Genomic DNA, 241,015 nt, shown 5'->3' on the forward strand with positions numbered 1-241,015 from the left:
GCATGACAGGCACACACTCGCAGGGTGTTGGGCCCCGCGTCGGATCTGCAGGCCACAAGGCGCATTAACTCAGCACTGACGGCCTCACAACCGTCATGCATTGACCCCGGCGCATGCAAAAATATTTAAAAAGTCATCGCTTTGATTTTCAGTAAATGCAAAGCAAGGTCCGGTTTGGGTCGAAGGTGAGGGCACTGGGCCATCGAGGAGATCGAGACCGAGATGCAGCCTCCGGAACCCCCAGCGGTGCATGTGCTGTCAAAGTGTCTGTAATCAAGACTTAAATTTAAGGGCGGATTTGAATGAACTGCAGGGTGTGTCTACCACTGTCTCAGATAAAGGTTACAATGTGAGTCTCAATTCCTCTTGCCCCTGACCGTAGTGATCCAGTGTTCCCTTCTTTTATAAAGTATTTGTGTTTTTCACAATCCCACGCTCCATCCCACAATGCTTTGCAAATGTAATTAGCCTTAACTACCGTCAAGCTCAGTCGCCCGGATTATGACTCGCTGTGAGACGTCGGATTGATTTCCTGTTAGCTCTCCCTCACCTGAAATCGTCCATGATGTCTGGTGTTAACCAGGTCCACTGCTGGGGAAGCAAGGCGCTATCGACACCTTCCGTCTCAGACTTCTGAGAGACTGAAGTACTTACAGACATTGCTGGAAAATAAAGGAACAGGTGGATAAGTTCTGTGGAGTCCTGAAAGAGCTACTCACGCAGCGTTCGCTTTGGTTAATTCAAAGAGCAGGCAATGCTTTTGATCTCCAGCATAGGAGGCACCCATTGAAAAGCTTAGAAAGCCTCAATTATCTGACCAGTGGCACGGTCTCCATGGCCACCGTACTCTGTTTCCCCAGTGGGGAATCCTTCCTGATCACTCACTGATGCATTCATGTTTGGTGTGATGCTCTACAACAGTCTTGCCAATCAAAACGTCAAAAAAAAAAGACTATTTAAGGGTCCTGAGGAGTTTAAGGTCGTCCATGCTTTGCCTGTGAATATCTAAAAGACGGTGGCAGGAATGAGCTGGATCTCACGTCCGTCTGTACGTGTCGCTTGAGCGCGTCCGTCTCGAAGCCATGCCGGGTGACGTAGCCTCTTGCCGGGTGATGATTGCGGGCTGCCAGGCTGCTAGGCGTCAGGAACGTCAGTCGTCAGCTCGTTTTCACGACGGGTGAGTCATGAGAAAGCGGCCGGTGTGTCACGAGAAGCGCGATTGATGCCTGAGCTGGCCCGGCAGAACCACGATGCATCCTGGATCCTCAAACCCGATCTGCAAACACAGTGAAACTTATGTATTCCCATCGCTCAGCCCACAGGATTCTGTCCCTGCTCCAAAGACGATCAGCACCCACATTTTTTTCAACCCCTAGCTGCTGGGAAAGGAACCCCCAGCACATCTTGCCTTCCTCCAAATCTCCACCAAATCTCCTCCATCAGGGAGCTGATTGCCCACTCATAATGGCAGTGCACCCCCTCTCATCAGCAACACATCAGCTGGCATTTAACACAGATCTTTCCCAACCCAGTTTAAATTTTTTATAGAACAGGTCAACAACAGGACCTCCTGTGACGTACCCTGACCATCCATGAATGTCACTCAACCAAAGCTTTGAAGTTTTGCCTCCTCCTCATATATAGTCTCCATGCAGTTGTTTTAGCACCATCTCTGCTTTCAGATAATCCTTCAGTCCAACTGCAACAGACATGCGTAAGAACATCCGCACTGCCATCAAAAGCCCAATGGGGATGAGGGTCGGAATGGACTTCATTTCCCAGAAGGCACAGCACATGGCCGCCTCCTGAACTGGTCGGGGTGTATTCATAGATCTCCTTAACACAACGCCGGGCAGTCGGATCATTACAGGTGGCCCCTCAAGGTTGTATTTCCCTGGAGGTCCAGTATCGGATCATTCGGTGTGTCTGCGCATCATGACTTCCAGTACAGCCCATGTCCCGCTAAGTCTCATGTGTCTGAACAGCAAAGCATGGCTTTTATGCTGTAACACAATCCATTTATTTTCCAGCATTGTTTATCTATTGCAGGGTCATGGTGGAGCCTGTCTGGGGACATGGCGGGGGGTACAAGGCGGGGGGTACAAGGCGGGGGGTACAAGGCGGGGGGTACAAGGCGGGGGGTACAAGGCGGGGGACTCTGATTGGGGTGGCTGTATGAAAATGGATGTTGTCATGTACTGCCTGGGAATGTATTTTATTTATTATTTCAAAGCGTAAGACTGATATTTGTCTTAGAACTTTCCATGCATCATAATTAGCAAACTCATTAGTGCAAAATCAATAGAATTTCATTAGTGATGTTTGAGGCGACGGGGAAAATGAGGCTCCCCAAATGGCAAATCTTTCTCAGCACAGACAGCCTTCAGAAGTACATGGTAATGCTTAGGGGCTCCCCTCTCTTTGATGGTAATGTTTCCTTAGGTAAGTCACCAAAGGGGGAAGACGGGAGCATCTGCTGAAAGCCACTTTCCCTTTTGTCCAGCTGTTGTTTGTGCTGATTTTAAACAAAGGGAATCTCATTGTTATATATGGAAATGGCTGGTACTGTGAAGTGCGAAGATCAAAACGGCGAGATCGGCAAGCGAACCGTCCACAAGCAAGCCGACTCCAGCTACCGGCTGGAGAGGAAACCGGCAAATGTCGGAGTGTGATTTTTATGCATCCTAAGTCTCCTTGTCTGCCTGGCTGAATGACCACACAAATGCAGAAGCCTCCCCGCCCCCCCCCCCCCCCTTTGCAAAAATCTACATTTTCGGCGACGTTCCTAAGCAGGCCTCTGGCCAGGGGCCAGAGTAAAAAGTGGGGCCCATTATGTGTGGAATAATGCCACCTTTGGATTTCCTTTGAAGCGGGCAGGATGGCGCGGAGCCCGGGGCCTGAGATCTGCTTTGCATAACACACACCTGCAGCTGCGGAAAGTGCTTTACCTCCCCAAAGCCGTGCGTCTCCGCGGCACACAGGGCAACTTCCTAACCTGCCTCACGGCTCTCCATTTTGTTGCTCTGTGGTGGCCCAATTATAATAGAAAATAAACTATTTTATTATAAGCCGATTAATCATTCACATGCTTTCCCTCTCACTTTTAATGGTGATTCAAATTTGTCCATTTCAGGCAAAATGACCGACTGTATTTAAGTGAGTGATTATTGCATTTTCAGTAAATAAAGGGTCACTTGGTGCTGGTGGTGTGTGTGTGGGGGGGGGGCTCTGCTATGCACTGATAGCGTGTCAGTTGTTCTGATCATGATTAGATGGAAAATGTTCTTGTTTCTTTTCAGCATCACACATGTAAGCATACACAAACATCATGTGACCTGCAGTCCAATGTCAGGGACACATGTTCTGGAAGCAGGCTGAAAAGGCAGACTTTTTAACACAGCTTGGGCTCAGATGGTCTGCAGCCATGTTCTCTGGAGATCTGTGCAGTGATTGTCTTTGTTTCAGCTCCAGAGATCTGCAGCCATGTTCTCTGGAGATCTGTGCAGTGATTCTTTTAGTTTGAGCTCCAGAGGTCTGCAGCCACATTCTCTTGAGATCTGTGCAGTGATTGTCTTTGTTTCAGCTCCAGAGATCTGCAGCCATGTTCTCTGGAGATCTGTGCAGTGATTTTTTTAGTTTGAGCTCCAGAGGTCTGCAGCCACATTCTCTTGAGATCTATGCAGTGGTTGTCTGTTTCAGCTCCGGAGATCTGCAGCCATGTTCTCTGGAGATCTGTGCAGTGATTTTTTTTGTTTGAGCTCCAGAGGTCTGCAGCCACATTCTCTTGAGATCTGTGCAGTGATTGCCTTTGTTTCAGCTCCGGAGATCTGCAGCCATGTTTTTTGGAGGTCTGTGCAGTGATCCTTTTTGTTTGAGCTCTGGAGGTCTGCAACCATGTTCTATGGAGGTCTGCCCAGTGATCTCTTTTCTGCTCTGTGTGTCGGGGAAACACCAATGGCCTTACCCACCAGGAGCTCTGGATTTGGAGACTACCTGTTCGTCGTCCCTTTGCCACCACCGCTTGGCTCCTGCTGTCTCACTCCCCCTTCTCATTCCAGGAGCACAACGCCATGGCTGTGAGGACTTCTAGGTTATCACAGCCAGCAATCCCACAGAGCACTGCTGTCACGACTGATAACAGAACTTACAAAGAAAGTAAACTCAACCTGGCAAAGTATATATATTCCACTTTCTCACTTGCTCGTGTTTTTATGCCAGAGAAATAAATCAAGATTGCAGCAGACTTATTTAATCTGAATGGACTGCGTGTGATTCTGCAACAAGGGAAGCAATCTGCACAAACATAACGAGGCAATACACAGTCTTGCGGAGTCCAGACACACAGTTTTAACTTAAAAATTGTCAACAAAAAAAATACATCAACTTAAACTGTAACTGTAAATTCAAAGGTAACAGGGTATTGTTTTGTACTTAAATTTGTACAGAGATGGCACCTCCTCCGCCAACTTGACGGAGCAAGCAACGCTCTTCGTCTCTGGTTACAGCCCCCTTGCCCTTGTGGGATATTGTAGCATCCATCAGTTGCATACTTCAGAAATTTGCAGAATGTAGTATGCCACCAGGGTACCATTCACCTACTGCCCCATCCATACTGAGGATTCTGACATACTGCTCAGGTTGCATACTACGTAGCAAACAAGTATGCGATTTCAAACGCCCACAGTCATAATGAGTCGTGATAAGTAGATGCACACAGTTATGACAAGTCATAACAAGTTGACACACACAGTCATTATGAGCCATAATGAGTTGACACATAATCATAATGAATCATAACGAGCTGACACACGCACAGTCATAACGAGTTATAACAAAGCAATGACGTATAGTTATAATGAGTCATAACAAGCCGACACGGACGGCCATAACAGACCCTCTCAGTTCAGTTCACCTAATCCCAGCTGTAGCGTTCAATGGCCCCTGGTCACTACTGTAAGTATCTCAGGTTAACAGAAATAACTGGATGTGTCTGTTGCAGAACAAACAAGCCCTCAGCGCTGACCGGAGCCGAGCCTAAAGCCCCAGGATTCTGCCATCTGGTGCTGTCACGCCTCCGGGTGTGGTATCTGAAATTAAATCACTTACTGCCATCACAGATAGCCCTTTGTCACTGCCCTTTGTCAGGACACGCACCGCTGTCAGTGATCAAACACAGTGTGTGTGTGTCTGGTGGGGGGGTTAGCTGCCGTAAGCAAAGACTGAATATTTGCTGTGACAGTCCCATTGCAGGACAGACTTCAGTTCTCTTGGCCACTGAACCCCTTCAGAAACAGGGGCAGTTAAGAAGCGGATGGTTCATTTAGCCCCCCCCCCCCCCCCTCCCCAAGGTGATAACAGACCTGGGATTGGGGGGTTAGGGTCAAAACGATTAGGACAGAAAGTGTACCGGCCCTGGAGCAGTCGGGGTTATGAGCCTTATTCAAGGGCTCAATGGCAGCATCAACCTGCCACAACCAGAATTATAACCGCCGCCCTTACAGTCAGGGGCCCAGGGCCTTATGGGGCCCCACAGTCTGCTGTTTGATGGGCTCTTTGGTGGCTCAGTAAAGGCCCTTGAATCGCTGTCCTTAAAGGGGCTGTGTAGCGTTTTATTTAATGAGATCAATCTGCTAGCTCAAACTGGCTGCATTTTATAAACACATTTCATATACATACTATATATGCATCTCTGTTGAGCTGAAGGTAAGAAATGAACATATACTGTATGTTCCTGCTCGATCCCCCAAGCCCCACCCCGATGGACCATGGGTGGGATATCTCTGCATCCTCTGCTAATCCTGATGTGAGCGGCTGCCTGAATCAGTCTAATGAATAAAACATTCGTGTCCCAATCAGGAAAAGGACATAGTGCACTGGAACGGGCGTTTAATAAACTGGTCTCCAAATAATTTACTCTGCTATCCAATTAAATCAAAACATGATTTCTCTCTGTCCTCTCTGCCGTTTGCTAATCCACGTTGGAGCCTCTTATGCAAATGTGAGCTGAACCTGATTGTGATAATGCTAATTATAGTCTTCATCTGCATGAAGGCAAGTTCCTAATGAAAAGCTAAATAGAACCAGAAAGCTTTAAATCCAGTTTTTTTTTTGCCAGTTCATTTTGTTCTCTTAACCAGATGGACGCGTCCTGCCGCTTTGGCACAGATCACAGACCGTGAAGTGTGTTGTTAAAGAGGCTTGTCAATCGAAACCCGGCGGCCCGCAGTGGAGATTTCATGTCACCTCGTTCACACCGGTGACAGCAGCCGGCGTCTCCAAACGACGGCCTCCTACACAATGACCAGTTAGAGACCACAATCAGTGTCCGAATCAACCTTAAATTCCCATTTAATTGGTCGCTGCTACGACTTACCTCATGAACTCGACCACACTGGAAACCGCATTTAATTATCAGCAAACCACAACTATGCTTAACTTGTACCTTCTAATTGGATTCCTTAAAAGCAAAACGCATACTTTATCACATTAATTATATATTATTATAGAAATCATATTTCAAACAATCCTCCAGGGCATGGAGGCATTGTAAGGTATGCAGCAGGACAGACTGTGGCAGTAGGAGGCCCAGGAGAAGCAGTGAAATATGTAGGACCAGATTAGCCTTGTCTGAATAAAACTTACGAGTCAGAGTGCCCATGAATCAAAGGGGTGTTAAAGTGAGATATATACATAAATAAATGAAAGTGTCCCAGTGTATCGTGCTTCTATGGGGTCTGGGAGAGAGCGATGTTTTATTTATGGCCGCTCGGCCTAACCGAAAGCGGCGAGCCCTTTCTTTAGTCCGACTTGATTAATTATTGACAGTCCTCCCGCTTCAGCCTCATTCGCTGTGACACGTGCGGCCGGCGTCAGGGACTGACAGGTGACATGGCGAGTCGCTCTAAGAGCACGTTCATGCAGATGCGAACCCAAAGGTGCTTTAAAATAAACATGGATGCCGCGGGCTTCCCCGAGCCGTGCATGCAGGTCAGCTTTAACGAAGCTGTGAGGAAACGAGGAGGGATTTGGAGCTGGCCGGCATGTCCACTGCAGCGCAGCGCCCTCCCCCAGTGTCAGGCCGGGAGCCACCCCCAGGGAACGGCGGATCCGTGGTCTCTGGCCCACAACAGCCCCATGGAACTCTGGGAACACGAGACGACCTTTTGCTGCGCAGCTCAATAAGACATAAGGTCGTTATTTTGAATTAGATCCACTGACTTGTCATGCAGGGCAGTGGCTTTTGTCGGATAAACTGTGATTATAAATCCATGGTTGAAAATAATGAACTCTGGACTCTAGACCAGTGTCACCATTAGCAAAAGGTTAGGGTTAGCCAGTATGGAGAGCGAGCTCTGTCAGAGACCTGCATTGATGCTTGAAGACAGTGACTATTTACAAAGGGTAACAGTCGGGGACAATTCTAGGATTTTTTTTCGGTGGCGAGCATAAAAGAGGCAATAAGTAATACAAAGGCTTTGACCTTAACTTTGCCCAATGATATATTTTGAATCGGTGACTGACAGCTAGGGCACTTCGAGGGCCAATCAGATTTCAGCTGGGGCTAGTACTCCTGTGGCTCCGCCCCCTTTATATGCCTCTGGAAAAAGTGTAAATAAGTCAAGGTTCCTTTATAGTCTCCCTGCACCATTTTGTCAGTAAATACAGCAGTTAAGGTTTGCAGGCCCCTCAGCGTCCTGGTGTGGGCATGGACAGGCACCAGTGGCTATAAGCAGCCAGATTCCAGCTGCGATGCTTCCATCAGTCTGTGGATACACCGTCCTCCAGAGGACCAGTGCTGGACCACAACGAACCACCCCTGAACCTCTGCTCCAGCTTCAGGCATCACCTGGGTCCTGAGCAAGGCTACTTTCAACCAGACTCACTTAGTTGTCACTAAAGTGCTCCGGAAAATTCTTCAATATATGATACTTTAAAGCTCCTTAAAATTCCTACCTTGTGCCATTTAAACAGATACGGTTTCACAATGAAAAGCATGTGTTTATACGCTAAACCATTTTATTAAAAACAAGGACAAACGACTTGCAGGGTTTTTGTAACGGAGCAGAGCAGTAAGACTGGCCTGCCAGTTTGCACGTTTATGTCCGGAAGGTTCCAGCTGTCGATTGCTCACGAGAGCATTGCCTGGTGAACAGGGAGCACCAAAGCGTGCCGTGGGAATCCTTCGCCAGACAGAGGTGACGATGGGAGCTTCTGACCGTAACTCAGGAGCGTTTGTTTTCAATTTTAATATTGTTGCTGAGTAACACTGAGAATGCCATTGTTCTGTCAGAAAACAAACTGAAAATAAAGTACTACACAAGGTATCCATTGCAAATGGATTCCACACTTGTGGTTCAGTTTGCCCAGCCGCAGCAATAGAGGTCCCTGAGTGTGTAACAAATTTAAAGCGAATAACTCCGTCCTCTAGGTTTCCATATCACTGCATCAAAACAGAATTCACTCACGGCTGCTTGATTCAGGATTCAGACAGGAGCTGAATAAAATCTCTTGGCCTTTTAATTACGGCGCTTTCGGGCTGGTAAGTTCAGAAACTGAGCTGCTCACGATTCAAGGCCGATCACAAGAATCTTATTCTGGTTTTGTTGTGAAATGCATGCAGCAAGACTGGAACGACACATGGGACGCCATTAAAGAGGACTTTTGGAGAAACACAGCCCACACTGCGGGGAGATCCCTGTTTACCATGCGTGCTCTGATTCACGGTGCTCCTGCAGGGGACGGGTCGCACTGTAGCGTGTGAAGCACGTGTGCGGCACCCATGAACCCCATCCCACCCTACAGGCTGAGCTCATGCAGTCGCTAATCACCTGTTATTAGTTATCGCTGCACAGCTGGGAGGCTGTCTGCCTGTTGCTCTTCTCTGCCTGGTGAGGGCCTCTCCACATGGGCTTTAGCGCAGAGCAGTGTTTCCCAACCCGATCCTTGGGTATCCCCAGATAGTCCACGTTTTCGCTCCCTCCCAGCTCGTTGCTGGGAGCTGGGAGGGTGCAAAAATGTGGACTGTCTGGGAGGGAGCAGAAATGTGGAACATTTGACAGAGAGCTAGGAGGGAGCAAAAATGTGGACTGTCTGGGAGGGAGCAGAAATGTGGAACATTTGACAGAGAGGGAGGAGGGAGCAAAAATGTGGACTGTCTGGGAGGTAGCAGAAATGTGGACTGTCTGGGTGGGAGCAAAAATGTGGACTGTCTGGGAGGGAGCAGAAATGTGGACTGTCTGGAAGTCCCCAAGGACAGGGTTGGGAAACACTGGCGTAAAGCCCTCCCCCACTTGGGGAGGGGAGACGTGACTAGGCCTCTCTGCTGCGGTTTGGTATTCAGGCTTCCCTGAGGATGATGTATGTAACCCTCAGCGTCAGGTCAAACACACACAGCAGCGTGTAGTCAAGGACGGACCCTTCAGACAGCAGGGATTGTGGATTTGCTGCCTCGTCACTAAAGAGGAGCTGGCACTCCTAGCATGACTGTGAGCAGGGGGAAGGAGGAGGTGGAGGGCTGCCCGCCCCCCCCCCCCCCCGGTCCATGCGCAGTGTCAGAAAAGCCATTCGCCCTGGTAAAACTATTAGTCCACGGTCATTCACCACAGATGGGTCACGTCCTGTTTCACCTTACCTATGTTTCAGCACTGCCTTTCCCCACACATTACCAGGGAGAGAGAGAGAGAGGGAGAGAGAGAGAGAGAGAGAGAGAGAGAGCAGGTGGATCATATAGGAGAGGAAACTGTGCAGTTCCTTCATGCACTTTTTAGGATTCCTGAAAAAAAGGAAATAATAAAATAATCGACTGAAAACAAACAGTTCTGAAGTGTGAAGCAAAGAGATTAAATAATGATTCAGTTTGTAACAGGAGGCTAGTTATAACCATTCAGATGGGAAAACTCATTTTTCTGGCTCACCCTCTTCCCGATCCCCAGAGCCGGATCCGAAGGAAGTCGGAAGGCGTATCTGACGCGTCTGCTGGGCCGCGTTCGCGGTGCAGTGGGTCTGGGACACCCCCGCCTGCGTCTTCCACCCTGTAACAGGCAGTGTGCTTAAGCTCAGCCGGGGAGACGCTGTAACTGGCTGCCATTTTATTTTCAGTTCCTTCCGCATTTCACTGATGTGGATGACGGATGGTTAGCGTATGGGGGGGGGGCATGTTCATGCATTGGAGCAGGTGCTGTAGCCTGGGCTTGCTGTCCCGCATCCTATCATCAGATAAGTAAACAGAAAAGGTGAACAGCTTAGATCTCACACCCCCCCCCCCCCCTTATCAGTTCCAGGGCAGCACAGGGGTCCTTCCCAATGCCATCAAACTCTGCCCTCAGCCTCTCTAATGCTAAGAATAAATACAGCTTTTAGAGTGGCACTTCCTAAAGGTTCTCCAGTACATTTTCTGTGCACTATTTAAATTCAAACAACACAGTCGACCAGGCAGCGGGGGGGGCAGATTGCCAAGCTGCCGCTGGGGGGGGGGGGGGCAGTGAGGGGAGGGCTGCGATAGCAGGAGCTTTAAACAGGGTTTACTCTCTAACCAGGAGCCCTGCAGTATTTATATTCCATCTGCTTGACGTCAATTGCCAAGAGAAGGCAGGTCAGAGGCAGCTTGCAGACTCAGGTGTGTCAACGAGGGTCATGAGACAGAAGTGGAGAGGAAAAACCCACACAAACATCATGCGGGGTAGAAATAGTCCAGCAGGTATCGAAAAGAAAACTTTTTATGGAATCTGACTCCCAAGTGGTTTCGCCGGCAGTCAGGAAGCCGGAGATAGCGGCTGCAGTGTAGCTCTCTCTACAAGCCATTCGGAAGTCCGTCCATGTGGCTTTCAGAGCAAACGGCTGCCCACGCCTTATCTCTCGCTCAGCAACCCCGCACTGGGCCCTCCCAGCCAAGCTGCTGGATTCAGCCTTTCACTTGATACTCCTGCAGCGCGCAGCGGACCACTGGGACCAGGGGACGTCGAGAAGAGCTTGCGTCGACAAAGCCGGCCACGTGGGGTTTCCAAGCCTCCCTGCTGCGAAATGGATGCAGGAGAAGCAGCCAGTGTGGAGAAGGCCCGGCACCATGGGGGGGGGGGGGGGGGGGGGGGGGGGGGGGCATTTAAGGGGCCGTCGCTCCCTCAGATGGGTCACCCCGCCTCCTCAATGCAAATGAATGCCTACTTTTAAAAAAACTTTCATTTTAAAATACAAATACATAATTTAGCCCAGCATAATTTGCTAAAACCAAAGTCACGATCTAGCCTACATTCTCGAATCCTCACAAATCCACTTGATTGTTTGTGAAGTGAAAGTCATTAATTGTCATTGTTGACACGCCACAACAAAATGCGTCCTCTGCATTTAACCAGCATGTGACATTGAGGCACAGCAGGGGGCAGCTAATTCAGCACCCAGAGAGCAGTGCTTGGGGGTGGTACCTTGTTCAGGGTACCTCAGTGGCCAGGGATGTGAACCAACAACCTGTCAATCATAAGTGCACTTCCCAAACCATTAGGCCACCACTGGCTGAGTGGATGTGAGCAGGGTTACGTTGTGTGTGATGGACTCAGAGTTGGCAATTTTCCCTCAGTATTTCAGAAAGTAGCTGTCTGCTTTATGTTAGTAAACGCTGTTGGCTCTGCTGAAATCGAGCTCAGAGAGTCGCTATCATGCAACGATGTGGATGGTATGTGTTTCCTGGGATTTGTTGATCTCTTAGTGTGTGTGTGGTGTAATGATGCACTTGTTAAACAACCGTAAGGCTGTGTGTGCATCGTTTTTGGGTGAAGTCACAGCCCCCTCTCTGCATTTCAGATGCCCCCCCCCCTTTCATTTTCCAGGTCTGGTGTGTAGGATCTGTGTCTATACCCATACCCACCCACGCAGGCAACCTTCCTTGCCACGCCTACAAACCCGGGTGAAACCCTCTTAGCGCTATGGCTCCGCCCTGCCGCTTCGGCGCCCTCCTCTGGCAGCATCTTGCCGTGCATTAAGATTCACATTCTCGCTTCTTACCAGCGCTCTCCAGAAGCATTAAAAAAAAAAGGTGTTGGACTCTTCTAGAAAGCTCCGCTGCAGTGTCAGAGCCAGATGGAGGACACTCACATGAGCCGGTGAGGCCAGCATGTGCTGATGTGGTTTACGGTAGCAATGGCGACGGAGAACTGAGAACTGCATTCTGGGTACTGCAGAGAAGCTCGACTGCACTTATCTAAACTATCAGACAATTATCAACGCACCCATGCTTCTGGTTAATTCTGCTTTGCATATTTATACAGAAATATGCAAAACAAAATCCACTGGATGATGTCATTTTCTGCAGTTATCTGCGCTGTGACACCCCCTCCCCCACCAAAGCCCCCATGTGAGGAGGAAAGAGGCAGCCTCGAGGAGGCACAGGCCCACCCATACTCAACCCCCAGGCCTGATAACAACTGGGTGAGGCTGAAGCAAAGGGTCAGATGTTCACCCAGGGCAGACGTCTGGAATGGAGGGAGCAGGAGCTTCTGCCGGCTGAGAGACTTGGATGCCATCGACAAACCCCCAGCTAAGGAATGACGCTCATACGCGAGAGTCATGCAGAAAGGGCCGTCGTCAGCAGCCCAGGCAGACAGATCCACAGTATCTGTGACTGCATACACTCTCTGTCTTAGCACCAACGTGGGGACGACCCCCCCCCCCCCCCAGCCTTCTGTCCCAGCATGCATCACTCACAGTCCCGTAATTCGCTCCTTCTTAGCGAAACGCTCGGCTCATATCATTTGTGACACCGCACTGGAGTAAATCACTATAATTAGAGACTCTGCCAACCGGTACATTAATTACATTGCCGGACAGCAGGGCAAACACACCATGTCTGATGGATCCCCAGCAACCGGGGGCGGGGATGGGTGCCGGTCCGCGTGCCGGGCTCCGGTGTGGCTGTCGCCGCGGTCCGGGTCTTTTACACTGCACAGAAAAATATTGTTCCGTTCATCAGCTGACGGGGGAACCTTCTAGAATAGGGGCCGCCAGCTATTTTTACAAATTCCACTGGCAACGCAGAAGACAAGGTCCAATACTTCCAACAAATGCCAACTGAGAGTGGGGGGTTAGGGGCCCCCCAATAATAAAATTTGATATGATAGCCAGGGGAGCGGAGGAATCAATCATGTGGCCGGGATTCAATTGTATTTGAGGCTGGGAGTGGACCAGAGTTCGACACTTGGTGACCACTGTCCTGGTCCATATGTTGGTCTTGCCCCTGTGGGTCTGGTCCGTAAAGCTGGATTGATGCTGGTGTCACACATGGTCAAAGGGACTCTGCTTCGACGCCTGAGCCACTAATAACCCCCACCTGATTCCTGGGGGGGGACTGCCACACTTTAACATGCAGCCTTTCAGAGCTTATAAACCCTTGTTTGTTTGTGGGTGGCATTGCTCTGGATTCCGCGTGGAAGGCTCATCATTTTATTAAAAACTGTGAAATAAGCTTTTATCTGTCAGCTCACTTACCGCCTTGCATATTGGGAAAAAGCCATCAGTGGGTCACACCCCGTGATTGTTAATATCAGGACAACTGGCATCACACCTTCACTGAATACAACAAGGTCAGATACAGCGCTCTAAGGGATTGTGGGTCCTCTCTTATACAGAGACAAAGTCCCATTGGAAACAGCAGCCAGCGGGCTGGAAAAATGGGCGGTGTGGATCGCAGAGAGCCGGCGCCTTGACGGGGCAAACAGCCAGCGGGAAACTGCGACACGCACGCGTTAGTTAGGCAGCTGTTTCCATGTCGGTGAGTCAAGCTGCGCTCTCAAATGACTCATCGCAGCCGGAAATTAAACTCCCGCGTCTGGGGCTGAGGTGAACCTGGTTAAAGCTGGTGTTTGTGGCGCATTTAATTACTCTGGCCCGGCGGCTCGTCCTCGGAGGCGGAGACAAGCACGCTCCTGCGTTTCGGACTCTTCCAGTCGCAAAATGGCCACGACGAACGGCACTTATCCCACTTCCATGCGCTCGCTGAAAGCCCTTCCAGCCCAGCTGTTTTTTTCTTGTCTCCTTCTTGGCACCTTAATTATTCACTCAAAAACTATGTTTAGGTAGGAAGTCAAATCACCTGTTTCGACGGCTTTAATGGTTCGGAAAATAGAAGTGCTCTCCTTCGAGTGGGGAGAGATGAATCCCGCGCCGCCCAGCACAGCCGCGCGTTCGTCAACACCGAATTTAACACTAATTAACACGCAGCTACTGCAGCTGGGCCCAATACTCGCAGGCTGTTGACAGGGACGAGCAGAAACGACATCATTTCCAGTTCCTGTTCCAGTACAGCACTGACTTCCAGCTCAGTATCCAACCTAGAAGAGTGGAAGCAGCTCTTTTGTTCACAAGAGGAATGCATGGATTCCTTTGCAAACATCATGTCGGGGCATTAAACAGTGTAAACAATCCATTGATAGGAGTGATTTATTAAGTAATTAATACTTAATATGTAATCTTGTGTCATAAATGTGTTAACTGTTTATTTTGGCATGAGTGCTGTCTTAAAGGAGAGGCCAGCTGCTACCTCCCTCAGTCTGATGTAAGATGTGCAAACAAACACGGCTTTGCTAAATGCTCTCTCCATCCGGCCGTTTAAGAACATAGGTTCACATAGCTATGGCCCACATTCAGAAAAACCTGTCAGCCAACCAAACCTGTCATGCAAAGGAACTTTCAAGGCAACCAATAATAACTTGCCTAACTAATCAGTCATAAAGGTAAAACAAGGAAGTGGATCAGGGATTGGGTGTCTTTTGCCAGGCCACCAGTGTAAACAAGATATTGTTCTTAATGACTTGAAGTTTTTTTTTTTTTTTTTTAAAGTAACAGACACGTGATAGAAAACTGCCAATCACATCAACCGGTTCCATCCTGAAGCTCTCTCGACAGGAGGCGTATGAATCTTCCCTGTATTTCACGTTTTGCATGCGTCGCCGCAAGTTTAAATGCGCTTAATTAAGCAATAAACAAGTCACCTGGTTCTGTTTCAAAGTGGATGAACAGCATCATTTTTCCTGCTCTAGGCATTTTTCCAGCTTTCACAGTTTTCATTTAACGTCAGGTTTTTTTGCCGGTAAGATTAATAGCTACACCTGTCTACAGTGGGGGGAGTCCATCTCTGTCATACAGAAACATGGTAATATTGCCTGGAGAGGGGGTTCAGCCTAATCTCCCCGTGATCCTCTAACCGGGACCCATGTGCTTCAGTCCACATGTAAATATGCAGCCATTAGTGATCCCCCCCCCCCCCACCAAATAAATTAAAAAACATTAGCCTAAAAGCCCAGTCCAATGGTTTGCCCCTCCCCCGCAACGTTTACCGTCACCACTAGGTCGACGAGTTTGACTGTTACCAGCCCTAAATTTAATAGTTCCAAACCCTCCAGGAATAGTTCATATTGAAGTGGCCAAGAGTAAATCCTAAATTTCCTTCGGGATCAGTGAAATATCTGTCAATCAATCTACCCCACTGGACTCAACTGTCTGGTGTTGACAGTGACAGCCATCAATAGACATGTAATAACACAAACATCCTCCCACCTCAAGAGGGCAGTCTCTTACTCAGCCTCGGGGCACCACATGCATGTAGGACATCTGGAGGGGTGGCAAGAGGGACGACAACATGTCTGACCCCCGTGGGTCAGCCTGGGATCGCCTTTGGCTCGTCTCTTCCCAATGTTGGGTGCTGGTCGGATCACGACCCACTTGCTAGCAGTCCAGTAACCTGAGGGTTCGGATGCTGCTCTCCGGATGAGCGGTGAAATGCGCACGTTCATACTGCGACCAGAAGCACTGTGTGAAAACATCCACTCACCTGCCAACTTACCCCCACAGCCGGGTGACACGCTGTTAGTCTGCGGCTGCCCACTCATCAGCCTTTTCTGATAACGAGGTAAGGAATTATGTTAGCCAATTAGCATACAAGGGGGTGATAAGGGCCTGGCTGGGAATGCAGCCAGGGTAGTAAGGTATTAATCCAAGCCCACGTGATCACTTGACGGCCGCCTTGAGATGAATTATGATGAGTCAGCATCCTTGCAGGAGTACCACTGCCCCCCCCTCCCTCCTAATCTCTGGGGTTTTTCCTGGTTAAGTGGAGAGTGCCCCCTCCTGGTCAGGCTGGAATAGTTCATGTTGAAGAGGCCCAGAGTAAGCATGACAGGTCGGTAGTGCCCCGGCAGGCTAAGTAAATAAAGGGCGCGATGTGGTCATGCGGGAACGCGACCTTATTGGGTGGATTTGTCTCCACAGACCCAGCAGCCTGACATGACGTATCGCCTGCAGACTCTTCCTTCAACAGCTTGGGCTTTATTTTCAGATAAATATCAGAGCACTGTTGTCATACTCTTCTGAAGATATTATAAATGGGGCCATTCTTCATTTTAATCTTGTATATGCTGGAGGGGATTAATCTACAGGCCTCTTATATAAGTGTATAACAGGATTTATACCGTTATTAAGGAGAGGTCTGACGGGGAGAAAGACTGATAAACGCTGGCGATGGACGTGTCGCTGAGCCCATGGCCCTCACGCTCTCCGCGACGGAGTCGTCAGACACAGATCCACGGGGTCAGACAGTGACATCATCTGCAACTGGACCAGTTGCTGTCTCTGTTTCAGGTGCTGCCTGTTCTTATGAAGGTATGTGATTGGTTCAGGGTGCTTCTCATTCTCTGATTGACAGGCACTCAGCCCCAGTCCCAGCAGCGACTAGGGGAGGACAAACAGGACTCTGACCCTGTTTCGGAAAATTCCAGCAGTTCATGTGCCGCTTGTCCAGAATAGCTGTGAAATAGGCATGCCAATGGGTCTGCTCCACCATAACAGACCCATCATCTGGGGAAAAATCCACCCTAAAAGAATATCCAAAAATAGACACCTCCTGGCCTGATCCGTGACCCACACCCAGTTCTAACCCTCCAGACTCCCTATAATATTCCTAATGTGTCTTTAGTATGCATTTTCACACAGATAACTGCTCAGCTGAATTTCCTGATGGGCAGATTCCTTGGTTAATGTGGACCCAGCATGTAGAACCTGAAGGTGCCTAATCTAACACAGGACTGCATTGTTCCAGCTGAACCTGCCGTTTCCTTGCCTTCCTTGCTGATATCCCCTAAATCCAGGTCCGGTTCTGCATTTTGCCTTCCCCAGCCAACTAATTATTATTTTTTGCTTTAATACTATTTTTTTGTAAGGTCATAATTCCATACAAGTTATTTTATAGTTTTGATGTCTTTACGACTATTCTAAAATGTAGAGAATAGTACAAATAAACCTTTCTATAGGTACGTGACTGTTACCGCACATCAGGCTCGAGTGGTCTTAAGATTAGTCTACACCAGCATGCGAACAGCATTACAACTGCGGGAGAAATAAAACAAATTTATGGCTCAGTATTTACAGCCATACTGGGCCCTCAGCTTGTTATCGTCCCATTTCCATTCACCGAATGCCATATACACTCAACATATGAACACACAGACACATTCCCGCGTCTTTATTCAGCCTTAAATGGCCCTTCTGGCAGTTAGCCATGTGTTTCTATGGCTGTTTACTGGAACCTTCTGGAAAATCATGCACTTACACTTGCTCATGCATCAGTACGGCCAGCCTGCACATGTCTGGTAGCCACTTGTGCTTTTGAAAAGATAAATTAGCAGGACGTATCTGACACTTCAGCGCTGAAAAGTGGTTCCAAGGGTTATGGCTGCATGTGACAGAAGGATCAAAGAGGAGAGGCGACGACAGAATTCTTCTACATGACGAAATGTGACATGCAAGTTACATGTTTGTGGAGATTTGATGCCCACCAAGGTTACTAAAGGACATCACCAAAGATATTTCAATAACACTTTACTTAAGGCCATGTTTTTATTAATTTATAAACACATTCATAACACATTATAATGCATTCATAAAGCATTATAAACATGGCTATAACTTTTTAAAAAGGCATACAACATAATAGCCATGTTTATTATGCATTATGAATGCTCTATGAAGCTTTCGTCTATAATGCACTATAGATACCCTCATTATGCAGTACAAAGCATCCTTAATTCTTATACTGACCATTATAAAGCATTATAGATGAGAGCTTCATAGGGCATTCATAATGCATAATAAACATGGATATAGTATAATGTGTTATGCCTCTTTATAGATATAGCTATTTTCATTATGCTTTATGGATGTATTAAAATGTGTTATGAATATGTTTATAAATTACTAAAAACACGGTCCTAAGTAAAATGTTACCGATATTTCCGTTAAGTTACTTCTCAGAAAGAGAACCCAATATGGCCGACTGGCCTGATATGCTGAACGACACCGTGTCACCTGGCGGTTTTTATTATAATGAGATATTAGAATTATTTTTACTCACTGAACACATCAAGCTAAGGACATAATTACATAACCACAACAAGCGGTTAGTCACACTTTAATTAGAGTTATGACCACTATAATAAAAGGACTGATGTCATTAATGTTCTGTATATAACTCAGTGAATAATAAGTCCATTTTGTTACTCTTATAAAATGCATTTACATTTATTCTTATGTGCTTAATTTCCAGCCTGTTTTCTTACAGCTCTCAACTCAAATACACATTTTAAGACTTTACTATCCAGCAGGGATCTAATGTTTCACTGAAATAACCGAAAAAGCAGGACAAAGTCAGCACATCCAGTCTCCAGTGTCCTCCAGGAAGCACTAACACTTCTGTCTGCTTGGCAGCGATTAGAGAGCAGTGGTGTCCATGGTAACCTTGCAACGGGCAGAACTGGAAGCCACTCTGTCCGTCCTTTCAAGTCCTTCCTGTCAGCTCTTCCCGAAAGTGAACTTCCTCCGAATTAAAGTGGCCTACAAACGATCTGCTTACCTGCCGGCCCCTCACTTCATTCTAACTGAACCTAGATCAGATTACGGACTCAGTTGGCCGACGGAGGACATGCCGGTTTGTCAGGAGAGAGACAATGTCTGGCTTCAGATTTAGGAGTGGAGGGAATGAGATCACCGAAATGTCAGACTGCTGCCTCCCCCGTCAGAAACACACCTGACATTTGCATGAGCTTTAGGGACTGACGTCAGCTGGATAAACAGCCCAGGATTTGATCAGATGAGATAAACTTTATTGATCCCAGGCGGAAATTCCTGTGCATACAGCAGTGAGGTATGTAGAGCACAGACAAACTTACATTCAGTGCAGAACACACAAGGTGCAAGGATGGTGCACATAGTGCAAACAAGTAAACATAATGTGAACAAATTAAAGAGCACAGGGTATACAAATAGAATCAGAATCAGAAAAAAATGGTATTGATCCCAGAGGGAAAACAAATATAATGGAATATTAATAAACCATATGAATGAATGAATGAAAGAATGAATGAATGAACAAATCGATTTATTGATTGATTAAACAACAATAACAAAACAACAACAATAATATTAACAACAGCAACAATTATTATTATTACAGGGAGTCTTCATTCAGCTTTATTTTTGTACTTGCATGCACCCTTATTTTACAAGTTTCACAAAGCGAATGACTCTCTGCACTGTACCCTGTTCGGAGATGGAGGTAGAATGACAGCAGAGGGTTATAGGTTTGCGTCCCTGGGGTAGCCCTTGGCCTCAGCAGCCCAGGGACAAGCAAGCAGCTGTCTTCTCTCGGCTGTTTTTGGGGGACAACCACGGCCAGTCTAGGCAAGCGTGACACACGGCTGGGTTTTCTGTGACAGTTATTAACGTTAAGGAATGCGCCGTATCTGAAGGGTCGGTTCCCATCTGGAACCTGAGCTCCCCACCGTAAGGTCACATGACCCGTGGCATCCTCACAATGCTGCCTGAATCCTCAATTGGTCACAGCCTTCTCGGGGGGGCAGAAAATAAGGCCCCTCGAGCCACATTATTCATTCCACCACCGCGTCTCACAGTGACTCCCCCGCGACATCAGTAAAAACTGCTTAACGAGGCCAGAGAACGAGCAGCTTCACAGGGGACAGCCAGGAGCAAGCAAGCAAGAGGGAGCCTCGGGCGGGAGGAAGGCTTAGCACACAGAGAGCGCCGGCTTTGTGATCCCGACGCTTTTTACCAGGATTTACTGCAAGGCAGTGGCTTTGTGGGGACTCCCCTAAATCTGTCCCCTTGCTCCTTGACACGACTCCTTAGTCATGACATGACCCTCGATGAGCCCGTCTGTCATCTGCCCGGAGAAAGGAAGTCTGCTATCACACATGAATCCCAAATTCATTCGGAAAGATTCACATTTGGATAACTTCTCAGTAAAAGGATAAGCCATGAAAGTAATGGAGTAAAGGAGAACGTCCATCCATTTTCTATACACGCTCATCCTATGCAGGGGTCTAGAGCCTATCCTGGGAGCTATCGGAGAAAGGCAGGGGATAACCCAGGACGGTGGGCAGAGGTTGACATTTCAGGACCAGGAAGTAAAGATCCAAACAGGATTTTGTTTCAACCAACCAGTTGAGTACTCTGTGACTGTGACTCTTTATGCTCAACTGGTTGGTTGAAACAAAATATTCGTTTGGATTTTTACTTTCTGGTCCTGAAATGTCCACCTCTAACTGTGGGAGGAAAAACAAGAGAACCCAGAGGAAACCCTTGACAACATAACACCACACACATAGAGCTGGGGCAGAGACTAGAACCAGGGCCCCAGAGGTATGAGGCAACAGCGCCACCATGCCATCCACAAAGAAAAGACTCTGATTAATTGACGTCAAGAGACACATGCCACTGAAGTCCAGAACATGGTCTGCTTTCATGTTTTTAATGCTCTATCTTGGACCGTATGCTGAAATGACAGTGATGGGTTCTTCAGATGAAGAATCATTATCAATCCTTACTGTCTCAATTTGAAAAGCAAAGAAACAGCAGGTGTTGGGCTCCCCAAACTTTAAATTTGATATTTCCTGTGGTATAATGCTCAAAGGACCTTGGCTTGGGGGTGAATGAGTCAAATGAGTAATTAATATAATACTGAGCAAGGTAAAGGCAGGACAAAAAAAAGGTCGATGATTAATCGTAGATTTAAGTTGGCCCTGTGCTGTAGGTTCAAAGCCCCCCACCAGCATCTGATTGAACGCGAGAGAAGGGGATCAAGCAGGTGACATTCACGGCCTTTTCTAAATAATTCTCACCTCAGCTCCCAACCAGCCAGTCTCCCGAGTGTCACTGTACGTGATCGACCCCAAACGCGCGGGATGTGGACACCCAGCCCCGCTTCATGGGCACGCCGTTCTAAAAACAGCAGCGAATGTACAGCACATACGATCTGGAAGCTACACTGTACAGGCTGTTTGGGAAAGAGATTTATTCTTGCTTAAAGGTAATTGTACTAAATGGATTTCCTGTATCATGATGCTACAGCAGAGCAAAAGTAATTTTCCCATCAACGGGCTCTCGACAGTTGAAGAATTAAGCTGCCATTCAAAATTAAAGCTGCCCCCGTCTGCAGGGCGGGAGGGGGGGCATCTGTATATGAAGCTTATTTCGCTGTGAGGCCCTGGTGTCTGGATGAGGCACACGTTTCCCTTCACCCCCCCCCCCCCCCCACCACACAGTACGCCGCCATCTGCAGACCGCATGACCCGTGGCGGCTTTCTGCTGCAAACGTGCAGCCGGATGATTGCGGGGTTTCTAATCCCCCGGCACTCATTATAGAGTCAGTGCACTGCCCCCCCCGGGCAAGCAGGATGGATTTAAGGTCCAATAACTCACTGACAAACACCTGTAGTTGGCAGGAATTAAGGTCACATCTGAGCAAAGACACTGTATCCTATGAGGAGTAGGAATCTGAAAGCATGTGGCAGGGCCGAGATGACAGATAAAGAGCTCTAAGCTCCTTAACGATGTGGCGTGCTAGGCTAACCTGAAAAGCTAGCGGCGTGCTAGGCTAACCTGAAAAGCTAGCGGCGTGCAAGGCTAACCTGAAAAGCTAGCGGCGTGCTAGGCTAACCTGAAAAGCTAGCGGCGTGCAAGGCTAACCTGAAAAGCTAGCGGCGTGCTAGGCTAACCTGAAAAGCTAGCGGCGTGCTCGGCTAACCTGAAAAGCCATCCAGAGAGTTCCCTACAGTGCTGCATGCTGGGCTCACACCCATGTTTTACTTAATTTAATTTTTTTTTCAGCACGCATTTTCAGAGGCATTGAGCTCCAGCCATCATCTGATCGGACGCTACATCACCATGGCTCAGGCACTAGAGAAAGCTCTTTAAATTATGTGGCATGGTCGAACCATGTGACAGGAAACTGATGGAGAGATCAGCCCTCTTTGACTGATGTGCTTCCCCAGAGAGAGACGAGAGAAAATGTATCCGGCAGCCTCAATACAAACATTTGTGTTCTTACAGAAGCATGATGTAGCTTCAATAAGAGCATTTATACTATTACAAAAGCATCACACACCCTAAATATGAGTACTAATACTGTTACACAGCCTCAATACAAGCACTGATACTCTCACACAAGTGTTACACAGCTTAAATGAAAGCTTTTACTGTAAAATAAGTGTTACTCAGTGTAAATATGAGCATTTAAACTGCTACATGAGCGTTACACTGCCTTAATCTTAATGTTCATATTATTATGCGAGCATTACACAGCCTAAATATGAGCATTTATACAGTTATTTAAGCATTGCATAGCAAACACAAGAGTCCCTGGAGAGATTAAAGTGATTATAAGATTCGTTCTGTTTTACAGGAGTATTTTGGTAATGGTTGCCAGTCCACGTCGTCTGTATTTCCCCTCTGATGTTCTCTGTGCATGACTGAGGCCTACAGCTCCAGGAGGTGCTTAGATACACAGCCAGCCATGTGACTAATGAACCTATTTACTGATTCATCACTGACTCAGTCTCGTCCACCCTGCCGCAGAGGACCTGCGCCATTTCCAGCACACTAACCAAGACCAATCCTTGTCGAAGCGACAACTTCCAATAAATAAGTCAGATATTACTCTTAATTGACATAAAAGTCATGCTTAGAAAGACTTAGTCATCCGTCTTCATGGTTGAATGTGGGAAGTCTGAAAATGTGACAATGTGTGCGAGAACTTAATAACCGGAGTCAGCCATGTTATTTTTGGTTGTGATATTTTGCTTTGCTTCCAAAACAAACAGCAATTAAATGTCATGCGGAGAAGGGATCAGCATTAATTTTTGGGCCACTACACAGAGGTTAATTGACTCGTGACATTTAAACTACTGAGTCACATTTTTTCTCATTTAGAGTCCACCGACGGTTATAAATCACCAACCTGTCGCATGTGTCTGCGTGGATGCAGAGAGATTACCCCGCGTTAGTTATGCCTCTGAGTGACAGTGTTAACACTTCTCTTGTTAGAATTACACATCCAAACTCACAGGACACATGTGAGACCGAAAGGCTTAAGGTTAGGGTTAGGGTTAGGGTTACCCAAACCCTAACCCTAACCCTAACCCAGCCAATATGATGCCTTGGTCCCACTTCTTATAGCTGCTTGGACCCACCTCCTCTACAATCTGATTGGTTATCACCACTCTATGACCAGATAGCATCACTTCCACTTCCGTTTGCGGTAATGATGGACAGTTCTGGAAACATGGCAAGCGTATTTCGTCGTGTGGCATGAGCCACCTTAAAGCTGAGGGCATACCTCCCCTTTACCCTTTCTCCTGAAGGGCAATCGCCATTCTGTCTCCAGAACTTACCAGTCATCTACATCACTGCTGAGGAAAATAAACCCCTGCAGGAAGATTCTGGTACGAGTAAATTCTACTCAGAAAAAAAAACGCCTGCTACGTATCTGTCCACCGAGCTCTCTGTACGTGTCTCGCCCCATAAACCTCACCAGCTAATGGCCCCTGGCTCTCTGACCACAAGGCTCTGACTCCTGCCTCTAATGTCTTCCTTTACCATAACATTGCTTTAAAATAACACATCCAGTTGTGCTGTGGAAAAGAGTAAAACTCACCTCAGCGCTCAAAAAAGCCACGCAAAGGGATGTGGGGCCAAACCCAAAGAATATTAGATGAACCAGTCTCTAAACGCACTTGCATTACGTTAAAACCGGCATCTTGAATACATCTATTAAATATTTCATCGTCCCCGAATGAACATTCAGTCCTTGGATAAAATTACAACAAAACGAATTTTGGTAAGATATTCGGTGGGAAACAGAGGCCTGTGGTCCCCGCGGGTTCCTCATCCTTGCCCATCAGTAACAGTCGAGTGGCTCAGAGTCACACAGAATCTGTGAATTATTTACACCGAACAGTGAGACTATTTTTCTAATATCACGTGCTAAATAATGTATGGGGTTCCTCTCAGCCGATCCCCAGACCCCCGCTCTCTGCACAACCTGCGAAGTTGCGTGCAGATTTTCCATGTTCCGCCTTTTCCGGCCTGTTCCCTGTGATACACCAGCATGGGCCACCGTGTCACCATGTGGCCTCCCCCTTTTCCACAGACAGCACTCGCTTCAGTTCCCGCTGGTGGCTCAAAGCAGCGGATCTATTTCCTGCACTCTCAAAGAAGACGTCTTCTCCGTAGTTCATGTTTTACTCCTCGTCCCCGACTTTTCGCAGCTCAGAAAAGACTGAGTTATTTTAGTTTAGTGCTAAGTCTGAAATGAACAGCCTCAGAAGGCTGATAACCTAGTTAGCTCCCATTCGCCTCACAGCTAGTTACTGATAACCGAGATTTATATGAAATCCCCGTCGGCCGACTCGGAGGGTAGAGTCTGGTGAGCCTTCCATTGATTCGATTTAAAGCAAATCTCAGCCTTGCGTAACTGTAAATATGGATGTCTCCATGTGGATATGAAATGCAATGAGATTTGAAATTCATATTTCAACAACAAATTCTACATAAACAAAGTGAGAGGACCCAAAGGGCAGTCAACTGTATCAGTCTGTTGCTGTGTCAACAACCAACTGACAAGTATTTCACGTTCCCCCTCGTTTGTGCTTTATCCTGACACTCTTCAAATTTGCCTCTATCTACTTGCTGTCAAACATGAAAGACAGCCCCAGTTACTACTGAATAAGGGGCGGGGCCTTAGCACTGTGGTCCAGTTGGAGTCCAAGCATGAGCCAGAACTGGGTGCTAGAGTGAGTGGGAGTGGGGTAGGGGGGCTTAGTTGTGTGTGTCTGTACTGTGTCTCCAGTGTCAATATGTTTGCCTCTCCTGTCCTACTGACATCTGTGGGTTTACTGAGGTATTCATCAAACGCCCGACCCACCCCCTCAACAAATGCTGCAGGTTCATGGGCCAACTATAAAGCCTCTGGCTGTTTATGGGCTGCATACTGATTACAGGGTCACTTACGCTGACCAGCATGGGTCTAAGCAGATTTACATGTTCAATGGGGGCAGGTAATATCTGAGGCGTCTCTAAAGGCGTCTGAGTCTGTGGCCATAAAAACTTCCCGTGGATGTGAAACCCAGAGGTGCACGTATTTCTACAGTCTCCAAGAGACAGGAGGGACTGGGGATGCAGAGCTAAAGTGCAGGTATGTGTAGGGGATGAAAGGACAGACTGCGCTCGATATTACCTTCACGTCACTGACCTTTTCCTGTTCCGCACCTCCGCTGGAGGCTGGGAGTCACACACAACTCCACCGAAAGACCAGAGAAGATGGGCAGCGCTTCCCAGGCAAACCGCGGTATTAAATATGTCACTTTAGGGGATCAAAGCAAATGAACAAAGTGGAGAAACCAGACAGCAACACGGTCGTCACTCACTAGGCATCTGGACAGACAGACATTTCATTTAATGCTTCAAAACATTGTTAATCAGAGCCAATCATCTATGACACCATTCCACCGCGGTGCTAACCTTATTAGCTGCTATACACCTTACTCAGCATCCCCTGCTGCCACCTCATTGGCCGAAAGGGAAGTTCTGCACCAGAGTGTATCCCAGGCCAAGAGAGGTAAGGCGATGAGGCTGGCATGAGAACAACCAGGAGGCTGTCAGGGAAGGACACGAGCAAGTGGAGCAGTAGGAAAACACCAGAGGAGGTGACGATGTGCTCCTCCTTTCGGGGAGTCGAGCGAGTCTCCATTATGATGCCAGAATCCAGCTTCTCATTTCCACACTGTTTAGGGCGTTTAGCGCGTAATATCAGCCACTTTGTCAGAGTCAAATGACGCATATCGAATTCGCAGAAGAATATCATGGTGGATAAAAGCTTAATCCGCAAGAACGCGTGTTCGGCCGACGGTTAGCTCCAGCTCACGCCGGTAATTAATGTCAGGACCAGAAGTGCCAATTAAAATGGAAATTTTCATCTGAAGCATGTCGGCAGGCAGGTTCTGCAAACCCTGGGGGGGGGGGGTATTGTGTTTGGGGAAGGAAGGGCGCTACGGGTTCGAAACAAAGTGAGCGTATCTGACAGCCTGAGACTCAGGTGGGCTGGGGGTCCAGTCTGCCTGGGGTGACATCCTGCTCGGCCGATTAAAAACCTCACTCATGTGCTGGGGGGGGGGGGGTGGACAAAACGAGGCATGAAAAACTGTCCACACCGGCTCCCCCTGCTGACTGGCTGCTATCATTACATGAGTGTGAGGAGTAGGAACATGCCAGCATCACTGGGACCCTAAGGAGTGTCCCCAAGGCCTGGCCCTCCATAACCTGCTCTTTAACCTCTGACCTTCTGCCGGACCACAGCTGAGAGAAGAACCCATTTCACAGCAGAGGGATCCAGAACTAATGACCCGTTAAACCTCTGGCTGTAAATTACTTATAGATTATAAATGCAATCCTAATTAAATAAGAGCAGTTGGCGGTGATCTCTGGCATGGGCTCCAACAGCCGCCAGTGGCGTCATGGTAACCGCTTCCAGTTTGTATTAGAAACTGGGATACCTTCCCCCTCCCTCCTCATGCTACTCGCAGTGAAGTACGCGCTTTGCCTGCGGCCCCTGCGTGGGCGGGAGGCGATGGTGCGGCCCGGCTCCGCAGCTCTGAGCGCACTTACAAGCAGCTGCACATCAGTGACACACCCCACAGCAGTGTGGGAGCGAAAGCAAAGGCAAGACGGCATGGAAACGACTGCACCCGGGGAATGAAAGGAGAGTTCATTACAGCACGGCCTTTGTGAGGCGGGATACAATGCCTCGTCAAAGCCATGCAGAGCCAGGTGGGTTGTAGCCAGTGAAAGAACCCTGCAGGGCAGAAGTGAGGGCACAGTGACCAGGGGGTGCCCCAGAGCTTGGCCATGCTGTATTCTGTGCTCCCGGCATTCCTTCGAGGCACCGGCCTGGACGCCTCCAAGTGCTAGTAGGACCCCACTGCATGACTGCTAAAGTGGGCTGTTTGCTGTGGCGCAGAGCAGGCTGACTAAGCAACTGTCTCTTTATCACCGCTGCTCTCCTAGGGGCGCCGATCCATTCCTGTTTAAAACAATGAACACGCACCACATATAATTAATGATCAAGAATAGTACATCTTAAAATCATTCTGAAAACGCAAAAAAATGTAAAATGTGAGAAAGCCGTTCAGTGGGTCACGGTTAGCCGGGCTGAGTGCTCTCTGGCTGTGGGTGAGCAACGGCAGGCTTCGTTTGGGTCAGCTAAAGGGCGTCCTACATGCTTCCGGGCACTTGTGGCACCAGAACACGCCCAAGCGACAGGGGAGATGGATGAAAATCCAGTGAGCAGGTCTGATGTACGGATGGTGGAACTGTAACGGGGGAGACGGGGAATGGGTTTAAAAAGCATGGCTGCTTCTGTGTGATATGGACTTATTATCGACCAGCTGGGTCAGGTCTCCTTTTGGAACGGGAGTGGGGGGTCGATATAGTCAATATAGTAGCCCCCCCCCCCCACACACACACACACACACACAGACCTGCACACACACACAGACACACACACATTTATATTCACATCTTTGTGGGGACTCTGTTAATTTCTATGGGAGAAACCCTAATCCAAACAATGACGACCTTAACCCCTACCCAGCCCTACCCTTAACCCTAAGTAACCCCAAAAAAATTACAAGACCTTTGGCATGTTCAGTTTTTTAGTCGTAGACACAGACTTTTATAAAACTGAGTTTCCCCACAACGTCAAAATAACAGTTTTTTTCACATTGTGGGGACATTTGGTCCACACAGTGTAATATATACATACCCCCCCCCCCCCATACACACACAAACTCACTCACCATGTAACATGCAGGGATCGACTTTCCCCCAGTGCATCTCGAGGGGCCTGGTAAATGTTTGCACAGCTAAATGTTCTCTGTTCTACTACAGGAAATCATTTAATGCATCCTCCTCAAAAACAATGCTGGCTATTCTAGAATTGGAGCCTGAAACCCCCCGGTCCAGCCTGACTATGCTCCCTGGTCCGTGAACCTTCTGGCTCTCTCTGAAAGCGCGGTCCCTTCAGGACCATCTGAAGTGTTCCTCTGAACTCTGAAAAGGGAACCGCAGGGTAGGAAATGGAGGCTGCGTGCCAGGCGGCGCAGTCAGGACAGCGCGACACCTAGCTCCGGACACCAAGCCCATCTTAAAATACTGTGTCCCCTTAATGGGGTTATTAACACAGAATGAGGGCTTTCTGTGAAGAACAGAGGAACCGGGTCTCAATGGGCGCTCTCAGCCCTCCAAAGAGCAGCAGCAATCCTGGCTGGGAGTTTTTGAGAGACATACAAGCCCGATTCAAATGTTCCCTAAAGGTCACATGCTTAAACTACGTGCTCATGTCCTCTCTCTCTCTCTCTCTCTCTCTCTCTCTCACACACACAGACACACGAGCATCCAGCTTCCCGAGATTACGGATCAGCAGCAGAAGCGTCATTCCTGCAGCCTGGGTCTGGGTAAGCCAGAGGTGACCCATGTCCTGGCACGTCCATAAGCCACATCAGAGGTTCTCCGCGTGCTGCCTGCTTTGGGTCGGTCAGAAAGTGAGCATGTCCATCAGTTAATACCTCAGAAATCTGTTCTCCTCCTGAAACCGACTCAGTGTGCATGAGTCGGGGGATTTCAAGGACCTCAAAACAATTGAGCACAATGGAAACAAGTGGTGAATATCAATACTGAGACCACAAAGACCGTACTTGTGGTCTTGGCTAGACCAGTCTTGCTAACTTGCCTTCCAAGAACACACTTTGGGCGTGATGAATCATGGGATTGGTCTCCTTCAGCGAGGATGCAACCGATGTGTCCTTGATATTTCGGGGGGGGGGGCAAGACCAACATCTGGGGATTTTTACTGTCCTCTGTACTTGTGTTCTTAGTATTGGAACTGGTCTTCGGCAGTGGAAGACGACATAAAACGGGAACACGAGAACACAAGTACGGTCAAGTATGCATATTGAGATTCACCCTCCCAAGTAGCCCATGTTCTTCATAGCCTTAATGGTGAGCTCATTCCACGGAGTCGTGGCCGTTTGGTGGAAGGCTGTCCTACCAGAGACAGGGGAAGCTCACCAGCTAACCCATCCTGACCTTGACAAAGGTGTTGCGTGTCAGGATATTAATTCTAGCTACACTGCCCCCCCGCCCACATCGAGGTTCCTATTTAACCGACGTGTGGCCACTGTGCATATTACCTGGTTTTAGCAGGTGTTCATGATTTCATTACGTGCTCTCGCAAACCACATAAAGCGTACGTAACAAGGTGAGGGAACGCTATGTTTCCTGTAATGAGGTGTTAATTGATGGGGTTTGTTGTGAATACGCAGCATTTGCCGCTGCCGGGTCAGGTCCACCCCCCAGCAGATACCACCCAGAATGCCGAACTGCTCCAACATCATGGTTCATCTTTGGCCCTTAACAACGTTTCTGGTCGGCAGAGGCTGTGGCTGATTGGAATGGGGGGGGGGCAAATGGAAATTAACTGTCCATCAAAGGGCGGCATCGGCAGCGTATAAGAATGTAGGAGGAGATGGAAAAGATAACAGGAAATGAGGTTCGCCGGAGAAGGGAGCAGAGAGACAGGAAAAGCAAGTGAAGAGAAGGAGGGAGTGCTTACGGGGAGGCCAGCGTGCTGGGGAACCACCTCCCTGTACCAGGAGGGCAGCTTGTACCAGCTGGGGGCAGGTCTGGGGAAGGCCCCATGCCCCGCCCCTCCCCCACTTCGCCTCAACAGCGGGCGTCAGCAAGCCATGTGATTGACCAAGGCACTGCGTGAGAGGCAAGGTGGCACAATTACCAATGGGGGAGTAAGGGTGCGCGAATACCCATATGTGCAAGGAGCATGACACGCCCGTGGATCGATCATGCAGCATCGCCGGTCACACAGCACCTGCAGCGGCCCTCTCTGCATCTGCTGCGATGGGGACATGTAACCATGCCAACCAGTACATGCTAACAGTGGGGGGAGGGGGGGTATTTCGACCTGAGAAAGAGCCTAAGGCTGCTTCATGCCACACCTGTTTCACAGCTCGCCCGCCCCCCACCTCTGCCTCCCTGCCACAATGAGGGAACAGAGGCTACGGCTGGGTGTAAAATGAGCAGCACTGACACTGTGCTCAGGGTCAGAGGCTAACAGGCTAGCGCTCATTTTGTGCCTCAGCATGCAGACGAATGGACAGTTTTGCTGTGGGAATAACACATTAATAAGGGCTATTAATAAAAGGTAATTAACAAAGTGGAGGGGGGATGCTTTAACTTCCCAAGAGGGTAAGAATAAAGCTTGAATTTATCAGACCACATCGAAAAGCAGAGACTTTAAAAACAGCAAATCTCCACATCAGTAGCTGCTGCCTTTGTCCTCGTAATGCCTTCATGTTATTAAATGTCCTTGGTCATTGAAATGACTGTAAGATGCAGAGTGTGACATTTTAAATGCACCTGGATATGCTGATTATAAAGGAAATGAAGCAGAGATCTTCAGAGTGGGGGGGGGGGGGGAGCGCTTTGGTGTCTTCCAGGACGCAGCTGTGTGACGGTGACAGGGTCAGACGGGTGACAGTCGCTCCAAGTTCACATGGAGCCCTTTTTGCCTCTGCGATCCCCGCCTTCAGTACCGTGCAGGGCCTGGAAGGCACCACCCCGAACCACAACAGCCACACCCCCATCACTCTCTGCCCAGCAGCTAATCAAAGCAGGGAGTATCGATCATCACGCCTCATTGGAGTTAATGACTTTGTAAATGACCAATGAGGAGCCTATAATGTGAGCAGACCAAATAGAGATGTGCAGGAATGTGTAGCATGGCCTTTGCATCCTGATCACATGATCCCTTGAGGACACACGCCCATATGGACATGCTCACCTGAGATCGACTGATCCAGCAGCATTTTAGAGAGCTGTTCTCTCCATTGGACAGAAAGCATTTTGTTATTATTGGTTTAAAAAGATGCATATGGAATAGCAGTTTAAGAAGTCGACATCAAGCTAACAGCTAGCAGGCCTCACTGAGGACTGCGAAGCTCTTTCTACAAAGACGATCCACTCAGGGAACCATCGGAGACTAATGAGTTGTAAAGTATCTCCCCATTTTTGATCCGCCCCTCGAACAAGCGCTTAGGTAACACCAACCCAACGTCCCTGGCTTATGCCCGCCCCCATGATATCCACTGGCCCCTATCCGGGGGGGGGGGGGAATCCTCAGACATGTTCAGGCCGACAGTGAGGCTTAATTAGATTAAGTCTACTCAATTATGTCAGTGTAATTAATCTCAGAGTGATTATAAATCGCGGAACACAGACATGCTCTTCTTAATCAGCTTCATTGTCACCAGCTTAAATCAGACGGCACAGGGTAGGGAGGTTCTCCTTTCATCCAGAACCATGAATGTCACAAATTCCATCAATTCCATCAACGAGGCCTTCTGGAGACCGCAGCACACGGTCCCTACAGCTATCATACTGGACCTACTGGTCGTACTGGGAACATACAGGCCAGCAATGGATCTGGACAGGTTTCTTCTTGTTCGCACGATTTACAAAACAGGAATAATTGTTCCCAACACACATCCAGGACCTAAGAGCCATTCAGCCAATCTCGTTATGACATCTGTCCCTAACCCTCCTAAATGATTCTGGGATGATGCTGATATTTCACATCTTAACAACTGAGTATAAACAGGAGCTTCTGTAAAACTGCTATTTTGCTGTTTTCAGAATTAACAGCCAAACACTCAATTAGGATGTTTAGTAAGCAGACAAAAGTAATCACGTTCAGCAACGGGAGCAATCAACTGCCATTCTACAGCCTGCGTCTGATTTCTCAAAAGAAAACCGAGAGCTTTAGACCGGTTGGAGCCAAGCGTCTCGGACCGACCTCCACAGAGCAGGCACCCGTTTGAATTTGTCATAATTGCTCATTTGGTTGATGATTCAACATTGACAATATTTTGAAGAAAACTGCATAAGCCGGTCAGGTTACGAGAGCGAAACAAGCACTTAAAATAACAAGCATTAAAGCATGAAAAAACCCCTAACGGCATTAGCGTCACACACACATCTCTATAATGCAGGATTGCAAGTGGGAGAGGAAAACATCAGCCGCCCTTGTCTGGTGTTGAGTGACATGCCGCTCGTCCAATAGCAGCCTCAGTGATCCATATAAGGACACATACTGATGCACAATGGCTGTATTTGCAGACGACTGCCCTCCAGGGACACATGACCAATTAAATGGCAGAATTACCTCTGAATACAAGACCACAAAGGATCAGTTCAGGTCAACTCGTTCCAGTCCATGTCAGGTTATTAAAGATGCTTCAAGTCAACGCTGACCCTCTCTAGTCATTCTCAGTTGGTGATGTTCTTCTCTGGGTTCTTCTGCAGGATGTGGGGGAAAACATATACAGGCAGTATATTCTTCGTGGGAGAAAAGTAATGCCGAATGGGTTACACGGTTGATTCCCGGGAAGCACAGACCACAGCCATGAACCTGCACCTCTGTGGGACAGCCTCAGCCCCAAAAGGTGAGTCCACTCCTAGCCTGGGTTTACTGCTTCTAGAATAAGCACCATCACAGGGCTGTTCTGTCATGCTAACTAGGTTTGCTAATGCTTTTGGATGTCGACAGAGCAGTGACCATGTGACTGGCCAACCGGGTTGATCTGACGTTGACATCAGAGCGGCCTGCGGATGGCGTTTTATCCTACTGTGGCAAACGGCAATGGGAGGGGCAGCTGGCAATGACATGATCTCCAAGCCGTTAATGTCACGTGACTAACCAATATGGGATTGCGGGGGTCAGACACCTGTGGATGCCCCCCCACCCTCAGGAACAGCTGGATCTCCTGATTAATGGCTCCCGTTACCCGTGTCCATGCTGACTCGCACCTACACAAATCACACTGAAAGCCGCACCGCCTTCCCTCCGGATAAACACGTTACATAGAGCTTCGACAAGGACGCACTTTCAATTACTCCACGGGAGGCCATAGCTCACGGAGGTGTTAATCACCCGCTGTCGCCGGGACTTCAAATCGCCTGCTCAAGCGGATCGTTACACCTGACATGCGAGTGACTTTCCGGGACACATGGGCTCTTAGTCAGGGAGGTCGCTACCTTCACCTCAGCATGGGAGGAAGCAGGAGCCACTGATGGTAAATCAGTGTCTGCTTTTCCTTTAGGTAACTGCGGTGGCTGAGTCACGGCTGGGATCACGGGGTCAGAAAAACCCATCGTGACCCAAGCTCCGCCCCGCTGCATGCTGGACCAATCCACATTAGAATCTAAGCTACTGCAGGACAGACCAATCAGCTGGCCACATTTTTCAGAGCGCCCTGTGCACCCTGAGGGACCTGCACAAAACAAAAGGAGACGAAAGAAACCCAGTGAATTTTGTGTAGCTCGCACAAACATGCAGACTCAGTCACTTTTAATGGCAGATTGGGTTAAGAATGTTTCCTAAGGGTATGAGAGAAACTCATACCCTGCTAAAGCAGAACAGGCCCCTATTGACGAGCCGTTCTGTGTCTGCAAGCCTGGTGCTCAGACGCCTACAGGAATGCTCAACCACTCAAGCCATGTTGTGCCAGCAGAGAACTAGGCCACTAGGGGAGCCCTAGAGCCACAGCTAGGCCTGCGAGCTCACACAGAGGGAGGAGTGAGCGAGCCATGGAGGGGGACCTGGGTAACAGGGGCCTGCTCAAGGTGGAGGCTATATCTGGCTTCACAAAAGAACACACCCACACCTCCCAGGGAAGAAAGCAAGAAAATCTAAATCAAGTTAATGGAGCTGCAGTGTGTACAGGATGCCATCATGGCGGAGGCTTTGTGAATGTGCCAGCGCCCAACTCTCAGCAGTCCTGACTCTGGTATTTCTTTAAATAAACTTCGAGACGGCCAAATTACCCAGCATCCAGCAGGGCCCGTCCCTGACAGCAAGCAGTCACGACTCAGACGGCAAAGAAGCGAAAGAAAACAGTGCCATCTATCGATCCTGCGGGAGAGGCGACGTGTGACTGTGTCGGGAGCTTACACACACACACACACACACACACACACACACACACACACACACACCTAGGCGGATGGGGAGGCGGGCTCTGCTGTGCCAATCGCATGTCAAACTGAAGCAATCTGTTCCAAGGAACAGCAGACCTAGAGGGGAGTAACACCCCTGGCACACACATGTCAGATGGACGGGCCTTCAGGAGCTATCAGTGCAGACACTTTTGGTGCCGCCTGCGTTTGCGACTGCAGCTTTTAAAGAGGGCGGCAGCTCCTGCAGCCTCACACAGCGATCGCAGCCACCTCAGATTACGGAGCTATCAAATTACGCTCCTGTTAGTAGAACGGCAGACACTGAATCATCCTTCCTACCTCAATTAGCAATTAATACCTAATGTAATTAAGAGCGCAGGGGCCACAGAATAGCAATGAAACTGCGCTTTAGTGCTGCCTCCCAGTGCACCGAGGGCCTGTGGCGGGACGGACTGAAGGGAGGAGCACGGATGGTCCACAGGCAGATGGTGCGTCTCTGTCCGTGAGACCGCAGGGTTTCAGACTGCGAGTAACCTGTGCTGCGGCATGCATCGCACAAATTAGCTGTGAAGTACAATCAGGCGTTATGAGCATCCAATTTCACCACGATTCAGGCCTGATGCAGCTCCTTAGCGGTTCAGCTCCCTCTGAAATGGCACGAGTCATGGTCATATATTGTTATCCAGTCCAATGTGGCGGAAACGGAGAACAATCCCTCACACAGAGCTTACTGCTGTTGTCCGGAGTGGTCCAGGACTATTCCAAATACGGCAGCGCCTAGAACACTTTAAACAAGGAGAAGATGAATTTAAAATAATAATGATTTTTTTAAAAATGTATGTATCTCCACAACTGTCTCAAGAGGACCTCTGAGCGATTCCTGCAAGGAAAACACTATGCTCTGCCCTTTTAGGGTGATGCTGAAGTCGCCATAGAAACGGACGGAGGCTGATAACCACATCCGGATGTGGCATATAGTGTCACTAGGAACTAGCTGGATAAATATCTGGTGGCTGATTGGGTTCACGATGTATTTAAAGACAGTTCACAGAAAGGCCCAGGCCTGTGTTCCGGAACCCTGCTGCTCTGGGAAATCATCGGAAACGGCAGTGATTTCGGGGAAGTCAAGGCCCCCGCAGTGATCCCTGCTGTGTAGCATGCAGATGTCACTACTGGGCTGAAAAACAGGTGCCATTTTTTTTTTTTTACAGCGCTTTGACATCTTCGGATATTCATGCTCACAAAAAAAACACGTTAATGCACATTAGTATTAGACATGGGGCAATTGGGTAGCGATTAGACAGGAAATGACAGTTGGCAGTGGGAGTCCCGGTCTCAAGGTGGGATCGGCACTGGGCAGGAGTCACACTGCTCTGCAGAACCAATGTGGGATAAAGGCATGAGTGACCAGGAGATGGAGAAGATGGAGAGAAAGAAGTGACACTTTCCCCTGCCTTCCGAGGAGGTGATTTGGGAGTCCGAGGGTCCTGGTCAGAGGAGTCACACTGAGAAGAGGAGATGAACGTGGTATCACACTTGCAGTTTATACCCAGAGGCTGAAAAGGCCCGATATGCCTTCATGAGGAGGAGAGACACCCTAACCTCACACCCACTGCATGGTCTTCCAGATCTGTCATCTGCAGCAAGCGTCCAATTAGGAGATCCCACATCTCCTCTGTAGATGCAATCCATCGGATTAACACCTGCCAATATGCTCAAGTCAGCAATGCGCAGGAAATAAGAGAATGCTGAAGAATTGATTCATTTGCAGCTTATCGAGTAATAACCCAAAGCGTTTTTAAATATTAAGATGCTTAACTACAGAGGATCTTGGGGACAGAGGGTCTCACCAGTCCACACCTTTCCTTTAAAAAAGATCAGTGAGTGCGAGATCAAAATCCTGTCTCCAAGTAAACCCCATCTGGTCTTCGGCTCGCCCTTTTAAGGGGTGGGGGGGTGGGGGGGTCCAGCTTCAATCAGTTATGTCCAGACCCAACTCAGCCATGGATACATACGGAGATGAGTCAGCAGAGTGAGTCTCTGTATCCCATGTGCAGATTATTTATCTGTGAAGTGTTAGGAGATAAAGGAGTGTCAGTGATCAGCGAGATCCGAGATGTGGGATCTGACCACTACACTGCAGGTATGTACTCTAACTCCGCTAACCTGCATGACAATTGGGAGCTCTGGTACATCGCATGACATGCGTGATGGCTTCCTGACATCGGAAATGACTGGGGAAATGAGAAGTCTTAAATGATGGGATATTTGACCAGAAGAGGCAAAGCTAATCTGTTAGCTTATTCTCTGAAACGAACTAAAGGATTGATCTAAACTAATTAAAATGGAGATTAATTGCAGCCATAAAAATACCACATGAAAAAGTTAATTACGGCAAGCAGTAATTGACAATAATAATTTGAATGAAATAATGGGAAAAAAAAACACAAAGCGTTTTTAACAGATCAAAATGTTTGTCGTAAACAAAACACCCACCAGCTTTGACACGCTGGGCTCATGTAAAAATGTGTGGAAAAGCAAGTAAATCTACAGCGACCCCAGAACAATGAGCAGTAAACACCACCATGCTTTCTCATTGGCCGACAGATAGCCGATTAATTAAGCACTAATAGGCAATGCCTGCTGCAGCTATTACTTCATTAGCACTTAATAACTTGATGAACTTAACATGCTGAGAATATTAATACTTGCAGAAATCATTTAATTTTCAATGCGTAACAATAATTTGTCCTTCTATATTTAACGTGTGAGATGAGTGCACATCCCAATGAGTTGATCCTGTAGGACCTGGAGAAGGGCCTCAACAGCCCTGTGATTTGCTCTCCCGCCAGCCACAAATCCTGCCCATCTCCGGGGTCACAAGAAGCCGGCACGGAGCCGGAATGAGGTACATGCGGCATGGACACCTTGGGGAGACGCCATAGTGGCCATATTTTCCCAGACGGAGTTGTGAGGCCTGGCGTGAAGCTCGCCCTGACGTTTTGACGGGCTAAGCAATCCCATCCACCAGGCTCCGAAGGTCGCTTCACGAAGCCAATGTGCGGCCATACTTCATGAGCTTTGGAGTGACGGGGCCTCTGTTATTACAGCTGAGTGGCCAAGCCCTATAGACGGTATGACGGTGACACAGTGAGGGGCTCACAGACACGCTATGAGGGTGAGATGGTGACGGGCTCACAGACACTATGTATGAGGGTGAGACGGTGACGGGCTCACAGACACTCTGTATGAGGGTGAGACGGTGACAGGCTCACAGACACTCTCTATGATGGTGACACAGTGAGGGGCTCACAGACACTCTATGAGGGTGAGATGGTGACGGGCTCACAGACACTCTGTATGAGGGTGAGACGGTGACGGGCTCACAGACACTCTGTATGAGGGTGAGACGGTGACGGGCTCACAGACACTCTGTATGAGGGTGAGACGGTGACAGGTTCACAGACACTCTGTATGAGGGTGAGACGGTGACAGGCTCACAGACACTCTCCATGAAGCACATACATTCACACAAGACAGTCATTCATGGAGACAAGGACGTGTTTCGTTTTCTCATCCTAAGGTCACTGGCTTTGCAGGATTAACTCTTTATTAGGGATTAATTAACCTCTATGCAGCGTGTTTTTGAGTCTGTGTGGTGTGCATGTGTGCGCGTTTTTAATAGCTTATCAGTCACAGTCACGTACCAATGCCCTAATCGACAGAAACACGAAGTCTGAGCAAAGGCATCCCACACAGCCTCACACTGTGCAAATCTCACAGATTAATTACGAGCCAATTAAAGCCTGAAAGACTAAAGCTATACAACCTCTAATCTGCCTTGTATCTCTACAATACACAACATAACCCTAACCCTAACCCTAATCCTAACCCTAACCCAATACTCCCCATAATCTTAACATCTGCATCCCATTCAAGATCCTGTGTTTCCTGGGAAAAGCAAAAAGCTTCTCGACTAACCATGATGGAAAGGAGGTTCGGTAAAATGCATGGATGGGGAGTTCATCAAAATGGACATAAATCACAAATAAAAAGGTGTATGTGGCATGAGGAGGTTTGGCCCTTAACCCAGTAAGTTTAACTGATTGGCAGGTTAACTGAAGGATATTGGTGATGGATACCAGATTGACATATGGGTATAAAGGCGGAGTATCCAAGTATCAATAAATAACGTTTCAGTAATGAACAGCTGCATGTCCCTCACACGCCTGCCTCTCGTCGGTGGACTCACCCGTCATCTTGAGACCAAAACGATGACTCAGACCCCCCCCCCCCCCCCCCAAAGCTGCAGCCAGAGATGGCGCTTTTGGGCCCCTGACATGCAATCAGTCCGGACTTTGTCACCGGTGTCAGTCAGGTGACTGGTGTGAGTCAGCCATGCACTGTTAGTGAAAATCGCACTCTGTGAGGAGACTTTCTGGAAGCTGTCAAAGAAGGAAGAAAGCAACTGAAATGAAAAATTACACTATTAGGTCAAATAAACAATGAGACAACTTTTAAGAGAAGTGTTCAGCTGAGCAGCCTGTCCTCAAGTCTCTCCAGGAGTTTAATATTTGTGAATTAGTCAAGCCACCAAACTATTTCCGTAAGAGGAAGGAAGTTTTTTTAATTAAACTCTTACCATCGGAACAGAATACATCTCATTTCCTGTCTGAAATGTAGCTTAGAGAAATATTAAGCATGGGGTCCCACCCAGAGGAAGAACAGCCAGACTGACTGTGGGGAACACGGCTCTCTGGAAGAACAGAACATCGAGAAGAGGACAGATGGAACCCACTCAGAGTAGAGCTGGAGTGGTATCTCTGAGGGAGACGGCACAGCAAAACACAAAATGTTCACGCCGGGTCTTTAAATAAAATAAATGTGTCAATGCTTTTATCCAAAGGGATGTCTAAGAGAGGATTAGAGGTCAAAAGTCAGCCAATCTGGAGTAAGTGAAGGTTAAGGTCCTTGCTCAAGGGATTTGAACCAAAAACCTTCCGATCACTGGCACCTAACCTGTTGAGACACACTCCTTGCTGTATGTTGGAGCGGAGAGCAGCTGGAATAACCATATATGACATCTATAGTGGAGCGCGGAGACAGTGGAAGGACGTCCAGAGGCTGGAAAAACCCAAAACGAACATGGCAACCAGCGCTAATCCATGAAGGAAGTCTCAGCGCTGTTCAAAGCGGGCACATTAATTCTGTGGTGACAAACAACAGTGAACAGGCACACACAGACGTGTAAACACACACACGCACACACATACACCCTCAATTGGGGAGGATGAATTGATTTAATTCCGCAGACAGCCGGGGAAAGGCTAATACAAATTAGAGAAGATAAATCATGAAATGAAAATCTATTAGATGCTGCTTCGGGGGGGTGTAGGGGGGCTGCCAGCTATGCAGAGCTATATCAGAAGTGCAATTAAATCAGTGTTCGGCCATATATCAGCAGGTGCTGACTGCAGCCACCTAACGAACAGGGACCTCAGCATGCATCCGGGCCGCAGTATGGCAAACAGCATGGCGTGATTAGGGGGCAAGGAGTTGGGGTGGGGGGGGAGCAGCTGGGGCTAGGGCCCCTCCTGAAAAACCACTCTGGCTGTCACCTCTGCCGATTTTCGGCCCGCTCCCTTAGAAGCGCCTGAGATGTTCCTCACAGATGGCCTTCGCTCTTCTCGCACGTGGTCATTAAACCCATACGAGCACCTGGCCCGCTTAATTAGGCAGGCTTGGGGTCCATCTATCCCCAACCTTCACTGGAGCGGGAGGAAGTCCGCCGCCCGCTGCTTCCACGGTTCCTGCTTTGGAGAAAAATCCACTAACATGCTTTCTCAAATTTTCAAGTTTACTTCAGAAAAATTGAGGGCCTCATCCTGCACCATACCTTCCTGTAACAAGCTGGGGCAACTCTCCTCTGTGACAGATAAGAAGCTTGTTGTTATGCAGCCTAAATGGATCTCAGATGAGAATATCAGCAAACAGATACTGAAAGGGAGAACTCAGGTCACATGTTCTCTGTGTGACTCTGACAATTACGGCAGATGGTTCTGGAGCAGCTGTGACCACTCATTCGGTCCGGACCTCCTCCACAGCACCACCCTGCTTTTATGGGGAGAGATCAAGCCCCCTGCCTCCAGCTTGTGCCACCTTCCCTCCCCCCTCTGCCATATCAGAAGGTCCCCTGAGCCCCCGTTAGCCTGTGGATGCTAATTCCTGTCCACTTGACCTTTCTTCCAGTTTCCCAGGCAGGTGTGGGGCGGCCACGGCGGCAAATTAAAGGGATTAGCAGAGTCGTCTGGCGGCGCAGCCGTTATCTCCCCGGTGCACGTGCGATTACGCTTCCGTGGGGCTGTTTACCAGGGTGCAAACCTCGAACACACCTCCTAATGCTCATTGTTACCTGCTAATCCTGTGCCCCGTCCTCATTCCCCTGGGGGGTAAGTCTGGCATCCCTGGGACTTAGCGCACGCTCCAGCGTTAATCCAATCATGTTGACAGGGGCTTAGCGCAGAACTCCAGCAGAAGCAGCTGTGTGTACCCCCCTGCCCCGTGTTTGCCTGACGTTCAGGGTGTGTCAGAGTAGCTGGAAAGCATGTTGGTCAATCCGAGATCATCATGCATGGGTACCAAGACTCAGTATGTTTCGCCCAGGGGTGGTAAAAGCCCACTACCCGCCATCTCTGTGACCTTTACCTATCACCAGGTGACTTGACAAGGGGGGGCACGACTGCCAGGGGGGCCTGTGAATCCCACGTCGCCTGCCTCCATGTCAGACACACGGGCCAGGGGGCTTGCACTCGGCGTCAAGGCACCGTGCGTAAATCCCACTGCGTTCCAGCCTAATTTGCATATAACAAACCCTGCTGACATCGGCTAAGGGCCAGGCAGAGCCCACAGGCTGCCCGATGACGGGGCCATTACCCAGGCGGGGTGGGTGGGGGGCGGAGGACAGGCCTCAGAGGAGCCCCACCTATGCTGAGCGGAAGCATGTCCCCCAATCAGGATCCGGCCAAAGGTGGGATCCCATAACGACTCGATGTCCCCCAATCAGGATCCGGCCAAAGGGTGCGATTCGGTGTCTCCAGAGTACGGATACAGGATCACTGCTCGTTACCTGATTTCTACGCTGAGAGACAACAAGCGCAGTGCTGGTACAGAATACCCGTTAAAACGGAATTAAAAGGAGTAGCCAGGCACAGATAAGGCATGAGTCTCTGTCTCAGGTGTGTGTGAATAGCAGGTTCTGGGTCTTCTGGGGGGGTGACGTTAAAGGTATTGTTTGCTTATTGATCAGGAAAATCAAACTGATCATCTCTCCTATGCAAACAATAAACCCTGAGAGTCAGTGAAAATCTGCTTATCTTTGTGCCCCAGAAAGGAACAACTGGCACCAGTGTGAGTCTGGAAGGAGGTAAATCTTAAAGCACCAGCCTCCACTCAGCAGTCCTGGTAAGAAGACATCGGAAATATGGCCTTATTAAGCGGAGTGTATAACATAGAGGGCTATAATGCACAGATTTATTACTGTTTATGTATTTCATAGCCATAAACTGGCATTCTGGCCCTGTGTTTGAATGCTGCGTGTTCAAACACCCAGCAGTCCTCAAAAGCAGCACAATCAATGTGCGAAATGCAGGGGGGGGGGGGTCCGGGGGGGTCTGAGATCCCCGATTAACCCATGAGTCCCCCTGAAAGCCTCAAAAGCTAATTTTTAAGGGGATCTCAGTATTGTGCAACAATTGGGAGATGGGGACCCCCCCCTCCCCCCGGGTATTGACGGGTATTTCGCACACGGAGCACAATCATGTATGTAATTCATATCACAAGTGCTTGTGCATTGCATTTTCTATGCGTCACTACCATAATTAAAAATAATAAAGTCTACGTGCTGGATGATTGGAGCATAAATTGGGTTTTATGTGTAATCACGTTTATATCGTAATTGTTTACTGCCATGACGCAGTGGCATGTAAATCTTCCCCAAACCCAGGTTCCAGGTTCATGTTGAGTCAAAGGCGCCATTGTGGGGGGGGGGCAGCCTGACACTTTCAGCAGGAGCAGAGAGACTCACTGTAGGCTATAGGTCCTCGTCACATGGGGCCCCGGCACTAATCAACATAACAGCCCCAGAATGTAATCAGACCCTTTTCTGCAGAATGTACCTTCACCCCGCCCCCCCCCCCCAGTCACACAGGACCAGCAGGTGAATGCTGCGTAATCACAGAAACACATTGTCCAATGCAGAAAGCCAGATTCACCCCCCCAAACCAAGCCCTGCCTACAAACCCCTTCCACATTCACTCATCTTCTGACTGAGGCATACCTAGGGCATCATCTTCTGAGTGAAGCTTGCCTAGGGTGCCATCTTCTGAGTGCGGTTTGCTAAGGGTGCCATCTTCTGAGTGAAGCTTGCCTAGGACACCATCTTCTGAGTGAAGCTTGCCTAGGGTGCCATCTTCTGAGTGCGGTTTGCTAAGGGTGCCATCTTCTGAGTGAAGCTTGCCTAGGACGCCATCTTCTGAGTGAAGCTTGCCTAGGACGCCATCTTCTGAGTGAAGCTTGCCTAGGGTGCCATCTTCTAAGTGTGGTTTGCTATGGTTGCCATCTTCTGAGTGCAGTTAGCTTAAGGCGACATCTTCTGAGTGTGGCTTGGCTAGGGTGCCATCTTCTGAGTGTGGCTTGGCTAGGGTGCCATCTTCTGAGTGTGGCTTGGCTAGGGTGCCATCTTCTGAGTGTGGCTTGGCTAGTGTGCCATCTTCTGAGTGCAATTGGCTAGGGTGGCATCTTTTGCGTGTGGCTTGGCTAGGGCGCCATATTCTGAGTGCGGCTTGGCTAGGGTGCCATCTTCTGCGTGTGGCTTGGCTAGGGCGCCATCTTCTGAGTGCGGCTTGGCTAGGGTGCCATCTTTTGAGTGCGGCTTGGCTAGGGTGCCATCTTCTGAGTGCGGCTTGGCTAGGGTGCCATCTTTTGAGTGTGGCTTGCTCAAGGCAGCCCTGACCTACCCCAAATGGACCAGTCTTCTGTGGGGACCAGTAAATCTGGATCAGTAACTACCACACAGAGGCTGGTTTGGAGGCTGCATGGGAGGGGGCACAGGCTGTCATGGGGCCCCCAAAGTACAAGAGATCATCGGCATGTTCAAGCCGCCAGGCAGAAGGTGGACAACCCAGGGTGGTGTTCATAAGGCTCATAGAGACACTCCAGCCAGCAATGGTGCAGACAGGCATGATCGTCTGTGCACAGGGTGGAGCCACACAGATGCCCACAGGAGCTGAGAGACTTGTGGCTTGGCATCTGTGTCACCATGGCAACAGCACCACTGTATGCCAGCAGCACCAAAGGGATCTCAGTCTCCCTCATGCATCGGAAGATGTCTGTACTGGTTCTGGGAGAGGAGGGCTGATTGGGCCCCAGCAGGATGGCCCTGCGGCACTGCCGGCCGATCTGCATTTCTGGAGGTGAGAAAGCTGGATGGCTCCATAGCTCCTTACTTAGAGGGCACATTAAAATGATGAAAAGGCTCCAATCGAGAGCAATCCCCTGAGAAATCGACCTGGATGAGTCCTCCAGAGAATGCTGCACCGTAAACACAATTGCTCGCTACACAAGGAATAAATCATGCTGCTCAGGAGGAAGCTAGCTGAGGACGGAGGGAACAGTAAACCCTGCCCCCCACCCAGGAAGCGGAGTCTGTGAAAGCTTAGTGCCATATGTGAACGACTCGACGCATGTGGGGACCATCACCGGCCTCACAGTGGCCTCACTCTCAGCTTTCCAGACACATGGAGGGTGCAGAAAGCACAACATACATCTCTGTTTATAGTCAGCTGGAAGGAGACGAAGATGCAGCTGGAAGGAGACGAAGATGCAGCTGGAAGGAGACGAAGATGCAGCTGCATGGAGATGGAGGTGCAGCTGGAAGGAGATGGATATGCGGCTGCATGGAGATGGAGGTGCAGCTGGAAGGAGGTGGATATGCGGCTGCATGGAGATGGAGGTGCAGCTGGAAGGAGATGGATATGCGGCTGCATGGAGATGGAGGTGCAGCTGGAAGGAGGTGGATATGCGGCTGCATGGAGATGGAGGTGCAGCTGGAAGGAGGTGGATATGCGGCTGCATGGAGATGGAGGTGCAGCTGGAAGGAGATGGATATGCGGCTGCATGGAGATGGAGGTGCAGCTGGAAGGAGGTGGATATGCGGCTGCATGGAGATGGAGGTGCAGCTGGAAGGAGGTGGATATGCGGCTGCATGGAGATGGATATGTGGCCGTGGGGAGATGGAGGTGCAGCAGGGAGGAGATGCGGCCATGGGGAGAAAAAGATGCAGCTGTGGCTAGTTGGAGATTCAGGAACGGGTTTCACCAGCCCTTCTCATCACACCTCCTCTAGTGTGGCCAAGATTTTCGTAGAGGCTCTCTATGGTAGGGCGCCCCTCTCCAGGACTCCCCTGCCCTTCACCAGCTCACACGCCATCCTCCTGCTAAGGCAGGGCTGGGGGGGGGGGGGGGGGGGGGCGGTGTCGCTATCCCTGAGTCATCACATCATGCCTCATTTGATGCTCAGCAACGCAGAAGTAAAAATCACTGGGTGTCAGAGTCTGTGGCTCCCCAGGGTGGCACCGGTTCAACTCAGGTCATGGCTCAGACGTGACCGGCTTACTGCAGAGGTTTTCCCAGGGATTCCAAAGCTTCCAGAATTCAAGATGGGAACATCTCCCCATGCTTCCTAGTTACCAGGTCCGTGTGCTTGCACGCGCGTATTGGTGAGCCAGCAGGGGAAGACAGAAGGAATTTTCTGCCAAACAAAAATCGTTTTCTATCCAAACAAATCCCAAAAAAGGCGGGACAGAGGACGTGGTACCTTCACAAAGAGCCTGGTGTGTTCACAAGCAAACTGGCAAGCGTCACATGCGACCACACCATCCTACTTAAACATGACAGATCACCGCATCTAAATGGCAAACAGGTCTGGGCATGAGTGAAAAGGCAGAATAAGGGAAAAAGATGGAGTCTGTTCACCATGGAGACATGAAGCATGTAGCTGAGGTTGTCAGGGTTTCAGGAATCCGTTTGAATTCGGTACATATCGCAGGGTCCAGATTGCGAGTGTAAGCGACAGACTTAGAGATAGGTCTGAACACAGCACAGCCTTCTCCAAACTAAAATAGCCAGTGAAGTTTGGCTCTTCACCTCTGATGGATCATAGCGAAAGCTGGACGAAATATTTCATATTGCTGCTGCTTGACGCCACAGGCTGATTTGCAACACAACCTCAGGAATTCCTGGATTTATGACGGCAAAGACAAAGAAAACATGTCCGGATGAAGGTGGAGACAGCTGGGCTCACAGTCACCATGCAGACTGATGTTATCCCTGATCTGAGCTTGTAATCCCACACCACTACTTCCTGTATCCTCTCTCATTTTGTCCATGGCTTCTGGAGGTTTCCGTTCGGTCGCTAACACGCTCCATCCCAGAATCCTACCTGGGCTACTCCAGGATTTGACTGTCTCCCCAAAAAACAACACAAAAGACACACCTAACTACAAAGTAAAGTCATTTTTCGAATAATACTCAATTAACCTCACCCTCAGCACACACATAGAGAGAAATGTGTGAGTATGGACCTATTTATTTATTTATTTCCATACGAAATGAGATATTTCTCGTTATTGCAGAAGGATGGCGTACAACATTAAAAAGCAGCTTGAATAAATTAAATTGAGACTGAAATTAAATTAAACTGAAGAGACAGCTCAAGTGCAGCTGCATACAATAATGTGTAATAGCCTATGCCTTGGGCAGTTATGCCGAATGGTGATTTCTTTATTTTTAACAGCGTGATCCTAAAAATACTTCCTGGCTTATAGGCCACTCCATTAATTTATTTCCGTACAAAATGAGACGTCACTCATTGCTGCAAAAGAATGACAGCATTAAAAGTAAAGCCTTAAATCTACGGCTGAATGATATTGGAGAAAAAAAAAATCACAATATCTGAAATTTTTAAATTAATATTATAATATTTTTAAAACATAAAAGGAGCTGAAAATTTACCCAGAAATAAACTACTCAAATTGAACTTGCTTTTATGTCTTTACTGGGAAAGGTACAGTAAGCCAGTAGTTGCATTCTGGTTTACTCGGTGAAAATGCTCTACTGGTGCACTGATAATTCACTCTTATTGAAAGTTTTATGAAGAACAAATTTCACAGAACATGAATTTCAAGATAATTTGTAACGACGGCCAGGAGAGCGGAGAAGCACATATAAAATTAGCAGCAGCAGCATAATCAGACTCTCTCACACTTGCTGTGGGTTGTGTTGACAGCAGTTCCAGACACAGACTTTCCGAGGGGCAGGTGCTCGAATGGGGGGGCGGGGGGCATGCCCAACCGGTTTAGAGGGGTAAATTTTGTGTTATCACTGGCTTTTGAAACACTAAAGGGGACTTTTAATCATTCAGGCAAACGGGCCAGGTGTTCGTGCACCCCCCCCCCCCCCTCATGCTTGGCCAACAGACACAAAGCAGTGCAGAAAAATCACTTGCTTTTGTGCAATATCATCTGTGTGGACTCCAAAGTATTTCCATGCAGAGAAAGAAAAATGTCTCCTGGTGATCAACTTCTGTCTGCCTGTTCAGCTCACTGGTGAGAATGACAGTGACTGGCTATATGCGGGTGCAGAGCTCAGCTCACTGGTGAGAATGATAGTGACTGGCTATATGCGGGTGCAGAGCTCAGCTCACTGGTGAGAATGACAGTGACTGGCTATATGCGGGTGCAGAGCTCAGCTCACTGGTGAGAATGATAGTGACTGGCTATATGCGGGTGCAGAGCTCAGCTCACTGGTGAGAATGATAGTGACTGGCTATATGCGGGTGCAGAGCTCAGCTCACTGGTGAGAATGATAGTGACTGGCTATATGCGGGTGCAGAGCTCAGCTCACTGGTGAGAATGACAGTGACTGGCTATATGCGGATGCAGAGCTCAGCTCACTGGTGAGAATGATAGTGACTGGCTATATGCGGGTGCAGAGCTCAGCTCACTGGTGAGAATGACAGTGACTGGCTATATGCGGATGCAGAGCTCAGCTCACTGGTGAGAATGATAGTGACTGGCTATATGCGGGTGCAGAGCTCAGCTCACTGGTGAGAATGACAGTGACTGGCTATATGCGGATGCAGAGCTCAGCTCACTGGTGAGAATGATAGTGACTGGCTATATGCGGGTGCAGAGCTCAGCTCACTGGTGAGAATGATAGTGACTGGCTATATGCGGGTGCAGAGCTCAGCTCACTGGTGAGAATGACAGTGACTGGCTATATGTGGATGCAGAGCTCAGCTCACTGGTGAGAATGATAGTGACTGGCTATATGCGGGTGCAGAGCTCAGCTCACTGGTGAGAATGACAGTGACTGGCTATATGCGGGTGCAGAGCTCAGCTCACTGGTGAGAATGATAGTGACTGGCTATATGCGGGTGCAGAGCTCAGCTCACTGGTGAGAATGACAGTGACTGGCTATATGCGGGTGCAGAGCTCAGCTCACTGGTGAGAATGATAGTGACTGGCTATATGCGGGTGCAGAGCTCAGCTCACTGGTGAGAATGATAGTGACTGGCTATATGCGGGTGCAGAGCTCAGCTCACTGGTGAGAATGATAGTGACTGGCTATATGCGGGTGCAGAGCTCAGCTCACTGGTGAGAATGACAGTGACTGGCTATATGCGGGTGCAGAGCTCAGCTCACTGGTGAGAATGACAGTGACTGGCTATATGCGGATGCAGAGCTCAGCTCACTGGTGAGAATGACAGTGACTGGCTATATGCGGGTGCAGAGCTCAGCTCACTGGTGAGAATGATAGTGACTGGCTATATGCGGGTGCAGAGCTCAGCTCACTGGTGAGAATGACAGTGACTGGCTATATGCGGGTGCAGAGCTCAAGCAAATACGGCAGTGGACAGATGCAAACTTCAGAACAAATAAACTGCAAACTTATTAGAGCACAGATAGATCGGATATAATTATATTGCTACTAAATTAAATTTAAAATAGATTATTATTATTTGATTTGATTTTTTTTATTTTTTATTTTATACACATTCTCACATATTCAATAATAAGATTCATCCCAGCTATACGGTGCCTCCTGTCCCTGTCATTCTGAACTGGACTCTACATCACTGTCAGAGTGGGATCGGGACAGGGTACCTTTAAGCGGCTCCGTCTCTCCAAACGGAATTCCCAGGCAGAGTGCACAGGATGTATTCACACGGTGCTCGGGGCGTGAAATCCATCATCCTCTCGCCTCTGAGCCACACACAGCCGGGGCAGCAACTTGTGATGTATAAAGTCGCGCATTTCCGTAGGTTAAACGGCGGGCGACAGTGACGAAACTCAGTAGCGCCGCCACTCGGCTGCAGGAGCCGTTTTCAAACAGCGTCCCCACTGGTCACGCGGTGAAACACCCCAGAGGGCGATTATAATCCAGACATACCAGCATAGGCTAAACCAGTCTGGTGAACTTTGCAACGTAAAAGTCAAACAATATACAGCAGAACGACATTGAATTTGCCGATATCTTTGATGTAAATCAATTTTGCTATTGATTTGATATTTAAATGTTTTTTTGGATAGAAAATAATGTTTATTTGTGGCCTTTCCACAGTCAATACTACCCAGCCAGGCTGCCACTGTCTGTTAATAAACGTCACATCTAATTAATCTCACGCTCGATTAAGACAGAAGGCACTGTTCTCCCAGCAAACTCAGCTATCGATCCCTGAAGAAGGATGATCTGGCCCCAGTAACACTCGCTTCCTTTTGACCTTGCCCTCCGACGCAAAGACACGGTGGAGATGGGGAACGCGGAGCCGGGGAGAAAAAAAGAGGCCGGTGTGAAATTAGATTCCGTCTGAAGAGGTCGCCTTGCCGGGTGCCGCCTCATTGCTGGGGGATCATGTGACCCCGCCCACCAATCGGCCGGCGGCGAGAATGCTGGCCGTTATAATTCCACTGCCCAATAACTAGGACAAGTGACAGGCTCAATTTTTCAGCCATGCTTACCTGGGAGTGCAGAGAGCTGGGCCTGACAAACGGAGACACTCTGGCATCGCGGAGTCACAGGCCAGCCTCAGAACACCGGGGCTCTCCAATCTCTCCCTTTAATTACGATTCGCAGCGAGCTCACACAGAAGAAAATAGGCCCTTTAGAAAAATAGGCAATCCAGTGCTGCCTATAATGTCAGCTGCACACATCTGCCACTAGTTTCAGTAGAGAAAATTCAGGTATAAAAGCCAAGTCAAATTGATTTATGAGGAATAATTGGTTTCTGGGCCATGAGACGTGTGATTGGTGGGAAATACGAGGCATTCCCGAAACAGATCAAAGCTTCATCGAGAGTTTGCTCACGATCGGTGACTCGGTTGTTCTCGCCAGAACGGCGCTGGATTTCAGTAGACCCTGAGCCAAAACCCTCAAAGGATTACATCACAGGATGTGCAAAGGATCCGCACAATGCTCCAAACGGTCACATGGAAGTCCCAGCCAATGAGGAGGCCCGAGACGTACAGGCACACCGGAGGGCTCAGATGCTCGAGGACCTGGAGGAAATTAAGCTGTTAATCCTGAAGCCCTGATGGAGTTCATTCCCCTCTCCTGCACCTCCACCCATTCAGAACATGGAAGGAGGCAAAAGGTGCCGTGCTTGATGACCGGACTCACACCGTGACCTCGCCGGGAGCTTATCGGTCCGGCGCTGCGCTTATCTTTCCGTGTTTTGATACGGGTCTTCCTCACAGTAATACAGCTCGCTCTTTCCAGTGCCACGCCACTCCTGGGCCACGGCCCTGGCCGCTGAACACAGATGCTTGTCGGGTCGGCAGCTGCTTCCTCGGCAGCCTTTAGTCCATAGAAATGATACAGCAGACACACATGTAATGGACCCATGACCACAGAGGGACGGAAAAAGTCAAAGTAACATGCCACTATTTTTCCCTGAGCAAACACAGTCATTGCTCTTAGGTTTTTTACTTACTTAATGAGTGCTGAAATCCAGACCCCTTCAGCAACCCTAAATCCAAGACAGGACACACCTCAGGCAGGTTGGCTGTCCGTCATCAGGCAGAGGGACAGCATGACAATCCAGAAATTCATCAGGCAGGTCACTGCCAATGTCTCCAACAGTCATGAACTCCACTCTCCTTTTATCGCCCCCTGGAGGCAGAGGTGGAGTCCCGCCCCTCACGGCCCCGCCGGTGTTAAGACGGAGTGAGTCCTAGTTGTGTGACGGAGGGGTATGGAGAACATGGACCCTTTCAGACTGTTTCTGAGCACTGCTGGGGATGAGCGATAAGGCCAGGGGAAGAACTGGCGTCCCCAAGGCCCAACGAGCCCCACATCGCTCAAACCGTCCGCTGAAGCGACGGCAATCCAACGACCAGGGCTGCGGCGCCCCCTACCGACCACTCTACAGCAGCAACTTTAACCTGGATACTCGCATGCTGTAATCACAGGAAACACAAGGTTCATTCTGCCGTGTTCTGGATAATATGCATAAATAAAACATTAAGAGAGCAGCATTCTAAAGTTGGAACACTTTAAGAGTACTCCCAGGACAGACGTGGAAAATGTGTGTGTCTGTGTCTGTGTGTGCGTGTGTGTGTGTGTGTGTGCGAGAGAGAGAGAGAGAGAGAGAGAGGCTGTGACCGTGATGAGTTTTCTCAAATGATCCTACAGAGCTCCATTCCTGCTTTAATGATGTTCTCATTTGTACCAACTTCCACAAACAACTGACACAGTTTTGTTAGACTGTCGTATCATCAGGATAAAGTGTCTGCACATTTAACCATCTGACGCTAACCTACCCAGGCACCATCTAACTTTAATTAGACCTCTAAGAGCACCTTCCCCAGCAGACAGCCCCAGATTGTAGATAATAATGTTTATAATAATCACATTACGTCTGTGACCAGAACGACGCAACATTTACACAGGGCAAACTCACAGCCGGCCTGTTGGATCTGAGAGGATGCAGCTCACAGGTGTTCATGAGGACAGCATATCCACCCACCACGTTAGACCCAACTCCGCAAATCCTTTTGGGATTATCCTGTAATATTGACCACGATGTGCGTCCTTAGAAGGCCCAGCAGTGAATGGAACAATTTTCTCCCGCATGGGGTCGTATGTGGCTAAGTAGATTTTGACTTTGTGCCTGTGATCGGAAGGTCACTCAGTCTAATTCCATGGGCCGCAGAGTGATGTCACCTTTCGGCCCTTGAATAAGACCAATCAAAGAGCAAAACTCAAAAAACACTTTCAGGAACATTTTCATGGACTTTGTGAGTTTTGTTATTTCAACAAAAGCTCTTCATAAGCAAGTTATGGTCCCCAGTACTGTAACATATGATGAGGAAGCCTAACTTTAGGTCATTGGCAGTCTCATCTCAAAACCAACAAAAAAAAATGGACTGAGTGAATTTGCTCTTCAGCTACTCATGAGTGTACACCCTCATTGGATAAAAGCGTCTGTGAAATAAATAAAAGTAAACTGGACGTTCCTCAGTTCATGGATTCCAGAATGACTGTATTGGTTTGATTTTGGCTGACGGTTTGCTGGGCTTCCTGCACAGTGTTTGACAATCAGACAGTAAAAATACACAACGCAGCATGATCACTGGAGACAGAGGAGAGATGGAAAATATTCACAGGAAGCGAATTGGCTAGGTGACGGCAATAAATTGATGTCCCCTGCAATTTAATCATTCGGCGGAAAAATGAAATTCTGCATAAGGAGCCTGCATTGTGTGCCCTAATCAAATTAGCGTCTTGCATTTGAAAGGATCTCATTATAGGAAAGCTGGAAATTTGATCGGCGATTGATTTATGTGTGAAGAGACTAAAGGACGCTGCTGACTAACCTGATTACCTCTGGCTTGAATAGTCATGGAGCAACGGGATCGTATCCGTGTCCCTCCGGCGTGGCCCACTTTGCCGGCCCACCCCTCACATCCCACCCCCCACACTGACACACTCGCTACAGTAACAAGCAAACCAATCACCTCTCGGAAAACCGGGCCCAGGACAAATGGAGCAGGAAACATGAATAAGGCTGCACTGGAAATGCGTGTACTTCGTGTGTGACTGTATTGGGTGGGGGGGGCAGTCAGCCCTTAAATTTTTACTACAGGGAGAATCTGGCCCTCGTTTTGCAAATGTGCCCAATAGAAACACAAGGCCACCTGAACGTCCTGGGATGATCTGGGAAGCACAGATCTGATAAAGCCTATCAAAAGAGCGCGTCTGGGATTCACGCTAAACAGAAGCTGTCATATTTCAGCTGCCGTGTAAACATGGATAATTAAGTCAAAATTTAAACCTTGATTTAGCTCAAAGCAGCTGCATTCTGGGCTTATTTGTTGCTATGACTCACACACGATAGCTTCTGCAGGTGAGGGCTGTAATGCAGGTTCTGCAGGTCAGGGCTGCAGTGCAGGTTCTGCAGATTAGGGCTGCAATGCCGGTTCTGCAGGTGAGGGCTGTAATGCAGGTTCTGCAGGTGAGGACTGTAAAGCAGGTTCTCGGAACCCATGAAGAAATTCTGCACCCGCCGCAGATGGACTGAGTCGCAAGCTTGTGTTTCACGTTATGCGCCATGCAGGTTTGACAGCTACTTTATCTTACTTTCGGCGATGAATAGAAGCCAGCGGACAGGGAGACACCGAAGCGAGCGTGACCCCCCTGTACTCGGCGGACATCGCTCTCCTTACTGGCCCGGTGGCTCGTCCCTAACAAGCCGGCCTGTAAGGAGTGATCTGGCAGAGCCGCCCACCCGAACGATGACTCTGGGCGGCGAGGCGTGATGATTTATGAAGAGTGCTATTCATCCCGCCGCGGCTCGTCCGCACGGCACTTCATCTTCATTTTGCCAGTGGCCGACCGCTCAGGACAAGACAGCCGGCCACGCAGCCAGCCAATGGGAGAGCGGGACCTGCCAACGTGACGTTTACAAGCCGGGTCACTGCCCCACTTAAAGGGAGTGTACTACCCACCTTCAGCTCCCACCTTGACCTCCATTATATCCCACACCAGCTGAGATGTTTCATCTGAATCAGGACAGGAGTTGCCAGATGTTCTAGCAGGTGGGACCTGGAGAAGGTATTCAGGTCTCCTGCTGACTGGCAAGCCACAGCATACCAGGAGATTAAAGCCCAGTTTGGAACAGACCATCCGAAGCTCACAGTTCCACATCAACCAGGGCTGAAGCGATTAGAACTTACCTAACTGCTGAGAAGTGTTAGCTCTGCTCCTGTATGGCACAGTGGAAGCCTTTTTATCTGGTAGAAAGGATGAAGATCCTAGAGATGTTTCAGGTTCTAGGAGTCAGGAGCTGCTTCTGCCATGACACCGGGTCCAGGAAAGACTAGGATCTCTGAGACCTTCCCAATAGCCTTGACCACATGGACTCCATCACATTTTGGGCATATCATTCCAGAGCACTACGCCGTCCCTCATAGCTATTTCCTGCTTACGATTGGTTCTTAGTGAAAAATCAAACAATCAGCAAAGACAAGCCCCCCCTCCACCCCCCAACATCTCCATCTGACCTGTCACCGTCAGCGCAGATCAATAAGCCCTGCAACATTATCGACACGTTTCCAGAACGTTTCATTGACTAATCAGGATTAGTGCCACTCTGTCCATCTTCCTAAATTAGAGGCGATTATACTGACATCCTGACACGGATTTCGGTGCCCCCTGCCTCACGGATGCAGATTGTCGTCTGACCCCCTGCTATATTGGGTTGCGAGCAAACTTCAGACTGGGTCCACAGACAGCTGGGTCATTCCATATTGATTCTACACTGGGATTCACGCAAAACAGCAGCTGTGATACTTCAGCTGCCGTGTAAACAGAAATAATAAAGACAAAAATTAAACCTTAATTTAGCTCAAAGCAGCTCCATTCTGCGCCCGCCTGCTGTGACTCACAAATTTTAGCTTCTGCAGGTTAGGGCTGTAATGCAGGTTCTGCAGGTTAGGGCTGTAATACATCCACAATCTGTGTGGTCAGCACAGCAATAAAGTGATGGTTGCACACTAATGGTCATGACAGGGTGGTCTGCAATGAGACCCAATCAGTCATGGAGATGCTCTGATCCTCAGCTGTCTGTGACCACGAACATGCAGGGTGGAATGAACTGTCCAGCCTCCCATTTGGATCCCAAACCTCTCCGACCCCCAGAGATACAGTATGTGCTTATATCTATATATGAAAGCCATTATACACAGAGCACCTTTTTACACATTATCAAGACATATGATCCTGAAGGCGGAGGGAGGCACGGTTCTGCACCACTGCCGTCATAATAAAAGTCAATGCCAGAGAAATTCTGCATTATTAATTCTTCACGTTCGATTTCACGGAAGGTTCCGGGCCACGTCGGTACGCTCCACAGGGATTGGCACTGTCTGCTGTGAACTCCCGCTGCTCATGCCGTGGTCTTGGGTTAACACCTGTGCTTGTTTGTCAGAGAGCTGATACCGTGCGCCCCCACCCCCCCGGAAGGTTACCGGGGAGACCAGCGACAGCTGCGGGACACGGCGGGACGAGAGCCGCCTGACAACAAGGACGTCAAACCGTATAGCAGAGGGGTACGCTGTTCCGCAGCCTAGTTCGCCTCAAGGTGCCGCCACCTGCCCCCAGTCTCCCATCACACCGTACAAGGGTCAGCTACACTATGGTAAGACAGAACCCAGTCAGAACCAGAGCGAACGCCCTCTCTCACATAGGAGGCCGCTGTCATCCAGCAGGCCGCCTGGTACCGACACAGTGAAATGTGATAAAAGCAGGATTTACAATCTGAACCGGAGGACTGAAGTAAGCCGGCTCAGAACAATCGAGCACTTTGTTATAAACCCTAACCTGCAGGAATGTCTCCTGGGAGCCCCTGCACAGTGCGTTGCACCTCCACATGAGTGCTCCGTCTATGGAGTCTGACCGGGCTAAATGAAGGACAGGAAATAAGTATCAAACCAGAGGAGCTTACACAGAAATCCCCCACTTTCTCATGAGCGCATTTCATGCATACCTACTCCTAACTTCCCCTTTCCTGCCATAAACACTAAATCTTTTTCTCCAAATTAGAACGGCAGCAGTCTGAGCCAGTCTGGGGGTCCCTGGCTGGCTCCACGACGGCGGTTACCGGAACGTGTCAGGTGGAACCAGGAGGCGAGCCGTGACGATCTGGGACTGTGATCGGGGTATGTGACAGCTGCCTGGTCACCGGACAGGCAGCCTCGGGTACCGAGGTACGCTGCCCCGACCGGCAGCACCGGAAGCCTTCTGGTTAGCGCTCTCCACTTGTAGACTTACGCGCCGTGATGTTGCACGTTTAGTGACTGAGCACGAGTCAGGAAAATAAAAGCAGGCAGCTATGTGAGAGGATGCTGATCGATGCATTTTCTAATTCCCTCAGCCTGCTGACGCGCTGCTTTGGCATTTGTCGGTGCCTGACGCGGAGTTTCGTCAAGTGCCGTTCGTTTGCCGTGCCTGATGGGCTTGGCCTCCCGCAAGGACATTTCTGATCGGTGCAGCGGGGGCCCCTAACATATCCAGGCTGTGCACACCCTGACATCACTCTCATCTGAGTACCTCGTGGCCATAAACATGTCCAGCGCCAGGACCTGGTTTGAAGAAGAGCTGGGCAGTACCAAGGACCCCAGCTGTCACTAATTCACTTCTGGCACAACATAGACGCCTCTAGAGGAGGTCTATTGCTGTGGCCAGCCTGTCAGGCTGCTTTCTGGGTGCCAGTTGATTGGGTGAGCTGCCCCACATGGAAACGAGAGTCTTAATTGGTGTTTTTAGTAAAAGCCACCCTGCCACGGACAGAAGGCCTTGCATAAGGCAGCAAATAAACAGGAGGTGAAGGCCTTAAGCCAGGGTCACTCAGAGCACCTATGCCAGGGCAGGGCAGCTAGATGTCCGAGTGTAAAAGTGACCTGATCTGAGTGTCATGTCTCTCTTGTGACTGGTCCCCATCTGTTTGAGCATTCCTGCTTCCCGTATGGTGCACAGGAGACCCAGTCCTCTTTATCTACCAGTTTTTGTCGCCGCCCAGCTGCCTAGAAGCCTATTTTCCAAAAAAAAAACGTGACGGGGCGGATCGACGGATTTCTAACGGCGGATGAAAATGACAGGAATCAGAATCCGCACCGATCGATCTCTCGGTCGGTCTGAGGCTGTCGCTGCATTCGTCGCCCAGGGCGGGACGGTTACAGATTAATTTCACACGCTCACCTGTGTGACAGACCCTTCCCGCCTGGGCCTCTCCACAAAGCACTTAATTGATGGCTAATTTCATGGGAACGGGCTGCTCCCAAGGTGCACTGCTGCCACACATGACGACTTCATTAAAATCGAATCAGCGGGTCAGGGACTGACAGGCTTCATGGAGTTTTAATTAAAAGTGGCTGGCATTGTCAGGAGTCTTGGTCCATCCCGGCACTGTCGCCGTCTGCCGTCAGCGTACCAATCATCACCTGGAGAAGCTCATAACAGGCAGCACAAACCTATAACAAAAGGACAGGTTTTATTTCCCCCCCCACACCCCACACCTCCTGCAGCAAACATACAGCTTTGCAAAGACAGCAACTTCTCCCAGCCTGTAAGGCCATCACCAGACCCTCGGCATGCTGGGAACGCAATGGCCCTTTGGGGGCGTCCCATCCGAAAGGCAGGGCCCTGGATGTTAGGGATGAGGTCATGCAGCATGTACCCACCCCCCCCCACCCCCCCAGCTTGGTCTGAAAACAGCTGAACAAGCTCCTTTAATGTTTATAATTGCCATCAGGAACCACTGACCTGACTGTGTCTGGGTGGTGTTCAACTCTGCTGCTCTCTGTTCAGCCGTCTCCGGTCCTGAACACCTCATTTCTAAACCAAAATACTGTCATTCCATTGATACATTGTTCCCTCAAACCTTCTTTAAAAGCATCCCATGACCTGCAGGACTATACCTTCTGGGGTTTGACAGCCCCTTTAAGCTGCTGGGTAGCAGTCAGATACTCCAGAGAACCATCAAGTATCCTGAGATCAATCCCACATTCTACTCATCAACCATCAGAAACCATAGAGGATCAGCAGATGTACATTGGAGGCTCTATGCACCACTTCCTGTCTGCTCTCCAGCTGAGGTCATGGTAACTGCTGATTAGCAAATTACTGCTACGTACAAACATGTAATTAGTGCCTACAGCTACTCTCACTTACGTCTTTCATTTCCAGCGCTTCTGGTTAGCCACCTCCTCTGAAAACAAAGGAGCTGCATTTTCTGCTATTGATTCCCCCTGATGTAGTTTGTACAGCAGTGTGCAAAATGTCCCGATACAAAAGAGTGATGGAGAAATCGCAGCACCCCCTGCTGGCGAGGCGAGTAAACACCCCCAAGCTTGAAACGGGCCTTCCGTTTAACGGAACTCTTAAGTGTCACTGCTGGGTTTGTGAGCTGTTGTGGATTCTAAACACCCGATCCAGTAACTGCTGCCACTCGAACGGAGACAAACACCTTTTTTTTTATCGCCTGCAGGTGAGTGCGATGGCCGTACATCCGTCACGCAGGAGTAAACAACAGTCTGCGGAATGGCGGGACAGTTCCCCGGAAAGACCTGAGTGACTGGAGCTGCTGTGATGTTCTCCGCGACTCCAGCTCCAAAGCGCCTCTGCATGTAAAACAAAGCTTCTGTATTCAAGGACCACTGGGTTTTATTGATTCCTGTTTGTTGTTCTGCATGGAAAAACACGTCTCCAGCCTCACCCCCCCCCCCCCCCCCCCCACTCATATCAGAGTATACCGGGGTTTTATATTTAACAGGAAATGTCTGCCGGGGCCTGGAATCGATACGAACTCCAGGCCCAATGAGCCAATCCGAGCCGATACAACGAGCCCTTTGCCGACTCACTGGCACAGTACCGGGAAGGTCCGTTAACGATTCCTTCGACAACCTTCTGTTCTGACCGTCAACAAAAACGATCACGGGCTTCTCAAAGTCGAGGCACGGGGGGCTGTGGGAGTCAGATCTGATTTCCTGCGGAAAGAGGACGAGATGCTCGTCTGGTACCCAGAGGAAAAGAGAGCTGGATAGATACTGATCCAACAAGATTCCATCTGATAAGCGCCCCCCCCCCCCCCGCTTTCGGCTGAATCACCCCAGCGCTGCTGGTCACATTCCCCTTTATGGAAATGCAGACAGGCAGGAGACCGGCTTAACTTCTACAAAGCTCTGCAACTTACCATTTACACAATGTGACAGTGTATAAAAGAACGTGAATAAGCCACAGCACTGAATCCCTCTTGTTGATAAAAACGTTTTTTCATCCAACAGCCCCCCAGTCGAGATTCGTGGAGACGCGTCAGGCCCATAGCGACAGCGGAGGTTTGCACAAGCAACGTCACCACCTGCTGTTTCAAATTAAAACAAAAAAAAAGGCGTCCATCCAACAGCGGCGTTGGAAGTGAGAAGCTAATTTCACATTTAGAAATAAAAGAATAGCAGAGAATGGGAACGACGGGAGCCGTGTAATTATACGTGTTGAAGTCGTGGAATGGCCGTCAGCACACTGCCGGGGCAGACAAAAGAAATCAGAGCCGAACAGCAGGGGGCGCCGCCCATCGCCACGGCCATGGTAAATTCCTCCAGACTGTCCGGGTGATGGGGGCGCTTAAGGAGGCCGGCGTCGCTGAATCCGCTTCGTTTTGCACCTCCAACCAGACCATCTCAGGTCGCATTCAGGGAGCTGCAGTCTCACCTGTAATGGGCCGTAGTGCTGCCAGAAGACTGGTGTGAAAGTCCAGCGTTCCATCCATCCATCCATCCATCCATGCATCCATCCATCCATGCATTTTCCAACCCGCTTATCCTACTGGGTCGCGAGAGTCCAGCGTTCACCATCCCCAATTTAGAGATCTTGTTCGAAGACTCCGCCCCCCCCCTTTTTGTTTAGTCGAACAAAGTCTTTGTGTATAAAAGCAACAATTCATCGCCATTGATCAAAGACTCATTATCAAAGACTCACAAAAGCAGGCCGCAATTGTGAAACTCATTACGGTGCGTGTAATCTGCTGCTCCTGGTTTCAAAGGAGGGGGTCTGTGCTCGGGAAATCAATTGCTCTCTGTGCTGTTCTCTCTGGGGCCCTGCGGGGACGTTAAAGGCAGAGCGCTGGAGGATAGGCCTGGCCGCGGTCGGGAAGGGGGGGCGTTTCAGATCACACCGCGGGGACGTTAAAGGCAAAGGGCCGGAGGATAGGCCTGGCCGCGGTCGGGAAGGGGGGGCGTTTCAGATCACACCGCGGGGACGTTAAAAGCAAAGCGCCGGAGGAGAGGCCTGACCGTGGTCGGGAAGGGAGCGTTTCAGATCACACCGCGGGGACGTTAAAGGCAGAGCGCCGGAGGATAGGCATGGCCACGGTCGGGAAGGGAGGGCGTTTCAGATCACACCGCGGGGACGTTAAAAGCAAAGCGCCGGAGGAGAGGCCTGACCGCGGTCGGGAAGGGGGGGCGTTTCAGATCACACCGCGGGGACGTTAAAGGCAGAGCGCTGGAGGATAGGCCTGGCCGCGGTCGGGAAGGGGGGGCGTTTCAGATCACACCACGGGGACGTTAAAGGCAGAGTGCCGGAGGATAGGCCTGGCCGCGTTCGGGAAGGGGGCGTTTCAGATCACACCGCGGGGACGTTAAAGGCAGAGCGCCGGAGGATAGGCCTGGCCGCGGTCGGGAAGGGGGCGTTTCAGATCACACCGCGGGGACGTTAAAGGCAGAGCGCCGGAGGATAGGCCTGGCCGCGGTCGGGAAGGGGGCGTTTCAGATCACACCGCGGGGACGTTAAAGGCAGAGCGCCGGAGGATAGGCCTGGCCGCGGTCGGGAAGGGGGCGTTTCAGATCACACCGCGGGGACGTTAAAGGCAGAGCGCCGGAAGAGAGGCCTGTCACACACACACACACATACCCACACACATAGACAGACACATTTTGGCGTACCTATCTAAATGGGCACCTTTCATTCATTTCTATGTGGAAAACTCCTATCACAACGCCTACCCTGGTCTACCCAGTAATCAAACAAAATAGAAGATTTTTGGCTATTTTTGGTTTTTTGATTGCAGTCACAGATTTTTATAAAATTGAGGTTATCCAAATGGAAACCTGAAAAATGTCCCCAAAAGTAATGAAGTTTCATGTTTTACTCTGGGGACATTTTGGTCCCCAAATGTGATCTATGCAACCCTCCCCCCCTGCCCACACACAGCTCACCCCAAACACTCCATTCACCTCCGAACACATTTATGCCTTGACGGCAAATGCACTCTGCGCCAGAGTGTCAAACCTGCAATCTCAGAAATAATAATAAAAAATTCCTGCACATTGAGTAAAGGCTCCTCTCAGCACTGAGTGAAAGGTGTGTACATGCAGGGCTCAGCGGGATCCCGGAGTCAATGACAGGCAAGCAGGTCAGCAGTCAGCAAACGCAGCCGGCAAGTCATTAAAACTCTCCAGTCGATCGCCAAACAGCTGCGGCCATTCAGCCTGGGCCCGATTCACAGGAAAAGCACGCAAATTTCACCGAACGGATCATTCCTAACACGCTCTACATATTATCCTGAGGAGAACGGCATTTTCTCCTTTAGTTTGCTTAGCCAAGCTACATTCAGTAACCTCAGGCATTGTCATCTAAACCATCACGGATTGGTGGCTTGTTATTTCATCAGTGCCCGGGAGGTTTTCGGAAAAGCTGGCAAGCTCCTGTAAAACAGGGACAGTATACTGCCCCACGAAGGCAGAACACAGTAACTACACTGACACAGACACTGGGAAAAAGAGCTTGACGGTTTTTTCCACTGTCCACTGATAAGCAGTATGTACGTATGTATGAGTGCACTTATTCAAAACCAGTTCAGCTGATATTTTGTTGCAAGATAAATACGAGCTCAAGAGACCCAGTTTTGGTCATAGTTCAATTTTGATAAAATATACAGTAACGGTGCTTCAGCTTTGTGCAACATAGGATACTTTTCGCATACAGACACTCAGGAGGTCGGCGATATCTGCTGACTTACTTTAACACCCCTTTGGAGTTAATCCAAGGCCACATGACCTTCACTCACTCCCGTCCCTAAGGGCCTGCATGATTCCCAGCACTGTTTTAAGTCCGATAGAATCCTCCGACCAGCGCTCTGTATCTGAAAGGAAAACTCGCCCTTCACCTCAAACGAAGATTCGTATGCAAACAGCAACTCAGAAGCACTCCTTCAGCTCCAGCCTTCACTAAGGGACGCCGCAAGTGCCCAGGCTCGGTGCTCCAGAAAGCACCGTCCGACCGGCAGAAAGCAGTGCTTCACCTCGCCACTTAAAGCAGGAATCCCGGGGGGTTGGGGGGGTATCTGTGAGAAGCCTGGTGAGGCGCTCAAGGCGGGCGAGAGCTCAGCTTCAGGTCAGGAAGGAAACGTGCGTGTGGCTCGATGGGTTAGGCGGCTGTGCATGTAATCAGAAAGTCACAGGATCAATGGGTCACTGAAGTGATTTTTACCAATGGGCCCTTAGTAACGAGGCCGGTCCACTGGTGAATCTCCCCTGATATCAGACAGCTGTGCTCCTTTACCAATTTATATCTGTCACTTGGAAACAAAGGAAATAGGGGCTTTCTGTCGACCTTGTGATCAGTGCCGCACCTTCCGCAGCGAGAGCCATCGGCCACTCTCTCACCCCGTGACCCGTCCCCGGGGCTCGGGGCAGGCAGCACATGCAGTCCGAGAGCCACTCTGAGCACGCTCCGCTCAGCCTGGGGCCGGGACGGGGGCGGCAACGCGAGATCCAGCACCCACACGGCGCCTCGGCACAGTGTTCGGGGCACTCGAGCAGAGAGGAACAACGAGGCTGAACATCGTAGGAACGTAGAGTGTGAATTATTCATGTCCCAGACGCCCTGGGGGCTCCAGCGCGAGGGAGGCGTTCCAGATGCAGCGTGAAGCGCTCCCCCCCCCCCCCCCCAACACACACACACACACACACACACACACACAGCGGCTGTCAGAGATGCCGTGTACAAAATTCACAAATGGTGATAAAGAAAGCAGGGAGCTATGAACAGCCCTTCACAGCCTTGTCACCACGGTCAACCACAAACGTGGTCGGCTCCCAAGCCGCGGTCAGCCCCAAACGTGGTCGACTCCCAGGCCGCGGTCAGCCCCAAACGTGGTCTGAGGGCAGAGGTGGAAAGTTCAGGTCCAGAAAGTACAAATCCATGGCAAAGTTTGTTTCAACAAACCAGTTGAGTTCTGTGTGGAATGTGATTCTTTCTACTCAGAACCCACCACACGATGAACCACCTCAGGAATCAGAACCCGAGTACAGTCCTGTGGCGGGCGATACCTCAGCACCACACTAGTCTGGATGGAATGAAATGGTGTGAAGTTTTTTTCTGGTGGCTGGAGTGCCAATCTGTGAAACAAAACCTTCTGGATTTTTACCTTTCTGGACCTGAATTTTCCACCTCTGTCAAAGGGAGTAATGAACACGGGAAAACCCAATTAGCCCACATCACCAGATATTAATCCCCAGTGTCTCCTTTCCCTGCCAGCTGTTTGGGGGGGAGGGGGGGGGTGGAACAGGCAGGAGCACACCAGGATATACATTACAGGTGGTCTGGGATTGTTTCAAGGTCACGGCATATAGATAGACAAGTACTGTAATCGGAGGGAGATAATCTGACTAATCTAACAGACAAATGACAGCAGGAACACAGTGACGTTTGGCACAAGCTTTGACTGGCTAAGCACGGCACAATCAGCGCCCCCTGCTGTCTCCGGCATCCTGGTGTGCAGGAGCATAATTATGGATCATTCTGGTGTCCCGGTTCATGTCGCTCTCTCTCCTGTGTGGGTCCAAACCACCTGTGAGCTGTGCAGAACCTGCTGGAAAGCCCAGAAGGCACCGACGGTGTGATTAATGAAGGGTGCGGCCTGGCGGGGGCCGGGCCCCATGCACACACTGCACGTGACAAATCTCCCTGCGTTACTACTCACGAGCAGGGGATCATGGGAAGACAGATGACGCCCGCCACGTCACCGCGGCAACAGGTCACATAGCATGCAGCATCCAACTCTACAGGCAGCAAAGAGCAGGACGTCATGCTGACCCAAAACACAGTGCATCGCCCCCAACAGGTCACATAGCATACAGCATCCAACTCTACAGACAGCAAAGAGCAGGACGTCATGCTGACCCAAAACACAGTGCATCGCCCCCAACAGGTCACATAGCATACAGCATCCAACTCTACAGAAAGCAAAGAGCAGGACGTCATGCTGACCCAAAAGACAGTGCATCGCCCCCAACAGGTCACATAGCATACAGCATCCAACTCTACAGACAGCAAAGAGCAGGACGTCATGCTGACCCAAAACACAGTGCATCGCCCCCAACAGGTCACATAGCATACAGCATCCAACTCTACAGACCACTGGATGGCTGCAAAGACTTACCAGAAGCGGAGCCACTGTGACTGCATCTCCTTCACAAACCCATGACTACAAAAATGTTCTTTTCTTGTGACTGAGTCGTCGTCCCCGTCCCCCCCCACCGTTAACTGTTTTTCATGATAACATTGGGAAAGGACAGCTTACATTGGCCGCGGATTAACTTGCGGATTTCCTTGACTCAGAGTCGTGCCTTAATCCTCTCCTGTACAGCAATTTCATAGAGGATTTGAACAATGGCTCCCTTTAAAAAGTCTTGTCCTGACCTTGTCGCTAAACTGTTGCACGGCTAATAAAAGCTTTAATATACAAGATGCACCTTCGTGCCAAACAGATTTATTCTGCGCCCAAGGGGAAGGTTTTCAGAGAGGGGGGAGGGGAACTTGGGAAGGTCTCATGCCGGGGGCTGGAAGGCTGCAGGTTTTCTAGAAATCTGACCGTAAATGAACCTGGTTAGGCTGATGGGGGGGGGGGGGGGGGGTGTCCTACCCAGAGTGCCACCCCTCACCCTGAAAAACGGGAAACCCCAGGTTTGACATGGACAACATCAATGGTCCATACAGACTCGACCGATGGAGAACACTGACACAAACCAAAGGTGACTGTCACACTGACCGTGCTTCACGCCTGTCCGACGGACAGTCCTCCTCCGCCAGTCAGCACGAGCAGCACATCGGAGGGGGGGGGCATTGGAACCAGCTGGACCCCCCCCCCCCTTACTGGCCGTCAGGGCCGACGACACACAGTCTGCAGATCCGGGGGCATTTTAATTCTCTGTAGTCTAATTAAGGCGTCGCGAATTTACCGCAGATGTTAAAGAGTCTCCCACATCCCACAGGTCCTGAACACCATTTCCAAACATCGTTTTTCTCCCCCCCCCCCCCATCAGAAACGTCCTTTATACACAAGCTTATCGGTTCAGCAGGCTGCCGATTATGACACAGTGCGTCACAAAAAGACGGGGGGAAACAACGACGGGGACATAAAGCATATTGACTGGGAAATAAATTGACATATCGGCTTCTGTTCGCTGCTTGCTGGAGATAAACAGGAAAGGGCACAGCTGCCTTCAAAGGCGACTTGGGACTTGGGCTCTGAATCGCCACAGAAAACAAAAGCAGGAATGATTACAGACCAGATTTAATTAGCTAGCGGAGGGTTTGCAAACAGAGGGAGCTGGAGCAGACAAAAGGATGCGTTCAAAAGCACCACTCAAGGTTTGTGGACCAGTCAAAATCACAGGCAAAATCCAACCACAATACCAAATGTACTGAGGGACATACCAGCTTATCAGTACTGGTTCGTTTAACCAGCCCCACCTTCGCCATTATGTGTCACAGGCATATCACTGCTGAATGGCAGCTGTGGGTGGCCAGGGGGCCTGATTGGTTGGTCACCGGTTAAAATCCCAGGATCAGCACAGTGATTTCGCCACTGGGCCCATTAGCAAGGACTTTAACTACCAAGGACTCCAGGGACTGACTGACCCCACTTTCAATTATACGTTACTTTGGATAAAAGTGTCTTATAAATAAAGTGTAATTGACTAGTTTGACCTTCCAATTACTTTTCCCAAGTACTATTTGAGAACAGTGATTGCTAGCAGTTGGCTATACATGCATTGAGGGAGAGGTTGTGGTATCACCACAGGTACATATGTTACACGTGAAACCAGCACCCCCCTATCAAAGAGGGTGGGCACGGGGAACCCAGAGCCAATCAAGCAAGGGAGACATTCTCCAGTCAGCAGGCAGGTGGGGATGGTTTGCCCTAGGAAGCCTGCCTCCTTGGACACTGGCCCTAGCTCAAAACCAATTGGTCGGCTCCCCTGTCACTCAAAACATATTGGCTAATGACATGGGTGGTCCCTCTGTATGAATTATGCCCCCCTTATCCCACTCCCCACTTTAAAAAAATCTATCGCAGAAGGGCTAGAGGAGGTGCCCAGTGATCGGGGTAACATGCAGCTTTGTTAAACATAGACTGGTGGTTTGCATTAACCCACAAAGATTTGCTTGGTTCATTTATTTACTGTAAGGACGGCTGCCTTTCGCTGAGACATCTGAGCAGATGGACTCACGTCAGCTCTCTCCATCGCGGCTTAGAGCTCCCTGGGCCGGCAGTGAGTCAGCATTCGCTTCCCTACCCAGACGTCACTGCACTGCACAGCCGTTATCAGCGTCACAGAGGGTCCACAGCTGTAGGAGGAATGGCGGGTGAGGGGAACGCGTTGGAATATGGAAGCGTTATCCAGCGCAGACGCTCTAGGGCCAATGAAAGCGGGAAGCCGACAGGGATCAGCTGCTTGGGAACTCATGGGCTGATGCTGGCAGTTTTATTAACCGGGATTAAGGTTCCGTGTGCTTAACTGCCATTAAAACAAACACATCTCTTGTTCCCAGCTGTTTCTAATCTGATGTCATCCCCCAGATCTGGTAGCTAAGACACAGCGCGGTGTTTCCAGACACCGAGGCATTCCCATAATGCACCTGCAGGTACCAACCTACGTGTGACCGCTTCCCATCTTTCCTGCGTCCCTGCAGTGCAGAGGAACCCGTGAGGCACTGCTAACCCGTACCCTGTGTTCCCCGTCGCCCCATCTGGGGTTCACGCTTCAGTGCAATCTCAGTACAGCAGGGGAATTTTTTTTTTCGTTTAGAGATGTGTATTATTAAAACTACAAACACAATTAGGAACAGTTGCAATCCGAAGGCAATGTGTCTGTCAACGCGTCTGAATAACAGAACCTAAGAGACTCTCATTTGCACATTGTAAAAACAATTATGTAAAATAAATAAATAACAAAACTACAAAATCATAACAATCATAATGAATGAAATTCTGTGTTCTCTCCTACTGCAATAAACACCCTTATAGCCATAGTTTTTTGTTGTTTTTTTTTTAGCCCAGTCTGAATTTCCTGGCAAAATCCCCTTAAATGCCCCAGGGAGAGTAACTCGCAGAGGCTGCTTCTGCCTCGCAACACTCGTATACATATTCGGATGATGTCGTCTGAAATGAGCACGTTGGATGTGCTTCCAGTAACCTGTCCCACTTCGGTATAACAGACTTCACAGACGGTTTCGGTCGTATTACCAGTTCTCACTCCAACGCTGGCGCAATTTATTGGTGATTATGACTGACCAGCATTAGCCATAACCACCTCACAGCCACAATTAGCATAACGTGTTCCGTGTTGAAGATCTAGTTGTGAATTGTGACCATGAGGTCGTGGGTTCAAGATCCAGGGACAGCACAGCTGCTGAACCCCTGCGAGTCCAGCGTGCATCCCGTAGATGGATAAAAAGTCAGTTTTCGAAACTTTGCACAATAGCAAGTTTGAAAAAGGACACTCAGCAGAGGAATCGATAATTATAATAGGCGCTGGAGAGGAAGCCACTGTATCACTCTGTCATTCCTGCAGGCATTATTAAGCTGAAAGGGCTCCATTTTAGCTCGCCTTCTTTCCTAGGCCGTGGAAGGTGCCCCACTGAAGTAGGTCACGCAGCCCCCAACAGCAGGCCTTGCCTCGCCTCCCCGAGACGATTAATCCAACAGCCATCATGAGGCCCATGAACACACTGGACCGTGACTGTGGTCCGACTGCGGTAAAAGAGGTGGCCGATTATGCTATCTGACCATTAAACTGAAAATACTTAATACTGTGCTGGGCTGCAGACTGGTATCATACTCATAACCCCCTCCCACCCCCTGTGGTGACATCCCTGGGGGGCACGGTCACCCTGGAGCACAGGGGGGCTGGTTGCAGGGTTAAGGTGCGGTCACAGCATCCTCGTCCCGTGTGTGTACCCCTGCCCTTCTGCCCCCAGCCTTCAGAGCTGCCTTTGAAGGTATAAGCGTGACTAGATTTAACTTCACCAGCGGCACGGGCGATAAGCAGCCCCGATTTACACGGCGGTGAGGCCACTCGGCAGAAAACACATTAGGCATCACGATCCAGCTTAACTGCTCACCATAAAATGCATCAAAATGTCAGGAAACGTCACGGGAGCGGGATCGGAACGGACGGTAATGTTCACGTCGCGGGTAATAATTTCACGTTTCAGCAAGAATGATAACAAATGACGTCTTATTCCTCCGAAACACCTGTCGGCAGGGAGCGCACGCAGGTCCGGCCCGCAGAGCGAGTCACGGCGGCCCACGTCAGGGTCTCTCCACAGCCCGCTTAGGCCTTCGCTAAATGAAGACTAATGGCGATATTGAACCGCTCCCCAGCGGTGAAGCGGGGAGGCAAGAGAGGAACAAATAAACATTTACTGTTCAATTTCCCAAACAGGGCGGCGTGTACATGGTGACTGGGACCCGGGTCACTTCCTGTTTATTTAGCTGCTCCTTGGCTCGGCTTCGCTTGGCCTTGTCAGAGGGGCGGAGGGGCGGAGCATTTGGGAAGCCTGCATCCTGCACTGGGACAGAACAGCATCAAGCTAAGTGTTGTGGTTCTAGACAGTTCTATAAGCATGGATACCATACATAGCCAGTCACTAATTACAGAGGCGTATACATTAAATAAGGTGCTGATTAAAGAGGGACACCAATGCGGCAAATTGTACTGGCCAGGTCTTGTAATAAACACCAAACTGGCACCGAGATAATTCGCTGCGGTTGAAAATAATTGGAATTTTTACTAGGTCCACACGGACTTCACAGAAAAATCGAGCAATTTCACAGGGCTTCCTTTCTCCTCACACGGCGCTGATGACCAGCGTTCGTTGCCTTATTACAGAAACTACTGATGGCTCTTGTTCGAATCAAACGGCCCATTTCCCGCACGCTGCCGGTGTGTGACACAGACACGATGCAGGGTGTGATTCATCGCCGCCTGACGATACAGCTGCTGGGGGGGGGTGGGGGGGGACACTCGCTGTGCTGTGGAGCGAGTGGGGAGCGGCCTGGGCCTGAGCCGACCCGCTTTAATTAGGCACCCTGGGAAGGCTGAAGTTTATCAGATGAGCAATTATAGACGTGCGGCACGCCGGCTTTGTCTTCCTGTTTCGCCCGGAGATGCGAGCGAGACGCACTTCCTTCCGCAGTGATTCGCAGGTTCGTGTGAGACCAGGACACGCCGTCCCGCGTGATGCACACTGCGTGGGATTGCTTACAGTAACGTTGGAAAATGGGGCAGATGACGCGTCATGTTTTAACAAGGCTGTTTAAGTTACCGTACTCAGAGACACTGGTCCACACTGGTACGCCACTCCATGCCAGCCACCACCTGACCCCTGCCTGACCCCTCACTCGCCACATGCTCTGAGACTGGTAGATGATGGACTTGCCTCCACTGGACAGTAAACAGCAGGGGAGATTCTTGGATTGGACCCTCGGGGAAGCTCCAATCCCAGCGAGATGCACGAAGTCATAGTAATCAAGTACTGCTCGTTTACGACATGTCTCCTGGGTCCTAGCACCCTTACTTCCCATCAGCACTTTGAAGACCTGATTCAATGGATTATAATGAAAATCAATGAGAACACACTATAAGCTAATTAGGGTATATTTATTTGGGTGGGGGGGGGCAGGCATAGTGACACCCCTGACAACCAGCATCCTGGTTAATTGCTTGAATAGAATATTTTGTTTTCCTGGTGATTAACTAAAACATTTGCCACGTTTCCATCGGGCCTCGTGACTGAAAAGCCCCTCACGGACTGGTGTGCTCGTCATTATCTGATCCCCATGAGGGGCAGAAAGACTGAGAACAGTATAAAAGAACAATCGTGCGATGTTCACAAGCCCCTCAAGTGTGCAGAATAATGTAACAGGCCACATTGCAAAGTACCATGAAGATTCAGATTAATTACATCCTGAACCCACTGATCCCTGTTAGAGCGGGGAAGGGGCTGGGAACGAGCACTCGGAAATGCTGAGTCAAAGCCCCCATCGGACTCAGAGTCAGACACTTGGAAATAGCCCGGTAGGGGCACCGTGATTTTACTTGCAGAGCTGGCAAAACAGGCTTGTGTAAACCAGCACCTGTGCCGATTAAACCGCGCAAACACAAATCGCAGCATTACTGATCTGCAAGCTGCTTCGAGTTGTTACGACATGTGCGTTTACTTACTAATCAGTGGAAAACTAAATCCTTCCTTTTTTTGGTTCTTGTATAAATTTGGATGCTATCGAAACAGTGTCTCTGCAGAAATGAGATCTCTAGGGAGCTGCTGTAGATTTAGATATAGTTTGATATCGACCACGTTGGTGCGTATATCCAGCTTTGTACAAAATGAAACCTTGACGAACCCAGGGGGATCCCCCACCCCACCCCGCCTGGTTATTTTAAGTAAACAGTCCAGGTAGGAAGCCTCTTCCACTAAATTAAAGATATCGAAGTGAAGAAAACATTTAAGTGGCTAGGAATTGGTAAATTGCTAACAGCACAGCAGTAACAACAGAATTGGGGGCTACGGTATCCGTTGAATAGTTAGTCCCACCTAACTCTGCAATTGCTTCCCTGTGCCTTTTTGGCGGCAAACACATTCAGGGGGGATATAAAGCAGCAAATTGCCGCGACTAACAAGTACAATCCTGCAACGAGAAAAACAAGCCTGGCCTTCGTGATGCCTGAGGCCGGGTATTAATAATGTCCGATTCAACAATAATACCTGCTTGTAATGGACCCAAACAGCATCAGCAAGTCCATGTATCACACATCTCCAAGGAGCAGGTGCTGATTGCACTTCATACGCTACATCTAACAGTGTTATTAGAAAGCAGCGGGGATGGCTTCCTCAGCGAGTCCACCTCTCTGAGTCCACCTCTCTGAGTCCACCTTGCTCAGTCTCAGTCTCTCTCAGTCTCAGTCTCTCTCAGTCCACCTCGCTCAGTCTCAGTCTCTCAGTCCACCTCTCTCAGTCTCAGTCTCTCTCAGTCCACCATTCTCAGTCTGCTTTACTCAGTCCTCCTCACCATCAGCATTCTCATTCTCTCCAGCTCCTGTCTGACAAAGGTCGGTGACCAACAGCTTTGCCGCACAGTACAGATATGGGTGAAGGTGCCTCCTGAGTCTGTCCAAGACCATCCACACTCATGGCGTCGATGGTGTGATTCGATGTGCCTCATGGCATTTTATCAAAGGAATGAAAAAACATCCTCTCACTTTTAGAGAGCTCTGCTTGCACAGCAGAACTCCAGAGGCTATCCTCATTAATTATCAAGCAGGTGATACAAACCCACCTGTCCTTTTTTCAGGAGCCTATCCCAGAGGCCATGAGGCATAAGGTGGGGGACAATCAGGGAGGGGCACTAGGAAGAGGCCAACACAAACGCAGGTCTGGGAGGCGCCCAGGAGCAGCCCCAACGGGTGTTATTACATCTGCCCCAAATCGATGCCAGCGAGCCCCCATACAGGCCCCTAATTAAGTTAAAGCTGCATAACTCAGTAATCAGCCACAACTGGGATGAGGAAAGGTGTCGCATTTAATTCCTCCATCGATCGGATCAGTTCCCTAGAGAAACGCTGCAAACAAAGAGCCGCCCCCTCATTTGCTGGACATTAATTGCTCTGTTTATCGCTTCCCTGCATGAAGACTGTGGCCGCGTCATCGTTAGCGTGGGGGGGAGGGAGTCCGCTGCCTGTGGAGCTCCCCCGGGGATCTCCAAGTCCCCCATCAGCGCTTCAATTTGCACGGGGGTCACAGGGGGGCGACAAGGGGCCCCGCCACCGAGGAAATGGCACAAAGCGAAAGACAACAGCTGATAGAGCAAACCACTCCCCCCAACCCCCCCGGGGCTCTCCTGTCATCCGCGGAAGGAGACATTTTAATTTGCTCAGAGTGCAGCCTCCCCCTGTGCTGCAGAAGCCAGTCCTCCAGCATGGACTTCTTTGTACTCACTGATCCCAGATCAGCTGCCCAGCGCTGTGGGAGCCAGTCCTCCGACTCAGCTGTCTTTATATTCACTGATCCCAGATCAGCTGCTCTGCCCAAGCGGCAGGAGTGGTACCCTATCGGCAGGAATCTCACCAAGGCCCCACTTATTATGGGGGTCTTGTTCGGGGGTGGGGGAGTACTTCAGCACCGTCCCTCCTCCCCAACACAAGCTGAACTACAGCTGCAATTTCGGGTGTTGGAGTTTCCATGGAAACACCCCTCTAAAGGGAACGATTTGGCCAGACACGCACAGTCTTATGTAAAAACGTTTCACCGACTTTGCTCCGTGCATTTTTGTGTGTTTGTTCCTTTCACTAAAATCTCAGAGAACAATAAAAGGTGTGTTTTCTTGTTCATGCCATTCAGGTGTATCCCTCAGTACTCAACAGGGGGCGCTGGCCATGTCTCAGGAGATTCTGAAAGGTTTTACCACTGTGTGGTACTGGTCTCACCCCCACCCCCCCGCCACCAAGCAGCCCCCAGTCATCCCAGGTGGAGACAGAGGGGGCAGCCAATCCAAACCCTCCCATCATTCCTGTACATACATATGAGGATAAAGGCCCACAGGTAACCAGTTGTTTGGCACTCACTGCGGTAACAAAGTCACCTTTCTAACCCTAACCCTAACCTTAATTCCAAATCACAAACCCTAAACCCTAATCCCAAACCCTAAACCCTAATCCCAAACCTTAATCCCTAACATTTAGCCCCAAACCCTAATCCCAAACCTTAAACTCTAACCCCGAAACCTAATCCTAAACCCTAAACCCTGAACCCTATCCCTGATTAGGGTTGCAAAATTCTAGGAATATTCTTGTTAATTCCCATACTTTCCCGTTAATTCCCATGGAAAGTTTCTAATGTGGAATATTTCCAAAATTCCCCAGCTTAACTTCCCATGGAACGGAAAGTTTCAGGAAAATTTCCAGAAATTTTCCAGCCCTTTGCAACCCTATCCCTGATCAGTGACAAGGGTAAAGGGCATATCCGCTTCTGGCTGTAAAAAGTACCAGCTACCAACACCAAGGAGAATCACAGCTCCAACTGTCAGCAAATCCACAGAAAACCCAGAGCGGAGCGATGAACAGCCACCGGCTGTGGCAGGTACTGCGTGAGGTTAAAATTAACAAATCACACTAAATCGCTTATAGCTGCAAACTTCTCTACCGGTTAAAGGTGAAGGGAGCAGCACACCGATCCTGGAAACAGCAGCCTCGCTGCTCACATCTCCAACAGTCTCGGAGAAGAGGCACACAGCGCCACCAGCTGGCAGAAAAGGGAATTGTGCAATCTGACAGTGCCTCACGCAGGAAGCATTTTAATAGTGCTGTCCAAACATGCCTTTATATTGCTAATACACACCACCACTACAAATGTTTTCTTGTTACCCCCAAGGAGTATTTCTGTATTATAGAAATATTCTGATCAAAGTATTTGCCTCAGTACAGTCCCACGCTTGCAAGAGTATAGGAAAATACAGGCAGGAAAGACTCCACTTAAATATGTCATGTCTGCCTTGACACATTTAATGTGTAATCAGCACCCCTCTCCTAAGGAACAAAGGCTCTGATTATGCAGAGGAAACGCCACCCCCCCCTCCTCAGCCCCCTAATATGCTAAATTAATTTTAAATACATTCTCCTGACATTCGCCGTTATCAGTCACCGTAAACCGGACACTTTCCGGAAGTTTCCGCACCTCCATAAATATTATCCGGCAGATTCTCCGCTTCTACAGAACCGTGATGCTCGTAAATCACTGTAAAAATAACACATTTGCCCACTAACCGCTCGGTACCAAACGTGATGGGCTTTGCTTGTTGCATGGGTCGTACTTAAGGCTGACGCACTGCAGTCAGTTAACACATTAACCCTGCTCATAAGGAGGATTACCGCCATACAGGAGGTCTTACAATTAAATCACTTACTGAACGTAATTAAGGCGTTTGATAAGAGGTCTTGACTCCTCATAGAAGCTGGTTATCTATTTCGGTACAGAAGCAGACGATATTCGTTCCTTAATGAATGTTCCTCCCGTCCTTTTGAAGCCTCGATATGGAGGACAAGCAGAGAGTGCCAGGAGGAGCCTTGGCTGCCTAGAAACCTCACAGAGGTTCTGACAGCTTCCAGGAACGCCTCCATGGGCTGCTCATCTCCACCTGACTGGGCCAGTTCCTGCCAGATGCACCAGTTCTGCTCAGACCCAGTGACTGTCTCCACTCCGCCCCACCAGAGAACTTCTCCTCAGAGGAGGACCTTGAAATGAAGTTGTCTGCCCCCCGTGGCCTCATTCCACTTACTGAAGATAACCTTCTCTGGAGCGATGTCCTTGGCCACTTAAATCCATCTATTTTCAAAAAAAAAAGCATACACACATGCTGGCAGAGGTGAGGGGCAGGGCTGGATAAATATTTGAGATGTTTTAATGTGTTTGACTTCTTAAAGGCCTGATATTGCTTGTGTGTTTCGCGCCAGCTGTTGATTTCCATTGACAGCGGCCACCTCTCTCTCTCTACATGAACGTGGTCAATCAGCCTGTCATGATATTAAATTTCGATATTGATTGACACACCTGTCACACCTCGCTCTGGAATGTCTCTGGCTTTTAATCTCCCTTTCCATCTTAATTGACCGATTTCTTTATACACGGCACTTTAGACAAAAACTGGATGTAAGGCTGTAGTTTGGAGTTCAGCTACCAATGGCCGCTTCTGACAGTAATCATCCCTGTCTGCTACATTGACTAAGTTAAGTGCTCTCTACATCACACAGATTTCCTTTGTTTACCGAACTGTTCCTGCAGATCCATGAGGTACAGCCAGGTGAGAACTGAAGAACACTGCAAACCCCTTTCTGGTACTTTTCACATCTAATTTATTTATTTAACAGAAACATTTATCCAGTGCAAAGCACCTTTTTTTGAGAAAGCAAGGTCAGACAGTCCCTGGAGCAATTGAGGTTTAAGAGTCTTGCTGAGAAGCCCTACAGTGACATCACTCCTCTGACCCTGGGATTTGAACCAATCACCGGCCAAATACTCTAACCCACTGAGCCACACACTGCCCTTATGTAATTTACAGTACGCACAGATTCTACCTGGATCCGTGTCTTTTCCCAGCTTACCGGAGGTCAGGGGAATGCAGGGCCGGCACTAAAAAGGCAGGTCATGCGTCGTAAAAGGTAAAATGCGACCGCATTATTAAGCACAGAAAAACCTCAGCGAGCTGTTTCTCCAAGGCGCATTCCTCTTATCTGACAACAGAATTAGCGCGGCGATGAGCACATTAGAAGGAGAGCAGGTGCGCTCCCCAGATAATGTATGGTGCCGTTTAATGAGTCGTTATCGAAAGGATATTATCCTCAACGTTTAACATGTCCCTGGCCTTCCGTTCATCTTCCGGGGATCACGTCCCGATGGATGAATTAGCGACACGTTCACTTTCCAATCCATCCCTCCACCCCCCCACCCCCCCCGCCACCACCTTTGTTTCTCCGCAAAGTTTGTGCACGGAACAGACTTTCAGGCACGATCTTTAATTAGCGCCTCCGCAAATGATGACAGACCAGATGCCGCGCTTTCAGGGAAGACGCATGGCGCGGGGACGGCCGGTCCATCTCGCGTCCCCCCTGCACCCTGCACGCACACGCCGTCACACGGGGGACGTGGATCGGTCACGCCAACGTGTGACCTTCCGCCTCACTCCTCCTGCTTTTAACTCGCTCGCCTCAGGGAGTCTGAAGAAAAGCTAAAAATAAAGTTATACCAACAACGGTAACACATTGCCGCGCAGGAGATGCGGTGAGAAAAATAAGCCGGGGAGCAGCACGTTATCCACGGAGCTGCGGGCGTGTGATGAGACCCCCCCCCCCCCCACACACGTCCCGCCAAGGTCGCCGCCACATTGGCACGCAGCCCTCGGCTTCTCGCTCGTATCGATGCACAATGGAGGACGATCCCCCATCCGTTTGCATGATGTATCCCTAAGACACGGCGGGATCTGAGCTGCTGGGACAAAACCGAGGCGTTACGGTGTTAAAATCCTATTTTGATGGCCTTTAGCACAGGTGCAGTGCGAGCTGTGATCGAGGGCACCGCCCTTCAGCCGTAAACGGCTTAGCTCGGTACAGGAGCGCGTCTTTGAACCACGTCAAATCCTCCATGACGGGAGACGCTCTCCTGGTCCTCGGCCAGACACCTTCTGTGAAGACGTGAGAAGCATCGTATCTGCAGAGAGGCACCAGGTCCCCAGAGTTCAGCACTAAGAGCTGACTGACACGGCTTCTCTCTACTTGCATCCTTGTGAAGCCCCTTTGCACTTCTAATGTGTCCCCAGACACAGGTCACCATCACCCAGGGCTTGAATACGCATCGGAGGGGTGGCTGTTCAAGTTTGACCATCAGACCCAGAGTTCTCAATCCATCCGAAGCTATGGTCCGGTAGATCGTTACCGGGCTTTGAAAACATACAACACCATTTCATGTGACCCTGTTTGTAACATTAATGAATGAAGTACACATATGGCCTCTGAATTTTCAAACAGGCCCAGTGTAGATCAGAGTTAGCGCTTTGGGTCACTGCCCTGCTGGTAGGTGACTTTTCATGGGACATTGACACTGCAGATTGACATTGGTTTGCCTCCACTATTTCTGCACTGAATCATCTACACTTTAAGGACTTATTGTCGTTTTCATCCCGACCGGTATGGAGCATTTGCTGGAGAGCAGACCTGTGCTGTTAACCCCAAGTGGGTCTTTGGGGATTGATTACACAGAGCAGAAACTGGACACCCTGCCATACAAACAGGCAGGATTTGCATTTTGTGTATACTAGATTCTGATTTCATTCTCATCTCAGCCATTTAATTCCAGCTCTGCTTAGATCGTCCCTTGCCTCATAGTGACATCACTCGCCATTTCCCTCCAACCTAAAATAGCCCGTGTCTGATCAATTCCAGTAAACACAGCTCTCTCCATATTCTGGAAAATGAAGCTTGGCTACACTCAGGGGATATTCCAAAGTCCTCCTCATGCATCTGCTTTTCAAATTATTTATCATGGAGTAGCTTTGTAGCTTACATGGTCATCAGACGCATGGGCTCACAGACAGCTTCGCCTTTGTTCTGAAATCATAAAACCGCATTGTAAATCACCAGCTCACATGTCGACCGGCCGGCTGACCAGCCGTGAGGCTTCCTAAGGTCATTTGCAGCACCTTAAGCTCTGCTCCAGCAAACAAGTTTAAATACTACTGTAGTTAGAGGTTCATGGTTCTCTGCACACATTTGCAGGAACAGACACACTCACCACAATAAAAGGGAGAGTCGGAGGTGTAACAATAACCTGTTTCTCTTTTGATGTTCACCATGTCACCCCTCAGTTAGCAATCAGTCTACACCTGTGATGTGAGAATCATGTGATTCACTGTCTCACCTCCAGCTTGAAGTTAATCACGGAGAACTGAGGCCAACCAAGACCTCGCCTCCTGGTGGCCAGGGATGTCATTGCATGATCGTGTGAATTCATCGTTTCTGAGACGCATTCTACAGCTCAGAACCGGCACACAAGCTCTGCTTTTTATCAGATATCTAAGTGGTGGCCAGAACATACAGGTGTCAATATTTACAAAGCACAAACTGCGTTGCTTTGGATTTAAAAACCTCCTGCAGGGGTACTAGGCTGTTCTGCTCTCACGCTTCTTCTGTAAGATTGAGGGACAGCTATAAACGAATGGAGTACAATTGACCCATGTGACAGATCAGACATGACACAACCCAAGCATAACCAAACGCTCAAGAGCTCAAGCATGTCCGTAAAAAGCAGCGCTGGTGATTTACAGCAACGACGAAGGTCAGATTGAAATTATGGGCACCATCACGGCAAAAAGATATTACAGGCTAAAGCGGATGAGCGATATTAGGAAGTAATGGCTTCACACCTCGGGACCAGGCTGTGCCAACAGTGGGGTTGAATTTAGGGTAGAGGCAGTAAGCAGAAGGGAGGAGGTCTCTCAGAGTCAGAGTTAGGACACTCTTACGGCCTTCCCTGGAGGAAGCTCACGCACACCTGGGGCCAGGCAGGGCAAGAGGGACATTGTGACACAAGGGGACATCAGGAAAAATCAGGGACGATGGCTGCAAGTGGAATGCACACAACAGTAGGTCAGCTCAGCATTTTAAAGCTGCCCCCCCCCCCCCCCAGGGTGCCCCCCTCAGTGTAACCAGAAGCATGTCGCTCGTGTCCCTCAGCCAAACAGCGGGTGATCAGCCGGGACCCGACAGGCTAAAACTTCAACAAAACGGCAACACAAAGCGTCTGACCATCGCGGAGAGCCCATTAGCATTGTCCAGCTCTGGGCTGCCTCAGGGTCAGTACATTTCCCATGATCCTTTAATGCTATAATTAGCACGAGTAGCCCGAGAAGAGAAAGCTTCTGAATGCCAGGAGCCGGGGGGGGGGGGGGGGGGGGGGGTGTTAGGGGGGGGGACACAGAGGCTGCTCTAAGGCTCGAAAATTCTCTTACCTGCAAACCCTGACAATTTGAAATCTATTTGATCAAAAGAGCATGAAGACAATAAACCAGCCCTTTATCTTTTATGGTTTTAACCCCGGGCATTCTCTGGAACTTGGAACTGATCTCATTGGTCCACACGGTGCATCCAATGCGACGTCAGCTTGTCTGTTTCAGACTTGCATCTGCAGACAGCATCAAGGACCCACAGAGGGCTGTGGAAACAAAACGGAAGCATCACCTCAACACACACGCAGCATTGCTTTCAGTAAAGAGCGACAGTGCCTCCTGCTGGTCCGGAGAGTCACTGCCACAACAGAGTGAGCGTGAGTCAATTTGCGATTTTTAATGGGTTTATCCGCATCTCTGCTATGCTGGAGCCAGTGTTCATCTTATAATTATAACCTCAATGAAAGAAGTCTCCAGCAGATCTCCATGCCTCTGCTGGCTTTGTGGTTTGACGGGAGTCCAGAGTAGAAGACGAGGAGGAGCTTTCGGACGTCGAGGTCGGACAGAGAAACCGCAGGTAGAACAACTGAAAAATGGTGGATGGCATGCAGCTAGTGACAATACAATGTCCTTCCCAAAGTCACAGGACGGTGGAGCAAACTCTGCAAACCGAAACATAAGCAGGGTACAGGCCGTGGAGGACTGTGCTTAGAGAGAGTTACTCGCACAGTGGCAAACCCGCCTGCTGATGTGAAGCCAGTGCGGATGCATTATGAATTAAACGCGAGCGTCTCAAAGGCTCAGGCTGCAAGGCTCAGTTTGGAGAGGAAGCGAGAAAAAAGGGACCATGTGACCTTTCAGGGCCAGATTTAATCCTTGTATTTACGCTCCTTGTTTTCACAAGATGCTTAAACTGCACCATCAAACAAATACCCAAACAGGGAAAGAGCACACGGCTTTTCAATTTCAAACAATTTTCAATTATTTTCTCTGAAATTAAATCAGCTGTTTTCACAGAGCAGCCAAAACGGGGGCGCTTATGAAGCTCGTAATTTAATCATGTATTTTTAATCAGCCCAAACCACAACGCCGCACTCCACCGCATGACTGATCAGCCGGCGCTCGGCAATCCACTCAGACCGCGAACCCGCTCCACCTACGGGTCAGGTTGGCGTCGCTAATTAAATGGTGGGAGTCTTAACGAATGGCATCACAGCCAAGCGCCGCTCAGCCGACCAGGACTTGTACTTCGTGCTGCACATCTAGAATTTTGCACGCCTGGCCAACTCAATGGGTTAGCCCTGGTCTAACGGTGTTCTTGAGGCCTTAAAGCCTGCTGCCACTAGTGTGATCGGCTGCCCTTTGCGTGCCTGAACATAATTTCCAAACTGGACAAAGAGGTGAGAGACTTCTACCTGAGGCAAGGACATGTAAGGGTTGGGATTCATGTCAGGTCCCAGGAGCAAGCCTGCAGAGCAGCTTGGGGCCGGGGGGGGGGGACACCGGGCCGTAACTCTACATGGGCACAGCAAGAGGGCGCCTCCTAGTGGAGGCCCCAGGGTATGAGACACAGGCACATCTATCTGGGGGGGGGGGTCTGCTGAGCTGAGGGGGTGGATAGAGGTCAGTGATGCGGGGGTCTCCCTGACCATTCTGGGGGCTTTTCTTCCTAGGAAAATAGGCCACTTTTGGCAGCAGCAGACCAAACAGCAGGGAGGGGGGACAGATATTTGAAAGTGGGATCGCAGGAGTGTTACAGAGCCACTGCAGAGGGTTCTGCTGGAATGACCACTCTGAAGCCAGGCGTCGAACAGCAAACCATGCGATTCTCCTGTTCGGTGACACGTCGCCCCTTTGGTCTGGGCGGGGCGGCCCACTTCAGCCTGTCACCGCTTTATCCCAAACAGCGGGACGAAAAATCAGCCTTGTTCACTCGAAACCAGCGATAACAACAGATTCCTACAGGAAGTCAAGAGCCTGTGTTTTGCATGGTAGGAGCTGAAGTACAGTCCCCCTGTAAATTCAGGAGCGCACGACACCGCGAGACGGATTTAGTGTCTTTAGAATGAAGAAATACGGGGATGTTTCCATGCTCCCTCATCTTCTTCCAGAAGGCTGTAATTTCAGTTTTGTTTTGGTTTTTTTTTTTGCTTTATGCAGCGTATCGGCATGCAGATTACACCTGTCCGTTTCCAACTGGGACCGAACGCCCAGCGCCGTGCTGATAATTACACGATATCAGGAAGGACTCTTACAGACAGAAGGTGCGGCTGCACTTATCAAGCTAAACACGTTACGATGGCAGATCCGCGGAGCTCTCCGCTCGTTTCCCAGGCAGAGGGAGCCGAACATGTAGGAGACAGAACTCTCTGCATACCGATGAGGCAGGGCCACTGTCAGCCCTCTAAGCGGCCGGCAATGGCAAAGGGAAGACTGCAGGGGTCAAAGGGCTGACTCACTCACGTCTATGGGCAGGGAGTGTGATTCATTGCAGCGTGTTAATTAGCTGCTCCCTGTCTTGGTGACGCCCCCGGTTCACAGGTGCTGCCCCGCCCATCGACTTCCAGCACGGAGGACGACTCGGGGCCCAGCGTGCACGGTGCCATCTGTATGGAGCAATCACAGCCCTCAGCCGGGTTTTGGGTACCACCTCCAGCCCTGGCGACAGATCTAGCAGCAGATGGGGGCTTGCGGAGCGCGGCAGCACGTGGGGGGAGGCAGCGGACTACCAGGCAGCAGTGTATATGCCCCGTGTAATTGGCTGCGGCTGATTAAGCTCATCCATGAGGCGCCCCCTGCCTGCAGCAGAGCGCGGCCACAAGGCCGGGCACCGCTTCTGGGCTAACATCCACCTGCTGGTACCCAAGTGAGATTCAAAACACCGTCCCGCCCCCCCCCCCCCCCCCTCCACACCACAGAGAGGGCCTGTACAGATACAGAAAGCCCCACCAGGAGAGATACCCACGGCTTTTAATACAGTGATGCGTTCGGTCATGGTTTGCACCTCGACCACACGCTCAAACCGCTCTTGGTCGTCATGAGCTCACAGGCCGTGACCGTGAGCCCGTGAGTCGACGTCCCCCAGAGGCCTCCCATTTAAGGGACCAGATTCCTTTTCCCGAAGATCTGCAGATAGAAGATGACATGTGAGGGCGGGGGGGGGGGGGGGGCGGGTTCACCTCTAAAGAGGTTTGTGGTTCATTAGACGGGATGGAAAACGCCGGGTTGCAGCCCTGCCTCCCCCCCCGCCCCCACCCCACTGTTGTAATTCTACAAAGCAATCGTGTTCCACTTTCCCCGCTGCTCAGGTTCATGCAGCTCCTCGCCTAAGATGTCGGGGAATCTTTCGACACTTTCCATTTTCACGCACAGAGAAACAGAGAGCACCCCCCCTCCCCCCCCCAGCTTGCTCGCTCGCCGGATTGAGGTGCGGATAATGCTCCCCTCGCCTCCCAGATTAACATTTTACTCTTATCCGTAACGTAGGTGGACACCCGCTGCAGACGCAGTTTTCATCTCCTATCCTGCCAAAAAAAAAAATAGCATCAGTATGCAGAAAGGAGCAGGAAACAGCAAAGGTGAATTGAAACTTCATTTTTTATTCATGTGAAGAGAGTCTGGGTGGAACGCGCCTCTGTTTTGGGATGTTGTTCTCCAAATAAACCCCGACGGGGGACGGTATGGCGAGCCCCCACCAGGGAACCATTCCGATCACCTCTGAGATTGTGTGGGTCTCATCTGCCAGTTCTGGGGATGGGGGGGGGCAGCGACAAGTAGGGGAGGACTTTTCTGTGATTGTTTCACATATGCCCTGCCAGCCGGTGAAACAGGGATACCCCCTGACACACATTGCCCAAAATGTTCAGCGCAGGACCAGGAGTGTGTTAAGGTAGAGGACCCTGCCCTCCCTCCAAGCCCAAACAGAAGGTGAATGAACACTAAGTGGCCTTTGTCTTTGTGTTTTGAACCCCGGGGACTTGATCCGGGTCAGTACCAGCATCAGGCACATCAGCGGCGCCGCCCTTCTGGCCAGTGCAGGTACTGTATTGTGACAAGCTTATGAATAAGCCAACAACAGTTCATGCAAGAGCAATTGCGTGGAAAATAAGGGCCCAATGAGCTGCTGTAAACCATTTATTATTATTTATTATGAATCTTCCTGTAAGAGGACAACAGAAGTGTGACGCCCCTTGAAGATTAAGCCTGAAGCAGCATTCTGACTGTAAGACACAAATCCAGAGCCATACAGACTAACAGATCAATTGTTTTTCTATAGAAAAATGAATGTTTTTTTTCTCTGAACATCCATGTTCAAACAGATAAGATCCTATTTAGCAGAACATAAACAGGCAGAAATATAGGTTAGCTGATGATATTATAATATTCACTCAAAAACTTAATAATACTGATTAAGCAGCAATTAACCAAGTTTTGTATCAACCAGTGATTACATCCTAGTACTGTGTTAAGCCAACAGTCAAAAGAACCTGCTTGCAATGTTTTCAAGCCTCACCCATGTGAGTACGGACACCTCGGCAGTAACGTTCGGGAAATGGGACCTCGTTCACACGCAGAAGCAAGTGAATCAGGGAAATTCTGTTTCTCGGCACAGCCGTCAAACGGGCGGAGCGTGAAATCAAGTGATGGTCACGCATGGCGGAGGAGGCCGAACGAGTGGCTTCGCTAGCCTGGGCACGGCCTGCGAATGCTGCCAGGAGAGAGAGACGCACGGAGTCTGATGCAGCTGAGGAGGAAAAGCACCGCAGAAAGACATTAAAGAGGACGTCAGCAGGCAGGCACGCGTACACTCATTCTCATCACTGATCTAATTTTCAGGTTTATTTTCCCATGATTCCGAGCAGCGACTCTGTCCTGTATCCTATTTGAACAGCTGCCCTTGTCATATCCAGTTTGCGAGACCGACCCAGGAGGGCAGGAAACCTCATTTTCGACCTCCTGTTTCCGGCCTAATGGGAGGCTGGCTTCCTGGACCCACTGCAGAGCCTCGTCTTAGCTAAAGGTTAGCAGAGAATATTACACTTTAACCCCCTACAAGCAGGCACTTGGCACCAGGGCTGAATCTACCTTTCCAGGGGCCCTAGGCAAAGCTTTACGTGGGAGGCCCCCTTACCAAGAAAACAGACGACTATTTGACCTCCGCAACACAGGTAATTTGGGGGCCCTAAGCAACTGCCTATTCTGCTGTAGCTAGAGCTGGCCATGTTTCTGCCTGCACATAAACGCTTTCATTTCATGTATATCATGTATATAATTTTTATGACTTTGTCTGGCCCCTCTGTGCTGATCGGGCCCTAGGCAGCTACCGAGTTTGTCTATGCCTGCATCCTGCTTGGCACTAGAGCTCCACCATACTGAGGAGACAGGACCCTCTGCATCTCATCCAATGACAGGTACTGTAAATAACAGAAGAGCTCCGTCATCATCTGCAACTGCAACGACATGCCAGGACCACCATACACACCGAACTTCCAGAATCTTCCATCCAATACGGAGCAGAATCATTTTCTGGAACGAGAAATTTCCACCTGCGAAGGGGCAGGCCAGGCGTGACGGTCCAGCTGTCAGGAGCGGCGTTTGCGTACGTGAGGAGCCTCGCGATGCAGAGAGCCACAGGAGAGTGTCTCGGAGACGGCCTTCCATGTTTCACGGTTTCTGCGAAAGTCAGGCCCACTTTTTGTTTACATTGTTGCAAATTATCCATTTATCCCACTGGGTGTTCCCCCATGCACTGCGGGCGAGGACACAAGCAGCTCAACATGTTTGGACAAGTTAATTACCATACTTACGGGTCTGCTGGAAGTTCAGCATCCTGCGTGCTGGCCTATGTGCGCGTGTATTTCCACTATGCTATAGCCCTGCCCCCGCACTCCACCTATAACACCCCACCTGCCCCCCCCCCATAAAATGTCTCTCAGGTAGGCAGGTTGTAAAGCAGCACAGTAATCAGACTGATAATGAAGCATCATGTTTACTATGTGCTGCCATGTGTTGGCGTGATCAAAGCGGCGTGTGCAGGGGGGGGGGGGGGCACCCAGCATCCCTGTCCCACTGGCGGTGATGCGCTTCTGAGCACGTTGGACCAGCTGGCTTAAGGCAGGCTGGGTCACGGAATGCAACAGTTCCCACACACCAAAGGCCCAGTTTCCCCAGTTCCAGGCACCAACACACTAACCTCCAACAAGGTAGCCCGGTGTGAACAAACCTCACACACAGGCGGCAGAGATTAGGGCGGGGGGCAAAAGCGGCCAAACACCCCCTGCAACTAGATCGACTGCTTTTTGGACCATGCTTGCCCCCACCACCCCCACCCCACCCCCGTCACCACATCCAATCTAAATTCAGGGCCACACACAGCCGGCGGAAGCAGATCAATAAATCTCCGTTGGGTTTTAGAGGGAGGAAATCGGAGGCAGTCGCAGGCCGTCAGCAGGGAGACCTCCATTATTCATGTCGTCCCCCCCCCCCCCGTCACGCCTGATGGAGCCCCAGCCGCAGCGGCCCCGTGGCCTTTATGAGAGCAGACGGGCGCACAGTCCTGCGGGGCCCTTCAATTATTCAAGTGGCCCATCCCAACCCTAATATTACACTTCCAAAAAAAGCTCCGGCACACCTGGAAATAGCTATGCAAGAGTCTATATCTAGAGTCCGCTCACCTGCGGGAGGGCAGTTGGGGGCTCAGCCGGTTTCCAAGGGGGGAGGGGGGGGGGCAAGGGGGGATGCCCCCCTACAGGAATGCAGGACTCACTGCACACACTGGACCATGTGAACTTGGCCCCTGTGGTTGTTCAGGGTCGGAGAGGCCCAAGGACGGCGAGGGGAGGGGGCAAGGGGAGGGGCCGAGGGTGCGGATTTTGTGCATTTCAGCCTCAGCTTGGAGCGACGCGCCTGATGCAGTCGAGCCCCAGCTGAGATTCCTCACGAGAAGCTTTTCTGAGACACGGAATATTGTTTATATATATTATATTTCACTAGCGAAAGAGTCCCGGTTACTGCTGGGTCCCGCTTCAAACGCGTGTGTGTTTCCGTCTGCCTGCCACAGTGTGTGGATGCTCTCTCTGAGCACGGGACCCTCCCCACAGCGACACACAAACAGCCCCCGGGGGCCACCCAGATGTCACGGCCTGTCAATCACCGGACGCTCATTACCAGCCACAGACAGAAATAGCGCTAATCGCTTTGACCTTTCCGGGGCAGATCGGGACGCCGGCAGATCCCCTGGTCATCCTCAGGTGGAACCGGCCATGTGGACAGTACCGGCTGCGTCCATCAGGGGGAGCATGTGGGACCTGTCAGGACTGACCTCGCGTGACCCAGAACCTCGCAGTCGCTTTCTGGAGCCACTTTTATTCCCAAATCTGTTTATTCAGTTCCATAGACGACAAGCCCGCTGACAGGTCACACAGGATATCTGCTTTCGGGACCAAGTTAAGGACTTCTACCCCCTGCCACACTGTCAGAGGGGGGTGCAGCTCCGCTGACCTTCCCTAGTATCCCCAGAGCAGATATCCTCCAGTAGATCCACCACCCTCAGGGCCCCCTGCCACGATCAAATGGTCAGGCTGCACAGGGGGGGCGGCGGGGGGGGGCAAACGCACCTCCTACTCCTCTTATCACTGCCAGACAGGCCTGGGCAGAGGGAGGGGGTGGCTACGAAAGGCACAGACCGGGGCTCCAAAACCACCTTTCTTCTGCGGGGATCTGCGGCCTATCAGAGCCGATCCGCATCAAGAGGACGGACTAACGGAACCGCATTTAAGGCGGGATCCGCATTTAAGGCGGGATCCGCATTTAAGGCGGGATCCGCGGCTCCTCCAGCTGGATCTATCCCACATTATCCACCTTCTTTGTACCAGGATGGAAACAGGGGAAGCTAATTAGGGCCTGACGATACGTCTCCTGCACTCAGCTTCACAGATTTGCGGGGGCTGTCAGCAGGAATATTTCAGAGCGCCGCTAAAGCACCTTCCCGCAACGTACTCCATGCGGCCCGCGCTCATCACGCGTCCTTCTCCGCATTAACTCTTCAAAGCCGTTTCCCAGCATGCATCAGCGTGTCTGATAAAGCCCCAGGTTGAAATGAAACAATTTCAAATGAGATTAAAACTACAGTGAAGACACCAAAATAACATTAACAGATGACCTCCCCTGGGTGTTTAATCCCAATTTTTTTCAACACGTTTTCCCTAATTCCATTACTCTATAATGGGCCAATTATCTTTTTAATTTACTGTGTTTATCTCCAGATGTGCAAAAAGGATTAGACTGAGAGAAAAAGCTGAATCAGGCGTCCCTCTACGCAACGTTGACAGGGGACAGCGTCGGGGTCGGAGGTAGGCAACTCCGCATGGAGACCTCTGTGACCCCCCTGCAGCAACTTGGGACCAATCCTTTTCCCACAAAAGGTTCAAACAGGAACCATAAACCCAAATGTGGCAGTGGGGCGTTTACACAGGGTCAATAAATGGCAGGCGAGAGCCAAGGGCATGCTGGGAAAAAAAGCTGGAGCCTGTGGTGCTGTAGAGCATGAGCGGAGACCACAAACTGCCGGTCGATGGGGGTCTTTGCAGCGTCAGCCAGCGTGGACGTCGACCCATTCTAATGACACCTGCAATCCAAGCATCTTTAAACACTGGCTTATGAAAACGGGCTGGTTACTGTTTACAAAACATTCAGGAAGGAGAACATCCTGGACGTACAATCTGAGGCTAAAGGAGAATCAGTGCTGGGGAGCCACTTGGGGGCGACGCAGGGTGATTGAGTCCCGAATGAGGGCATCTAACCCGCCTCCGTCCCCACCCGAAAAATACTGACTAAAGATGGGTTGGAAATTCCAGATGCACAAGAGCATTAAAGGCCTTTAGAGCAGTCAAGCCAGACCACCACCCCACTGCTCACCCAAGGATGATGTCACGATCCACACTCTTTTGACCTAGCAATTCCTCTACAAAGATGGGGCGTGGCCTACACATACAAGCCACGCCCCCCACAAGAAGACGATGATGAGTGGTACTGGTCCAGCCGAATCAAAGCCCACCACCCTATTTACGAGCTTCCACTCAGGTGGAGTGTAACAGTCAGCCAGAGCTCCTACATGGACAAAACTCTGGCCAATGCATCTGAAGGTTCATGAAAAAAAAGGTCCAGAGACAGACTGAGATTAAACGCTTCATAAACTCTTCTAATCGCACATCGAGAGGCAGAATGCAGATCTGTCCATTGGCCAACAACAATAATAACCATCCCCACTAACAACTCGGGAGGAGAGGGTTTTTAAATAGGGAAGATGTATAGAGGAACAAGGCCACAGTTACAAGATGAAGCAGGTGGTTGACATTCTGGTGCTGTAATCTAAGACTGAGGCCAAGTGCCAGCATAAGGGGAAATGGCATGAGCCTTCCTCTAAGGCGGTGTTTCCCAATCCGGTCCTAGGAGACCCAAAAGTCGGTCCATGTTTTTGCTTCCTCCAAGATCCCCGCCAGACATTCCAAGTTTGTGCTCCCCATAGGGAGCTGGGAGGAAGCAAAAACATGGACTGTCTGTGGGTCCCCAAGGACCGGATTGGGAAACACTGGACAGGAGGTGGGTGAACAAGCAAGGGTGTCTCCAGCTTCTAAAGGGCTACAGACTTTGAACAAGAGCAAGGATGTTTCCCAAAACAGCTTGAGAAAAATGGATATGACAAGCTGTAAAATGTTAGTACATCTTTTTTTGGGGGCAATGAGAGAGCAGATGGCCCACAGCAATGGTTATGTTTGTTTGGTGTTGATGGACAGTCAAACAGAAGCTCCTGCGTGATGTGTGGGTTAATCCACCTCGATTAAAAAGAGCCAATCTGGCACCTGACATGGAGAACCTGTCAGGTCCACAGAGAGGGAATTAATCATCCAGCTTGACCAGCCCAGAAGCTGAGGGTCACTCCGGTGGACCCCTTAAAAGAGGGGGATAGGCCCAGAGGAGCAGGTTTCCCCGATCAGCTATGTAAGAATGTGCAGTTCCTGGGCGGCCACTTCAGTACCAGAACGAACCAATAGCTGAACATGTAGAGATGCACGAGAGCCTGAAACATGGGCTATACTTACATAACATCTGCTCTGTAGTGCTAATGACATCAGAGGGCGGCAAGTCCGTTACGGTCCCACCCTACCATAGCAAAATGTACGCTAAAAGCTCCTCGTTGGTTGCAGAATCCAACACATCAACCTCAAACAGCGCGTCAACTACTCCTGTCCGGCACAAACCGCCACAGGGGGGTGCAGTGAGGTTACATCAGCTGCATGTTAACACAGCTGGTCAAATGAGTCCCATTAGCCAAAGGCAACACAATGGCGGGGAGCCTCCAGTGGCGGTTTCCCCACCTGGCCACTGGATGTACGATACCCATGGTGGTTTCTGGCATTGTGTATTGCGGGGTAGGGGGGTTAGCAGAAAAATCGCGACCGGGCAAACCCGTCACCAGCCAGCTCTCCAAGACAAGCCATGGGGAACGGAGATGATGCTCCATCCAGCCACGATACCAGAATACAGCCGCTGTCAGCCGGCTCCTGCTGGTAGGTCCATGGCTTACGCGGGACCCAGGAGAAGCCTGGTCGCTCTGTGAAAATGGCGAGTATGCAGTTGCCGTCCTTCTGAAGGCTATCTGGCAAGCAGCTGTCTTCGGATCACCCAGACGGTCACTTCATCTTCTGATGCCCCGACCTCCTGTCACATGCTGAGATCATAGCTTTACCTGACCCATGGTTTGGGAGCAGGAATCATGCTATCAACAGGCGCAATCAGAAAAGGTTTCTCTAAATTTTATTCATGCTGGAGAAGGAGCTAAGGAACAGAGGAGAACCTAGGAGGTACAAAGCTGAGCCCTGGTCTGACAGTAGTGGTCGCTGTACTGTAATCAGCCCTTGAGCACTCTGGGTGGAGGTGTCTGCACTGTTTGTCCTGTCTGTCTTGCCATACTCCTTCCTTTGTGACTGTGGTCCATAATGATCCCGCGGGCTCATTTTAACACATCCCCAGGGCCTATGATTGTTTATTGATCACTTGGAGTCACGTGGCTGGCATGACCACAGGCTGGGTCTGGCGAGTTCTGCAAAGACCAATGGAAAGGGATCGATATCAGTATGGGGCTGCTCGCGGGAGCTGACACAAGAGCCAGACAGCTGAGATCTTGGAGCACAGCCTAGGTCCCTCCCTCCATGTCCCTCACACAACTCCAGGACCAACACGGCCGAGAGGCAGTATTCAGTTACTATAGCAACCATGCACTCTAGAAGTGCTATCAGGAGCTGAGGCTGATGGGAAAATGCTGTTATGGTGTGGGTAGACCAATCACACGATTAGAGAGCCAGCTCTCTTACCTGGGGGCCACAGCAGTAAGCTGACAAAATCCCCCACCCCCACCCTCCTCCCCAGCTGTGTTAAGAGTGACAAAATGACCACAAACATCTCTGAGAAAGATGAAGATGAGGAGGCAGAGTTGCTCTTTGTCAGTGTCACCTGAACATGGCTGACTTTGTTTGACATCAAAGTGACAAACCCCGTGGATGAACACAAACGCCATGGAATGACAAGCCCCCACCCGCACTTCCCTCTGGCTCCTCATTGGCCAACGGCCGCGGTGTTCGGGTCCTCGGGTGCCGGGTACCATGCCGGCTGTGTTACCATGGTAACAGCCGGCAGTACCTTCGCGGCATTTGCGTTTCTGACTGAGTTCGCAAAACGGAGGCAGAGAGTACCCTCAGTGTAGAAATGCTCCCAGGGAGCGGTACACTCCTCTTTTTAGTCATGTGACACTGTCTTTAGATTCCTATTGGCAGCAGACTATTGGTACAAAGTCATATCTGACCTAGAACCTTGTGTGATTTAACTTAATTAATTTAATTAGAACCACTTGAGACAGATTTATACTTTCTACTCACTTCTGCACCATTTCTAATTCCACACATGGTGCGTAACCATTTATCAGATTAATTTCGCTACCAGTCATTATTCATGGGTATGGTCTCCTACCATTCGCCCCTTGATATATGTCATCAAGCCAGTCTGTTGCGATTCAGCCACTCTGAAATCTTTCCCACGTATCCAGGGCCTGTACTGGTCTTGTTAGTATTCCTTCATTCATTCAACCCTGTGCACAGCACACTGTTTCCTGGACTGAAATGTTATTAAACCCCCTGAATGCTGAATTTATACATTTATAGGACTATAAAAGGAGGATGAAAGCTGAATCTCAGCTAGCCAAAGTCTCGACTGCGTTCCTGTTCGGAATCTATAAAAAGCTCTACAATCGCTCGAAGCCCAATGAAATACAAAATCTCCCCTCTGGTCGTCAAATGGAGCCAGAGCAAAAACTGCACCAAACTGGCAAGCAGAGTGATTTCTCTGTGGGCGGGGCATTCGCCCCGAGGCCTGCCCCACAAACTGCTGACTTTATACCTCTGCCACACGACTACTGAGGCTACTGAGGGTTTCTCACAATTAATCAGCAGAAGTTGTGACCAGATTTGATAAGTATCAACTGTATCGTCAAAAACAGCTGAACTTCCTAAACTGACCACATATTTGCATATGGTCAGGTATTTCAGGTATTTGTAAAGTTAGAATAAACTTTATTTTGGGGGGAAATGTTTTTAAATTTTAACTTCAGTAAGACAGTATTATTGCCCCAATGAGGGCAGACCAGCTGCAGAAAAGTATCCCACAGCATCAGCTGTGGGTGTTTAAACAGTTACCATGACAACCAGGTGGCATAATTTCCTGCACGCCCTGTAAGTACCGCTGAGTAAACGTTGCCCAGCTGCCATAATTAACTTCCCATAGTGTACACAATGCTGGCTTTGTTCACAGTATCCATGGCTGTAGCCCCAAGAGAAGATTCTGGAAATGTAATGATCCACTCAGCAGGCTTGTGGGGAAAACTCCATCATCCCAAAACAAAGAGGAACATTCAAATAGGTCTAATTACTGAGTCTGACCAAAACAACTGATGATACCATCAAATCCACCACATTAGCCAGGCCATTCTAAATAGTCGTTAAGTCTGGTTGGTAGCGTTGGCTGTGAGGATCATAACCCTCATCGTGCGAGGTAAGGTATTACAGGCGAAACAGGAAGGATGTTACAGGTATAAAAGAGTAAGGATGTTACAGGCGAAACAGGAAGGATGTTACAGGTATAAAAGAGTAAGGATGTTACAGGCGAAACAGGAAGGATGTTACAGGTATAAAAGAGTAAGGATGTTACAGGCGAAACATGAAGGATGTTACAGGTATAAAAGAGTAAGGATGTTACAGGCGAAACGAAGGATGTTACAGGTATAAAAGAGTAGGGATGTTACAGGCGAAACAGGAAGGATGTTACAGGTATTAAAGAGTAAGGATGTTACAGGCGAAACAGGAAGGATGTTACAGGTATAAAAGAGTAAGGATGTTACAGGCGAAACATGAAGGATGTTACAGGTATAAAAGGCTTAGGGTGTTACAGGCAAAATAGACAGGATGTTACAGGAGTAAAAAAGAAAGTCTCAGGGTCGGTGCCTGTCCATCCCTGTCATATGTGCTCGGTCCCCATTTGGCCAGCAGGTGTTGCTGGCCATCCTGTTCCCTCTGTCATTGTACTAGTCCCTAGTGTGTTTTCCTTGTTCCCTGGGCTGCTGCATAGCTCTGTGGCTTGAGCATATGGCACCAGGGCTGTCCCTCCTCCAGTCATAGATTTGAGGCTGGCTTTTGGCCTGCCTCACTGCTTGTTTATTTTTGGTTTTTATTTCACCCCTAGCTTTTGGTTTGTCCTTATCTTTTATGGTTTATCCTTGTGCTTCTGTTTTGCTTTATCCTGCCTGTGTTTTGTTTTATGTTTGTACGTTATTTGTTTCTTAGATATTGCTAGTGATAGCTTTCAGTGTTTCATAGCGTTCTATAATCAGTTAATTGTAATCCACAGCACCTGTTTCTAGTTAATCATGTTCCCCTTGATTAAGTTAATTACAAGTTACACCTGTCCTTGGTTTGCCCTGATGCCTTGTGTGTATCCTGCTCTTCAGTCTGCCATTGTGAATGTCACTGAGTGTTCTATTCCCTATGTTTGTTACTTAGTTCCTTAGTTGTGCTTTGTTTTACGGTTTTGGTTAATTCGGTATTACTCCCTGTTTGTTTCCTGACCCCTCATAGTCCTTTTATTTTGTAGTGTAACCCTGTGTGTCCAGTTTATTTAATAAACCTGTTTGACTCGGAACCGCAAGTGGATCGTCACCTTCCTGTCCCTGCCTGCAGCATGTCCCGCGTCCATAACAGAAAGGGCACTACGCCTGCAAGAGGAAAAGTGTTACAAGTGAAAGAGGAAGGATGGTACAGGCGAAAGAGGAAGGATGTCACAGGCAAAAGTGGATGGACAGTACAGGTGAGAGGGGAAGGATGGTACAGACAAAAGAGGAAGGATGTCACAGGCAAAAGTGGAAGGATGGTACAGGCGAAAGAGGAAGGATGTCACAGGCAAAAGAGGAAGGATGTCACAGGCAAAAGTGGAAGGATAGTACAGGTGAGAGGGGAAGGATGGTACAGACAAAAGTGGAAGGATGGTACAGGCGAAAGAGGAAGGATGTCACAGGCAAAAGAGGAAGGATGGTACAGGCGAAAGAGGAAGGATGTCACAGGCAAAAGAGGAAGGATGTCACAGGCAAAAGTGGAAGGATGGTACAGGTGAGAGGGGAAGGATGGTACAGACCAAAGAGGAAGGATGTCACAGGAACGATGTTATGGCTGAATTAGGATGTCAGAGATGCAAGTATGTGACTCTGTGCTGCTTCCTGAGGAAACTAAGTGTGGTGCAATTAGAATATAATGAGAAAACAGACATACCTAAAGACAATTACCACACACAGCATTTGACCTCAGGCTAAAAGCACGATACGCCCTCGACCCCTCCCTACGCTGGGGGGGACCCACAGAAACAGCCCTCATCAGCACTTCTTTAACAACGGCTCCTGCCTCCGGGATGAAACATTCCCATTAACGAGCAAGGGGCGGTCACAGGAGAACGAATGCGAGAGAGGGTCTCCGGCAGAGCCTGCGTGTGGGGAGGGGGGAGCAGGAAGTAATATCAGAGCCAGTAGAGGCAAATTCCTTACTGCCTGCCCTTTTGTCAGAGCTATTTAAAAGGGGGCAGATGGAGTTGGGGGTTCTGAAGGAGGATCCCAGCAGCACCCCATCACATTCGTTCTACCATGGTTTCACCGCAAAAAGAGTTTTTTTCTGACTCTAAATTAGTGGTTCTCATCTGGTTTACCCTCAGAACCCATATTATTCATTGGACAGTAAGTCATGACCTAAATTCACAATAAAAGTTGTGGACTGGGGGGCAGTAGCATTGCCAACCAAGGGGGGGTGGCAATGGTGAAAATTGTTGATGGGATGGGGATGGGGGGCAGGGGTAGCGGTGATCTTGGTACTGAAGGGTGTGAAAGAGAAACAAAGGAGCCCAAGAAATATAGAAGATAGATGTCACTAACATCAGGACCACCGCCTCCAGCACATGTCAGACATGTAGACCAGCACTCAGTGTGCTCAGGACCACAGACAGAACACGTATCCAACATGCAGACCAGCGCTCAGTGTGTTCAGGACCATAGGCAGAACACATATCCAACATGCAGGGTCAGCACTCAGAGTGTTCAGGACCACAGTCAGCACTCAGAGTGTTCAGGACCACAGTCAGCACTCAGAGTGTTCAGGACCACAATCAGCACTCAGAGTGTTCAGGACCACAGTCAGCACTCAGAGTGTTCAGGACCACAATCAGCACTCAGAGTGTTCAGGACCACAATCAGCACTCAGAGTGTTCAGGACCACAGTCAGCACTCAGAGTGTTCAGGACCACAGTCAGCACTCAGAGTGTTCAGGACCACAATCAGCACTCAGAGTGTTCAGGACCACGGTCAGCACTCAAGGTGTTCAGGACCACGGTCAGCACTCAGTATGTTCAGAACCACAGACAGCACTCAGAGTGTTCAGGACCACAATCAGCACTCAGAGTGTTCAGGACCACAGTCAGCACTCAGAGTGTTCAGGACCACAGACCAGCACTCAGAGTGTTCAGGACCACAGTCAACACTCAGAGTGTTCAGGACCACCTCCACCAGCAGCCTCAGTCATGCTTCCCTGTGACTCATCAGCTTAACAGATTACTGGTAACTAGGCCCATGAAGGTGGTTGTCCTATAAGCACCACTGAGTCCCTGGGCTACCAGAGACGAGCTCTGATCCCAAAAGTACCAGTGAATGAAGCGAGGAGAACAATAGAATAACAAGTCATTAACCCTCCTTCCTCTGCACACCTCTGCTTCTCTGAGGAAGAGCGAATTAACAGTCTTATATTCCTTACAGAATACACTTATAGATTAAACAGAGTATTTGCTGTACAAAGAGAGCGGATCTTACAAATGGCCCAATGACCATTTTCTCCAAGTGGTCAAATATAAGGGCGATAAAAATATCTCCCTGCAAACTATTCTACCTGGAAGAAATATAGCAGCATTCAAAGCACAGCCACAAACGATCTTGCTTGAATATGGCGCGATCGTTCTCTAAGCGATTAATGCTTCAGAAGGTGTGACCTGACCTGGTCATTTTACAGTCTCTCTGACTCTGCCCATCTGGCTAAAGGCTGAATGTGATTATGATAATAAATAAAATGGCTCTTTGCAACCTTTCCTCATTCAAAAAAAGTCCCTTTATGGGTTTCCAATAATCAACGCCATGTTAAAAATACTAACGATACGTTTGGGGGAGGTTTTAATAACGTCAGAGGTTTACTGTTAGGCTGTGAGACAGCAAGTCAATATAGAAGGTCAGGGGTCACCATAAAAATGCTTGTTTTAAATTACAGGATGCTAACTCTGTCAGTGGAAAATGAGGACAGAGGCAATCCCGACAAGGGAGCCCAGGTTCTATTGTGAGGGACCGTTTTAGCTCACCTTCCGGATCTATCTGGAACATTTGCCTGCTGACTGAGAGATAATCTCTTCTTGCCCTTGTCACCAGCCACATCTGTATATTTGTGTTCATCAGGATGTTTCTCTGCATGTTCATGTAAACACTTCTGTTATCTGTTAGTTCTCATACCCTCTCCTTTTGCACTGCTTGCATGGTGTTTACGTTGCACTTTGTGTTACCAACCACCAAGTCAACGCATCCATTGACTTACTATAAGCACTTTAATTTGCATCTGTGTTTTGTGTTTAATATGTGTTTACCAGTAGCTGGAAGGATGTGCGGAGTAAGATTTTCACTTCATAGTGAAACTGACTGCTTATTGTGCATAAGACAATTACCTCTTGAATCTCGAATTAGGTTATTACAGCACAGATTGTTTCCGGAGTTTGTTCTCCATACGTGAAGTTAATCGTTCCCTCTTATCTGCCTGTTATTAAGCTGATTAGTTTGAGCGGCCTCCCTACACATCTGTGTATAAACAAAGACTTCGTTCGCACCGTGACACTAACGGCACACTCTTCCAGCACCTTCCTTCATTTCCTCCTCCCGCACATCAATGGCATCTCTCTTCATGTCCTGACCCCCGCTGGCATTTCGGAAGCACATTATCCGCTAATTCCGGGACTTCATCAGTAAGACGTACGCCGCCTCACACACCCAATACTGCAGGGCCGTAATCTCACCTGTTCATTCTTTGCCAATCGTAGGATCGGCGGCACTTGGGGCAGAAGCCATGCACTGACCTGGGCTGACTCTGCCGATAATGGGATGGAGTTTAAATGCAACAGCGGGGTTAAATTCATCTTTGGGTTTAATTTGCTCCTATTAAAGCAGGTCCTTCAGCTGCAATCTTTCAGGGAAAATTAAGGCATTAATGAAGTATTATGTTCGCTCCGTGCTGCCTTCCTGTTTCATGCCGGCTAATTGTTCTCTGTATTAAATGGTAATGGGGGCAGCGGCTGAGCCCAAGAAGCTAATCAGCCCCGGTTACGACAGTTCCCGTGGCGACCATCTCTCGCGGCAACTACCTCTCAATGTGGATACCGCACCCAGGATCCTGTGTCATCTGCATTAACGCCATCGAGTGGCTCTGTGTAAGTGCCATCCAGTCAGGCCCGAGAGGTGACTCCTTACAAAAGAGACTCTGTCCTCAACGCTTATTTTTAAACACGCACAATTTAAAACGCCACACCTGTCGAAGCAGGCGCATGTGTTAAGGGGGCAAAGAAAACACGTACAAAGGCCTCGAGGAACATGAAGAGCGTCACTGGCGTGTGGGCGCCGGAGAAAGCACAGGACGCGGACCGGAGCTGATCTGAGGCGTGGGCATTCAGACACTGCTTCTGTGGAGAGCTTCAGAGGTCAAGAGGATGAGAGTAAACAGAAGCTGTAAGAAAACCGAGTCAAACTATTCAAACTAGTCATTCTCCACCTTTAGTTGTGAGTTAGAGAACAGCTCTTTGACTGGTACCCATGATAACTCACAAGCTGTGTTATTTAGGATCTGACGTTATTACTGTACCTCACACACACTCACATCGACCTGTAAGATGACTAACAGCTGCCCAAGCTAATGAGCCACAATGCCCCCATAAGACTCTCAGCCTCAAGTGCCACTGGGCCAGCCCCACTTCCCAGTGATGGAGGTGTTGGAATCTGTCCCAGTCAGACGCCTCATCAGCTGACTGGCACAGATGTGCCCTTCCTGGAGTTGCCAGATAAACGACGGTGACGACGTCATCCCGAGATCAAAACACAGATCAGGCATGCTCACACCTCTGAGGTTTCAGTCTAGTACTTTTCCAGCTTCCGTGCGACACACGATGACTCACCCTCCCCATGCACGGAAAGGCGTCAAACCCCCCCCCCCCCCCCAAAACAGCACGCGACTCGCTCCTGACTTGAGGGCTTTGAAAGGGGTGGAACATTATAGTCACCTACACATTCTCCTCACCACTTTCCCACCAGATGTTCCACTGTCAAGGGTGTTTGTCAAGCGACGACATGGCAGAAGGTGCCAGAATGTAACATCTAACAAGCATTCATTCTTAGTCTCCATACCAAACCCAGAGGAAACATCTGGACAGGTATCAGGAACTTTCAGTCGGTGGGGCCTCTCTGTGGCCTGTCAGGGTAAGAATGTCAGAAGCTTACCCTCATCGAAACACAGCCAAGGCCAATCAGCAGCCTCATCCGCTTATAAAGGTGGCCAATCAGCAGTATCGCCTGCTTCTGAAGAGGACCAATCAGCATACCTCGAAAATTTGTTACGAGGGCCAATTAGCAGCCTTGCCCACTTGTGAAGTTCCGCACTGGGTGGAATTGCTTCATAACAGCCTCGAATTATGTTTTCTCAAACAGAATCAGCGATTTCATTAGTTTTACTACTGTTTCAAATTCCACTTTCTCCCTTTAAAGATAACTGGTACTGGCTAATTGATATGTTTTTCTCATTTTAAACTCCCCATGTGAGTCAGAACATCCCTCCTGACAAACAAGCAGGTCAGACACTACAGCTCAATCACACAGCACCCGCATGCCCTCCAGGCAGACTCTCTGAAGGAGCCATCTGCAAAGCAATCACATCGACAGTCCGGAGACCACGTTCACATACCGCGTGAGATTACTGCCACCCCCCCCCCTATCGACTCAGCCGGAGGCCATTCGGAACGAGGGGAGCCAGGTCCCTAAAGTGCGTCTGGTGTCTTTCCATCTCAATGATTTGATATTGTTATTAATGCAGAATCATTTGAATATGCTAACAGTGTCCACACAGGGTGACAGAAGCTGCAGGCGTCCAGGAGTGTCGGCTGTGTGCATCAAAGAGAGATTAAGCGAGGGCTGATAAATCGCCCCCCCCCCCTTTCACTGCTCTGTTTGAGCTACAAAAAAACTCTAACAGTTATTAGCAGCATTTTATACATATACACATATACTCTTTTTCAAGCCACATTGTTAAATTATTACTTATATAAATAGTTCAATGCTCCATTTATGCTGTATTATATTAATGCCATATTATTGAGTATTGCAGGTGTGGGTGCTGTCATTAGGTTGGGAGAAAAATTATTCTTCTCTTCCAGTTCACCCGGCCTGAAGACATGCAGACCCACATCTTCACAAGACCCCCCCCCCCCAGCCCGGTACCAATGCTCACATCCGACCCCAGATCCAACCACCAGGGGGAGCAGATACAGGTGCATCAGAATTTGTTGATTTTAGGATATCGCTTTTCGCTGTCCATGAGATACACGATCATACATATACGCCGAAGAACCAGACTATTAATATGTTGGTCCTCTGTGTGCCATCAAAATAGCTGTGACCCCCTGAGGCGTGGATTCAACAAGACCTCTGAAGGTGTCCTGTAGTACTTAGCACCAAGACGTGAACAGGGGATCCTTCAAGTCCCTTAAGTTGCGAGGTGGAGCCGTGCATTAGACTTGCTGTTGCTGTGCTCCCAGAGATGCACAACAGGATTCAGATCCGGGGAATATGGGGGCCGGGCCAACACTTTGAACTCTTGAACTCTTCGTCAGGTTCTGCGAACCGTTCCTGAATAGTTCATGAAGTGTGACAGGGCCAATTATCCCACTGACAGATGACACTGCCTTTGAGGAATACTGTTGCCATAAACAGATGTATGTGGCCTGCAACGACGTTGCAATAGGTGTCACACACCAAAGTACCCTCCACAGGAATGACTGGAGAACCGCAGAACATTGCCTAGAGCATTGCTCGGCAGAACATTGCCCATAGCATTGCCCTGCAGAACATTGCCCAGAGCTCCACCAGCTTGTCTTCTACCTACTGCACATCCTGGTACCATCTGTTCTCCCGAGAAACGCCCACCCATCCAAATGATAGGAAGCAGGACTCGTCAGACTAGGTGTCCTTCTTCCACTGGTCCAAGGTCCTGGTGATCACATGCCCACTGCAGGCGCTTTTGGCGGTGGAGAATCGGCATGAGCACTCTAACCGATCTGCGGTAACGCAGCCCATAGCCAGCGGGGGGCATTGCACTGTTTGTGCATCATTTCGTGCTCAAAACTAAAATGTTCCATCAGTTGTGCGACAGTCGCCCTTCTGTCACTTCGTACCACACAGGACAAACTCTGTCACCCCCATTATTCATCATTATTCGCATTATCTCTGGGTGGTCAGTCTGTTTTGACTCTGGTGAATATATAAGAGCTAAGCTTCAGGTCAGAGTGCAGGCTTTGCTTTCTAACCGGTATCTGATAGCGCAGCGGTTCTCAACCGGCTCAGCCTCAGGATAAAGATTTCTCAATGGTCATTAATTAAACCACATCCCAGAAAGAGTTGTTCACTGGCTGGGGAGTAGTGACAGTAAAACCAGGAATGGGGTGTGGCAGAGGTAAAGCCAAACACTCCACGACCCTTTAGTTGAGGAGCCGCGATAGCAGTTTCAGCCTTGCTCAAGTACGATTCATAACTCTGCCGGTTATCAACCAGCAACCTTCCAGACGATGATTCCTAACCCACAGAGCCACTGTTATCACACACACAGGGTAAACCTGCAGGGCCAGTCAGAGCTCACATACACTCCCCTTGCAGCCCCACCCCAAGAAGGAGCCACGGTCCCAGGTGCCGGTAGCAGAGGCGAGCAAACGGGAGACATGCCAGCCGCAGGATTAGACAGCAAATAGTGGCCAAAGTTAACGAAAGAAGCTACAGCTGCTTCTTGTTACCCAGACGTGCTGCCGAGACAGATGGAGTGTAATTGGCACATTAAGGGGCGCCATAAAGGATCGCCGTTAATTATCTGACACGGTCCCCTCGCTAAGTCGCTCCGGGCAGCCGGCTGGCCAGCTCCTCCCCTTAATTATACGCCCCGGCGCTCGCAGGTACGAGCCCCTGTTTGCACCCAGAAGGCACTTTAAAGCTCAGCTGCCTCGCCTTGATCCCGCAGAACCGAACCCTTTCATTTGGGAGGAGGGTTAAATACTCCAAATTCACACATCACTGGTCTGTTTACCATAAACGGCTAGACTGAGGCGGCTTTGCTGACCGAAAGCGAGGCTCACCCCTCTCAGCGGCAGGATCGGTCATCACTACATTACACCTCCTTCCGGGGCTCTGTGACGGCGTGGGGTTGGCCAGGGTGACCGGTAACGACACTAGGGGGCGGCATCACATTATAGGTGACCTCAAGGACAGCGGACGGGCTTCCAAGTTTGAGGGGTGGGGGTGTCCTCTGCAAAACACCCCCCTCAGCACAGGAGGTCCGGAGTTCCGACACAACACGTGGGTAGAGTTTAAAAAGCACAGAAGTGAGGAGTGAGTGTGGGAGGGGGGTGGCATTGAGGGTCAGGAAGATGGGCTCTCTGAAAAACGGGAACTGGAAGAGTACCAGGGTCCACCCCCGCCCCGCCCCGCCTCGCAGTCAAGTTAGCACTGCTGGTAATGAGTCTTACAAGGACCTGATGAATAATGTAGCTTCCTGTTCAGATGGAGGAAGCCCCACCACCCCCCAGCCGTGACCTTTACAGAAGCAGTTCACAGGCAGCCGGGCTGCTCCCTAATGACGGCCCTCAACCCCCCCCGGCCTGACACGCAGCTCACCCACGTCGAAGGGGGAGTGGCAGCGTGTGGGTTAGGTGGGGGGCAGATGGGGGGTGTCGGTCGCTCAGCAGGGAGCACGGCATGGCCGCTGGAGGTCACATGAAGGCTCCCATTAAGAGCCCCCCCAGCCCACCCCACTAAGCAAATACCACTGGGTCTGTTGGTGCGACAGATGCCTAACACCCTCTCTGGCTCATTGAACACACTAAACAGACACGTGTCCCTGGAGGGGTTCAAGGGGGGGCGGGGGGTGGTGGGGGAAAGCAGAGGTATGGGGCCAAGTGCTCCCTCCCCCACAAATATTCACTGAAACCATATGGATAAACTGGCCAGAGAAAGATCCAGGGTAATTAAATATTGCCTGAAACCCCTCAGAAATCATTCTGCCACCATATCTGTGCCAAGACCAATGTCAACCCTCTACCCACCTCCAGCAGAAGGTCTGAGGTTCATGGGAATGGCCTGGTTACGACAGCCGGACCGAGACACAAAGAGACGAGAGCCCAGGGGGCTGAAGGTCAGATCAGAACCAGGACAGTAAGCTGGCCCACGTGGTGCCGGCCAGAGGAGGCTAGGCTAACAGGCGGGAAACGGCGGCGTTCCCGTGGGTGAGAGCGCACATGGACAGCTAAGGGCGATCGCAGAACCACAGGCCGAGGGCTTGGTGGAAAAGGTAATCATACGACTGACAGGATCCCAGCAGGAAGCAGACACTCATGGGGGGGAAGGGGGCATACCAGTGCTGTTCCCGCCCTTTAAAATTGCACAAAATTCACCAGCGAACTGTCTACCAGGTCTGTCACTAATTACAGTAATTCAGAGCATTTTGCAATATTCTTATTGTCAAAATGCTCTGCACAGAAATATCAAAGACGAGAGTCATGAGGATTGAGATAAACACGTCCACCCAATACACTTCAGCTACAAACTCACCCAACAGCAGGTTTTGCTCAGTGAAGGCTGATGTAATTACAGGTAGGTCATTAACCTACCGAAGCCCTCGACCGCTCTAGTCCTCTCCCTCCTGCAGGCACACAGCTTGCCAGACCCACAGGGACTGACCCTCACTCCACTGGGCTGGCTTTCGTGTTGCCGACGCATCCATTCTAGTCGCCCAGTTCGGTTTGGAGCAAGCCATGAACACCCCACTCTGTAAATTCATTTGTGAGGGGGAAAGCAGCTTCAAAATGAACAGCTGCGAATCATGAGTCCAGTGCCAGTAGTCACATGACTCCCAGCATCGTCACATGACCTCTGACATAGCTTTCTGTCTGTCAAGTCCTGAAAGATCTCGTTGGGAAAAGGCCACCTTTACCAAAATGTCATGTTTAGCAAAGGTCAAAGGCCAGAACAGGCAAAGTCAGGGCTCAAGGATGAACATTATGGGTAAACATTAATTTATTTATGTTTTTTGTTATTGCAGGACATTTCAGCCACGGGCCTGTATAATGGAAATAAACAGCCTTAATTCAAAGCCTGTTTGGTTGTTATCAGCCTTCAGATTTGCTAGAACGTCGTGCAAGTCCCGGGGGATAGCGGAAACAGCACCGCAAAAACCTTCTGATACGTATTAATCAAGAATGAACCAAGCAAGAACAATTAATTACCCCATCTGGGTGATGGATGACTATTCCCAGCAAGGTGAGCTGAGTAACAGGTGCTGTACCGTTCATTAAAATCACTTCCGCCTGGTGTGACCAGCAGCAGGCTTTACATGCGCAGGCGCCAGCCTTGCCCCCCCACCACTGCGTCTGCACCAATCCCCCCGCCCCCCCCCCCCAGGTCCGAAATGCTGTCCCACAATCCTCTGCTTTGTCCCGTCATTCAAGAATAACACATCTATCCATCACTACAAAGTCGCAATCGAACCCCAACCCATCAACACATCCATACAGGCAAACTACAGCCCCATCCATATTCATTCTGCTCTGCATTTCCAATACCAGCCCTTTATGAATGACACATTCACCAAATAACTTTAAAGCCTTACGGTGCACAGAACTCAGGCTTCCTAAATTCTGCTTGCAATCAGACCTACAAGGCAGCTCTGGCTGCGGCTCGCCGATAATCTTTATGAATTATACGGCTCACGCTGGAGACTGACGCGTGGTCCCGCTCCTTCTCAGACATAAACAATTAACGCAGACTTCAGGAGCGATTTTTCAGGCAGCCATCCAGGCTCTGTGCTCCGTTTCCATGGCGCCGGGCCATCAGCCAACCGAAACAGAGCGCTCGGTTGGAAGGCAATATAAAAACTCCCAGAAGCCCCTCTGCCCATCCTTTGATGACACGGCACCTGCACAGCCGGCCGCACTGTCTGTGACTCACCCTGAAGACTGGCCCCTTTCCCTCGCCTGACCATTCCCAATTCCTGGGACCAGAAATCTCGTTCCCCAGGACCGACTCCTCTTGATGAAGGTGCTTCTCCTGCATGGCTTTCTGTAACGTCATCAACCAGAACCGATTCCAGGATATTGGCACAAGAGGGGCCAGTATTCATGCAGTGGGGCCAACCATATCATTAGCTTTCAGCTGGGGCCAGTGCCCCCTGCAGCCGGGCCCCTGTATACGCCCCTGTCATCAACACCCCACGCTACACATATGGAGTTGAGCGATATGGCAAAATATTTTATCACGATAGAGGATATTGCTAATTATCATAACGTAGTTCAAGTCATTTATTCACTTCAAGGCTCTTTTTTTGCTTAAAAATCCCTTTAAACAGATTCAGAACATGAAAAATGGTAGCAAAATGAATGTATTGTAAGCTGAAATCTAATATTATCCATTGTTTATCCACATAATCTCCTTTTTTAAAAGATGTTGTGACTGCTGAGCTGTCGCTTCCTTCACCGACACTCGAAGTTTCCTCTCAGGGCGTCTCTATTTCTTCCAAGCTATTACCAAAACAGTAGCATGCGGCATGCTCCACTAACTCAACCGACCTTACTGTGCATTTTCTTGGGCAAAAAGTTTCCAGTCTTAAACTAAGATATGATTGCTTGGCAGGGCTGAATGCAGACTTTTAGAAATACTGAGGTCCAACCCTATCACCACCCCCACCCCCCCACACACACACACACAACTGCCACTACCACCATGGAATATAAAAAAAGGCTAAAATGATCACGAAATATCACAGTTTATAAAAAAAAACAATTGCTGAAGCGGATGTGTTACAGAATCAGAAGATGATTTATACTTGATAGCATCTAATAAAAAAAATCAGCATAGTGTATTATTATTCTACAGTTAGACATAGTGTTTGTGTTGTCATTAAACTGAAAACACTGTTCCCACTGTAATCACCTCAAAAATGAAATCTTTGTGGTAATGATGATAATTGAGTTGGACCGGGTTGGTTTTTGATTGCGATAAACGGCAGTGGGACGTCATGCCAACTCCATCCTGCAGTTCTGGACATCTCCTCCATCACCTTCTCTGCTTGTTCTACACCCAAAGGTGAGCTGGGTCTGCCTCAGTCTTTTCTTTTTCTCAAGAAAAATCATAATGCTAAATCAAAAATCACGTACGCGGATATTTATGCTTAATCAATACACACAAATTGTATACTTGGAAGTGAGGGAATTGGGTTTGTTTAGCAGAGGAAACATTATCCCATTGTTTTTAGAAGTATAATAGCCATCCCAATTGTATTTGTCATAAAATTTAGAATTTAAAATTTTATATCTATTGTACCTTTCAGCCTTTTGTTAACACAACTTCTGTTATATTAGTGCTCGTGAATGCATCACTGAAAAAAAATGTTCCCAAATCTACTCTTAATATTCTTAGCTACAACTAGATTGAATGAAATAAACCATACAGGTATCTTTTTTAACGTTTTAAAAAGTAGCCCGGGTGTGGTTTCAGAAAGACCTACTGATCTTGAGTGTTTTCCACAAGAAATCCACTAGACCAAAGTGTGCGATGAACTTGGGCTGCTTGACTGTGCTGCTCCATTCCTTTAAGTATCGGCGCTAAACAAACTGAGACACATGGCTCCAGGACCGATTGTTTATTGTTGTAGTCTTGGTAACAAACCAAAGAAGTAGAGATTTTGTAGTGACAACACGATAATCCGGGTCACTGTGATCAGATGTGGAAGACAAAGACGGTATTTTTGCGTTCATTGTAAAATCTTTGCTGAACTAAAGTAAAGCCAGTTATAAGCCATTTTACGACTTTGACCAAAATACAGGGGTTCCAACCTTGGGACCTCAATGGTGCAAACTGCTATTTTGTTTGGAATTGTGTTTTTCTGTGATGTCAGTCATAAGCTGATGTGTGTTATCAAGCAACAGTTTATTGAAGTTTCTCGTTTCCTTATTGTTTAAAATTTGTATATAACGATAAGTTGATATCCTTTATGTTGCCCAACCCTACCTGTATGTCTGCCCATGTCAACACCGTGTGCAATGAAACACGTCCTGCAAGGTGCTGAGCTACTACTGTCCAGGGCCCTCGAACCTGCAACCTCCTCCCAGCCACAAGAGCAATCCACTCTCAGACACGCTGCCTGAGGTTCGGAGAGAGCTCATTTTGCATCCTGCCCTCCTGAAATGTCGAACAGGCACACACATGGGGGAATGGACATCAGCTGATTACCGCTGCACCATCCTGGTGACCTGAGAAGAAATGTATATGGAGAAATAGGGCAGACATAGGAGGTGAGCGAGTGATGTGGGAGGCAAGAGAGATATGAGAAGCCCAAACAAGCAAGCCTGCATTACAACACAACAGTAAAGAGCCCAGCAAACCAAAATAAACACAGTATTACGGTGTGATTAACCCCCCGCCCCCTCCAGCACTTCACACACAGAATACAGCCAGAGGCGTCTATGATAGCTTCAGGACAGGAAATGAATAAAGAAGGCAAATCACATGACTCATCACATGACTCCTAAGCAGGAAGTTAGGTACCCTGTGGAGAAGCTGCATTGCTGTCCAGTGTAGCATGGCTGGAAGATGATAGAGTGTTAAGGTGCTTTAGTTCGATTTGCTTCATTTAGAGGACAGTTAAGGCTGCTTTTTCATAGTTGTGCTAAAGACCGACGGTCTTTCCGTGCGACAGCATCTCACACCCTCTGCCTCTCTGCAATCCGTTCCAAGCGGTTTTGATGGCCAACGCCACACCCAAGATTCGGGCTGGCAGCCAGATGCTCATCATCACACGGCGACGTGTGGCCGGCTTTGGACGGCGCCTGCCGAAAGCTGTCGGGGAGACGGTGAAAGTTTGCGAAAAGAAGATCGGAGACTCACGTCCTTAACTATGAATACTGTAAATATTTACTGAGAAATCAACCAGGAAGCAGAGTATCACGCCCTTAACGATGAATACTGCAAATAGTTACGATTTCCCTGTATTGGTGAGACGTACCAGTGTGGAGAGGATCCATGTCTTTTTTAAAAGGCATATCATGGTCCGTGGGGACAGCAGCTGACATGTCCTTGGAGGAGGGACCCACAAACTACCACACAGGTTCTGATCATGTGTGTCACATGACCCCTGCATCACCTGACATTACATTGCCCTATCTCCCATTCTCATGACGCAGGAGGTGGGGCAGATAAGTACAGTTCGACTCCCAGATCTTGGGATCATTCAGAAATCCATGCAAACATTCTATACCGTGTCACGCATGACTGTCACAGGCCTACAGGGGGCGCATTTAACCGATTCTGCCGAGCTGTAAGGTGGTGGGTAGTATGTGGTCCTCATGCAGGCAGAGAATCTCCCTAAAAACACAGTCTGTGTGCATTAATAAACTGCAGATGCCGTGTTTAATATTCCTAATGCATCTGCCGTTTGTGTGGGTCTCTTACGGGGGTATAAAAATAGCCCCACAGCTGCTGTCTCAGTGAGCTTCCTGGCAAGCCCCCACCATACATTAATAACCACAAAATAGAGATGTCACCACCGGCCCAGCCCAGGGGGGGGGGGGGCTCTCTGCAGGGCGTAATTCTGGCCTCCTCCTTGCGCATTGTTATTAATTAATGAAGGCATCCCCTGCACCAATCAGAGGAGTGTGGTGAGCGGGTCTCGTGGGAAGTGCTCGTAACTTGACCCCTGGAAATATGAACGACCGGAGGGGCAGTCCAAGGGGAGGGGTAACACGTATACAAATAATAAAGAAATAAATAACAATGATAATTACATGCAAAATGGGTCACAATAACATAGGATATGTGCCAGAAAATTTGAAAATGGACATAATAACGGGATTTTAGCTTGATATCAGAGGGAGGCAAGGAGCGGCCAGGAGGGGGCAGCATGGAGCAGCCAGCTGTGAGGAGGGGATCTGGTGGATGTGAGTGACTCATGCGAAGGAAGTTCTGACACACTTTATCAGCAGCCAGTGGCTGTCACTCCCCCACCCTGACTGATCAGCACCCCCCCCCCCTCCCAAAACAGGCAGAAACTGACAGGATAATCGTAGGGACCCAGTAACACCAGGAGACGGCCTCCATTAAGGCCCTCCTCACGGATCTCACCAACTCCAGCATTAGAGGAGAAGATGGTTGAGTCCTCATATTAAATCTGTTTGCTTTCAAACCCCCCCCCTATCCCCCCCCCACCCGCTGCTCGGGTGGTCAGAAAACCCCCACAAAGCCACTTCAGAAGGACACCACAGATCACAGCTTTAAAAACACAAACACGAGAGCCACAGACACTCCCTGTACCAAACCCTGGCCCAGCGTGTCAGCACATGGAGTCTGACAGCAGAATCACGGCATGCAGCCAGTACCGCGGGTCGGCTGGGCTCGACCGGGGGCAGGTCCTGGATGTGGGATTCGTGGGCCGTAGCAGAATCACATTCCACTCGCTAACGTCCTCTGACACTGCAAACACGGCCACAGTGATCCATGCAGCCAGTGACCCAGAGCCTCTAAGTGGCCAGTGCAGATGAAGAAGCAGTGCAGATGTAAAGTTGTTGCGTGCTGTGCCTGTAAACTGAAAACTGCAGCGCAGATGAACTGACACAGCACAAGCAGAACGATGATTCTAGAAGATACCGCTATTGTGCCTGGGGTTAAGTCCTCAGACACCTAATGAGCGGCTCCGGCAGCCTGGGATTCCCGGTCCGTGTCGACCGGTTCCCGTCTGCTTTGGGGAAGGTGAAGGACACCTCGTGGGATACCTCTAGATCTCCTCTCCTCCATCGTTTCTGCTTTTTCTGGTTTCTCCTACACCCCATTCCTGCCCCAACAGTGGCTGCAGGATACTGAGCACCCCCCCCCCCCTCAGCAGCTCCACCTGCTCTACCCGCATCACAACCCTTCGTCGATCTGAAGAGAGGATGCCAAAAAGCCTATGGGGTATTCCAGAATATTCCCTCCTTTCCATTTCAAAAGTAAAATGATATTTTTCTCTTTCCCCACCGTAGGTCTCTGCTCTGCCTGTGTGTTTAACCCTTTTCCACCCTGCATAGCCAATTACCTCACCTCAGTGCCCATTAACCCCCCCCCCACCCCACTCCCCTGTACCGGAACCTTCCATGAAAAATGAGCATGCAGGTCACACCTGCTGTAAACACCCAGCTGTCACTTTGAATTCCATCTCCAAACATTCTTGCTACAAGGACTCTCAATCCCACCCCCCCGCACCCCCCCCTATTGCACCGCCACATCCTGACGAGACAAACCTCAGAGTGGAGAACTTCCTGCTGGTCCACACATCCCCCGAATGCTAATGAGTAATACTCATCCCGTGGGGTTCCCTGTAACACTCAGGGAACCTGAGTTTAACGCAAATTTTGGTCAGACATAGAGTTTAAAATGCCCTTCAACACAAGTGATTATTTCAAATTTATGCCATTTAATTAGGGTTCCAGCCATCACACAGCGCAGTGTGGGAAAAACAAGGTAAATTAATTGCTGACAAATGTGAAGCATCTTTTCAAATGAGTATCTTATGAATATACACACAGAAGTGATGTTTAGAAGCCGCCAACGTAAAGGTCTGGCATTTCCAGCTACAAATCCGACTGCTCCATAAAACCAGAGTCAGAAGGCTGTTTGTAGGAGCCCACAATCTCATCCTCAAGACTCCAACATTTACTCACTTCCCTCTCATCACCAGGAGGAAATAGGGCCGAGTCTATCAACTGTGGTCACGGAGCAGAGGCGACCTCAGTAGTGAAGGAGACCTTACACGGCACCCCCACCTCACAAATCGTGACCGAAGGGAGGCAAGCTGGCAGCTTGACGGCACCGGAATCACACCTGCAGACATCTGGGCAGCGTGGACCGACCCAAACGCAGGAGCTCATCCGGAGCTGGGGAAGGGCAAGATCTGAGACGGCTTCACAACAGATAATAGAGCTCTGCTCCGAGTAGCCACCTTGCTCAGAGGAGTAAACATCTCCTGTCAACCCGGCCCCAGTGCAAGACCCACACGGGGGCCGACTATCAGCCCATCAGCTCTTACTGGTACAGACCTACTAGACCCTGTTTGACCCCAAACACTACAGGCACTTGAGACGGCCCCCCTTTGTACCCCCGCTGTACTCTTCGTTCAAAAGCTATTGGCAAATCCACTCTCCGAGTGTCTACTTCTAACAGAGGCACAGAATTACTCCAGCGACCACATGTTCAGTCCCGACTGATCCCGGGTCGATGCGAGCACCACTATTAACATGCGAACCACAGCGGCACCGATGGCACAAGAGACCCTGTTCAGTATTGAGAAAGGCCTGCGCCTATGAACAGAATGAATGTTCTGTTGGAGTCTCACGAGCTTCCTGATTGGCTCGTTCCAGCTCCACCACAGTGACCTATCATGAAATGCAAAGTCAAAGTATCTTTTACTGAGCTGAAATGTCATTGATCATAGTGCAAATGAGAATGGAATAAATATAATACTGAGACATATACACTGACATTTAAAAACATGGGCATTAAGACATAGACAAGAAATACAGTTTAGAACCTAATTGGTGGGGAAAGATTGTGCAAATGTAAACAGAACGTGCAATAAATTAATTGGTTTAGTCATGTGACCCTGTTTGCAGCACAAGTCGGTCATTTTACTCTGCCTCAGGCAGTAATTTGTTCAAGAAATTTGGTACTATTGTTTCTTAATGCATCATTAATACTTACTGCTTAAAGAGGACATGAGAAGCTTTACCCCCCCCCCCCCCCAAGACACTCAGACATAAGCTGATGAATGATACCACATCTATTTACCTTAAGCCTGCAGATACTCATAACCTTAAGGAAAAAGTGCTTATTAATGGAAAAGAACTGGAGCTTCTCCAAGCCGCAGCCAGCACACTTTCGCGCGCCGCCACTGGTGGGGGGGCAGGCCTCCTGCAGCTCGTCGTCAGGTCTTTCTCATGCATTTTCTCACTTTTCCCCACTACGGTGTCTCTGAAAGCAGCTTGCCACGCAGTGGGCATCGGGAGATAAAAATCACAGAGCGCAGAAACTTGGTAGAGGGAGAAGTCTGTAAAATATACACCACCTTTAAATGATAATTCATGCATTTCCTTTTTTTTGTGGTAGAGATTCTTACTAGGCAGGTTTATCTAAAACGGAAGACAAAAACTATCCATCAGCCTCAGTCTTACTGACATGGGACATCGGCTCCAAGACTTTACAGCTCAAATATGTGACCAGTCTGGGGTGAAACGGAAGGGCCCATGATGGGTAGACAGACTACAGTCATATGTCTGGACACACCAACTGAATGACCCTAAGCTCACCTCCAGGTTATGCAGTAAATATTATCCTGTGAACAAGGAAAAGATGGAGTGCTGTGACAGATGACCTGGTCCCCAAAATCCCCGACCTAAACCCTGTAGAGCTGGTTTGGGATCAGTTGGATTGAAGAGTAAGAGAAGAGCAGTCAACTTGTGCCCAGAACTTGTGGAAACTCCTTCAGGACTGTTGGAGAAGCATTCCAGGTGGCTACATCTGGCAGCTGGCTGAAAGGATGCCAAGAGTCTGCAATGCTGTCATCGAAGCAAAAGGGGGCTATTTTGAAGAGTCTAAAATTATAAAAAAAAAAATTGAGATGCAGTCAACTCACACTTGTCTTGGTTGCTGCAAGGTATGATATGTATCACTTCATAATCTGCAAGCCTTTTACTACGAGGTGAATAACGTCATGTGGGGAGGGCAATCACGGTCCGTTCACTGCCGCAGCCGAGAACTAGCAACCACATGAACCGCCGCAGCCGGACATATGCAGGGGCAAGACAAGCTGGCCGTGATTCCCTCCCCTTGTGATTCGCCTCCAAGGATATTTAAACCACAAGGGGGAAGAGGGGAAGCAGGTGGATCAGAGCTAACCTTGTCGATCATTCTTGCCATGATCAGAAAGCCCGTGAGGCGGCAGCAGTGAGGATCGCGGACGACCCCCCCGCCCCCTCCCAACATGGCCGACAGCAGACGGAGACGCACAAAGGCTTCAACAGCAGCACCCCCTGCCGTTATGTACCCACTTGCTTGGGTTTTTTGCTTTGGCAGACATCCTGCCTTCATTTCTCTCTGCCTGGTGACTGTACAGCTAATAAAGAACTTTGTGTTTTGCACCCTGTAATTGCCGTCTCCAATCCCTGGATTCTGCTTGCTCCCCAACAATAGATAAAATACAGACAAATGCATTAAAAGCAGGTGTGTCCAGACTTTTGACTGATACTGTATATCTACAGATTAATTATGATACTGGGGCCCCAGAACAGGGTTCATTCTTGTGTCCTGGACTCTTGCTATTGCAGTTCCATTATCAAATATTTCCAAGCATGATATACAATCTGCCTTCTAGAATTGACATTCAGCCCTATAACAGAATGATACTATCCAGTACCCAGTATGCACAGAGCCAGCTTCAGTGGTGCCTCAGTGAGTACAGTCTGTCAGTCTGCGTGACTCAGGCTCCACCTTCCAGCTACTGGCAGCCAATCAGAAGCTTCCCTTTTTTACCACCATGCTGCTCAGCTCCTGAGCAGGAAGGTTTCTGTTTGAGATGTACAGCATCTCAGAAAGCCATTAACCTCAGGACCCCTACAAATACAGAGATGCTGTTCCGTCCAGACCGGCAGGGACTGGGATGGCCCAGGGCTGGACGAGCACTGAGCCGTGCGTTGCGGGTACAGATTGCTGGTGAGGGGGTCACAGACTCCGGCGAGTCACTCAAGCTCTACATTGAGCACCCCCCGCAATAAAACAGACACAACTTCCACCCTATACCATATTTAATTTTTAATATCTGTCTGGGGTCAGGACCCAACGTGCTGGCCAGTCACATGCCTGCACCAAGGATGTGTGCTCTCGCTAATACTGTATACACACCCCAAATGTTTACAACAGCCTTATGCATTAAATGTTTACACACACTGCATGAAACCCAACTTGCTTGTAAAATAAGCAACTCCCAATATGATATAAATACCATCTGTTCATCCATACTATCCATCCATCCATCATACAAGCCCTTATACAGTATCACAAGGATTGAAATATTAGTGAATTATAACGATGATGTTTTAATCATACATATAGTCCGAATGCAGGAAGCCCCCCAGAGTACAAAGCAGGGGACCCCAGGGGTGTCTCTGGCACAGAAAGCCAGGGGGGCCACAATAAACTCTGCATGAGCATCATCGGACTCAGTCCTGATAGCAAAGTACTACATTTAAGTTTTATTAAGTTGTCGACTCAATTCATAATTACCTTGTTATTAGTAGTGGCTGACATAACTGTGATGACTAACAATCAGCAACGCCGATGACGTTTAGTAAACACATCTCATTCTATTATTTTTTATTGGCTGCTCTCAACATGGGGCCAAAACGATCTTTCCCTGCAATTCATAACTGAAATTGTATTGAACATGCACACAATGTTTGCAAATACTCATTCTGTTAAAGTTCCGGTGTTTCCCAGCACGGTCTTCAAGGACCCACAGATGATCTGTGTTTTTGCTCCACATTTTCTTTCCTCCCAGCTTCCGGAACAAAAACAGGGACTGTCTGCAGGTCCTCGAGAACCAGATTTGGAAACGGTGATGGGCTGGCCGCATGCTCACCCAATGAAGTGCTAAACTTTATGCAACATGTTCAGGTTCAGTATCGACAGCACTACCATTGTCAAACTCACAACAATGTTACTTACAAAGAAAAAAAAATGCATATTACTTGTTACACTTAATTACTGATCATGTTGTGCACTGGTACACGTGACTTGGGGGGGGGTACTGGGGGACACTCTGGACGAGATCACATTCCACCAGAGGACAAACATCATACACAAAGATCCAAAACCACATGCCTTTGGACAGTGGAAGGGAGCCCAGAAAAATGTGTGCATTCCTGAGGCAGCAATCGAAACCCCAACCTTAGATGCATGAGTCTGCAATGCTGTTACTCAAAGCTTTTAAGTAATACTCATCGGATTTGAACAGCCCTCAAATGCATAAGCACTACGGAGAATGGATGAACAAGTATTCTCCATTTCATTTCCAGCGATTCATAAATATTATTACATTACTCATACTTCCTGTCTGGAACTCCTATCAACACGGTCTGATAGAAAAACAAATATTTGTGGAATGTTTCAGAGCCTTGCTGAGTGTCGACTCTGTGTTCGGAAGTGGATTGTTTTATTTAAAAAAACACACATTTAAACTGCGTTTCTATAAAACCATATGCCTCGGCATGAGTCTTCTCCAGTACAATGGCCTCTGACGTGAACACTTACGATGTCAAATCACTAGCTGAAATTCCACAGAAAAAGTCCACGGAAACACCATCGCTTGGTCCTTTGTCAGGTGACATGAAAATAACATGTGTGTCCCCAGCACAAAAAGCGCGAGGCCCCCTAATGGCAGAATGATCACCGACACACTCCTCTGCAGCAGAATTATTCACACGATCCATTCAGTTGTACTTAGTGCCCTGAAAAGATTGTTCCTGATACTGTCGCATTCAAATAAATCAGGTGGCAGTGAACTTTCCAGACATTTCTAGAACCTGCCACTGAATTAGTGGTGTAACCAGGACACCGTCCTGGGGTGGGCATTGGGTATGTTGGGTGGACCCCAGTGTTCGAATTGTGTTAGAGCTCTTGGGGGGGGGGGGGGGGGGGTCGATCTGTTGGGTGGGCAGATAATCCATTCGGGTAGACACTGTGCACTCATAGCCACGCCCCTGCAGAGACTTTTCACTTTTCAGGGCAAATGGGTAAGAGGTTCAATTTCAACATCAGACTTGAGACTAGGAGAGTCTCAGCATGTCTGCCCAGGATGGACATGCATAGGGTCACTCACAGAAGCCCCTCCCTATATCCTGTACCCTCATCTCCAGCGTACGGTAGACAGTGTGAAGGACGACTTCATCCCCCTACCGGAGCAAAAACATGGACTGTGGGTCCCCAAAGAACGGACTGGGAAACACTGTTCTACACTATTTAACGACAACACCGAGTCATTAATGAAGCAGAATCATAATCAAACAGAGCAGCGAGGATCACTGGCACTGGCCCCAAGCAACTGCCGCAGCCCAACAGGAAAAACAAAGAACAATCCAATACATTGATTTCAGTTTAGAGTCATTTTCAGGGTACTTGCCATCTTGAGGATTTTCCCCTCCTGATTAGATGGTCGGACAGTGCAATCAGGTAGCCTGAAGCAGAATCCATGACAAATCACTAAAAATACAACAAGCCAATCAGAGGATGGAGTCACGGATGCTAAAGCTAACGTGTGTTTAGCATAAGCCGTGCATGCAAGTGGGCTCGCCCACACTGCTCCTCTCACCCTGGTCTTATTCAGCCTATAGTCGTACCATGTCTCCTTTGCATGGAGGAGAATACAATCTGACCAAATACACTTTCATTAAAAGCCTTGAGCCTCTGTCGAAATGGCGGGAATGAGGGGATCGCATTCCGACAAAGAAGCAGGTCAGTCTCCTGGCTGGAGATTATGAGGGTCCCAACTGGTTTGGGATGATTAGGACAGTATGAGCCCTCAGCTAATCCAGGATCCAAAGACCCTGATGAAACAGCGGGTGGTGGGCCGTAAAAAAAAATCATATCAAGACTTCATACCTTCACTTGGGAAGTTTAATCCCAACCTGCATGCACCTATGCTAAGGGCCTGATCACTGGACCTCAGCCAACATCCATAACCCAGAGACACCTTCCATTCCCAAAGTACAGAGATACCCCCAAGAGGGGGGTTTGTAGAGGAATACTTGTGCACATTGATGTCCATGCTCTCAACTGACACCCTGATAGCAGAGCCTCTTAAACTCGGGGCTGAAAGACAGGGGGATGGGGGGGGGCACTGTGTATAACTGTCATGGTAACTTTGAGGTGGGGGTGAGATTTTATGAGTTTTGAATAAACAATAATTACAGAATAAAACTGACAGACTGGTTCAATATCGAGGTGAAAACTCCCTGAGAGGTCGATGGGACAGAGAACTGACAGCAAAATACTGACAGCAAGAAGGTCCACCCACTTCAGAGACTCCTTTAGGAAGGACCCCCCCACCCCAAAAGTAGAGGAGAAAAACTAATTTCCAGTCCTGGGTTTGATATATCATACATTATCAGCCCAGACGATATATTCTGGAGGAAGATTTTTTTTTTTAAAACAAGCTCATTATTTCTGCTTGCAAGGAACCACATGTAAGTGAAAGGCGTTCGGTTACGATAAATTTTTAATTACCAAGTGCTATTGTGTTAAGACTAATACGATGGGGAATAGACAAGAGTGAGATTAGCAGTGGTATCCACTAGATGTGAACCCAGAGGAACTCGGGCAGATTCAGAGAAGCCAATATTGCAGATACTCAGTATAAAGCAGGAAACACTCAGGTTCAGCCTGGAACTAGGAGGGAATTGAATCAATCCTACAGAGACTGAACCAGCGAGAGCTGGAGAGACACACCAGAGACATCGAGCCTCTCAGTCTGGATCAGTGAAGGTCTATACCCAGGGCCAGCTTTTTAGGGGCCCTAGGCAAAGCTTTACCAAGAAAACTGATCATTTCACTTCCTCTGCAACACAGGTAATTTGGGAGCCCTGGTGTTTGCCTGTTATGCCTGCAGCTAGAGCTGGCCATGTTTCTGCCTGCATAAAAATATTTTAATTTGATGTATATGGTTATAGTTTTTTAATTTTTAAAATTTTGTGTAGATATTCTTATTTATAGATTGTAAATTTTGTGACTTTTTTCTGGGCTCCTCTGTGCCTGGATCTGGTTCTGCAGGTATCCCCATCATGATTGCTCCAAGAGCACTATTGATCTTCTACACCAGTGTGGGCACACGCCAAACCCACATGTTCATGTTAACTGTGACTGGGACACCAGCAACCTCTTGGCTATACTAACAGTGTCAGTAGATTGAACGGGGCTGGGGGGGGGGGGGCGCTGGGGGGTCCTGTGCTGCCTGTGAAGCTTCAGTCACCACAGAACATGGAGACCACCAGAAGGACCAAAATCGCAACTTCCTCCGAGGAGCTGACCAGCGAAATCATCCAGGCGGGCATTTGGCCAGAGAGCAGCCATGCTGGCGTTTTAGGGATCGAAGGTGCCGGACATGTCGCCAAAATACCTCAAAATAAAAGCCAGTGAGACTCGCTGATTTCCCTGCTGCCCGTGTCCCTCTCTATTTACAGGGTTTATTATGTCGCCGTGATGAATGTGCCCACTGCTCGCTGGCCGGCTCAGCACCTCCCCCAACGCACATCTGTATGCATCGCCGTGGCGACAGAACGTCCTGTCCCAGATTCCTCGCAGGCCGGCTTTGCGGGAGCATTCCACAGGGACCAGCAGATCATCAGCGCTGGAAAAACGTAATAAAAACAGAAAAGTATTTCTGCCTCTCCACTGGGGCCTGACGGTCGCTCTGCACCGCAAACGGTTTGCGGTGATCATACACAGATGGCTACATCATTCTGACTGGTATCGAGCCTACAGGACGAGGAACTGGGTTTTATGCGTGTGGACGCTTATTGTGGCCTCGGCGTGGGATTTACACAGACAGACGTCCACAGAGAGCACCACTCCGATATTTACACATTATTCTTCAGAAGTGGGAACTTCAAGCAGCAGTAGCAAGCGGGGAAGGTCTGTGTGAGAGACATGAGACCCCCATCAGTGTAACAGCGCCTTCACAAGGTCATTACCAACACACGGGGGGGGGGGGGGGGGGGTCGCTGTGGAGGAGGGAAAGGAACCTACTGCCAGAGCCTAGAGTCTTATGGTGCAGGAGTCCAGGTTCACAAGCAGCCAGACAGTGTGTTGGAGCCCCTGGGCTGGTGTGTTGGGGCTACTACCTACAGCATAAAATAATGCTGCAATCAAAAATATGATTTTTGGGCCCCCCTACAACTCAGGGCCCTGGGCTACAGCCCATATTCGCCTGTGCACAAATCCATCCTTGGCTATTTCGCTGTTCCACAGAGCCACAGTGGCTCTGGGCCTCAGAGACTTCCAGGAACTGCCAAGGTAGAAATGAAAAGATGGGCAGAGTGTTGTATTAAAAGAGAAGGAGGCAGCAGGTGTGACGCTCTAGATGGGATGTCGTCTCACGTCCCGACTCATGGGGGCGCTCAGGTTACCGCCCGCTTTCCACTGCCGACAGTGCCGACTCGATCCCGCTCTCCGCTACTTCGGTGAGGAGATGTTGATGAGCAGTGGAGGTCATCGGCAGTCCCTGAGTCATCGCGCAGAGAAACGGCACGATCGCAGAGCGCTTCCTCCCCCACACATCATCTCCGTCAGCCTCTTCCCTCAGGTAAGCTGCATGCATCACCGACCACGATCCCAGCCACTCTAACACTCGGGAGTCACTGTCTCCTGATACTGAACACCAAGGAACGTTTTCTCTCTCCTCTCATACAGCTCCACCCAGGATATCTCCCAGCTGTCCCTTCTTGGACATCGTTCAAAGGGACGCCGTTGACGGAATGTCACTTTAAAGGGACCCAACTGCGTCTGGGGCAATTGCTCATTAACATGTGATAATCACCTTCAGCTGTGGCTAATTACCCCCCCCCCCCTTCCCCACAGACCACATCTGAAGCTACTGTAACTGCTATAAATGGGACACACTTACGGCCATCAGGGGCACTAACAGGACGATCCTCCACGTCATGGTCCTGCTCTCCACGTCGACTCTGTCCGCCTCCAGGCGGATAGGGAGTTCAGCCAGTCACAGAGCATCACGTACATTTCAGGCTGATAAACCGATCCGGCCTTTTACAGAACGCACCCATACGTTCCATCCTGTTATGGGCTCAGAAGATGGCACTCTGCTGCACCTCCAAGAGGCCAAAAGTCCTTCTTAAATCAAAAAAGCCAGCGGCTATCCCTGTGAGGAGAGGCCTCCCTTATATATATCACTGCAGGACATGTTGTTTAGTTTTTTTACACTAAAAACTTGGTGGGGGGATAGGGAACAGTCATAAGTATGCAACACACTGAAAGCAGTTACACATGGTGACAGCAAGGCCCAAAACATTAAAGAAGACCAGGTGTGGGTCTCTGTAGCAGACTGAGAACATTCAGATGTGCTGAGGAACCACCCAGAGACTGGCTCGCAGCTGTAAGCTATTTAGAAATGTTCAGCAAAGAAACTTGAGGGCTACTCAAATCAAATTAAGCCCTTTACAGACAAACTCTTTGCATAAGCATTAGAATCTCATTAGAAATATTAATTTAGTTGGCATGTAACGCAAATGGAATATAATTCATGGAGCATGATGCTTTTGGTCAAGGCTTTGAATATATTAAAACATATATTACATGCATTTTGGGAAAAATGGATGTTGCATAAACAAACATAAGTTATTAATAAGACAGAAGAACTATGGTGATTGGTCTACACTCTGCAGCTGTGTGTGTGATGTCTCTCAGCATCGCAGGTGGTTTGGGAAGCCAGCAGGACACCGTCAGGATGATATAAAGCAACTCCTGATTACTCTGGATTATAATTGGAAGGACACATCCCAGAATTTATCAGCAGTCTGAATGTAACCGGCATCTGAGCCAATATCAGCCAGGCTGCTCCCTCCGTCTATGGGGTTTGTTCTAGTGTCAACCCAGACTGTGACCCCGAACAGGATCCCAAACTTTGTCAGCGATGAGGACAGAGCCCGTCATGTCCCAGCAGAGGAAATCTGAGGCCACCATCCACAAGCCTAAGTCCTTCTGGGACTGGATCCGATACCCACCTGTGTGCCAATCAGTCTGCTCCCTCTATGCCATGCCGTTCTTTGGGGGTAGTGGCATATTTCATGCTGCCTAGTCTCACTGGGGCTTTGATCAACAAGCTGTCACAATCTTAGAAACATGAAGGGGCCATTTTTGCGTTGGCACTCACACTACCAACACCCCCCCCCCCCCCCCAATAAACTGGTAGGTAAACAGGGACACCTCTTGGTCAGTGGTGCATGGGGACCAGCCATATGGTTCAGTACATAGGCAGGAATACAAACAAGGCTCAAAACCCTCACTTATGGATTAGCACTGTTTTCACTGAAAAAATGACTATGAAAGGCAGGGCTTTTAAAACACACACGACGCAGATTGTATAAAAGCCCAGAGGTCAGAGGCAGGCTGTCTTTTCCTGGCTCCGGCTGTTAATTTCAGCGTTAGCCTCACTGCTCCTCCCTCTCCTTCTCAGTCTCTGTTGCTCTTTCCCTCCGAGATGCACGAAAGGTGTCTCCCACCCCTCTACCACCTCCCTTCAAGAGAGTCCGCTCTGTCGGCACATCCTCCCAGGCTCATGGTGACACTGCCCCAAGGCACCGGTGCCAAGAAGCACCTGAGGTCCCCAGAAACCAGAACCGGGTCAGACCTGTTACAGTATGTATGGACAAGCGTTTCAGTGCAGAACCACCGGGGGCAGCGATGAGCAGGCCGAAATGCTACTTCGCTATGCAGTGCACTGCTTGTGTACATAGTTTCCACCCATCCCATATTTTATAGGATCGTCCCACATTGAAAAATAAATTGCTGTGTCCCATTTTGAACCAATATAGGAAGCGAGTCACCTTGTATTTTCATATCTGAACCGAAATACAATTTAATCCAGAGTACAGGATCGATCCCTGCTAACATTTTTAAAATTTTATCAGCATCCCTTACAGTACATGACTCACGGTGCGCCCCCCCCATGAATAATTCACATTTGGGGGCACAAGCTTAAAGACCAATGAAATAGTTAATGCTTTAAAGCCCATTCCAGTAGAACTGCTCTAAAAATACACAAGTACCTTTAATGCGTGCCCCAAAATGCAGATATCGCAGCAAAATAAGCACCTAATGCGGTTATTTTGAACCACACGCACAGCTAATACTCGTACAATCCTTGGGAGTCTCCGTCAGCACATTTAACGGCCTGTCTGACCCATTATGTACTGGCCCGGTTCCCTCAGCCGGCACTAAACGACGACGAGCTCAGCCACACAGCAAAGGTGGGGGGGGGGGGGGCAGTCTGGGACTCCAGGTGCCGTTTGTACATGATCTCACTGGAGGGATTATGGGAGATTTAAAAAATTGGGGAGGCAAAAAGATAATGCATTTCACAATATTGCAGCACTGAATTTTTTGGAAGAAAAGTAAAATGTGTTTTTCTATGACAGAAAAATTATAGTAATGAGCCATGTCAAAGTCACTTGTTTCCTAATTTGATCTCAAAAACAAAGATATTTCCTCCTCTACTTCTACAAACCAGCTGTGTTCTTCCAAGGTAAGATTTAATCTGTTCCTCTCAGTCTCGACATGAACAAGGCGGGAAGGAGAGCAGACAGCAGAGGATGGGAGAGGCAGAGGTGAAGCGTTATTTTTGAAGGAACGGAACAACACGGGTCACGCAAAGACAGCGGCTCCCTGTCGCGGGACCATTTAGGCTGTGAACGCCCCTCTGGGCCATAGGGCCGGTACAGCAGGCCACACGGAGGAGGACATAGCCTGCCTGTTAGCACCAGAGTGAAAGCCCACACTGACAGCTGGGTGGGGCAAACTGGAACACTGTGTCCAGTGCACTGCTCAGGCAGTGGTTCTAATGCCTGGTCCGCTACTCCAGGACTCACTGGGGCACTAGAGCCCCTTTTCAGCATCAGCAGTGGATGCTTCACTGCAGGAACCCATGAAGGGAGATGCTGTGAGGTAGAAAAGGCTCCAGCATGCGAAAGGCTGCCTCGCCTCTGAAGGCCCGGAGGCACCTGTGAAGAAGCTGGCCTGCCCCTCAGACTCTATGCTTCCTCTGCATCGCCAAGTCTGCAGTAAATAACCAGCTTGAGGCTAAATAAGATGACTGGATGGAGACCAAGTGGTCTGCCAGCGTCCTGTCATGGCCCCCAATGGAAAATAACCCGACACAGAATAATAGGAGTGCAGTTCTAAAGCCAGACCAAATTTGAGCCTTATGTTTACAGGATGTACAGTGCCAGTCAAAAGTTTGGACACACCTGCATATAATGCATTTGTCTCTATTTTAGCTATGTTACTACAGTAAAAGCCTTCAAGGCAATAAAATAATATATATCAAATATTGCAATGACCAAGAGAAGTGTTCAACGTCTCAAATTTTCACAAGTTTTAGACTCATCAAAATCACCCCTTTTGCTTCGATGATAGCATTGCAGACTCTTGGCATCCTTTCAGCCAGCTGCCAGATGTAGCCACCTGGAATGCTTCTCCAACAGTCCTGAAGGAGTTTCCACAAGTTCTGGGCACAAATTGGCTGCTTTGCTCTTACTCTTCAATCCAGCTCTTCCCAAACCAGCGCTACAGGGTTTAGGAGGGGGGATTGTAGGGGCCAGGTCATGTGTCACAGCACTCATTTTCTATCCTGGTTCACAAGATAATACAGTAACACTCTGCATGAAGCTGTCATGTTTGGCACGTTATAAATGCCTTCATAATGCATTATAATGGTCAGTATAAGAATTAATAAAGCATTACATCATTCTCTGTTGTTAATCTTAAGACATTACAAAGTTGAGTATAATACTTTATAACCTCCAATGAAGCTCTCGTTTATAATGCACTATAGATACCCTCATAATACATTATAATAGTAAGTATAAGAATGAAAGATGCTTTGTACTGCATTATAAAGGTATCGATAGTGCATTATAGCTCAGAGCTTCATAAAGCATTCATAATGTATAATAAACATGGCTATAATGTGTTATGGCTTTTTATAAATATTTATAGCCATGTTTATAATGCTTTATGAATGCATTATAATGTGTTACGAATGTGTTCATAAGTTCTTACAGATATGGCATTCACAGAAAGTGTTAATGATAATACTTACAACTGTCAAGGTGTGTTTAGGGTCATAATTTTAGTAGGTGTTTGTAATCTTCTAAGTGGTACTGTACAGTCTCCTGGGTGCAGAGTCACCTTTGAGATATCTTTGGTCATTCACCAGGTTTAGGAGAAACAAGTAGCAACCCCAGAGCCGACCGGATGACCGGTCATGATGGGATGGTGCCCACAGGAGCCCACAGAGCCCTGATACACAGACAGAGCAGGAGCATCACAGGTATCCCTGGTGACAAACAAAGGCAGAGATGTTGCGGTCATTTGTTTGGACATTCCGGAACCTGTGGTCCTGGAGGTGGGGGTTGCCATAGCAGCAGCCTGGCCAGCACCTCAGGGAAGTGTAGCTGTAAAGTGCAGCTTCTCACTTGAAAGCACGAATGGTCTTTCAGTCGGGACCTTATGCCACATCAGCTGCAGCCTAAGTGGCGGCACTGACCCTCCCCCGATTCCGTCCCCACCTCAGGGTCACCGGGGAAACTCGCTCTACGTGGATAAGTACTTATCGCTTGTTAGAGTGCCACCCATCTGCCCGTCAAATAACACAAGCTTCGCATGTTTTTGCACTCAGTCCAGGGAGTGAACTGAAAACCGAATTAAATGCTGACATTTCGAAATGTTACACCTGTCGGATGGAGGCGGAGCAGCGGCGAGAGGAGCATTGGCTGCTGCTTGTTCCCATTTTATTGCAGACCACAAATTGGAGCAAATTCAATAAGTTTTGAATGAGGAAGTCCATAAAGCGGCCACATGAAGAGCCGAACAGGCCAATTAGTATAGATTTTCTAGAAATAGCCGTGAGCCGCCATGCTCGATAGCCAGGCTCCGTTACCGCGCAGCCAGCTCCCCTCCATTACAGAGCAGCGGATAAAAACACACCGCATCCCACAGAATAAATCCCCGTTAATTCAGCTCTGAGAACAGCCAGTCACACCCACGTGTTTTATAGACTCAACACCCTGACTTGAGTCATAACCAATTATGACTCAATCATCATCATCAATTAATTCTATAATACAAATGCATTAAACACAAAGTATCTTTGAGACTAATGACCTTTCCGAAGAGATGGCAGCAGTGGGATGGTCTGTGTCTCCTTGGAACTGAGGCATAGCCCATTCCAGTGGCGTAGACCTCAGTGTTTCCCAACCCGGTCCCCGGGGACCCCGAGGGCACGTTTTTGCTCCCTCCCGGCCCCAGCGTAGATCGTCACATCAATGAACCAAAGCAGAACCAACTTTGAATAACTGACCCGAGAGGCTGATGAGTAACAACTTTCAATACAAGCTACCAGAACCAAGCCAGAGTGAATCAAAATCAGTAGCAGGATGCATTGAAACCGGACCAGTAGGGATCTCTGGGAAGCGATGGGACAGAGATTTGTACCGAATGACTCAGGAATTTCATCTATCCTTCTCTCCCCAAGCTGAGCAGACCATCTCCTTCCTTGGTGACTAAGGTCACTGAGCAAAAAGGTCAAAGTTCGACTCTAGTACAGCCTGTATCCCCGATCAAGTGGGTGCAGCCCAACCCCCCAACGCCACAAGCAGGCAAGATGTACTTTTGATTACAAATTGCAAATCAAGTTCACCTCTTACCAACCAGACCTGCAGGACAGCAGATTCGCAGAGTGCAGAGCGCTGGGGGTGAAGACTGACAGCTACTCTGGGTCCCACACCTCCAGACAAGCCCTTTAAAGCCCTGCAACTCAGCCGGCGAGTTTGCTTTATCTCTGACAAACAGCCACAGAGCTCGCAGCCCAGCCGTCCCAGCAGGAATCTTCTAGATTAAAGCAGACCCCCCCCCCCCCCCGACCCCCGGCCTACCTGGAGCAGAATGCTTCTCACCTGCCATTCTGACAGCATCCGGCTCAATGCAGGCGAGCCCTCGCGGGTTTCCGAGAGCCGTCTATCTGCCAGGTCTGCCCCGACTGGCTTCCAGCTGCCCGGACACAGCTTACGAAAACCACTCACATGCACAAACGTTCACTTCTCCTTGGGTTGGTCTTCATAGGCTTCCGTAATCCTCCAATCCACCCGTGATGCTCACCCTTCAGGACTCCCCTCCACCTCCAACGCTCACAGACATCATTTCAACATCCTGTTAAAATCTCCACTAACCATGCATCCATCCTTTAACTACCAGGACCCCCGCAGGCTCCCATTCTGCCTGTGTGCCGCATCCCACCCCCCAGCCTTACCATCTACATCGGTATGCACCCCCTTATCTCCAAGGTCTCTTCAAAATGCTGTTTACAGCGTGATAAGACTGGATGACATTTCCATGCTCGCTGTGGGACCCCGCTCTCATTTTGCCGGCTGGCTCCGATCGGCCCGTTTTACGTCATTCGTGATTCCTGCCCCATGTGACGGTTTTCAAAACGCAGCGACAGCACCGTCCAAAACTGAGGGGCACGAGGTCACCCGTCCAAGCTCACCGAAGCGCACTGAACACCATGGGCAGGTCTTTGCTTCTGCCAGTGCTAACAGCTGACATCCTGGAGAGAGGAGCCTTTTCCTTACTCAGCATCGCTGTCATTGTCCAAAATCCCTGTCAGTGTCAGGAAAGCACATTTTTCTTAAAATTTACATTCACCTTTCATGTAATCTGGGTCTGGACAGAGGCCACACTGTCAGTAAAGATCAGTGACATGCAGAGAGTCGGTAAATTAAGTGTGATCGTTGGTGATTGTTAAATTTTGCTGGCCGGGGGGGGGGGCTCCCTCTCGGTAAATGTAGCATGATCATCAGTGATCAGGAAGGGGCACTCTCAAAATGGGGGGCACTTTCAATCATTCGGGCAAAAGGGGCAGATGCTCAGGCGCCCCAAGTCCCCCCCCCCCCCCCCCCCCACGTGCCAGGTAAAAACAGCACCTACTCACTGGTGGTCAAAACCGTGGTCCACTCTACAGGGGCCACATCCATCTGAGCAGAGATGCCGCTCCTGCGTTGCTGGGAGAACGGAGAGGAGCTGAACTGAAGGTGGCCCACAAAGCCATCAGCACCCCAACATGCTCGTGGCAGCAGACATTCTGGACAGGAGCTTAACTGAGGGCTCTCCCCACCATGCAAGCCCATTCCAGCAGAAGGGACAATAACTATGCATCTCTCGCCTTTCTAACGCTGATTTGCCTGGCAGGTAGTGCAACAATGAGCTTCGCTTAGTTCTGTCTGATGATGGCACCAGACCTATGTTCTAACGTAAGATGGCGGCCAATCAAACGGGAAAACACAAGCCCCCCCATGCGGCAGCTTATCACATCCCACTGCCGGCATATATGCGCCACATCGCCACCTGCTGGTCTTTCAGTGCCACAGGCAAATGCTCGCCATAATTACTCAGACCCACTAAGCCATCACAGTTACGTAACGGGGGGCTGTGTTCTGGGTGGCCTGTTTAATGGCCTCTCTCTCTCAATTAATCCATAAAGCATGGTGAGATCTGTCCTCCACAGACTCCCACTGCTCGTCCTACACACTCACCCAAACATCCACCGTCAACTTCCTCAGACCATTTATATGGGTTAAATAAAAAGTTAATGCGATATTTAACTTTGACTATCCAAGTTAAAGTGACAGTAATGTTTTCTTTCCCCTCTAACAGGGCCGCCCATCCACTCCGCACCGCCTGCTTTAAAAGCTCCATTGTCCGTCGCCTCACGTTTCCCTCTGAGCGCCGCGTATGGCCAGCTGGCCCTTTATAAAAAGCCTTTTAAAACAGGCCTAATAAAGAGCTTCCTCAATGGAGGAGATGTAATTAGCTTTGGCATTTTTTCCTGTTTGGTGCCCTATATTCATTCTGCCTTTCGATTCCTGTCCCTTCTCTTCAAGCCTCCCTCAAATGCCTTGCGCCCCCGCAGCAAGGTAAATATTTTATGAGTCGTCCTACGCCTCACCCAGCTGCGTACGCGGACCTACTCGGCTAAGCAGCAAGAGCACTTTCAATCGCTGTCCTTTATTCCCAAAATGCCGCCGTCTGACTCACTCCCGCGACACACTGGGGCGACGGCCCGCCACTGGTCCGCAGTGCCAGACTCCATCTCACCACGTCCGCCAGAGGCGACTGGCAAATCATGGGCAATTCACACGCCCCCCCCCCAAACCCCACTGCACCACCCGTGGAGTTAAGATGCACTGGGTTACAGGGGAGGGAGTTGACACAGAGCCAGCTTACAGCACTTTGCAACACATCTACAGAAACGTTTCTATTCCAGAAGCAGGCCGACTCACGGTCGAGAGCTGTGCCCCTCAAGGTTCTTAACCTCCATCCCACATCCTTAAATGCACCTGACATGAGCCATTACGCCCCCCCACCCTGGCTATATGAGGCCAGCCTGGGCTGATAATTTTGCTAAGGACAGCAACTGTGACAGAACAGCGAGCCGCAGTTAATCTCCAGCCGGACAGCTTTTCGGAACGACGTCCATCCGCTTTCAGCACGTCTGTATCCAATTAAGACAGCATCAGTAATGCGCGCAGACTTTCCGAGCAGGTTCTTGAAAGGGGGGGGGGCGCCAAACGGTACTTTTTGCTGGCTGGGGAGGTGGGTCCCCATCATGGGATTTTTGTGATAGAGGTTAAAGGGGTTTCTCTCTGAAGACTTTGCTTGATACTATGCAGTCAAAAAAGGGTACTGGGAACATCAAGGGGGGGGGGCACTTCCACCCCCCGCCCAGCCTCCCGCATGTGCCTGGCCCGATACACAGAAGCCAGATTTCTCACCTGCCACACGGAAATTTACTGACAATCCATAAAGGAAATAGGACTTAAAGCATGTTTCGTACAACAGTAATTATCCGCATTTCTTTAAAGTTAATTAGATTGATGGCCTCTGTTTAAAATGGTTCTGCTTAAAATATACATTTTTAAATTAGATTTAAATTAAACTGAAATGCCTAAATAGTTTAGAGCTTACTGGAGCTGTGGCAAACAGCTGATCATCAGACCCCTCCAGATCTATAGAGTAGTCCTGATTCTTCTCTGGTTTTCCCTCCAAACTAATCCATCTGACAGCAATTGGGTAAGGTTATCAGTTCTCATACTCAGGCCTCGGGACAAACGAGGCCCTGTCTCCGGAGACCTCATTATTCTTTCAGAAAGAGAGTCCATGTTATCTAGAACCTCTGTCATAGCCTGTGTCATCTCCTGCCATAATTAGTATGTAAAGCAAACAAAAGAAAGTATTTCTGGTTCAAAATCCTAAGGGAAGTAAAACAGACTGAAGGCAGCCATTCCACAGAGATGGCTGGAGAATGTTTAAACAGGCCGTTTATCACCGTTTTATTGGGATTGGTCAGGCGTACAGAGGGATCAGACGGGGTTAAACAGGAACAGGTTACTGTAGGCCCAAGGGAATCGCCCTGGTTTTTTATTTGCGAGGTATCACATTTTTACAAACACGCTAAGCTATGCAGTGTTCTGGAAGTCAGGATGGCTGTTCCTGCCTCTTCACTCTCTATCACTGGCTCTTCTACCTCCAGCGTCCAAGACTGGGGTCAGCTCTCCTGACCTTCAAATGTCTAATGTCGGGTCATTCCAGAACCTCCATGCTACCTGGCCAAAACAGCCCTCATAAGGTGCTTCAGGCCCAGAAGCCTTGCTTACAAACTCATGCATGTAGCCACTTGCACCCCCCCCCCCCCCACCCCACCCAGAGTTTTCCATGAGCTCAACCAAGATGTGGCCCAATAAAGTCCAAACCCATTTCACTCGCATCACGCTCCTTTGAAGCATGCACGCGCCCACAAATGCTAATTTCCTGTATTGATCTCTGCTCTCCTCTGGCCTACACTGGATTTCAATTGGCTGAAGCACTGAGAACTTATGAACCAGGGCTGTTTACCAAAGCCACATTTGTTGATCAAGTCGCTAAGTACTGGCCCTGGAACAAATTTCCCTTTCAGAGAAAAGGCACATTTGATTTACTTAGGCAACATAAAACAAATAAGTATGTGGGTGGGGATTCGTGCCTAAATATGCATCCTGAGCAGGTCAAAGATTTGCATTTTAGAAAAAAAATCGCATATTATCAGAAACTCAGAGCAGCAGAGTCAGGCTAATGGGTAAAGAGGAGAAGGCGGCTGAAAGTCCAGGATCTCAAACAGCCTCAGAGTTATCAACAGTGTTCACTTCTGCCACAACGGAGAATGGGGTGACTGCCCCGAATGTCACCTGACGCCAGAATCTTGCGAGTGCATCCTGTGCAAACAGATCAGTGATCGGAGAGTGGCGAATGTGGCGACAGAGAGAGAGCACAGGAAGGAGCAAGCACAAACACACCTGGGGCACGCCGGGACCTCGAGATGATCGGTGAAAAACTGAAGAGTCATACACTTTCTTTGCTTAGTAGAGTCTGTTATTTGGGCCAACTTGGGGGGGGGGGGGGGGGGGGGGCAGGTGGCGTAATGTCTTCTTAAAGGGCACTCGCTCATTTTCCGCTCTTCACCAGTGATCCTACTAGCCTTTTCAGTGACCTCCTCCATGGACACTGACCTCCGGACCCGTCTCCCTTACGGCACCAGAGAGATCAATGCCTTTAGTCAAAGAACCCGGCAAAGAATAATCACCTTTGCCAACTCTTAGCCGGCAAACCTCTGAGCGGCCATGCAGCACAGGATGACAGTCATTACAGGCAGTTTTTTTATTTGTTTGTTTGGTTTCGCCTGCCAGGGGCATCTCTGTTTGCCCTTGACACCCGGCGTTTTGTCTTCTCGGCTAAGGCTAAATGAGCCGAATGCAGCGGAGAAGCCGTTACGCACCATGCGGCACGGGGAGGAGTCTTGGCCTCTGGTAGCTAATGCAAGCCAACAGTTTGCTCTGTGTGGGGTTAGTTTCCAAATATGCAAGTGCCACCGGAGAAGAAAAACAAATCAATGCGGCGATCAGAGCTTGCGTCACTGCCCCGCCATTAGTACATTGTCATAGGCATGTTTACTGCCCTGCCTCCCTCCCCGTGCTGAGAACAAGCTATTTCTGCAGTAAATGATCTGCCCTCCAGGGACCTACGTCTGAGTTAGGGACAGCCTGCAAGCTAAGCACTTTCCCTCACCGACACGTCGTCATTCCCAATTCCTCCCCTCTTAGACGTAAAGCTCTTTTCAAAAAGGCGAGGTGGGAGGCGGGCTGATTCACCCCTCCCAGATACCGCTAAGCGCTCGCACCTTTCCCCGTGAGCGGGGACACTCCACCATAACCGCAACATTTCCATCTGTCTCTATTATGTAACAGAGGCACAGAAACTGTGAATAAATTCACTCCAGCTGGGACCGAGAGACGCTTTTTAAGATACTATTAGGGAGACTGAGTATAATTCATCAGTTTACGGCCATCGGCCGCCAGGATGGCAAGCAACATCATCCAGAGACTCTGGATCACAAACTCGCCCCATTCACTCGAAGTGATAGATTCTATTCGCCCGAACGCCTAGTAGGACGGAGCGTAACACAAACTGACCGTTAAATAAGAGTCAGTAAAAACACAAGTCAGAAGCCGGCCAATCGACACGCAGCAGCCACAGACAGGCAGAAGTAACGATACAACTGCTGCATGAACCAGGCCACCTGGGACTTCTGAGAGGGGCGGGACTAATCTTTGACTGATCTGAAGACTTAATACATAATTGGCTTCCAATTAACCTTTTTGTTATTGACCACAAGCAGGGGGAAGGGGCTGTGGATGCAGGAAGAGCCACCTACACCCATCTGGAGTGGAAGCCCCATCTGATGCCGGGTGGGGGCCACATTAAAGTGTATTCCGATACAAAATATCTTATTTGTATCTGTATCAAAGTAAACTACAAAATGCAGCTACCAAGCAAAGTATCAAAATAAAAATCATTTTGTGTTTAAATAATACGAAAATACATTTCACATACTTCTATTCTGTAACAGCCTTTTCCTTCAGAAACACAAGTGGCCACAAGAGCAACATTTTGTCATTGTTTAATAAAACACAATGCAAATGCTTCCTTTTTATACCACAGATGCAAATAACTCAAAAAACAAAATAAAAAATGAGAAATGTCATACACAATTTAAGCACTTCACTCAGAAACATCTTAAAGGGTCCAATTATACTCATTTTAACTGTTCATAATGTTTTTTTTTCCATATTTATTTTGGGTATGTACTAGAATATATCTGCATGCTTCCATATGCCAAAAACGCATACATTTTTCTCATACTGTACATCTCTATTCACCATCACTCTGAAACGCTCTGTTGGAGCTTTAAGCCCCACCCCCGATGAGCCCAGTGTGCTTTGATTGGTCAGCTTGCCCCACATGTTCCACCCCTGTCTTGCAGTCTGCAGACAGATCCTTGCAGGTAGTCGACCAATAAGGATTGTGTTACGAGATGACCTCACCATATCACGGAAGTAATGGCTGGAAGTTTTTTCGCTCCCTTCCGGTAGAGCTGGGAGGGAACAAAAACGTAGACTGTCTGTGAGTCTCCCAGGACCGGATTGGGAAACACTGGTGTAGGCAGACATTAGCACCCAAGTTACCCATGATGCCTTGAAGTGCAGCCAGAAGCCCACCATTCTAATTTTCGTCGTTGTGCTCCTAAGTGCTGTACTTAACTGGAATTGCTTTAGCAAAATGCCACCCAGAAGCACAGTAACGGTTGTGGTTGCTGAAATCCCGCGCACTGCCTCATATAAAAGGTTTGCTAAGGAGCTAAATTATAGTAACGCTGGCATCATATCCCTTGGGGCAAGACCAGAATTACACAAAACTGAGTGACAGATAACTTATTTATCTCATTGGCTGTGTAACCACTACATATCTCTGTACCAGGGATGGTGTAAAACTACAACAGCAGCACAAGGAGCCTGAGGAACTGGGCCCAGACTGCTGGAATCAGTCCGAAGGTTGAAGCCCCAGGGCAGGCAAGTCCTGATGGTGCACCAGTGTTTCCCTTGGTTCCATCTGACTGCTAAACCCAGTCCGGCCCACGCTGTGGCCTGCAGTTAACTCAGTCTGTCCACAACGCTGGGTGACAGCAGCTAATTGGCCCAAACAGCCCGCTAATAGTTACCACCTCTTTCCCCAGGAGGTCAATGAAGCATATTTGTGCTGTCACTCATTCAGCAGCAACTTGGTTACTAGCAGCTGACACACTGGGCATTAGTTGGCACCATGCCCTACACATCTGTAATACGATCACCACAGTGCACAAGTGGTAGTGAGGGGGGAATCACGAAGAGGGTTCAGGCAATCAGATAAATCTTTAGAGAGAGGTGTTCCCCAGTGTCAAGTGATTTTGCAGTCTACGTGTATACAAAGGGGATCTGTTTCCGGTGTTTGGGGGATGACTTGAAGTTACTGCGATCGAAGAGCAGCACAGAGAGAGTAGAAGGAACACCGATTGGCATTCAGAAAACTGGCAGGACTACAGACGTTCTGTCACTGAGAAGGAGCTTTTGCAGATTCTGAGGCAGACAGCACGATGCTGGGTCCAAGAGCTACTTTTAGTGCGCCTGCTCACCTTCAAGGGAACCGGCACGGAGAAGTTGAGAGCTCTCACGATGCAATCGTGTCGAGCTCTACTGTCCCACAGGACAAGGTAAACAAAGATCTCTCTGGCCAGCCAAGGAGCGGAGAGGCACCTCCTCGTTTTTCACCGGGATGAGAGCAGGCAAAACGAGACAGCAGTCCCTTCAAAGAGGAACTTCACAGGAGCAGATCTGAAGCAAGGACTAATTAGAAAAGCCAGGTAGAACATCTAAGCCTTTTATTCATTCTGAGAGTGCTGAACTCACACCTGAGTACCACATGGGGGAACTTTCCAGAAGCACATCCCCATCCTGAGCTTAAACCTCAAGGTTACTGAAACCATGATTCCTAGAGGAATACCACACAGTGTATTACAGTGTTGACAGAGCATTCGGCCTTCTGGCCACTAGGTAGCACCTCAGAGAGACAGGGAAGGTCAGCAGGCGTCTGGGCCTTTCCTACCGGCTCCAGGGCCGTTAGCACCAACGGACAAACCTGCGGCACAATCCGATTAAAGCCAAGCCCGGCAGAACGCTTTCACCTTTTAGAAAGTTCACAATGACAGCTCACACTTTTCCACGACAACAGCTGTCACCCCGAAGTAGTTGTGCTGTAGGAAAGAGCCTCCATTACTGTGCTAATGACTCAGATGAGACGCTCTGTCTATTCAGCCAATGACCCAGCAAGCTTAGCACCAGCAAGCCGGCTTATTCACGCAAGGCCGTCGCGGCCAAATCGATGCCTCCCGGATTAATAGTCTGTCCGGAACCGGACTCCATTTCAGCAATTAAAGCTGTATTTACTGAGCAGCTGGGAAACCCAAAAGGGTCCGGAGCTAAGGTCAGGCTGGCATTAAAGCACTCGAGACCAGCTTGTGAAAAACCGCTCAAACTGGTGCACCGGGTCAAGGGCTTCATGAAGCTCCAAACGGAGCAGGGATATGAAGACACCACATGGATCTGCCGGGATCGTGGCCTGACAGCATCCCAAAAGCACGCCGCTCAGAGAGGTAGGGAATCATGCACGAAAAGAAGGAAGGAGAGAGGAAGTCAAACAGTCCCCTTAGGTCCTCGGGATCCAGGCGATTGAGACGACGGGGGAAATGGGATCATTCTGCTCCCAAATAAATGATCTGTAAGAGTGGAGACCCTCAGCTGGGCGAGGGAGGTGGTGTGGAACCCTCCCCTGCTGCTGTGGAGACCATTACCAGCATCAACTCTGGTCCTCCATCTCCCATAATAATATAACTTTGGCCCTCCCTAGGTTGGGGGGCACTAAGACCCTTGCCGGGAAAGCAGGCGAATCCGCCTAAGGGAGCCTCGTGATGCATTACGCAGACATGCGATCGCATTCCAAGCCCATTAGGTGTATCAGGTGACGCGGATAGGCGCAGCAACACTGGAGTCATATGTGTAGGGCAAGGAGCACACCCTGCAAGGACAAACCCCCCCCCACCCCCCCCATACACCATAACACAACTAATTCATCAAATGGATCATTGTAGAGTACCTACCTAAGCTTGATTAGAAGCAAGATTGTGTTTGTCAGCTTAAACAACAAAAATGGATCATTCCCTACTCTTACAGGAAATACGATACCACAACAAGCCAAATTTCACTACCAGCCTTTTGCATTCCCGAGGAGCGGATAAGGTACACAAAACCCCCTAGACACCAGTAATAGGAGCCAATGCCCTGGTCCATTTCCCAGTCCCAGAGAGCCCTGAGAGGCTCGGTCGCGTCTGAGAGATTAGATTGTGATCAGGTTCATGCTCCAACCAATGGCACATTAGCCAGGACTGAGAAAGGAAAACTGCATTTCAGTCTCAGACATCAGGCGCACCTCGCAGACCTCACGCCTACCAATAAACCCATTCATAGCCAGCGGTGTGACACAAACATGACATCATAATTGCGGCTGGGTGCCACAGTGGGGCGCTGTTGGCCGCTTAAATCAGACAGAGCCCGCTCAAGAGAATTTGAATTTGCATCCCAAATTAAAAAGTGGAGGCCCTTCTTAATGCTAGCCTGAATGACCAGCAGGCAGGCTGAGAGCCAGGGTTAGGAAGCCTATCTGCTGTATAGAAAAATGCGGCTAATATAACACGCTAAATTGCACATGATTGCGCTGATTTCTTGCAAGATCACCTTTTACTGAGGACCAATTAGAGAATCAGTCACGGCGCTGAGGATAAAAGACTTAGATGCCCAAACACCTTCACACATAAGAAAATAGAGGATCCCATCATCAGAGTCAAGTTTGCCGGCTGCGGCATGACCACCATCTCTGTGGGTCAGTGATATCTGCCCTTCTGTGGGGCTGCTGAAGATTTAAGTAGCGCTTCTTATGTAGAAAGCCATTTGCCCTAAGGGGCATCTAGAACCATGATGACCTTGTGCGGTTCTCCAGGGCAGGAACACGGTAGGACGAGCAGCGCAGAAGCAGGTCTAATGTAAATTGTGGCCCTTAAGTGCTACAGTGAATCGACTCCGGCACCACAAAGTCAAATAGCAGCACCGGTTTCCGTCAGACCTCTCATTACAGGTAATTAAGCAACAATAGGCCGCAGATTGCAGAGCAGGACTTCGAACCCCAATAAAGGTCATCCTATGCAAGCCGACCAAGGGAAGAGTGAAAGGTGAACACCGCAGGGAAGATGACCGAAAGTGCCGGTGTCCATTAAGTGTGATGTGGAGTGATGTGTCCACTCAGTCCCATTCAGACAAAGAGGCCACATCCCCTGTTTATCTCCAGTACTATGGCCTTGGTAACACATATGACTGCAGTATGCACAGTTTAATAACAAGAAGCCCCTCCAAGAGCTACAGAACATCGTCCCTCGATAAGCGATTGTGCAGGACAGGCTGACAGTGGCTGATGGGCGTTATAAAGTCTAGACTTCGATGTGTTGAGTGCACTGACTAATGGTAACGACGGAGAGGCGTATTGCACTAAGCCAAAACTGAGGCAAGAGGATCTTCAGCATGGTGCTTGAAGTAACGGCCAAGCAGATTTATAAGCAAATATACAACCAGAAGAAATGCTTGTAGGCTTGTGTACTACAGTTCGTGGAAAGAAAGTCAGAAGAAAACAAACTTATGGATTACTGAGAAACAACTCTGAGCATTCAAGTATTCGATAAATCATATTTATGTCCTACATGAGCTAATCAAGTAGGCATGTTTAATTTAACGATGCAAAAGAAATGTTAGAGTAATAAACTTCTGGTCAGTTTTATAGACACAGCATCAGGGAGCAGTGAAGCGTGATATTGCACCCAGCACATACATGCAGAGTAATACTGAAAGGCTAATTGCAGGGACTGTCTTACTTTAGGTGCAGTGACAAATAGTTTAGACAGCTTCCTGAAAACCGATCCAAAAGCTGGTTAATGAGATAAACCAACCCTCCCCTCTATAGCACATTTCATAGGATCGTAAGAGTTTTACCAACATAAAACTGTTTTGAGGGCAGAACAAAAAAAAAATGATTGGTTCAAAGAGATAACCAATCAGATTGTAGAGGAGGTGGGTCAAAGCAACTAGAGGAGGCAGGACAAAGACGTCTGATTTGTTAGTCCTGCATGTTCTAGTTATTTGGACCCACCTCCTCTACAATCTGATTAGTTATCTCTCTAAGCCAATCATTTTTTTTTTTGTTCTACCCTCTGAACATTTCTGTGTAAGTCAAGCTCCCATGGGACAAAAGTACCCTGGGTGACGGTCCATCACAGGCACATGGCAGGGGACACCCCGGACAGGAGGGTCCATTTTTCGTTTCGCAGACACCTCGACTTAGAAATGTATTATAGACATGATTTTTTTTGTGCCACTGTCACGGCAATTAGCTGCAGAATCTAAGTAGTCAACAACATGCAGCAGTGCTTAGAGGCTTTCTGCTAAAAGCATGACACACTGTGTCATTCTACTCCCTAGACTCTACTTCCAATACTTTTGTCATGCACATATACGCAAAGTGTTTGCATTGTACTTTTGTATTTATTGATGGTATTTTGGCTCTACGGTTTGCAAAAAGCAGACTAGTAATAATTTTTGTGGCAAGAAGAGTCAAACCTGCCCTCCTGAGTAACATGTTTGGTAGGGGCAGAATGCCACAAGCAGACAGCTACACAACGTGCACACAAGCAGAAGGACCCAGCTTAACCAGAGAAGGACCCAGAGATAGGTGGCTGACCATAAGCCTTTCTCCCTTGCTAAGTGCCATCAGTAAACAGTTCCGTCAGTAAACAGTGGCAGCAAGATGGCAAGATGGGACCCCACAAGCACAGTCCCAGGCACTGTGCCGAAACGCTGCAGAAGCAAGGAGCTTCACCGGGGCACTGAAGCCCAGATTATGAGGCTGAGAGAGGGGTTCCCCGTCACGGCCTAGCGAGGATTCTGGGTCAGGAACCGCCCCAGGACGCACTTCGAAGACCAGCATGGGCCTTTGATCCAGGCCCTGACCATTTTCAGAGATTCGGAGTCAGACTGTCCCAATCTCGACACCTTGGGCTGTCGTTCCCGCTTCCCAAAGGCCAAGCAGAGAGCAGCAGATAACAGTCACATGCGCAGCCTCCAGCTGTCCACAGCTTCCTCTCTGCAATCCCTCCAGACAACAACAAATCTCATTTATTTTATATCTGCTGCCCTTTCTATGGCCTAATATTTCTATTTCATACCCAGGCCAGCTTTGACAGTATTGATTGCTTTTTAATTGGACAACTGGGACAGAAGGCTACGAGCTAGAGTTAGAGGTTACCATTGTCTCACTGCCAGCTCACTGACAAAAAAAACAACATTCAGTCAAAACTGATTTATTACTTTTTTGTATATATGCAAACTCCAGATTTAATTTATAAATAATCACCTGTATTCTGGGTAGTACAGATAAATATATTCAGTTTCATTTAACTTATACAATCAAGTGCAGTGTCCTTTGGAGACACGATCTTCAACCTTCCAGTAAATTCCCATGCCGCTGCACCATTAGCCTACTGCAGCGGAGCATACTGACTTCAAATGGACGACTGTAAAGACCCCAGGAAATGTGCGGCTCAACATGCCCAGTCGCTCTGCAGACAGGTAATATGGCAGGCTACGATGGAGCCAAGACAAGCCGAATTTCATAAAATCAAACCATCCCGTCAGCTAATCAGCTCAGTGGGGTGGTGGCAGTGGACACAGGAATACCTGCTCTTGGAGTAGTTTCACTGAGATGGGCAATTGCTGCAGTTTGTTTTTCATGTCCTGGGGGTGGGGGGGAGACATTTCCGAGGTAGTGTGGTTAAAAAAAAATCAATAGCCAAAAGCTGCAAGACTCAAACTTTGCCTAATTACTTCTGAAATGGTTTGTCTTTTGTCCGCCGACGGCCAACGAAACAACAGCGCCCCCTGTTGGGATCTTTCCGGACTGCGCGGTGCTGTCCCGCTCTGCGTATTTTATGTCTGAATGCTGCTCTGGGATGTTCGGAGCCCTGGGGGGGCCACAAACAGTTTTTAAATTGTTATTTCGAACCATATACGAGATTGGGCGCACAATTTAGTTTAACGTGCGCACGAAATACTAAATCATGCTCAGGAAAACCCTAAAATGTGCACACGATTTACTTTTATTCGTGCTCTCAATTTACTATTTCGAGCTCTCGAATTAAGCCATCCTTTTTTTCCAGTTTGTGCCCGCAAAGCCAAGAGCTGGAATCATGGGACTGTGGTCAGGTCATTCACACATAGTTAAGCGCGCGAGTACTAGCTGTAAATAAATTGTTACTGAATTCAAAAAAAGCTAAATGGATAATCATAAAAAAAATCCCAATACACAAATTTGGAAATGCTAACTAAACGACCACAAAGCGTTATTTTCGTCCATTAAAAATACTGGAGAATAAATCTGGAATGGAAGACATTATGCATTAGTATAAAGGCTCAGATATGTATAGATTTTTAATATTACCATTGGCAGTATAAAGAATTAGATTACTATAGCCCCTAACTTTCACCGTTGATTTGATACTTCGCGGTGACATGTGACAAATCTAGCAAAACAACACTACATTGAAACGGAGGAAGTACGATGCATTATTAGAAAGGCTCAGAGATGTATATGGTGTATACACGTATTTGTTTTTACAGTATATAGGTATAGATTTTAATTGCAATAACCCCTAATTTCCACCATAGAGCTTTGAAACTTTGGGCGACTATTTGTGAAATATAGAATAACGTTCTCAAATTGGAATGGGGGCCACATTATGCCTTATTGCAAAGATTTGAGCGAATACGTTTGCTACCGTAATACTTTAGTATGTGCGCACCAGAACATTATATACGGATGACTTCATTGACTGGACCGCAGTGAGCAAGTGTACAAGAAAATCGTATGCACGTTCAGGGATTTCGTAAACTCGAATTAGTATTTCGTGGACACGTTAAGTTAGATTGTGCGTACATTTAGAATATCGTCCGCATGATATTTTTTTAAGAACTGTTCGTGGCCTCTACTAGGTTCCGTAGGGACGCCTTCGGAGCGTTTGCATTTCAAGCTTCAGCAGAAAAAATCTGTGTAAGTCCATTAGCGTTCGGTATTCGGTATGCAGGTTACACAATCCCTAGAGCTAGCGCTACGCTTCAGCATACAGATACACCCAGAGTCGTTTCCTGTGGGTTAATTTACACTAAGCTCAAGACAGGAAGGATTTTGACTCACTCAACTTTAATCGGTTTCATGTACAATCAAAAATCATTTTGGGAGCAGAGAACACTGTTGGCTTTCTATAACTAATAATAATTTTAAAGCCACAATCAACCGCAGGTTTAATTCCGCTCTGAGGCGTATGAGAGCCTGCCCTGACAGCACATCTGAATACAGAACGGGTACATTTTTATCCAAAATTACAGGTAGCAAATAATTTTTAATGGAGTTGACTTAACGACACCATAGTTAAGTTATTTGTGTCAGAGAAACCGTTATGGGGGTTAAATGTATGGTGGCCATGAAGTGCAAACACCCCCCCCCCCCCCAAAAAAAAATGAAAAATGTGCTTTCAAATGAAAATGCCCTCCAAATGCATAGTGCATCCCCCAAATGAAAAATGTGCTCCCTAAACGCTGAATACAACATTAATTTCTACCACAAATGGTTGGTACATTTGTATTTGACAAGGATAGTCGCTGATTGGACGGACAAAAGGAAGGAAGATAACAGGAACATGAACCAAGAAGAGTTTCAGAAAAATGCAAAGATGTATTCTCCTCATTGTGGCAAAAAGATTCCCAAAACCTTGCAGGCGAAATTTTGCACTGGTTGTGTTAAGGGGCTTAAAGAGATTCTTGATGTTAAACCCACCTCTGAACTACCTTCAGGTAAGATAAGCAAACAGTACATCATTGTTGCTAATTGAGTCCATGGAGCACTTGTTCAAGCTACTGAGTGGCATTCCCATGCCTGGCGGTCTACAGGCTACACATGCTTGTAAAAAATAATGTTGAAAAACAATGTATTAGTTTATACTAAACAGTATAAATATGTGTTAGCATAAATACATTAATAAGATGAGGGAATGACATTGTTGGGGTAAGGAAACTGTCAGAAAGGGCGTACAAGTAAACATGCGTGCATATTAGTCTATTGTGCATACTCCTGCGCTGTATTAGTTTGACTAGTACAAGACATTACAAAATATAGACTGACATGCACAACAATAGACTAATATGCACAACAATAGACTGGGGCTACTAATAAATGTTTTTCATTTTGGGGGGGCAGGATGTTTGCACTTCTTGTTCTGACTGCTAGATGCACCAGGCTTCAAACGTTAACATTAACTAGTTTATGACCACCACTGCTCCTGACAATCGAGCGTCCTGCAGGGATAAGGTCCCAGGACCTGGGATGAGCAGCCTTCACTCAGTTCAGGAAGGGCCCAGGAACTTGGCACCAGGAGCCACAAAAGTTCCCAGTCAGGAAGGGCCCAGGAACCTGGCACCAGGAGCCACAAAAGTTCTCAGTCAGGAAGGGCCCAAGAACTTGGCACCAGGAGGCACAAAAGTTCTCAGGCACAGAAGTTCCCAGGAACTTGGCACAAAAGTTCCCAGGAACTTGGCACAAAAGTTCCCGGGCACACCAGTAGCCACAAAAGTTCCCAGGAACTTTGCACCAGGAACCACAAAAGTTCCTAGTCAGGAAGGGCCCAGGAACTTAGCACCAGGAGCCACAAAAGTTCCCAGTCAGGGACGCCCAGGAACTTGGCACCTGCAGGAGCCAGTTCCATGAACTTCAGTGGGAAAGTGGCTTTTTGCAAAGTTTCCTGAAAGGGAGCAGAGAGGCAACAGATCTACCTGAAGCTATGCATACACCCACCTTTAAATGCATAATTGCGCAATTTGTCACTTTCTTGCTAATCGTTTTTGCATGCCACGCACTGCTAAATCACAGACCAGATAACGTTACCCTTAAAAATACCCCCCTGGGACTCTACTGAGATTAACAGTAAAATTTGTATTATAATATGCAAAACAGCACAAACAAAATACAGCCACATCATTTTTGTTGTATTTTTGTGTTAACCTTGGATATTCAGAAATGACAGCGAAATTATCAGCAGGACTCTGTGTTGATAGCGCTTTGCTGCCACCTGGTGGATTTTTATTGTTTGTTTTCACTTGAGACGTTAAGAGGCCTTCTCACTACAGACTTATGGGTGTTTGCGATTTCCCAGCATCTCACAAGGACTAGACACACTTCTTATAAACTGTAAGGCACTGGAAAGGCCTCTAGTCGAATGGATGATGGAGGACCTCTGCTGCATTGGTTGAGGCTGCTCCCTGTGACTCATAGATGGGAAGGGCGGGTAACCGTCTGAAGGTGATCTTGCATGCAGATCACAGAGACGCTGGACTTATTTTGGAAACGCTGATTAAAGGGGAGCGCGATTTATCGGCTGCTTGAGTCATCACTGTACAAGGGCAGTAACACCCAGCAGAGCTGGTCCTCATGAGACGCCACTGAACAGCTGTGTGAGATCAGCATGTACCCCACCCCCCCCGGCAGACAAACTCTTACACAGTCACCTAGGAAATCCCGTATGGCGAAATTGTCTAGTTTTTCGGACACATTTCTTATGAGTATTATCTTTTGAATAAAGAGATCTGCAGTTGTACAATTAATAAGAAACAGCAAATTTTCCGGTATGATAAGCGTCATTATGCCAACAAATGGAAACACTAATATAGGGGCATTTACCGCTGTCGGTTCCTCAATATTAAAGACATACGGTGATTTAGCGACGTACTGAAAAACCTGCATGAAAATTAACAGAAACAGTTTTTACTTTTCAGGAATGAGGTTTATGCAGGACTGGCCTGGCCATCTGGCATACCGGGCGTTTTCCAAGAACCCAATGGCGTAGAAGAAACTTTGTTACTGGGGATGGCATCAGCAGTACTGGCATTGCTATGGCTGTTCTGTGGGTGCTTTAGCTCCCTCAAATAAAAATACACTGATTAATTACATAATATGAGCCATTTCCAACAGAAAAGGCATACCTCCCTCCTTCATAAATCGCTGGTGACGCTCCTTCAGTCACAAGAGGTAAATCTAAATGCGGTGGGGGCGTGAACCAGTTACCAGGACAACCAAACATTGATTCGCTCTCGAGGACGACCGCGTGCAGCGTTCCCGATCGGAAAAATATAAAATATAATCTGTAAACTCGCCACATGGCGTCAAGGTTGCTGTCCGGACGGCCAACGGTCCTGGTTGTAGTGGAACATTTATGTGAGTTGGGTGAGTACGCGTTGGCCGGTTAGACATTAAATGCATACCTAATAAATTGTGCTTTGCATGATGGTGTCAGTTTATTTGATCGAACTGAGGCAGCGCTCATGCCTCCAGACAAAAAACTGCAAAGCGAAAGGGTTTCGATCGGGGAGGAGGTCAGCCGCCACCTGAAGAAAATATCAGCCACCCTGAAAGAGCTGGTAATGTGAGCCCCCTTCTTCCCCACCGATGCCCCAGTCCTTTCCACCCTAATCACCGTCATACGCAAGCGCAAAAATGCAGCCCATTAATCTGGTCTGTGTGACGTGTGAATTAATGCTGTGCGGTTTTCGCAACTGCAACGCACGATCAGGTGCGTTTTCCCATATATGCAGACACCAGGGCATCCAGAACCATGTGCATGATGTGAATCCAGTCTCCTATTAAAGGTCCAACAGTTTATCTGATTAATAATTTACCTTTCTGTGCCGCAGCGAGAAACACCGATGTGGACTTTATAGATGCGTTGCAGGCGGAGATACAGGACGCAGCGCAGGACATCGAGTAGGCCTACATGGAGAAAAGGCGAGAGATATGATAAATAGCATACATTGTTCATTATATTGGGCCTATTATCAAGGGCGTAGATTTGCTCTGGACATTGGTGGGGACCTATGACTCCACCCCCCCCCCCATCCCCTGCCCCACCCACCCCGCCACCCCAACTCCGTCCACGGAATGCATGTTTTTTTAATATGCTGCAAAATGCAAAATCACTTTACATTAACACTAGCAATGCTTCGATTGATATCAATCCACTCGAAATGCAATTCATTAAGTTAAATTAAGGAATAGTGTAATGTCAAAACCCCACTAGCATTAACGTTAACTGTTGTCGTTACTTTGATAGACTTTGATGGATTCACTAGCGAACTTGAAGTGACTTACACTTTTCTTTGAAAAAAAAGCTTCTTATGTCCAGCTTCTTTTTTTTTGCTGCCGCCATCCTCACGTGTCACCCAACACACCTTCTTGCACGGGGAAAAAAATCCACTGCATTTGGCGCTGCTTGTATCTGAACGCAGCCACAGCCTCTCACATGATAGCAGGGAAATGCACAGCCAATCAAAATGTTCATATGTGTTTTGGGGGCGGGAGGACTCAAGGAGAGAACGTGATTTATGCCTTTCTGCGTGTCTAGGTTAATGTTGACAGCACGATTGTTTTTTTTTTTTTAAGTGGATTAAATTATTGGTGGGGACATTTCAATGGTCGGAGGATATTGGTGGGGACACATCCCCTCCGTCCACCCTAAATCTACGCCCCTGCCTATTATATTAAACACACATGTCCTTTCTTAAAATATTTTATACGTAGCCTATTATACAGTAAAGTTCTCATGCATAGTAGACGTGTTCACAATGTGGCTCCGGTAAAAACTAAGTTTAACCCTAGAAATATCGTGTGATTGACAGAACAAAATTTGACCGAAGCCTTTGAAGTAAAAAAGCACTTGTGACCAGAAGCGGCTGGGCCGGCGTATAACCTGCAGAGACGCCGTGAAGTAACGAGCTTATACATTAACTTTGCGTGTTTTCTTACAGGAAAGAGGTAGCGTTTATGAAACCTAGCCACGAAGATGCTATCAAACAGTCACACTATAACCGGTCACAGAAAGCAAGCAAGCAAATATTTACCAACGACACCAATAAAAAAATTCAGAGCTTAAGGAAGCAAATTGGTCAAGCAAAAAAAGCTCAGGAAGATCTGAAAGACTGTATGGTTCAAATAAGATGCAAGTTTACTGAACGGAAGCCAACACTTACAAACAGGGTAAGCGGTAGTGTCTGATCTTGATTGCGCGTAATTATATGCTTTCCACACAAACATACCTCCACGTTATTTTAGATAAACGCTGAAAAGCGAACAGAACAAAACTGCAGGAGCTCAGTGCAGTGATGTGTTTTACATCGGCATAGTTGCGCAAGAGGACACATGGTCTATTCTCTATATGGTAGTAGTTCCCAACCCAGTCCTTAGGGACCCCAGACAGTCCACATTTTTGCTCCCTCCATCTCTCAACACCTGCACCAGGTGTTTGGTGTTCTTGATTGGCTGGGAGCTGAGAGGGAGCAAAAATGTGGACTGTCTGGGGTCCCTAAGGACTGGGTTGGGAACGTAGGTGATTTCACCCGCTAAAAAGCACAGGCGGTATGAGCGCAGCATACCTGGTAGGGATGGACAATACTGCTGATCTTCCTTTCGATCCGATTAGATCCAAAGCTGTCATCGCCGATATTGATATTCGGTGTTGGAGCAACCCTGACGATAAAACTTGGCAGGGAGCAGCCCTGCCTTGTAGTAGTTCATATCCTGCTGTTAAAATAAAATATATAAAAATATATATTAACAGGTTAATATCGATATTTTAACATTAGAATCGATTCTCAGAATATTCACGTCCCTAGTGCCTGAGGGTTAATTTGCTCCTGGATATATCACCATAGTCACCATGCGGATTACGGACTAAGGGTTTAGTCCATATGGAAAGTGGTGTAAATTAAATAATTCAGTTGATTATTTGGAAAAACTGATAACTCGAATGTTTTTAAATTATGTATGGTCAGCATGTACATCAGTTCCTTCCCACTGAAAGCCAGTGCCTTTCCTCATTTCGACGTGGGCACATCGTCTTAAATGAACAAACCCCTTGCTAATTAGTACTTTTTAGTTTGCTTTACAGTAAAACGTGCGCCGTATCAGCAGCAAAACAGCAGTCAGCGTGTGGCTTCGTTGTGGGCGCTTTACAGCACGTACGTTAACGATGTACTCAGTCGCAAGACTGTGCAAAGGGGGGAGTTAAAGGCCGGCAGTATCACGGACTGATGTTCAGATGCTGGGTGACTTCCGAAGGCGATCGTGCTAGCGAGCGGAAACGTAAGGAGCTCGCTAGTGTAGCGCCCGTTTGCTAATCACCGCATTGTTAGTCGAATCAACGACAATTTAACCTTTAAACTTAATTTGTAAGTTAAAATTTATTTCGCCACTCCATTCCTCCACTCCACCCAAAAAGAAACACTGGAATGCTGTTTGTCTATACAGCTCTGGAAAGAATTAAGAAACCACTCTATATTAAAAATCTGCATTTTTAAATCCTGGTTTAATCCTGGCTCAGCTGGCAGAAGACTACACTGCCAGGCAGACTGCTTCCAGGCTCAAAGCTTCAGCAGGACAGAAGAATAAGGTGAGGCAGAAGACACCAAAATCCAGCCAGGTAGAGGGCAGAAGGAACTGTCTAATGCCGGAGATGACCGTCAACTTTTCCAGCAGTGCCTCATAAATCAGAGGATGACCTCAAGTGACCTTCAAAAAGAATGGGAAACAGTAAGTGGTGTGAAGTGCACTGCTAGGACAGGATCGTAACAGGTTCCTGGAAGCAAGGAAGATGCCCTTCATCAATGAGAAGCAGGGAAGGGCCAGCTTATAGTTTGCAAAAATAATGTATATTATTCACAGGCGCATAGCCATAAATTGAGAAATGAGTGAAACATAAAAATTTTGCTCTGGTCTGTAAATTTTTTTCTAGAGCTGTATTTATTCTGTTAAGCTTAGCACCTACTTGTGGAGAAGTAAAAAAAAAAACCAACATGACTCATCAGACCAGCATAACACTGTGTGATACAAAGGTCATCTCAAGGTCACAATTTTATCTAGGGCACAGTCCACTCCCTACCCCCATTGTGGTCAGGTATCACACAGTCAGTGCTTATGCTCACTGTTTCACAGCAGATCACCCACATGGGGCGGAGTATATCCAGGCTGGACACCAAGATTCAGCTCCTTGAGAGGCAGCTGGGGGAGTCGCATGCAGAGGTGCAGCAGTCTGAAGTATGCCTCCTTTGGCTGATTTTACACACAGAACTCCATCGATTGTCTTTAATGATTCACTGCAGAGTCCAGTTCCAGTTTTTGCCGGTTTTCAGTCCCCTGCTCCATTAGGGATTTCCACGATATGGAGCTGGCTGAATTGTGGGGGACTTTTGAGAAGTCTCAGGTCCTACAGGAGCAGTTACAGGTTAGAAACATTCCCATCTGTGACCCTGCTCTTGACAGTAGTATGCTGTGTGTCAGCTTTGCGTAACTGTGGAGCAGCTTTGTGGCCTGGCTGCACGATACCGCAGATCCTTCCTTCAAAAGATGACAACACACTGGCACAAAGATGATTGTTGCGGTAAACAAGAGTAAAAGTGATGGCGACATGTAGAACACAAACCTTGTTCCTTGAGTCTGAGGTGTACAGAATCGATTTCTGGACAGAGCCAGGAGCCTCTGTTCTTTAGTTAAATTGATCTTTTAAAAACGACCCATCAAAGGGCGTCTGCAGAGAGGCGACCTTTAAAAGAACAGACAGTTCTCAGAAGCAGGAGTTCACACTGTCAGTGAGTGGTCGAAAGGTCTGACCTGATTCACTCTCAGAAGCATACGAGGAGGCCAAAATAGATGAGGGACTCATGCGAGACCATGCATGTATCTATAACTAATTAAAACAAGTATCAGTTATAGTATATCTCAATATTCAACTATCAGTGTTGGATAAAATGTGCCTCACACTCAAGCATAAATAAAACTGCCCCATTCCATCCTTCGATCCCCATGACCCAGGGATCTGTTCACCATCCTGATTTTCAATCTGATTCACAGGTGCTCAGAGGACAGTTAGTCATTGCCCATCTCATGATAAATTCATTACTGTCCTCACAATAACTGTGGAATCCAAATGTGGATGAGCTAGAGCAGTGTTTCCCAATCCAGTCCTCGGGGAGCCACAGACAGTCTACGTTTTTGCTCCCTACCAGCTCCCGGAGCAAAAACTTGGACCGACTGTGGGTCCCCAAGGACGGTATTGGGAAACACTGAGCTAGAAAACCAGCTGGAAAACAAAGGTCCAGGTGCCCTTTTGTCCCTAGAAAGTACCATGAAGACACAACTGAGATGTCACACCCAGCTCTATGGCTTAGGGAGGCGGTGCTAAGCCAAGTAGATGTGATCTGGAGATCTTCAGAAGACTTGCACAAAGCGGATGAGAAACATGAGAGGGAGATCATTGAGGCCATCAAGTCCAACAGGAAGAAACAGGCAGATCTACAAGAAGAGGTTAGACCTTCTTCCCAGGTCTCACATACGTGGGCAGCTGTCTGTATATGAACTATGCATATGGAAAAGGATAAACTGATGGGTTTGAGGTTCATATCTTACCACAGCTGTACCCTAGAGCTCAGTATCACACCAATAAAAGCACATACATCAAGCTATTCAGATCACCATGGTAACTACATGAAGTAGAAATGTTCAACGTGAACATACAGTATTGTGCAAGACTCTTAGGCAGCAGAAAATTATGTTTATGTGATCTTCATGTTGGTGTAAACAGAAGTAGAAAGTTCAGTGGCCTGTACTACGAAGCGGGGTTACTGGCTTATCAGGGTAACTTGTCGGATTTAAGGTACCATAGTTTAAATGGACTTCATATTCGTTCACTTACATTTTGCCCAGACTACCTTAAATCCGACAAGTTACCCTGATAAGCCAGCAACCCTGCTTCGTAGTACAGGCCACTGGTCCCGAATGTACAAACCCAGACCAAGATTTTGTTTCAACCAACCAATTGAGTACTCTGTGAGTCTTTATACTCAACTGGTTGGTAATATGTATTTTCTGGACCTGAACTTTCCACCACTAGATGTAAAACTATATTGTGATGTCTGTCAAATTGTGTCACCTAAAATCACCACAGTATTTGCAGTAACTGTTCAATACACCCATGTATTTTTTCACTCGGCCGCTACCCCACCTTGTATGGCTAAACAAAACCCCATTGAGTTATTTAACAAATCAAGTAATTAATTAATTGAACTGATGGAGAAATTTAACGAAAACACAGAATGGCTAAGGTGCCCCTAAGGAGAGTTTTGGGAAGCAAAGCAGAGTTTATGAGTAACTTTTTGGAGAACAGATTAAATTCTTGTTCATTTTTGATTGTGTTGTTGTTAATTTTCATGTCAAAATGTTAGATAGTTTTTTTTTTCTGAGCAATTCTACATTTCCTACCAGGATAAATTGCTATAAACATTTTCTTTAACTGCCTAAGACTTTTCCACAGCACTGTATATATATATATATACACACACACACACACACACAAGTGACATCAGAAAATCAAACACCAGGAGCACCAGCTGATGGAACCTTCAGGTGAAGACCTCAGCAAGACCCTGGAGATAGCAGAGGAGCAATATGAACACATGCAAGCTTCCAGCACTGCTGCAATAGAAGAATTGATGGTATGGAGCTCAGACAGAAAAATAAAGCTACTTCCTTGCTCATTATTGCCATACCCCTCCCAGCCGGAACGTCTCATTATCTGGTGTTAAAAAAATTTAAAAACATGTGCTATTTGTATACAGACTGAAATCTACCCAAACTTACTTGCCTTTATTTCACGACAGAACTGGTTTGTTAATTACATTTTGTTTACTGCATAAATGTCTTTTCTAATACAGGAATCCAATTATGTTTCCCAAGGTTGGGTAGGTGGCTGCATTTGAAACGTGCATATTTAATGTACTCCTTAAGAGAGAAGCTGAATCTGTAGAAGAGAAGCTGCTGAAGAGAGAGGAGGAACTAAGGGTGCAAGAGTCTGTCCTGAAGGAGGTGGAGGCCAAGCATGACATGGAGGCCAAGCAGGACATGGATCAGGCTGCCTGGCAGACCTGGAGGTCACACCTTGAAGGTGCAGCAGCCCAGCACTGCTTATCATGACACATGCTATTCACATCTCTACACCATCTGCACCCGTCCCCTTGCTCTCAGTGAATCGGTGTGCTATGCAGAGTTCACGTGGCGTGCTGCAGGTCAGGTGACCGGCAGAATACCTCGGGAATTCACTGAAAAGCAAGTGATGGCATTGTGGTAATCTGTCCACACTGAGCCCACCGGTGCTGTAGTAAAGGGATTCATGGTAGGGTTACGGTTTCAGAGTTGAACTGCAAGAGAAGCCAGCTGGAGAAGTCCGTCCAGCAGCTGACAGAGGACACGGAGGCACTTTTAAATCCAAAGGTGAGTTCCTCTCTAACTGGCATGTCTACACATCCGTTTCACATCACTTGGTAAACAAACTTTTAATTTTTTATAGAATGCACGTAGTGGTTAAAGGGTTACATCTAAACATAACTTAAGCAAGATTTCCATCAACATAAAAATATTGAGATTGTGTAATGGAAATTGTGCATTGGTTTCAAAGTACATCAAATGAGTGTACAGACACGTAAATGTATAGTGGCATATATACAGGAACATACGCTGCCTGGCCAAAAAACATCACAAACTTTAATATTCTATTGGACTGCCATTAGGTTTGATTATGGCGCACATTGGCATTGTTTCTGGGTGCTTATGCAACATCTCAACATTGTTTTCCATCCAGATTTGCATTCATTTTTTGCCAAAATCTTGTACTGATCACAGGCGAGTTGAACCACTCCACAAAGTCATCTACCGCACATCCCAGAAACTCTTCATGGGGTTAAGGTCAAGACCCCGGTGGCCAAATCATGTGTGAAAATGGTTCCTCATGCTCCCTGAACCACTCTTTGACAATTCATGCCTGATGAATCATCTGATGAATTCTTGTCCTGGAATACGCCTGTGTCATTAGGGAGGAAAAGCCCATTGATGGGGTAACCCGGCCATTCAGGAGATTGAGGTACTCAGCTGACTTCACTTTAATGCTGCATAATGTTGCTGAGCTGCAATAATGATGCAGTCATTGGCTCTTAAGTACTTGATTTAATTTCAAACGGTAACTTTTTTTTTGGCCAGACAGTGTACATGCCGAAACAAAAAGGGATAAAGAATATTCTCCATATAAACCAAGAGAGGACTATACTTACAGGAATCGTTCCGATCTATGATTTATATCATAGGTGAGTTTTTTTAAATGGAAGAAAATTACCTGATAAAAGCAGAATCTTGAAGAGGGCATCTGCGGAATCTTCTCACTGCAATACATACCAACATGCAGAAAACAGTACATGAACTTTATCGTGCAGGAGGACGTAAAACGGAAGATGAAAAGGCTGAACGCTCAACATGTGCAACTGCTGAGAGCACAAGCACTGGAGAAGAGCAGCTACGAGGATGTCGTGATGCTGGAACAGGTCAACCTGGAGAACAGCCGGCTGCGATCAGTCAGAAGACGCACGGCTCAGATAAGGGGCGGGGACAGGCCAGCAGATACTGCTATTGGCATTACTGCCAACTATTTTGGTTTTGCAGAACATTAAGCAGATGAAGGCAGACGTACGCAATACCAACAGAGAGAGAGAAAGGCGGAATAGAGAAGCAGCGCACCTCCGGCGCGAGCTGCAATCCTTACACGGTGAGTCCTGGCAGCAACTTCAAAAGACTCTTTCAAGGGTGCAAACTTGAGAACTTGCATAATTGGGATGAGTGAACACCGGCGAGCAGTGACCCAACATGCAGCTCAGCTGTGACCAAACTTACAAACCTATGAAGATATAGTCACCATACCTTTGACTTTGATTCTACAAATCTTCTGTCATGCCTATATAACCTCATGTGGACATTTCTTGCCATAGAATGTGTCCTGGATGCCTGGAAAACAGACCTCTTGCTCACGGAGGTAAGCATCATGGCTCTCCAGCTTCTGTCCTCTACCTGCAACATCCTCATGGCCACCCCTGCTGGTCCTGACCACAAATCCCTCAACTTTACCTTAGGAACACGCAGAGACCAACCAGACCGTCCTCCAAGCCATCAACCAGGTTGGGTTAAAGGTGCAAGAGTTGAAGCACAAGGCTGAAGAGCTTGGTGACAAGCTGAGGGTAGAGGTCGAGGGTGCAGCTTCCCTGTTCAGACGTACTGCAGGCAAATCACATACCTGGCCAATCTGAATGCATTGAGTTATGACCATGAAGCCTAACACCATAGAATAGGATCCCTACCATATAGAATTAGTATGTCATGGACAGACAATCAGCTAATAATAAAGCAGTGGTTCTGAAATCCGGTCCTGGGGACCCACTGTTATTGACCGACTGAAGTCATCCCAAACACCAACACCCACACTAGCCCCCCATGGATTAGGTTCCCCACCCCTGTTCTATAAGAACTCCAGACATTTCTATTAGGACGGTCAAGGGTGCTGCAGTTTGAGTACTCGGGCCAAAACTTACAAACTAACACAAAGTAACAAGAAAAGAGAAACTCTCCTTCAGTTATAGCAGAGTAATTTTATTTCTTTAAATATTAAAGATAACCCGCTTTTTTAAAATCATAAATAGAAATGCTTATGTAAACTCGTACTTTTTCTTATTTAAACATTCAGAGAGGAAAAAATTTTTAGTTACCAAAACATCAGACGCAGCAGCGGGAACAAGACGACGTCATGTAAAGAGACCATGCACACAGCGTATTGTTAGAGAGGCAAACACCTAGGTCATGCTGCTGTTCTTATGCACCAAAGGTTACATCCAGCAGTACTTGTGTCAGTATTCCACACACGCAACTATTGCAAATTCAGTTTTATCCAGTATCTAGCCATCGTGTTACGCTCCCTATGTCAGTCTGCGTGCACACACACACCTGTGAGTCAGTGTGAACAGTAAAGCGTCTTGGCATGTCGATTCTGTGGCATTAGCGAGTCCCATACACAGATTCCAGCCCACGTTACCAAACGGATCCAACATCAGCCTTGAGGAACGGTGCAGGAGCAGCACTGCTGTCTCACAGGTTAGACAATTCCATCAGAACGAGGACTAGTCCACAGTCGATTAAAAAGAGACAAAAAACCAGAACCAGACTACTTCAAAAAGACATTTTCAAGACAAATTTATCAACGTCGACGAAAGACTCCAACTCCACCGTGAGCAGAGACATGCACGTGCACTACGTCCCTCACCTTACAGTACTTCAGATACACATATAAACTCTATTTTGTACATACATACATCTATTTATATATATATACACACACACACACACACACACAGAACTTAACTCTGTCCTTGAGAGAGGAATGTAAAAGAGCCCTACAGTTCTGACTGTGTCATGGCACAGGGTGAGCGGAAGGAAGAGCGTGCAATGCCAGTGTCACCTGTTCTCCCCCCCGTGCGGCCAGGGCACAGATGGGGCCATGCCCACCGTGGGCAGGGGGATATTTATGCATCGCCAGGAGCTGGAGGGCACACTACAAGTTTGGGATGGCTGGCCCCTTTTCAGTGCCCGCTGCCCCCTTCGGACAGAATCCTGTTGGGCTCCGTGAACTTGGAAGTGAGCAGGTAAAAGAGGGCGGGGCCAGGGACCAGGGCCAGCAGCGGCAGGTCCTGCTCCAGCTTGTCCAGCCGGGAGATGGAGATGATGCCGTAGGCGTGCAGCAGCCAATGGCTGAACAGCACCACCAGCCTCTTCTTCTTAGCAACAAGGTTTTTGAAAGACTGAGGAAAGGGGAAGGAGAAGGAAGAGGAGGACAAGGATTCTCAAATTTACCTGCCGAACATGAGCAATGACAGCAAACTCGATTAACATCTTAACAATAGAAACAGCGGAAAGTTTCCTACCTGTATTTCAGAGGCGGACATGTAGACGGCCAAGGTGACCAAGGACAAGACCAGGATGATGTACGGGAAAGCGTAGTCTGAAAGACACGAGAGGAGGGTCCCCATTAGCTTAAGCGCGGCTTTGCGGATCGCAGTCGTCCACGGCACCGCTCGCACTCACAAAGCAGACCACCACCACCCCCAGCACCGCTCGCACTCACAAAGCAGACCACCACCGCCCCCAGCACTGCTCTCACTCACAAAGCAGACCACCACCGCCCCCAGCACCGCTCTCACTCACAAAGCAGACCGCCACCCACAGCACCGCTCGCACTCACAAAGCAGACCGCCACCCACAGCACCGCTCGCACTCACAAAGCAGACCGCCACCCCCAGCACCGCTCGCACTCACAAAGCAGACCACCACCCCCAGCACCGCTCGCACTCACAAAGCAGACCACCACCCACAGCACCGCTCGCACTTACAAAGCAGACCACCACCCACAGCCTGCAGGACCGTAAGGATGGGGAAGAAGTAAAGGGCAGCATAGATGCTCTTGAAGCGGTCCGACTTTCCCAAGCCACACGCGATCTTCTTGACCAGGAGTGGCCTCAGAAGCATCATCAGGACCAGACAGAAAGCGTAGTATATCAGCACAATAGTGTACCTGAGCACAAACATGGAGAGAAGGGGTGTTGTTCAGAATGCTTGTCCTATTTACACAAGGAATTGTTACAAAATTCACCTCATTCAGCTTGGTAAATAAGCGTTTTTGTGTTTTGTGATACCTGCATCAAACGCTACTTGCCAGTATATTACAAATTCCAGCGAGGAGGTAAAACCATTTCCTGATGAAGTCTTGCTAAATTGTATTAACAAGATTTTATCAGGAACCCAAGAAGCAGGTATCACAAGGACGAGGGAAACGCACAAGAGGAATCTTTCCTGATGAAGTCAGAATTGTTTCATATGTTTAGGCAGATCAAAAGATGGTGGGTGTTGAGGTGCAGAAACAGGGCCTCTCACAGTGGAAAAACTGCCTCCTGGGTACAATGCAGGGTGGTGACATAGTCCGGGCTGGGGTTATACAGCATCGTGTACCAGTCCGACAGCATCTGGACCCTGCAGGACCGGATGGATAGTTGACCCACTGGGTCGTTCACCAGCAGGGTCACCACGGCGGCAACCCCACATTCCAGAAGAGCAGTCACATGCTGAAACAGCGCGCTGGAGCTGTGAGAAGAAGCGGCAGGCTCATTATCAGCACCAGCAAGAGGGCGCAGCTTGTGCATGCCAGAACAGCCCGGCCCTACCTCTTCTTTCCTGAGTACCACTCGATGAAGAACCAGTGCAACACGAGCGGCAGCATGGCCATGAAGCCCAGGTACAGCCAGTCATACAGCTCCGGCGACTCGGTGCACTTCTCACAAATCTTCTGAAGGTTGGTCCTCTCCCCCCGAGGACACACCTTTCAAAGAACCAACCCGATTACATTCCGATTACGGCCCTCACCGAAGCACCTTTTCACAGTACTTTACATGCACACTACAGGTCAAGAAATAAAGGTTATTACTACACAGCTCATTTTATCCCAGGGTAGCCACTCACCCCGCACTCGCTCTCAAAGGAGCCGTTTATCAGCGTCTTTCCACAGTACAAACCCGGGCATGTTGAACTCATGACTACAGCTGCGAAGAGAAACACGGTTAAAGAGAAATACGATGCGTCCGGCAGGACAGCTTTTAAATACGACACTGCAGCTCAAAAACACCGACTTCTGCGCTAGCATATGCTAACTCCACAGCACACCAGTAACAGCTATCCGACAAGATCACACGTCAGGTTAGCTGGACGCTTTTGGGGAACGAAAAGTTAGCTCGACGCGCATCTTCTGACATCACCTACATCAGGAGCCAAACACACGTACCCATATTATATCGTTTCTTAAGGCCAACGTAATTAAATCAAACAAACCACAGGGAACTTTGTGGATTTTCTTGCTCAGCTCATCGCCAGACGAATTAAAAACGGAAGCCCCGAAACGTACTTAGTAAATTTTACGTAAGCGCGCAGAGCCCCAATGGCACTGGTCTAACGATCGGGGTTAAAGAATACGCGTCTGTGTAGCTACGCTATGAAGTCACATGATACATGCTGCTCTCCGACGGAAGCCGAATAGGGTCTTAAAAGCGTTCCAGACGTCTCACTTTCGGCGTTAGAAGAAGTCAACGAAAGCTGGACAACCCATTAGTTCAGTCGATATTTTATTAAGATCTATGATCAATGTTTAAGATCAATGTTTTTATTTCCTACATTTTATCCCCTTAACATAAAAAAATGCATTCTCTAAAGCATGTCTAAATTTACTAGGTACGGAAAACAGTTTAATAAATTAAGCCTATTTATTTTTATTTACTGTTAACTATAACGCTGGGAGGTGGGCTTTTTCTGTCCTTATAAATAATGCATGAGTTTTAAATGATTTAAGGGAAAGGTAAATCGTTCAGAGTCCAGTATAAAATGTAGATATTTTTAATGTAAGGTCCTTCCATGACAGTTAACGAATGACTCATATTTGGTAAATAGGGTCTGTACATGGGATTCATGGGAGGGGCCTCCTAGTTATACATTTGAAACCTTCAGGTGTAAAAGCAGGCTTTCAGAACGTGCCTCAATGTCCTCTAGAGCTTTCACGTTAGGAAGTGAGAAGCTTTTATAAAAATGTAATTAAATGAATATGTTATAACACTCCGGACCCACAGTTGGAGCGGCTGGACTCACTGAGAGGTCATCTGACGAGAACACATCTTATTTCGACTCATTGTGACGTACAACTATACGAATTCGGATTGCTCTGCAGACAAAACTGGGCATGTTGTTCCGGCACATTTAGGCTAATTAGAACATAAAATTAAGCTGGAACAGGCCTTATTATATCATCTCATCCGTGTTGATCAGCAAAAACTCCCCAGAAAATGGTGGTGGATTGGATAGTTGATCGATACCAATGGAACTACTTCTTAACATAACTGATATTCTCGGGGGGTGGGGGGCTTTTATTACTCTTTGTATCCAGCCACACAGCTACGGGACGCCTAGCTTAAGTACCAAGTGTTTTGTGTACCAGCTCCGTTCAGTGTATAGGCTGACAAAAAGGTGATCATCTAGTGTGTAGATATACACATGTTCTATTGTACAGAGGTTGGGTATGCGGTAGAAAATGTTGTTTTCGTCATATAACTTAAAACATCAGAACATGCCATCAGTAGATATATCATTCTTAATGAAACACTCCAGCACAAATAATAAATCTCAATTCACCAGGCATTTTCCACCACGAAAAATCTAACCCTACTGGACTTTTATGCCCATTTCCCACGCAATGCTTGAGAAATAATTGTAAAATGTAGCGTTTAATATTAAAGTGCGTAATACTACAGAGGAGGGGGGGGTCCTCTTTGGTACCCTGGCAACGGGTCGCAACGTCATAGGGAGAAGCAGAGTAACCAAAACATGAGTGTAGGGGCAGGCGCAGGCTGGGAGTGACTGAGGGAAGCGATTAATTCGATGAAAAGGAGAGCCTTCTCTAGACAAACTGCTGGGATACAGAAAGGCACAGCAGACAGATGCATGATCCGGGGACTGTTTTCTCAATTCTGCGACGAGATCCGGTGGGAGAATCTAGGTAAAGCTTAAGACACACGTGCACCATTGAAGAGTTGATGCTGATCGGCTGCTGGCAATATCCCAAAAGGGATGTGTCCCCATCCATGCATTGGATGCCCCCGAGTCGTGTCCGATGGATTGGTCTATGAACACGGCTTTGCTCGGCACCAGCAACAGCACATCCGCAGACGACGCATCGGAGAGGGATCTGATGCTGGACATCGTTTCCCTGTCTCCTGTCCTGAACGGCCTCGCCACCGGAAGCAGCGCTGGAAACCACACCGCGGAAGACGAACCGCACCGGCGACTTGGACCGGCCAGGGGCGCGGAAGCGAGTCCAATCCTCCACGGCATTTCGGTGACGGTCCAGGCGCTAGTCCTCCTGGCAATTTTCCTCTTGTCAAGTTTAGGCAATTCGGCCGTCGTGGTCATCATTATAAAGCACAGACAACTGAGGACGGTAACGAACGCCTTCATCATGTCCCTGTCCCTATCCGACTTCCTCACGGCCATTCTTTGCTTACCGTTTTCATTCATGATGCTTTTCAGCAGAGACGGCTTTTGGATTTTCGGGGACCCGTTGTGCGTTGCAAACGGGTTCTTCAACACCTGCTTCGGCATCATCTCCACCCTCACCATGACCCTGATCTCCTTCGACCGTTATTATGCCATCGTGAGGCAGCCGCAGGAGAAAATAGGGAAGAGGAAAGCCATCCAGCTGCTGGTGGCGGTGTGGGTGACGGCGGTGTTGTTTTCGCTGCCGTGGTACTTAGTGTTACGGACATCCAAAGAACTGGTGGTTCACAAGCGAGGCTTTTACCATTGCATGTACGTCTTCCATTCGGGGAACTCGAGAATGGGCGCTGCCTACAGCATATCCCTGATCGTGGTGTGCTACCTGCTCCCATTTGCCCTCATGTGCTTCTGCCACTATAACATCTGCAAGACAGTCAGATTGTCAGAAATCAGAGTGCGCCCGGTGACCACGTACGCGCACCTGCTCCGCTTCTACAGCGAGATGCGCACGGCCACCACGGTGCTCATCATGATAGTGTTTATCATTTTCTGCTGGGGGCCATACTGTCTGATGGGGATCATCACGGCCATGGGGAACTACACGTTCAGCCCCGTGATGGACACCGTGGCCATATGGATGGCCTGGGCAAACGGGGCCATCAACCCTCTGATTTACGTAATCAGAAACCCGAACATATCCATGCTTCTGGGACGAAACAGGGAGGAGGGATACAGAACTAGAAACGTGGCCGCCTACCTGTCAACGCAAAACCGAAGCAGAGACGCCAGATCGCGGGCCGACAGGATCAGGGACAGGTACGCCAGTAGGCATGGGGTGGGCAGCCGGCTCTCCTCCTCCAGTCCGGCCAACGGAGGAGACATCGCCATGTGGGCGTGCAAAAACCCGGCCGTGCTCTTTTGCAGGGACGGTCACCCCGACACGGTGTCGCAATCCGTCGTGGCCAAAACAGAGACCGCTGACACCAGTTTATGATTTGCTCTAATTTTGCGCCTATAATTACAGAGAATAGCAAATCATTAAAGACGACTGTTTTGTGCCAAAATAGTGGTTAACTAACCCCCCGGGGAAGGCGGGTGATGATGTCCTACAAGAAAACGAAAAGACTCGCAGTCCAACTCTCTCTGTAAGGTAAACGTGCAACATTTCACACAGCTGACAGAGCATCGGTAGACACTGTGAAAGAAGAGCTGACGCAGAAGGCGACAAAATAAAATAACAACTGATAAGGTATTTTTAAAAATTAGTTAAGTTGCCGCACATGGGCTTTGTGAAAGTTAAGATTTGGAAAAAAAAATGTTTGTTTTTTTTCACGTGAACTGCTACGTCAGAAAATTGTCTATCAGAGTAACATTTTCATATTTAACCTACATCATTATCAAATACAATCCAGTTAAACCCAGGTCAGGCTGTACATTTTATTTAATCCTAATTGTGTCCGATGATAGACCATTGTGGGTAAATTAACCAAAAACAGCTCTTCAAAACCACCACGGACGAATTTTATTCACAGTAGGCCTACTTTAAAATGCTGCCACATTTAGTAGGCTACTTAAGTTAAACTATGTGGCAATTTTCAGTTATTTTCTACAGAAAAGCAGGCTACAGCATTTGCTTCCATCATCGCCAGAGATCAGTTTTTATAATGACAAAACAACTGTTTAATAATCTGACAAGTATTTAAAATGACGCTTACCGGTCATCATCACAAATACAAAATAGGATTATCGTCCAGTTATCATGTATTAGCCTATTTTAGACACGTTTACCGAAGGCACATTTTTAAAAAGCATCATTTATCTTACAAAACTGATAGAAATGAAGATCCAGCAGAGTACGTGTACCGTACGTTCGTACTTAGAACAGACAATACGACGTAAATCATGGAAATACACTCTAAATTGGCATTTTACATTGGAATATTCACATAAATATTACAAAAAAAACGAAATCGACAAACCGTCAATAGATTACACTTTAAGGCTCTATTGTGCAGCTTTTCACAAAAATTTAGGGCTACATGATGAGAGACAGTATTACCACCGTTAGGGCGACTGGTCCGTTCACTATGCCATGGCAGTGTGAGGGAAGTTCGGAAATGCCTACGTTTGTTTACATGATTTGCAGGATGAAATCACAATATGTAAACCACAATTACAGGAGTTGTCACAAGATTCACCAAACAAGTCTCACCCAGATACAATAAATCACGTTTGGAGTGTCCGACAAATTAAAGCACAATGTTTTGCACATTTCCTAGAATGTACCGGCATCGCACCAATTAGAATGTTAATTGGCGTGGCGCCTCAAACTTTGTCTGAATATAGTGTTAATTTATTTATTTATTTATTTTTTGCTGCTTGTAACGTTAGTGAAATTCATTGCCTAACTGCTTGTGACCCAATGATGTAAAATTCTATTTTGCAAATGAAAATTAAATGTTTGATGCTTCACGAAATGTTTTGTGCGTTCCCATCAACAGTCGTTTCTTGACTGGATAATAGGACTATAATGCTATTTGCGAGGACACACAATACTCACTACTGGCAACAACCAGCAGATGGCACCCGTGTCACATATAGCATAAAATCTATTTTAAAAGTTCTGCTAAATTTTCCCTCTCTCTCATCTGTGTTCAAGTAGAAATGTAAATTTCTTGTAATATATGAATGCAATCTATGTATTTGTAAGTATAATTCTGGAGGCAACGGTGGGACATTTAATCAGGCGGGGTAAAATGCATCTTTTGTAACATCTAAACACTCAATTTCATTCAGCTTTACGGAGCTCTGGGCTGATGAGATGAACCGTGTCCCCTTCAAAGCTTTTATGTATATCCTTGAACCAGCGGTCAATTAAATCGATATTGGCAATCCCTGGAAATGGCACTTTGTTTAAAAAAAAAAAAAAAAAAACCCACTCTGGCAGCAGCAGCACACATTTCTGTCTCGGTTTTAACTGTAATCTTAAGAATAAATTACTTCCACGAAATCGGTATGAATTTTCGCCACTCTACTAATCAAAAGCTAAACTCAATTCACTATATATGTACGAAGAAACTCAAAAATTCTCTTTTAATGAAAATATACTAGATGCAGAGTCCCAACACAGCAAACTAAAAATGACTGATTAAACGATTAATTGGACTCAAAGCTTTCAAAAATTCCACACAATGTCTAGAACATCAAACTGTACAGTCATGCTGTGGTGTAAGACGTCAGCATTAGAAATCATTCCTGGATAACAGAGCAAATCACTGTACTCTGTTTATCTAGACTACGTTTAAAAGAGCGTCCGGGTGGCATTGTAGTTTTTTGAAGGAAAAAAAAAAACACAATTACTTAGCAAATCATGAATTATGGGACCACCAGAGGGAGCTCTTAATCCACAGTGAGTAGACCTAACATACGGATTTACTAAGAGCGTTGAGAGGCAATAGTAGGAAAAAGGACAAAGAATTTCACCTCCGAGATTCTTTATTTCCTTATTAACGCAACAATTACCTCACATTACAACGCAATTTTAAATAAAAAAGTTTTGTAAAAGGTCCCACACACACAAAAGGAAATTGTATTACACAATGAAAGAAGGCTGTCCGTAATTTTTTGTCCCTCTTTCTTCGGGGGAAAATCGGCACATAAGGCGCGCGACGGTAAAAAGATAGGACTTTTTTTTTAATCATTACATACATATTTTTTACATGACACTTAAAGCCGGGTGCATATGTAGACACATACATTGAGTATCTGAAGTACAACAAAGTATGTGTATTAGAATATTTACATACACACACCCACGCACGCTTTAAACCAGAAAAAAAATACATTTTGCATTTTAATATGCATAGAACCTTTTCTTTATGTCCACAGTGTTTGAGTGAGGAAGAAAAAAAAATGTCGCTTTTGGGCTATACATACCAAAAACAAAAATTCACTGGTTTCATTCAGTGACACTCCAACCCAAACCAGAGTCCTATTGCCTAGTGTAGTTTTAAACATGTCTGTATACTTTTAAAAATCATCTTTAAAAAAAAAAAGAGTAACACATGGCAGAAATATGCTGTGCTCTGCTTTGGTTAAAAACAAGCCCGCCACGCCAGACGGTCTGGAATGTTCTATGGAAGCACAGGAATGCTGAGTCCCATATCCTACCCACCTTGGCTCAGAGATGGCAGAGGTCAGGACAGAATCCCCCCCCCTCCCATGCGTGGAAAACGCAAGGACAAGGTATGCTGGGTTACCCAGCGGCACCCCTGTCACCACCCCTAAGTGGTATGGCCCATTTCACTTCCTGCTTAGGAAGATTGGGCGGGGCCAGGGAGAGCACAGCCCACATGACTTTGGGACCTGCAGTGGGACCCATGGAGTCACTTTCTTGACAGATTCATCAACATATGTCCTTTAATTAATGATATATATATTTTGGTAGTCTGTTTCCAGACAGACGTAACCGTTAAGCTGTGTGCTTCTGAGGTTGAAAGAACAACTTTGTATCTTTTATTGTCCATTTTCAGTTTCTCACACTGACATGGGGGCAGAGGTCCCCTCCCCCATCCCCCCCACCGCTCCGGTTCATGACCCGAGAAGAGTGATTTGTGGCAGGGGTGGGGCTGAAGGGAGGTGCCTCTGATGGGTAGCCAGAAAGAAGCCGGAGGTCCCACCCACTCAGAAATTGAGCTTCGTGACTGGCCGCTCCCTGCTGCCCGTCTCTGACGTCTGGCTATTGATTCGTTTACGGTTGCGCTTCATCTTGCTGAGGTCCTTGTCGAAGACTTCACCTGAGCGCAGCGCTGACACCAGGTCGTCAAACTCGCCGTCCTCCTCGCTGTTCTCCTTATTCTTCCGCGCCTTGCGCTCCTTCTCCCGCTGCTCCTTCAGCTGGGGGGGTCCGACGGTGAAGCAGAGCATGCCATCAAGCACCACACAGAACCGGTCGGGGGCGACTGGATGGCGGAAGGAGGGGGGCGGGGCTCACCTGGGCTTCCATGCGGGCGCGCCGCTCCTCCTCCTCCTTGCGCCGTCGCATGTTCTCGTTCTCCTGCTTGGCCTCGGCGACGGCCTGCAGGAACTGGTCGAAGATACGGAAGAACTCGTCCGGCTGCATGCGGCCAGCATCCTCCCCGAAGTGCTTGACAGCCCTTATGAACTGTAGGGGCGGAGAGGCCAGGAACAGGGTGCTTAGCAGGAGCCCAGCAGTACTCGTGGGTGAGGGTGAGGGCTAGCGGCCCCCTGCACCACTGACACGTGGGGGTCCTGACAGCTTAAAGCGCGCAGGCCCACTGATATTAAATACCAAAACCCCTGAACTCTTCACTGGAGCCTGTGGGCCACATCTAAGGGTGCAAGAGAAGGGCTTCAGTTGGGAACTGGCCATAAGCTGAGCTGCTGCTTAACCTGGTCACCCGCTGTTGACCATCCTGACACAAGCTTCACGTCACGCTCCGTACACTCAGGAGCCCAGGGAGGGAGCAGGGAGCCCTGTCTGCTCGTCGGATTAACGCGAGGCTGACCTTACACAAACATCCTTCCATGTCTGCCATGTCGGGAAACACCTTCCACATAGGGAGATGTGGGGTGGGGGGGGGTGGGGTCGAGCATCCTCTGAAATAGATGCAGGTGGGCGGGGCATTCACCAGCTCTTTGGCCTCCTGTAGGGAGTCCTCCACATCCGAGAAGCTGAAACTGGCCACGGTGACGAACTGGCTGACCACAGATACAAACTTGTCCCCTGTCACCTGGGGACGGCTCTTCTGAAATTCGAGCTCCTGCAAGAAGGGCAAGAGACTCCAAGTCATGTGGGAGCCCCTGTCCGCACGTGGCAGGTAACTACAGGGGAACCCTGCTAATCAAAAGATAAGTCATGTAACATGCATGCTACTCTTCATAATCAATACAGAAGCACTTAAGCGTCAAAAGGTTCCAAGTCCCTCCGTTTGTTTTAGGTAGCATGATGTTCATGTGAGTGTGGTTCCCCACACCAGAACTCACGTTCTCCACGTTCTTGAGGCCACTCCGGAGGTTGCCGATCTCCTTCTCCAGCTCTGTCATGCTGCAGGAAAAACGTGAGGGAGATGGTTAAGGAGCAGAGCGGGGAGATGGGGAAGATGACCCCTCCCCACCCCCCCAAGCAACACATGTTGAGCCAGGAAGTGGAGAAACAGCACACATCATTTCCTCCGCGCCATTGTTCCCAAGCTCACTGTCGGGCAGGAACAGGACGTCCGCCGCCTGTGTGACACTGATCGGTTTTATGACGTCCTACCACAGGGACACGCTGTCACGAAGAGCAGCAGGAAGTCATAACACACACGCTGCAGATGCCTGAACCCTGCCTGCTAAGGATGGCACACTGCCAGCAGCAAACAAACACCGACAGACCCTGACCTCTCACTCCCATGTGGCTAAAAGGCTCATCTTTGAAAGGCAAAGTTAGGGAAGCTCCGATCGCAGGCAGGACAACGGAGGCCACAGTGCTAATGGCGCTCACTGGCGCTCTTGTTCTTGATGTCCACAGACAGGCCATTGTGTAAAGCTACGAGGAACATACACACACGCAGGCTTTCTGATAGCATCTGTAGACACACAATTGTGGATTACAGATGTGTACAGATGATTACAGATGATTAGCTGGGATTTGAACCCCAATATCACGAGCAAGGCCGCAAGATTATGAAGGGGACACTGCTCTCTGGGGGTGTTTTTGTTGTGAAGCTCTCCTCATGCTTTAGAGAGACACGTTCCAACGAAGACTGAGTAAGGAGAGGAGATCTCACTCTTCCCCCTGCAGCGTCACTGGGGGAATTTCATGTTCTGTAAAAGAGGTACATTCAGAAACACAGCAACACCACTTGGCGGGCTTCCAGTGAGTTCTCACTTGACTTTGGCAGCTTCCGGTACATTCTGGAGGTCCTCCTGGAACTGCAAGACCTTGGGATACTTGTCCTCCAAGATGGTGATCAGGTAGTGCAGTAAAGTAATGTTCCTGCAAGATGTGAACATCACAGCAGTTGTCACTTACGGCCGCGCCGCACTGGATGGGCCACACTGCGCTTGGAGCCGGCCTGGACTTACTTGTCGATGCTGGACTTGGTGTCTGCGATCTTGTTGAGTGAGGACACCTTGAAGCCGTAAGCGTTACCCCTCTGGCCCTTGTTCATGTAGTTGCCAAAGGCCAGAACCACCTCCAGCAGCTTCTTCAGGTTTTGGCTGTGCAGAACCTCTTTGGATGCCTTGCTTAGAGCTAGAGGAGGGGACAAGGAGGCTTCTTTCCTGGGTGTGTTAACTCCCCTGTGCCGTAAGCACAGGACCCCATGACATATGACTGGGTTCACTCTGTTCACCTTTGCACTTAAACGCCACAGATTTTACAGCAGAACCTCTGCTTAGGATGCAAAAATGTGTCACACATACCTTCAATTTTGGGCTTGATTTCAGACACTCTCTCTACAAACTTCTTCTTGAAGTAGAGAGACTGCAGCCTCTGCTGGTAGTGGTCGATTCTGCAGCGGGACAAGACCATTAGACAGGCTCTTTCGGCAGGGCGTTTTCATTGGAATACTGGAATCGAAGGACCACAATCCATTCCATTCCGTGCAACGTATTCCTGACCTATCCTGCAATCACGTGATCGACGCTAAAACAAAAACATCTGCAATATTTACAGGACGGTGCACCTGAATAAGAATGTCAGTGATCCAAAATCATGATGGCTGGGAGCAGAAGATAGTGTTCCATGGTTTGGGGGGGGGGGGGGGGGGTGAAGGGATGGACTACCTGCTCATCTCATAGAGGAAGCGGTCAGCTTTGGCCATGCGGTCCAGCTCATGCTTGTGCTCCTCCAGCAGGTCCACGTCACTCTTCTCGGGGACGAACTTCAGCAGCTGACGGGGAACGTGGCAGTATATGTATTTAGTGAAGAGATACTCGCAGATCTCGAGTTAAGTCTCAGCTGCAAAGTCCAGGCTAGTGAACACTGAACTCTAACACCGATGTTGTTGTCCCGCTTAATTTTTCATTAAAACCTTTAATCCCCCCCCCCAGTTCCTCCATAAGTGCAAGCAAAGACCCACCTGCTCCAGCATGTCCTTAGGTAGGTCCTCCTGCTCATCCATGGTCAAGATGGCCCGCTTGATCTCCTCGTTGGACAGCTTTAACCTGCAACAGAGAGGTACAATCAGAAAGGGAGCAATGGCCGCATCCATATGACCGTAACTTCAGCAGCATCACTACAATACCCACCCACCACGAACAGGGCCCCACCCACCCTCACTTTGACCCACCATGCTAACTGGGAAATGGGCCCCGCCCACAATCACTTTTAGCCCCACCGTATCGCCTGAAATTGGCCCCGCCCACATTGATGCCTGAAAATGGGCCCCACTCACCCTCCCATTCAACCCCACTGTGGCAGATCATACATTCCTCAGCTATATCTAGTCACACCCAGTCAGCACAGACCCCAAACACACATGTGTCCCACCCTCATCTCTGTAATTTTCCATCCCACAAGAGCAGTTTACAGATTTAGGATAAAATGGAGGCAAAGAGCAGAGCCCCCAGCTCTCCACACACACACACACACACACACACACACACACACATTCACTTTCCCAAGCTGTCCCACCTCAACCCTAAACATCAAACTTTGACATCAGCAACCCAGATAACAAGCTGGCTCTTTCTATAACAGGAATGCTTTATGGCACAGAATTGAACGGGAAACACACAAGCTAAAGTCTAATCGTGGTCGCTTTTATGTCTTTTTAGCAGAAAGGTCTGCAGCTCACAGCTGATGCCAGACCAGACTCGACTGAGGAAACTAGCATCCAGTTTAAATGCACTGGCTGGTTGCTTTTGGCTCAGAGTGACTAAACACTTTGACTAGTTTAAAATCTCCCCTGGTGTTTGATGGTCATAGCAGCTTAGAAAAGGTTCACTGATGACCTATCGCACAGTTTCACTGCTCATGGGTTACACAGCAGTGTCTGATCCAATCAGAAACACAAGCACTTATTTAACACAACATAACGACATCCAGTATTCCTTCAACAACTTTTTTAAAGATCAGGCACATTTTTTAAATGAAAACGTAACTGCAGGACATTAATCTATAATATATTTTCTTAGTAATATAAGCTGTACTTTAACACCACAAATTCAGGAACTAATGAAACCTCACTCCCAGGAACGTGCATCACCAGACTGCGATGCGATTCCAGGTTTAAGTCATAGCTGTGGGATAAGGACACACAAAACCTAATGATAACAATACAGACACAGCACTCTGTTTATGTTTGCTGCCATGGAAACCAGGGACCGCCGTGACTAAGGCCAGAGTCCACGAAGCTGGGCCAAGTCCATCCCCATACGAAAAGGTTAAAGATAGCTCTTGGCTCAGACAGATGTTAAAATGTGCTGACAGATGTGAAAAATGACTTCCTAGGGAACGGGGAAAGAAGGACAATGCCGACAAAGAAAATTCCTTAATTGTGGAGTAAGGAGGATAATTAGACACTAAAATGCGGATGACATCACATGTGAGGCGAGTCACACTCTCACCGAGACAGCAGGATGTTGCAGTTCTGGGCCCGTCGCCCATCGATGACGGACAGCTCCTTGACTTTTCTGGAGGTCAGGGTGTCATCCTCTGTCTCCTTCTGCAGGGAGAAAAGGATGGAGCAGGAGGGTGTTAAGGAGCTCTCACAAGGTCAACAGGTGGGGCAGGGTGGGGCAGGGTGGGGGCCACACCACCCCTCCCATTTCTATTAATGATATACTCGTCCCAAGCCTGGAGCATTCTGGGTATATGTCAAACATCAATAATTTACTTAAACTCAGGAGAAATTGACTTTAATGGGATACAATAGGGATTAGGCAGCATGGTATCCAGTGAGCCTTAAGGGGTCTGGTCATTGCTGGGGGGTAGCGTACCATTTTGTATGACTCACCTCCAGGTACGTGCAGACTAATATCAGTATTTAATTCACAGAAAAATCACAAAATACTCAGAGAAACACGACACAAACGCACAAACGTGACAGACCGGCAAGCTTTTTTGGATGGGGGGGGGTGGAAAAGACCTGGAGAGGAAGCCCATTTAAAGGGGATGTGCGGGACTCTGGGGGCCCGTCTGGCTGTACGCTTTTATAGCATGTGGAAATCTGCAGCGTTTACCACCTCAGGACCCCAGCTGTTTGTGGAAAAATCGCTGCAGTGCCACAAGCCTGGCGGCCGGCTAATTGCACACAGACACATCCTGAAGTGGTAACCAATAAACCAAAAGATGGGGTTAAACTGTACCTAACATAATCCCCCCCCCACAAGCCAGCTGGGATACAGTTTACAGCAGCCGGGCTCAGCTACAACCAAACAGACAATAAGCTACATCCTACAAACTGCAGAGATCTTATCCACCGCAGACGTCAACAGGGGTGACACAAAGACAGGGGACAAGTTGGACGGCACACGGACGCGGGAACAGACAAGGACAGGGCACTGGGCCAGAGGCAGTCACTCACCTGCTTGTTGTTATTGACCAAATAGATGTCCTGAAAATGCAGGCAGCAGGAAGAATGCAGGCACTCATTAGTAGGAAAGTGCAGTTTGGCAAATAAAAAAGAAGCCAGCAATCACTGATGACCACAGCAAAGACTTGTGGGAAACAAATTAGCAGGGAGCCGTGGGTGAGCATGACGCCAATCATTAATATCACTGTTGCTTTAATGAGGGGAAAACAAAAATCAATCGTTAAAACTTCCCCATTACCACAACTTTGAATGTTTCAATTTAAACATTATAACTGCCAAAATCTGGTCCAGACGTTCAATTCAGTACTGAATTTTGAGCCACAAATTGATAAAAGCAAATAAGCATGTTACCATGAGCAAGTTGTGGAACTGGATAAGTTTTCTGGCATCATGTCTCAGAAACTGTCCCAGTAAACCTTCTTTCGGGGTTAACAAGTGTCTTTTTCAAATCAATGAATTTTGCTGAAAGATCTTTAAAATGAGCAGCAAGTGTACGTCTCCAAATGGACACTTATAGGTGTTCCGTGCAGAAACCAGCAAGGATTTTACTAGGGACAGATTCCAAAGGCAAACATGAGGCAGCGGGAATCTGATTTCACAACACAACCAGCCAAAGTACTTATCAAGTGCCTCCGAGCAACAGATCAGTCAAGATTTGAACAGACTAGCACTTGTGTGTGTAAGATGGCTCAAAACATCCATGAAGCCCTCTGTCATTATCAAAGCACGCCGCCAGCATCTGAGAGCACCTTGGGACTGTTCAGCAGAAGCCAAGCTGTTCAGTCAGCTGCACTGGTACATGCACCAGAACATGCATGTTTATGGGTAACCATGGCAACTAGCAATAGCATGCTCAGGATAGCACAAGTGTCCGGTAGACAGTTTGGTCACTGTGGTGCTTATGTTGGGACTGGGAACCATATAGTCCTCCTGTATAGGGGAACCGAGGGGGATGCAACCAAACTCTACCTGCTGCCTTTGGTATGCAGAGAAGGTCTTCTCAATGTCCTCCAGGTCCAAGACTTTGAAGACTTTGGCATCATCAACCTCCATCCACACGGTGCCCTCCAGCTTGTTCTGGAAGGAAAAAGACCACATGTCAAATTAGAGCATAGACAGTGTGTTTATTTCATTATCAATTTATATATTTCACATAATGACAATATTAAAACAGAAGGAACAAAGTGTTAATAATAATAATAATAATAATGAATCTTAACACAAGCCCATCTAAAGATATTTCACGTAATTTCCCCATTGTTAATCTTCGTAAAGTCAACTTGATATTGATGTACGGACTTTATGGAGATTTCTAAGAAGAAAAAATTTTTTAATTTATGCAAACAAATAAATGTGGGTGTGCAGACCCATTTCCATGACATACCTAACAAGTACATATGCATGAGAGAGATATCAAATAATTTCTCGTATTTCGCACTTTCATTTTCAAGCATTTTTCAAGTCTCAAGTGGAGCTTTGTTACACCAGCCATATTCATCATGTAAAACAAAATATATCTATAAAGTTCAGAGACAGATAGGAAAAGTGCAAATAAACAAATACACAAGCAAAAATTAACCAAGAAATGACAACATTAGCAGACAATGCAGATGTTTAGAGCAAATGGAAGCAGAAGAGCTGGACAAAGTAGTATGAATGAGTGAATAATAAAATAAATAAATAAATAAACGAGTGATAAATAATATCAGCTATTGGCACGACAATGGCGCTGATTTGGGTATGGAGGGGAGGGACATGTCCCCACCAATATTGTGGGAGTACTGTGCGTGTTTAGGGGGGTGGGGGGGTTCAGAGCTGATTTGGTCCCTACCAGGGTTGACACCAAATCTACACCCTTGCACAACGGCAATAACAGCATAAATAGTGCAAAAAAAACCCCCAAAAAAAAAACACCAGAGCTGGCAGAAATTTTTTGGCCTCTGATCACTTCGATTACACTCACCTCTGCCAGCTTTGCCCAGTTGAACGACTTGAGGGGGTTACCCGGCTGGGGAATTTTCTTTTTCTTCAGAGATGACCCCAGGGGGGCTCCAGGAATGGGTGGAACCCCACCAAGTGGAGGAGGACCAGGAGGAGGTGGAGGCCCGCCCGGAGGAGGGGGTGGTGGTGGTGGCGGCGGCGGGCCACCTCCGGGAGGTGGAGGCGGTGGATGTAGAGAGGCCCCTGCAGGAGGGGGGGGCAGGGGTCCACCTGGGGCTCCAGGAATGACCGAGCTTCCAGGGTCAGCAGGAGGCGGTCGCTGGAACACCACCATGCAAGCGTGTGCAAGAGAAAACACAGTGAAGGATCAGGGACATTGGCTTTGCTCAGTAGCTCCAACACAGATACCTACAAACCCTACAGTGCAAACCTGAACATCAGTAAATGAGCTTTTTGGGAAGCCATAGAAAATCAAGGACAGACCATAACCAATGTACACTGTCACATTTGGATGAAGACTGGGTAGGCTGTTCATGTGGTTCTCGCATGATGTTAACTGAGGCTAACACAGGTACACGTGAGTGAATATGACTGCAGACAGCATGGGGAGGGGGGGCAAGCCCGGGCAGCAACAAAGGATTGTGGGAGGTGGACATACAGTGCTGAGCTCGTGCAGCCTAGAGGAGAGGTCAACCACTTGCTGCTTGACCATGCGGTGCTCATTGGCCTCTTTCTCCAGCTTCTCCTTCATCTTGTTGAGCGTCTGCATCATGTCCTCCTTCTCCTGCGTCTTGACGTCGCACTCCCGCTCCTTCTTCTCCAGCTTCACCTGCAGCTCTTGGTGCTCTGTCAGAGTCGGAGGACACACAGGTCATCCACGTCATGCACAGACAGAAACCCTAATGGCGCGCCATCGCCACAAAACAAACCATTCGAGATAAAGCTTCATTCACTAACCTTTCCTCATTTTCTCAGCCTGCTCTTTCCACTGCTTGACTTCGTTTTCATTCACCAACCTGCACCGGGATGCACCATTAGTTATGCAGAGCCATAAAATCAATCGGGCAATCAATACCACAGAATACGCAGCATCTAGTTAATGCAGAGAAGACGCTGCTCCTCAATAAAGCTTAGACAGCAATTTGTATATACAGAACATTAGGCTGGGATAAGAGGAGACAGTTTCAGTCAGTAAGGAGCAAAATATTTAATGCCGTGTTTGCAAAACTGAAGACTCGTCAAACCCGCCTTCAGTTGACATTAATTTCTGATGCAGGATTTAGGGATACATTCCGCTTTTCCAATTTTAAGTCTTATTACACATACAAGTATTTATTAGACAAGGCAGGAAATGCTTGGTCCAGGACTACTCTCGCATACATCATAAGTGTTTTGGCCCTGGAACTCACATTCGCACCACATTCTTCACGTTGAAGTTCTCCAATGGGGCGATGTCAGGATCTTGACCCTTGTCAGTCTGCAGGACCATCTGTTGTATGATGCGGTCCAGAAGCAGCCAGTACTGTACCGTGTTCCCACTGCGCTTGTCTAGAGGAGTGGAAGATGGGTGCTCAACAGTTTGGCACAACAAGACACGAAGCAAAAAGACACGGGGCCACAATGGACTGAACCCAACTCTCTTAATCTCAGGGTCCACCTAGACCACTGGGATCTTGGTTTAAGTTCTTTATAGCAAATGCAGGAAACACTCACAAGGCATGAGAAGGCAGTGATGTAAGACAGACATGAAGTGTGGGTACGCATCTGTGTGGTTCATCTTCTTCCGGATAATGTCAAAGATCTGGGTAGCACTCTTAGTGTCCACATGCACCTATACCGCAAGGACAGTGACATCACTCTTCAACTCAGCCAATGAGTTTGCACAAAAAAATAAATAAATAACTCAGGTGGATACTCACAGTGTCAAACCGCTTTGACAAGGTCAACTCATCCTCATTTCTTAGCATTTCAAAGAAGTCCAGATGCCTGCAACAGATCACATGGGGGTTTAACGAGAGCCACTGAATGGGAGAAAAATTGGAGAATTAGGAGACAGAGGCCAGACTTACCGATCTAGCGTGGAATTCTCATGTGACCTCAACTTGTCTATGACAGGCTGAAGGCCAAGCATGAGGAACTCATACCGTAGGTGGACACGGAATTCAAGACTCTCCTGCAAAACACACAACAAAGTCAGGGTCATTTTAGAGACAGTGGGCTATTGTGTAGGAAATGAGGGGCAGCCGGGTACTCACCTCCCCCGCTCCTTGGCTGAGGACAGCATTGATGAAAGACATGATAGCGGTCTTGAGGTTAACCTCATCCCGGTACCGCCCCGTACTCCTGTCCAGATCATTCAGCAGGGTCTGTCCACAAGAGAAAATAGAGCTCTTAACAATCAGTTCATTTGTCCCTGTGTTTGGACCAAGTCCCACAGGTTATGCCTCACCCAAGTACTACTTTAAAGAGACGGAGTATTGGGCCAATTTAACTAAATGTGCTATCAATCAAGGTCCACACCTGGAAGCGTGTTCTCTCACAAGCGAACTTCTGGTAATGTAGCATGGACTCCAAGACCTTCCTGTGGCCTCCAGGGACCAGGCAGACGGCACCCATGATTTCCAGCACTGCCACCTTAGTCTTGATGTTCTCTGTGCTCAAGCTTTGTGCGATGATGTTGATGCTCTCCGAGTGTGCAAGCACGTGGGCCCGGCCCTGCGAGTTGTTCATCAGGGCCTTGATGCAGCCAATGAGTGAGGTGTGTATCTGTGACTCTGTGGTCTCGTAGTCCATGCTTTTCAGGAAGTTCAGGATGCACGTCAATCCATCCAAGTTAATGAACCTGGTCACAAACCTGGAGGGCCAGTATTGAATAATTATTATCAAATGTCTGATGGATTATCGTTAGAAATCAAGAGTGAAAATGGTGAAGAAATGCTTTTGATTTCAGGAGCTGATGGTCAAAATCCTTTTAGGTAAACCTTTCAAGGGTGAGAAAGCTGTTTAAGAAAGTGCTTTTGATCTCATTTCTTAGGTACCTGCTGAAGACTGCTTCACATAACTCTGCAGACTAAACATGAAGTGGATCATTCTACAGCAATAGTCTTGCGACCCAGTGATCGTGCTGAATGAACACAAGAAACTTTTTTTGTGACAGACATCAAAAGTGCTCCAGCAAGGATAAGTGATGAAAGCATGAATCATGATTGGGCTGCCCATGGAAAACAGTGCGCCCTGCTCCTTATGAGGGACCAAAAAGACCTTCAACTATACATGAGATGCCAAAATGCATTTCAGCAACCATGCAAGCCTGAGGTTGGTCCTAATCTGACAGGTAACCCTGAATTCTTCAGATCCCTGCTAAATCCAAAGGTCTAGCCCCACTGACGTCCAGTTAACCACTCTCCTCACAGATGAACCCCAAAGAGATCCCCCACCCTCCCAGCTGAGGCGTGCATTACTGTAGGCTCATTTCGCTTGCTACTGTGTCTCCAAACCTAAGGTCAATACTTTGGTCTCCATCATTTTGGGGGGGGGGGGGACACACACACACACACACCAAATAGCATCCCATACTCCTAATGTGTCAAATGCTGCCGGACTCCTCGCACTGTGTATATGAGTGCATCCCAGCCACACAAATACCTCATGGGTTGTGTCCGTAAGGCCGTCTTCAAGCTCTCAATAGTCTTGTTCCTCTCCTCTTCTTCCTCCTTCTCCAGGGCCAGGAGAGTCTTCCTCTGTTGATTCAATCAAGACTCCATAAAAACAGGGTCTCTGAGCTCACAATACACAGGCAAAAAGGAACAGGTTTAGGACCGGTGTCCTGGGAAACTAGCAAAAATGCTAAGACACGCTACGGTCCATCATGTTGCCCATCACGCTAAGCCCTTTGTCTCTACCCACAGTGGTCACCAGTGTCCTTTAATGGTGGTTTTAAAATGTAGACTTTGGATACCCAGGTTTCAGTGAAATTCCATCAGATCACCCACAAAATCACCCCTAGCCAAGCTCATTCATGTTGGGTAGTAAAACACATTAAATAGCTTTAATTTCCCTCAAATTCTGAATAATGAGCCACTTACAACAAGCAGGAAAATAGGTCTATAAAATGACAGAAACTGTTAAATGGGCAATGAAAATCATGGAATCATGTAACAGGCCTGGGGAGGTCCAGTTGGGACCCAGAAGGCCACCATACTCACAGCAGCCATGGAGTTCAGCTGGTCAATGTAGAACTCTGGCCAGCTTGTGGCCGATTTGTCTTCTTCCTGCTCCTGGAACATAAGAATCGGGAGGTTTTAAGTGAGGATCACACCGTAGCAACAAGAAGCACCAAAAGGCACAGGCTGCCGAACGAAAACCTCTCAGGCTAAAATTAAAAACCAGAAGTAGAAAGTACAAAACCAGACTAAGATTTTTTTTCAACTAACCAGGTGAGAACTGATTGTGGCCCTTTATACTCAAGTGTAGGTATGTGAAAGACTAGGGCAGAAGAGACATGGACCTTTATGTTGGCCGGTGTTGGCCGTTTCATACATTGAGTGGAGGTGCTTTAGCCTCAGTTCCCTCACACTCCGGTACCTGCCAATCGCAGAAGGACGACCGACTGCCAGTCCTCAGTGACACTCCACCAAGAATGCGTTCTTTATGGCTGATGACAAACTATGCTCACCTGAACATGACATTTTTTATACTAGCACCTTACAGCAACATACATTTTCTGTGTATTTTTCTTATATTAGAGGGAACAAATGGAATTTACTTCAAGAGTCATCACAAAGCTCATCCAATAGTCCCCTAACAAGACGGCGTCATTCTACCGTTTCATCTCCTGGTTACTCTGCCACCAATAGCACCTTTCATTTAATTAGCGGATGTGTTTATCCAAAGTGATGTACAACAGAGAGCAGGATCAACCAGTTTCTGAAGCTATTGGGGTTAAGGGCCTTGCTCAGGGGACGAAAGTTGAAATCACTCCATGGCCATGGGATTTGAACTGGCCGCCTTCCAATCACAGGAGTCCTAACCTCCTGAGCAACAACCCGCCCCAATAACATTTAGGAAGAACAAGGGAAAAGGCCAATCATGAGGCACAGCGACAGGAGGGCAGAAGGGACCCCAGACAGAGCCCTCTGACCCTCTGAAGGTCAGACCCTCTGAATCGGCTCATCCAGACTAAGAGGTCAAATCAGAATAACAGCAGGAGGTTCCCAGCAAAAGCCAGGAAGTCACTGCTCCTGCAAAGGCTGGCATCACCCCAGCACCCTGAAGGCCACCAGACTTGGTGATCTGCTTCCTGAACATAACCCAAACTGCATTCGGTGACTACTTCACATGCTTGGCTTAGAACAGCAAGAATCAATGTGAGGAGGTCAGAGATCAAGCATCCTGCACTGCACGCACGCAGGATAAAGGCGCACACTTTGTTGCATGTACGTAGGGGAGGATACACCGAACATAATATTAAAGGGTAAACGCTGATTCTAAACTGATACCTCAGAAGAAATTGCAGACAAGGGGAATTCTGAGTGAGCGCACAGTCCTGAAAGGCTTCTCAGGTGTTTGGCTGAGGTTCACACTGCAAGGGCAGGCCTACTGTGGTGTTTTCTTCTCCCATTTACTTCCAGAACATTCTTCCCAGACTGGAATCCTATACACCCTTACAGAGCAAAGCTTGGCAAAGCACAACGAGGTGCTGTAACCCACAGCTGTGCTGTAATTTACTGACCAATAAGAGACTGGTCTACATTCACATTTAAGAGGGGGAAGGAGACTCCTCAGGCCAAAGAACAAGAACGAACGACTTGGCAAACAGACGAAACACACGTCAGTGTCCAAAACCAAGTCTCGAAGCCATTGTATTACAGCGGGGGTCTGCAATTTCCCTGCAATGTTGGATGGGGGAGTTGGACCAGACCCAGCACAAGTTCTAAATGATCCCCAGTGCTGGAAGCTGGAGGGGGACAGTCGGGGTGCGGGACTGGCAGACGAGTGCCCCGCCACTCGGTACTACATCTGCGGTTTATTGTGTCTGTTGAAGGTCCTTAATGTTCTGTGTGTCAACAAGAGGGAACAGTGTATAGTTAATTTGCATGCCAATGGATGTGCAACAGCAGCAAACAGGGACACTCAATGCTGCAGGAAGCAAAGTGGTGAGTGAGGGACGATGCAACCCAAACAGGCAATCAGGGGTGCGGGTGCAGCTGACTGGGGAAGTGATCAGAGTCTTGCTGAATACAATGGCTGTTGAATGAAGTAGTGGGGGCAGTGGGGGGGGGGCAAAAGAGCTGCACCTGTGTGGGCTGTACTCGTCCTGTTTGTTCTGGAAAACCCACATGCTTCCTCTCCTGATACCAATGGACTTTGGAGGACTGGAGTCCTCATCAGACCACAGAGTCATGCTCATCAGTGCAGTAGCCAGACAGCAAGCTGGGGTCGACATACCGCCCGGACCAGCGGTTCTCAGAGAATAGCCATCCCCCTTCAGAGCACTGGCTGCCTATAGCTAAGCCAAGACATTAATCATGCTGAAATTTGTGTTGGACCTCAACCACAGATCAGCACATAGTCACAAGTTGCCTCCAGTCTATTAAATGTAGAACTTCAGACTATGGCTAAACAGATCACTTTCAATCCTTAAAAATATTTTTAGCCGCACTGTTCAGACCCCAGCATTACACGTCGGACGCCCCTGCACTCATAACTGGAGCGTAATCAGGTCCCAGCTGGCGTGTCCGGGTTCGACGTTTCAGCACCGCGGCTCCCTAAATGGTCGGATCTGCTTTCAAAGTGCCTTCCCACCAAGTCAAACAGAGACCTTTCAAACTTGTCCAAATGCAGAATGCCGCTTCCAGCAGGTGCCGCGTTCCCGGACCACTGCCAGGCTGTCCCATGAATCACTTTTTAGGAGGATATTGGGATGGGGGAACTGTACAAGAACGTCTCTGACTGACGGCTGTGCTGCTGACCAAGACTGCACTGACAGGCAGAAATTTAAGAGCGAGACCAGAATGGGGGATAGATATCTATTTCACCGGGGGACTGGGTTCTGGAACCCTAAAGGACCAGAAAGACTCATCTCCTATGATACTTGAGGAGAGGGAGTCACATGAGGCAGTGATTGGGGTGCCTGAAATTTAGTTTCCGGGGATGAGGTCAGCAGTGGCAACTGCGTGTGAAATACAGCACTGAACTGTCATCTCCGCATGGTCACTGGAAACGGGGGAGAGCTCACCATCTCCCAGGCAACAGAAGGCCATCTCACAAGCCTGCTCATCCACAGAATGCAACACTGACCAACGCAACCTTCACTCGACGAGCACATGCACAAACACAGCACTGAAAAAAAGAATTAAGGATCATGGTGTACATTTCTTCCTATATTGCCCAATTGTGTACATGAGACAACAGTCCCAAACATTTCCTCTAGGCTGTCTGTTGGTGCCTCCTAACATCAAGGAGAGCAGTGACAGAAGAAACTTCTTACATTCCTGACCCAAGGAGTTCTACCTCAGCTGAGACTCAGCTGCCCGATTCACCGACTCAGCAGAACCACCCACAGTGAAAGGCCAGAAACCCCCCCCCGATCCTTAGAGCTTCTCATATATCGCTTCTGCATGCTCGCAGATGGTCTCCAGAGACATTTCCTCTCTGCAGAACCTGGGAACCCACCGGCAACTATAGCAAATGAGGCAGCAGACCACGCCTGTTGAGGAGCAGCACACTAATTAGACACACCCCCAAAAACCTGATTGGTCCACATGACCAAACAGGATGAACGGTTTACATAGCCCCAGCAGTAGTCAGGCAGTAGGAGTCTAGTGTTCTTGGGGGGGTGGGAGAAGAACAGATGTGCCCATCACAACACTCCCACTGACCTCATGACCTCCTGACCCACCACTCTCGGCTAAGTGGCTGCAGCATACGTGATTTAATGAAACAGCCATTGAGTTCATGGACGAATTCCCCCAATGGGCAGCCTGGAGTTAACAATGGGGTCACAGGGCATTATGGGATATGCCAGATTGGTCCACAGGGAGTTCCTCACCCTCATAATGTCACGCTCCCTGCAGCAGCTGTGATTTGTGGCACTGAACAGCCCTTAGGGAACAACAGCAGACAACTGGTCAAAGCCAGCTGTTTAGTTGTGCCCTCACCAGCAGTTGAGGCTCATCAGTACTCCTTAAACCAGCCTGAAGAGCGGGACCCCAGAAGATTGATGCCCTGGCAGATCGGATTAAGTGCGACCTCACTTAAGGAGCAACTTGGCTTTGGGCAAGTCGAGCGCCTATGATCCTGCATGGGATGAAATACTCCGACTTGGATGAGGTGAACGTCTGGGATGTGAACGAGGCCCATTAATAATACAGGCCTCCCCATTCGCTGAGAGATTTACCCACCGGGAATTTGACAGAGGAGATGTTTTCTTTAATGGACTGGTTTCCTGGAAAACAACTCCCTCAAAGTTAGGTGAAGCGCACTCCCTTCGGAGGGGCGGACAAAAGGATGGCTTTGATGAGCGGGCGGGGGCTGCGTGTCGGGCGGGGGCTGCGTGTCAGGCTATGTGTGCGTCGTGCTTTCTCTGGCACCGGTGATGAAAGAGCCATTTCACAGGGGAGGGTCTGTTCCCTTCTTGATCCCACTCCCCCCACCACAGCCCCCAACATATACACACACACACACACACACACACACACACACCACCCCCCCCCCCCCCCCCACACACACACACACACACACAATACATCCAACTTCCAACTTTGGCAAGGTGACATATTTGATATCCATCAGCTGTCACATATGCACATGCACGAGCACATGCACTCACCCACGCACACTCACACACACTCACACTCACCCAACATCCTCACCTTCTTCTTGCTGCAGTAAATCTGCCACTTCTTCTCCGCTGGGAGGGCAAACATGGCTTCTCTGTGCTTCTCTGTGAGATCCAGCTCATCCTGGGAGGAAAAGGGGAGGAAGCAGGAGTCACACACAGCATCATACCCACAGTGGCTTATTAATGCGATTTGCTAAACCTAATGAAATTGTGCAGGAAAAAAAATGCTATAATTCACACACATATCACGGCATGGTTCTTAGACACAGGGCCTTTCAACACGGTTTGGCGCATTCTCATAAATAACCGCATGATCCTCCTCCTCCTGAACCTCCAGTGGGAAAACTCCATTTCCCAGCAACCCTCTGTCCTGGTCCCTGTAGCAAGTTCCTTGCATTACAACAGTGCAGCACCCCTGAGGGGGACAAACAGCAGGAAATCAGGAATACCACAGAAACCATGCAGGGAAAATGGGAAAGTTACCTACACTTGAGACCAGCAACTGGGAGGGAGTAAAAACATGGACTGTCTGGTGGTCCCCAAGGACCGGTTGGGAAACACTGTCCTAGAGAGCAGTGTGTCTCTTCATTATTTAAGAGGCTTTCGTTTAGATAATGGAGCAGTGCCGTGGGTGATCATGACTGCAGACACACTGCTCTCTAGGACAGTGTTTCCTAACCCGGTCCTTGAGGACCCCCAGACAGTCCATGTTTTTACTCCTTCCCAGTTCCTGGTATGGAGCTGGGAGGGAGCAGAAATGTGGACCGCCTGGCAGGGAGCTAAGATGGAGGAAAAATGTGGACTGTCTGTAGGTCCCCCGAGGACCGGGTTGGGAAACCCTGCTCTAGGACATACGAACCCTCATGTACAATCCCTTAAAAAGCTATTCCAGTTTGGGCAGCAACGTTACCGTGTTAGCCTCCCATACTAAGCCACCAAATTCGCCAGTGAGCTGGCTGAGTGGGTTAAGCAGTACAGGCCTTCGCAGTGGGTCTGCCAGCATAGGTGATTTCTGGGCCCATCTGGGTAACAGCTATGCAACACGTGTTGGCCATAGCCATACCATGGGGTTGCTGAGAGATGGACCGGTGCAGTTACGTAACTCGGCGCCGCATTCCTTAGCAACAGTCTGTGGTGAAACACATCCCAGATGTCTGGGTGCAAAGTCAACAACTTCATGTGTAACTTATTAGCTATAAAGCCCCTAAGCCATCCTCAACAAGTCTCATCAGCACCCAGAGAAATCACTCAGAAAACGGTGACTCTGTGATGGTCCATGTGACCTCAAGGATAGGGCAAAGCCTAACCCAATGATGCACATGGCAATGTAATGTGTTTAGCTGAGTTTTACCATGGTGACTCAAGTACCTGCATCCATTATGATGCCCTTCCATCCAAAAAGAGTTTTCTGATCTCAAACAATGAGGTCCATCTCTGGCCAGATGTTGCCCACAGCATTGCCACTTCCAATACTGGCTCAAATGTTTGAACCTCAACGCTGACCCTAAAGGTCACATCCTGCTGTTACTGCCGCTGTGTGCACGCCCCCATCCCTTCTGCCTCTCCAGGGATCCCATAATCACCTCGGACTCAGCATCTGCTCTTCCTTGTATCTGACTTCCCTTACTCTCCTTCTCCGTCTTTCCTTCCGTCAACTCACACTAACTGCTGTCTGTTAAGAGCACAGTGACCTGTGATGGGGGAGAGTATGGAGTATGGAGTATGGACTATCATCCTCTGCTCTGACACTAAGCCCTTTCACACCGAGTCCTGTAACTCAAATCCTGGCTCCAGGTTTCTACAGCAGCAACGACAGCCAGTCCACATAGCCAAGCCCCCTTCCTCCATCCACCTTCCTCAGCATCAGAGCCTTTGGGGGGCCAACTATGTCCAACATGCTCAAAGACAAGAGATAATAATTATTTAATGAGACCCCACAATTGGTTTTCTGGTGCTCCTCTCTGATGAGCATCTGTTATTTTCAAGAAAGTTTGAAATCCACAGGTCCACAGTCTTCAGCACCCCTGTGTTTCAGGGGAGGCTGGCTTTGAGTCTCCAAAAGCTGGGGGGATCCACTTTGTTTTGCCATTAACTAAGGGAATTAGAGAGCATTAAAGTGCAAAACACGCTCTCGACTGCATGGATGTGATGGCACACATCTAAAAAGTCTGCCAGGTCCTCTCCTGTTTGCCAAGGTCTTTCACACACCATAACCTCAGGCCACAGACAGAGAGGATCCTGGGTGAGATGGGCATTTAATCAAGGAACACCGGGGACTTTGTGCGCTTCGACTGCCTGGCCTGTGATCCTCGACTGCACTGCAGCATTGGAAACCTTCCAGCTCAAAGACACGGCGGGCAGGACTGCAGGTCATGTACTCCCTGCCAGGCAGCGGGACAGAAAATAGGTTCGAAGGTCATTTTTAGCGGCCTGATAAGGACGTTCTAAGCAGCATTAAAGATCAAAGCAGAAGTTCAAAACAGAAAGAGGGAAGAAAAAAAAAAAAAACGAAACAACCTCTTCCAGATGGTGTCACTGAAGCACATTACGTTGAGCCTCGGAAAATTCCCGCGTTTTGGCATTAGAGACACCTCTCGCAGATTTACTCCTATTTCATTCGATTAAGCTCTGGTCTGTTTAAGGAGATCAAACTGCAGTCTGGAGTGAATGAAAAAGGATTTATATCACGCTCTCCCCCACGGCAGAGTCAGTCTTCTAATTTCTGAAGAACAAAATGAAAGAAGAGTCAAATAAGGGCACCACTGTTATATTAAATTGAACTTCTGCAGCTTACGTCATCAAAACGGTCTGGTCCTTCTCTCAAGGGAAGAAGCATGGCTCAATGGGCCAGCAGAGAGCAAACTGGGCAAGGGGTCAAGGTTCTGAAAAGGAGTGTGACCCCTCCCCATGGAGAATGGCGGGTCTTCAATGACCCACCATCTCCCCTCGGCCAAGAACAAGGCTCTCTGCTTGGCAGGCCTCAGCAAGCTCCCACCCTAGAGAGTCACTGACCCTCAGATCCCCGCTGTTCCCGTAAATGAGACCCCTGTGGGTCCAGGCCCACCCAACAGAGGGCACTGTGGGTGCACAGTGGGCCTTCATAAATGGACGTGTCTGGATGGCTGAGCTCGAGCCAAGGGGGCACAAAGCCATGGTTAAAAACGGGCAATTTGGGAGGTCTGGATGGCAGAAGCAGACGCCTCCGTGTGCCAGTCTGCTGGAGAGGCACGGATTCCGGTTAAAGAGCCGAGGAGGGGTAACAGGGGAGCCTTGCTGAAGCCTCACCACATGGGAAACGGACTGAGAATGACATCAGAGAGCAGTCTATGACATCAGAGAGCAGTCTATGACATCAGAGAGCAGTCTCCCACTCTCATCCAGTCATTCCCAAACAAAGGCATGAGCTCCAGGCTGCAGATCCGAAAAGAACCACAACAGGAAGCAGATCACCACATCAGGCGCTTTCTCTGCAGATTCAGCCATCCTGCAGCTGGCTCCTGACCACAGGAAACATCTGAGCTCGATGACTGACTCTGAGCACAGGAACGTGTCAGGACAGCCACATTAGTGTCGACTGACTGACTGGCTGGTTCAGCTCCGTTAGTAATTATCCGTGTACAAGAAGGGAAGTAGGCCAGGTGTAGGGCTTTTAGCAGTGCTATCTGGGAGATTAATCAGTGACAGGTAAGCTGGTAAACTCCCCCAAGTGATGTGACATCCGACAGACCCAAACGAGAAGCTGGTAAGCAGATAGAGAACACTATGGAAATTACTGCAGACGTTTTGAAGATGAACACATCCACTAGCAACTAATGATTCACAGACAGGTCAGCTGGAGCTAAGGAGCAGAGAAACAGGGAAACATCAAAGTCCCATGTTCTCCGCACGTGCTGGCCGACACCAGGAAACCAGTCCCACTATGCTGTTGCAAGCCAGTTCAAAACAGCGGACTTCAGATGTTAATCCCACAGATAGCAACATCAATCAAAGAGGTTTAAACACCATAAGGGACAGGAGGAGGTAAGGAACATATCGCCGCATCCACCACACGACACGACACCTCAGGGATGAGAACCTGAGCGCAGCCATGTGGCAGGTGATACCTCAGCACCACACTAGTCTGAATGGATCAGTGTGAGTTTTTCCCCCAGTGGCTGGAGGGCCAATCCTGTGTTTCCCTGTAAGTTGGAGAACCTCCTTATAGTACTGGATGTAGATTAACGTCATACCCAGGACGAAGCAACTGCAGTACAAGGTAAAGGTAAAGATACAGCTGGCTACAAACTACAGCGTGCATGAGACTAAACCTGCAACATTAGGAGCATCTCTGGAGGCCTCGAGATGGAGGAGGGAGGGGAGACGGCCTTCTCGGACATACCACCAGCTCCGCGAACATGACGTCCAGCTCTTCGACGGCCGGCATGGGCAGGGTGGGTTCCATGGTGTGGAGAGCCAGGTTGTTGTCATGGCGCAACCGGTAGGTGATCTCCGGGTGGTCGCTGCTCTTGAAGCAGCAGAAGATGAAGGAAAGGCCCCCGGAGTTTCGCTTGCGGGGGGGCATGGCTTCTGGGGGAGGGGGGGGCCGCTGGCACTGCCTCAGGTACTCACATCAACTACAGTGTCCTGTGGAGAAGATAGGGGTGAGCACAGTGTGTATCCCACAGCTGAACTCAGCCAGGAGACAACAGCTCGATATCAAAATATCAGAGGAGTCAGACGCTGGGAACAAACCATCACAACATCCCGAGAGGGGGGAAGCACCATCAGGATTATTAGATTGCAATCACAGAATCAAACCGAGACCTCGGCCCTGGAAATCCATGCGGTCCATTTATACAGGGTACATTTAATAATCACACTCTCAATGGGCAGGTTTGTGAGCGGATCAGGGCCGGATGAGATTCCTGATGGGCCACTGCTGGTCCACAACATGATAGAGGTTTGCTGTGGTACAAAACAGGCAGTAAGACTCTCGCAACAGAAGAAACTCAAAAGGCCACAGTCCCAGAATAAGAAACAGATATAAAAAAAAAAATAAACAAATGAAAAGCGGAGAGTGGATCCCTCTAAAGCTCAGAGACGACGTCCTCCCAGCCCCCACTACATCCACCTGTGTGCCCTGCACGGCCCCATGGGTAATCACTCTGACCAGCAGTGGGCTATCAAAGGCACACCAAGCTCTTGCATATAAACCACTCAGTTCTTGAGCACCATCTGTCCCTCACTTTCCCTCCATCCAGCATAATAACCTCGGGGGGGGGGGGGGCTGTCAACCTGTCCTGGCACACGAGCGCGATGATACAGGTCCCCGTTAAGATGGAGGTCACCAAGCGGCTCCTACAGGGCACGGGGGCTTTTGCAAAGTCAAAATAAAAGCGCGTGGCTCCACTTCAAAGGCAAACTCGCATTTCACGTCCACGGAGGCTGGTGCTTTGAAGTCGGTGCGGATGTAGCGACTTTGCCTTCAGCCCCCAGATAACGCGCTGCCCAGTTTAGCAGCCCTGCAACTTCCGCACTGTGCAGCAACCCTGCAGCCAACGCTGTGCCGGGAGCTTCACCAGAAGGTTACAGAGGGATGATGCTGCACCCTTACAGATAGTAAAAACATTTAACAGGCCTGCTGGACTTTCCTTCCCCATCCACCAAAGATCCAAACCTAGATGAAGGACAAGGGAGGCAAAGAGAAAGTATAGCAGATTAACCGGTGCCAGATGATAAACCACACTGCAAGAGCATGTTGGGTAAACACGGGAAGATCCTGGGATCTCCTGTGCATTGACTGAAGGCGTCTATATCCTAATCTGAGTCTGGAAAAGTGAGATGGGAGAAATGAGGTGTGAAACAGTGACTACAGAACCAATGCATCTGTGAGGTACACATCTGTGAGGCACACATCTGTGAGGTAAAATGCCCCAACCACGAAACCCTAAGAAGGTGGCTGCAGATACAAGCCACAACGGACAGCACGCTGACCCCCGGCGTGACACCATCACCACATGGAAGCCATGCTACCCTCGTCATGTTATCACATACATGTGTGGAGAGCCGGAGCACGAAATGAGCCAGAACCCACCCCCCCCCCCCCCAATGAACTGGGCAGGGCTTTTTGAAGACCTTGCCAAGGAGTAGAACACCTAACAACCCAAAAGAACAATAAACCGGTAAAATATGACTTATTGTTTAGATCCCAAGACAAATCACAAAGCACTGATGCGGAATAATAAAACGGAATGGACCCATTCGTAGGCCAAAAGAAGCATCAATCTGGATTATCCCCTCCATCTACACAAATCGGAAGCATTCCCAGGGTTCCTAGCAGGGAGAGGCCGACACTATTAGGAAGGTCTGAAACTACCCCCTAGCTGAGTCATGGCTTCAGTGAGACAAACAGCTGCTATTCACTTCCTGTCTGGAAGGGGGGGGTTGGGCCAGGGCGAGGCCTCACAGAATTGGCGAAATGACTGATTGAGAAGAGCTAATGTTCACCTAGATGACAAGCAGCCCTCAAATGATGGCACTCTGAGTGTGCACACATGCCGGAACAAGTCTAGAAGATGGAATGCCAAGACACGTCAAAGTAAGACCTCCCGTCAGATGTTTCCGTGTTGCATTCAGGGGTTGACATATTGCGCCAACGCAGGCTCCTCAGCTGCTGAACAGATGCGAGGGTTAGGCTTACACTGCATCACTGAGCGGCGAAGCAGCCCAAAGGATGATTCTCGTGTTTCTCAGCTGTCCAGCATCACAGCATCAAAATCAGCGAGATCCACACTTCGTATCAGTAGCCGAAGTTAACACTTTCTGTTTCCGAGGCACACAGATCAGTTGAGCATGAAGAGGAACGTTGTTACAAGAGGAAGCTAACCTGCCAAAAAAAAATCTGACAATGGCACTGTGACAGTGACACTAGCCAGGATGTACGTGAAGTTAAGCCGGACCAGCCTATCGGCCCCATCGGCAGCGATAATGACCTGCACACCACTGATTCACAGAGTTCTCGAAGGCAGACAGTGTGACGCAGAGATACCCCACTGGAACCGGTCGGTTTGGTGTATGCCATGAGGTCCGTCACAGGGCTTCCCACGAGGCTTCTGGTTGCCCCACCGGAGAATCTAGGTTATGTTGATACGGTCGCCTTGGAAACGTACAAGTGAGCTGAAAATACCCGACAACATAACAGCTTCTCCACTCCTCCCAGCTTCTTTGCATTTTCATGATGCTTCGTACTGGGATGCAGCAGACGTTCAGTCATAACCCCCCCCAGCATGATTCCCTCAGCGTCTGGGGTGATTAGAGGGCATAATCCTCCTGGAAACCTCTTACTTTGTTTTGGTTGCTGATTTAATCACCCGTAAATGTCAGCTGTAGGACTCTTACTCCTGCCAGATCAGTCTTTTGCCATCGTATCTCAGGTTTGTTAACTTCGTTCTGCTGGCTGGTGTGAGATTTTCAATGAGACAAGTCTGCACATGCATTTACATGTAACAGTCTTATTACCTTATGAATAGTCTGTAGGGTTTGCAAACTACCCCAACACATTTTGTAGCAAATTTAGGATTCATAATGGAATAATATAGATTTGCTGTAAGATTTCTTGTGTGAGCGTGAGAGTCACGCCAGATGTGTGACAGCTGGCAACCCTGATCTCTGCATCTGCAGCGATATTCACACATAACATACTTCACTATGCTGGTCCTCACAATCACTTCCAGATCATTCTTAACTTCTCCGTCATCAGAGGGCATTAAGACTAAAGGTGCTCTGATCAAACAGCCAGTGACCAGAAATGGCCGATTTGTGCTCAGTAGCTGTAACCGGCCAATCAATCTAAATATGGCTGATTTTATGAGCTGATAAAGCAGTGTACCAACTAACACTGCTTTTTGTCCCAAACAGTGGTGGAATATATGGCGATATTTTGTCATACCCCGTTAGAATCATGATAGGGCACTATATTTACATTCATTTAGCAGACACGTTTGTCAATAGCAGCATACAACTGAGGCAGGCAGCACATTAGGAGCATATGCCTAGTCAGCCCCTTGACACCATGTACGCGCAGCTAGGCAGAGTTTCCAGTGAATGCTTCTTCTTCACAGAGAAAGACAAAAACGTTAAATTCGCAGTGTGTAAGACAAGTGAACAAGAAGTTGTAAGCGGAGGAACTGCCCCAGAAACCATTTGGCACAACAATATAATTAGACACTCGCGGAGCTATTTTGCTTCCAGAAAGCGAAGTTCATTAAAAAGTGCTTTAAAAAAATTAATAAATATTAAACTAAGGAAAGAGGAAATCAGCCAGGATCAGAAATTAAAGCTTGATTTTGTTTATTTTATTTTTTTTTTTATATATTTTTTTCCTCCTGTCAATCCAGGACATACTTCTCTCTTTCGCACATTATGCCTAATAAATAAATACCAGCATATTCTTAGTCAAGATCCCATTTCAGACAATCCTGCAAGACATGGAAATTCGTTCTTAGCCACATCCAAAAAAAAATAAAAAATTAGAACTCTGGTTTTGGAAAAGGGCTTCCTGAGACAAGGGCAACGCCCACAGCTGGGACACTCCGCAGTGGTACCTCTGGGTGAAAAGCAGGAGCCCTGTACCCCTGCGGGGGGCTTCCAGGGATTCGCCCACCCAACCAGAGCACACGCGCTGGGGCAAGAAAAACTAACAAACGCAAGGTGTCAGAGGCAGACGGTGAGAGGCCTTCCAGCAGAGCCCTGCCCCATTCCAAGGCTCACAGCTCCTCCGGAACACGAGGCAGCAGAAATAACACATTTATTTTCCCTCCGGCTCAACTCATCCTCACCATCCCTGCCGTTCCGCTCGGGAGATTTTCCCTTGGCTGTCCTCCAAGGATGACACCGGTTCGTTTAGCAGGATCCTAAAACTGAAAACCGCAAGTCCAACGGCACAAAGTCTAATCGACGGGACGGCCCTTCTCAGCGAGGTTTCGGCCACCGTTAGGTTCAAACAGAGAGTTCGTTCAAAAAAAACAAAAAAAAAAAAAAAACAGCAGCAAACGGGACCTAAAATTAAATGATGACTCATTGGTACAAAATGACAGCCACTCGACAGCCAAAGGACTGGCAGGCAGCTACATACACCTGCAGGTGAGATTACAATCCCTGCAAGACCATATTAGGGATGAAGACACAGCGGGACACTGGGGGCAGTCGCAGTCATTATCGCCACGTCCTTCGCTAAGTCGTCAAACTATAGCTGCGTGGGAGAAGATGTGTGCAGCTGAAGGCCTTTAAGGGGCAATACAGGGTTTCTGTGTACATGCCTGGGGAGGAAAGTGCATGAGGCGTTGACGGAGATACCCAGGACAGCCAGGGCCCGCAAGGCGAGGCGTATTTGGCGTGGCAGAAGATAGGGAGTGACAGGGTGGAGAGATGGATTTCGGTGTTGATGAGAGGCTTCGGGCCGGGCCTTGGAAGGATCGCCTCATTCTGCCACCTCACCTTGCCCAAACGGCACGGGCGCCCATCAGTCCCTGCCCGGGCAGCCAACGGCCAGCAAAGCTCTACCGCCCTGACGTGACCTGCGTGAAGACCGGCTTGGAAAGTCCTTCAGAGATATGGCAGCATGCTCAGAAACTGACTGATAAACCAGGAATGGATAAACATCGGCCAGTGAATGGAACAGTCAAAATATACTGATGAATAGGCTTACGTCATCACAGCAAATTACAGCTCTTTCAACAGCATATTTGACATGACAAAATGGCACATTTATCACAGACTGCCCTATTTACCGACTAAATAGCATTTGGCACGTTACAGCCGCGGTAAACAAAGGTTATGCCTGAAACTAAATACCGTGTTGTGCACCGGATTACACAGAACACCCAAAGGTAACCGCTGAATAACGAAACATTCACGAATCACATTAGAAATTGTGATGAGAAACTTGAGAGTTTTGATTCTGAACCTAATGAGAATCAGGAAAACCTGCAACAAGAAAAATAAGCATTTGAAGATTATTTGGGAATATTTTGTCTACAATAGAAAGTAAACATCCAGTCAGGGATCCCTCCACATGATTCGACAGATGGAGATAAAAATGCGTAACAGGAGCACAGCAGGGAGTACAGGGCCGCATGGTCAACACCTCCTGCAAACAGCTGCAGTTGCTCCTCCTTCCTGAGCACCATCTTCACATTTTCCTAATATGGAGACTGCAAAGACCACACAGCGCTCAGAGATCCCACCAGTCAGAGCAGCGAACGGCTCGTTCTGACGACAAAACCGCCCTCCGCACTAAGACCAAACAAGACCCCCGAGCTCACAGCTTCCGGCTCTGCTCCATTCCACCTCTACCATCCACATCCACTTCTGTGACCTCCTGTCACCCCGACCGGCACCGACACAAGTGGGCGCCCTGCAGAACACCAGCTGCCGGCAGCCCCGCAGAAACGGCCTGAACCTGCCTGAGCGCGGCACGACATTAAAGAAGTTCTCTCTGACCGCCCAAGGCACCTCGACACCTCTGCGCAAACATCCTGGTGGTTTACACCCGGAATGCACCGCCCTAAATGGGCTACCAGCCTCAGATCTGGGGGAGGGGAAAATAAAAAATAAAAATAAAAAAATCACTGGCTTCCCGGATACAGGGGGCAACATATGACCACAGGCCAGAGATTTATAAAGTACTCCATTGGGCGGGCTTAGGAGGGGTGGGGTACAACCAGCTGTCCAATGAGCCAACACTAACCCCCTGATCTCACCGCCTTCCCCCCCCACAAGATTCCATGAGGGCTCAGTCAAGACGAAACAGACAAACCACCTGCGGTCTGGGCTTCCTCCCGCCTCTCCATATCAAAGCTCCGACGGCAGCCGGAGCCATGGCTGACGGTGTCCTTATTTGGGCAGACTGCTTTTTATTCTGTACATTAAAGGAGAAGTAACATGGGGTGGTTGGAGAAATAGAGGAGGGACAGCCCTCTACAATGTGCTAAGCAGACCTAAGCATCCAGAGACCGACAGGCTAGTTCTCACATGCTTACCAGCCAAGGTCAGGCTTGGCCAATCAGGATGGTCGTCACTGCCTCAAATCCAGATATACCTTACTTTGTAGGGAAAGTGGTCCCCATAAGGGAAAACTCAATTTTCTAAATGTAAGATGTAATTACAAGTCTGTGTGTGTGTGTGTGTGTGTGTGTGTGTGTGTGTCTGCATAGATCACATTTGATCACATTCAGTAATACCTGAAATTTCCCTACTTTTGGGGACATCTTTTGAGATCCCCATTTGGATAACCTCAGTTTTGTATTTGGGTTGGTTACTTATGGTTAAGGTTAGGGATGGGTAGCGGTTAAGGGAGTCATGATCGGGATTAGGGTTTTTCCCATAGAAATGAATGGACGGTCCCCATTTAGATAGGAAGACCGACTTGTGTGTGTGTGTGTGTGTGTGTGTGTTGGGGGCTGCGGGGGGGGGGGGGGGGGGGTCAAGAAGGGAACAGACCCTCCCCTGTGAAATGGCTCACTGGCCTGAGGGTCTGCGGGCATAAATGCAAAAGAGCCAAAGAGCTCTGCAGGACTGACAGTCACATTTCTCAGCCACGTGTCACACAGGATGACCGACTTTTCTGGTGCCGGCGATTAATTTTCCTCGACAGGCCCGGTTCAAAGGGGGAGCAGTGATGCGTGGCTGCACAGGTGAATGCGGACGTGCCTCGGGAAGCGAACAGCGCAGGGGCCGCGCAGAAGGCACCATTTCAGGTTGACAAACCTGCCTAGACTCATCCATCAAGCTCCATGCAAAACAGACACCTCGAAGCAAGGAGGCGGGGAGGCACGGCTGAGGCTCCGCCCACATAGCTGAGGTCACACCCAGCACCTCTATGCACCCGACTCTCATAAATCAGCTGATCCCCAATAACCCCAGAGGGAACTGCACAGAACCACGAGGTCTTTATGACCCAAGATGAAAGTCAAGCCAAACCCAGGGAGATCCTACTGGACAAACTCCAGAGAAATTTTATGCTCTCCTTAAATAATCCACTTCTTAGACTATCAACAACCGTGATGAACCTCCCGGATCATGAAACTCAACATACAAAATGCCAAGCATCCGCCCAGGTGAACTGAACAGACCCAACTACAAGGTGACTACAAAACACTTGGTTAGCAGACAGCGACACTGAAGCTTCGAACCTGATGAGACGGTTTTGCCACACTGAACAAGGTCATGTAACAGTAATACAAGCATGCAGAAACTAAACCAGAGTCACCCTCAAACTCTGTACGATCCCTCCAGTCCAAGTCTGTGTGTGTGCACATCCTAGGGACTGCTCTGCAAATTTTGTTGTGCAAGAAAAGTCAACAATAAAACGACAATAAAGTCATTCTATTCTATTCTATTTCTTAGGGTACTAACCTAACAGTCACCTCCATCACCAGGACTAGAGCAACCTAAGATCAACCCCTGGGACCTTTGCAAGGGCAAGCAGACCTAATAGCTCAAAGTCAACCAACTCCCAAGCAGTCACTCTCTCTCTCACACAAATACATAAAATGCAAGACAACGCCTCACATTCTGCGCCAAAGGCTTGCACTGGCTGATCAGCGTCCTTCCAACAGGCAGTCATTGGTCTCTCAGAGTTTGCACACAGTCACCACAACCCTGACGTCTTGTGCAGGTGAAGGAACAGCAGACTGAACTCTGGGTAGAAGTTGCTCCCCTCCATATTAAGTCCAGATGGCAACTCCACCCCCCAGCAGACCATCTCTCAGTAAATCGACACGCGTCTGAACGTCCAACATCGTCCATTATAACTGCAACCACCACGATCATGACGGGATAGACAGACAATCCCCTGAAGGGCCGTAAGCTGAGCAGAGCAGAATGAGGACCAAATGTCCTCATGCCCGAGTGCAGGTTGTCGCCCCGGGGTCGAGCTTGGGTAGGTTGGCCCCTTGGTTAGGGTGGCGTCAAGCTCAGGAGAACCAGCGGATGATGTCGGTTAGGAGCGGTAACAAGCCCGGGGTGCTGGGCTGGGCTGGGCTGGGCTGTCCCACTGCCAAGGGACAAGTGTGGAAAAACTGATTCACGGGTAACTCGAATGCGCACTCAATGTGCTCTCGCTCCAACTGAGCGCGTCGTGAGAGCGACAGCTAATTATAGAACAGGGTGTCAGGAGAGGGCAGTGAAGCCCAGGTACCAGGCCAGACACTCAACAGACACCTGACACGGAAAGAGGCGTCCAAGGACCAGACGTCACCCCGTACAGGCAAATTGTCACTAGCTGAAGTCTCGGAGGAGCACAGGTAAATGTGACACTGAATTTCAACAGGAGAATGTTTCAGTTTGAAGAGCGAAGCGGGAATCCCAAAAGTTTTAACGGAAACACCTACAACCAGAAATGAACTCCAGAGGCTTCTCCTGCAAAACAACATACCTGCTTCGGCAAACAATTCACTGCAACTGCGATTCATCAGTGAGTAAGATGCTGTTCCCACAAACAGGGCGGAACTGGAAACGGCTGCTGGTGGCGTGCGACGCTTCCATAACGCGTGACAGACGTTTCAAGAATGCGATCTATTCTGCAGCCGTCCAACGTGTTCCACAGATGAGTTACCCTCCGCGGGACGTGTGACACAACATGTAAAAGGCGCCACCACTGCAGTCTGGCTCCTTACACGAGCCACAAGACTCCCTGGAATGAGAGGGAGCCCAGCTCTCTGTACAGGGGTTCATTCATCCGTCTGTCGGTCCGGAGCTGATAACTACCGGGTCCGACGTGTCACAAACCTGCGTGGAATGACAGACACACAGCAGCATCTCACACACCTGCCCCAAGCCTTTGTCACCACAGAAATGCACATCCATCAGCTGGCAGGTGACAGCTGAGCAAACCGCGCCTGATCAACACAGGAAGCGGCGCTCGTCGCCGGCCCTGTTTCAGGCCGCTGACAGTAACAACGCCGCCGGCCAGCCGCTCAATAGCAGCCAAACAGCGAACTGCAAAGCCAGTCCATTGAGGCAGCGTCACGAGTGAGGAGTCAATGCCATGTGGGATTAGAGCTTTATAAAGGAGGAGCTGGGAGCTGCGATGGGAGAGGGACTCAGGGCTGGACTGTAACCGACCGGACGTCAATAAAGGGGCAGCCTTAACACACCACACAGAATAACGTGACACAGCAAACATGCAGGCAGAAAGAGCGAGAAAGCTGTGCAATAATGCGGTGGGGGGGCATTTTTCCATCTAATTAAGTAAAGTGGAAGCGTACCTTCATTACCGTCGCCCGAGTCTGTCAGGCATCTCCAAAGACGCCACAGGAAGAGGGCCGGTGGGCTCGTAAAGAGAGAGCGAGGCCCAGAGCGAGCATTCCTGCTAATCGGGACCAGCAGGCCGATGCCCATGTGTTACCCATAATGCCTAGGGGTGTATAGGGGGAGACCACCCATCCTTCCCCAGGGGGGCACAGGGAACGAGGGTCAGCCATATCCCCTGTGACACCCAGCTGGGGTGTCTTTAAAGATGTGGTCGATTCTATTACCCCCATCTCTGAGAACCTAATGGTCACCCCCGGCTGGACACACTGCTCCCATGAGGGGGGGGGGGGGGGGGGGCGCTGATTGCTGACTGTGAATAGTCACACTGTCAGCTCAGTTGGTACAGACCTGCTAAGCCAGGCTTACGCAGCTGAGACACAGTGAGATGACTTTGACCCACTGGATACTGGGCAGCACCCCCAGCTCGCTCCAGATGCGACAGCACATGGGGGCTTCCCCTGGTCTCGCCCCCAGCCGGTAATTCAACACCCCCCCCCCCCCCCGAATACAGCCTTCACTCAGCCGAAAAGGGGCAGATTAGGCACATGGCTGAGCTCTTTGTCCCTGAGCTTGGGGTATGTCTGGGGCTGGGGGGCTCCCAGGACAGCCTCCCTATCAGTAGTGGGGGGGGGGGGGGGGGGCGGGCCTGGATTTTCAAGGTGACTCGCACGCCGTCACCAAGCCGCCAATCAGCACCGCCACACCCCCGGTCGGAATGCGTGCTGAGGTCACGCTGAACCGCCAGCCCTCACTCCCTCCACGCTTCTGCAGTCGCGGGCCCAGCGCTCACCAGCACCGACCCGCCGCTCTCACGTTACAGTCCGCGCACAGCCAGCTTCCGGAGAATACCGCGAGCGGGCGCCAGGTCAAAGGTTACCGGCTTCCATAACCGACTCGCAGATGTTAGTGGGAGGAAGGTAAACATGCGGGCAAGGCTGCAGTCACCCCCTGGTTAATGACCCGAAATCCCATAACAAACATCCATCCAAGGGGAGCAGCTACATTAAACGGGGGGGGCGGGGAGCACAGGTACATACATACATCTCTGGCGACAGGCATGGCGGCCCGCAGAGCGCCCTCCGCTGCTTACAGGCGTGTGTGCGCGCGTCCCCACGGACTCCGGCTCCGCCAGAACAAAAGGCCTCTTACAGGAAGACTCCGCAGTGCCGCCGCGGCCAGGCCACGCCCACTTTTAACACCCACACCCTTATAGGACGCAGTGTGCTCAAGTCACCGCCCCCTGTAGTCTTTGGGGGTGGGGGTTCTGTGTGTTTAGGGTTAGTCATAGGAGAAGGGCTTAGAGTGGACAATGTGGGAGGGTGTGTGGGAGCACGATCACTGCAATTCATGTGTGTCATGATCGTGTGTCAATTCATGAGCTGGCCGCCTCATCCACACCACTGGGGGCCACAGAATGAGATGTTATGGCAACGTCCCTCCCGGCTCAGCCGGGCGGACAAGCCCCCCCGTTTCTTCATGAGCATTAACTTGAAACGCTGAAACACTTTCCAGCTCACAGTGAGAAACTGAGTCTCCATGGCAACAATAAGACAAACCATGTAAATATTACTATCAGGATGTTTCATGTTTATCATTGAGAGACTTAAAGTGCAATCAAAGGGCAGCAGAGGATGGCAGGCCTGAGCCACGCCGGCGGAGACAGAGACGGCCCAGACAGGGGGCAGGCCGGCGGGGACAGAGACGGCCCAGATAGGGGGCAGGTCGACGGGGACAGAGACGGCTCAGACAGGGGGCAGGCCGGCGGGGACAGAGACGGCTCAGACAGGGGGCAGGCCGGCGGGGACAGAGACGGCCCAGACAGGGGTCAGGCAGCCAAGAGGATCCATCCAGAGTCAGCACCCACATGCCCTCCCAGCCAGGGGGAGTTCAAAGCATGCGAGAGCTGCCCCCCTTCCTGAGGCAGGGCACAGGCCACCCCCACCTGTGCTTCAGTCCCCCAAGGCCAGGGTCACCTGTCATACATCAGAACCTTGGTGACCCGAGAGCTTAGGAGCACAAGCAGCAGCCGGGGGGGGGGGGGGGGGGGGGGGGCTGCAATCCACAGAGACAGGGGGCCTGCGGCAGGTGGACGGAGCCCCGGCCCAGTGCGGCGGCTGCAGGTTCGACAACCTGGGAGGTACTCTGCTCTCGGAGCCTTGAAAGAACCTCGAATGATTCTCCCTGTGAGAAATCCCACCTGAAACAGGAGTATACAGCTAAGCAACAGTGAAGCGAGAAAGAAACTCTGACACTTGTCGTTCACGGAGACGCCGCTGAGGGAATCCCGCGCGGTGCGTCCGCACGTCCACTCAGATGCAGGAACGCTACCCCACACCACTACCACCACACGCCGGCCATCTGCCAACACAGCCCGAGTCCAGCTGGAGTTTTGTGTTGAAGAGAAAATCCGTGAGCGCTGCGACAAGCAAGGAAAGCGATGCGTGACTGAATCACATGGCAAACACATAACGGCAAGTCCGGCTTCGAGCGCTAAAAAACAGGGCGAGCGTTTCAGAGGCATAACATCATCACCATGGGATCACTGGGGCTCGTGTGCGACCGATTAAAGGGTCCCAGTGTATGACCAAACCACAGCACGCATAGAAGTATCACACAATATCCTAGCCTACTATATCCACTGGGAACAACCCAATAACCACAGGCTGCAGCTCCCCCCTCCAAATCAAAGGCCAGTTCTCAATTGAAAGCCCCCCCCCCCAAATCCCACCACAGCCCCATGGCTCCTCCCTGTCAAGGCTGTAATCAGTGCTGCCTTAATATCAAACATCAGGCCCACCATCTTGTGTGAGCTGTAAAGGAACCACAATCGTTCTGAGGTCTCCGGTCTCCAGAAATCTCTTAAATTTAGCTCTGGCTACCGCAGCAAAATCTCCCACCACTGGGGGCAGCACTCTATTAGGACAGCTGTCCCGAGGGCGTCTCCGCAGTGCAGATGTCATTGTTCATGAGGTCCCACTGGCCATTTTTCTGACTGTTTGTACCTGACCTTCTGCCTCATTCCTGTAACCCCCCCCCCCCCCCCCCCCACGTGAATCAGCCCTGTCACTGTAACCTACACAGTCGGCAAAGCAACACAATTCAACCATGACGACCCAACTTATAGGTTAACCTTGAAGCCGGCTTGGGCCACATCATGGTAATACTGTGGTATTTTCGGTTCACGGCAGTGGTTACGCTTAGCAAAATTGAAAAATTTATAATGGAGGACCAAAACACCGGACACCTTGCAACCTGTGAATGAAACCCAGGGTTTGCACAGGTAAAGCTTGATCACAGCTCTCTAAAATTTCAGAAGTGATCTACCAACAGCCCATTTCTAAGGTCACCCAGGGCTGGGCCAGTCCCCTAATGCCAACACATGGGGCCACGGACACAGACACGTAATATGGAAGTGCAGTCATGCTTCATGACTTCATAAATCTTTGCATTGACTGATTGCGCTGCTAAGAGACAGGATTCGTGACTTTTAAACAGACTGCAAATTACCACGTCACCGAATATCCATAAGAGGAAGAGCCACGGGAGAGCATTTCTCACTGGGCCGCACCCCCGGCCACCTGCCCTCACAGCCGATCCCTTCGACAGGAGAAGTAACAACAAAACAGAAGCTGCCGAGAAAGGTGTCAGTCTGCATGCGAACGTCTGTTCCCGCTTTGGTCAGGTGAAGTAAACAGAATGAGTGGTGCTGTGACTAAGGTGGTGAAAACTAACAGGATGTGGGCTCAGCCGCGGCACCACGTACGGAGGAAGGACATCCTCCCCCTCATTTCGGCAAATTTAGACAATCCGCAAATCACATTTACAGTCTCATCTGCAGCAATAACCAACATCGAGCATCTGCACACAGTGTAGACCTACCAATAGAGGACGGAGTACATCTACTTATCTTTAATTATTGTCTTTCTTACCTTTCCTCAAACATGACCAGGCAGGAGAATCACATTTTCTCTGTAACTCCAAGTCTGCAGATGAGCAAAAACAGACCCTACGCCGATGGGGAGGCACGACCAAACTGGCAACCTGACTACTTGTTCACCCTGAAGCATCACTTCCTGTAGTTTCTCAAATCGGACCTTGGGCTTAGCACTAAACACCAGGACCTCACCAGGACTCCAGCAATGATCACACCCAGACGCACAGGATCTACTCCAAGAATCACATCCAAGACGAGGCACTCTATGGGGAATCCCCAATGGTGACACATCAACAGTGATGTGGGGCATTGCATCAGAGAGCATTCTGTAAACAATCCTGACTGGAAATAAACTATAAAAGTTAATTGGACAATAATGATGCTAAAGGTTACCTTAATGGGTGGAACAGACTGGGCACCGTTAGAATTGTGTGATAACAGATCGCAGGTCATGTGACCCAAATCTCAGGACTGATAAAGACTTCCGCCAACGTCTTTAATCCAAGGAGAAAATTAAACAGCCGCTTATGTGGACCCAGTGAGAACAGCAGCCAACAGCAAACGTGCCTCCAACACGCCCCCCCGGGGCCACGCCCAGACCCCCTCCATAGGTACCCAACACATTGACTGGGAAACCCCGGTCCATCCCAGTCCATCCCAGTCCCACCTCTTTTCCAGCCAGAAGCAGTTTTAATTACCTCTTATCTCTGTCTCTCTTGGGCAGGCAAATCCACATAATTAGAACCACGACTCAGGTTCACGGGAAAGTGAACTTCAGCGGTCCTCTGGACCTCCTGGTTCTGTTCGGACGCCGCCCACAGAAAGGCATCCATACAAGCCTGTTCAGGCTTTCACTGACTGCCAGACCGGAGATAATCACTGAGGACTCCCCCCCCATCACACCCACAGACTCTCTGGAAACCCTGAACTTCGAAAACGAGTCTCCCTGCTCTCCCTCAGCTACAGAGACCCACGAGCAGCTGTAACAGTTAATGTAAGATACTTTACGTTTCCTTGATGGCTTGTGCTGCAGTCTGCTGCTTGCCAGGGACCGGCGGGGGAACCCCCACCTGAAGACCACCGTGCCGAACCTTCCCTGTGCTGCGGAGATCACACACCATCCCAGCCCAGCGGAGAGAAGCCAAACCAAAGACCCGAGTCAACTTACAACCCAACAGGGATCCGGTGACCTTTTCTCAGGACAGCATGAGTAAGTCCACCCCTCCACGAAGGTAGGAAACGTTACTCTCATAAATGTTCTGGAGGAAATTTACAAGCACGACTCCCAAAATACTGCGGGTGGGGCTGACGTCACCCAGACATCCTGCGAAGTATATCTGACGGGAACATTCAGCAACACCTTCCTAACCTGACAAATACAGTTGTTCCTAGAATGACGCTGGGCCATGTGGGATCTTACTCTGTCCCCAGGAGCAAATAACCCATCACGGAAAAGCTGAGAGTGCACAGGAATGAGGTGAGACTGACGGAGAGGCGAGTCGAGCGAGGACATTAGATCGACTGTTAGCCTTCCACTCGCATTAACGCTGGCTGGCCCGTGTGACGAGGGAGGACAGCTCACTAAAGAGCAGAGCCATCACACACAGGGGGGCGCTGGACGGACACCAATCTCCCCACCACCACCGTGTCCTGGAAGCCGCTTCAAGCACAAAACTATTGTGCGCCTTATCGTTCCAAAATCGCAGTGCCGGCAAACAACACCAGTGCGCAGGGAACCTGTTCGCTGATTTGTTAATCAAATATGTACTAGACTAAGAGAAACCTCAGGTCACTGCACTCAGTTCACTGCACCAGCCTGAAAGGTCTGCTAAACATCACAGAACCGCGTGGGAAGATCAGCCGCCGCAAAGAAAGCGGCAAACTGTTATTTCTCCGTAAGTAAAAAGGCCGCAAAATGGAAAAGAGACGGGATCTGACCCAACAACACACTTTCTTTATTTGAGTTTGCTCATTTCCAGCCCTCGTCGTTAACGCAGCCAGTCCAAACTTTGCGTTACTACGCTCTTTACATACATATAATCCCCTACCCCGAGTACGTCAGCGCCGTTTCATCATGGTGCTCATGGTGATCCATTAAAATACGGCACCCCGGCCACATCACCGACCAGAGGGCGGCTCAGATCCCAGACGGGTGGGCAGGGAGAGGTACACGAGCTGGCTCCTTACCAGGATGCGGCATCGGAGTGCATCCCATACCGAACACCCATATACCCTCAGCGATGCGGGAGGGTGAGGGGCGAGGGCAGGATGAGGCCAAGGCAAGAGGCGCATGCAAACGCCGCCTGCAGCGGGTGCAGCTGCAGCCAAGCAGGACAGCCGGACAACAGCAGCGAATGGACACTTTACTCTGGATGGACATAGCTGACAGGTCTAGGCAGATGAGCAGGGCATTCAAAAACGCAGACTGGAACAGAACTGAAGAACCAATCTACAAACACACCGAAACCAGCACTGTGCAGTTCTGCACCACAGTCTTCATTGTGTAGCTAAGACTCATTTCCATAAACAAGACAAAAAAAACTATCTAAAAATGGAGCCAAATTAGACCCCAGAGTGGCTATGAATGGACTGGTTGTAGTGCATGAACACGCAGGCTAGACTCTACTCGGAGTAAAGCTATGAACCAATGACAGTGCAGTGTGCTGGTCACTGCACTGCCTAAACCCCTGGCTGCAGAACTCAGGGCGCTGCACAGATTTTCAAAGCATATGAAGGAATCGAAATCGAGTGCTGCAGGACCACATCATCCTCCATCAAGAGGCTGGGATCCCACACGGCGCTTATGGAATCAGCAAGACGCAAAGGCTTCAGAGAATATCCAGGATTCTCATTTGGATATCTGAGAAGATGGAGGAGCACTGACAAGCAGCTGGGCCTCCTCATCAGCAAAGAGGGAGGCTGACATGGGGGGGATGGGGTGATCAGTAACCAATGGGGGGCGCTGACGAGCAGCTGGGCCTCCTCACCAGCCAGAAGGGGGCTGACATGGGGGGATGGGGTGTTCAGCAACCAATGGGGGGTGCTGACGAGCAGCTGGGCCTCCTCATCAGCAAAGAGGGAGGCTGACATGGGGGGTTGGGGTGTTCAGCAACCAATGGGGGGCGCTGACGAGCAGCTGGCCCACGTCACCTGCAGGGAGGGGGACGATGAAGAGTTGGGGTGTTCCAGCCTATGGGTCAACCAATGGGACACCTCGACGGGGGAGCCTGGCACCCTCCTCTCTAAAAGAAAGGGGTCCCACTATTTAAGACTGGGAATACGGATCGACCTCCTGACCCTGCACAATGAGCAAGGTCAAGGGGCCCGTTTATCCACAAAGGCAAGCTGCTGTCGCCACTGGAGGAATACCAACTAACCACCAGGCATGCGGCATGCGGCACACACACACACAGACACACACACAGAATCACAAAGAGGGTTACGGGGACGCCCTGCTATCAGAAACATTCCGGGGTGGCCAAGCAAAGGTGGTCTGGAATGAGGTCTGCTGTGAACTGCACAGTGAAGGGGGGGGGGTCCATTCAAACTCATTATCTATGTTGAACGTGCAGCGACTCCCCACTGCTTAATAAAGCGACGATGAGATCTGACACCGAAGGTCAAGGCTCATCCAGGGCAGCAGGGGGCGCATGGGAGCTCAGGGCAGGGCCGGGGGGGGGACTCCTCCCCATCTGAGGACCACCGTCGTGACAGACGGGGCCACAGAGCCACGGCTGGGACCACTAGGGGGCGGGGCCAGGCATGAATTACAGGGAATGGGCCCTTTGTGCTCCCCTGCTGGTGCGCGCAGCTTGGAGAATGGTGCATTCAGAGCGCCACACCGGCCCTTTGTTACCGCGGCGCCCAGGAAGGCGCCGGCGACTTGGTACGGCAGCGTCAGCAGGGCCACGGCTCCCCGCTAAACGCCCCCGACATCGGTCCGTTTGGCAGGTTCTGTAACTGCACTGCGATGCTTCCACCGCCACGCCTCATTGTGATTGGTCCAACCGGTGGGTGTCGCCCACCCCCACCATGCTGGGCACCCCATCCGCCATCGGCGGTTCCTCAGGGATGGAAACACACAACGGGCTGGGGGTGGGGGGGGCACAGGAGCTCCGACTTAGAAAATCTGAGAAATTAAAAGAACCCGGCAAAGAAAATTCCATTTGGATCAGGAACTGCTTCGCAGGAAACACCTCTGATGGCTTTCAGAGGGCAAGCGTGAGCGTTCACCCCCACCGCAACGTCCTTGCTCGTTGCCATAGAAACAAGAGACAAGAGGCACAGGCTCTGAAGTGCGCAAGGCGTCGATTAAAAACCGGTGAAAACAACTTACAACCAACAAACCACATGCAGGTAGGAGACCATCGTATGATCCACTGATCCAAAAATGCATTTTTGGCAGCAAACCCTGACCTGATCCACAGGGATGGTTCCGGACAGGGAGATGTGCTTGCTTGTGTTCAGGACATGCATGTCAAAGCCTTTGTATGACTTTACGGACATAAGCACCACAAGGGGGCGCCTATTCCCCTCACAAACACTAATATATGGTGCGGCATTCCAGTTACGGGCGTGCCCACAAACTTCCCCACAAGGGCGGCGCACTCCCCCACCCCCCATCTCCACCTGCATTTATTTAATCGTGGAGAACCTCAGCCTACGTCAAGGCAGCCCCCACCGGGAGGTTGGCAACAAGCCAGCACAGACGAGAAGGGTCTGTTTCATCCACGTGGCTCTCAAAGGGTCTGCAGATCGAAAGCGGACACGAGGACTTGGCCCCCAGCCGGGTGGCAGGTCAAAAGAAACTTGCAGAAGGGGTCCCAAACAAAACTTTAAGCGACAAACCTTTCCCCAGGCCTGTGTCAACTACACCAAAAGCCCGATAATTACAGACATTTACGCGCTAAACAAACTGCACAGCGACTGACGCACTTCAGGGAGGGGCCTCGTCAGCAGCCCCATCGCGGCGGAGCACGGGGCCCCCATGCCAATCCTCTGGAATTGGGTGTGTAACATTCCGACCCACAGACCAGGTTCTCGTTAATGGCAGAGATGCACAAAACACGCAGAAAAATAAGCAAGGGAGACGCCCCCCAATATCACTGCTCGGCGCGGCGGTAAAACTCCCTGTACCGGAGGCCGCTCCCGGGTGACCCCTCCCGGCCTCCTTAATTAGGGCCTCCTCCTGTCAGCAGATTCCAAACAAGCTCTCCAGGAGATCCTGCTAACCGAGCAGCATGAATTCCCAGCTGGGCTCAGAAGAGCACCAGCAGGAACACTGCCGGACAGCAGGAGCGCAGAGCGTTCAGCAGATAAGGGCGCGGGGTGACGGACATGAGGGCAGGGCTGCGGAGAGCTCGCAGAGGGCCGGGGTGCGATCGAAACGCTCCCCTGACGAGTCCCCACCTGCCCAGCACCACAGACAACCAGGTTATACTCTGGCATCATGCAGGCTAGCATGCAAGAAACACAAAGGCAGACATTACACCACTCAAATTGTAGGCTGTGCAGGTGAACCGCACCAGATTTCACAAGCAGGGTACACCAGTCTTCAGTCCCCCGCGACAACGCTGGTGATTCCCTGATGATGAATGCCAGTCATCACAGTCCCAGGTGCATGTTGAACAAACAGTCCCATCTGATCCTAAAACAGTCACGCTGCAGGTATGATCGCCGAGCAGCGCCAAATCAATCGGTAACCACCAACTGATCGGATGCTGTGGGCTCAAACCTCATCACTGACAAGCAGGTAGGTGCGGAGTATCAATATTCAATAGTGACCTAAAACACGTTTCTCACTCCGCACGTTAGGCTCATTTCACGAAGAAGAGGTATTGAGATTAAATGAAATTATCAGAAAGACCACACCTTCAGGCAGACGCCTTTCCGGTAGAATACACGGAAAAGAGCTATAAAATAAATAACTAACTACTCCCAAAAAAATGAATGCCCTACCAACGAGGTGAATGTTCACCTACATGTGCACAAATCACGGTGCAAAGGGAAAAGCAAACTGTCCGTGCAAACAGGGGTCTTGTCTGTACAGCTCACGTAAATTAAAAGAAACTTTTAATACTTTGCAACGCTTCGTCTTCATTTTCATGACTCAAACAGTAAATCCTTTTTAAAACAGCTTATTATGTGACTTTTCCCTCAGTAAGTCCGGCTGTTTCACATTTTGCAACTTCGGTTGTCCCGAAGGCAGATAGACCGTGATTGCAAAATAACTGAAAACATAGTACGAAGTTTCACCATGAACTTCAATTATAAAAAATTATATCCACCCGCAATTTACGCACCTCATTAAAACGCAACCAGAATTTTTAAAATTCCAATGTAGGGGGGGGCAAAAAAATAAATTAGAGGGCACAGGTGTGAAAAGAAAAGCATTTTCCACATGTCCGGCGACACCTCACGCTCGCATCTGCACTGTCTCCGTCCCACCCATTAAAACACGGTTTCAGGTTAACTGCCCAGATTCAGTGGGAGGTAATAACCGACACACAGTGCAGTCTGCAACAAGAACATGAAACACTGTCACTTATCTAACCATCGGCCGCGGTTGTATCGTCCTTACCTTGGAAAATGACCCATCATCCGAGCGAACCGCACGAAGCCTTCGCACCAGGAATCTCCGCCAGCACAATAAGGTACGGCTCGGCTTTTGCAGGTGACATCATCCCTCGCACTGACAATAGTGCGCATGGACTGGCGATAATGCGCCGCGGGGGACTCTGGGAGTTGTAGTTCTTTTGGGTGTTGTAGCCCGCTGCCTGCGCTTCAAATGAATGCACGACCCTAACAATACAGTATGATTCCGACAGCCCTACTTTGTCATGGTCCTGTGGGATTATAGTGCCATTTTACTGAAATCTTTAGGCAACAATTAAGCGGAAACCTAACCTCACAAGATAAGTAGGCTACATGAAGTATGGAACGATGTTCCCTCTAAGGCAAGATTTCTCTCTCTCTCAAACACACACACACACACACACACACACACACACACACACAGACACATATTAACACTGCATCCTCTCCCAAAATACACTACAATTATGATGCGGGAAGGACATGAAGTTTAATTTGATTCAAGCAAAGGTGTTTTTGTGACCCCTGCTGGAGAGGCTCTGCAATAACGTAACGTTTAAAACCTTCAATCACACCTTAGCCTCCTACATCGAGGGGATTAGTGTTGCACAATGCGGAGGTGTTTAACTCTGTGTTGGATTCTTACTGACTTATTGAATTACTCTGTTGTTTGTGTTGGTTGGTTTCTCAACACGGGGAAGCACAGCTGTCTCTCCGTTGCTGTTTTTGTCTAGTGTCTGATCTTAATCGAATTAAGGCAGAGCTAACAGTCTGAGGCCGTGGAGGCTGGCTGTTTTGGGACAGGCCCTGCCCTGTGGACTCGCTCACCCAGCAGCAGGCCAGTGCCAAAGAGACACTAGTCTAGTCACAGCCACAGACCGTAATATTGAGAACCACAAGATTTGAGGGATGAAGCGGTAAGCAGGGGCAGGCTGCCAGTATGTTGGAGGAGATGGTCACGAGTAAAAGTCCAGCCCGAAAACAGCAGCCACTCCTGGATAAACAGCGGCTCTCTGTGGTATGTAATGTGGATAAGGGAGAGACGTTAATGAACATGGCCGGAGAGAGCAGGGTGACACAGTGCTGCAGATTATATGGGAGCATGCTTAACGGCATTTGTTTGGAACGAGAGACGAGAAAACTTGTACATGGAGACACCGACCACAGCAGAGCTCGCAGAAATCGGTCCTGGGTCCAAGGCTGTGACCTGGGCTGCAGCCCACGATCTCAAGTTGTAGAGGGGCCCAATTTTATTTTATTTGTTTGTGACAGCAGCATTTTAGGCTGTAGGTGGGCCCCCAGCCCCCCAAATTAAATCCTACCCGCGCCCCCCCCCCCTCAGAGGTATTCAGGAATCTGGATCTAGCTCAATTTGCATCATGAAGTCTTTGAAAAGCCGGCTAAACAGCAAAACAACAAAGACCAACATGATGGAGGAATCCAGAGGGATGGATTGGTGGAAGCAGAGTGGAGGACAGCGAGACGTTTGGACTTACATGCTGGGCCCGGACATTGGGGTTCCCCATGACAACTTTTGCTGAGCAATAGATTTTGCTGATTGGTTCTGTCCTGGAATAAGCCCGGGATAAACTGGAATAAGCCCGGGATAGACTCGATTCATTAGGAAACAAAGCAGGGACTTGTAGGCCTGGCAGATTTCAAAGAGCAGCTTCCACGTCAGCCTCAGTCCCCCACGTCAGCCTCAGTCCCCCACGTCAGTCTCAGTCCCCCACGTCAGCCTCAGTCCCCCGCACGGCACAGCACGCACTACTCTGCACCCAAGTCACATGATTCCACATGCATCGTGTCCAGTACAATCAGTCTGGACATGTTGGCTGCTTGAGGAGAGCCCCCCCCCCCCATTATACAGACTTAAGAGAGTCCATTATCATCCTCATGTGATGCTGGCCAGGCCAAGTGGAACTGAAAACAGGGGGTGGGGGCTTCAAGTACAGATATCAATGTCAGCACTCACTCCCTCTCTCACTCCATCCATCCATGATTCACTCAATCACTCAATAATTCACTTATGCTGACTGCATCTTCTGCTCAGGGATTCTGCTCAGATAATTCACTCACTTACAAGCTGACTCCATCATCCCTTCAATAATTCACTCGCTACTTATTACATTCATTTTCCATCAGCAGAATCCTCACCAGCTCCTCTGGGGCCCCTTGTCATTCCTTATCTTCACTGTATTCCACCAGCAGCACACTGGATCAGCGAATCAAGGTGAACTTTCTCAGGTCATGCCCACTGTGTGTTTTTTTTTTCCATAACAGGATCTACATAAGAACACCATGGGATTCTGCTGGTCTACAGTCCAACTCTGCTCACCTTCCCAAACTGTCTGAGCCCCTAGTCTCCTGCCTTGGGAACACAGTATGCAGTGAATGCAGGACAGAAATGCAGTGCATTAACGTGATTAACAAGTCTCTCGTGAAGCTCTGGAACACCTTTGCACGGTCGGGCGTGGAACAGCACAACAACCCCCTTTGGCTAATGGCACAACATGGTCATGGTGGACAGAACATGCAGAAGATGTTCTGTGAATGAACATCCCGATCTTCCTTTCTGCTGAACTGCTCGGGTGGCAAAGGAGAGGGAGGATTTGTTATCGAGATCAGTGCCAATACATCAGTGCTGCTATTTGGTCAGAGCAGGGCTTAATGACGGTGCCAAGGTCAGGCGGGTCAAAGGTCAGGGCCAACAGCCCAGGCTGCTGAGGTCATTATTATTAATGTATAACAGCAATCAGCTTAGAAAACATCTAAAAACCCACATGGAAGTCTCTCCTTTCTTTCTATTTTTATCAGGAAGGTCAAACCATTTTATCATGAGTCCTGCAAATGCTTCACTATGATTGATCGCTTGTGTTTCAGTCAAACTGCAGAGTTGAAAATTAGCCACCCATTATCCGTGCTTGGTGTGCCTCTTGTCAGCCCCCAGAATCCTGGGGGGCCTGCTCTATTTTACAAAGCTATCGCACGACCTTACGGCTGACCTCCCCCGAGTGCCACGCCCGTAGTTTGTGCCTGCAGGCATATCTATGAGCTAACCATCACCTTCCAGCTGAGACCAGCAGGTGTGGAACAGTAGTGAACCGACACGTGTGCGGTTTGCTCACCTTTTTGTTTCAGTGTCTTTGTTGAATGATTGAACTCCATTCCATTCTTATCGGGCTTTTGATCGTGCCGTCTGGCAGCCAGCTGTGACCCACCCGCACGCTTCATTTTACAGCGTTTCCGTATCAACAGTCTCCATCCAGCCCGTGAAACATGATTTTGCTCTACTTATTATAATCATAACATGGTGGATCATACCGCAGAGAAGGATCTAGATGATTGTGACACATCAGCAGACTGTTACTGGCTGACTCTGCGGGGGCCTGGGGCAGGATAGGAGACCAGGCTGCTTCCCTGAGCTGCGCTGACGGACAAGGCTGCACTGAGGAAGGCGAAGTCGACTCATTGGGCTGACAGAAAGCAGAGGAGTGATAACATGACGCCCAATCAAAGCTAAAATGGGAGGCTTGTTAGGGATGTGATAGATTCACTGCCTCCACATCACTACTCCTTGAACTGAAACTGGGCAGCACACTGGATTAATGAACCCTCTCCATTTACTGGTCACATTATTATTGAGTCGTTGTGACTCAAACACTCCCTTAACGCTGAACTCACTTCCTCCCGTGTTATTAAATTAGGATTAACAAAGTTGAAGGGCTTCCACGCGACGTCTGTAGTGCCGGTCGGTGCCATCAGAGGTGTGATTGGATTAGACTGAAACTCACAGGTCAGTCAGCAGGGGAAGAGCTTCACAGAGGCCCACATTGTTTGTGGGTAACGGCTCGTTCTCAAATGCATGGGTCAAGTGAGGCAGCACACGAGTTTGCGACACCCCCACACGTCAGAGGAGTCAGCAAGACGCAGGGGCATGGGGGCGCTAAGGATGGCACGTGGTTCGTCTTTCATGCTGGGGGGGGGGTCTTCCATGTGACCACACACCTCTGCTCTGAAGCATGATGGGAAACCGGGTTTCTCTGACATAATCATCTTTTTTAAATACTCCCCTACAAAATATTACCCCTTTAAATCTGATTAGCATTTTAATGTCATTTTAGTGTTTAGTAGGTTCCTTGGAATGTATGCTAGACCTACTACATTGGGGCTGGTAAGTTTAGGGTGGAGTTCACCGGAAATCGCAGACTAAAATTTCTCGTTTTTAAATTTAGAACCGCCTCTCGCACTGCAGATGTTCTGTCTAAAAGCGTACAGCCAATGACAGTGCTCCAAAAGCCTTTTTTTTCCCTGCTCAGAGAAGCATATGCCAAAGTGAAGACTTTGCCTGCAAGGCAGGGATCTGCCACTTTAATTAGGACTACGGCTCTGCCCCTCAGACCTGCTGTGATGTTTTGGTATAATCGCAGAACCAAGCTTGGCGTGAAGATAATCAGTGAACAAACAGAGTCAACAAACAGACTCATTTTCATCTACTTCAGCTCCCTCCATCGCTGACCTTTTTCCCATATCCATCTTGTAAATTCACCGGTGAATCACCCTCTCCAGCATCTGCTGCCCCACAGCCACCGTTTACAGCGGCCTCCTCGGGTGGGGAGCGCAGCCAGATCGTGCGTAATAAAGCGTCTCTCAATAGGTGAATGCCATCGCTATCTGCATACCGCCTGCAGACCATGACGACCACCTTTGACCTCCAGAAAAGAGTAAATAAGGTGCTGAATGGGAGACGGATGCGGGATGAGCTGGAACCTCGGCCAAAACGGGACAGGAGAAGCGCGGAGGTGGGACGTTGTTGGGAGGAAATACATTAAGAATCACCATCTTGACCAAACATAGCAAAGTCTTCATAATCTGACTCCGCCCAGGTGAGGGGGACAGTAGTGTATATCATGTGGCTCAAAAAGCATGCAGAAGTCCAGCCAGTCTCACCAGTCCTACCTGTCCCTCCAGTCCTGTGTGCTAGATGTCAAGCCTTCATTCCAGTTTTGCATCTCCTTCTCCTCTGAGGGGGTGCAGAACACATGAGGGCAAACGTGGTCCTGTAGATGGAGGTAGGCCCGCACCCGTCCAGGTCTGACTTCCTACGAGTTTTATCAACCCGCATATCACGGCTCAGACGTGCGTTCATCTGCTGTACGCATTCACGTAATGTTTACCGCGGTCCACTGAAACACGCCGCCACGTTACTTCAGATTCCGAGGGCAGCAGTCGTGTATAGTATCGTTTATCACCAGTATCTCTGTCAACAAGGTCACTGACAGTCAAACTGTTCCGGAGAAGAAGAAGTGTCTTTCAGAAAGAGTCTGTCACCAGACTAGCTCAGCTGCCGCACCCTCCGCCAAGCCTGAAACATCTGATGGTATCTGAGAGCTTGACATCTGTCCTGCCGGCGGATGGCTGGAGCCTGACTAGGCGAGGAAAGGAAGCCGTCACCCAACACCCTCCATCCAACAGATATAATGTCACCAGAGGTCAAGGAGCTGATACTGGTGACACAGAGTCGAGGTGAGGGCTTCCAGCTGCCCTGAGGCAGGTCACTCAGGGCGTGTCTCCTAGTCTTAGAGTCCACACCAACACTCATGGATGTTCAGCATGGTTATCATCGACAAAAACTAAAACTCGGACAAAAAGACAATATTTTTGCGAACTGGAAATAAAAGACAAAAACTGTAAAACTGCTTCTCAAACATGCTGAAATAGAATTTTTTTTAAAAATGAAATACTTTTCGGTGCCATTTTTAATAGCATTTACAGTAAAAGCTCTTGTATCCAACACTGCTGGATAGTTGATTATTATTATTGAAAAACAATGAATCAGAACACATTTCTCGCACATTTTATTTTTGATATACACACATTAATGATTATTGTACTTTTATTTAAAGTTAGATATTCTATAGAAGCCGAGAGTTTGTGAGTTAAACAGCAGCGGAACAAGCGAAATGACTACTCTAAGCTGCCGCTTGTTTGCCGCTTGTTTGTTGTAATACATCTGCCCCCTCGTGGTCTGTTGGAGTATCACTGCTGTACGCCACCATCCGCATCGGCCAAACGTAGTATGAACTATGAACACACGCTGCCGCGCACACGACCGTCCGCAGCCGTACAGCGCATGACAACGCAGGGCCAAGTCAGCGTGGTTATGGCTCGGCTACGGCTTGGTTCTTGGATGCAGTGGAAAAGCGCCATTTGGCATGCGCAGGAACGAAAATAGGCCCGTGCGTTGTGCAATTATTTTCTTTATTTGAACATTTTCAATATAATAATGCTATTATATATTGTTATGAAATTTTTATGCTTATGTTTTAGAATTGTGCCGTTTACTTCTTCAGGTTAATGCGTAAGCCAAAAGCTTTCACTGTAGCTTACATAACGATTTATCTTTAATGTTACCTAGAACATAGTCTGTCCATTTTGAGGACATTAATACATAATGTGCAATGTGTATTCACGTTAGATTCTTTAAAGATCAGATAGATAAAATAGCTCTATAACTTTTGGTCCATCCCTAGAGGTTAACTTACGTAAATAAAACAAACTGAAACTAAAATACAATAAAACTGAACAGAAACACATCTTTAAGATAAAAATTACCACACTAAAAACTAAAACCAAATTGGATTTCAAAGAAAGATTTAACATAACGAACACAGTTACAATAAACATTAAAATAAAAAATCAAAATATAAGAATACTGGTTCACAAGTTAAGCCCTGTAGTGGTCCCAGTCCTGTACTGTGACCAGCTGGTCCGGCTAACTGGACAATGCTGCGTCTGCCCCACCAACACACCACCCAGACAGCCATTATACTCAGTTTGCTCCTAAGATGCTCCATTGTTGTTATTTGCTATGTTCACATCTGATGGTCTGTTTGGGAACATTATCAGGTGTTAAAGTGCTAGGTGGGGCTATTTTTAAAACCACTGTATTAATTGGACTATAGTCAAAGAAATAAGAGATTTATTTTCAAATTCTGCGTAAAGCAAACCGACTGCAGCCAAAGAGCAAAAGGCTGGACAAGCTTCCCGAGCCCGACTTGGAATGAGAAACTGGCGTTTTACTGCCACCTGCTGGTGAGAAGAATTAACTGCAATTAAATTTAGCGTTTTAATGAATACCAGCTAAAGACAATAAAAAATATTTCAGTCAGATAATTCACAAGAAAAAATCAAGAAAAATATAAAATAAAATGAATTACAATAAAATTACACAACAATGGATAGGTGTTTGTGGATGTACAATTTATTTCTGCTGTTTCAAACAATTGGTAGCTAGCCTTTTTATTCAAACCAGTTTCCTCACAGATACAAGATGACGCTTGACCAGCAGAGCACAGCACTGACATGGTGCCATCTGTTGATCTGTAGTGCAGCTAATGCCAGCACGTGGACCACGATTCGGAGGTCTGCCGCATTCCCATGATGCACTGCTCCCCAGGCTCAGCCCCTTAGCTTGTCGGACAGCTCCTTCAGCCAGCTCATGCTGATCCCACTGCCACCACACACCACCATCACTATGGGGTCCAGCAGGGGGGGCAGGCGGCCCTCCGCCCGCAGCCGCTGGATCACGCCACTGTAGACGGCAGCCAGCGCTGCTCCACAAGACAGCTCCACCAGAACCCGCTCTTCATCTGCACACACGGCAGCAACTGTCAGCGACCACAACTCCGAGGGCTCGTACCCAAATACACACCTGGAGATAAACACCCTTTTCTGACACTTGAGCCAGCTGCCTTTAGGTTGCATGTCAATGTCACCCTTCTACCTGCTTGTCATTTTATGGTTATTTTATGCTATATGACCCATATCTTCAGTTACATCAGACACCGGTGTAAAGTCTGTTTGTTCACACATACAGGAAGCCAAATTCCTGGTGAACAGTGTTGGGGAAGTTACTCACAGAAGTAATCCATTACAGACAGTTCAGGTGCAGAAGGTACAAATCCAGACCAAGGTTTTGTTTCAACCAACCAGTTGAGTACTCTGTGACTGTGACTCTTTATAACTGGTTGGTTGGTCGGACCTGAAATGTCTGTAATGGATTCATTGTGAGTAACTTCCCCAGCACTGAGAATGAAGCAACGGTTCTATCCAGATAAGCGTAGGGAGCATAGAACCATTAAACTGAGACGACACCCACAGTAAGGGCACCTCAGTGGTGAGGTAAGTGGGGAATGAGCTACCTACAAAATAAACAGCCCGATATGCGTGACCCGTCCACAGCTGGTGTTGGACATCACAGGCAGACTCACCCAGAAACTGCTCCAGAGCCTGTAGGGCCTCCAGGTCCGTCACCACCTCAGAGATGACGTGGCCCTGCTTGGTGCACTCAAAGGCCTGGCTGCATACCGTCTTTGCTCCCAGGGTTTTGGCCTCACTGTCAGAGACACACACAGCACGGTGGACACCTCCCCGACCAGCCCCCGCATGACCAACGCGGCATGGGCCGTAGGCGTCCCCTCACCTTCGGATTTCAGGGAGCGTGACTAGCCTCCCCGCTCTGATCGCTGCGTTCAAAGAGGCGGCGCCCTCCGTCTCCATGCAGATGATGGGCACGCCGTCCCAGCCCACCTGCTTCAGACCCTCCATGACCCCACAGAGGAGTCCTCCCCCCCCCACGGCCACAATCACAGCCCCAGGCTTACAAGTCAGCGAGTCCTTGATTTCGTGTATGATACTGGCGTGGCCCTCCCTGGGACAGACAACACGGTCACTCCACTACCCCCCAGAAAAGCTCATTGGTCCTGTTAAATCTCTTCCCCCCCAGTAAAAGAGCTGAAATCTCACCACAGCAGAGGGTGATCAAACGGTGGAACAAAGGTGAGCCCCTCTGAATGGGCCACACGCAGAGCCTCTGCGTTAGCCTCGTCAAACTCCTGCAGGGGGCGATGTTGCGCAGGTGAAATACACACTCACACCATTGATACTTCACTGATGCGTAGCTCGCAATCAGGACAACAAAACCACAAAGAAAATAAACCCGTCATCGGGAGACAGGCTTGGGATTCTTCCAGAGGATCGGAGGGAGATGGGCTCCACCAACCTTGCCTACCACCCTTACTGAGGCCTCCTGGCTCCTCAGCTTCTCAATCACCAGCTTGGGGGTGGAGGTCGGGACAATGATGGTTGCTGGGATTTGGAGTTTTCTGGCCGCATATGCTGTGGCCATACCTGCATTGCCACCTGCAATAAAGATAGGAAGCTTAATATCATTATAACTGTGTTTATACATTATTCAGATATATATATATACATACATACACACACACATAGTTCTGCTACAGCACGACTAATGCATTCCTTAAAAACCCTGCTTTCACTAAAATAGTGTACTAAAACACACAATGGATAGTTTTGAAGGCACATCCAAAACTTAGTAACTTACACCAAACTAAATTAATTAAACAGTGATATCAGTGGCCAATAGTGTAATTATTTGCATTTCAGATAAAATTTTGAATTTTTAGAATTTAAGACTTTGACCTGTGCAGTGCATGGATGTACAAGCATTTCAGTTCTTTTCAACCTGAAAACCGATCTGACCAATTCTCTGAAAACAGGTTCAAAAGAAGGAATCGTTCACCGATTGGACAGCACTGTCGTTCACTTGGATACCTGTTAGCTGGTTTCTCGCTAAGGCCACATGGCGCTGTAGTTCGCGTTAGTGCTTTTCTCTCTGACTGAAAATCGCGCAAATACAAATGCGATTCTGTGTTGTATTGGACTTGGGTACTGTATGTGTGTGTGTGTGTGTGCGTATAAAAGTAAAACACAAACCTGAGGCGCAGACTACACCCCTGGAACCAGGGCCTGCCATCTACAGAAGAAAGAACGGCACGTGTCACGCATCTGACCGCAAAATCTTGTGTGTATCAGTATATCTGCAGTAAATAAAAATCCAGGTTCAGGCAGATATATTTTTCTCCCACAAGATGGCGGTATTGCAGTTATATTACACGGTTACTTAAAAGTGTAATTATCAGAGCTGAGCACCAGGTGGCGCTGTTCGCCTGGTCAGGGAACATAATAGAACATAAAAACGGAAGTAGAACCGTTTTATTTATTGATCGAAAGAGACTATTGTAATTTGTATAGCACTTGTGAATCACGTCGTTTATTAATGCAAAAATTAGTGTATCATAATAAAAATAATAGCGCCACAGCAAGTTTTTAATCATAAAGCTGGAGCTGGATCAAACTCACCTTCTGACAGAGATGTCCGATCCCCCGGATTTTGTAAGAGCCGGATGGCTGGGCGTTCTCCATCTTCATGTACACTCGGGTTCCAGCTCTCTTTGAGAGGTCCAGGCTTTCCAGCAGAGGAGTGTTTACATGGAAGCTTGTAAGGTGCGACATTTCTCAGCGACTCTCTGTCACACGTACAAACGCTTTATATTTTCAGTTTCAGCGTTTCGGTTAAGCATTAATTAGACACATGCGTCAGAGATTCTTATTGTATTTGGGTCAAAAATCAATAATGCATAGAACTGCAGATTGCTAAATGGCAGTTCAGTTACCCGTCCACCCACTTGCAAAAGCAGAGCACGCAACGCGTCTTTGTCGTCTCCGGATTAATGAGCGGTGCCAGATGTCTGGCCAGTTATAAACTCTCCGGTTCAAAGTCTCATTATTAAGTAGGAGATGAAAAAGCGGATTCATCTTAAGAACTAAACATCGTACTTTATTTGGGACTAATAAGCACCGCCCACTTAGTCAGTTTAAAAAGGAGCCAATGGACAGATTACCGGGCAGAGGCCACGACCTTCGCACCTTCAAACAGGATAGAGCTGCGCGTGCAGGTGACGGGTTAGCACTTAGCACATACACTAGTGTTTGATTTTGGGGACCGGGGGGCAAAATTTAGATGCAAGGGTCTGTTTATAAGGGGGGGGGGGGGGCAATTGAAGCCAAATTAAATATTGGGGGGTACACGTCCCTGTCCCCCGTCCCCCTCCTATGCTCCTGAGCACGTGCGGGAAGTAAACATAAGGACAAGCACCTAACATACCGGTTTTTTACATTTTAAATCAATTTCCTACTTGGTTCTTGGTAATTTGTATTTAACTCCTCCACCACCCCTGTCCCAGAACTCACCGTCTTTGAATTCCAGCCCTGGTGTGGAGCAGAGTAATATAAGGGTTCCATAAATTTTTACCTACCTGAATGGTGGCGAACAATTACCTCATCCACATTAGTTATCTTTCAGCCCCACCCCCATCAAACAGTCTCTACATAGGTTAAACCACGCCCACCCACCTCCCCCCAACAGGGACGAACACAGAGTCCACTCCAGCTCGTGCCAGGGAACAGCTTTTATTGCGCTCATGTACATACTGTGTTGCATAAGCATTGCGCTGGCCCGTGGCAGACACCGGACCTCTGCAGTATTTACAGAAAGAGTGAGATCATCTTACACAGCACAGAAAACAAAGGGTGTAGGGGCCCGGGTGCGAGGCTGTGGGGGACGCTCCCCAAGCTGCTCTGTTAGCGCCAAAGCGTTACGTTTAGCTGTCTGCTGAAGTGCTTCCGTTCTCACGCACAAAGCTGTAGCTTAAACAGTTACTGCATCCCTCCCTAGACTTGGGCCTGACAGGGGAATCCAGGCTGCTCTCTGGTAGAACCACCCATTGTCCCTCCCCCTCCCTCCTCCACAGCACACCAACCAGCACACACACACTAACAACCTACACTGCACATCCTCCATGCTAATGCTAGCGCACAGGTTGTACTGTGCTTGTCCTCAATGCTAATGCTAACTGTGTACACTGTTCCTATGCTCCACGCTAATGTTAGTGCCCAGGCTGTACTGTGCTTGTCCTCTGTGCTAACGCAAGTTGTCTGCACTGGGCCACTTCTCCATGCTAACAGTAGCACACAGCCCTTACTCTGCCTGCCCTTGATGCTAACACTACTGCACATCCTAGTGTCCCTGCATGGCTACACCAGCCCCAAGGTCCTTCTCTCTGCAAATACATTTCTGCCTGCCTGCCCATCCCACTCTGCTCTGCACTACACTACCACACAAATAGCAACATTCCGGCTCAGACCCACTCTCTGCCCCCCCCCCCCTTCTACTGTTTGGGGAAAGGAAACCTTCACTGACACACAAACCACATCCATGCCCCACTGTGACTCAGAGGAGGAGGAAGAAGGACCATTGGTTCAGCCCAGAGGAGATCAGCCAGGTACACGACACCCCCCACCCCTATCAGTCCCACGTGCAAGTAAAATCCAGTTCATGGTCCAGGGTCCTCAGAGGGTACACGTGCTCCTCACTCTCTCCCCACTCCATCCTGCAGGGAGGTGACACCGACGCAGAGAGGGCAGCAGTGGAACCCAGTTCCTCCCTCAGGTCCGTGTGTGCATCGGCGCCGCCCACTCGACGGGGAGGGGGAGGAGTCAAGCCAGGGAACGCTGCCGGGGCTTGATTCTAGGATACAACTGCAGGGACATGTACACATTCAGCTGATTCACACACCCCCAAACCATAATCCACACCCACAAACACCAAGCCACACCCCAAAATGATAAGCCACACCCACAAAACCAAGCAACAACATGCCCACAAATCCCCATCCGTACCCCCAGCAGGTTTCGGGGCACATATCCCTCCTGGTCGTTGAGCCGGGCCCACCACCACTCGGTCTCTGTGTCGTCCTGCCTTCGGAGGATGGTGATGGCATCGCCCTCACGGAAAGAGAGCTCATCGTCGTTCTGGGCCTCATAGTCCCACAGCGCATACACCACCCCCTTATTCATGATGCCGAGCTTCTCCTGCACACCTGCGGTAGAGAAGCCAGGGATTTACATGGGGATGGCCCCATTAAGGCCACCCGCACCGCGCCCCCACCAGTTCTCCCAGCAGCACTCACCGTAGAGGAACTGGGAGCACTGGAGGTAGCCCTCCTCCATCTCCTCGCACTTGTCGGCCGCCGTCTCCACGTCACTGATGGTGGTGGAGAAGAGAGCGGCCCCCGATTCCACCAGCAGCTTGCACAGGTGTACGCTGTTGCAGGACGCGGCGCAGTGCAGCGGAGCCCTGGTCATGTGACATGCAAGGACAGAGTCAGCGAAGGGGGCGAGGCCGCTCGACCGGCGAACGAAGCGCTGGTCGTAACCTCACCAGCCGTCGCTGTCGGCAGCGTTGACGTTGACGCCGAAGTCCAGCAGGAACTTGACAATGTGGTGGTGGCCGGCGCACACGGCGTTGTGCAGGGGTGTGATGCCCTCGTCATTGGGCTTGCTGGGGTCCTCAACCTGGTGGGGGCGTGGGGGGTCATATTAATGAGAGTTAAAAGAAGGAGGAGCAAAAGACGGGGAGGAAAAAAAGACAGGGCAGCCAAGGTGGGGCAGGCAACCTCATAGATGATCCTCTGCACCAGGTCGAACTCGCCCTCCAGCGAGGCGTCCAGCAGCAGGGCCAGTGGGTGGAACTTAACCCGCAGGCCGTGACCTGTACGCTCCGAGTCGGCCTTCTTCAGGTTGGTGCGCTTCACCTGGGGGGGGGAATGGCGCGGTCAGGCGTGGGACACACTCATACAGACGGTCACCATGGACACCAGAGTGGTGCATACTCACCGCCGGCTGCGAGGGGGGCGTGGCCGCCCGAGGCGGGGTCCCGGCCTCCTCGGGGGATGGGGCCTCCAGGATGGGGCTGGGGGCCGAGTCTGAGGGCCCAGGGGGGTTATTGTTGCTCTCATCCTGGGAGGTGTCTGAAGCCTGAGGGGGTGGCGAGGCCGGCGGCTCCCCGATGGGTGGAGGGGGTGGCTGGTTGTCGTTGGCGTCCGGCGCGGGACAGGGAGGCTCTGGAAGGGCCGCGGCAGACGCCGAAGGGGCCTCCGGCACGTTGGCGTTAGCCGTGTTGCTGTTGTCCACATCGCCGATAGCTCCGCCCACATAGTCGGGCAGGCCGGGCTGGTAGAAGGGCATGCCACCTCCGCCATCCATGCCTCCCGCCAGTGTGTTGAAGCGCTGATACAGCAGCTTCTGGATATTGGGCCCTCCGGGGCCCTCTGGTTCTGTGATGGAGCTGCGCTTCTTCAGTGGGCGGGGGGCGTTGGCCAGGCGGCGTCGCAGGGCCTCCAGCTCATCATTCTGGTAACGCAACGGCGAATGTGCGACCGGTGTCAGCTTGGTGGGGCTCAGCGGCCGCGGCAAGGTGTCCACACTTGGCGGAGCCGAGCCCGGCGGGGGGGCTGAGTCTGGGGGCAAGGCCTCGCCAGAGGCATTGTCAGGCTCATCCTCACGTTCTGCTGCATCCTGCAGGAAGGGCAGCGGAGAGGGAGACGTGGAGCTGGGCGGCAGGACTGGTTTCCCGTATACTGCATGATGGAGGATGGGGGATGGGGTTAGGGGGTAGGGGGGAGAAGCAATCAGTTATTCTGAAACCTGAGGACTGGTGTAGTCTGGAACTTGCAAAGAATCGTAAATGACTGGCGAATTGCGGGTGATATTGACCTATGGCCGAAGGCCTCCTTTGCCAAGATCAAGCTAACAAAAATATCCAGCATCATGCGGCAGTATTTAAACAGGCAATTATTAACAGTTAAGCAAGTAAACGGCGGCATTATACGGTCTACCAGTGCAGATACTGAAATGAAAGTCCCGTACCCGCCTTGACAGCCGGCTTGCCGCCCAGACTGTGGCTCTTGGCTGCCCCCGGCTGTAGATACATGTGGTAAATGGAGCTGGAGTTCATGGTGGGGGGGCCCTTTCGAGGGGACTGGGGGCGTGAACCCTTGTCAGGCACGAATGGGCGCACGGCCGCCGCTAACGGGGCATCGGGCCGCTCCGCCGGGGGGAACAGCGGCGAGCTGGGCTGGAGGGTGGGGCTCGGGGGCACAGAGATGCGTTGCTGGATCTGTTGGGAAGAGGACCCGGGGGCTGAGGTCGTCGATCTCTGCCACGTCTGATTGGCACCTAGAGGTCGTGGGGGCGGGTCCTTGCGGCGTTCCAGAGAGCTGGTGGAATTCGCTGACGACATGAGCCCGGCACTGGGGTAGGTACCGTAGCTGGGGGGCAGTGACTTGGACAGCTTACTTGAATCTACACCCTGTAGGGGAACATGCATTCACCATGTGACCATAAGGGGGCGCAGTGGTGACATGACAGACTTCTAATAGGTCTATAACCATAAAGGTAGCCATATTTAACCATTATTATGAGACAGGGTGTTTATGGGCAGTACCAGCTTTCAGAGTCCATACCTTGTCAGTAGGCATAGCCATGGTGGGGGTGCCCACGGGCACAGGGCTGCCAGCCTTCACCCCTGCCTCCAGGCTGGACTCCTTCCAGGTGCCTTTGCTGAGTGTGGGCCAGTTGGCATCGTTAGCTGGGGGAGGAGAGCGTGTGGTTTAGGTGACCGACAGCCCCTGCATTTGCACTGGACTGTGGCCTTAGCAGCCCCAAGCCTAACAGAGCGTGTTCCCGCCGCCACAGGGCCCCAAATGCCATTTAACACGGCAGGAGGGGGGCCGCCTGTCATATGACCCATTAACTAGTGCAGCGGGCCAGAACCAAATGGCTGCGGTCCCTCTGTTGCTATGGCAACATTCTTCCCGTTGCCCTGGCACAACTCTGCGATTTCCTGCCCTGCGGACTTCTGGCCCCCATCACTGGAGTCTGTGCGTGTGTCTGTGTACATCCCTCGCCCCCCCTCCGCACTTTCTGCAGTCGCCCCTCTGTACATCCCATTCCGCTTGACCAGAACGTTTGTTCTGGAAACCTCTGCAGAAGGAGCCCTTGTTGGCAAGGGAGGGAGACACGCAGTGGGATATTCCGCCTCGACCACCCCCCCCCCCGCCCACCCACTCATTAGGGACATACAACTCACAGACCTTTAAATCAATCACCCCCCCCCCATAGCAGAACATCTTATGGATTTTAAGTTGTGCAACTAAAAATATCCCTGTTGCTAATTATAATGAATCGGCAAACGTTAGTGATGACCTCCGGGGACAGATGAAGCTGTTGTTAGTCCCACTAAGTCTACAGACGAAATGGACCAAACGAGCCGCTCTACGCTAACGAGCTGGGATGTAGGAGGACAGCGGATGAAGCCAGACTTCATCGAGGTGAGGGTGACACACACGAGAGAACAGCGAACCTTACAGGGGCTCTGGCGCACACACACAGATCAGAATGCCCCCCCCCCCACGCTCCGCCAGCAACATCCCCACTGCTGCCAGCCATGTCAACACTACACGTCTTTAATTGCAGCGTCTGTGGGTTTGTGCGGCCAGGTCCAAACAGATAGACCCCGCCTCCCCCCAGGCACACAGCAGATGTCTAAACCCGTTTCATTACACAACCATCACCCCTTAAGTGAAGTTTGTGTTGCAACAGCAGCAGCGTGTGCCCCCACACGCTGGCATATCGTTGTGCTGATGGCTGATGGGGGAGCGGGGGGGGGTCCTCGCCCACACTGTTTAAGGCCGGGTGTTCTCCTGCAACGCTTGCGGACTCACGGGACACGTTGCCGGCCGACGCCACCGACAGAGGGTCCACCATGGTGTCTAAATCAGAGACCTTCCATGGCTTTCTCCCAGAGCGGCCCTCCGTCTCTGCCCCACAACGCCCCCCCCAGAGGAATACAACAATGACAAACGAGCATTACAGACAACCACCGGGGAAGGGACAGATGATGGAAAAAGGGGGGGAAGAGAAGAACAGATATCATAAGAGATTATGGGGAAAGTAAAGAAATAAAGGAAAAAATTTAAAAATCGGAATAGGGAGCCAGATAGGGCAAGTACACTGGCTCCCTCTAGTGGAAGGGCAAACACGGGAATTATCTGTCTGATAGTGGTACGGAAGTCCACTGACACACTGGTGGGGGGTGCTCACCTGACTTAGAGCGGGCGTGGCTGATGGCGGACGTCACCCCCAGCGACTGCGGCTTCAGCGGTTCGGGTGGCACCACGTAGCCCCCGTCTTGCCGGCCCGGCACCGGCACCTGGATGTAGGGCCCCACGGCAGCCACGCGGCCCATGGTCCCCGGGGCCAGCTGGGGGGAGGGGGGACCGTTGGCTCTGTTCAGCTGTTTGGGGGAGGGGTGGGTGTGAGAGGGACTGTGTGGCGTCGCGGCGAGCTGTGCGTGCGTGTGTGTGTGTGTGTGTGTGTGTGTGTGTGTGTGTGTGTGTGTGTGTGCTGGCTTCCCGGGCCGCGGCCCAGCCTTACAGGGATGTTCTCTTTCTGACGTGCCTCAGCTTTTTTCCGGTAGAGCCGCTCGCGCAGCTCGCTGACGCGCCGGTCCATCAGCGACACCTCCAGGTTGCGCTTGTTCAGCAGCTCCTTGTGCTGCTGCAGCTTGCTGTTCTGGTCCTGGTTCAGCTTGTTTCGGATCTGAGCGGGAGCACAGCGGCTCGGTGTCATGGCCACGCCCCACGCTGTCGGGCACAACCACCCAGGGCCCCCCTCCCAGGACATGCCCATGCACCTGCAGCTCCTGGTAGAGGCGTCGCAGCTCCAGCGCCGCCGTGCCAGGCGTCTGCATGCCACCCAGCTTGCCCTGACGGAGCTCCTCCAGCTGCTGCGTCAGCTGCTCCACCTTCAGCATGGCCGCCCTCAGCTGCTGCTGCTTCTCCGCGAAGACACCATTGATGTGATCGATCTCCGCCGCTGTGCGCGCAGCGGGGGGGCGTTGGGATTAGACCTCAGTGACGGGGGGCTCTCACACACACACACACACACACACACACACACGCGGGGGCCGCACGTACACAGGGTGCCGTTGACGGCCTTGCTGTAGTCCACCTGTCCCCTCATGGCGCGGATCTTCCTCAGCTTGGCCTCCTGGTTGTCCACTCTATCCTTCAGTCGCTGCAGCTTCTCGCTCTCTGCCTGGGCCTGCTGCTGCCGGCGTTCCTGCTGCTTTAGGTAACGCAGCCGCTGTTCCTGGGGGCAGGGGGGGGGGGGGGGGGGCGAAGAGAGACTGCAGTGAGAGTCAGGAAACAGGGACCCGGGACGCCTTCGGGAGGTAGAGGCTCACGACTTGGTGCTAAGGCACTCGAACCAGAAAGCGCTGATGCAACGAAAACACTCCCCGCTAGCATACCCCCCCGCCCCCCCGTGTCACACAGCTCACGGCACTTTCGCGGACGGCACTGCTGGCCAGGGTGTCCCAACAGCCCATCCACACAAAGCCCAGCCCACATTCCAAAGACATGCCTTTGACCCTGAACCCAGGATCCTCCCGGCGCTTACGGCTGTCACCTGATCCCGCGCTTTCACACCTACTTTCAGAAACAAGGCGTGTCAGGGAACCACCCAAACAGCGACGCCGAGGCTCTGATCCGATGGGACCGAACCGAGCATGATGCCTGGAGAGGGCCTCAGAATCGGGCTGCGTCCACGATCGTGTCAAGGGTTAGGGGCTGTGATCCATGCAGTCATACAGCCGCAGAGATCCAGAGCCGCCTTCAGCATGCAGAGAAGCCCCCCCCCCCCAGGGATGACCCCTACAAGTTCTATAAATAGCAGCAGTAACAATGGCATCTCAGTGACTGGGCTACCCAGCAATTTTGTTTTCTGGCCTAATCAGTATGGTTAACATCAGCGTATCATCACCCTCACCGCAGTGAGGCTAACCGCTCTTTCGGATTGAGAACGGGAACGCAAAAAAACAAGCGGTCACCGTCTGAACGGTGGAAAATAGTATTTACCTGCAGCCTGTCTGGACAGTTTGGGTGATTATATCCACAGAAAGGCCATCAGGCCAATGAACGTCGAGCCAGGAGTGACCACAAGGTGGCGGCGGGATTAAAATGGACACTAGAGAAATCAAACTGTGCCAGGAGCAGCGTCTGCGGGTTTTCCAGGCCGGGGTCCTTAGGTGTTCTGTGGCCAAAGACCCGGCTCACTGGAAAACAAAGCACTCCTATCCAGGAAATAGCTGCCAATGTCCCGCCCCCAACTCCCGTCCCACTTCCTGTCCAGCTGCAGTTTCCCACTATCCCTTCCTGCTGTTGTGTGCAAAACTACCCCCCCCCATCACCATGGATCATATCCATAGTAACAATGAAAGAGATCAACAACTGGAACAGAGCACCATCCATTAAAAGGCACCAGGAAGCACATGGTTGCCCCCCCACTCCTAAAGACAATAGTACAGTCCACGTCGTGTGTCTGGTTGAAAGGTCCCTAATGGAACAAGCCGCTGGTGTAGAGTTTCATGCCTAGTTAATTTATCACAATCTCCTTCTTGGGCATCATCTCGCACAGATGAGGGGTGTGTTCAGCACTGACCACCAGTGAGTGTGTCAGAGGTTCATCTGCCCTTCCCCATCTGGCACTGAAATATACCCCTAAACGAGGCGCCTCTGGTTTCTGGACCACAGCACACCCTCAACACAACCAGCTGCTCCACTCCACAAAAGTGGAACCACACCTGAAACATGAAACTTGGATTTTATTTGGAACGGGATGGGACGGGACCCCCCCAAAGCAGGACGAGTTGGCACAGCCCCAGGGACATCAGGCCTACCTTAGCGACCAGCATCTGCTGCTGGGCCTCGATTTGCTGCTGCTGACGGCTGGCCATCTCCTGCAGCTCAGACAGGGTGAGCTCCACACGGGGGTTCCCCACCTATGGGTGGAGACACACACCCGAAACCGTCAGTCCTGTCTCTCCGCAGACATCTCAACACGTGTGGGCGGGGCTCTCATCAGCGGGGTGCTCACAAAACAGATGATGGCGGCGGGCCGTACAGGGAGCCTCGGAAACAAATAACGAAAACATTACCGGGAATGCGGGCGAATAAAAGAGAGCAACAAGGAAACAGGGGTGACTCACTTCTGTTACAGAGACAGGGTGAAGAATAATGATCCGCTGGATTAAGGGAGAGGGCAGCAACGGAGATAAAAGGAGAGATGGAGGAGGAGGGATGAAGGGAAAGCAGAGGAGAGAGACTCCAGCATGGCGTGACACAGCAAAGCCACCATATTACAGGAAGTCCCTTGAAAGGATGAACGGGAAGCTGATGCATTCACTGCATCCTTCCATTGTACAAGAACTGTCCCTGTCCCTCCCCTGCAGTTAAGAGCTGGCACTGGACTGAGACACCTCCAGTGCAGAGGGCAGGACATGCCAGCCCCTCCAAATGCCAACACCTCGGACACCTGGCTGAAGCACGTTCTGCTTGGTCCATTCCAATCAGAAGGGAGACGGGCCCTGACCACTGGCACTGGACCCAGACCGTTTGTCTGGTACTGACGAAAATGGGACAGCTAGCCATGCCCCAGTAGGTCAGAGGTTAGGCAAGTGGGCATGCATCTGCCTGGTACCCGTGCGTGACCAGGACCGGGCTCAGACCATCATCATCATCATCATCACCTGTCAGCCGACAGTCATACACAAACGGGGACCGAACACAGCCGGTGATGAAGGGGTTACTAAAAAAAAAAAAATCGATCCCTCCCATCTCTCCCCCTGGAAGAACGGTTATGCAACTTGCCGCTTCTCAAAATACCCAAAGCAGCCCCCTGCAGCAGCGGAGGGCATTTCCAGCACAGATGCGTCGGTGCACCCATCCATGCGCTGCCCACACACGCGGGCCTGGGTCACGTCGAGCGCCGCGCGCCAGCCACCCACCGCCCGGGGATGCATGTATTCACAGTTACCCTCGTTAACCCCACCGCCGTCTGGCTGCACCGTTCGTTACTCGCTTTAATGTCCATGTCGCTATTTTCCCAAACCCACCATGTGGGTTAGTGAGCGAGGAGAACAATGTCCCATTACTAACTGGAACAAAAGCCTTCTCCAGCAGCACCAGCAGGAGTTAATCAACCGACATGAAATCCCGTCACTTCACATAATTCGAAATCGCCATGGTGACCGCACCTTGGCATTACTTACAGTAACACTGCATATCAGCAACCCTCCTTCAGCACTATGTGTAAATCCGTCCCCTTTACATCTCACATACACTGGGTCCCTGTGAAATAAAACCCAGTTCTAAGCCCCCAGCCTGGATAACTGGGTTCTGAGGGTCTGCAAACACTTTCACTTCACCAGCAAATGAAAGCTTATCCCAGACCCCAAAGCGAGAGCATTTTTGGGATGTCCAGCCCATCCATGCCTCTGCAGCAGGGTGGTGGGAGTCTGAACACTGCTATGACAAACAGAAGTTTGTTCCTGAAGCTCAAAGCCTTTAGGAGCATGAGGGCAAAGACCCCCTCCCCTTGATAACCACCAAGAGGGGGAGGGGAGTTCTCAAATGACCAGCTCCACTTCCACAACTTGTGAAGCCCACCTGCAACAGGGTCCATGACTCCCATCCAGGTATTCTTGGCACCCTGACAATATACCCCCCTCCACCCAAATTTTACATATTCAAGGCCCCCTGTGAAGTGCTTGGCCCCTTGAATCTGCCAGGGTATCCATGCCCTTCCGACATCCCTGCTCCCATCTGCTCAGCAGGACAGGACAGCCTTAAAAAGTTAAAAGACTAAGCATCCTAATTCCACAGACGAAGCTCCCCAACACTATCAGGCAATATGAGACCTCCGAACACAGACGTAACCAGCTGGGTGCAACCATCACAACAGCACCTCCACAGTGGTGCAACTTCACTCAGCAGAAACAGCCCAGTTACCGCAAAACGTTTCATTAAAACTCGGAGACGCCAGTTTATTATGAAACTATCGCAAAGTGAAACATGGGTCTTTAAAACTTAGCTGGACGCTAAGCGCTGATCTGGGCGGATATTATCTCGCTAAAAATTGATCATTTACCAGACGAGGCTCCCAAGTGATGGTGCAGGATCGCAGTCGAACTGTCCCGCACTGGCCCTCCGCCGTCAGCTCCCTCACCGCCTCCGTGCGACGCCACTCCATGCTGCCGTCCGCCTCGTCCCGAAATACCAGAGCTGGGCTCTGATCCCGGCGAGCTCGGTCCGATACGCGGCTTTATTTAACACGGAACCGGTTCAGCTCGATCTTCCCGTTTAAAAGTGTAGCGTCTCCGTGGCGCAAAAATGGGCTGCAGCTCCGACGGCTCCTCGGGATTTCTTTTTTCCTCCAGCGGCGTTTTGTGTAAAATTTGTAGCGCAAGCACTTCTGGGTCGGTCCGGCTCCATACGCGGTTGCGGCACGCCCCCCGATTCCCCCCCCCCCACCCACCCCGCCCGCTAGCCAGCCGCTTCGGCTCTGCCCGGTCCGGCTCGGGCACTTTGGGGAGACGAAGGTCCACCCTCAGTTTAGACAGACTTAATTTATTAAACTTACTCGACTACTTGACAGGCATCCGTCAATCTTATTTTGTTTTAAAATTCCACTTTTCGTTCGTCTTTTAAAAACCCGGATCACCGGGGGGGGGGGGCTGGCTAAGCGTGTCTCAGCACCTGAGGAAACATCATCCGCCCCTGGAATTATTTACTATGCTGATTCTTCGCGCTCTCTTTAAAATACAAGATAAATATTGATGGAGAACTCCGTATCAAACGCGGTAATATTACCATGCGTCCCCCGCCCCGTACTCCGACAAAAACTATCAACAGGCGATCCCAAAGTACTCCGATTGCAGGTTCATCAGAGCGAGAAAATAGTCAGGAATGACACTGAACTTTTCACAAAAAAATTAATAACAACCCCCACCCCAATCAATCAGCTTTATGTAACACAACTCAATGAATGTTCCTTAGGCAACTCACACAAAATATGCAGACTCCCCCTGAAGGGTAATTCTCTCCTTTCTGTCAGAACCCCACCCAGGATTCTGGGGAGGGGGGTGGGGGTTAGTCACACAGCATGCGGAGCCCTCCCCATCAGCTTGTTCGTTAAGCAGACACAGATGTACAAACAGCAGCCCTCACCCCGGAGACGAGCCAGAGCTCATACCTGCAGCTGCTGACACAGGTCTAATCCTCCCCCCCCCCCCAGACCACAGGGTGGGGGCAGGAGGACCAGCAGCCCACTGGCCATGAAAAACAAGGAAAGGGGTGCGTGCGCACTCGCGCACACACACACGCACTCACTCTCTCTCTCTCTCTCTCACACACACACACACACACACACACACACACACACGCAGTAGCCCCCCCCTCCATACTCCCCTGACAGCAGCTCTGTAACAGAGCCCTGGGGGACAGACAGTGCAGTCCAGCTCTGCTGATGTGGGCCACAGCAGTTAGGGGACTCAGACTCTTGGGGGGGGGTGGTGTTTAGCAGAACGTCTCACTCGAGCTCTGCACCCACACCACCTCGCAGGACACTCTGGGCCAAGGAATCGTGTTAATCTGTCCGTCTCCTCCAGATGGAAAGGAGGAGCAATGCAGGGTGGAGGGCTGGGAGGGGAGAGAGAGAGAGCGAGGGAAGGATGGAGAGAGGCAAAGAGAGGAAAGATTTAGAGAATCAGGATGAGAAGGTGAACAGAGGAAACGTCCCATCAGAGACATAGTGAAGCCTGGGCTCAGTGCCCTGACTGTGACTGCAGATTAGACTGAGACAGAAACGCAGACAGAAACGCAGACAGAAACGCAGACAGAAACGCAGACAGAAACGCAGACAGAAACGCAGACAGAAACGCAGACAGAAACGCAGACAGAAACGCAGACAGAAACGCAGACAGACTGCCTCCATGGTTTAACCTGTGAATTATCACTTTTACCCCAACATCTAATCAAAAACTGTAAAAAAAATAATAAAAGAAGAGATTTAGTTTGTTCCAGTACAGAAATCACACTTAAAAACTTTTACTGAGGTTTACAAGCACTAGCACAGAACTAGTCCGAGTGCATTCAACCCTGTGGCCCTAAAGCAACTTCGTCTGGAGGCACCAGGAACATAGGGCTGCCTTACCTGGACCTGTACGGCTCGAACCCAGAGCCGCAAGCTGCTGCAGCTTCTGAGAGATGGTCGCGCAGACAAGGAGGAAGCAGCAGTCAGGCGACAGGAGTAATGGACAACAGGAGTGATACTCTTAACTGGTTATGTCATGACACCAGTGTAATCCTCAGAATTATTCTGGCCGCAGTAGCCCTCGCCCGGGGGAGGCGTCACAGCAACACGGTGTCATGTGACCAGGGTGCCCAAACCGCCACCGGCCGGGGGGGCTTATCTCAAAACAAACACCTCGCAGTGAGCCACACTGACCTCATCCCAGGGTCACGTTGGGACATGCTGATGTCACTAATCACAAGCACTAGGACTGCACCGTCAGATCAGGGGGCACAGGGGTCGAATGGAGGTCCCCTAAACAGAATCGGACCTTCTGAGGGGCTGGTGTGTCTCGCAGGCCTACCTACACGCTACAGCCACACGCCCTGCTGGTCCTGACACGGCTCTGCAGGCCTGCGAGTGACACATCAGGCCCAACCGGGCGCGCACACGCACGCACGCACGCACAGACTGCAAACATCACACATCCCACACTCCCACGTCTGCTTCCACACCCCCCCGACAGACTGCACCAGTCCCAGAGGTCAGTTCCGTCACACGCTGGGACTGCTAACAGCAAAGTGGGTGGGCGTGCTTGGATGCCGCATGGGACGTGTGGGTGACATCAGCACGCTGCTTCCGCCGTGGGGGGGGTGAGGCTCTGGGGGAAGGGGGCAGCACCCACCATCTTGTAGAAGCAGGCCAAACGTGCACTGTAGCCCTCAAAAAGAAGAGCCAAGCATCTCCACTTCTGGGGTTTATTAACCCGATGCTGCAGCGCCCCCTGTGGCCCAGACCGGTGTTGGTACGTACCCCATTCTCAAGGCTGCTTCCAGTCCTCCTGATGGTTTGCTCCTGGGCTGGCTGCCCCCCTGAAGCAGAAGAGCGAAGGAGATGTCACTCTCTCTCTCACACACACACACACACACACACACGGTTCAGAGATTCTTATCATTGTGGGGACTCTCCATTAATTTCTATGGACATAACTCTAATTCTAACTATGACAACCTTAACCCCTATCCACCCCTAACCATACCCTTAACCATAAGGAACCAAACAAAATTTGAGTTTCCCCATGTAGGGACCAAAAAATGCACCCCCCCCCCCACAATTTTGGGACATTTGCCCCCCACAATTTAATGTATACATAACCTACACACACACACACACACACACACACACACACACACACACACAGAGCATCAAAACATCAAAGCCTGTGATAAGGGCTGACTCATCTTTAAAAAAAACATAATAAAGATTAATTATTAACTCATTTATCTGTTATTTATTTTTACAAGTTATTTGTACAAGTGCTTCCCCATTCCCCAAGGCTGCTTTGACCCCATGAGCAGTGGGGTCATTAATCCCCCATATCATCATTAATTCCCCTCAGTACTGAACCTCGAATGGGGTCTGGTCACCACCAGACGCTCCCTGCCACCGAACCGACAGGGCACGCAGACAGACAGCTGGGGGGTTATGTAAATGGCCAGGGGTGGATGCTTGAGAGGGGGGAGCACGCAGACCTTGGGGTTTGGTGACACCTCGTCTGCCAGAGGAATGTCCCACACCGCACCCACCGTCGGTGTCTCTGCCGGTCACATCTGTGGCCAGCACACAGTTAATCGTGGCCCAATGCTGCCTCACATGGATTCTCTCCATTGTTCAGGTGACAGTGTTTTTTTTATATTTCAGCTATAAATATCTTCAGGTCAACCCTTAATTCCCCAAATCCTGGGCTGTCATCTGTGTAATCTCCTCAACTAAGCCATTAATAACGGGTCTCAGTACCAACTCCCCCTCTCCACCACAGCGGGCAGTCTGCAAACAGCGTTGGTCTGGGCAGCGAGAGAAAACTCACTGGCGCCCTCTATGGGAGGGTCATTTGTATTGCCCAGGGAGTGTTCATTACAATGAACATGCACAGTTGCACAATTACCAACACAAGAAAAGCCAAGGCTGAGGGGTAGTCAGCAAAACGTGCTGATTGAGTTAGGGAAATTTCCAGAACATTTGCCAGTTGGCTCCGAGCTAATTGGAGTACTGGCTTGCAGGCACCCACCTTGGTCACTGCTCTCCTCGGGTGTCTCCTCGTGACGCAGGAAGAACTTCACCTCCTGCTTGCGGGGCCCCCACTTCTGCAGGTGCTCATACATCATGCAGTCAAGTGGGATGGATCTTTCTGGGAGAGGGAAGATGGGCAGAGTTAGCAGCAGCATTGCACCAAGCCCTAGACCATACCCCCCCCATCTCAGTTTTATTAACAGTACGTCATTAATGGTTTGGGTGGTGGAGCTCAGCCAGGGAGATGAAACAGAACCAAATGCAGAAGGCACGGGGGGGTGGGGGGGCATCAGGCCAGCGGGATGCACCACAGATTGGCATGAGGCGCACAAAGAAAGAGCCCAGCACACTTCACTGGTACACATACACAGGGACGGAACACTCACGGGTGCAGTACAGCTTACTACCCACAATGCAACAGCTTGCCATAGGGTGAAGAATAAGGCTTCTGCTCTCTGACACTTTGCAGACACACACCCAGAGACAAAGCAGGTCAACCCCTCGTTCGTCTCATCAAGCCCTACTGAACAAAAAACAGCCGTCCTGTTGAGGTGAGGACACGCCCCCCCCGAATCTTCCCCCCCCACCGAGGACGGGCCACTTGCCACGCACCCCTGACGGTCGGACTAGTACCTTCTGGAAACCATAAAGCCACCATCTATTACAGCATCAACTGGCATGATTTGAAATCTCTGTGTCTTAGAGGGAAGGACAAAGTCAGCGGTCAGAGGTCAAAGTCAGACCGTTCTCAGTTAGTGACGGAGCGCTGGTAACAGGAGGCCAACAACAAAGCGGCCTTTTAGTGAACAGAGGGGGCATCGAGCCAAGGACAGGATGTCCTCAGTTAAATTACCAGCCCCCCCGACTCCCGCCTCACCCCTGTCCACCCTGTCTCACAGCCACTCACCAGGGTGGATGTTCATGGAAGGAGGTCTTTCACCGGCCTGAAACAACGAGCCCCCACCCCACTGACTTTCCCCCCATAGGCAAAACAAAGGACCCGTTGTCACAGTGAGGCTCTTACTCGTGGGGGGGGGGCATGCTGTTTGCTCAGGAAAGGGAGGGGGCTTACTGAGCGTGAGGAATATCAGCCGTCTCACAGCAGACCCACACGGCCAGCCTGAACGCTCACTGTGCCCCGATGGAGGGAGATTTACAGCGAGGGGGAGAGACCGAGACACAGGCTGCCAGGATGGATGGATTGTAACTTCTCATGCTGAGACACCGGAGGGCTTCACCCCTCTGATGATCTGAGGGGAGGCCAGCAGAGGCCCACACCAGCCCTGAACTTCAAACGGCTCTTTGCTCCGTCTCTGGACGACAGCTAACAGAGGAGCTTCAAAAGGACACCAGAGGAAATGTGCTCCAGTTTGCGGTTTTGGCCGGTCGTTTAAGCGGCCCATGCCCAGCGGGGGGCGCCATCCTTATTCAAACACCAGGAGCTTATACAGCTGTTCAGTATTATTACAGAAGTTGCGCAAACAGCTGCGGGACATCCCATAGCCGTGGAGGCGGAGGTGACACGGCAGACCAGGGTGGGGGATCTTACCGCTGCCCCGCCACACTTCAGCCAAGTGGCAGCCAGACTCGCCGGGCTCCTTGCAGAACTCCACCACATCTCGGCACGTCGTCTCCGGGGTAACGGGCACCTCCGTCAGGACCTGCTCATTGTTGCTCAGGTACACGGTCAGGATCATCTGGGAAGGGGATAGAGAGAACGACCAAGTCACACATGGAGAGAAACACCCCACCCACCACACGGCACATCCCCGCCGGCCGCATCACCACGGCAACCGCAGTATGCAGGAGAAGCAGCTGACGATGGGAGGGGGAGGTCGGCAGGAGGCTGGGACCAACCCAAACTCTCCCCTCCCCCCAAATCCTGTGATCTAGTGCGAGGGCATGTTGCTACAGGTGGCCGTTCCGTGCCTGCTCTCCTCGAAGCCGACAAGGAGGACAGCTGAACACACTGACGGGACGTCCCGAGTGGGCGAGAGAGAGATCCGGAACGTCCCAAGTGGGTGAGAGAGAGATCCGTAACGACATGGACTCGAGACGATAACGCCGAGAGCTTACATCTGCCCTGAAAGCACGCCGAGCATTTCATTATGGAACCGGCTTTAAATAATCAGATGACATGTTTTTCTGAACTCGCACAACGGGAGCCAGTGAAATACCAGAGAGGCGTTCCCCCCGGAGCACCGTCTGCTTACCCTCATTACCGCCGCATGTCCTGACAGGATGGGAGGAGCCCCTGCATATACCAGTCCACGGCTGGGAAACCCCAGGCCCACCAGCCCACCTTGGATATGAGGGCTGACGGTTTTCCAGTCTCTGCGAGTCATTATCTCCATGGAGGAGTCAGACATCTGACGCATTGTGCCCGCCATCACACTCGGTAGACGCGTAAACAGAATAGGAGCACAACCAGAAAGACTGGACTCAGACAGACAAAACTCCAGACAGATGTGTTCTTTCAGAGAACGAGGCTGCGGAACACATCACAACAGAACACTCACTACAGCCACGCACAGAAGGAGGTTCTGACAACTATGTCACATATCACATGACCAAAAGCATGGGGACATCGCTATTAGGGGACTTGACTAATCATAATACATGCCCATTGCTGATACACAGTCACGTAATCTCCAGTAACAAACATTAGTAATGGGTACAAAAAGAGGTTAGTGATTTTCAACGTCATTCACCATCTTTCCAATAAGTCAACTCACCAGACTTCCTCCCTGATCAGTGTAAAGTGACTATGAAGGTCAAAATGTCTGGGAGCAAGTCTGGCAGTGTGGTGGTCAGCAACAAGCTCACAGAGCAGGACCTGATAACCCAACATCAATACCGACACCCAACCTGAATGGCAGCAAATCCCAGCAGCAATGTTGCATCATGTAAAGGAAAGCTTTCCGAGAAGTGTAGACGCTGTCAGAGCGACAGAGAGTGGACCAACTTCATATGAATCCCCTTGGTTTCAGACTGAGAAGGTTGAACAAGCTGGTGTCCACATACTATGGGCCATACTTTCTACTAGGAGGACAAAGGCCATTTGTCAACTTCCAGAAGGATCGCAGGTAAGCATGTCCACTGCCATGCGGTGAGGCTCTAGTGGGCTTCCTGTCGACCCTCCTGTCCAGGGTAGTTCAGCCACCAAGGTGCTAAGACAGCAACCCACGACTGAATGTGCGCATGGCCAGCCAATCAGAAACACCCGGCAGAAGCAGCAAACTCGAACAAGGAAGTGAGTCAAGGGACTCTGGCAGGAGGGTGTTCTGTTACGATGACATGGTCCAGACAGAGACACACCAGTGGGGATTCACAGGAGCAGTCTATGGCACCTCGTAGAGCAAGACACCTCCATAACATGGCTGACAGAAGTGTAACAGAAGCCCTGGGTCAGTAACAGTAATTCACACATCTCTCAGCACTCAACTTCCAGCTGTGACATGACCTTCCCTCGGAGTCTGTGACATGCCCTCACCACACAAATATCTCTGTGTCCCACATCAACTTGCTGACCAAGACCACGGTGTCCGAGGAGCCTTTCAGAGAACTAAGCACTGCATTCGTTTTGAACCGGGTGTTATTAGACTGGCCATTCAAGTGAAGATGTCCTACACATGACCCACTGTATCAGATCCAGCCTCTGCTCCACCCATCATCCTGTTTTCACTCATTCTGCCTGAGCCCAGGAGGACTAGCCACAGCAGAAACCAATAAAAACGACAGAAAAAGGTGGATCCCAAGTGTGCGGGGATCCAACTGGGGAATCAGGCATTTGGGCAGCACAAAAAAGAAGCTCAGCAACGCCCCCTACACCCAGGACGACGAAAGTACACCAAGGACGAATTCAAAGAAGCTAAGGCCCATGTAGAGTCTCAGATGGCGTAGGTGGGACACCTGTGTGGTGGAATTGCTGACTGGTGCAGAGGCAATCTGATTAGAGGATAGGTATTGAAAGCAGGGGGTTTGAGCGAAAACACTCACAGACGGAGCACAAGGCAGACGGGGGAGGTTTCCTGTTCTATGGGGAGGGATAATCCCCAGAAAGCCCAAATTCCTCAGTTAAGATCCCGCTGCTTGTCAAGTCTACACAAACATAGCCTACATCACCCAGGAAATCCACAGAGGCGCACATCTGTCAGCAGTACATCACCATGCCCACACATACACACACGCACGCCAGCTCAGCACCCTCTAACCATGCGGCACAGTCTAACTGACCAATCACGAGGAAGAGGCGTGGACTCTGTGATGGGGGAACCAATCAATTAGCATGGATTGTTTACAGACATCCCTCATGGCAGCTTACGGATTTCCATGGAAACTGAAACGAAACCCCAATTACCCGTGTTTTAAACTGGCAGCCCATCCAGGGTGTACCCCTGCTTAGTGCCCGATCCTGCCTGGAACAGCCCCCTGTGACCCAGCCCAGAAGAAGCGGTTACAAGATAGATGGCATTCCCCATTCATTTGCACCTCAATGGTGTTAATGGATCTCAGAGATCAAACATTTGACACACGATTCACCATAACACAGTACAGAGTGGCACCTGAATCAAACGCAGGTCACGGTGAAGCCAAAGGAACTCGGGGGGGTTGGGGCATGGGGGGGGACGTGCTACAGCTGCAGAGCAAAGAGCGCCGACCACAGCAAACACTTACAAGCAGAGAGCAGGCTGGCTCACCAAGAGGACAAGAACCTGCACACCATGAGAAAAGGGTCCCTTACCAATGCGAGAGCCACAGCACCGTGCAAAGCATGACAGTCAGCTTAAGCATAAACCTGAGCGAGCCACTTAGAAGCCACTGAAGACATCCCGGAGACACGAGTCAGCACACTGACCTCCACAGCCACGAGGAGGACCTTCAGGCACTATCAGAATCCAGGACCACCGAGACCACTGCCACACTCACCTACAGAGTACTATCCCCAGAACCAGAAGGTCCAAACTGCTGACAGAAGAGGTCAGCCCAGCTGCACATGGCCGGCAATCTTGGTGATTCTCGATCCCAAGCCGGCCATCACATCACAGCACAGACACATACCTGGAAGTCCAGTATACCTGACTACCTCCCACAGGTGGCGGAGCCTTAATTCAAGAGCGGATGAGAACAACTTCTTGGGAGAAAAGGATAGAAACACACGCACACAGACAGACCAACAGACACACAGAGAAAGACGGTGCGACCCCGGCTTCACCTTGCAGCCCCTGCGCGGGGCGCTTCTCCTACGCGGCCGGGTCCTGCTCTTGGAGAGGCTGACCAGGCTGTGGAGCACCAAAGTGAAGAACCTCCTCATGGAGCCGCGGGGAGTGGAGTGGAGCGGCGAACGGCAGGGAGCTGGCAGCCCCTGAGTCTCTGAGCATGAGCACGAAGGGAGGGACTGTCACACTCAGCCCCTCCGGAACCAGGGAGACAGATAAGGCACGCGGTGAGGGAAGGCAGGCCCCAGCGTGACAGTGCCAGATAGGAGCCCCCCCCACCCATACCGCTTCAGGCTGTCTTAAGTGTCCACATCCTCTACGATCTACGACTGCGGCAAGGTCCCCCTCCCTCGGCGGGGTGCCATGCACATAGGCATCCTCCCCAGGAGCTTTCCCCCCCCCCACTGAATCCTCAGGGGTATTGTGAAGAGGCCAAAATGTACAGAGCGGCACTGCTGTCCACACTGTCCTACATAACCCCTCCCACCTGAATAGCTCCTCCCCCTTCGAAACAGCCGCTATCACCAAGCACATGTAATTCATACCACTTTCATAGTCTCGACCTCAGTAACTCCATCCAGATTGACTCCACCCTCAACACCGTCGTTCCTGGGTGGTTTAGGGACCCGGCAAAGATGAATGTGATCTCAGTGTCACGTATCCGTCACCGGGAACCACTTACCAGGAACGCACATCACCGGGAACCACTTACCAGGGACTCGCCTGTAAACAAACACAGCCACAGATCCCCGTGGAGCGTCTTGATGAAATAAGGTTTGAGATCCACACGCAAGCGAGGGCCAGGCCCAAATAACCGTCATGATATCGAATAGCCCCTGATGTGCACGTCAGAGCAGAAACTAGGAAGCTGACACCAGCGGTGTTAATCAGCGCTCGCCTCAGAGGACTCCAATGGATCCTGAGGAAACCATTACAAAGACTTCCTAAATACCAGTGTAGGCTGGGTGACAGGTCACATGACAGGATGAGGGGGATTCGGAGAGGGGGGTATTTCCTATAGCCAGCTAGCCACCCCTTGCCTGAGGATAGGACTCGCATAGTAATCGCAGCCAGGGCAGCTAACCCAACTCATCAGCCACGAGCCCTGCAGAAGCCCGGTGAAGCAGCGGGTCACTGAGGAGGACTTTCCATTAGCATCCTGTCCCCGCAAAGATCCAGGCATATTACCTTAATGCTGATGGGTTTCGTTTATAAATAGACATCCAGGCTGCACGGAGCCCTAATTACTTCTTCAGAGATAATGCCGACTTTGACATCTGATGGACGGATATGTAGGTTAGGAGACTCGTGAGCTTCGAGCTTCTGAATTAGCCGCCCTGTGGGGTCGACGCAGCATTGCGCTTCAAATATGAGCCCGGACCAAACCCAGTCCCTCGATGTTCTAACGTTAGAGCGCCACTTTGGGGATGGTAAGAGAGAGGAAGGAAGATCCACATCAGGCGATACAAATCCCTGCTAATCACACAAACATAAAGAACTGATATCTGCGTTGATGGTAGAACAACATTTTGCACTCAATGTCATACAAACAGGCCAATTTAAAGACAAAGATACATGCTTAGTGATTCCTGTCCCCCTAAGGCTGACAATCAGCGATCAAAACGCCAGAGAAGTGGACCTCACCTTCCACTACCCCCAGAGAGTCCAGGCCTGGCAGCAATACACACAGGCTAGGGGGCAGGGGTACCCTGTCAGGGGGCTGCATGTCACACTGAACTCCACAGAGAACCCCCACCACGAGAATGTGCCCCAAAGGACGACACCTAGGGGGAGGGACGTGCCAAAGAAGCAGGACTGAGAAGAAAAAAACAGATCAAGGACATGAGGAAGTAGAAGCCTTTCCGAAAGTATGTGCGTGTGTGTGTGTGTGTGGGGGGGGGGGGGGTCTGTCCACCATCCCATAAATCGCCAAAACAGAATCCAAGGGCAGCCAGAAAATCCAAACTGAGCTGGAAAACAGCGTCGGCTCCCATGATGCTCTGGGGGACTGATTCACTGCTTGGGCCTCCTGACCGCTGGTGGTCAACACGGTATCCAGGGCAACGGCAGGACACACAGAAGCATGTCCCTCGGCATGCTGGGAAGGAAGAAAGCGCAAACAGCACAACCTTCCAGACACACACACACAAACATCCCGCCCCTCATACCAAACACACCTGGCGGGGGGGCAGCCCACTAGGGGGAAAGAAGAAGAAGCATTCACTCACAGATCTCCTCTAATCCTTGACATTAATTCAGCACAAAGAACGTACATTAAATAATATTGCTGATGGATATATAAGGAGTCTCCCGGGAGATGCTAAAAGGCAGCCCATGAACATTCACACGCCCCTCAGATCCGACACGCACAGACCCAGGGAGGTGAGACGATGGGGCTCTGGACAAGCGATGCTGGGGTTTAGCTTCTCAGATGTGGTGCCCCAGAGGGGAGAAGACCCCACCCACAAACCCACCCCCAGCCCAGTCAGGACCAATCACACCTCCCCAATCCTAGATCCACCCCCCAGCCCTGGTCCCCTGACATGCTATCAGGGCTCTTTTCCCGGTAATCCTCTCCATTGTCTCCATCTTATCTGTCAGATAAGGTGAGGCGGCTCGGTGGAAACGAGCGCTCGTATCCAGGGCCACGTCCCTGACCGGAGTGCCTCACTCACCCCGCCCACTCAAAGCTCTGCTGCCCCACACGTGTTTATCTTCTCTCTGCAACCACTCATTATTGGCTGCGGCCATCTGATGACAGCCAGCTCAGCTATACTCCCATTGGCCGACTGGCCGGTCACATGACCCTCCCCAGGATTTCACTGTGATATGGGACACGACAGGAAGTCCTCGTCTCTGAACCCCAAAGGAAGACGCAGTACATCCTCTTACGGGACGTAACGCCACATCACAACCATGTTTTTAATTTATTTTTCTGATGCCTTTATCCAAAATGACTTACAGTAGTGGGAAGGGTTACAATGTGTGTGTGTGTGTGTGCCCCCTGGGATTTGACCCCATGACCTTTGCATTGTTAGTCTAATGCTGAACTTGTTGAGCGATATGCTGTTAGAAGCTTCATGAGGGACAAGAGACTGAAGGTAAGCTGGAAGAGCACAGCGCCAGGCCAAATTCTCTTGCCCCCACCCCCAAGGCAGAGGAGCTCACAGCCTAATGCGCTGCGGTTGCGGTCAGTGTCGAATACTCGCTGCTGAACATGACCTAAGCGGAAAACCGTTCCACTGACTCGATCCCAAAACAGGCGGCAGGGCATCAGTGATTCAGTGGGAACAGGAGGACATACCCGTCTCCTCCCCCCATGCAGGGTGAAACAAGATGGAGGCAGCGGCATCCTGGCTGTGCCGGCAGCCTACTTAAGCAGCCCTCTGAGACAGAAGCTCTCCATCTCCCGTCGGGTCGGCTCTATTCTAGGACGCCCACGTCCCCCTCCCTGCGGCAGAGATGAGCAGGCAGCTCATGGAAAGGCCACTCAATACAGCAAGCTTCTTGTAAAATACCCTCTAAAAAATGTATGCCTTTCGGTCTAAACATCAGTGGGGGCTGTGTACAAACATAACATCCTGCTGACCTTAGTTTTAGGAGAACCGCATTTAGGACTACAGGCAACTGCCCAGCCACCTATGGGTCCTACACGTCCACAATCCCAGTCGCAGGACATCCAAGTCGTCACATGTCCATATCCAAAAGGAGCTGGAACTGCTGGCCCTCACAGCGCATATACCCCCCTTGCAGATCCCACCCCCACAGCACTGAGCAAAAACACAGAACAGGGTGGAGTCCGCTGACCTAAGAAGGGGCCGAGAGCACAGTGAGCTCACAAGCTACACGCAAGGCTGTCTGGGAAACATACCATAGCGTGATGTGCCTTCGAGCCCAGCAGGCTCGAATCCTCCCACACCCAACCCAGGGCCACACCCAGCTAAGGGAGGAACCAATCAGAAAGCTGCAGAATAAAGAGCACTACATAACTAAGCATAGTACTCACAGGAGTACTATTCAAACCGCATCATAACACTGTCTTACGTTCAATGAAAATCACAAACAGGCTTAACTCATAACTCATAGCAGATTTAAGGCTCGTTAAGCAAGTACAACCTGTATGACCCGAGTACTGAAATTTGTCCTGGAGGTGAAGGACGGGGAGGACGCAGGCTTTGTTAACTAAGATTAAAACAGGTATGTCTTACATTTGAATTAGGCTAGAAGGATTTTTTTATTTACATAAAGTCAAGAATAATTCATGTCACAACCCCGTTTCCAAAAAAAAAAAATTGGGACACAGTGCAAAAAGTAAATAAAAACAGAACACAATGATTTGTAAACGATATAAACCCATATCTAACAGACTGTAACAAGGATAACATATCACACGTTGAAACAGATTTTGTTGCTTTATGACAAATATACCCTCAATTTGAAATTGAAGCCAGCAATATGTTTCAAAAATGTAGGGACAGGGGCTTGTTTACCACTATGATGCATGGCCTTCTCTTATAACAACACTGTAAACATTTGGGAACTGAGGAAACCAGGTGCTGGAGTTTAGAGAGTGAAATGTTGTCCCATTCTTTCCTGTCCCAACTTTTTTGAAACGTGTTGCCAGAATCAAATTCAAATTGACCATACATGTCATAAAACAAAATTTCTCAGTTCCAACAACCGATATGTCATCTTGGTTCTATTTTCAATTAAATAGGCGCTCATATGATTTGCAAATCGTTGCATTGTTTTTATTTACATTTTGGAAAGGGGGTTATAATTACATACTACTACAAGTTAAAGGCTCTACGGACAAAAATGGTCTCAGAAGCCTAAACTCTCCTGAACTCATAATCGAAAATGCCTACCAACAGTGTTACTCATTAAGCCTAGCAAGTGGGGTGTCACTGCATCCAAGTCTGATGAAGAGCTCTGCTTTCCAGTCAGGTTGACGTACACAAGGTACCAGATTTAGCATCACAGCTTAACTTCAATGGAAAAACAATGGTTAATCTAATCAACTTCTGTACAAGAGCAGCGCAGAATCCTGCCACGTGACCTAGGTGTAGCACGGTCATTATTAGACTCATCTACCAAGGCAGGATTTACATCACTCAGGAATTTCCATTCATTGTTCCCTACAGTAGACAGGCAGACGGTCCCTGTTCGGGGAGGACATCAAAAACATGTCTTTAAACACCGAGCCACCCGCTGGCAATCCTTGCGGAGGAGAAAGGTAACTGGGATGTAGTCACTGCCCTTGTGTTCAGTCCGTCCCCAATGTTGGCTATTAGGGCTGCAGCATGCTGATCGACAGATTAGAAACAGGCTGGAATCTAATCAATGACTGCATTCAGCCATTTCAGCCCTAAACAAGCCTTATTACACTCAGATCCAACCCCACTCATGCCCCCCCCCAATCAGCAACCCCACACTCCTTCCCAGCAACTCCATACCTTCCACGCTGCTTGACACATTTTGATGACATATACTTCATGACTTCTTGAATGATAAAACAAAAATTATACAGGCAACAATAATAACGGTCATTAATCATTTTATCTGTTAATGACTAATCGTCGAGCCACCTTTAATTGAAAAAATCGCATTTATACCAAACTGACAACCCCACACCACACAAAAATCCCCATTACTCACTAACAAACATGTTAAATGAAGGAAAAAACAGACTTCTATGGTTGACGGCGTCTTAAATACTTTTGGAATGTCAGAGTAACAGCGTCGTACCGACAGCAAGAGCCCCCCGCCCCGGTGGAGCGGAGCGGGAAGGGCGGCAGGGGAAGCCGGGCTTTAGGGCTCAGTGCAGCCGCACCGGTTTCCCCGTCAGTCCGCACTCGCATCCAAGTTCCCGGGTTATCACTAAGCGCGGCTGCCTCATGTAACTTATTACCACGGTAAATTAACAAAAACTGAAATTTTGGGCGAAGGTGACGAAAATGCAGCGCCCAGCGCCTTACTGTCTAACTGGGTTGTGTGTGAAATTCACCCCGCTGTAATTAGTGATTTATTAAAATACCCTGCGAATTTCCCACTCGATCGAGAAAAAGTACCGTCCAAAATCTCAGCGTCCTGCTGCGCTAAATGCGGACTTCACTAACTCCGCTCGCGCTAATGGCTTAACTAGTACTAGTTAACTCGGTAACACCTTTACTAACCACCGGGATACTCTAATACTCTAACGTCACCCCCGTTGACAGTTAAACTTCGCCGAACTATCGGTTTTATTCTGACACCGGAGGGCACAGGCACAGATTGTCGGATTTGTATTTAACTAACGATAACCGCTAGTTGATAACTTGGTTACTGCGGGTCCTGGGTCCCAGCTCCCCGCAGACCGTCCCGGAGCTCCGCACCGCAGCCATTAACTATCCAACTAACTAGCTGTCGGTTACCAAACATATTCACACCTCCAAACACCGATTAAAGTGATTTAAATTGCCAAAATGGATAATAAAACATAGCACACACCGGCATCATGGCTCCAGTCCGCTCGGATCCTGCCGTCCCGCAGTGGGGGAATGACGGGCTGCTCCCGGACCCTCCCCCAACTATCCACACACCAGGACCGTGCGGCCAGCGGCACGTACACAGCGAGACGAGGGCGGGAAGCGGCTCTGCCGCGGCCGCCCGCGCAGGAAACACCGCTGCTTGGCCGGGCCGAGCCGGATGCGTCCAAAACGATGGACGGTGGCGCCGGAGGAGTCAGACCGGAGGAAGGGTCGTGTCCACTCGCGCTAGAAGTCGGAGAAGAAACGGGAACTGAGTATTTAGGGTCCTACGATCAACGAGATAAACCCGCGCTTTAGGTCGGCGTATCTCCCCAGTGTCCTGCTAAGGTTAGCCGTGGCGCTAATCCTGCGAGCCGGGGATCCGGGCCGATATGCGCCCTGGAAAACGCCGCCCGGCGGGCGAAGCGTGGAAAGTTGATAAGACGGGACGTCCGGCGGCTGTGAGGAAGGTGCCAGGCCGGCAGCCAGGGACGCCGGCGGCTGAGCACCACTCACTAACACCGCAACTAGTCATTTACATCGGGTTCTGTAGATAGTGATAGATGGAGATAAAGGGGTCCTATGGAAATTCAGACTGCAGTGGTCATGGTGGAAAAAGCTGCTTAAGTATTTATTTCACACATTTGCAAAATACACTTCGTGACCATTTCAAGTTCTTTCGGCTCGTCGGTCACACGGCTACATGAGGAATGAATGGAATGTAGATGCTGGCGGTACACACCTACACCAGGTTAACTCTAAAGCCTATGGCATAAATAAAACACACGTGCTTAATTAACCGCTGTAATTGCAGGCATTTTCCATCCGTCCAAAAAGCATCCTGGGGAGAGACACGGGGTGTGGGTATTTTAACTGGTCAATTTTGAGTTACAAGGCACACGATATGGATACTATAAGACTAACATGAAAAATCGCGATTGTATGCGTAACA

General features: G+C 49.4%; 6 protein-coding genes and 1 long non-coding RNA gene across 19 annotated transcripts; 2 read left to right on the forward strand and 5 right to left on the reverse strand.

The window, feature by feature from the left end:
• Positions 1-105,119: 105,119 nt before the first annotated feature.
• LOC111851067 (uncharacterized) lies at positions 105,120-143,432 on the reverse strand. Its single transcript, XR_002839935.2, has 3 exons — positions 143,251-143,432; positions 141,904-141,994; positions 105,120-105,513 (listed from the first exon to the last, which is right to left on the reverse strand). It is a non-coding gene; the product is annotated as an uncharacterized lncRNA (long non-coding RNA).
• On the forward strand, positions 141,312-150,491 carry ccdc175 (coiled-coil domain containing 175). The gene is made up of 8 exons (XM_072699128.1): positions 141,312-141,451; positions 141,560-141,645; positions 148,058-148,214; positions 148,461-148,540; positions 149,533-149,640; positions 149,759-149,861; positions 150,082-150,125; positions 150,223-150,491. Exons 1-8 carry the CDS (start codon positions 141,385-141,387, stop codon positions 150,394-150,396), a joined length of 819 nt encoding a protein of 272 aa, XP_072555229.1. The 5' UTR covers positions 141,312-141,384; the 3' UTR covers positions 150,397-150,491.
• Positions 150,492-150,715: 224 nt separating this feature from the next.
• Positions 150,716-154,204, reverse strand: jkamp (jnk1/mapk8 associated membrane protein). 3 transcript variants are annotated; one of them, XM_023825492.2, is made up of 7 exons: positions 153,969-154,204; positions 153,650-153,729; positions 153,355-153,509; positions 153,068-153,163; positions 152,527-152,708; positions 152,062-152,138; positions 150,716-151,938 (listed from the first exon to the last, which is right to left on the reverse strand). In XM_023825492.2, the coding sequence occupies exons 1-7, from the start codon at positions 153,970-153,972 to the stop codon at positions 151,720-151,722; spliced, it is 813 nt and encodes a 270-aa protein (XP_023681260.1). In that variant the 5' UTR covers positions 153,973-154,204; the 3' UTR covers positions 150,716-151,719. The 3 variants fall into 3 exon arrangements, with proteins under 3 accessions (XP_023681260.1, XP_023681258.1, XP_023681257.1); XM_023825490.2 differs by having other exon boundaries at positions 153,068-153,274; positions 154,016-154,203; XM_023825489.2 differs by having other exon boundaries at positions 153,068-153,274; positions 153,969-154,203.
• A 1,316-nt stretch (positions 154,205-155,520) lies between these two features.
• On the forward strand, positions 155,521-158,700 carry gpr135 (G protein-coupled receptor 135). Its single transcript, XM_023825487.2, has one exon. It carries the CDS (start codon positions 155,841-155,843, stop codon positions 157,215-157,217), a length of 1,377 nt encoding a protein of 458 aa, XP_023681255.1. The 5' UTR covers positions 155,521-155,840; the 3' UTR covers positions 157,218-158,700.
• Positions 158,701-159,700: 1,000 nt separating this feature from the next.
• On the reverse strand, positions 159,701-202,499 carry daam1a (dishevelled associated activator of morphogenesis 1a). 4 transcript variants are annotated; one of them, XM_023825485.2, is made up of 26 exons: positions 202,357-202,499; positions 181,929-182,173; positions 177,582-177,671; positions 172,914-172,985; positions 172,354-172,448; positions 171,229-171,562; positions 170,964-171,074; positions 170,778-170,881; positions 170,628-170,694; positions 170,422-170,539; positions 170,118-170,256; positions 169,666-169,724; positions 169,367-169,554; positions 168,731-169,027; positions 167,737-167,844; positions 166,759-166,788; positions 165,800-165,897; positions 164,311-164,395; positions 164,015-164,121; positions 163,652-163,740; positions 163,313-163,481; positions 163,116-163,223; positions 162,230-162,290; positions 161,875-162,006; positions 161,217-161,387; positions 159,701-161,119 (listed from the first exon to the last, which is right to left on the reverse strand). In XM_023825485.2, the coding sequence occupies exons 2-26, from the start codon at positions 182,109-182,111 to the stop codon at positions 160,907-160,909; spliced, it is 3,228 nt and encodes a 1,075-aa protein (XP_023681253.2). In that variant the 5' UTR covers positions 182,112-182,173; positions 202,357-202,499; the 3' UTR covers positions 159,701-160,906. The 4 variants fall into 4 exon arrangements, with proteins under 4 accessions (XP_023681253.2, XP_072555228.1, XP_072555227.1 ...); XM_072699127.1 differs by lacking the exon at positions 202,357-202,499 and adding an exon at positions 196,785-196,929; XM_072699126.1 differs by lacking the exon at positions 202,357-202,499 and adding an exon at positions 192,884-192,902.
• Positions 202,500-209,614: 7,115 nt separating this feature from the next.
• Positions 209,615-213,188, reverse strand: sdsl (serine dehydratase-like). Of its 2 annotated transcripts, none has more exons than XM_023825501.2 (7): positions 212,595-213,188; positions 212,169-212,208; positions 211,435-211,574; positions 211,179-211,267; positions 210,856-211,083; positions 210,644-210,768; positions 209,615-210,022 (listed from the first exon to the last, which is right to left on the reverse strand). In XM_023825501.2, the coding sequence occupies exons 1-7, from the start codon at positions 212,745-212,747 to the stop codon at positions 209,832-209,834; spliced, it is 966 nt and encodes a 321-aa protein (XP_023681269.2). In that variant the 5' UTR covers positions 212,748-213,188; the 3' UTR covers positions 209,615-209,831. The 2 variants fall into 2 exon arrangements, with proteins under 2 accessions (XP_023681269.2, XP_023681270.2); XM_023825502.2 differs by having other exon boundaries at positions 212,169-212,272; positions 212,595-212,734.
• Positions 213,189-213,688: 500 nt separating this feature from the next.
• Positions 213,689-240,758, reverse strand: ppp1r13ba (protein phosphatase 1, regulatory subunit 13Ba). Of its 7 annotated transcripts, none has more exons than XM_023825527.2 (18): positions 240,044-240,758; positions 229,885-230,032; positions 228,334-228,453; positions 227,079-227,137; positions 221,875-221,976; positions 220,112-220,286; positions 219,829-220,010; positions 219,570-219,734; positions 219,237-219,429; positions 218,858-218,953; positions 217,598-217,722; positions 217,002-217,443; positions 215,970-216,712; positions 215,750-215,887; positions 215,515-215,648; positions 215,264-215,430; positions 214,974-215,173; positions 213,689-214,832 (listed from the first exon to the last, which is right to left on the reverse strand). In XM_023825527.2, exons 1-18 carry the CDS (start codon positions 240,050-240,052, stop codon positions 214,791-214,793), a joined length of 3,240 nt encoding a protein of 1,079 aa, XP_023681295.2. In that variant the 5' UTR covers positions 240,053-240,758; the 3' UTR covers positions 213,689-214,790. The 7 variants fall into 7 exon arrangements, with proteins under 7 accessions (XP_023681295.2, XP_023681293.2, XP_023681292.2 ...); XM_023825525.2 differs by lacking the exon at positions 240,044-240,758 and adding an exon at positions 233,551-233,817; XM_023825524.2 differs by lacking the exon at positions 240,044-240,758 and adding an exon at positions 230,549-230,831 and having other exon boundaries at positions 219,594-219,734.
• Positions 240,759-241,015: the final 257 nt, after the last annotated feature.

Source organism: Paramormyrops kingsleyae, chromosome 14 (assembly GCF_048594095.1).
Source record: "Paramormyrops kingsleyae isolate MSU_618 chromosome 14, PKINGS_0.4, whole genome shotgun sequence".
Classification (NCBI taxonomy): Eukaryota; Metazoa; Chordata; class Actinopteri; order Osteoglossiformes; family Mormyridae; genus Paramormyrops; species Paramormyrops kingsleyae.

What these genes read in the sequence shown, in the direction of transcription:
- sdsl (XM_023825501.2), bottom strand. Translation starts at nt 212,747, where the DNA reads ATGTCGCACCTTACAAGCTTCCATGTAAACACTCCTCTGCTGGAAAGC. An exon ending in TCGGACATCTCTGTCAGAAG is followed by an intron (nt 212,209 to 212,594) that starts GTGAGTTTGATC and finishes TTTCTTCTGTAG; the next exon opens with ATGGCAGGCCCTGGTTCCAG. An exon ending in ACGCTCCCTGAAATCCGAAG is followed by an intron (nt 210,769 to 210,855) that starts GTGAGGGGACGC and finishes TGTCTCTGACAG; the next exon opens with TGAGGCCAAAACCCTGGGAG.
- daam1a (XM_023825485.2), bottom strand. Translation starts at nt 182,111, where the DNA reads ATGCCCCCCCGCAAGCGAAACTCCGGGGGCCTTTCCTTCATCTTCTGC. An exon ending in TCATGTTCGCGGAGCTGGTG is followed by an intron (nt 177,672 to 181,928) that starts GTATGTCCGAGA and finishes TTTTCCTCCCAG; the next exon opens with GATGAGCTGGATCTCACAGA. An exon ending in GGCTGCACGAGCTCAGCACT is followed by an intron (nt 169,028 to 169,366) that starts GTATGTCCACCT and finishes GTGGTGTTCCAG; the next exon opens with CGACCGCCTCCTGCTGACCC.
- gpr135 (XM_023825487.2), top strand. Translation starts at nt 155,841, where the DNA reads ATGGATTGGTCTATGAACACGGCTTTGCTCGGCACCAGCAACAGCACA.
- ccdc175 (XM_072699128.1), top strand. Translation starts at nt 141,385, where the DNA reads ATGGCGTCAAGGTTGCTGTCCGGACGGCCAACGGTCCTGGTTGTAGTG. An exon ending in GGAACATTTATGTGAGTTGG is followed by an intron (nt 141,452 to 141,559) that starts GTGAGTACGCGT and finishes TCATGCCTCCAG; the next exon opens with ACAAAAAACTGCAAAGCGAA. An exon ending in CTGGAGGTCACACCTTGAAG is followed by an intron (nt 148,215 to 148,460) that starts GTGCAGCAGCCC and finishes TTACGGTTTCAG; the next exon opens with AGTTGAACTGCAAGAGAAGC.
- ppp1r13ba (XM_023825523.2), bottom strand. Translation starts at nt 230,725, where the DNA reads ATGGCGGGCACAATGCGTCAGATGTCTGACTCCTCCATGGAGATAATG. An exon ending in CGCCCCCCTCGCAGCCGGCG is followed by an intron (nt 215,888 to 215,969) that starts GTGAGTATGCAC and finishes TCCCCCCCCCAG; the next exon opens with GTGAAGCGCACCAACCTGAA. An exon ending in TGCAGAGGATCATCTATGAG is followed by an intron (nt 215,649 to 215,749) that starts GTTGCCTGCCCC and finishes CGCCCCCACCAG; the next exon opens with GTTGAGGACCCCAGCAAGCC.
- jkamp (XM_023825489.2), bottom strand. An exon ending in TGGTACTCAGGAAAGAAGAG is followed by an intron (nt 153,275 to 153,354) that starts GTAGGGCCGGGC and finishes TTCTTCTCACAG; the next exon opens with CTCCAGCGCGCTGTTTCAGC. An exon ending in CAGGAGGCAGTTTTTCCACT is followed by an intron (nt 152,709 to 153,067) that starts GTGAGAGGCCCT and finishes GTTTGTGCTCAG; the next exon opens with GTACACTATTGTGCTGATAT.